Genomic DNA, 288358 nt, shown 5'->3' with positions numbered 1-288358 from the left:
TTTTTGGTTACTTTGGGTATCACTAACTATTTGATGCTGACTGCACGTTTATAACAGAATATTAATTCTTTTTTTTTTAATTTAACAGCCGTAGGTCATAAGGATCTCTGCTGGCTAATTAATATTGAAAGTTTAACTCTCGCAATCAATAATTTACTTAACAAAACATGATCATTTGTCAGACAAACTGACGAAATAGCCATTTAAATTGATAATCCAATTTAGTCACCACCGGGCCGCGTTCTGAATACCAACAACTTAAATGTAAGGACGGAAGGACTTGCCTATTATAAACGAAGTTCAATGTTCCCAATGACGTTATAAAAAGACCAATTTCCAAGAAACTTTTGAATAATTTAGTGTGCCGAAAGTCAATTGCGTATTCAAGTTGAATAAACATTTTATAGGCTTGATTAAATTAAGTTCACACAAAAAAAAACATAAGGTCCTCGAGATTTTCGACTAATTTTTAAGGCTTATGGTCAGGGACTATTTTTTGAAAAAAATCTGTTGCACCTATGTAATCAGGATAACAAAATAGTTATTAATGAGTCTAGTACTCATAATACAAGCTTTGCTTAGTTTGGAACTAGAGGCGCAGTATAAAATGTCAAAGGATATTTTAAAAGTATTAATGGTAATGTTATTAGTAGGCTAGAGCACCCAATCCAAAACTTCAAGAAATCTTGATATCGGTGATTCTCAATTTAAAATAATAATATTCTAATTGATTACAAATAGCTAAAACGTAGGCTTATTTTACAGTAAAGTTACACTGTTTCATTAAAGTCGTATTGTGATAATTTTAATTTGTGCACTTCAGATATGAATACCAATACGTTTTTAATCAATCGAGTCGATGGCTTGACATACAAATAGGCTTACTTAATAACGTGTGTGTCCGATATCTTATGGGCAGCTTTGATTGTCTCAATCTGTGGTTGCTGACTCACATTCCCGGATGCATGCTTAATAAATATTCATAATATTTTTTCCAAGGCTCTACGTGTCTGCCACTAATAAAATATCTTGTCTAAACAAAGTCACCCATCCATGACTTTTTTAACGAGACGGTAAAAGAGCTCGTTCGTCATAGCGCGAGCCACATGGAGATACATAATTTCTTTTCTTGAAGTTGCCGCCGATCCTGCTAGAGATAAAATTCCAACTGTATTTCATCCAGTATTAGTAAGAATGTAAATGTATCCGTTTAATTGGCGCTGCATCGCCGCATCTGCATGAAACAATAATCAAGCAAAGTCCTAATCATCGAGCGTTTAATGCTGGTTTCATTTTATAGAAATAAATATTATACTTGTCAATAAATAAGTATTGTGCACCGGCTACAGCAAGATGAAACGTGATAAATTGTATGATGTGACCATAAAAACCACTTTCCAATCACGAGAGTCAGACACGTCAGGTCATTCCGTCGAGATTTGAGCCGAGCTGATACGATAAAAACTCCGTAAAATGGCCGCTTAGCTATTGTGATGACGCGCAGCATCGGGTGAATGACACCTGACTCACGTCCTGCAAGCACTCTTTTCAACACACTCGTACAACGACAACAGAACCGAAAATACAAGTTCACAGCATTTTGCATAACCTCCAAATTCGTCCCTGAACGGAATATTTATTATAATAAATCATTTAAATAGCCCAATTGTAGAGTTGACAAAACCAGATCACACAAGCTAAACTAGTTCTATCATCCGTCGAATTATATTCATAGCGGCTACATTAATGCTTGTCGTTTATTTATTTTAATATAGATAATCTCAAACGACCTTCTCGGGGAAAGTTGTAGAACTGGTTAAACAGACGTCGAAACAATGATGACGTTATGACCGCTAAATAAAATAATAACGTAGCCAAGCTGTTTGGATTGCAGCTCTATCTTGTGCTTGAATGCTACGTCTAACTAGTATTTAGTACATAAATAAACTGTGATTCGCCTTTCCAGTACTACTGTTTACCTACAGCAAAAACAAACATGTTTTAAAAGGGGAAAAGGAAAACAATCTCGTAAAATGATACATCATTTTACCTTAACTTCACAAACACAATGAACATTCATTGTCTCTCTCTCTCTACTGACTCATTTTACAGCGCCTGATTGTTATGACTCTTACTTTGAATCACATTTTTGTAAATTCGATCACAAAGTTAAATGTTAAAAAATAATCTTCATTGTGATACCAACGTGATTATGCCACTTAATATATTATAGTTTGAAAGAGCTTTTCAAAACTTAATAATGATACCCGTTGGCAAACCTCGCCAAAAAGACTACGGCCATAAATACGATTTCCAAGATAACATTAATTAGGGTTCTAAACACCGCCTTCGAATATTATAAATCCACTGGTTGGGTTGACGGAGGCCGTATTAGGGCAGCGCTTGCGCATCCAACGCGTTTGATTAATGCATCCTGGTAAAAAACTGCATAAATAATGAAACCTAACAATGAGTTTTGTGGTCGGATCTCGGATTTACGTCTCGGAATGAAAGCCACTAATGATGATTGTAAGAATTAGCAGACCAAGTTCACTAACAATTAGCTACTCTCCCTGATATCGGCACCTTCAGAGTTTTAAAAACCGATACATTACTTAGGCAAGGTACTTAAAATGAAGTTTATTCGCTATCTAGGTAGGTACTTAGTTTGCATTTTTTTGCACTAATCAAACAATGTGAGTTTCGCTTTAATTGTAATACGGTATCAAGAGATTTGTACTACAATGTAAAAACGTGCTACGGTCATCACCAATGATTATAAAATTGTTGGTTTTCTGTATTCTATAAAGTACCAACTTATTTTCATTTAGCTTAGATGTAAATGCATTCAATTTTATTTTTAAAATGTTATTAATATTTAAACAAAGTGACTATTGCCTCCATAGATTCATAATCAAACAAAAATAAAATTACGGCGGTAAATTATGATTACGGTATCTAAGCATTTCATTAAACTTATCATTTATAACATAATACATATATTCAAAACTAATTGACATTTACAATAGTAATTCTTTACCAAGCTCAAAAAAAGCTTGTATCAAAGCTATTTTCTATTCGGTCATAGAGTAAACATCGAAATGCATACTGGGAGTAATGCTACGCCGTAGCAGACTACGATGCTTTAATGCGGTGTTTATGGGATCTACTACAGCTGCGTTACGGCGTAGCACCATAGCAACTTGCATTATACGTTCTTAACACCATGATTATAATATCTTTTTAATGTACAGACATATTAATTGCGTGTGCGTTTAGTATTGATTTATAGTAAATTTTAAATTCCTGCCTCGTTGCTAGAGGGGGATAACTACAAATAAGAACATACAACAAATTATAATTATGTTTTTAAATAACAGTAAATAAAGCATAGTAATAACAGTTTATGGTAGGTACTGCCGTTATTGTATCTCTTATGAATTGAAAGGAACTCACATTTTAATTTGCAAAATGTAATGTGCAAATCTAAAAGCATTTACGTTGGGTTCCAAATCTACATTTGATTTTGGCTGCACTGCATCGTTAAGCCATCCCACGCAAATATTCCTTGAATCTGGCGGTACTCATTCTTTGATAATTTTATTTTATGAAAATCCGGTTAAATAAGCTAAAGAAAGAAACACGAATTCGTTTTGTTACTTTAAAATAAAACCGTTTAAAAAGTGTTTTTACTTTCCGATATTTTTAATGTTATTAGTTTTCTTGATTGCACTAATATTCCTTGATACAACATCAATATTTTGCACGAAACTGGTTTATTGGTACTGTTAAATATTAATTCGTGAAAAAAGTTAAGTTGTGCAGGCTAATACTCATTATCTAATTCCAAGAACCGGCGGGTAGCGCCCGCGCCGCGACGACGCTCGCTGACGCGTTGCATCCGCCATTTTGTGCCCAATAAAGTTCTTTTAATTTCATTTTCATGTAAGTAGTTTGTATAATATAATAATAGTGATATAACTTTGCTGTCTTCGTTCATATAATGTATTTTTATGACTCTAATTAATAAATAAATAAATAATAAATATCCTTGGACATTTTACACTACGCCGCTAGCCCCAAACTAAGCAAAGCTTGTACTATGGGTACAAGACAACGGATATAAACATACTTAAATACTTTTTTTTTGTAAATACATACATATTATACATAGAAAACACCCAGTCCAATACAAACAAATATGTTCATGCACACAAATGTTTGTACTGTGCGGGAATCGAACCCGCAACCTCCGGAATAGTAGTCCGATTCGAACCACTACACCAAACGGCCGACAAATTGAAATTGGTTACAAGAAAAAAGGTATAATTTTAAGATTAAACATAATATGAATATTCAACACGCACTGTTAAAGTGATGACGTTATTCGTATACTCGATTTCAGCCGACTCTACATGTATGCGAAACCCTATTTGGAGTTAAATATAGCTTTAGGTAACAAAAACAACGAGTATCGCATATCAAAATTTGCACACTAAACAACTGACAGCGGCCCACATGCCCGTATTTTATTAAACAATCAAACAAGGCTAAAGGAAAGGTCGTCAGTCGTAATCGTCACGCTGAAATCGGTGTGGACGCGACACTCGCGCCGCACTCGGGCCGCGCGCACGACTCGTTCCCGCCAAAACGGGCGCAGGCTATGGCGCGAAGGCTCGCGATTGGCCGCCGCGTGCGGCAGCGGCGCTCGCGCAAGGCCGCCGGTTTTCCCGCGAACAATGCCAAATGGTGCATTTGTCAAGGTGAGTTCGTTCACCGCCGACGCTCGGCGCCGCACGCCGCTCGCCGCGCGCTCCTCAAGCAATTCGTTCACTAGCTCACTTAGCCGATCGAAGGTCGACAGAAGTCAGCCAACCGAGCACCTACTCCGCGCTGAATCTACATTCATTAGCATCAGCCGTGTATTACAGGTGAAAATTATCATCGATTTACTATTTTACTTGGTAACAGGGCAGTGCTCTAGCGATTTCATTTATTTATTATCTGCGTATCTAGCGATATATCGCGTATTTGCTAAAAAACTATATTAGACATTTTACCGATGAGTCATTGTAATATAATTTATTTGTGTAACATGTTTTTCTTTTTTGCTAGTTTACATTATAACTTAACATGTAAAAACTCTTATTTATTTTTGTGTAATAACAGTCTGTTGAGCTGTAACTTTTATAAATTTTTTACGTCATTTAAATTTTTTTTCTTAAGTCTTAGATATAATCTAGTAGTATAATTTAGTAGCTCAGCGACAATCACTAAATATCGCCGGCAACAGAAGAAGAACACAAGAGAAGAAAGAAGAACAGTATCAAGTGCTACGCCCGGACGAACTTCCCAGTTCGGCCGACATACACGGGTCGGTGGGATCTTCGTCCGTTTGTATCGCTTATACGTATGTTCCACATTCACCGGCTGCTGAAGACAGTCTAGAAGTCAACGCGACGCAACAGTCACGTCCCTGAAGAATTACGCGATAAAGCAAGAATCTCGTCACTGGGTGGACGTCTGAATCACCGGACTAAAAACTTGTCTGCTTTAATCATTTCATGTTTATTCCGATCGAAGTACATTTAGATATTATGTAAATCATTGTTAATTTATGGAATATCTGTGTTTTAAATTTAATGTCTCAGGAATTTGCGATTACGCAACAATCATATTAATATTGAGTTTGATATTGATGTTTTTACGAAAGATGTAAATTCTCATAATTAACATTGCATTGCCTTTATTTATAAAGGGATTTTTATATTCAATTATTTAAGCATAACCACAATATTGTTACCAAAATAAGCTAAAACACCTGTAAGATAGAGTTAACTTAGACAGGGTGCAAATTGCAATAAACTTGCTAATATGTATGTATGTATGTATTAATTTTATATTAAATACAGGTTTAAACCGTCCTACAAACAAGTTGTTTATCATCGCCTATCACACTCATGGACAATTGTCCTCACTTACCTATACCGATTGTAACTCATTGAGGTTAAGTTAAATGTATTTTAGTTGCTAAGTAAGGACCCTAAATTGCAATTTGTAACATGATTAAAATTTTATTACATTTTAATTGTTCAAATTGAATAAATGAAAGCCTTAGTATTCTGGGAAGCTTAACAAGAAGATAGAGCAAACCAATGGTTTTTTCTTAGTATCGAATACATATGACACGTATCAGTCCTGGATCTGTCAATAGGCCGTATAGGCCGCAGCCTAGGGGCGGCAGCGTCCTAAGGGCGGCAGATTTCAGATGACGCTTACTCGATTTCAGAAGATAAAAGTTAAATAAAGATCCAACCCCACCCTAGCCTACGGGCGGCAAAACTGTAAATCCGCCACTGACACGTATTGAAATAAACAAAATGTCTTAGGTAAAATCATACTCCGAACAACGATGGACAGTATATTACTTACTTAAACTACGTGTATGAAAGAAAGCCTAAATTAAAATCTGTAAATCAGTTTTCATGAAGAGATGTTTTTCCTTCCTCAAAAAGAAAATGTCTTAGAAGTTACATAGAATAAATTAATACAAGAGGTACTTACATAAGAATTTCATGAAGATTATAGGCGACTTCATAAAGGTAGCAGGAAGGCGCTGTGCAGGCCACTACCAACCGGCCAATCTGGATATCATTGGAAGGAGTGGATGTTCAGCAGTGGACGGCCTGTGGCTGATGATGATGATAATGCTCGAATTCTGCAAATTAAAACAAATTCATTAACAAAAAGATAAAATCAAATAAAATTAATACTTAGATAATTGAAGTAAAGACAATGAAATGACAAACATTGAACTTCATAGGAAATATCAATTTAGAGACCTTACCTCGGACGGGCAGTTCATCAGCCTTTGCTCAGGTTGACACTTCATTTTGGTCCTTCGAGCACAAATGCTTCGCCATTCGCAGCATACATATATGTAGGCATATAGATTCTTTTTTCTTCTGATTGTATCATTATAACATTAAAGATGTTCAAGATAAGCAGAAGCAGTGTTAAAACTTAAAAGTAACACGCGAATCGTCTTCTTCCTCTGTTTAATCTCTTGACTCATTTTTAGGTTCGCTTTCACTTTAAAGCCACGGATACACTAGGGGACAAAATCGAGCAAGTTGCAGAACAAATTCATGCCGCGCTGTGATATTCCCGGGGACAATGTTGCGGGACTTTGCAGTCGTGTTGCAGGGATGTTACCATCATGTCCCGGGTAACGTATAACGTTGCACGAAGCACTGACGGACAGTTTGAGAACGTTACTGCCACACGTAGAATCTGAGTTGCACATTTTGCCCCCTAGTGTATCCGTGCCTTAAAAGATTTAAATGTATTTTATTAGCATCTGATTATAAATATTTTTGGATATGTAAACACTAAAATATATTTTAATAAAATTATAACTTACATGGTTACAACCACATCCTGACAATATCACACTCTGGTCTCCGACTCATAACAGGAAAATCTGACCCCTTTAGATATTGGTAGAACCCCCGAATCCGCGATCAACTTCATAACTAACATGAACGGGATTATTTCAAATGCGTCTTTCTTTATTTTATTATGAAAATACCTACATAAAACTATTCTATTTTTAATAACGTTTGAGGGCAAAAGGGTATATGGTCATGGTGTTTTATCATGTTTCCCATCTTTACCACCCATAAACAATCTGAACCAAATGTGTTTTACTCAACCTACTCCAGACTATGCCAAAAAGCAGTAGAACTAAAGGATTAAGGAATTTGTAAGTGGAGGAAGAAGGAGGAAGAGTAACAACGTCATGTAGGATTTACATAATTCAAAGGAGCCGAGACCTTAATCCAGCAATGGGAAACAGTTGGCTTCATTAAAAGTATTATTTCAAATAAAATAATTATAAACAAATTGAATAATGTATGTTTTTGACATTTGCAAAAGGCATCATTTACCTACTAACACCGCGCAAAGTCTCACGCCGCGTATTTTTATCAAAATTATTCATTTTATAAAAACGAAATCCATGTTATGACTTATAAAACATTTGCATTCAATGTTTAAAAAACTTTACACCGGAGGATTCGTGCATAAAACTAACAAGTGATTTCGTAATATTTGTTTTAGTATTTTTTGATATAATACTTCTCCTTCGCAAATAAAACTACCAAACGTGTAAAGAACGAGTGAGAACATTAATAAATTGTCTTCCGTTTCTCGCTTTCGTGGGTCGTTATAAATAGAAGTTGCGCGTCGCAGCGCAGTTACGTATCTCGTTAGTCAGCCTATTATTTTGCGCCTGCGTCATACCAACGCAATGCTTGACTTCATTTGTTGTTCTCTCCGAAACACCACACTTTTGTGAACATCTATTAGAATAAACGTTCACTAGCATTATCTATTTTCAATACTTAAAGTTAATATAAATGGTATGGTAGGATTATAAAGAAAATAGCATTTTTAAACAAATCAATATTATTTCCAATAAATTTATCAGTACATCCACATTGAATGCATTATTAATTTTACTCCATAAAATACAACATAAAAGTCTTCGACAGACGGAAACTAAAATTAAAGAGTATAAGATACAATCTATTTACAGTAAGGTTTAAACACAAAATAAAACATTGAACATAACAAAATCAGTGCAACAATAAAATAATAAATATTTAAAGACTGTGGACTTCAACGTGGTAAAGTTATATAATTCTAGAGATATTATAATAAATTGTTAGTTATACAAGTTTGTTACAAAATTATCTATTGGCCTTCACATCACAGAGCTAAGCGAGCCAGCGCAGCCACGGCTTGACGGCCCCGTGAGTCCGCCACTACAAGTTACAACCCAAAGACAACGCGATCGACAAACGTATGAAATGTCAGAGATGCACGTTAAATGCGCAAGAAACCTGACCGTCGTTAACTGATCATTTTTATTTGTAAATAAGATCTAAAAGACAGTGTAAAAAACACAGGAGCACAAAAAGTCATGCAACCAAGTCTACCTCGATTCTAAAGACTAGAAAAATGCAAACGATTCGAAGAGCAACTGCCAAGTGGTCGACGAGTAAATGCCCACGGTCGATAACCTACGCAATGATATGTAGCGCCACTCGGCGGTAACACACTACAATATTGTAAAACAGTCAACAAGGGAACGGGACGCTCCGTAGTCCCGGCGCCGCTCGGCTGAAAATTTCGATAAACCTCGAACAACAATAATTTTATAACTTAGGACAGTCGTTAGGCCTTAATATAAAATTTACATTTATTTATTATGGCAGATATCAACAATCAATTTATATCTATCAAATACGATACCGACACTTTTTACAGAAACAACACTAGGGTATATACATGCGATAACAACGCGCACCGACACCCGCGGCGCGACGCTGGCGATGGCACTCCCGAGCCGCGCCCGCCCGCGCCGCCATTATAAACGCATTCACCGGGCCGAAGGCGTGAATTAAACCGACATCTATAACGTATTACTAAAATTACTCTAATCCATAAATACACCGAAGCCCTCGGCCGACGACGGCGCGTAATATTCGAACAGGTACTGGAGGCGGCGCGAGTCGGTCCGGAGAGTTCGTGTTCGCTCGTCACGAAGGAGGTTCGAGGGGGAGAGTGAGCAAAGAGTCGAGGGGAGTCCGCACGGCGCGGGCGCGGGCGCGGGCTACGCGTACCCGGGCGGGTCCCACGTGGCCGTCAATCAGGACAGCAGCGGCAGCAGCGCGTAGTACAGGCACGCGGCCAGCAGCGGCACCAGCAGCGCCAGCACGTGCGCGAGGCTGAGGCGCGCCACGGGCTTGTCCTGCAGCTGCGCCAGCTGCGCGGCGAGGCGCGCGCGCTCCTCGGCCACCTCGGCCCAGCGCTCCTTGGCGCGCACCAGCTCCTCCTCGAGCGCGTGCAGCGAGCCGTTGCGCAGCGTGACCTGCAGGCGGCGCTCGTCGTCGAGCCGCACGAACTCGCCGGCGGCGGTGTCGGCGTCGGCGTCGAGCGAGCGCTCGTCCTTAGTGATCTCGGTGACGGCCGAGTCGGTCTCCTCGTCCTCGTCGTCGTAGTCGAGGCGGAACATCTCGTCGATCTCGGCGGAGATCTGGCGCGCGTCGATGTTCTCGGCGGGCGGCTCGTCGGCGGTGTCGACGGCCTTGTCGGCGGTGGGCGCGGGGGCGGGCGCGGGGCGCGCGAGCAGCTCGGCGCGCAGCTCGGCGAGCTCGGCGGCGAGCTGGTCGGCGTCGGCGCGCGTGGGGCGGAAGGCGAGCTCGGCCTGCAGCTCGGCGGCGTTGGACGCGAGCCGCTGGATCTCCGCCAGGTTCGCCTCCTCCGCCACCGTCGACCGCGTGAGCTGGGCCTGCGAACGAAAAATATTTTAAAATAGGCGTATATGACGTTTTTGTGACTGACAACACTTTTGAACTTGACTTTCTATCACTTTTTCTCGCCTAATTCCTACACCAAATTTAATTCAACTATTGCAGTTTGTTTGCATGGAAAATAAAAAAAATACTAAAAATATTACATATAAGAGCACAACTCTTATTCTCTCTTAATTTCCGTGCCCTACAGGGCCCAAAATGTTCTAATTTTAAGTACATAAAATGGATGCAATTAAATGTTGAGTATTGAAATAAAAAATGTATTGCAGAATACAAACGATTTTTATGAAATTCCAGCTCTCACTTTCTACTTATTTATTGACAAAAATTACAGATCCATAATTCTTATTGCTTGTTTATGATTCATCAGTCACTTAATCACTTATAGTTGAAAAATACAACTGCATTCTCGATTTAATTGTGCTGTCCGTGCTTCCTTCTGATCAATAAATCTCAAAATTTTACTTTTGCTTTTCAGATCTGAGAAGTGATAAAAGAAATGCCCGCAGTGGATTACGCTCGCAGTGCGGGCCTGGCCGCAAGCAGTTCGTCGCGAACAGTCTACTGCCACTCGCCCTCCCTGGTGACGCTCAAGGCTAATTACCCTTTAGGCAAGCCGTGGACATAATATTGCCTCCCACATTTTGAACTGCGAGCTGCGGTAATGATAGAGATAAAAACGAATGAAAATATTTTTTTCTGAAGCTCTGTACACATGCAATAGCCGCGATGTTATGTTTTGGGGTTTTGGATGGTTCTCATTGGCGAGACAATCAAGGCATGGTTTCCACCAAGGCCGAGCGAAGTGGACTTTTTTTTTTAATAACCAATGAGATCAATGACAATGAGTCAATTTCATTCAATCAGATTGACATCGGTGGCCAAATTTTCACGTAACAAAACATAACAAAACCTTGGTGGAAACCGGGCTTGAGGCGGTAACCAGTAACGGTGCGATTATCGCTGTGTGAACCAGGCTTAAGGGCCAGGCTGTAGGCGGCGGCGTCCTCGGGGCTCGTCGTGCGGACGTTCCGCAGCTGTTCGTTCTCGGAGCTGGTGGTTGAGGCTAGGTACCTGCAGGTCGGCGATGCGCGCCCTGTAGGCGGCGGCGTCCTCGGGCTCCACGGCGGGCGGCTCGTCGCGCGCGTCGCCCTGGGCCGCCAGTAACTCGTCGCGGACGGTCCGCAGCTGTTCGTTCTCGGAGCTGGTGACGTTGAGACGCTCGCGAAGGACCTTGATCTCTTCGTTGAGACCGGCCATCACGCGGAGGATGTTCGCGTATTCGACACCAGCTTTACTCTGTGGAAATAAAAAATATTTTTAATAGATACTGTTTTTTATTTATCTTTGCCTATGTAAAAGATATTGCATAAACTTCCTGCCAGATATCCCAAAAGTAGAGGCCTATATCCATACGATTCATAATACATTAGAAAAGCAATATTTCACGTAGAATAAGAGACATAATAGTGGTGAAACTTAGACAACTAACAAAAAATAAAACCACTGCTTAGGGTAGGCAATAAATTCTAGTCTGACACAAATCAAAAAATATGACGCACCACTGCAATGATGTAAATAACAACGCCATCTACACTAGTTCAAAGAAAATCACTGGAGCTATGGAAGTAACAGATAAACATAATATAGTTGTTGCAATTCATGAAGGCGAGTGAGCTTTACACGTGGCTCGCTACTTTTCGTTTTTCATAAGTTTTGATAGACATTGCACTGTCGTTATGTGTATGTACATTGTACACGTACACACACAAGTAAAGTTCACTAGCCTTCGTTGGTTGCAAGAACTATAGCTCAATCGAATGGATTATTATATTAACTCACCGGCGATTCCTCCCTGTTGTCGGATTCGCTGTAGGTAGAGTTGGCGTTGTTGTCGGGGCGAAGCTCCCCGTCCAGCGGGCTGGGGCTGTCTTCGTGTCCTGGCTCTGTAACGGAATATCATCATCAGTCGGGCTAGGATGCGCTCCATGATATACTCTTATCGACGTCAAAATGTATGGGGAAAACCGATAAAATCGCGTGATAACCGCTTTTCGCGACGCGAATCCGAGGCCTACAGGTCATTTAGTCCGTAGGAAAAGACCCCTTTCTATTGTACAGAGGCAAATGGAGGATTTGGCCTTCACTTCCCACGCTGACGGGTTGGGGAATCAAGCACATGGGATAGGTAACTTAATCCAACTTTAAAGCAGCCTGACGGATACGTTTTATTTATTTGATCCGAGAAGGCAGCGTCAGAGAAACTTTCTGATATTACTTTTAACTTTAATATTCGATATTATAATTGCAGGAAATACTATACATACTATGCTATGGTTCAAAACAGAGATTGATCAGTCGGTATGACATCTACTTAATACAAATATTGATTAAGAACTACTAAGTAAGAGTGAAGCCGAACAAGAGTAATTTAATTTGAGTAGTTGATTGTGTAGTTTAAGTTGACTGAAGACAAAGTGTTCAGACTAAAAACAATAATAATGGTCGTTTTGCCGCACCCTTATTCTTACTTCTACTAAACTCAAATAACTGCAAAGTTTTCGCAAAATCATTTGAAAGAATTAACAAAATTACCATGATTCAAACGCGATTGTTTCTCATCGTCCGTGCAAGAGTCGGGCTCCCCAGACTTTTCCTCGCCGCTGCCTCCGACGCCGCCTTCTTCCGCCTGTTGCTTTTCTGCATACAAAACATCTACATCACTTTAAAATTCTATCTAAAGTCCAAACGTTAGAGTTCACAATCCAAAGCACAGGCAACTTTGCCTTTTACGAATATTAATAGCGCGTAAAAAACGAGGTCACTCACCCCTGGCTTCGGAGTTGTAAATGTTGTTCTTTTTCAGTATCAAATCGAACTCTTTTGCCGACTTGCCCTCAGCAGATAGCACTTTTATGCCAACCTAGAAAGGAGAGATGTAAATTAATATCACAAGGAAAAAATACACATAAACTTGTACGTTAAACTCTTCAGAATTAAATTATGAATAAAAATACTTTGCGACGGCAAGCTTTGAGAAATAAATTGAGTTTCCTTTTTATTTATTAATCCAATAACTGTTATTTATAACTTTTAAATTATAAAGGTTATGATACAAAATGTTGGCATAAGACAACAAATTAATAAAACTACAATGAGCGAGTCTTGTCATAATTAAGGCCAGATTTCTAGACATTTTGCTTATGAAATATAGGTAATTACAGTGCCCAATTCACGAGCATTTAGATTTAGACAAGCTATATTTTCATGACGAGTGCACAAAATATGGAGGCACATGTATCGTTGAATATACAGGAATTGTTACTACATGCCTTATTGTTTAACTTATTGCCACATTGTTTTTAAATAACTACCAGATTATTTTTATACAAAATTTTGCTTACTTATTAATGATTCTGCTATTCCCATGACAATTCAGTCTTGGTTGATTTAGAGCCCTATATTTTGTGTACAATTAATTATACATATTTTGGAGTAAAATGAGGTATATAGCATAGAGTTCTTAGGTTAATTTATGCTACACAAGAACATGTCTAGCCCATCAACTGCCAGTACATATTAATCAAGAGCAACATAATCGCATGCTGAATTTCACGCTCCATTAAGCGCGTAATACTGTGAGAAAATATGCAAGTGCAATGATCCAGTCGTTTCCGACAGCTTAAGCAATGGAATGTTCCCTTCAGATAATATCTATGCGACATAAATTTTCTGGATGTTGTAAGTAAATAATTATAATTCTGTTCAAACATTACATTAACGAACTCATCATCGTCATCTTTTCAGATTTTTCTACTGCTGAACATAGGTCTCTCCCAATGATTTCCTATAATGACCAGTTGGTAGTGGCCTGCGCTTTCCTGCTACCTTCATGAGGTCTTCGTTTTAATTAACGAACTATCGTGTAATATCATTAAATTAAGGCCCGATAAATTGTTACCGGCAATGGCAAGTGGCAGTTTAGGCCCGTTTTCCACCGAGGCGAAGCGGGACGTAGAAGAAAGGACATGTGTCGGGCGGACTATTTCTTCTATAGCAGGGGTGGCCAACCGGTCGATCGCGACTATTGGTCCAGTCGATCGTGGCAAGACAAAAAATACTACATGATTGTGTACTAAACTATGCTGTGTCATTTAAGATTTCAAGAAGTATGTAAGTTGTAGATCACCCAGTTAACCCAGTGTTTTGCCCTACACAATCAACAAAAACATGTCAACATTTTTTGTAGGCAATTTTGTTGAATGTTGATATGTTTTTGTTGATTGTTTAGGGCATAACACGCGCTGGAGACCCGGCTTAACAGAAGCATGTGAGGACTCACCTTGTTGAGAAGCTGTTGCGGCAGCAGCAGCTTGATGTAGTCAGGCAGCGCGCGCACGGCGTCTTCAAGAGAGCCGCCGCGCTTCGCCTCTTGCAGTTTGTTACTGTCGGTGCTGAGAACCAGCATTTTGGCTTCGCCATTTTGTACTGAATACTGTAACAAGAATATATCGATTAAGAACCTTGGTCGCCTAATGCGCTTAGACTAGTTGCTAGACGATTGTGCTTTGGTCAAGGCGTTCACTATGTTAGCACAGAGAACCCACTAAGCGGTCATTATGATGAACCGCATAGAAACTGTTCGCGGTGGTGGAGTGGCGCAAACAATCGCCTCCCCTTCAGGACCAATTAGGGTCTGCGTCCTAAGCCCATGAAATAACGTTGAATTCGAATAACTACATTGGCTTAGTCACGGTAAGTAATACTATCTATACATACAGTATTCCAACTCGGCCATATTTTTGAAATAAATGTCAATAGCCGCGCGGTACTCACAGAATGACAACATGCGATAGGGCTGCCCACCTACAGTAATTAAATCTGCCTACTTAGAATTTCTATCTATTTTTGTGAATGTTTTGTGACTGTATTTTTTTTATTTGACAAACAAAATACTTTGTGAATGGAATATGATAAAAATGCGTGTTGTTTTGTGATTAGTAGATTTCAGTCAGTTTCAGTTACTTTAATTTCAGGTTGGCGAAGTTGCGGGCAAAAGCTGGTTTTATACAATATAATTTTCATTTCAAATAAAACTGACTAAAAATGTCAATTTTTGACAGTTAATGACTAGTTTTTGACCAATTTGACCGTAAATTATTGTAGCATGTAATTAGCTTAAGACTGTCATTCCGTTTTTTGTAAATCTGTCTTGCTTAAATAAAGATTTTATTATTATTATTATTATGTTTGTACGCTTTGGAGCTCACGGGTCAAAAGTGGCCCGGTCCTTTATAAGGCTTGCGTGGGGATACAGATCCAACACGTAGAGGCCGTTTTTATTATTATTATTATTATTAAATGACGGTCAGTCAAATTGTCTTTAGTCATTTTCAACACTAGTTCACCGACGTCCGTTCGTTACTGCGGCACATTCGTGACACCCCCGACTTTTGCATCTCGAGTGCATCCCGAGATTTGAAATTCGAAGGAAAGCTCGCGTTTCGTGTGTTTATATGAAGTTACAATACTGTATGATATACGGTAGCTTAGTGGCGCAAACATTTGCCTCCAGCTCCTCTACTAGGCCACTCACCGCCTCAATGGACTTTGCGCCTTAAGCCTATGAAATAAAGTTCAATTTGTCAGTACTCACTGCCAACGGCAGGTGGCTGCGCACGGCCAGCTCGCGCTCCTCCGCAGCGCTGATGGCCAGCCGCGCCGCGCACATCTTGCGCTCGCACCGCGCTGCCAGCTTCTGCGGGACACAAAATGAAATATGTGTTAGATTATTATACATTACATCAGATTAGGGGCAATAAATAAAAAAAAATCAGTAAAATACGGGTGACATAAACACATTATTCATCTTATAGCTGATTTTTCAATCGTCAGATACATATATTTAAACTGAAGAATAAACTTGTCATTTTGACATATTTCCCACACTGAAACTGTCAATATGCCAAACTTATTCTTCAGGTAAAGGTAATCCGGCTATTGAAAAATCAGGCCTTAGTAAGAAAAGCTAAAATTCACATAAAAATCTTTTTTGTCAGGTTGTTTAGACACCTCTCGAGATCTGTGTATAGCTGTATGCGCCCCGGAAGGAACCACACGTTGACTAAACAAAGTCAGTATGTGCCACGCAGGGTCACTCTTCAGCTGCACCTCATGCTAGCACTTCACTTTGCACGTGAACCACGAAAACATTTGAAACTTCGCAAACGTTGATGAGAGTAGCCCTGCTGCTACTATGGTTCGGTACTAATGTACAGCAAAGTAAAGTTGGAAATTTTTGTTGCAAAATCGCATATATCACTTTGACATAAGGTGCAGTTACCTGTAGCTCGGCGAGCGCGTTGTTGGCGGCGAGGCGCAGCGCGCAGTTGTGCTGGTGCAGCGCGGCGGCCTCGCGGCTGCGGCGCTCCAGCGTCTCCTCCAGCGCCAGCCGCTGCTCGTGCGCCGCTCGCAGGCTCTCTGGCGCCGCTTGAGGTGCAGTTACCTGTAGCTCGGCGAGCGCGTTGTTGGCGGCGAGGCGCAGCGCGCAGTTGTGCTGGTGCAGCGCGGCGGCCTCGCGGCTGCGGCGCTCCAGCGTCTCCTCCAGCGCCAGCCGCTGCTCGTGCGCCGCTCGCAGGCTCTCTTGCGCCACTTCCTGGATGCAAATAAACACATTGTTTAATAAGATGACTCCAAACTTATCAAATCGTCTTTAGAGATACAAGTGGGCAACAGATGTGGGAAACATTCAAACTAAGGCAACACGAGCGTGTGCACGCAGACGCTGCTCGGCCACGAGTAACTCCCAGGCCGCCTGTGCTCGGCGCGCGTTCGCTCCACGCTCGCTAATGTCGGCAGGGCCAGATCTACCATAATTATGGCTTTTTGGGCTTCAGCCCAGGGCCCCCTTAAATCCCGTGGATTCAAGAGGGCCCTGGGCTAACGGCCCCCAGGTAAGTCAAATACAAGTAAAAAATAGACGTTTATGCGAAAGAGTATAGTAGGTGGGGCCCCTAAGTAGTATTAGCACAGGGGCCCCTAAGTAGTATTAGCACAAGGCCCCCTAAACTCACGGCCCGGTCCTGAGTGTCGGTCACCACGCTCGCTAGTGTCGGTCACCTGGTAGTTCCTCTTGTCGCTGAGCAGCTGCGCCACGTGGTGCGCGTCGGGCTGCTTGCCCACGGACAGCATGGTCTCGAGCGTGTGCACGCGCACGAGCAGACGCTGCTCGCCCATGAACAGTTCCCAGGCCGCCTGCGCTCGCTAGTGTCGGTCACCTGGTAGTTCCTCTTGTCGCTGAGCAGCTGCGCCACGTGGTGCGCGTCGGGCTGCTTGCCCACGGACAGCATGGTCTCGAGCGTGTGCACGCGCACGAGCAGACGCTGCTCGCCCACGAACAGTTCCCAGGCCGCCTGCGCTCGCTAGTGTCGGTCACCTGGTAGTTCCTCTTGTCGCTGAGCAGCTGCGCCACGTGGTGCGCGTCGGGCTGCTTGCCCACGGACAGCATGGTCTCGAGCGTGTGCACGCGCATGAGCAGACGCTGCTCGCCCACGAACAGTTCCCAGGACGCTTGCGCTTCGGCGCGCGTTCGCTCAACGCACTCGCGAAGCGTGCGCAGTCGGTTTTCTAAAGACGCCTCACGTTGTATCGCTTCCTGAAAACAATTATGGAAAACGTTCAATACAGTCTTCAGGTTCGAGTAAATGAGCATTTTCAATAATATTTCAACATGGGACTAAGGTAAAAAATTCCACTAAAACAATAACGATTGTGGAAACCACATAGCCATGAGTCACAATAATAATGCCTTTCATTATCACTTCACCACCCACACAGTTTACATAATAAAACACACAGATTCCCACGGTCTGGCTCACTGGATAATTATTTAATCATTAATTGTTGTGTTTTAAATTTAACTGAGAAAGAATTACATACCTGGACGAAGTTGTTAAGCTGGTATAGTTCTTTGAGGTGTAGGGGCGTCGTCATCGTAGGATTGAAAGAGAGCTTCGCTTCTTTGCCATCGGGGTGGTATAACTTCAAGAGGGCAACCACAGGCGGGAACGTATTCTGCAATATTTTAAATTATTTTTTTCAGTATCAAATTGTTTAGCTACACCACTCGTACAATCGGATATTAAATACTTTTGGAGAGAAGTCATGTTTTGATAAGATAATGCATCTATTAATTACCGTTTAAAAGTCGTACTACGTATCTTCGATTTTTATGACGATAAAAATAATCTAAAATAACAACAAACGAAGAATATTTTACAGTAGTTACTAATAACTAGATAATGTACAGTTTGCTAATTAAATGGAATACAAAATAAGGAAAATGTACCGAAAACGAGTCTACTATTCTTTTCCATACAAGGAATGTAACGTTAACGTGCCACATAATTTGGCACGAAATTATTCCGGCGCCAAATAGGGCTTCGGCGAAATACAGACGTTTCTACACGTTACGTTTCCCTTGTTAGCGTTGTAGTTAGGTTAAGGGTCTTCGCTAAAATTCGCGCGATTGAACATTTTTCCCGTTTTCTCAACATTGTTCATTGATGCTATGCTCCTATTGGTCATGCCTTCCTCGATAAATGGGCTATCCAACACAAAAATTAATATTTTTTCGAAAAGGAACCAGTAGTTTACGTGATTTGCACGTTCAATCAAACAATCAAATTCTGCAGCTTTGCTTTCAATTCCCATGAAATGATTAGCGTTTCTATAAACGTTGACGTTTGTAGACAATGTCCCGGCTCTAACATTTTCGCGGCACAATGCGACTCACGTCACGCTGCGATTCGGCGCTTTGATGCAATATTGCACGTGTGTGGCTAAATAACAATGCTTTTATCACTGTACCGCTACTCGGCCCAAAACAAATCATAACGCTATTCGATACGATAGCATTTTTACTAATGATAAATTTAATTTTATTTGCGAAACTAAAACAACAATAGATTACCATTTACAAACTTCAATTTATCACTACTACACATACAGGCTAAGAAAGTAGTCTACAAAAATACTTAGCTCCTTTTTTTCGGAAAATCGTTAGCTTAGTATCTATGAACATTATGTGAAATACAAAAAAAACATTCTGGTGAAGTCATTTGAATAGTTCCTGCATTTTAATGACCCGCATTGTCTTTGTTAAAGTTTTAACTACAAGCCATATTTTACCAGGCGTTTGTAAACAGTTACGACTAATTTACTTGACGAACCAGAACGAACGTTGAAAGAAAAGTTAATTGCTCAAAAATATTGACCTACAAAATGTCCTGCATGCCGTGTCCATTGCATCGCAATATCATAATAACGTCGAATATAAAACTTATATCATTTGCCTATTTACAAATGACCTCATACTTGTTAACAAACAAACATGATTTATAACGTATTATCAGACAGAGCGCTAAAGTCGACAGGAATATTTAGTATACACCGTTGTCCTAATTACTATTTTATATACGTGATAGGTATTTTGTTTAATTCTTCTTCTAATCTTCTATTTTAATATGAGACCGATTTTTGTAAGGACGACATCAAACGAAACAAAATGGCATATTATGTGGTAAAAGACGCTATTTTGCAACAAAAAATATAATCTACGATGTTGTCACCTGAGAAGTGACATACAGACTTATTTAGAATATAATTCTCAGTCAGCAACATGCTTATAACAAAGAGGAACTGTAATAGAAAAGGGGGAAAACGTAGATAATAGTCTTTCAATAGGGAAAAAGTTGTATTCGTTAAGTGCCGTCTACAACAAAGTATATTTATTGTTCGTTCTGCAGAAACACAAGCACCTAAAAAATATAGAACTCACCTTCTCCGAATTGCCCACGGCATTCTCCACGACCGGTATGCCGAATTGCACCACGTCGCCAGAGAACACCTCGTGAGGCTCCTGCTCCTTCGATATCGAGCACCGGTTGTTGTTGATGAACGTGCCATTGCTGCTCTGATTGTCCTGAAAACAAACAAACATCGCGTAACTAAGGGCTAGGACACACTGATGTGATAATATGATTAATGATTGTGACATCATCTACGTCAAATTATCTTGGTTACAGTGGCCACGATTTACTTTTTTTTTTTCAGTATACGAGAATCGGTACTAAACCAAAGTCTATGTTAATTCGAACGTCATCTTTCTATAAACATACTCCGGTAAAAAACTGAATGCATTTCCAGACAATATCTTATGACTTAGCTACTGCTCGGTTGAATTCATTTGACACCTTAGGTCGATGACTGTGGGCATTGTCGCTGCATACCGACCTTGTTACTTGGTGCCATATAAATCAATTCAAATTGGTTGCAAACAACAATATGTACCTATCAATAACCGACCACATTATGTCCACTCTTAGTAAGGAACTGGTGTTGATTCTGCAAGATCATCCACAGTTAAATGTATAATATACCTTTACGTGATTATTTAGTGCTATCACTGGCATAGTTCACTGTTACACTCAAGTGAAATAGTGTAACATGCGCTTAACGTAACAATAGCATACCGAACACCTAGTGACGTGTGACAAACGACTCTTGCCGACTTCGTCGCATGTATTAAAGCGGCATTATGTAACTTATGTTTGTACACGTATCATTTTGAATATGGAGAATTACATGCAATAAGTAGCGCCATAGTAAACCAGAAGCAGAAACTTATGTTAGAGGTACAGTCAGCGTCAAATAGATCGTGACACCCAAAGTAGCCAAAAAGTTCGCAACACATATTTGCAACTATTTGACACTGACTATTAGTGAACTGATATGTAAATTCATTCAAAGTCTTTATTTCATAGTGAATCAGCGGAACGGCAACCAATCTAATAAGTATTTCAATACCCACGTCTGGTATCTCGTATAATGGCAATTTTCTCACTGAAGGACATGAGAATCATTAATATTCATAGACAACTTTTTGATGACAGATATCCAGATTCCAATGGCCTCGTGAGTTCAACGTGCTTAAAGTTTTTATACGATCCAGTTTATAGTAGGTAAGTATGTTCGATTTTCGCCGATTGCATTCTAATACAGTCTTGTATTGTATCCTTGCAACACGGCAGAACGAGACCTGGGAGCCTGTTTGTTAAATTTACATAACGTGTCACAAGTATAGTATGGATGAACAAGAAATTATTGTAATTTACAACATCAATCGTCTGAGCATATATTAACAATTTTATGATATTTATGTTTTTCGTCTGCACAACAGTATTCAGTATTGCCAGTATTGCTGATATTGAAATCAATGTCATAATCAGAACTCATTATACTTGATAAAATAGTTATTTTAACCATTCCCTATACAATCGTAACTATCTGTAATGTTGATACAATACAAAATTGTTTTAAACAAAACGGTGTTATCGCTTCAACTATTTTAACCTGCGAAGGACGACAGTAACATCCGCAATTGAATTACAGAAAATCAGTATTTATATTGTTAGCCGCTAAAAATATAGAATAGAAACTTAGCATCAAAACACCGTATGAGTGCACCTGATAAATTCTTTTGTGTGTGGTGAATTGTGCACCGTGCATCCAGTGTTTACCTAAGGACAAGTTTACATTGCATTCGTTGCAATAAGCCCGATTGTTAAAAACATATTTCGTTATGATAAAACTCCACACGCTCGTGTTAAACATAAAAAATAATAGCTTGAATTAATCAGCGATGATTACGATGCGAAATAAGTAATAAATAAAAATAACAATATAGTAAAATCGTGTTAAACAAAATAGGATCTTTTTAGTAAAGAAGGACATCAACATTATTTTGCAGAATAGTAATGTGACATGGTACGTAATTGATGTCTGTTGTGGTGTTGCCAACCTGAAAGTCACAATTTGTTGTACTGAATGGCCTTCATCAAAATCCCACACTATAGCAGCTTTCAAGTACGAAGTGTAGATAACTTAAAACAATAGATTCAGTATTGACGAGCAGAGCAAGCTGAGATCCGGTAGCGATGCAGCTGACCTTAGGAACGACCGGACACTCCAAAACGAATGTCGACTAACAACCTTAAGACTAGAGAAGTAGTTTTGTAAACTGAATCAAATTAGCACGAGACACCAGCCGCACGCGCATAGAAATCGCCTGTGGGCGGAAGTAGTGAGAGTCGAATGCGCGTTATTGGGCCTTACCACACAACCAGTCCAAGGTTCTTTCATAATTCTGAATGTAGGATGATTCGATGACTTCAGTGTCGTAATAGTACCGTCTCGTCAGCAACAAACGACCGTTTTGCCAACTCATATTTGTTTGTATAGTGATATACACGATTGAGTAAATATGTTGTTCGCATAAAGACAATAATAGTGACCGTCAAGGATATTTTAAATAATTGACAATTAACCATGCCAACCTTGACGTGTGTGGAATCACGAGATGTGAGAACTGAGTAGGTACCCGAAAGTCGCTGCGCATATTATACATGAAAAGAACGCAATTATTCTAACACAGCTCACGATTGCTCAAAGCTGTGTTTATTATAATAAATTAAAATTTATTTGTTCCTTTGATATTTGTAACAAAGTACAAATGTACATTTCAAAAAAACTTTGATGTTTGCACAATCACTGATAAATCATCATCAGCATTGATTTTATGAACAGGCAGTACAGGCACGTCTGTCGCAATCTAATTTTAAATTGTCACGTCTTGATATTGGACTTAAGTTGAAACACATGGGTATCATCATAGATATTCTTTAGTTAGATATCATCCACTTTCTTCTGAGCTGATTCTTAGAAACTATCTGTGTAATATTGTGTGAATTAAGGCCCTGAAGAATGTGAATCATTCTATTTCACTTTGCTCTAATTGACATTCTCCTTGCGATATCTGTCTGAGGATCGTAAGCCGTGACTTCATCGACGGAAACTGTTCATTGGGACTCTATTTCTCTTTGCCGGTTGTTCAAGGAAAACAACAGTCAATAGCAAGTTCCTTATTAGTAACTTGACGGCATAGTCGGATAAATCGGTTGTCTGCACCATATGGACTTATATGCCTATATCTCAATAGCAAAATGAGAATCTAATAAAGACTCAATCAAAGGACATGAGATACATACTAAATAGCAACACGGTCCATCTCAAACACTTGTTGCGGCTGCGAGTCTCCCGATCAATGACAGCGTAGTTTTTAGTTCGCTGCCTTCGTGAATGGTGTGCCATTAAAAGCAAATACTGCCTAAACCTTATCAGACGGAATGAGCATATTATTATACTAATGCGTTATAAATAGTATGTATTAATTACTCACCACGAGGTAAAAGTGGCCTTTGTCATAATAGAGCGTAGCGTGGTGTCGCGAGAGCACTCTGCACTCGAATATTGTATTCGTTGGGCTGGGCGTCGCACGATACACGTTGCGTCCAATCTGAAACAATAACATGAACCGAACATCAATACAGTGCAGCAACAGTTTAACTTTCCCCCGGGACAAACATAACCTTCACTGGTTGGGTTTTTATTGGCGGTCAAGCTGCAGATCTTGGCTACTCAGGAGTTGCAGCGGTGGGAACGAGTGGTGGGAATGGTCCCATACAATGCAACAAATGTCTTACTATCAAGCTGTATCATAACTATGATTGGTGGATATGTTTCGTCTAATATAGCAATGATGGCATGATAAATCTCAATAGGTTCAACGTTACTACATTTGCAAGTTACACAGCAAACAGGGCTACATAAAAAAAAAGATTCGTCATAAAACAAAATTCAAGATGGACAATCCGAACGAAGAGAGGATTGATCCTGGAATGGTTGAAAGCTGAACATCCAATTGACACTAATTGGCAGAGCCAAAGCAGTTAACATTGCTACAGCTATTCACGGGACGATTATGTTTAAAATATTATATCGTAGGTATGGTATTTTGAACTTCACAAACCTAATCAATGTAAAAGACTGCGCTATCATTTCTCGTCGTCATAAACACAATATTTCCACGTTAGACCAAGTCAATGTCCATGTAGTCTGGATTGTTTATAAAAACATGAACCAGAAGCAAGCAGACTTTCTAGGTACCATGAAACCGGCTGTGCTGTGGCAGGCCTATTCTCTGTTTGTACTTGCGTTGTAAAAACCTTGCAACCTTTTAATGGATAGGCCTATCATACGCAGTAGTAGCATTCGCACGCCTTTTACAAACAACATGTCTATTTTTGTCGACAGATTTATGTATAGGTATCGCGTAATAGAGATACTTTTCTTGAATGGAGTTTATGTAGCTGTATAAAAACATGACCATTGTACATAAGGGGAAACAAACAGTTGTGATGATTGCATTGGATAACGGAAGACACCATCACAGTTCACAGAAGTAGGTGGATGTCTCGATTGCATAATACCTTTGTTATTGACTCAAATCACGTTTACGTTACATTCATAATTACCCTAACACACGCACCGCATCTATTGACTCACTGTCCGTACTGATGCCTAGCCTTATGGCAGGGAACATAAATACCAGAACGGTATTGAAATTAATCGTATTGTAAGTATACGCCGTGTGGAAATGGAAAAGTAACAGAGCTATTTTAGGGCAAGAAGTGCACTTATCAGTCTAATGTATTATCAGTTTACCAATAATAAATACAAATTATAGGTAGGTAGTACCAAAAATAACTAGATATGAATCATACGCGCGTCCAGCGTATCCGGAACATCAACAGTAGTTCTTTCTTAGTTTTTGCACTATAGAAAGAAATTCTCGCTAATCTCTAGGAAAGTGAGAGAAGTTTAATTTAAACCGATAACCTTATATCGCAATCAATAAAGCCGTTCGTCAATCGCAGACAGCGACAATACAGTATTGTTTAATCGCATATTTCCTGTTCAAATAACATGAAACTGATAATGTTTCCGTCTAGCCCACGGCAGATGCGCGGTCAGAAATAGCATAATTTAATCTCATTGAATTTAATTGCCAATGCACAATTGCCGTCTCGAGCACCTCGGGTCAGGCCAGGCTGAGTCATGCGTCCACACACCCTCGCCTCAGACTGGCGCGGCTGGATTGCATACAAAGTGACTTATAGATAAATGCATAGGATGCGACGCAATTGGAACTGTTAAGCAGGGCTGCGAGACGCCCGCCTCATTTAACACTTGTTGCTTGGAAATTCTTTTGTAGTTAATAATAAATAAATCATACTGTCATTGATTAAATTCTTTAAGATATTGATATACAGATAACAGAAGATCAAAGGGCCGCTCTGGCGGCTCCGATTGTTAAAGTTTATCATCTTCTAAAAGTGAAGTACATAGTTAAATAGGCTTTAATATTTTTACACCTGTGCACACTGCTGCTGTATATTATTAGCAATGTATAAATGTAATAAAGTTTGATTCATTAGTTATTTAGTTACATGGGGTGAATGAAATTAAGATGCAAAACAATATCCATTTGTCTGATAAGTATAAATAATAGTACCTAATAAAAGTTATTGTTCTGCAGTATGATTGTGATCATAACTTTGCCAAGTGATGAGACAAGTCTACAGAGGTCATTGACTTGACTGAAGTGTCTATACCTGCCTATATCTGGATAACCCATTGGAATTATCTATTTCTATAGTACTGATAGTGATAAGATAAAGATAATAATCTATCAAAATTGAAAGTAATAAAATTTATACATTTTGAAACAAATTGCAAATTAAAAATAGTAAATAGGCATAATACTTATTATTAGCCCAAAATCATTAAGTACTAATACTATTTAAATGTCTGTCAGTTTGTTGAAATTATTATTTTTCTTTTTGTTGATGGTGATTGAACTTGCGTTGTTTTTCGAATGAGGAAGAACAAATAAAGAACAAAACAAAATAAAAAACAAAATAGTGAACGAACAACAAATAAAGAACAAACAAGAACAAAATAGTGTCTGGGACCCATAAGAAACTTCAAAAGGGTAGAAGTCTGTTTGTTGTCACATAGGTACCTACATGGACCTATAAAAAAAGGCGGACGGAACTCGCGCTACAACAAAACTGTGACGCAAAATTTTGGCGTTTGTCTATTGTGTGAGTGAATTTAGGGATGCCATGTTAGCCAAAACATTTTACCCATTTATTTTAAGAAAAACATAGATCGGCAGATGTTACTTGGAAATGTAGACAGAATTATTCCGTGCCATTTTAAAAGGATGAAAGGTGAATGCGTTGAGGTAGGCGCGAAATTTTCAATGTTCAAATTTTCTTACATTGTTTGCAAGTCAGTGTGTCAGGGTATGTACATAATGTTGATCAAAAATGATTCACGCAGTTACAAATTACGAATCTTGTGTTATTGTGTACATTAAAATCATAATCTTATGCATCATCAATATATTATTATTATCTCTGATAGATTTTTTTTAACATACAACCTGACACTGACTTGCAATCAATGTAAGAAAATTTGAATTTTGCAGTTCCACATTTTTGGGAAGGATCAAATTTGCGTATGAAAATATATCCCATTAAAACACAATTATTATGATAAATTATTTTATTTCCATAGTATGCGTAATAAATAACTAAAAAGTCCTAAAATTATTATTAATTTCCCATATTTCGGGTAATTTTCCCACGTAAATAACTGAGAACACTGGTCTTTGACGTATTATTTTTTCGAGTGAATGACGTTTGATTTCAATTAATTTCAATATTTTAATGTCGGGAAATAAGTGATTGGATTATTATTTTGCCTGTGAAATGTGATTCCTTAATTTTTGTTTGTTCGAACAGAACGGTTTTTACACAATTTCATCACACAAGACATGTCGTATTCGTGTTGTTTTTTCGCTGCTTAAATGTGTCAACTGTGTGAAGTTTGCACTCGAAGTGATGTATCAGGGTGTGAATGTGTGCGTGCCGGCCTGTACGTACAGGCAAGCTGGTGTATCCTAATGTCACAGTATTTTGTTGATGAGAATCCGTCCGACTTTTTTTATAGGTCCATGGGTACCTATATGAAAATAATCTACTTATCAGATTTGAACTATCATTTAAATGTGTTTTAGTGTGGAAATCTTTGTGAGTAAAATGCTATTATTTAAAATAATATCAAATGATAAAATATCTTAAGTGCCAGGAGATAAAACCTTAAAAAATAGCATGATAAAGATCTGTTCCTCTTGTTAGAGATAGCCAGTAAAGGAAAAAAATAAGTAGGTGAGTTAGCTAATGCAACAAAAATTTACAATTTGATCACATGACTAAATCACAACAGATTACCAACATTTAACTTAGTATGGACTTCTTCTGATAGTAAAATTTTACTCATATTTCCCTTCTTAACTGCTTATATTTAGAAGATAAATAAATACATCAAATAGTAGATGATCTATGTTATCTAGTTTGACAAAAGAGCAGCGCACTTGCTCAGGCATTAGTAATGGCATACTCAAAAACACTATGAATACCTATAAACACTATAAAATGGTCTTCAAACTTCTGGTTCAATTATTATACTAAAAGCAGTATTTATAAGTTTAAATCTTAGCAAAGGAAACAAGAAGTCCATAACGACACAGAATACATTTTCTATTGGTAGTTGGTACTAGGTTTAGGTATCGTCTGTTTTGGTTTGTCACCTTAGTGTAGGCTCTACTACATTTTTGCTATCAGTGATAGCTGAAAAAAATATGTTGGTTTAAGTATATCTTAGTACTTTTACATTTTCAATAAATGTAGCAGACGTCCAAAATCTACCATATGCTTTCATGCTTTGTGATAACACTTGAATAAATAAACATGACCCCTAGTTTCTGAATTGAGATTTCTAGCTTGACTGTGCTCATTTTTACATAGGTACGAACAAAATACGAAAGTTCATACATTGAAAATGAGCTAAAATATCAATTCAGAAACCGGGGGTAACTTTTTAATTTTGAACATGGGTTTAAAAAACTCTAATTTCAAAAAGTATTCAATAGTTAAGTTAATTTTGTGAAATTTGTATGGTTTTGAAATAGTATAATGATAAGTTATAGCTACTATGAGCAAAGTTAAGGAAACTGAAACAAGATAATAACCTAAAATTTTTAAATGTTTAGTTGTGGAAATTTTTACCTTGACTGGCTGTTCCAAAGTAACCCGCCTTTCATCAAATGGCAACGAATTTGAATGAGGAATGAAGACTGCCCTGGGTACACCCACGTCTTGGTTGTTAGGTGGATCTGGTCCAGGTGTCCAATTGTAATCCATATTCTTTATCGTGTTGTTCATTATTGGTTTAACTTTCTTGCTCTTTGCTATCACCATCGCATAAACCGCTCCCTGGAGTCAGCATCCGTGCCCCGTACAGCAACAAACGAGCACCACATCGAATGGATTTATAAGCAATCACTTGCTATGGCGAAAGATGAACACTATTCACTGCCATCTTGAAGTCTAAATTAGCTCGAATACAACAGCAAAACCTTTAATAAAAACACCTCAAAAATATTGTTACACTGGCAAACTGAAACACCATTATTTATGAAACTTGATTCCTTTTCCTTTCGTCGACGTATCGACGAATATTTTAATTTCAAGGAAACTTCCAATTGTTACAAAAACGACTATTAATTAAAAAACAAGAACTATTTAAAATTATACCTTCGCCCGATTTTCTAAATTATTTCGTTACGAAAAGGCGTTTAGTCGAATTTCTCATTTGAGGAACTTACGAAATGGGCCATGGGCGCAAGAATCACTCTCTAATCTGTGCAAGAATCGGACATTTGTTTTGTTGAGTGAGGGAGTGAAATATTCAATCGCTATTCAGCTGTTCGCTTCTTTTTTGTTATGTCAATCGGATAAATACTTCGTGATTTCTGTGAAAATATCAAGTGAAATTAATATTATTTGACTTGAGTGTGTCTTCTCCATCGTCAAAAAGCTGAATGTTATGGCCCATACACCACAACCAGATGGGCAAATCATGAATTGTCGGCGCATCACGATATGCCCGGGCACATCACAATGTGGCTTATCTAACGATCGGTCCACGACAGCTATTCCAAAATAAATGTATTGAATATCACAGCTGCCCTAGGTTCCATAATATTTAGCATTTAACACCGAATTTATAAACGCTTACCCAAGACTCATAATACCCCTTGCCTTACGTCAGAGGCTGAAATGGGTTGGACACTGAATTGGGAATATCTCTAAATACGGGGCAGAAAGCAAGACTTAGGGCATCTCAAGCTTGACCACCCAGCAGTGGCGTAGGTACTAAGGTAACCAAGGGCCTTGGGGAAAATAAAAAAATGGGGCCCTACTACAATCTAAACTGGTTAGGTTTTATCAAGTTTATTGACATTATGCTTGCTTTCCTGTGCCCCGATTGCGCCAAATATTTTCTACTACAATGCGACTAGTAGACGACGAACGAAAATCACAAATTCGTATCGCGGTGTCCCTTTGATAGCTATTTCAAACGAAAACAAAACGCAACTGCTTCTTTGTGTAAAAGCTGAAAAAAAGCTACTTTTTCTCATACGCAAGTTAAACGCCTTCACGAACATTTGCTGTTTTAGTTTTAGTGAAATAATAAGGTGTTCGGACTTTTAATGGAAAATGCTTAAATCCGTTGTTTCGTCTTTGTTTGCGCGTGAACTTTACCGCGATATTACCGAATAGCACATCAAGTGGAATGAAAATGGAGTATGGACTAGAGATGAAACGCGAATGAATTTAGAGATTAATCAAAAATTAAAAAAAATACAAATTAGCGCAATCGGGGCACTGATACAGCATTATGTTTTTAAACCGTTCTCTTCCCTTCTCTTCACAATAAACCACCCGGCACCCGGGGCGGCACCCCCCCCCCCCCCAACCCCCCCGTCATTATATAAATTTAGCCTAAGGCACCCCCCCTGTCATGATGTCATGACATCACGACCGTCCTTGCCATGCAGATGCGTCAGTGAGTACTAATCTGCGCGACTTTGTCACCCCCTGATGCTTGGCACCCGGGGTTGGCCGCCCCCCCCCTTACGCCGCTACTGAGTACAATTGAGATTTTCTGGTAAGGATTCGGGGCCCCCTGAGTTTGAAGGCCCCGGAGCACTGCCCCGCCTAGCCCCTTAGTAGCTACGCACCTGCCACTAGAGATGGGTTTCCACCCGGGTAAAAACCCACATGAGGGTAAAAACCCAATAAAAACCCGTTTCATTCCACCCGTGGGTGTTTACACCGGGTGAAAACAAATAATTTTATAATTATTTCAATTGGTATCTTTTCTTTATTTTTATTGAATTTTTCTCATTTAAGTTTATTGATTAATAAGTAATAAGTGTAATTTAACACTAATATGCATTTATATCGTGGCCAAATCGTAAAATTGATCACGTTATGATGATGTGACCAATTATTTTATAAAATGGTGTTATTTCAAGAATCGTTGAACCGATTTAAAAGAAATTTAGTAGGAACACAATAATTTGTGATCATGGCAAGGACATGGAGGGGGGGATGCCAAAGATGCCAAACACTCTCTTTGATGACATTACGGTATAAAGTTACAAATAACAACACCAACTACAAAGTACTTCTGCTTAAAAATTTGAAATCGACCGCCCTTCCGCCACTGTAACGCATTGTAACGTTTTTCAAGACCTCCTCTCCCCCCAGATTGCATTACGTAACACTAGAACGCCCCCTTAGCAACAAATACCATTTCTCACTTTAAAAAAACGCTATTTTTGTTTTCACCCGCCAGAATGGGTGATAATGGGTAAAAACCGGGTTTTTACCCAAATCACCCGGTTTAAACCCAATCGGGTGAAATGGGTTTTTACCCACTACCCATCTCTACCTGCCACCCATACGTTAAAAACTTAACAAACAATAAAACACTCATTACTAATTTTTGCTGACGTAATTAAACTTAAATAAATATAATACTGATTCTTAAAAATTCAAATCAGTTCTTTATGCCTGACCAGGAACATAAAAACCCTCGCCATGTTGCGGAAAACTAATGGTACTAATTTCTTTTAATGGCAACAGTAACTGAAAACTTCATTGACATGTCACCTTGCATGTCAGTCTATTGCTGTCAAAGTATAAACAAACTTTATTTTAAATGTGCGCAATTGATTTCGTGAATTAAATTGCTAAAATCTTTTTATAGTCGTGAAAGGAAAGTGGTTCACAATGTGTTAAAGTATTTGTCGAAGAGAAATACTAAGGGTTCGGACAATATTTTCATTGATTAATGTTTCCGACAAAGGTTTTTTTTTTTAATTTTTTTTTAATGGTTTTTCCGACAAAGGTTGTCAAATTGACTGACATGTTTATCATATAGTACAGTCCACTATGAAAATTAGCTGTGGTTTGTTTCAACTACCTATTTTAAAGATTTTTGTCACTTTCTAAGTGTTGAATTTTATGGAATTGGGAAAGAAGTACCGAGTTTGAAGCGTTCACGAGCAGACATTGCAGTTGAATATTCAAGTTCTGAATTTGATTATTGATGAATAATAAAATAAATCCTACCAGCTCGATTGATGGTTTCATTTAATTTATTTAAACCAGGTTACCTATATAATCTTTATTCGTTAATTTATGAAAATATCAAATTAGGACGTAATCCTGAATCCTGATACATAAAGTTAGCCTATTAATTTAACACAGGTACGACTGTACTTAGTGTTGCACTATCAAATGCAATTGACGCGCCTCTATGCCAGGGTTTTTATGTTCCTGGTCAGGCTATATATTCATTCATTTTAAATGAGTGAGATTTTCCGTCCGGTGCCGATGCCGCGATGGCGTCTCCTTCGAAAATACTCCTCTTATAATAATATCACTTGATACGTAAATTTAAATACCTGTTCCAATACAGAAGTACTAGGAACATCACTATTTACACAAAAAGACCGGTAAAATACTTACACAACATTATCAATATGGCAACACTTACATATTGCTATCCTTTTCATATATTCGAATGTCACTATCTGCATCTCCCTTTGTTCTTGGTGTTACAAGTTTTTGACGAAATATTTATCGTTTTACACATTTCAGTAGAGATGGCGCTGTAAACTTAGAAAGGAAGCAAAAAAATCGAAACTGCTTGTCGAGTATGATTGAGCCATTGCAACGAAAACGGTTTTCTGCCTCGAGTCTTGTGTGGATTGTGTTTGTCTCGTGTGTGTTATTTTTATCGAACTAAAGTGCAATTTTTTGTGTAAATTTGTGATTTGTAAGTACACTACATGCATTTTTACATTTGTATTTGATGTAAAGAGTTATTTTAGAGAATTTTAGGGGCAAATTCCTCGGTTCTTTTCAGATGTTCAATATGGCCGTTCTTTTAGATTATTTGTTCATAACTTGAAGACCTAGCGGCTAGTAAATTCTTTGAATTAATTTTGATGAGGGTCTTAGAGGCAGCCCCCTGAATAAAGCAGATTTTTTTTAACGTTACGTTGATGTGGCAAACTGACAGTAACCCTATTGGATTTGACGTTTGATTTCTGACTCATTTTACTGCAGTGCTCGGTTTTATTATTTTTGCGCATGATTTTTTCAAAACGATGTTGTCTTCTGCACATGTAAAATCTTTTCTTTAGATTTTTAAAGATACTTGTAAATGAATTTAAAACTTCAAAAATAATCCCTTACACCAGTTTTACTACGAAGTAAAGGTTAGTGGTGTCAGTTTTTTATTTGTGAACTAGCCGTAGACCGCAGTTTCGTTTGGGTAGGTTTCAGTGCGTCTAAGAAAGAATATCACGCATCTATACGTATTCTATTTAATTTTTTGTATTCAGAGTTTATAGATGGTGGAGAAACATAGAAATGGGGTCAATATTTCCCTAGATTACCCTCCTTCATAGACATTACTAACAACAATATTTTACTCTTCTAGTAAATAGGTTACATAAAAACCAATAATATCCTCACGAGGCATAACACACAGATTTTAAAATGTGCAACCTACGAATACAAATATTCTGTCTGCCATAAAATTTGTAAACAAAATCAACTAAAATAAGTTTCTTGGTTATGTTATAAATTAGTTTAATCATTGCAAAGAACAAGAGAAAGCTCAACAAGCACTAGTAGGACTTCATTTGCAGCACCTGTCAAAATATAGCTGCCCTTGAACTGAAGCCATAGTAGTTTTGATGGGCTTAAATTACATGTTTAATAGCAAACTTTAAATTAAAAGAAACCTCTCAAATAAGATAATATCATGTTAACTTTAGATGATATTTATTAGTAGCATTTTTTTGTTAAATATAAAATAACATGACTAAAGATAATTCATTAAAGCATCAATTTGTAAAGGAAATAATAGATAAACAAGATAAGAAAATGGTCTAATAAAGTTGAATTTTCTTAGCTCACATCAATACATATAAAATAATAAGGCTGAGTGGTACATTACACCACCTACATTGACCGTAAATATTACGATAACCAGTGTATTTTGCATGGTTTGACACATTTTTGATGTTTGTTAAAGTCAAAGTAAGATGGTGCAACCCAGCCTAAGTCTACAAAAAGAGGTTGCCGATAGTGACCAAATTTCTTTCACTGCTGCTTTCTGCAGGCCCCTCTTTCCCACTGGGCACTTGGGGCACGTGCCCAGGGCCCCGTGACCGAGGGGGCCCCCATCTACTAATAAGACCTTTTTCCAGATGATAAGGGCCCCCCTTAATCCTTAAATGTCCAGGGCCCCTAATAGGTTAAAGACAGTCCTGGCTTTCTGTCGTGAATGACTGATAGGGTTAAAATTATACTGGAACATGTAAAATGCTTTTTAAAAACTTAAAATAGTCATTTATTATTGTCATATCACTTTTTTTGCATGCAACTAGGGCTTTCACAGGTTCAATTCAAACAAAACCAAATCCAAGTGCAAGCCAAATTAGTTGAACCTAGAGATTGATAGACAACAACTCTGTAGTGTAATAATTTTGCATATAAGCCATATACCTACAATATCAAAGCAAATAAGTCCAAACATCCTATATGTTATGGAAAAAAATATAAATGAACTGATCACATTATATCTACCATTACATAATAAGTCATGATTAGTAAACTGTAAGTCGTATCAGTATCAATCATTGATCAGATAATTTATTAATTGTGTCTGTCATGAGTTAAAAATATTTTCTTAATTTTAATTAACTGTTAATATTCAGACCTAATAATAGAGTAGACTTTATAATGTCACTCAATTTAACAATAAACTCCTTAAAACCATCAGTGCCGGTGTATCATTTTTGCACACGCTTGCTATATAGCATTGGTTTGCGCTGAGGGTGTTAAAAAGATGAATTGGCTTGATTTTACTTGGATTACCTTGTTTTCTCTCCATACTGTCTCTAATTAACGTCCACTTTACATTACATCAAATAATTGAGTCCCTTAAGTGACATTTACATAGTTTTTAACTGTATTGCCAAAAGTTTTAAAGTGTAAAGTTTGCTAGAATTATAAAACCAAGTTGCTATGATACATGGACTCACTCGTTATGTATAAATAAATTTAGGAATATATGGTATGTTGTTGAAGATATTTGTCACTATGTGATTGTTTTAAGCTTCAATCACACCAACGCGTGCTGATCGCCATCGCTGGGCGCGACCAAAGGCCAATGAAAGGCGAGAGCTAGACCCATGACAGTCCAGCTTTTCTCTTTTCTGACTGAGCATTATTTTTTACTAAAGTTTGTCACATTAACTTAAAAGTAATGTTTTGTCAAGTCTGCTAACCCGTAAATTTCTCTGTGGCAGAATCTAACAAAAATTGGGATTTGTGTATGTGTAATTATTATCAATAATAGACCTTGTTGTCTTGTGCTAGATATTTCTCACAACTGTACATTTTAATTTTTTTCTTTTTGTCCATAGGTGTGAGAATGGCAACGGCACAACCGCCGTCGCCCGCGTGAAGTTGTAAGACTCTAGTGCAGTGAACTTAAGGGACCGCCGCCTCAGCGCCATCCGACCACGATGAAAATGGTGTTGTCACAACGGCAACGAGAGGAGCTGTAAGTAAAGCTATATATCAAGTAAAGAACTGTCATTCTGTCGGTATGCTAACCCTTAATCGGACAAGAAACTTTATTTCCTTTTTTTGGACCTTAACATAAGGTACATTAAAGTTCAAAATAATGTGGATACTCAGTAGAGTATAGTAGTAACCATTGACCGCTTGAGGGTTAAAAATGTGAAGACCTTATTTTGGATCAACAGGGCTCTACTCTGAGCCCATGTTCTCCTGAAGACTGAAAACTGGGTCTATTAAATTATTTAACTTAATGTTCTCGTCTAAAATCTGAGGTAAAAATATTGAGATCTAGCTTAACTGCACTGGACTTCGTCCTATACATATAAAAAAGAAGGGTCCGTGGCCGAGTCCCCCAATGTTCGACGCACCCGTGGTCGACGCCCCCGATTTAAATTAATTTAATATCATATTTTTTTCGGCTTTTGCACTAAGTACAGTCAACGAAAACTAATGAAAAAACAATGATTTTGCATGTTTACTGTTGTTATAAGCTAACTGACGGAATAATTAAAACTCTTGCCTTTTTACCTAGGAAACATCCCTATTCAAGCTTAACCGTAATGTAGGTTGACTCTTCTCTGAAATTAGTGAAGTCGTACAAACGGCGCCACAGCACGTAAAATATCTGCTGTGGAAAATCAGGGTACTTATATCAACTTTTCTGATTGATTACGTTTGTTGATAGAGGTGCAACCAACAATAATGTTAGTGAGTTTGTACGGTGCAATAAATAATTGAAAGTCTAAAAACGCATCGTCGGCAACACATAAAAGAGTTCAAATTCGAAAACAACACATTATTTACGGACAATGCGCGTTTCGGCTATCATTATTAATGAATTCGTTTGAAACACTGAGAGTGAGCACAAGTTGCACTTGACCCAGTTTTACCGATTCCATTTTATAGTTACTTTTGTCTTTAATTCGTAAATAATAAAACTCACTGTAAATATTGGGCATTTTTAAAACAGAAAATGAAAACGGAATTGACTACTGGATGAGCAAACAACTAGTTCGCAAAAAACTATACCTTCAGTACTCATCAACTAGAAACAATCCAATTTTTTCAGCTTCTGAATTTGGCTAATTGAAAATATGTTTAGAGGCGACAAGGTTGAAGCGATGTTGCAATTGTTAGCACTGCTTTTATGAAAGTGATGGCTTAAAATACTTTTCACAGTATTGATCTATTGTGAAATTTTACTTCTGTAGTTTAGATTATTCGTAATAATTCTTAATTAAATTAAACTTGCGTATACTTTTTGAGCTAATGTAAAAATAGTCGGCAAATAACTAGATTTCGAACATCAATATCATCCATAAATGTAGCCGTGTTAGACGTCGGTCTTCACTGCAGTTATGTTTGTTTGTGTAACCGTGTTTAACGATTAACTTCCTTCCGCGTTGTCTAGTTTTTATTATCTCCATTTACCTACTTTATGAATATCAATTTCATTCATTCTAAACCAATCGCGAGGTCTCTTACACCTGAGTATGTTTTGTTCCGTAACAGGATTTTGAGAGGTCCAATATTTAGTTAAGTAACATAACTAACTATAATTAAACTTTGATTAATTACTCATTATAACAGTTTGAACAAGTAAAGTCAAATGCATGACATGTTCATCTAACTAAAGATATTTCTAGCTATATTAGGTACCTACTACAGAATGTACGTACAAAGGATGACCTTCTTATTATTACTCATGTTAATTTTGAAGCAATATTTAGTGTCCTAGCAGTTAGTAATGTTTATTATTTCTTGCGCTGCTTCTTCTGAGCACTGGCCCATTTATTGTCCTGAAGCAGTGGTAGGGTTAATACTGGGACATGTAAAAGTGCTTTTTTAAAGCCTACTTCCAGAAATAAATGAGTTTTACTGAGTTTTATTGTTCGCCAAAAAGATGGATAATGATCGCTTTTTATACATACATATTACTAATATTCAAAAGTCTCTTGTATATTAAAAAGGGGTTAAAAAGTGATTATAATATTAATAAATAACCCTCTTTCTGGCGTAGTCGGGTACAGATTACGCTTTTGTCGTCGGTCCCCATTGTGGTGGTATGTGTGGCAGTACATGGCAGTAGCTGTGTTTCGGCCCGACCTGCGCGCTGTCGACCTTTGAAAGTAACAGTGTTCTTACAGTTTTCAAGTCGTTGACCCGGCTTGTGGCGCCTCACACTTCTACTTGGTGATCAACTTTCAAACACCCAGAAATCCCACCATATTTTACCCAAGCTTATGACATCATAATTGCCTGTAATCTTTTACGAGTGATAATTGCTATCGACAAACGATTGTCACTAAAAATCGGAGATAATCATGACACTTATCTACGAATGCATAAAAACAAAATTGCTCAGTTCAATTTCGTTACAAACAAGACGCCGAGTAGGTACGACCTATTACGAATTCTATTCCGTATAATTTTCCCATTCGTTGTCTCTTGTTTCGATCGTGAACTATAGCCCAAATGCCCTATCATGCCTTGTACCTTGGTACCCTTTGCGTTCGCTCAGCCGAAGTGAAAGGAGAGCGATCCAGTCGACACTTATCTAAACAAAGATGTGGGCAAGCTGTTCACACGCTATTGTTGCTCGAAAATTAAACGCGTCCAAGGTGTAACCTGTCAAAATGAGCACGTTAGACTTACGTAATCTAATTAGATAAATGTGATCCCACCAAAAACATTCTGTAAAAAATTAGCCAAGTCTCGATGGAGCTGCCTGTTTATCTCTAAAAAGTAATGAAATCTAGACAAAGTCGTGCCAAGTCTATGGTTCCTCACTGCGATTTCTTTATTATTATATTTAATGTTGTGTGACTTGGCCGTTGAAGGGTACCAAACCAGATGCTCCATGACACCATTGCACCAATCTGTCGCCAAATCCGCTACCGCAATGGGTATGGTTTTCCAAGTGCAATTTATTTTCCATCGTCAATACGATGGAAAATAAATTGCACTTGGAAAACGTTGATGCAATAACCAGTCAATTGTAGGCTTAATAAAGCTGCGTATTTCAATAATACTTAAATGTATGATTATCTTAATAAAGATTGTTCAACGGCCAAGTCACACAACATTAAATATAATAATAAAGAAATCGCAGTAAGGAACCATAGACTTGGCACGACTTTGTCTAGATTTCATTACTTTTTAGAGATAAACAGGCAGCTCCATCGAGACTTGGCTAATTTTTTACAGAATGTTTTTGGTGGGATTTCACTTCTTTTTGTAGAAAGTGGCATAATTTTTTTCTACGATATTAAACACAAATACACTCAACGACCTTTAAAATGGACAACGAAACAGAAATTGTTTTAATAACAAGTGCCACGCCATCTAGCGATGAGCGGTACAGGCGAACACCACGGTTGCCGGTGTGGCGCTAGTAGTATTGATTGTGAATGTGGTGTTACTCCAGATCTTCGATTTTCCTAGTTTTTATAGTTTTCCCTTTATGTAGTCATTAAACCCTAACTCTGTACCAAATTTCAACTCTCTGAGTTAATGGGAAGTACTAGTTCTATTTTGATGATCATCAGTGAGTGAGTGAGTGTCGTAAATGCGAAACTTTGCTTTTGCTTAACTTCGGAACTAAATGACCTACAGACTTGAAATTTTGGATTTTAAGTATGTGATTATAGCTTACTAGATGACAAAAATTTCTGCGTTCTGGTCTTATCCAGAGGTTCTCAAATAGAGGCCTGAAAATGCGGCGAAATGGTTCCAGTAAAGATGGTACGGCAGTGTTTGCTTCGCGCTCGACTTGGCGGGGGCACTGCCGTGCCCCCAGATTAGGCACTCGACAATATTGAGGTTTACTTTCTACATAAGTCATGTGTGCCACATTTGAAAGCTAGAAACTTCTTCTTTCTACATTTTGTAATAGATTCATTAAAACTCTGTTGTTATAATCTATATTTCAAGCTTTTATTTAAGTAGCAATAGTTGCAATGATGGTTGCATTTACTACCTACCAGATAAACTTGTCACAATAAAAGCTAACTTCTGGTGGGTTTAACTGTTTGCTGAAGAAAGGCATAAGGAATAATTTTATGAAGGAATAAGAATTGGCAATTGCACAAAAAATACCTCGTCAAATCCTGTAGCTCCAAAAAGCACTGCACTCGCAAAAGTAGCACAGCTTTTTCCATAAATCATCTGTGAATTCACTTGTATCTTCCTGGTTTTGAACAGTCACAGAAACCACAGAATACATAATTGTAGCAGAAACACGGGGAGCATTTGTGATTCCGTTTGAATTTGCTCCGTTACAAATCGGGGTCATTGAACGCGTGTGTTGATTAAAAATAACGATCACAAATTAAGAGCAACAGACTCATTTTGCCAAATACCTTGACTAATATAAGATTAATGTAACAGATCTGTTGTGTAATACTCTGAACGCACGTCGGATAAGCTTTGATCCGCTGCATTTGCAGTATCTAAATTGATAATTTTGTTAAGNGTGTATTTTCGAAAGTTTCCATTTATCCTTAAAGTTATCCATTCCAATTCCATTCAGCGAATTCCCATAAAGTGGTTTAACATAACAGTTAGCTATTCACAAGTTATAATATCGTAGAGCTTTTAACTGCATTACCCATTGCAGGTGGCTTCAACTAGAGTCGAGTCTCTCTACAGGTTTTTAACAAGTAGAAAGCAGGTGCTCTTTATTGATCAAATGATCAGTAGGTATAACACCAGGCAACTCGCCTTGCGTTCGGAATTCTCATTACATTCATACATATTAAGATCTTAATGCCTTGCTAATTAGTAGCTTTTATTTATGAAACCCAGATTGCCATTTTTAACTAGATTTTGAGCAATGGCCACTAATATACAAAAGAATAACAGTGAAAGTGTACCAACAACCACGTGCATAATGCTTCTAGTGTAATGTTATTCAAATTAGTTTGGTGATAACAATCTCCGCGGCCGGCCTGAGACCTCCCATTGGTTTGAATGAAGCAGGTCGAATCGAGAGTTGTCTTACTTTTTGAACACCCAAACAGAAAAAATCTTGCGTCATAGTTTATTACCATAATCGATCAAGATCATAATCTGTCTTGCATAACGGCTGATATAGTCATTGCCGAACATGTGTCTGAAAATCGATCGGTTCAACGATTATAGCTTTTAAGATGTTTGTAGTACAATCAACACTGTATGTTACTAAAGCGGTGCGGTTTTAATTCACTTTCCTCTTGCCTTACTTGATAAAGTAGCCTTGACTGACGGATGAATTTCTACTTTCGTCATTTTACCTTGAACAAACTTACATTTCGGTAAAAATTAACAACAAACTATGTTAATACATAATTATTATTTGCTAAGTTTATTCAAATATTTCCATCTTATCTGAGGTTTAAGTAGTATTTTTAATGCGTATTGTAATATTTATCCCATCAAAAACACTTGTCAAAAAAACCAAGTCTCGCAACTCAGTTGTTCTACGGTAACGGTTTTTAATCCCTAATTGCTGTTGCTTTAGTCTCTAACGCATGATGTTTTCACCTATAATTAAGTTTGCATTTAACAAGTGTCATTTTTTATAGTTACTTTTGTGAAGCCTCAATGTAACCTTGTTGGTGTTCAAATAAATAAATAAATAAATAAATAAAAAGTTGTGAGATCCATGTAATACCAAGTCCAGGCCAGGAAATCTTTAACGTTTTACATAAATTATTGACTTGGCCATCGCACTAAATAATTTAATTTACACGTGTTTTCATGAATTGCTGAATTGCTTCGAGAAAAGGATGGTGTGGCCGTGCCGCTTTTTTGCTCGACTTGGTGGGGGCACTGCCGTGCCCCCAGATTTTCTGCAATGCTACATGTGTATTCTCAATACTCAATACGTTTATTCTGTTCTGTTGTTGCTGAAATGTCATTCCAGTTTGTATAAAAGTATTGAATTTTAGTCCAGTCAATGAATGCCTTAACGACGGTGTAGAGAGAAATCCGTGGAACATAATTTCTGACCTCGGGACTTTATTAAGCCTAGTTAGATGGTGAACATGACAAAAGTCCCCGCCCTTAGCCCTTGAGCCGGCGGGGAGAGGGGGGTTTAAAGGTACCACTTTTCGGTTTTTCGCTTAATCCTCGGAAACTATGCGTCCTAGTGACATAACTACTATGAACCAAAAAAAGCTTATTCAATTTGCTACAGGTGAGACCGTCAAGTTTTTCTATATCTTGTATAGTTTTTGCGGCATCTGCTCTAGAAGGTCTGTAAAATTGGAAATTTTATTGTTGTCAACTTATGTTCCTTTCAGGAGAAAATCGACTAAATCAACATTGAGCAAATACTATAGACATGCGGGAGCATGTTAAGCCTAGTTCCAGGGAGGGGACTGCACGGTGCGTATATTTAGACGAATCAATTAGAGCCATTTTTGACTCCTCATCATTCAAAAACTACTGTGCATTAACACTTCAAATTTGGCTCATGTATTGAGACTTGCAAGATATGTACATCAGCTTCAAATTTCATAAATATACCTCAAACGGTTATTTAGGTATTGACGTTCAAAAATCGATATTTAGAGCACTACTATCTATCTATCACATGTGAAATGTTAAAATTTACTGGTTTTTTATTTGTTCCTTTGTATTTACATAACTACCTTTCTGGATGCCAAATTTGAACCTTCGAGGTCATCTGGAAGTGGTTAGAATTTGGTCTATAGGTCAGACATGTAGATTTTTGGACGTCAATATCTAAAGAACCGTTTGAGGCATATTTATGAAATTTAAAACTGATGTATATCTTGCAAGTCTCAACACATGAGCCAAATTTGAAGTGTTAATGCACAGTAGTTTTTGAGTGATGAGGAGTCAAAAGTGGCTCAAAGTGGTTCGTCTAAATATACGCACGGTGCAGTCCCCTCCCTGGAACTAGGCTTAACATGCTCCCGCATGTCTAGAATGATTGCTCAATGTTGATTTAGTCGATTTTCTCCTGATGGGAACATGTAAGACAAAAATAAAATTTCCAATATTACAGACCTTCTAGAGCAGATGCCGCGAAAACTATATAATTTATAGAAAAACTTGTCTATCTCACCTGTAGCAAATTGAATAAGCTTTTTTTGGTTCATAGTACCTAGTCATGTCAATAGGACGCATAGTTTCCGAGGATTAAGCGAAAAACCGAAAAGTGGTACCTTTAAACCCCCCTCTCCCCGCCGGCTCAAGGGCTAAGGGCGGGGACTTTTGCTATGTTCACCACCTAACTAGTCTTAATAAAGTCCTGAAGTCAGAAATTGTGTTCCACAGTTTTCCATCTATAATGCTTTATTGACTGGACTATTTTGAGATTTAGAATAATGTACACCGTTCTATTACGTTTTTAGATGTTATGTTTCAGTAACTCATACATAAAATCATAAAATACTACATTGTAGAGAGAGCTACAAAATTATATTAATCCATCACATCATTATTATGTGCCATCATCGCTGTACCAGTTTTTGTTTCCCTATTTGCCTATAACATGTTTGTCAATGTCAACATACTCATTTGTAAGGTTGTTGCAAAACTTGATGACACATCGGCAAAAAGTTCATGTTAACTTTAGCAAGGTCCTTCTTCACTAGTATACGCGAAAATAGTGTGTATCAAGGTTGTTCCTGTTTTATTTTCAACTTATCTCTTCTCTGTGCCTTAATATTATTGACAAATATATCCAAATCGATCTTAGCTCTACTTTAAGACCACTTTATATTATTTTGACTGGTTGTATTTCTATATTTGGACCAATCACGGTCTTGTGTATTTCAGAATTTCGTAAGCGGTCATGTTTTTTTGGGAGAATGAGGCGTGCGTAACATAACTACGAAATCAGTAAAAGGTTTCCGAAAACAGCAAAAATATGGACTTGGCAACTCTCGAAATAGCGAGCAACAACTGTAGTTATGATTGGTACGAGTAAAGTAACCTAGAAAAAATATTGTAATTACTGTCTGTTCCTAGTAACTGTTCCTATTAAAAAAAACGTAAACTGTGGAAAAAGCTCATAAACTCTTCAAGGAAAGCAGTTATTACTAACACATTATAGTTAATATCTTTCTTCATATCGTTCTCATGGCCAAGAATGAAGGAATGTAAGTCATTGTAAGGTTCAAGACCCGTTGCCCATCCGCTAAGCGTCTCGGCGCGCTAGGAATGTGGTCCTCGCCCGTTCGTGGTCATTCTGCCGCATGCAGATACTGCACTGGCAGATGCAGTGGAAGGCCGTATCTCCTGATAAATTTAAGACATTATTGTTATATCTTTCTTCAATAAAGCTCTCGTGACCAAGATCCGAGGAATGCAAGTTATTGTAAGTTCAAGACCCGTTGCTCATACGCTAAGCGTCTCGGCGCGCTAGGAATGAGGTCCTAACAGGTTCTTGGTCATTTTGCCGCATGCAGATACGTACAGAGCAAGGGCGTATCTCCAATTATAGGGTAGATTTCGATAAGTATTCTGGTATAATTAAACTTCTCCATGGATTCTTATTCATACGGGAAATTAATTACACCATCTAGCAAGAAATTGACGATAATAATCATGGATTTTCACGAACTTTCTGTATGCAAGCACTTGTCTTGTTTTCGTTGTTTCAGGTTTTATTACATAACTCTTAACTTCCAATTCATTCTCTTACTTTTTAAAGTACAAAAGTACTTATTTGGTATACTATGCGATATTCAAGTTTTTGAAAGTAGGAGATAAAAAAAATCTGAACTTATGAAACTGTAAGACTGTTGCACAAGTAAGACATATATTGTGGGTGATCCCATACTAGAGGTGCCTACTTGTAAATGTTGGTATTCTAATTGCTAAAAGTAAAAGTATTTTTAGAGGTTAACTTTGGATGTGAATCCCCAGAATTTGATTGATGATACGCTTTGTTGTGAACGTATCTTTCATCAATTAACGATTTCTGCAATTGATTGCGCTCGAGTCATTTATTGTTAACAGTCCAAGATGTTATCTGATTGATACGTAATATTGTTCTTGAGGCTATAAGTAGAAGAGCGGTCGATTTGATCGATGTATTCAAATTCATATTTCATTCTTTAGTCAGATCTTTTGTTATAACATGAATTATCATTATTCGCCTATCAGCCGATCTATTGCATATTAATTTAAAAATGATCCGCTCTATCTGTTTTATTCGCTCAGGCCTCAGACAAGACTTTAGTCGGTTCAGGGTGGATTCGACCAAACAAGAGTAAATATTAATCTCAGAAATCACAATAAATCGTCAGTTATTCGACTTTTTGACATATTTCCTATACTGAAACTGTCAATGTGTCAGTTATACCAGGAGTTATTCTCGGATAAAAGTTTGGTCGAATCGGGCCTTATTCTTATTTGTTCACAGGGTAAGTGAGAAAGTCTATAATTTTCCTTTGGCTCTTATGGTTTAAGAAAGAGGATTGTTTCTGTTTAAACTTTAAAAAATTCAAAATATTAAACATTGTAGGGTAAACCGTATAGCTATTGCCAACTTAAGGATTTCAAACACTTTGAGATGAAAAATTAAAGAAAGTATTTTCATTATCGACCATTTATGACTTTTTTCTTATAACTCAATAAACTGTTAAACAGAATATTAACAGTTTTTAGTTAAAACTTACGTAACTTGGAAAATATTGAAATAAATTTAAAATCCTCCAAAAAGTACAGTCATTGCCCATTACTTACACTAATTGCCCACATTAAAGCACAGTAATTGCCCAGTATCTTAAAACAAAATAATCATTTTTAAAATGACAAAATAAGCTTTAAATAAACAAAAGAAAACATTAAACTTATATTCTAGTAGTACAGTCTTCAAAATTTCAAAATAAATTGCGTTTGGCCTTATTAACTATGTATATTATCAAATATTTCTTGAGCTGATGTTGATGAGTCAGAATCGGCAGAGACAGAATCATCTTCAAAACATAGATGACGCAAAAATTTGAATTTTATATGTAAATTTTATATGTATTTATTTTTTATCTTCTTTGATATCAGTTCAAGTGGTTGCTCAGAATGTTCAATTAGCTGTTGGTTATTCTTCCCTTAAGTTGTATCTATTTCCTTACAATTAACATTTTCACTAGTAGATTTAAAGTAGGATTTTCATTTTTTGTATTTGCGTTTGAATTTATAATCAATTTTTTCAAGCCAAACCATATTTTTCAGCAATTTATCTTGTAGATAAATTGTTGGATACATCTTGTACAGCTTCGATCGCTTTTTGCATATTTTCTATGCTATATTGAACCTTTGGAGTCTTTGGCATACTGAAAATGAAACATTAAAAGCCATTTCAATATTTATGCCTGTAAATTGCAAAACAAGTCTAGCAATTAGCAACTTAAACACTGCTACTGCATGGTGGCAACACTCTAATAATAATTGCCCTGGGCAATAACTATACATTAACATATGGCAATAACTGAAATTATGGTGGGCAATAACTAAAAATATACAGATTTACGTGCAGTGATTACCCACCGTTAAAATCACCGTTAGAAATCAAATTTTATCAGTTCTTTTCATTGATAATGGAGAAAACACTTATAATTTCATCATGACTATCACCATTAGTTGAATATTAAATAACTTGCAAAAAATAATTTACCTCTAAGCAAGTAATTCGTTAGTAAAATTGTTAAGGCCTTTATCTGTTTGAGTAACATTTTCACCCGTCTTGACAAAATCCGCCATAACTGTTTTTTTTAGTGTTTCCTATTGTAAATTTTAAATCTACTGTACATTGATCTCGGAGCCATCTACTTAGTAAATTCAAATCTAACTAGAGTGATTCAAGGTCAGCACCTGACAATATTATTCTTAAAGCGGGCAATCACTACCAGTGGGCAATCACTCTCTGGTTTACCCTATATCATTTCAAAAGAAAACAGTGTGTCCCGTTAAAAGTCATGTCATGTCATGAGTCAATCACTTGCTCTTGCATTTGTTGAGACACTATTTTGTAAACATCAAGAGAAATTCACATTCTCATTACGTGTATGCCAGTCTGAGTATTGAAAGGATTTAATCATTTCGTTGCTCGGTCACGAATCTAATCAAATTAGCATGTACGAGATACTAGCTGTTCATTGAAAGTTTTTGTGGAAGTAGGTAGGTACATGATATCTACGTGCAAGCGCGTTCGTGGATGTCAGTTTCGTGCATCAAGTTGTTTGGTTTCCTGCCCTTTATGACGTCACCCCCTTTGAAAATAACCCGCCCCTGGCATTTCATTCCCCTTTGCTAGTCACGAGTTTCCCGATACTTCATTTACCCTTGCGACCTGCGATTATTACGTGCCATGAAACCAACGTCAACATAATAATGTCAGGTCGTAAGGCGTTAGCCGCGGTTCATGAAATGCGCAGGATTTCACTGAGCAAGGCTGTTGAAGAATTAAGCTCAGCTTGGAACGTATCTTTAACAAAACAACTTTCTTCAGTAACAATGCTAAGCTAATGTCGGTCAGGTTCCATTTCGGTTCAAAATGGCATTTCGTTGTTTTACAATAGTGCACAGTATCGTCAATTTTCCGTATTCTTGTCCCAGAAGATGAGTCGTAGCGTAGTCATTGTTTCATCAATTCTCATCATTGGTGCGTTATTATATCACGGAGGACATTCGCAGGCGGTCTCAAGAGAGGCTGATTGAAATAGCTCACGGAAAAGAGATTCGCAATGACGCAGTCGAGGTCTGACGTAGCCCACCAGCCGGCGCCTAGGGTGGGAGGAGGCGATCGATACCAAGCATGTGGGCGACCCCATCCCTCCACCCCCACAATATTACGCTTAGATTATCAACCTTAATCCCATTGTATCATGGTCTATTTTAAGCCAGCTAGAGGAGCAAGCAACGAAGAATTAAAATAGTCAGTTTAATTAATGCCTTCTTTAAGCTCTACATAAATAATGAGGCGGTAGTTTATTATTTTAAATCAGCTATATTAAACAATTCAAGGAAAGTATGACTTTTACTATAATAACTTGAATAAATGAATAAATTTATCAAACATTTCATACCATTTTTTAATAATTCCAACTTTTGAATACGCCATAATAGTAATTAACAAACATTAACAATAAACCGTTTGGAAAAGTTGAAAACAGAATTTCGAAAACGTCGCATTCGTAAGCCTAGTCTAAAATAAAATTAACATTTCATCGATGTGCACGGCCATGCGGTTCATATGCAAATGGAATGCTAAGACGTGCGGTACATACAAATTACAAACAACTCGTGTTCCGCACATCTCGGTCTTGCTTCGTTACGCCCATCTTGCTGTCTCATACCGTTAGTTAGTACAGGTGTCAAAACTAACTCAGATCTAACTAAAAGCTCAGATCAATCTTTTTTCCGTGTAAATCAGTTCCAATTAAGATACTTAAGAGCCATTTCACAAAAATATTCCGCGCGAATTTAGGTAAAAGCTGTCAACGCAACGTCAAAAGAGTAAAAAGAACGCTGAAATGGACAAAAAAATCTTGAGCCGTGACCGTATTAAGACTTGATTTAAGTTATTAATTTTAAGGTACAATGAGGTATTCAAACTTGATAAATTAATTTAAAATTTTAATAGAGTTTAATAAGTTTTTTATATTTCGATTCATAATGAAACACGAATAGGTATAATATGTAAAATATATATTAAGTACAAAATAAAGACAGTCACATAGTGAAAAAAAATTCTGCCCCCTTACAGCTCCATCATCGGACCCTGGATACGAAATATTCGTCAAGGCGAATCACACAAGCCCAAACTCCATAGGGTTCTATTGTTTTGTTACTTAGAGGCTATCCAGGACGTTGCTTCAACCGATAACACAAGTGCTGGAAGCGTTCAAGAAGGAAGCCGACATGTCCGGCGAGATGGACCGCAAGTTCGGCGGCCTCCTCGAGAAGAAGTGGACTTCAGTTATTAGGCTTCAAAAGAAAGTGAGTCCTATCTGTATGATTACTTTAGGTTGCTTCTGGTTGGATTAGTTAGAGGCTATCCAGGACGTTGCTTCAACCGATAACACAAGTGCTGGAAGCGTTCAAGAAGGAAGCCGACATGTCCGGCGAGATGGACCGCAAGTTCGGCGGCCTCCTCGAGAAGAAGTGGACTTCAGTTATTAGGCTTCAAAAGAAAGTGAGTCGTACAAATCACCGCTTTACGACACGAACGCACGTAAACGTCACGGCGGGAAAAATGACACAGGTCCTGCCTTGACGGGCGCTCGCGCCATACTAATCGATGTCGGCTTGCGCATTGTAATTTATACTGATATTCACATCAATATTTTGACAAAGTGGTTACTAATATTTAAACAATAACTATAGAAATCAATTTGAAAATTATAAATAACTTGAAAAAATCGAACTGCCTAAGGCGGGAATTGAACCCACGACTTCGTTCGTTCGATTTTTTCAAGTTATTTATAATTTTCAAATTAGTTTGAGATGCGACTCTTAACGCTAAAAATTAAATAACTATGTAGAAATCAATTCTACAATGAATATTCTTTATTTTGGGATACTTTTATTGCAGTTATTGCTGTGTTTTTAAACCAAAAACCACGATCAAAATGTGACGTTATTCTTCAAATTTGCCAAATTATTTTTAGATTTTACTCAATAATGGTAATGAAATTCAAGAATCTATTTCATTAATGGACTACAAGAATATATGTCCGATGATTACTATATATTTTTAAGCTTATTATATGAGCATAAATAATAGATACAGGACTTTGAAAATGAGTCTGCGGCAATTTTTCCGTAAAATGGTTGTGGGAGATGGGGCACTGTGAATTAAGCAAAAGAGTTTTAGTAAATCCGTTTCATTAATGGTCAACACCAAGGATTGACCTATCTTTCGCAGTTATTAAATAATCTCTGGGTGTTGCTTAAGATAGTAATTCATGCTTCCAAAATCTTAGAAATTCGCACGTAAATGTAAAATGGCTCTTAATAAAAGAAACTGGATCGCGGCAATTTTTATTTCAAAAATAATTATTTTTACTGTTTTACTTCCATATCTGCAATGCCATGTCGGTTTCATTTTGAGACTGTGAGATAGGCTTATAACTTTACTATAAAAGTTGGTTTATGCGGGGAAGACCAACTGTATAGCTACACCTCATAGCATAAAATTTTCAGACTACAGAATCTAAAATACAAAACCGACTAAAATACCCAGAAGCTATTTTCGAACGGTCTTGATTAAACTGCAGTTATTGATGTAATTATTCGAAACGTTGTTAAAGAATCTTTGAGTTTCCATGAAATTACATCATGCGAGCTGCGGCATGCGTTCGTTAATTAGTTTTAACAATTAATGTGTAATGCGCCGAGATGCATCTCGCCGTATGAAACATTTCGCATCCCGTGGTCGTGGCGTACGCTATCAGCGGTCATTATACAGTTCACTATCGCCTCACATGACGCATACACGTAATGATGAAGTTTCCGTTCTCGATACAAAATACTTATTCGTTGCATTTCGCAAAGAACATTTCCACAAAACAACGTAACTTGCGGTTATTCAATCGGGCATGGCTTCGAGTATTTGCATTACTAATTGGTATCGATTGTCACGTAATATTAATGGTAATGGCCTGCCATGTTAATTTGATAATGGTTGTCAATAAAACTCAGCCATTCACCAGTTTGATTTGGACTTTAGACAGCAATGTTTAAACGAAATCTAAGCGGATGGATATTACAGAAATGCGAATCAAATTGCATTTGGGCAGACCAAGTCTCTAACGCACGCACTGTTTGCTTGAATGCCTTTCGGTGTTTATGAGTCTGAATATTTGGCAGCGCGTTATACTCTACTTTATTGAGACGTTTATGCCGTAAGACCAATATTGATACATTGTACAAAATCTTTTCTGTAAATATCAGAAGAAAAAGTTTAATTCTAAAATACCGTTAACTAATCGTCGATTCGATTCCAGCTTTACGGCAGCCTGTTGCATTAGCAGAACCAGCTTGCTATTTATGAATGTTGCAATCTTGTATTTTATCCATAGTGTCATGAAACTTAAAGCACTTGTCCTTGCAATCAGACCCAACGACGGAAATGTATCGTGAAAGTTATTTTCTCAGGCGGTCCCCAGCTCGCGCCTCCACGCACGAAACCACTTTCGCTGAGCCCCAACATTTCTGCCGAACTCTAATATTGCCCCAAGTCTCAAGATAAAGCGGTGGCTCTAATGCGATGTGATTAGCAGCAATTTATGCAACAAAAAGTAATAACCGCGTTGGTGAATTAATATTATTACACTTAACACTAGAGTGCTCGCGCGGGTGACATATGTCACCCAGGGTGTAAAATTTGTAAATATTTTTTCAAGGTATCGAGCTACAGTGCTGCCTTCTCATGTATTCTTCGAGCATGTATTGTCGCACATTTTAGTAGTAACGCCATCTTGCTAGACGCATCAACGTGAGTGCAGAAAACATTTAAAGTGTTTGGGTGACGCATGTCCCCCGCGCGAGCACTTGAGGAATTGTTTGATCCCCTATCGTCGCGGTTTAAAATCAAGTTTACTTTCATGTAAGCTCAAAGTTATAATATTTAACCATTTTTTAAACATTTACAATAATTATATTGTTTTATAAGCATAAACTGATGCAAGAAACTAGTTGTTTTAGATTGTAGGCAATGTAGTAATAACTTACCTAGGACTATAAAATTAAAACCCAGGATTCTTCTGGGCTCGGGAGAACACCACCTAGCACAAAACTTGCCAGTATTGTGGCAAAGGACGATGTGTTTATAGCACAAGAGCAAGAAATGGAAGCACTCGTAAGCAAATGTAACAAGTGGAATAGGCGTTTTTGTCCAGATCATCAAATCATATCGTGCCCGAGTTGTGATCAAAATATCACAGAATAAGATCAATCTGTTGATTAACTTTCTAATTAGGTGATATTTTTGCCAAAATAACGGGTCAAACGACTATTTAAACTACTTTGGTCTCTTGGACTCTAAAATATTTGAAAAATATTGAAGTATTTCTTTTGGTTTTTAATAAGAGTTCATGAAATAATTTCTCACTTTTTTTAAATTATTTAGTAAGAAATATAGTTGATGTTTAATATTATAAATTGTTTTACTTGTATTAAATAAGATTATCAAAAATAAACCCATATCATAATGGGGGACATATGTCACCCGCGCGAGCACTCTAGGAGTATTTAGGGGCGCGAGCACTCTAGTGTTAACAAACCACGTTCTCATGGGCCAACACATCCAGTTTCTCTAATGGCTCTACATTCGCCACCTGACTCGCCAAATCTTTTCACTCGAAGAGAAGTCTATATGATTGCTCCCACGCCAACAATAGGGACACCCGCGAAACTGATTGTCTTTGAATCGATTCAATTTCACCTTACAAACGCCATGGATGACGTATTAATCAAGCAAGAAATTAGCTCCATTCAATACAGGCGGTAACAAAACGTTTGGTTTGGCGTCTAGAGAGTGATGCAGGTTTTCACCGAATTCCTAAGTTAGCAGAACGAAAGTATTGCCAATCGATGCTTTAACGGTCAGGATTATCTCTTGCGTAAAACCGCTTAATCGAGTTACGTCCAGTTGTATGTCGTAGTCTATTAACGGTTTGTTTGTACTTTGTATTTTATAGAACGGAGTGAATGACGCAATGCGCGTTGCTCAGCCTTCGTGTATGAGGCAACCACACTTGAGTCGTCCCTTTGACACCCAGGTACTCGCCGACCGACATCTCACACATGTCCCACAATGCGTTGGTTCAAAATGCAGTGTAACGTTGGAGATAAATGTAATGGTTTCACAATGGTCACTGATTAAAAATATTGAAAAATGAAGTCATAATAAAATAAGACATGTAAGGTAATTGACATTGAAACGGAGATAAATACAGCAATTGAAGGACAATTGATTAAATTAATAAGTTAACACAAACAAGAGCTTATTCACAGCGAGGTACAAATTGAAACATTTTTGACCTCTGAAGTAATTTACCGTTGTGCGTGAAATTATTTTGTTACGTAATAATAGATTGTGCTCGCCTTCTAAAGGATTTTAGTATTTCTTTTAATCTGGATCTAAGCTAAGTAGATCTCCTGATTAACTTCAGCGTTCGCTTTTTTCGAAAACGTAACTTTAATTATATTTTATCCTAATAATAGGTTGGGTGTCTACTGGTTCTTGAATTACACACTTTAAACGTACATTAAGATAACCATTAAACTGTCTCCCAGTCCGACGACCAAATAATAACTTAGTAGGTCTTTCTTGAAAGACCGGTTGACAAACATAGTCGTCGTATTACGTCAATGCATGTACTATGCTCAAACCAGCTTCTCTGTTGTACGTTTCCGGATCCACCCGTTTACTGAAGTCTATAACCTAATTACTGGTTATTTCCTCAAGATTAATCTGTAATAATTTCCGTTTTATCGGCCCATAGATTAAAAAAACCGCCGTCAAAGTTCGTTTTTCGCGGGATATTACAAAAACTCGGAAATCCTCTGTTATTCTCTGAGAAAAAATGACTGTTTTTTTTTTCTGTAGACGTAACATAGTCTGGTGTCTAATCCCACGACCAGACATGACCGTATTATCAGTATCATGTAGCGTCTAGCGTGGGCTACTATATTTAGTTATCAACATTTCATAATTAGACAAATCGAAAGTTACATAGACGTCCTATAAAACCACGAGTGATATACCCATTTATATTATTTATTATTATTATATTATGACAATTGGTTCCTATTAGGTGAAAAGCTCAGTGATGAAAAATATTGACTTCAATTTGGTCATCTCCGTATCGGCCATTGCTTAGTCTTGTTTTCAAGCTAGTGAAACGTCATGCTGATGCTGATTCTGCAGGCCTAGGATGCGCGCCGCGATAATCACGCCATTTTATCGATTTTCCCATACATTTTAACGTCGATAAGAGTATATCACGGCGCGCATCCTAGCCCGACTGGACTTGATTATCTTTATCCTAAGATCAACTAAGATGCATCTCTTCTTCTGTTTAGTAAAAACTTACAAATCTCTACTCTAGCATTTGTTCAAATAATTTTACTTATCACCATCTAGAAAATTAATTAATAAAAGATTTATTGGTTTAAAAAATTGACCTTTTAACCATAATTATTACTTAACACGAGTAACACTTGTTTGAGCCTAATGCGATGATGATGTCACCAAATACTTGTATGACGCGGGATGTGTCATTCTATTTATATTCGACAGTTACAGGTTTGAACATAAAAAACTGTAAGCTCGCCATTTCTTGGGTGTGGACTTTACATCCTAGTTCTATTATGTAATACCTTTCAGTATTATAAATCACCTTCCATACTCTCATACTTATCATCTACCCTTTGTGGTAGAAGAAAGACCAAAAACTTGACACTCAATTTATATTTTTTAATTTATAGTTTCCTAAAATAAGTTGTCTTAAAAACTTTTACAGCTGTTATGCTGCAGCGGATGTCTACTAAACAGACACTTGCGTGGGTGTGTGTCACGTAAACAAATAATGTTTTTTTGTTTTGTTTCTAAATTTGATACTCACCGTCTGAGTAAAACTATTATCTTCTGATAACCATTGCCCTTCTCCTTCAATTAAGCTAGTTAAGTATGACAAAACAGCGCGGGCAATTTAGTCATCCACTTATAGATAACCATACATTCTACACCGACTAGACTAGGAAGTACTGTTTAAGTTCGCAGAAGGAATTTCCTCGTTGATTGCCATGTGAGTAGGGTTACCATTCGTCCGGATTATTCCGGTCTTGTCTCTACTTTTAACTTCCGTTTATGATGTAGCTTTTATAATCAATCAAAATTTGAATTGGTTGGGAACTACTTGCCCAAGTTTATCTAAATATTGTTTAAATAATTTCCTAATTTCTTCCATTATTATTCAGACTTTCTGCTTGATGGTCACTCTACGTGCCACGTGCTTACACGCCGCGCTAATTGCGGATGGCACATCAATGCGCAAGGGCGGCTTATCGAATTGGGACAAGTTCGATGGCTTCTGGTGGTGTACGCATATCATAGCATTAGGTAGAAGTCCTTCCATGCATGTAAATCAGAACTGACGGTTAAAAGAAATAAAATTATACTATAAAGTATGAATTTCGTGTCATGTCACAACAATATTAAATGCTCAGACTGAAAATTAGGTATTACTTAATATTATTTCTTGTAGAAATATGTTATGCAGTCAATTGCCAATTCAATAACAAACCTTGGATTGAATCGAGAGCGGTCGGTTCATATCTCTCGTCGCTTATCATGAAACCGTCGATCTGTTTATGTGTAACCTGTAGTTAAATACTTTTTGTTTTGTAACTGTTAGTGATCCGCTTTTCAATGACAACTGAGTATGTATTTATTTTTTATGATGCCTGCCAGTATTACTTTCACCGCTTATTGGCATATCTCACCGGCTGCCGGCATTAATTAAATACAACTCTGTCAATACCAGAATATACTAGTTTGAATTAGTAGTAGTATAGTATAGTAAGTATTCAACAATTAAGAAAATCTGCGGTCGAACTCTATATGTATAAAAAACAAACCATTCATTTAGTTTAACGATAATATAATCGCTTAACTCAGACATAACATTAGCCGTAGTATTTAACCTTCTACAAAAGCCTGCTGAATTTTAAAACACTGAATAGCTTCCTCTTCCCCTATAATAGCCGAGCTGATTCATGATGTTTTTAATTTAGTTTCGTTAATTTAGTTCATTGTGTCGTGTCAACGATTTTCAAAACAAAATTGTTTCTGAGAATCTGTTGATATGGGGCACTTTTTTGTTATCTCTAATCCGAACCACACATGTCTTGGCTTACGTTACCATTTTTTTGACACGTTCCAGGATCCTTTTGCCCTTGAACTCATGAGTCTGCAATGTGTGTTTTTGCGTTGTCTCAAAATAGCATCGAGTTTTACAATAATTTGGAACTTTAATATTTCTACCGATGTAGGTATTCCTTATAACACAAATCATTGTATTGAGTACATAATTCGTATTTGGACAGTGTAATCGGTGTTAGATCCATTATTTATAAAATTCAAAGCATGTTGCGAACAGACCAGACTGTTGTTGAAATGCGATTATGAATGTAGACGTGGTTGTTTCTCAATCGATGAAAGATAAATCTGTCTAGCAATCCTTTCTTCGACCGGAATATTTAAAATATTCAACATCTTGATTAATAAAACACCAGCGTCTTGTTTTATGAATACGAATACATAAGATTGTTTTGATATTCTTTGTGTGCAATCAAATATTATGGCTGCAGTTCCTATTAAACTAGATACAGCTTTTTGTATCGAGAATCGAGAGTTATTGTATTTTGAAAAAGATTAAATTATAGGTCTTACATAATTCAACTAATCTAGAATGAAAACTTATTTTGGGTGACCAAATAGTTACTGTGAAGTAACTGAACTCTGAAAGAGCGTGTTTGATAATTTGTTAATCGTAGAATATTTGTCCCCATTATCTTAATGTGTTTCGGGACGTTTTCTTTGAAAGACCTAAATCTAGTACAAGCCAGTATGTGATTGGCAAATAACGCTTCCTACACTTCAAAAGAGATATCTATACGAGTAGGATATACCTGCTTGTGTTATCTTTTTTCACCGCGTTCTCACAGTATCATCAATTACAAAATTGCTGGTAATTGATCGAGTCTCACGGTGTTACTTATTGTTGCAGGAACAAAGCGATCGCCGACTATCTAGGCAGCAATGGCTACACGGACGCGCTGGAAGCGTTCAAGAAGGAAGCCGACATGTCCGGCGAGATGGACCGCAAGTTCGGCGGCCTCCTCGAGAAGAAGTGGACTTCAGTTATAAGGCTTCAAAAGAAAGTGAGTTCTATCTGTATGATTACTTTAGGTTGCTTTTGGATTAGAGGCTATCCAGAACGTTGATTCAACCGATAACACAAGTGCTGGAAGCGTTCACGAAGGAAGCCGACATGTCCGGCGAGATGGACCGCAAGTTCGGCGGCCTCCTCGAGAAGAAGTGGACTTCAGTTATTAGGCTTCAAAAGAAAGTGAGTCCTATCTGTATGATTACTTTAGGTTGCTTCTGGTTGGATTAGTTAGAGGCTATCCAGGACGTTGCTTCAACCGATAACACAAGTGCTGGAAGCGTTCAAGAAGGAAGCCGACATGTCCGGCGAGATGGACCGCAAGTTCGGCGGCCTCCTCGAGAAGAAGTGGACTTCAGTTATTAGGCCTTAAAAGAAAGTGAGTCCTATCTGTATGATTACTTTAGGTTGCTTTTGGTTGGATTAGTTAGAGGCTATCCAGGACGTTGCTTCAACTGATAACACAAAATTGCTGGAAGCGTTCAAAAAGGAAGCCGCGAGATAGACCGCAAGTTCGGCGGCCTCCTCGAGAAGAAGTGGACTTCAGTTATTAGGCTTCAAAAGAAAGTAAGATCTATTGATATCATCGCTTTAGGCTATTTCTAGATCAGGGGCTATTTAGGTCGTTCTTCAATCGATAGCATGAACGCGTTGTAGGCGTATACTTATTAATTGTAGAATAGATCAAAAGCCTCGCATGTGAAGTACAAAAGATATTGAGGACTTCAGGGATTACACTCCAAAAGGACCACGTTGCTTTGTTTTCATCATTACAAAAACAATCTTAGATCAGATGCTATCATGACAGGTAGACTCCTTCTATTTTGTCATTGCCATTGTATGTTAATCGCCACCTAGACTTAATACAATATTACTCTGCATTTATAATTTTATTAAAATCGATTTCCAAATAACCACCAGACTCAAATCGAACTGTAACTAATTTCAATGCAAGCATACTTATCTATCAGATACAAGTTCATAATTTACAGTTTTATTAAGGCTCGCAGGCCAGTAAGTACACATAAGGTGTTTATGTGCAAATATTCGGTCATTTTATTACATTTACCTTCTACTTGATGTCAACATTCAGTTTGTTAATACTATTATGTAAAACTTACAATATTTAATTAAACTTTTTACAAAACGGTGCATTACTTAATATTTTTGTATGCTGTTGCAAAGTACAGTTATCTTCATTGGAGCATTTGCGGAAGTAAGTCGTTCCGATTTGTGTAACTCTTTCCATAATTGACGGCACCGATAATTATTTAATTGAATTTCAATGTAAAATATGATTAACGATGTCTACTCTATCGGTTCACATAACATTCCTCGCTTCATGTGAAACTGCGCTTACATAAATAATCATTAACACATGAACGTGACGATGCCCTGGCCGTGGTCGTAATCCGTGAGATCGGGTCGCGCTCGGGCTATCTTCAATTGCTGCAGCCCAATTATCGCCTAATCTTCGCGAATGGATTTATCTTTGTCGTATTGTATGCGGTGTAAAGGTTTAATGACATCTCGACACGGTTCTCTGTGGGAAAATAGATCTGATCGATCTGGCCGTGGACATTTCTAGGTCAGCAACGATTTTCCTACCCCGCCGCGCCAGCCGGTCGATGCAGTCGCGTGTTGCTCGTATATCACTTTGACACGATTTATTCAACGACTATCTCTCCGGGAATGCGAAACAAAACAAATAAAGTCCAAGGTGATGGTAATTGGTACGCTCCGCTCGCTGCGTCTTTGAACCTTGCTCTACTAATAGACGTCTATAAATTTATCTCGGGATTGTCTATTTACCTGATACGCCTTTCTAAAATATCTACATATTTTGTAATTGAATGTAAATATTGAACTATGCGTGCGAACAACGACTCACGATTCCGCCAGATTACCTTTAATACGGTTACAAATCGTGCTGCATGTTAGACAAGCAATTTTTACCTCTAAATTTAAGTAACTACAAAAAATAACGAGCTTGTTAAAATAAACAATCGTTACTGTATTTGCGATGATACAATTGGTTTATTCAAAGTTTCTTTGATTATAATTTTAAGTGGTTTATTGTATTGCAACTGTAATAATATTGTTGTGATTCCAGGTGATGGAACTAGAGTCCAAACTGTCAGAGGCACAGAAGGAGTTCATTGAAGGAGCGCCGACTCGCGGCAAGCGCACGCCGGCCGAGTGGATCCCGCGTCCGCCGGAGAAGTTCTGTCTCACTGGACATAGGGCCACCATTACCAAGGTAACTAGGCTCCGATTGTAGACCATAGTACTTAGCTTACTAAAAATACTACCTTCATCATCCATTGGGCCTGCGGTTGCTCCATTACCGCCTGCGTTGTCCATTAAAGGAGCATAGCAAGTTCAAAATTTTCCTCTTTTTTGGTCAGGACAAGCCTATTATTAGGACTGAATTAATTAAGATTCTTATTGCTTATTCAGGCAACAGACAAAATAGTTTAGGTTGCACAACTTTGTCTGTTGCCTGTATAAGCAAAAAACTTGCTTTGTAGTTGTTCTCTTTTCAAATTGATAGTTGATATCTTCAACTAATTCACCCTAAATTTTTTTCCTGAAGTAGAGAAATATCTCCGCATAGTTGAACGAATGGTTCAGAATCGCCAATGAAATACTAACTTGTACTTTTATTATCCAGGTAATATTCCACCCCGTGTTCAGTTTGATGGTCTCCTCAAGTGAGGACGCAACCATCAAAGTGTGGGAGTTTGAGAGCGGCGAGTACGAACGAACCCTGAAGGGTCACACCGACTCCGTTCAGGACATCGCCTTCGACCACCACGGAAAACTACTGGGTAAGAAAAGTACCAGTTTCTTTACTCTATAAGACTCCCCGCAGAGTACAGACTTTTAGTTGGCTGATAATCGGCCGATTTTTCATACAAATTAGAAGAATCGGCCGATATCAAATCGGTGTAAAGTGCGCAATTTTATACATCTCCATACTGACAGCCCGACGCAACTATCGGCCAAATAAAGTAGGTGGTCTGCGCCCAGATCAAGGGTCAAAAGGTTGACAAAACAACCTTATTCCAATTATAAAATAAAGATTGACCGCACACGGAGTATATTTTCCACCCGTGATGTTGTTTTGATTTGACGGATTGCCTACCTAAGTCGGTAATCTAAACACTTTCTACAGTCAGCGTCAAATACACACACCGGCAGATTTAGCGGAACGCAAAAAAAAGTATGAAAATAAGGAAAATTACTACTGATCTATGAAATATTTATTATACAAAATAAAGAGATAATTAAAATAAAATAAAATAACATATATTTTTTAAATATTTAGTCGTTTTTATTTAATAAAAAATCATCGAAACGAAATTTCAATTTTTCAGTTTTGAACNCCTCTAAATCTGCCGGTGTGTGTAGTTCGTGACACCCAAAGTAGCCAATAAGTTCGCAACGCGTCTTTGTTACAATAATTCGAACAAAGACGCGTTGCGAACTTATTGGCTAATTAAAACAACATCACGGATAGAAGATATACTCCGTGTGCGGTCAAATTTTATATGCTAGAAGACGTTAGCCTGTTGTGTTTTGTTCCGCGCTGTGTCGCCTGCATTTTAACATACCCCACCCATACTCAGAATACAACAGAAAGAAGCTCCATTGTAGATAATGTAAATAAACCTACTGTGTATGTTTCAATAAGGATATAAGCTCATCATTTTCCATATTAGAGGGGCTACTAACTACCCATTATTTTCATTAACAATGTAAGCCGTACTGGAATCTGTATCACAATGATAACATAAATTAAACTCACAATGCGTATTGTATTTGCTTGGCAATTATTTTTGCGAATCATCTTTGAATTTTCGCACTCGCACTGGAATGGAAATCGAGATTCGATAAACGGGTGTGATTTTTCGATGAAAGTTCCGCACCATTAGAATGGGCAAGTCAATCGATTTCGAAAATGACATCCATTGAGGAGAGCTAGGTATTGCTACTGAAACTCGCCTTTCTTTACTTACTCATCTTTTGAACGCCATACGGGACTTTTCGCACTGCAGCAACTCCTGTGTAACCAGGATCTACACCTTGACCGCCATATTTTTCCTGGGGAAAAGTTAAATTAATTCCATAGTTATCACTTGTATGAATTTAAAAAAAAACTTCAGATATATGCTCTGATGACTACACTAGCTTAAAGTGACAGAGTGACTACGACAGAACATCAAGCTAAATACTGTGCCATCTAAAACAGTTGTAATAAAAGCGAGTTTACAAAAAAAAAATTGTCTGATGTGCTATCGACTGTGCTCATAGAGATATAGAGAAATGCCAACTAATGCGCTGAGTTCGATACTCAATCAAAACATGTGCTCATTATCCATTGCGGTATCAGTACTCAACGTTCGAATAATCTTTAGTACTACGCAAGCAATGTAAACTGTTTACATTATGACGTCGCTGCTGTCATCATTGCTGTCACGAGCTATGTGTTCTGTTTTTGAACCTATTGCTGCGACACCTGCCCCTCCCCCTTGTAACATCTCCCTTCAGTTTCTGTGATCTGTGACTGTGATTATAGCTTAGTAGAGATGAGACGTATTTACTAGAACAGATCCACACACTAGGTATTTTACAGTACTAGGCGGCACCTATTCCAATTTTTTAAATATTTGATCCACCTAATATTTTATAAATTACACGATTTCCGACCCTACCGTCAAAGTAATAGAGGTTATTATTGCATAATCCGTAGTCGTGTATTATGCGCACCTAGTATTTCTCGCTAAGCTTATGTGCGAACGTAGAGATTCACTCCGTCTCTGTCTGACCTAACAAATTTGAGCGGGACGAAGCAAACGTAGTCAAACCATATTCATGTAAATAAGAAAAAATATGTAAATATTTTTATGAAATTGATATCTTTTAAATACGCCAAGCCAACTTTTAAGTTGACAGTCCTAAGCCTGTTGAAGTATGAAGGGAGGAACTATTATTCAATTTCAAATTGCATTATTCATACTACGGTTGTATCTTTTCAAAGAAAATTGTATTTTAAAGTCATATTACGTGGATTAGTCCGCACTAGTCGCGTCAAGTATGCTAAATTACTACGTACTAGGTGGAACAGGTATTTGGATCGAGTATTAATAAATACTAGGAATAGGTGCACCTAGTATCAAATTTACCTAGTATAACCCATCTCTATAGCTTAGACTGATAGATTAATCACTAACCGTGTCAACCTTATTTCCTCCGCAGTGTCATGCAGCGCTGACATGTCGATCAAGCTGTGGGACTTCAACCAGACGTTTGAGTGTGTGAAGACCATGCACGGGCACGACCACAACGTGTCGTCCGTCGCATTCTCGCCGAGCGGCGACATCGTCTACTCGGCCAGCCGTGATAAAACTATCAAGGCTTGGGAAGTGGCTACCGGGTGAGCATTACATTATTATACAGTTCGTGAGGCGTAAGTTGAACTTTTTGTGTCAGTGATCACAAAAACAAAAATGTTTGTGTAGAAAAACTAAACACAAATATTATTAAACAAATACTTATCTTTTGACAATTTCACACAGCGAAACGAAATACATACTAAGAATTAAACACGTCACGCTGCTACCAGTAGGTACAAGAGGTGAATTGTGACAGATGCGCGTCGGACTTGCGCCACGGACCGATTGCCAAAAAGCAATAATATAAACTATCCATCCAACACTATCCATGTCCACTCACACGAATGCAAAGCTCAGCTTAGTATCTTGTACTGTATCTTTTATAATTATGGCTTTTATAGGATAGCACGTTAAGACTACACCTCCAATCAATTTGCATTTTGAGATATTATGTTATAATTTAATTGTGCAATGCGTTGTGGACGCCTATAGGCAAGCATTACTTTGAGACTTGAATTGCGTTGATTGAACGTCACAGTAATTTAAACATTGGCAGTAAAGTCGCACGCATGCCACACTCAAGTCTTTTAAAGACTTTTATGTTCGTGCAGAAATGTGCTGCGTAAAATTTACGGCCAACATTGGTACCGAAATAATAGCTGCGTTTCTGTTTCTTAATTAAGATATCATCTGCCACACCAGTAATTAATATGTTCTATTAATCTACACCTCGATTACTCGTGGTAAAAATCCAAAACTTGTTGCTAGTTGTTACTATATCGTAATTCGTATATAACTTTTTGCTATCGGATATTGCCCAATGACATTTGAAAACGTTGCTTCACAAAAAGTAACTAGTATGTCCAGGATGTTGTTGACACCAACAGTCAATCGACAAGGTACTTTTTATTAAATCTAACGTCTAACGTTAGTCTCCCGTGAAAAAAAAAACAAGCTATGACGTCATTAATTAGCGAGTATGGTTGACAATTTTATTGAATATCAAAGTTATGTAGTAAAAAATTCATTCTCACCTTGAAAAATCCCGGATTGAAAGTATTCGGGAAAGACAATCTGGGTTTTTGGAGCATTGAAGTATTTTTTTGAAAAAGTGGTCGTGGAATTGTTGGTTAATGGTTAACCCGTTTATCCCTTAGGCCCAGAACAGACGGTGAAACGCAACTGCAACGAAACTGCAACTGCTAGTTACTTTTGAGTTGCATCTAAGTTTCTGCCATAGCGTCCGTTGAAAGAGCACACATGACGCGACCAGTTTGAAACTTTCAGTTTCATTCATCAGAAAGTTTCGTTGCAGTTGCGTTTCACCGTCTGTTATGGGCCTTATACTTACGATCTTTTTCCGTTTCAGATACTGCATCAAGACGTACAAGGGACACCGCGAGTGGGTGCGCATGGTGCGCGTGTCGCCGGACGGCGCGCTGCTCGCGTCCTGCTCCAACGACCAGACCGTGCGCATATGGAATGCCGACACCAACGAGTGCAAAGTGAGTCTTATCACCAGTGCATATAGCTGACTTTTGAACGAGCCTTCCGCGCATTAAGCATTTCAATATCAGAGTGCAAAGTTACTTTTTTGAACGAGACTTCTGCGTATATCCATTCTTAAATCAAAGAGTGCAAAGTATCTTATCGCCAGCTCATATAGCTGACTTTTGAACGAGACTTCGAATAGACGGCGCATAGGGTGTGGCCGCCACAATATACGGTCAGCACTCATTCCTGTAAACCGTATTTGTCGAGTGCATATTTTGTACAAGTCTCTTGCGATATTGTTATCCAGTGACAGTTCATAGTTTTTAATTTATAATCTGCAAGGTTCGAATTAATAATACCTACCTAATAACTCAATATGACAATAAACATAACATCATCTTACGAGTTGGACTTCTTTCATGGTCCTTCGAGCCGGACTTTTTCACGGTCCTTCGAGCCAGATTTTTTCCATCGTCCTTTATAAATGTGTTATTACAATTTCCTTTATCCCTTAGATGGAATTACGAGAACACGAGCACGTGGTGGAGTGCGTGGCGTGGGCCCCGGAGGCGGCGGCGGCGGCCATCAACGAGGCGGCCGGCGGGGACAACCGGCGCGCCAACCACGCCGGGCCTTTCCTCGCTAGCGGCTCGCGCGATAAGTCTGTCAAGGCGAGTACTCTACTTTTAACTAAATACGGTAACGTCTTATCTAGTTGTAAGGAGCTATTTTCTATGACAACCCTTTACCCTTTACGTTGTAGAGCAACGGGGCAACATGTACAATAACATTGGTACTACATAAATAGTAATTGAAATTCGCGTTTCGATTCCCAATGCTATCAGTTCTTGTGATATCCGTGTGATTCACCCACCTATGGAGCCACCTCAATTATTCCCGTGAATAAAGGCGACTAAATGAGAAATATGCAAACATCAGGCAGGAGGGAAGGTCCCTCCCCGTCTTACAAGTGTGCGGAGTTTCGACCGAATCCTCCTTTTTGGCCTTGCTTTTAGTCTTCCTCGTGCATGCATTGGATACTAATCATGGTCTGGTCTGCGAGCACGTAGAATTTTGTCCAATGACCCCAAGCTACCCATCTTTATCGCTCGCGCGTGATTATATTGCTGTCGCGACGTGGCGACGGGCGCCCGCAGTGAGTGTGCGAGCGCGACAGCAACATAATTCCGCGCGAGCGATAAGAACTGGTAGCTTAGAGTCATTGGACAAAATTCTACGTACTCACAGACCGGACTTTACATGGCCTGATGATGAACAATCATGTCCATTTGCAGATCTGGGACGTGAGCACAGGCCAGTGCCTGGCGACGCTGGTGGGGCACGACAACTGGGTGCGCGGCGCGGCGTGGCACCCGGGCGGCCGCTACCTGCTCACCGCCTCCGACGACAAGACGCTGCGCGTGTGGGACGTGGCGCACACGCGCTGCCTCAAGACGCTCTACGCGCACCAGCACTTCGCCACCAGCCTCGGTTAGTACGACAATAGCCCAACACTGTCGGTCTACCCACTAGAGGGATAGGTGGGGCGGCCGCTACCTGCTCACCGCCTCCGACGACAAGACGCTGCGCGTGTGGGACGTGGCGCACACGCGCTGCCTCAAGACGCTCTACGCGCACCACCACTTCGCCACCAGCCTCGGTTAGTAACTGCTTCGATGACAAGAGCCCAATGGTATGGGTCTACCAACTGGAGGATTAACGCCCGTATTCACAAACATTACTATGAGGTCTCCCAGTGCGCGTGAACGCACAGGGTGACACACGAACCAATCACAGAGCTCTATTCAACACTGTGCGTTCGATTTGCTGATTCACTTAAGCAAGCATCGTTTGTGAATACGGGCGTTAGGACGTGAGCTTGGGTCAATAGGTGACGACGATGAAAATAGTCGATCTACCAACTCGAAGGCTTATGCTCGATGACAATAGTCATTCGGTGTCTGTCTACCAACTCTAGGGTTGTGGACGTGAACATGGGCCAGTGTTGGCAATACCGGTGTTGCCTTTAGACGCTCTACGCATTCTCATCACTTTACCACCGGCCTCCGTCAGTACACGTCGCGGAATGATGCAGACATTCCCCACCACTGGCGAGTGATCGACTAATTTATTTCTGAAGAAACGCACGTTTATTTGTCAAGTCAAATGACAGTTTGTCGCTGGACTATGAGCGAGTGTGACTGACGATCCGCAGCTTAGATAGGTAGAATAAAAGTTGACAGAGTTGGAGCTGGAGAAGTAGGGTTATTTGATACTGATAATCATGAATGAACTGACGTTTTGATGTTTTGTTTCAGATTTCCACAGGAGCTTGCCATACGTGATATCAGGCAGCGTTGATCAAACCGTTAAAGTTTGGGAGTGTCGCTAAAAGCGTTGCCATTTTAGTAACTTAAAACTCACCGATGATATCCTTTATCATTATTTTTTCACATTGATAGCTACAATGAGCTGCAGACTTAATCATTTAAAGTTAGATTGGAGACAGGAATACAATTATTTATAATAATAATAATTCCTCCTTCTACTCATTGTGGTTTACTTTCGTACACTTGACGATGCTATGTCTTTATAAAATGTCCGAAAAATCTGATCCTTCTACAACACGCAACTACTTGAGATACTACGATTTAGATTGTCACATTCCATTATAATAAAATGGCTCTAAGAATATGATTTGTTTGTATATTGTTATAATTATAGTAAGAGTTTTGAAATCTAATTTCTGTAAAGAAATATTGTGATGTAGCATTCGTCATGTACCCGATCGGAACGAAGAAGTGAGGCGTCAATGCTGTGTTATAATTTAATTTTTCACTCTTGTTTTATTTTGTAGTTATTGTTTATTCATAAGCGCGTTTAGATGTAATTTTATTTAGTATAAATAGTAAATGTTTTCATACGTGTTCGATCGAGGAATATTTGTACCATGATTTGTTTAATTGATAATTTAGTTTTATTCAATTTGATACTGATGGTTATTCATGACAACATTTCCGCGGCCATCGCGCGGGTTGCTCGCCAACAGCGCGGATCGGCTCGCGCAGCGCTTACGGATATCATAACGTCACTTTCATTCATAGACTTATTTTAAGTTTTGGAGTTTCAAAACTTTAACTATAAGTTAGAGTGTTGTATTTTAAAAGTTTTTAATTATTATTTATTTCATCTTGTATTCATTATCAGATTAGATCGTTTACGGAGCGTAGAGCATTGAATTGCTAGATTAGTGATTATTATGCAAACTACATTTTACGTAATCACATGATGATTCTAATATGTTGTATTCGTCGAATGAGAATTCACCTAAATTAAAGTGTGTGATATACAATATTAATATTTTAATTTTCTATCTTGTTTGAGGTAGCTAGATTTGAAGTAATACTAATAAATGAAGCCTATTATGTCCAGTAGTTATTATTTATTATGGTATTTTGAAGATTTAGGTTGCCCTGGTATTGTACTAGAACTTAGTGGTAGGTGTAGGGTGGTCAAACTAGAAGCTTTGCCGTGTTAGAGTTACATTACCGTGTACATTGCGTATAACAGCTATCGAGCTAACGCTTCTCGCATGTCATGTCTAGTAAATATTAATAAATGGGTATTAGCACTGCTTATTTTTATTATAAAACGACTGCTGAATGGATGAGACTCGTTATATTTACGCGGCATGGCACTCAATTATAAGATAATATCATCCCGTTACATTCGCTTAATCAATGTAAATTCGTAAATACACGATTATCAAAGAGATTATAGTAGAAAGATGTCGGAATAGAGCGTAGTGGCTACCTCTTTCTGCCACCTTGGAACACCAACTCTGGAAGTAGTCACGGATATAGTGCAATATTGTTTGTAGCGTGATTTTCTGGTGTTCCTTGTGAGACACAGAAAAAGCTTTTTCTCTAACATCTCTATAGTTTAATCTCTTTGACGTTCGACAAACGCATAGAACATAAAGCTTGCAATTTATATTGTATGATTACGTAAGTAAGAACATTTGTATTACAATTAACGAGTAATGTAGGTAAAGCCACTCAATAATATGTTATGCTTACAATAATAAGGGTTTTTAAAATATCTATAACCATTAAAATACAAAATTCTCTTGATAAAATAAAAATATAGTTATTACGTCACTTATATGATAACAAGTCATTATAAGAAAATCAATAGATAATTTTGTTGGCTCATGTAATCCGTTTATTTTGTCAAAATTATATAGATTATTAACTACCATAATTTGGTTTAATGTTTCTGTAAATAAATCAATTAAATATTCTTATTTATTTTACAATTTGCCGCCTTCATTTTTCTTTCATTAGGAACCATCGTCTACAATCCAGAATCCCGTTATGATTAATTTGAAGAAACTGCAGACAATAAACTCTAGTTAGGTTTCGTTTGATTTCTTTCTATGACGTTGTTCGATGCGATAGAGACCCCGACTTGGTGTTGCCAGTAGTAAAGCTTCGACCTATAGGTCGCCTCAACATTCGTTGCGCGACCTCTAACTGATTGCACGCGTTAGTTATAGGTCTAGCGCTTAACTCAGTTTCAGCTTTGTATAGTTCCAAAATACTGGACTGTCTTGTCGATGACATTGACAGTGGGGCGCCACCGTCAATACCGGATCGCTGGTTCTGATTTTTGCTATGTTGGAAACCATACAGGGTGGAAACGATAAGTGATCTCACTCGATTATTTCTAAACTATACAAGAGATCGAAAAACTGGTTACTGATCCTGAAAGTGCTTCACGAGCTCTATCAAACGGTACCAATAACAGGTTAGAGAATAAACAGGATCTATCCGAAAATTCAATGTTTACAGCTTCCATACTAAATGTATGCCAACCACTTAATATTAGAAGTGTATTTTTTTAAACTTTAAATAAACTCGTAAATTGCATTCTTATTTTAAATTATTTATGAAAAACATTAGTTTTAGGCTTTACTTGCTATAAAATTTGCTATAATATTATCAAGAAATGGTTACCATTATCTGTGATCGTACTAAATGTATGAAAGATGGAAACATTGATTTTTTAGATAGATCTAGTTTATTCTGTAACTTAATATTGATACCATTGGATAGAGCTCGTAAAGTACTTTTAGGATCAGTAACCAGTTTTACGATATTTTTTGTAGTTTTTAATATTATGAAGCTGTACCAAATGTATGGAAGCCAGAAACATTGAATTTTCGGATAGATCCAGTTTATTCTTTAACCTATTATTGGTACCGTTTGATAGAGCTCATGAAGCACTTTCAGGACCAGTAACTAGTTTTCTGATATTTTGTATAGTTTAGAAATAATCGAGTGAGATCACTTATCGTTTCCACCCTGTATAGTTGAACGATGGTAGCGCCCCTCTGTCATTGAGTTTGGTGGGACAGTTCAGCGTGGGTCATCTATATGCCCTGTCACGTCATAATATGTCAATGTCACCCCTCCCGTGCCGCTCACACACCTCGGGCACTGACTGAAGTTAAGCGCTAGACCTATAACTAACGCGTTTGTCCGTGTACAATCAGTTATAGGTCGCGCAATAAATGTTGAGGCGAACACTAACTTATCTGATGAAATATTTGAACACATTCAAACTTCAACCACACAACTCGTGCAGATCGCCATCGCCGGCGAATGACAGGTTGCGCGACCCATGACAGTTCACGCGACCTGTCATTACCCTATCACCCTATGATCGCACTGATGGCGATCTGCACGCGTTGGTGTGGTTGAAGCATAAGCTGAGTTGCACCACCTTACTTTGACCGTAGTAACATAAATAATAACGATATCGGCGTTTTTTGTATAGTTTGACAGATTTTTGATGTTTGTCAAAGTTAACAACAACCCAGCCTAAAATGTGTTCTGTGCTAAATGTTAGTCAAACTATTCAAGACGCCAGCGTTGAGAAGACAGCTCAACTCTCGTTGAGCGGCCTATACCCGATATATCGTTGGGATTTGCGGGAGATATAAACAATCGATATAAAATCGAGAAAAGAATAAAACTATCGATAGTTCGACATCCCTATTCCTTGTGATATATCACCACTGAGAACGCGGGCTCAGACAGACTGACTGAACGCTTTTAATAAAGTCCTAGCCAATTACATACCTCCACTACTATCCTACGGCAGCAAGTGGATAGGCACATAAGTATATCTTCATATTGACCGTGTCGTTAATAACCGAAACCCAACAATATTTTCTGGACTACTAACATTGTTGTCTGCGCAGTTTCTTTAGTAGTATGTCACAAAGCGGCGGAGCAGCCTTCGACGGAAAAATATCTCATGGAAAGTGAAGTTGCGTCATTATTTTTTCCATTTGCATTACATTACAGTATCCATCATTTTCCACATTGAGTGCAATAAGTGCTCTGTGATTGAGTGAGTGTAGGAAAATCTGCAGAACGCAAGCAAGAATGGGACAAATCATGGGGACTACCAGAATAGGTACATGTTTTCACGAGGAGAGGTCTTTTATTCCTCTTTTAAATACAAATAACACTAGAACTACGTTTTTTTCTAACTAGCTTTATCCAGCGATGCGCTACTGCGGTGCTCTCTGCTGCGGTGCAGTAGTTGTCCCTCCTACTGCAAAAACGATAAAGTAGGTATAGCCTGACCAGGAACATAAAAACCCTGGCATAGTGGCGCGTCAATTGCATTTGATAGTGCAACACTGAGTACAGTCGTAGGTACCTGTGTTAAATTAATAGGCTAACTTTATGTATCAGGATTCAGGATTACGGGCTAATTTGATATTTTCATAAATTAACGAAAAAATATTATTATAGGTAACCTGATTTAAATAAATTAAATGAAACCATCAATCGAGCTAGTAGAATTTGAGTATTTCTCAAAAAAAATGTACATTTTGAAAAAAAAAAGTGTGCTTTGAAACAGTTCAAAAGTTTTATATTTATAAATCATCACACAAAAAAAACACACACACAATTTTGAAGGATGAATATTAATCTTTAAGATAACGAAGAATTATAGCTATAATCCTACTTATTACCAAATATTTAGATATTTTAAAAATAGTCCTTTTTTACCTTTCATACAAAAATCTGTTTGCCACCCTAGCTTTTTCATGTGTTTTTGTTTCATAAAATGCGATACGTAACTAAATTATTGTAAATTTCTTTGTATTATCGTTCTACAGTAATCGCAGTTTCTGTATCAAATTGATTTTCTATGGGGTGTCATAATGAATTGGCAATTTAAAGCAAAAAAACAAAATGAGTCGCTCTCATTTACTATTTCGTTATTTACTCTTTAGTTACGATTTATTTCTACTTTCCCATGGTTTCTGAACAATTCCGTATTTATTTTACACGGACAACAATAGCTGCACTCTGAATGGCTGTTGGCCTGACGTCTCCGCCATAACATCTATCGCGAAAATTAGTGAAAACGTGTGTGTTTTGTGGGATTACTTTTTCGTAACAGGCAGTAAAATCAGCGATTTTATATAATTTATTTTATTATTCATCAATAATCAAATTCAGAACTTGAATATTCAACTGCAATGTCTGCTCATGAACGCTTCAAACTCGGTACTTCTTTCCCAATCCCATAAAATTCAACACTTAGGCCCGGTTTTTTGATTCGTAGTTAAAATAACCAATAGTCAAATTTGACAGATGTCAAATGACAAGTGGTTAAATATCAGAAAAAAATGTTTTTCGAACAATGGTTAGCTTGACTTTTAGTACATTTTTAAACTATTCGTTAACATTTTGTTAATATTTAACCATTAGTAGCAAAATTTAACAATTAGTTATTTTAACTATGAATCAAAAAACTGGGCCTTAGAAAGTGAAAAAATTTTAAAATAGGTAGTTGAAACAAACCACAGCTAATTTTCATAGTGGACTGTACTATACGATAAACATGTCAGTCAATTTGACAACCTTTGTCGGAAACATTATTCAATGAAAATATTGTCCAAACCCTTAGTATTTCTCTTCGACAAATACTTTAACACATTGTGAANCCAAACCCTTAGTATTGTCTCTTCGACAAATACTTTAACACATTGTGAACCACTTTTCTTTCACGACTATAAAAATATTTTAGCAATTTAATTCATAAAACCAATTGCGCACATTTAAAATAAACTTTGTTTACACTTTGACAGCAATAGACTGACATGCAAGGTGACATGTCAATGAAGTTTTCAGTTACTGTTGCCATTAAAAGAAATTAGTATAGTTCCAAAATACTGGACTGTCCTGTCGATGACATTGACAGTGGGGCGCCACCGTCAATACCGGATCGCTGGTTCAGATTTTTGCCATGTTGGAAACCATATAGTTGAACGATGGTAGCGCCCCCCTGTCATTGAGTTTGGCGGGACAGTTCAGCGTGGGTCATCTATACCATTAGTTTTCCGCAACATGGCGAAGGTTTTTATGTTCCTGGTCAGGCTATATATGAGTAATTTAAGCGCCACTAAAGGGTTTATTCGATACGAATGATTTGCACAGACAGTTTCAGTTGGATTGGATTGCCCCTTTTCACCATCCCGATGGCAAGCCCGAAGGAGGTAGATCACAGATTTACTATGTGGAACAGATGGGAGTAAAGGATTGGGTATTGAAAAATATTTGGGTCGCTTTGCTGTTTGCTTTCTACTTTCCTGATTACGTAAAAAACTTATTAGATCGGTCTGAAAAACCAAAAACGAAACCCAAAGCTGTAAACGAATATAAAAAAATATACTATCAATATGACATTGACAGCTCTTTCCTGTCAGTCACCTGCTGCTAGTTGTCACTGTGACAGTAGAATGAGAGCTCATTTTTTGGGAATGTGGATAGAATTTTGACGGAATTTCTATAAGCTTCGCGTGGCTAAAGTAGTGACCGGTATTCTGGATTATCCAAAACATGGATGTGGAAGAGTGTCTCAAGGAATGGGAGGATTTGTCAGCGGACTATAAGCGCCTCGAGGTAACGACTGATTTCCAAATGGTGCCACCAATGCATTCAACATAATTGCTCATTTCCACTTGGTTCTGATTTATTGTTTACTCAGACATTGTTCTTTGTCTTGGAACTAAATAACAATAAAGGAAATAATGTTTAAGCATTGTCAGTAGTCATAGAATCGATTTATAGAATCCTGTAGTTAACACACATTATTTACAGTATTTTAAACTTTTCCAACGTTACCTCAAATAACAAAAGTCCGTTTTGTTTCAAGTATAAATTATTCCATTCTATCAATAGCAGGTAAAATATTTTCCCTTTATTGAAATTGATCTTTAAATAATATTGATTTTTGATACCTAAAACATATTGTTTCCTCATTCTGTGTCAGATTTATTATTGAATTTATAACTGAATGATAAAAATATTGGTGCTTCCAGACGGTAAATAAAGAGTATGTCACGAAGTTGGAGGAAGTGGGTGAGCTCCAGGCTACGTGCATGAAGGAGATCACTCACCAGAAGTATCGTATGTCTATTATCGCAAATGCTCTCAAAAGGTCAGATCAATTATGTTCGCTTTGATAAGGATAGTTTCCGTATTTGTGTTTACTTGTAAACATTTCGTAACTAATAACTTGAGAATATAAGGAACATTAATAGTTTTCAACTGAAATTCTTCTTTGAATTACATAATTAAGTAATAAATAAAGATATACGTTCGAGGCTTAACATCATTATCAGTATCTCGGGAGGTGGCAAGATAAAAATATTTAATTTTATGCCTTACCTATACTGATAAACTTTAATAAAATATAGAAACAACATTTTTGTTAATTAGTGACCGTAAAAAAATATTCTGAAACAAGATGCCACAGCGGAAAGATATAAAAGAATAAAGTTCTTTCCATAATTGGAAAAAATATCTTTATGATTATGATCTAAATAAATGTTTATTTATAGGCTGGCACAGTTATGATAAATGTAGGTTTTTATTGCTTAATATTGAAGCTGATATCTGTCTATCTACCTATTAATTTATCTACCTAGGGATTATGATCCAATGATAATACAAAATTACATCGTTCTTGGAAGATTAGTTTTGTTCCCAACTACTTATGTGTGTGTGGTTTTAAAATAGGCCTTATCTGCTGAACCAATTTGAATGAATTTTTGTATTGAAATAGGTGTGACCTTGGGGAAGGACAGTGACCTTTTATTAAAATTATTACTTTTGAATGAAAAATACAAGTAAATAAATAGTACACAACAGACTTTCTGTGACAGATTTTAATCCCTGCAGACAAAAGCTAGGCCAGAAGTTAAATTATTATACTTATTTTTTACATTAAAGTATTATCAGTCTTCCATAAATGTCTAATAATGTTTTTTTACAAACAGATTTGATAAGAAGGGTATTACAAAAGATGAACGACTTGCCAAACTGGAAAAAGAGATAATGAAAAGAAAAGCCATGCTGCATGAAATCAATACCACACTGCCCAAACAGAACAGCCTGTATCTCCGTATTATACTTGGAAATGTCAATGTTTCTATTTTGAATAAAAATGACAAGTAAGTAATGATATTGAAACCCAGAGCCTTGGTCATTTTGTGTGAAATGCACCCATATTCCCCGAGCATTTATATGAAACTGAATTTTACTTTTCAGGTTTAAGTACAAGGATGAATACGAGAAATTCAAACTGATATTGAGTGCAATAGCATTCGTTCTTGCTGTTGCAAATTTGTACATAGATTTCAGGTGAATATTTCTGCCATTTACAATCTATACACTGACTAGCTTATGTTGTTTAATTAGATGTCATTTTGCAATAAAAATGTACCTATAGTTTAATTTATAAAAATTGAGAACTATTTCTTCATTCATCATAGGCACATAAATATATTCTTTTTTTTCAGACCGCTGCAACTGATACTGATATTCTTGTTGGTATGGTACTACTGCACGTTGACGATACGCGAGAGCATTCTGAAAGTGAACGGATCGAGGATAAAGGGCTGGTGGCGGCTTCACCACTTTATTTCCACCATTGTGTCTGGGATACTCCTCATTTGGCCCCAGAACGAGGCGTGGGAAGAGTTCCGGCACACGTTTATGTGGTTCATCGCTTACATAAGTGAGTATGAGTAGTTTTTTTGTTTTAGGTAATTAATAATAATAAGATTGCATTAAATCTATACCTTACTTGAGATCTTACATCTCAAAAATAAAAGGTGGCCTGCTTGCCTAAGCGCACGTCAATATATCATTTTATCGAGACGATAAGATTATATCGTGGCGCGCATTCTAGGCCGGCAGGCGTAAAATTCACGTTACGTCACTCGATAGTTAGTTTTGCGACTAGTTTTCAAAGTAATATCAAATACTTGCCAATTATCCAGCTAACATCCTTTTATAACATCCCAATAGTTACCTAGCAGCATACTTATTATCTTTTTTGCGTAATTTAATGTTTACTACAGTGCTGTTTCGTTACATTTTCAGGTGTCGTTCAATTCATGCAGTTCAGATATCAAAGCGGTGTGCTATACAGGCTGAAAGCTCTGGGAGCACGGCATAACATGGACATTACCATTGAGGGCTTCCACTCATGGATGTGGCGTGGATTGTCGTACTTACTGCCATTTCTGTTCGGCGGATATGTATTCCAACTTTACATTGCATACACCCTGTATAATATCAGCTTCCATCGGAGTGCGACGTGGCAGGTATGTGCAACTTTATTTAAATATCTACGTGTCGCCAACTTAAATGTCCTAGTTCACATGCTATAGAATAGTAATGACTCTCGAAGCAAGGCTTTAATTTTATAACGTCATTTCTTGTGACACTGGCAAGCTATTTAAGTTGGTGGCACATTTATTAAAAGTATTCAACTTTCTTTAGCATAGTGTGATTGCATAATAACTCTGTGAGGTAAGGTATTGTGTGAAAGTTAATCATTTTAGTAAGGTACTGAAACATTATCTATCGTAAGCGAAATAAATAGATTTTGACAGAGTTAAAGTACTAACAATACAAAATATAACGATGATAACGAAGAAAAAAACAGTCCCCTTACTCAAATGACCACCTTTTATCACAGAAAAGTTGCTTAGTTGTCTATAAGAAACTTATTTTAAAGAGCATAGAGCTCATAGGAGCTTTAAAAATGGACTCTAATTCTCGAATATAAAACATGTTTCCCCCCAACAAACAAACAACAGGTGCCAGCTTTAAGCATGTCGTTCCTGTCGCTCGGAATCGGCAATACGCTGACTACCCTCATAGTGATACCGCAGAAACTCAACGAGCAGGTACTGTGAGAGTGCCCGACTGCAGAAACCTTCACTGCACGCATTTATGTATGTGTGTCATAGTAGTAGCGATTGTCTGGTAACAGTGAACGAACAAAGAATAATGGCAACCCCTAAAATAGAAACTTGTCACACACACTGCACTGACAATGGTTGCGTTTGGCGGAAAATAGCGCTGGCTAGCGCTAGTAAGTAAAGTGGCGGCGTTTTAGCGGTAAGTGCTGTCACTGTCAAAAAAATGTATGGGATAACGCACAGCCCCCCTAGACAAAACGCACTTTTTGATCGAATCGAAAATCGAATCCGTCACAACTCCATACAAAAAAGGGGCTTTTCGACCACTTTTCGACTGGTTTGCGATTATAATTTGCACTTTGTCTAGACCCACAGATATCGTGACTTTTGAAGTTTAGCAAACGTGTCCTAGCCGAAAACATGTTAAAGTTTCGGCGGTTCTCATGGCGATCGCCATGTTGCTAACAATTTCTAACAAGCGATATTTTCCGCTAAACGCAGCCAATATTAAACTCAGTTTTTAATTTGAGCCAGTAATTTGAAGTTAGACTGTCACTTTGTAATCTTAGTGAACGAAATTTTTCTTTTTCTTTTATTTATGATCAGAGACTAAATTGCAATATGATTACTGTTATTTTCTTTGGTTCGAATGTTATATTAGTAAAATTACTGACCAGATTTAAATTAGGTAACGGGGTCTATATGGCAAAGACAAATAGATTAGGTGGTTGACACAATTTACCAACAATCTAACCCAGAAAACCAAAAGGTTGTGAATCTGTGTCAAAATTGGGTGAAAATAGATCAGATCCATCCAATTTGCTATAATACTTTTTTCGTTCACCGTTATATCGATGTTCTAACAAGAAAACGATGAAATTTATGGTAATGGTATGGTAAGGTATGACGAACTTAGTCAATTTAATAAAAATAATATATGTAGGTATAGCCTGACCAGGAACATAAAAACCCTCGCCATGTTGCGGAAAACTAATGGTACTAATTTCTTTTAATGGCAACAGTAACTGAAAACTTCATTGACATGTCACCTTGCATGTCAGTCTATTGTTGTCAAAGTGTAAACAAACTTTATTTTAAATGTGTGCAATTGATTTTGTGAATTAAATTGCTAAAATATTTTTATAGTCGTGAAAGAAAAGTGGTTCACGATGTGTTAATGTATTTGTCGAAGAGAAATACTAAGGGTTCGGACAATATTTTCATTGAATAATGTTTCCGACAAAGGTTGTCAAATTGACTGACATGTTTATCGTATAGTACAGTCCACTATGAAAATTAGCTGTAGTCTGTTTCAACTACCTATTTTAAAGTTTTTTGTCACTTTCTAAGTTTTGAATTTTATGGAATTGGGAAAGAAGTACCGAGTTTGAAGCGTTCATGAGCAGACATTGCAGTTGAATATTCAAGTTCTGAATTTGATTATTGATGAATAATAAAATAAATCCTACTAGCTCGATTGATGGTTTCATTTAATTTATTTAAACCAGGTTACCTTTAATAATATTTTTCGTTAATTTATGAAAATATCAAATTAGCCCGTAATCCTGAATCCTGATAAATAAATTTAGCCTATTAATTCAACACATGTACGACTGTACTCAGTGTTGCACTATCAAATGCAATTGAAGCGCCTCTATGCCAGGGTTTTTATGTTCCTGGTCAGGCTATAGTTGTTTATAAAATTACTGTCGTTTTCTTCTTGGACAACTTCAGTATATTTAGAAAATGTTAGTACCGAATTTGAACGCATAAATGCCCATAACTCCGCGTAAGTGCTGCACCCATTAAATACTTTGTGATTTTATTATTGGTTATTTCCTACTAACATTTTAACTACATATTTGCATGTTTTTTTATTTCCTAATTACCATGTCTATTTTATATTTCTTTATTACTTTGGCTGTCTGGTGTGTAGTGGCGCTACCGATTTAATGTTAATAGCTTTGAATCAAGAGTCAATAATTTTTTAATGTTGATGAAAAACCTAAAGAGGAACAAAGCTAATTGCCATACACACACCCATAAAAAATAATGTAAATCTTTCTAACATAATGAAATGATTCACAGGATTAAACAAAGAAAAATGATGGTGGCAGCACTTTCGCAGACAGTTATATTTATGTATAATGTATAAGTATGTAGTAAATATTTCACGTGGACCAACCTAGACTATCTATCACCTAGCTTTTGGAGCTACAAGAAAAAAATATTAAAATAAAAATTCGGATCATTAGATAAGTTGGTGAGATTTTAAAATTAGGTTATTTCCCATCGCCCAATTCAAATGCTAGGTGGTAGACTAGTAAACTTTTAGTTTGTTTGTCTATTTATAATTTGCATTGTCTAAAATAATTGTTTTAAAACAGATATTTTAGCGCTATTATAAAGTACGTAATATGTTTATAATTTTAATTGTAGTATAGCTCCAATCGAACTAAAACGAACAAAAACGCACGAACTCAATAATGAGTCATATGTCATAGACTCGTTTTTCTAGATGCTATAAAATAGAAATTCTCATCATGTTTTGAAAATTATACTTAAATACAAGTACTTTGACAGGTCACTGAAACTATACTGTTTCACAATAAAATTAGAATGCAAGAACATTACTAATATTATGATGTAATTTTACTGTTTTTTTATTATACCTAGAACACATACTTATTACGCAGTGTTCAACGATGATGATGATGATGGATATTATGATTTTAGTTATATGATTTAGATTATATATGTGTATTTGCTAATTTTATTTTCTACTTTTGTGAATGTATGTATTTATATGTATAGTAGTATGAAGTATCACAATTAAAAGAGATCTAGAGTTGTGCCAAAATGAATCGAATACTTAGATTTATAATATTAGTCTAAACAAAGTTTGCATGAATGGTTTATTTATTGCATGATGTGAGAGTCTCGTAGTTAATTATATTATATGGTAATTTATTGTTGAGAATTCTAGCAATCTATGCTGTTATACAGGGTATGGTTTTGTAAAATAACGCACATCTCAGGGGACACTGATGCCAAAAAAAATATTTTAAAAAAATCATGGAAATGTCCATGAAATCAATGGTATTATTACGCGGGCTAACTATAGGACAAGTCCCCCCGCTTTCCCAAGGCGGCGTTCGCATGTGCTCGATGGTGTTGCGGGGTACGCGGGGGTGGTGGGGGCGGTAATAAGCGCCGTCTTGAAAGTTTTAGGAGACGTTTGAACAAGGTTTTTACTTTCATGTATACTACCACCCTTTAGATGGGCGTTGTTTTTCAAAACCACACCCTGTATAGCGGTCCATTTATTTATTGCACATTGTCAAGTTGGGTGAGCCTGTATAAATCGTCTCTAATGATAGGAAATCGCATAGTATGAGCAGTTATAGTGGAATGTAGTTATTATTGTGATTTCGTAACGAATGATTACAATGTAGCTAGGGATAAACGTTCAAATGGAGATGCATAAGTAATTCACGCTTTAATTACGCGAAAATATATGGCACCATATTAATCACCACTCGGTAGCCACTTAAAAAATTGTAGTTTCACAGTTGCGCACGAAGTTACGTGATTCTCAAATGAGGGTTTCCTTAATTGCGTTCAACAGTTGGCACCCCTGACTGACGAGTGGTCCATGAAAGACCTTTTACCTTACTCGACAGTGGCGCCAATTTGGTGGTTGCACCTATATTATATCGCGCCATCACCAGATGGCGCGGCTATAATATAGTCTATTTTATGACTAGAATTTTAAAACGATCATAAACGATGCTCAAACAAAACTATATTTTAACCAATCAATAACAGGCTAAAATCTAATTAAATGAAAATATATCCTACCATGTCGTGCTTTCTATTTTATCAGGGCTTAGATTTTCTACACCAGCTATTAAATTGCGTTTTAAAAGGCACAAATATTGATTGATTTGGTATTTGATTTTGTTTATTAGTTCGGTTTTTCTGTGATTATTTTTTGTATACCTACCTATTTGTTTTTCTTAGTTAATACAGTTTGTGGCTCAACCATTGTACGTTTTTAAACGAAGGCAGATCGACTAATGTTAAAAATATTGTAAGCGTTCAAATCAAATAACCAAGATAATATTGTTTTAAAATCATTGATTAATTAAGAACAGGACTAGTCATATTTCTGTCAAGGCATATTTTATAGCTTGAATGTATATTTGGAACTTAATGTAACCTATCTATGAATAACTAGTAATGTTAGACAAATGTCTAAAATTCGAATATCTTTGTCAAATTAATTTTAATTATATGAATTAGTTATAATCTCATTTATTCCTAACAAACACTTTACCTACTACAATGTAAAAATATACAACGTGTCCCAAAATTCAAGGATCGGATGAAGCTGGCGTCGCTGGATGGACATAGTCATGACTACTTTAGGAAAAATAAGGAAAAAAATCTATCTCAATTATTTTTTAAGTTACGTAATAAATTACGAAATTCTTTGAAAATTGACACCCCTTATGATATTTTACATTACCACGACCACCATTTTTCAAATATTTCTGTTTTTTTTTTGTATCGACAACTGAAGTAGTGCTGCTGTCCACCCCAACTCTTAAAACCCCCAGAATCCTTGCAGTTTTTACACAAAAGTTAATCAAAATATGTTATTGCCTTAAAATTTTCAACGATTTTTACTTTCACTCCACTTTGACTCATCGTTTTGTAAAAAAAAAGTATGAACACTACTGCGGCAAGTTTTTTACAAAGTTGACGCAACTATCCAAGATTCCAAAATGGTATAATACTCTAAGAAACCTAGTCGCAAAAAAGATATGCGTACCATTTTTACAAGCACTTCGCTTGTTAGTTAGTATAGGGATAAATCTTGCAACTGAATTTAAAACCAGTTCTCCTCACTTCAACTGGCATTGGATTCAACATCGGATTCTGACACTTTTACAGTTATGATACCATGAATATCAGTTTATGGTCCTAATTATTTTTATTTTATTTACGACCTTCGACCAGTTGGACACTTTAGATATCTTCTTGTAATAGTGTCAAACTGTCAATATCTTTTTAGCTTTTAACGCAAATCTAGTCTTCAAAGCAGTTTAATCGATTTATTTTATTTTCAAAATCGATATTTTATTGTCTATGATGGCCGCAGGAACATCACTATACATGGACTCCCAGCAATAAAGTACGGTAATGCCTCGTACAGATTTTATCGGCAAAAATTATGGAACTTGATAGGTTTTAGACCATGCCACGCACCAAAACGTCCGGAAGTTGTAATAGTATTATAGAATAAACGTTAAAAGACTTATTTATTTAATTTTTCAATGCTTAAGTGTCCATTAGAATGAAAGGGTGCTTAATGTATTAAAAAAAATAGAAAATAATTATGATGGGTTAATGTTTTTGGGCGGTTTTTTAGGCGGTTTCTGACAATGTCCTTTGGTATACTTATGTAAATACGATGAAAACGCAATATTATGGTACCATTGAGCTGAATGGAGACTGGAGGTGGCCATAGGAACGAAACGGCGGAATTGCATCTAGTTTGGGTTCGTTGGATTTGTCTTTTCGAGCACTTTAGTGCTAGATGATGTCCAGGGTCCTGATGATGAAGTCAATTATAATTTTCAAACGAAGTCGAGCTTGTTTTTAAAAAAGTTTTTTTTTATTACAACTTTATTTTAAACTTTTTAGTTGTTTCTCAATCTCATGGCACAAGTGCTCGGGAAGACAAATCCAACGAAACCATACTCGATAAGCTTCCGCCGTTTCGTTTAGGAGTTCCTATGGCCAGCTCCTGCCACCTCTTGACTTCATCATCAGGACCCTGGACATTCTAGCACTAAAGTGCTCGAAAAGACAAGTCCAACGAACCCAAACTAGGTGCAATTCCGCCGTTTCGTTAAGAGTTCCTATTGCCACCTCCAGACTCCATCCAGCTCAATGGTACCATAATATTGCATAATCATCGTACTTACACAAGTATACCAAATTTCAGCTCAATTGGTTAAGGAGAACTGGTTTTAAATTCAGTTGCAAGATTTATCCCATACTAACTAACAAGCGAAGTGCTTGTAAAAATGGTACGCATATCTTTTTTGCGACTAGGTTTCTTAGAGTATTATACCATTTTGGAATCTTAGATAGTTGCGTCAACTTTATAAAAAACTTGCCGCAGTAGTGTTCATACTTTTTTTTTTACAAAACGATGAGTCAAAGTGAAGTGAAAGTAAAAATCGTTGAGAATTTTAAGGAAATTACATATTTTGATTAACTTTTGTGTAAAAACTGCAAGGATTCTGGGGGTTTTAAGAGTTAGGGTGAACAGCAGCACTACTTAAGTTGCCGATATAAACAGAAAAACAGGAATATTTGAAAAATTGTGTTTGTGGTAATGTAAAATATCATAAGGGGTGTCAATTTTCGTCGAATTTCATAATTTATTGTGTAAGTTAAAAAATAATTTAGATAGATTTTTTCCTTATTTTTCCTAAGGTAGTCATGACTATGTCCATCCTGTGGCGTCGGCTTATCCTTGAATTTTGGGACACGTTGTATAAATGTAGGTTAAAACAAATATATTTAGGTAGTAAAAGTAAGTTCTGCTTAACATAATATCTCAGGATTAACATGAAACATTATTATTACACTTTGATTTATATCAAACCATTTTTAATTCTACGCGTAGGAAATACAATGGTTAATTGTGATGTTAGTACTTACACGTTTACTGTACTGATTTCTTTTGATATTAATTTGTAATTTGTTGATTTATTGCTTCGCTAAATTAATAAATTGTTTTTAGTTTAATGATGCTTTGTGATTTCTTTTTATTTACATTTGCGACATTCGACAGGTGCCTTACCTAGCGGTTTTGTTCCTTATGTTGCACTGTTTCAACATGTACACAATACTGCAGACTCTGAAAAAGAAAACGCAGAGTAGCATGAAGCTCCGTTATAGGTTGCGCGCCATCGCATACCGCCTCTCCAATGAGCTCGCCGTGCTGGTACGTGCACAGATTGTTTTTAGGGTTAAACAAGCCGCATATTCCAACGAACTTTGTCTAGTGCTTATTGGTTATACAGTGTGTCCGGGCATGTAGTGATCAAACTTTAAGGGCGTAATCTATGGACAATTTTATCGGTGAAAATATTTTAAATTTGGGGCTTGACCCATTTCTCGCATATTTACAAGGATTTAAGTTTTTAATTTTAAGTTTTCACCTCTTCCTTCAAAAACAAGTGATAGCGTGGGTCGTTTAACATTATTAAGCAAAAATTTTATATCATGCGATAGCCAATAAAATTTTCTATTAGTAGAAGTAGAAAACAGATACAAGTTTCATAAATTTTAAGGGTGTAAGAATGGATTTAATTAGAAATAAACATGATTTTTTTCACATCTTTTTCAGTTATTTCCCAACACAAGAAAAACCAGGTCGTTAAGGTATGTTTTATTTGCATTTTATTATTAGTATTTGAGCTATTCTACAAAACGAATGTAAATTTATTAGTCTACGTCTATTAGTTTCGACGTAATTGTTGAATAAAGATACCATTCTACAAAACGAATGTAAATTTATTAGTCTACGTCTATTAGTTTCGACGTAATTGTTGAATAAAGATACCTCTTCCCAGTGGTTTCCATAGCGCACGCGACATGCGAAAATGCACTGCCTGAAAGAATCACACAACCTATTCCGATTACTATGGGAACCGCTGGGAATGGGTATCTCTGTTCAACAATTACGTCGAAACTAATAGACGTAGACTAATAAATTTACATTCGTTTTGTAGAATGGCTCAAATACTAATAATACAATGCAAATAAAACATACCTTAACGACCTGGTTTTTCTTGTGTTGGGAAATAACTGAAAAAGATGTGAAAAAAATCATGTTTATTTCTAATTAAATCCATTCATACTCCCTTAAAATGTATGAAACTTGTATGTGTTTTCTACTTCTACTAGTAGATAATTTTATTGAGTATCGCATGATATCAAATATTCGCTTATTAATGTTAAGTTACCCACGTTTTCACTTGTTTTTGAAGGAAGAGGTGAAAACTAAAAATTAAAAACTTAAATCCTCGTAATTTTGCGACAAATAGGTCAAGCCACAAATTTGAAGTATTTTCATCGATAAAATTGTCCATAGATTACGCCATTAAAGTTTGATCACTACAAGCCCGGACACACTGTATAAATGTTACGGTTAAAGTGATAAATGTGAAAATTATGAATAATCGCCGGTTATTATGAATAATTACCACATGATTTGGTAAATGTGATTAATATAAGATCATTTATGTGTGTATAAAACTAAATAGGCGGCTTAGGGGTGGCCCAAGGGCCACCCCCGCGGCACCCTAACCTATTTTTCACTTTAAATCAAAACAATGTGTTATAGGCATTATGGTAAAGTAATGTAACGCAAGAAACAGTCCAAACTCATTTTGCCAAATTATATTAATATATGATATCAAAACGTTTAAAGTGTGAGGCTGTACATGAGCGCTGTACACGAGCCGGTGTTCTCTTTTATGATAGTCGTTAGTACTAANAAACCAGGTCGTTAAGGTATGTTTTATTTGCATTTTATTATTAGTATTTGAGCTATTCTACAAAACGAATGTAAATTTATTAGTCTACGTCTATTAGTTTCGACGTAATTGTTGAATAAAGATACCTCTTCCCAGTGGTTTCCATAGCGCACGCGACATGCGAAAATGCACTGCCTGAAAGAATCACACAACCTATTCCGATTACTATGGGAACCGCTGGGAATGGGTATCTCTGTTCAACAATTACGTCGAAACTAATAGACGTAGACTAATAAATTTACATTCGTTTTGTAGAATGGCTCAAATACTAATAATACAATGCAAATAAAACATACCTTAACGACCTGGTTTTTCTTGTGTTGGGAAATAACTGAAAAAGATGTGAAAAAAATCATGTTTATTTCTAATTAAATCCATTCATACTCCCTTAAAATGTATGAAACTTGTATGTGTTTTCTACTTCTACTAGTAGATAATTTTATTGAGTATCGCATGATATCAAATATTCGCTTATTAATGTTAAGTTACCCACGTTTTCACTTGTTTTTGAAGGAAGAGGTGAAAACTAAAAATTAAAAACTTAAATCCTCGTAATTTTGCGACAAATAGGTCAAGCCACAAATTTGAAGTATTTTCATCGATAAAATTGTCCATAGATTACGCCATTAAAGTTTGATCACTACAAGCCCGGACACACTGTATAAATGTTACGGTTAAAGTGATAAATGTGAAAATTATGAATAATCGCCGGTTATTATGAATAATTACCACATGATTTGGTAAATGTGATTAATATAAGATCATTTATGTGTGTATAAAACTAAATAGGCGGCTTAGGGGTGGCCCAAGGGCCACCCCCGCGGCACCCTAACCTATTTTTCACTTTAAATCAAAACAATGTGTTATAGGCATTATGGTAAAGTAATGTAACGCAAGAAACAGTCCAAACTCATTTTGCCAAATTATATTAATATATGATATCAAAACGTTTAAAGTGTGAGGCTGTACATGAGCGCTGTACACGAGCCGGTGTTCTCTTTTATGATAGTCGTTAGTACTAAGGATACATTATGAAATAATCACTAATAAATGTGATTAATTTATCACTTTTACCTCGCCTGTCGGTAATTATTCATAATAACCGGCGATTATTCATAATTTTCAATTTATCACATTAACCGTAACATAAATATCGCTAAATAATCATTGAATGAACTGGAATTCGCTATGTAACGTTTTTTTAAGAACATTAGCAATCATCATCGTTGCACTTTACATACCGAAGCTGTTCATACAAAATAATATTTTATTTGTATCATATTTAGGTCTATAACTGTGTCATAGCAGAGACAATGTTTAGTTGGAACTCGGTTTGGCTTGAATTACTTATTTTGCCTATGAAGCTCCACCCACTCCTTATGGGCGGAGCTTCGAATGCATGTTAGGTGCCGTCTGCTGCAGTATTGTCGTATATTTTATAAACATATGGATAATTGGATATGGATAATTTTATTATTATGGTCCTACTGGTGGTTTTATACATGTTTTGCTATTTAAAAATCCATGGTTGACTTATTTGACAAGACTACATTAAAATTATTTTGGTTTTATGAGGTTTACGTGGTTATCAATATGTATAATCGTGGTTATATATTATTGTATATGTGTATGTAAAGGGCTTATTTTTATCACAATTTACTGAATCAGGGTACGGAAATGTTAAACCTCATTTTAAATCTTAATAAAGTAACAACAATAAAACCACAATAAAATAGTCCTAGAGATAAACTTCATTTTAAATCTTAAAATACTAAAGTAACTAAATAATACATCATACTAGTAATTAAATAACAATACCTTCTAATTTGGCGTATCATCACTTAACTAAGTGGTGGAGGAATTCCATCCTAGCTAGTACTGTTAGCTCATCAGAAATAGACGACGCTCTGAAAGTAACATCTCTTTAGACGAGCTGAACATCTTGTAAGTTTCAATAAAAGTAACCTAGAAATCGCAGTTGTCCACCAGACTTCCAATATTATTAGTAGGTAGGTAGAGCGAGCGAAGAACCATTCACCATTTATTTGTAGTAACAGAGGTACCTAGTTGTTGAAAATTTTCATACATTTCGAAGAAGTTTCTCTACTCTAATATTGGGTGCGGATGTGTGCTGTGCCGTGATTGTGAAGTTTGAATTTTTTAAATGTTTATGTATTGATTTGTTAATGTTTTTTATAACTTTGGTTGAGTTATGTAGTGTCTGTCTGTGTACGTAGGACCCTCCACTAGCGCGACAGGTGTGAGGTACGGTGTTGGTAAGTAAATTAAATGTTAACGGGTTTTGGCTATCTTCCTATTAGGGATTAAGGTTTTCTATGGTTTTAAGGGTTGAACTAACTAATCCAATCCATTTTCCGTAATATGGTTCATTATTATCTGACTTATTTAGCAACATTTTGCACCTATTAGTTGAGTTTATTTCAAAAGTGCGAGCACCATACCAAAAATTAAAGGCACTTAGCATAAATGAATTCGTTAAGAAGACTTGAACACTAGCAATAGTATAGTAGCAAGTACATTAGCATGATTCAGTATTAGTAGGTTTAATTTTATGCATATATTATCATTCTTTCTTACATATGGTATAGGTTTTCCCAGTAAGTTTTAACGAAATTAATTTCCATTCTTTCATCCATCACCCAAAAAATATCCAAACGGAAATATCTGTTGGCCTAACTCATCTATGTATAAAATATTTTATACACAACTACTAAGGGTATTAATCTATGAATGCTTAAATAAGTATAATTTTTTAAACATTTGATAATTATTTACAGGAACAAAAATGGAGACAGAATAAATTGGAACCAAAATCAGAATAATGTTTTAATTGGTCTTTCTAAATGTGATTACTAAAACTGTTTTAAATGATGAATGGTTATTTCTCTAATGATTGTATAAATGAACTCAATACAGTTTATATTTTCGTATTTCATAATATTTGTAAGAATATGTATACTATGGTGTTATATCTCTTGTGTAAATATAGTTATTTAACAAAATATGTGTGGATGTTATTTTCCCTGAGAACCTACATTTTCAACTCATTTTTAGTCCTTGAACTTTAGTAAAGGTTTTTAAAAACAAACAGCATGGTATAATCACATATTTTAATATGTAAAGTAGTAAAGTTGATCCTACTGTCTAGGAACAAGCAGGATCACACGCATTTAATCTTAACCCAACAAAGGAAAAAAATAATTTTGTTATTGCTATTTAATTTATCATCTATATTTACATTACATCACCAAAACTAACTTCATTTTCTTAGGAAATAATAAATATACAAATTACGCTTGTATTATTCTAATAATAGATTAACATTGTATTTAATTGTCAACAGAAAAAAAATAATGCATTCTTAATTGTGAAAATTGTAATTGCAGATTTTTCAATCAGTCGGTAAACCATGCCAGGATAAGTATTTTCCTTATTATGTACATCACTATTAGTTGATTACATAAGCAAGATTTATACAAGTATTTAGTGCTAAATCAAGGTATTACATTAATGTAAAAATAGTTTAAATTGGGGAGGATTTTTTTATCAATCATCGTCAGGCTCTTCAGTTGTGTAGTTATTATCTTCATCTGAATGGTCACTGTCATTACTTACATCTAAACGTGGTTTCTTCACCAGAAGTCCCTGCTTCTGCAACTTCTCTATTGCTTCTAAAGTGTTCCGCTTTGAAGCACTCTGTTCACTAGACTCACATTTTTCTTCAACTTTTGAAGCTTTCATTTGACTAGTTTTCACTACTTTTAAACCAGACATGCTATTCAGCCTTTCCAGCTGTTGCGTGCTGGCGCTCATTTCCGATCTCATTTGTGTAGAAGTCACAACTTTGCTACCTTTGACAGTCTTCGTAGAGGAGCTAAAGTTAGATTTACTCATTTGCGAAGATGAATATTGAACAACTGCTTCACTGTTTTGGTCATTAGTAAAAGTCGGGATGTCAGATACAGGAATCAAAGATTCTTTCGGTTTTTTGAAACAGCTAAAATGTCCAGCAGGCTCATCAGTAGGCCTTTTTGTCGTATTCACTGCATGTGGGGACATTTTAAATTGTTTCTGTTGGTTTCCTGACGTCGAAGGTACAGCCTTCTTTGGGCCCGCCATTCTGGGGCGACTCATCCTTGCTGTATTCGTTGCCGGTCTTACAGGAACTAATTGGTTGCAGGGCCTCACAGGAACGATTTGATTTGATGGCCTTACTGGGACAATTTGATTGGAAGGCCGAATAGGAACAATTTGATTGGAAGGGCGAACAGGGACCATCTGATTGGAAGGTCTTACTGGAACTAGCTGATTAGACGGCCTGACGGGAGTGCCAATTGGCGGTCTATTAACTGCTGCACCCTTGACTTTAGTCCCCGCAGGAGGCGTTGCCTGCTTGACCGTAACACCCTGGAAATTTTTTACTTGATTGGACGACTTCATTCCTTGCACCCTTTGAAACGCCGTTTGATTACTTTGAACGTTTTGAACCTCTTGCTTAACAGTTTGGTTCACTGTTTTAATAGTTTTAGTAACAGTGGTCGTAATTTCTTGAATAACTGTTTTTGTTTGAAAGGTTTTAACAGTCACTTCTTTATTTACAGTATTTTGTTGGCTACATGAGGCGGTGTTCTGACTCACCGACCGAGCTATTTGTGATGCGTTCTTTATTTTTTTGTTCACGGCAGTTTCCACCGCATCTCGAGTTTCGGGTTTTGATTGCTTGAAAGGTTTTATCGAGAGATCAGTATTCAACATTGGTTTAGTTTGGTCAAGTTTAGGCGCTGATCCCTTTTTTTCAGACAGTGACTTGATGGTTATGTTTTTATTCATATTCTGTAAATTTAGCATTTGAGCTGTGATGTTCGTTGGCTTTTTGAGTGTACTGGATTTGATATGGTATTCGAGATCGGATAAGTTGCCATCAGGATCGTCGTCGAAGTCATGGTCATCATCGTCGCTGTGTGGTTCTGCAGGAGACGTTACAGGGGCAATTTCATTCATGTCTACTTGATCCGCCATATCATCATCGCTCATTCCGTTATCTTCAGTTATTTCTGATATTTTTACGCCGCCTTTGTAGGAGTCAGAGTCGCTGTCGCCGGCGTTGTCCGGATCTTCATCGAACGTGTCTTTGGGGTCTTGGTCTTTACCAGACTTAACTGATAGACTTGGGGAAGGTATCCCCGATTTAATTGTAATATGTTTACTCAATCCCTTCAAAGTCTTTTGAAGATTATCATTTTTTAGTGCTTGCGTCTGTTTGTTAGCAGGTATTAAATTATTCAATGTTTGGTTATCATCGTCTTCGTCTTCAGAAAATTGAGATAAGGAAAAAGGTACTTTACTAGGCATTTTCTCAACTTTTATTTGTTGAACATTATTTTTTCTCAATGGCGGTCCTTGCTGATTTATACTTTTTACATTGACACTTTGACTGATATTTTTTAATTTCTCTATGGATTTAATAGGTGTATTTTCACTTACTTTTGGTTTTGAAGGGGGAGTGTTAATCGAAGGTACTTCATCGTCAGAATCATCAATATTAAAAATTTCTACTTCTTGTTCCTTTTCTTCTTTCTTGACTAAGTTTGGAACAATAGTTCTCTTAATGGGTGCATTACTTTCTTGCACCTTGTTTTTTATTGTGCTAACCGGTTTTGCTGTGACATTAGATAGATGTTTTAGGAGATCAATATTAGATGATTTTAAAGTCTCTTTCTCATTAGTAACTTTCAGGTTTTGAAGGGTTTTTGTGGCTGGTGAAGATTGCGACTTAGAATCTAGATTTTTAGATAGAGAAGTTCCTTTATTTGCGTTTGAAACATTAAGTACTGATGTATTTTTTTCTAATGTATTATTGGTTTCTTCTTCATCATCCGAATCCATATCTTTATCATTTTTCGGCGAATGTGACAAAGATTTGATCGTAATGTTCTTACTCAACTTTTTCAAATGTTCTAATTTATTTAATGTACTTTCATTTTTTTCCTTAACCGGTTCAGGGTAGATTTCTTTTTGTTTTTCAGGCGTCTGTATTCCGTCTTTTTCATCTAAATCGGAATCATTTTGTGGTTCAAGAAAACTAGAATCTTTTTGTTCAGTAGGTGTTGGCGCTGGCGAAGCTGGAGCAGATCCTTTTTTGGAAGAAACTGGTTTAATTGTGATCAGATGACTTAAGTGTTTCAGAGCATTAAGAGTATTGTTCTGATCTACAGGACTTTTTGAGTTCCTTTCTAAATCACATTCAGTCTTATCTTCAGTATTATTTATACTTCCATTTTTTGCGGTAATTGCATCTTCCATGTTAGAAATCGTCGAACAAGGAGGCTTTTCAGAAATAAGCTTATTTTTAGAATGTAGCGGTATGACGGTTTTCTGGGTTATATTCTTTTCTTCATTAAAATTGTCTTTTTCGACATGGTCATGGTCATGCCTATCTTCATCGTCGTCACTTTTATTACTTGCACTAGCCTCTTCTTTCTTAGGACAGATAACATCATTGTGCACACTATCATCACGGTAATTATTTTGTGCTATTGTTTGCGCCGTTTTAACTTTCGATGTTGATTCTTCCTTGGCTTCATTTTCGGAAGATGTAGTTTCACTTGGCACATTAACATCGCACTCTACTTCTATGTTCTCTGGTGTCGGTCCTCTTTCACCGACATTTGTTTGGTCTTCACTGGTTTTAAAGGATTTATCGTTCTCTTCAGATTCCTCAGCATTTTCTTGAGATGAAATCTTTTTAACGATTTTTATTTGATTATTGCTCTGATTGATCAACTTTGATAAAACTTCATCAGATGTGGACTGTATTTGTGTTGAGGATTTACTCTCAATTGCAGGTATTTTAGTTAGCACTTTATCCCCTACAACTATTTTCTGCAGCAATGGTTTTTTCGTAGGTTTCATTTTAACTATAATACCTTGCTTTTTAAGTTTCTCTAAATTTGATGACTCAAATGATTTGATTGCAGCCATTGTTGGTTTCTTTTGCTTTAACCTTTTTGTAACTACTTGTCTTGGAACTTCTTCTACACCCTGAAAGTCCAAACCTTCTCCAAATACATCTTTATTCATATTCAAAAATTCATTTAGTGTGATAGCAGACTTCTTTGATTTTTTATGTTTTTTGTGCTTTTTGGTTTTAACCCTATGTTCATCTTCAGTTTTGTCGAGGGAGTTACCAATAGCTCTCTCTAGAAATGTTTCCTGAAACAATTATTTTCTTTGATTTATCTATACTACAGGAGCAAAACATTACCAGATCCAAGATGTACCAGTAAGTACTGATTGAGTCTAAAAAAATCTTTTAAGGTTTGAGTGCAGTATGCAGTCTAGGCTATTTTGATTTGATAATATTCCTAAGAGTAATTTTGAATGCTTTAAAAACAACATTTGTGGTGCAAAATCAATTACTTACCACACCAACAGCTTGCATTTCACTTTCTATATCTTGGGGCTCAGCATTTTCAACTTTCTCCATTTGTGGTGGGACAGTCTCTAAAGAAAACTCTGTCAATTGCTCAAACCTAAAATAATTTACATTTATAATAAAACTGGCATTCATGTGATTCAAAAGGTTAATATAAATATTTATGTAGAATATTTACATTTCATTTTTCTCACTGTACAAGTCTTCTTTGCTGTGAAATGTAATGTGCAATTCATATGCATCTAAATGAAAGAAGATTGCATCACAGACTGGACATCGTAACACATCTTCAGGGCTTTGATTCTCATCACTGTGATCATCATTTATGTGTTTCTGTAAGTAAACAAGTTGAGTAATTTTATTATTAACTACAAACTAGTAAATTAAGATCTTAATTTTACTAATAATTCTTTTTAATTTTGCTCTTGATAGAGAAGATAAAAACATGCAGTGCATGACTCCAAAAAGTTAATACTTACATGTAAGTTAACTTTGTTGTCATATTCATCTCCACAAAAAGAGCAATAATATATTTGTAACACAACATTCTGTAAAATAAAATGAGGTCAATAAGTAAATAAAATTCATCAAAATTAATAATACACACTATTTAGCAGAACAATAGATTTTATTGCATAAAATGTAGCATAATACCAAAAGGTAAGTAAAGAAGTCTTTCAAGAAATTCAACAATTTTATACACAATATAAAAATTAGCAGCTACTGTGGTGAAGTGTGTGAGGGGTGAACATAGGGCAGTAGCGTCTGAGCTCTTTTTAGGATTATTTCATTTTAGTTATGCCTAAATGCCTGTAATTTTCTCAATAATTACCTGTGGGCACATCTTCAATTTTTTTGACTGACCAATACTAGGTAGGTCTGTGTCTTGTCTATGGAAAAACTTATTGTGGTATAACATAGCAGATGGCATGAAGAAGTCAACGTTACAAGCGTCACAGTGGAAGTGGCTGTCGTCTGTCTGCTCTGCATCCACATGATTTGATTGCAAATGCTTGTTGTATAGGTGCTGAAATTATAAAAATAAGTCTTATTTATTATTAATAGTATAAACATTCTACATCCAGTAAAAAACATCCAATACATTATCTATTCTATCAATAAACATCAATAAAGAAATAAAATTGCCACTGACTAAAACACACTGTGCATAGTGATAATAGAGATAAGAGGCAAGGGGGGAGAAGTGGGGAGGGGGCACAGTTCTTTATTACTGGTCAAAATCCACATAGACATAACCTCACCTTCATTGTAAATAGTTTTCCACACCAAGGACAGAAGTATTTCGCGTCGTGGTCAGGGTGCATCTTGTGTTTGTGAGTGATGGCTTTAGATATTGTAGGGAACATTTCGGAGCACACATCACAGCTAACCATTTCCACCTCTTCATTTTTTTTCGCAGCTGATGCTTGAGCCTCATTTTGTGGCCGGTTCTTTTTCAAACTTTGGTTAAACTTCGGATCACCATGTTTCCTGAAAATTATCAATGCTTCATCGTAAAAACGATAGGGTTTACCAATCTAATAACTATGTAATTTTTGTTTGATGGTAAATTTAGCAACTATAGATTTATGTACCTGAAGTGTATTTGTAAATCTTCCTTATTCACGAAGGTTTCCTTACAAAGTATACAATTGAATTCTTGTGTTGATGTCATTGTGGAAATTATAAGAAAATAAACTAATACGCGTCCGATCACACTGCACTCATCTTTGCTTTAATTTATAAACAGAACGTGTTTTCTAACTCATGCTACTTTACTAACTAGTTTTCTAATATTTTTCTCTGAAATGTATTAATCCTAGATTAATTACTTTATTAGAAATCCACACAAATCCATCCAAACAATCGCAAGCCATTTTACAATGCTACAACAATAATTTCATTTCCATTTTTGTTTGATCGTGGTTACGGATTTTTTGAAACTACTTTTGAATGTCACTTAGACCGATTGTCATTGGCCAGAAATAGTTTTGACGATTTCTATTGGTCATTAGAGATAGTTCTAAAAACTGCTATAGGCACTAAAAGCATAGTACCANTGTAGCAATTTGAGTTGTTCAGTTTTCCAATTTGTTAAACTCTTTGACCACCCCCACACTTCCATATTTCCAAGGTCATTTGTTGTACGTTTGGGGGTGGTAGTCCCGTCGCTGTGTCTATTAGTTTCTGTTCCAGGTTGAAGATCGTGTATGGGGCTGCTAACGCTCGCGACTTGAGGTCTGCACGCCAGAATACCTTGTGCCATCGTGGCACTACTAGAAGATAGGTTCCCGTTGCTGAATTGAGGTGATTGAGCACTTTCGGTATTAGGTATGGTGGGGGAAATACCCACCCTAGGGAGTAAGTCCAAATTTGAGAGAAGGCGTCGTGGAACAGTGCCTTTGTGTCGTAAAGATCTAGGGTCACGTAATTGTCTACTACGTGCGCTTGTCTCGAGGCGAATAAATCTATCAATGGTGTCCCGAATTTCCGAAATATTGTTTCTGTGCCTTGCACTATCAGATGCCATTCTGGTGGAGCTTTGTGTCGAGATAAGTGGTCGGCGTGACCGTTGTATAAGCCTGGTATGTGATGTACTATCGGGTTGATATGATTCGACTCTAGATAATGATACACTTCGTACGTAGCGTTCAATAGGAATTGAGATCGAGTTCCTCCTTGATTTTTTAGGTATGACACCACTGTTTGGTTGTCGCACTGGAATAAGGTTGTTGATCGGCTCAGAAACTTTGCGTGTTGTTCCAGTGTCTTTAGTATCGCAAGCATCTCTTTTACGTTGCAGTGGAGATATTTTTCTTGTTCGGTCCACGTTCCCGAGATTGACGTCCCATCCACTTGCGCTCCCCAGGCCACGTCGGACGCATCCGTGGTTACAAAGTGTATGGGCGGTGATGGGTGGATCTTCGACGATTGGCGGCAGCCGCTGAGCCACCATTTCAGATCCTCTATCGCATTCAATGGTNTTCAAATATTAATTATTTATTTCTTTAACTTCTGATTTGGTTAGTGAATTGGCTATTTCGAAAAATTTACAAGGAGATTTAAATAAGAAGATAGCAATACTACAGTTCACACTAAAAAGAGAGGTAGGGCCACAGAGAGCGAGATAGATATAAGTAGGTATTTGACTCAAATTTTTGTTCCAACTTTGCCCTCCATTTTTATCTTTAGCTTCATGGTACCACTGTGGTGGCGCTGTTCTTGTGAATTCATTTAAAAACAGCATCCATAATTTTATGAAAGTACTATTTTATTTTAGACAGCGTGTTAGTTATATTAAAACAAAGAACATAATCTAAGGCTTGTTACATCTCTGCGAGATTTAATAACGTATTAACGTTAAAAACCGTTACAAATATTGTATATTAGCGTTTGAGTTATTAGGAGCGTTTTACCTGAAATAAAACGCTTATTAAATACTTACCTTATTTGAAGCTTACTTGTTTGAGATAGGCCCCTTCCTGTTTTCCGCTTTTATGTCCCTTTCTTTCTATCTTATATCTTGTATCTCTCTCGCACACCTACCACTTCCGGTAACCAGGCAGGCGAGCCGACAAGTTTGGTCGGCGGCGATCGCTCGTCATTGAGTCGAAAAACACCAGGCAGAAGATAAAATGTAAGCTTCAAATAAGGTAAGTATTTAATAAGCGTTTTATTTCAGGTAAAACGCTCCTATTAAATCCTTGACCGTTATTTGAAGCTTACTTGTTTGAGACGTGTTTGTTATCGCCTGGTGGAAGTGGACGCCAATGTGATCTATGATGTAACTATGAGTATGGTAGGTGTGTAATAGACCGTTAGGACCTCAAAGAAAATTAGGTATGAACTTTTATAAAATAAAAGGGTAACTAAATAAAATTCATAGAGAGATATAAAAGAAAAAATATGTTTTATTTCCATCCATTCATAACTATAACATAAAACTTGTCATTATTTTATGAAAATTAAGTGACATTTTAAGAGAATATAATAATCATAACGCAAGTAACAATTTCTATTAATCAACAGGATTAAACATTCTAGTTATGTTGCTGCTCATAGCAATAGGCATTACTTCTCGCCTGTAAAAACGTTCAAAAGTATTGCCAGAACGCCAATTTCCTCTGGACAAAATCTCGTCGACGGGTAAATTGTCTACCCAATTCTTTGACGCTACTGCTGACCGAAAACTACCAGGAGTAGCGGATATGCCTGCCTCTTTTAGCAAAGTCTTTATCCATCCTGCAATAATTGTGCGAGAGGCAGCCTTAGGTTGACCTTTGACGGTCATAAACAAATTTGTCGATTTTGCTATTTTACGCCTGTCTTCAAGTAATGTTACAGTCTTTCGAACCCAATATACTGGACTGAGGTTCTTATTCTCCGAATTATCCAACAGTTTCCAGCCCGACTGTCTGTGATTGGTACTGTCGGTCTTGGAGCCGAATATTGGCCATAATATCAAACTCTCAGCGTTGTCTATTAGATGACTGGAATCCACAGCCAGTAAGGTCAAATCATGGACACGTCGCCCCGAACATAGCAAAAGAAGGGCAGCAGTGTGTCTTGAAGAGGCAAATAAACTATTTTCATCAATATTTATGGATGATAAATAAGACACCAATTTGTCAATATTCCAGACGGACGGTTTTCGGGGGACTGGTTTATTTAGACTAATCGATTTCAGGATGTGTTTAACCAGGACATGTGAACTTAAATCCCCTGAGGTTTCTGCATTACATAATGTTGCAACGACAGACTTGTGTAATAAAATAGTGTTGTACGCTAATTTATTCACTATATGTAAGTCTGCTAAGAACCTAGCAAGTGTTGGTCCAGAAGGGTTTAGATAATCCTCATCATTATCTTTTGTCCATTCAAGCCACCGATTCCAGGCTGCTTGATATGTTCTTCGTGTAGATGGACGCCAAGAAGACTGTAGCAATTTGAGTTGTTCAGTTTTCCAATTTGTTAAACTCTTTGACCACCCCCACACTTCCATATTTCCAAGGTCATTTGTTGTACGTTTGGGGGTGGTAGTCCCGTCGCTGTGTCTATTAGTTTCTGTTCCAGGTTGAAGATCGTGTATGGGGCTGCTAACGCTCGCGACTTGAGGTCTGCACGCCAGAATACCTTGTGCCATCGTGGCACTACTAGAAGATAGGTTCCCGTTGCTGAATTGAGGTGATTGAGCACTTTCGGTATTAGGTATGGTGGGGGAAATACCCACCCTAGGGAGTAAGTCCAAATTTGAGAGAAGGCGTCGTGGAACAGTGCCTTTGTGTCGTAAAGATCTAGGGTCACGTAATTGTCTACTACGTGCGCTTGTCTCGAGGCGAATAAATCTATCAATGGTGTCCCGAATTTCCGAAATATTGTTTCTGTGCCTTGCACTATCAGATGCCATTCTGGTGGAGCTTTGTGTCGAGATAAGTGGTCGGCGTGACCGTTGTATAAGCCTGGTATGTGATGTACTATCGGGTTGATATGATTCGACTCTAGATAATGATACACTTCGTACGTAGCGTTCAATAGGAATTGAGATCGAGTTCCTCCTTGATTTTTTAGGTATGACACCACTGTTTGGTTGTCGCACTGGAATAAGGTTGTTGATCGGCTCAGAAACTTTGCGTGTTGTTCCAGTGTCTTTAGTATCGCAAGCATCTCTTTTACGTTGCAGTGGAGATATTTTTCTTGTTCGGTCCACGTTCCCGAGATTGACGTCCCATCCACTTGCGCTCCCCAGGCCACGTCGGACGCATCCGTGGTTACAAAGTGTATGGGCGGTGATGGGTGGATCTTCGACGATTGGCGGCAGCCGCTGAGCCACCATTTCAGATCCTCTATCGCATTCAATGGTAGGTTTAGAACTTCTGACTCTGAACTGTCCAATTGGGAATTTAGAAACGTGAGTAGAGCACGGTGGTGCAGTCTGCCGTTTGGAACTACGAAACTTGCGAAGTTCAATAGCCCTATTAAGCTCTGTAGGTCTTTTAGATTGGTTTGGTGGTTCCTCAACATCAGCATAATTTTTCTGTTGATGTGTGCAATTTTTTCTCCAGGGAGCGTTTTTTGGTTTAACCAAGGGTCCCAGATGATTCCCAGAAAGGTAAGGCTTTTCTGTGGTGTGAGAAGAGACTTTTCCATGTTTATCTGCCACCCTAGGCTGCGCAGATGGCTCAACAGCAGATTGACATGTAGTTGCAAAGTATTTTTGTCTTGATGAACCACCAAAAAGTCGTCTAGGTAGACTATTATGCGTAACCCTTGCGTCCTCAGCGTTTGGGCTACCCAATTGGTCAGGGAAGCGAAAACTTTTGGTGCTGTGCTCAGACCAAAAGGGAGGCAAGTCATCTGCAGTAGTTCCCCTTTGTATACTAGTCGTAGGAAGCATCTGTGGCCTTCTGATACTGGAAGATGAAAATACGCATGCGAGAGATCCACTTTGCACAGCCAATCGCTTTTCTGAAGGAAGTCCGGCACACGAAAAACATTTACCAGATTGAAATGTTCTGTTATTATGAACTTGTTTAGAGCTTTTAAGTTGAATATAGGGCGGTTCGACCCATCGCTTTTTGGCACTAGGAACATTGTGGATAGAAAGCTGGGAGAACTTTGGGCAGTTTCTAAAACCCCTTGCTTTTTCATTTGTGATATGGCCGTGGTCATATCCGCAGAAACCATTGTTTGATGAGGTCCTTTCAAGTGTGGCATTATCAGGGGGGGCTTTCGGAAAAAAGGTATGCGATACCCTTTTATTATGCGTAAAAGGAAAGGAGGGGCTCCCCATTTCCTCCACTGGTCGTGGTAATACGCCAAGCGACCCGCCCTGAACATCCCCGAGTCAATACTTACGATTTTTGTTAGCCGAGTTAGAGTCCGCTGGGGCTCCGGCTCGCTTTCGGTTACCTCTATTGGAAGCCTGGTTTCTATTAAAGTTTCCTCGCGATGGTCGAAAGGAACCTCTTTGGTTGGGCACCGTGCGTCGGTCTGCCTGAGTGTAACCCGCTCCTTGCGAAGGGCGGTCGTAATAGTTGCCCTGCGAGGGCCGGTCATAACAGTAACCCTGCGAGGGTTGGTTATAATGCTGGTGTTGCGATGCGCAACAAGCATGATTGGTACCCTGCGAGGGTCCACGATTTTGAGTCGACCCCTGCGGGGGGTGACTAGAGGGCTTACTAGTCCCTGTTTGCGAAACAGAGGCATTCTTGTTTGGTTTATGCAGATTCATAAAGGCTTTCTTAACCCCACCAGCTTTTTCAAGAGCTGCAGTAAAGATTTCTGAACTGAAGAGATGCTGATTAGAAGGCGGTACTTTACGCAGCGCAGATTTAGTTAATGGATCACGCACAAAATTGATAATGCCATCACGACGCATTTGAATCACCTCGGCCCTGTGGCCGCAAATAAGTTGAAGCAGATCTGAAGATACCTTAAAGTATTCGCCATTACAAAAAAGATCGCTAATTTTACTGCGCAAGCCTTCCACATTGAGATTACTTTCACTACTAGCCCAAGACAAAAGTTCGGTCAAACTGGACGTCAAAGCTTCTTTTTGTTTAAAAACGCAAAAAGTAAGAGCAGAATAAGCCTTGTCTGCATATGCCAAGTGTTTCAATTGATCAAAAGCACGGACTTCTTCATTAACCTCAAGGTCTATGAAACCTGGGGTATGATTATACAGTTTTTGCACATCTGAGTAACGTACCTCACACCACTCTTTTTTATCGAAATGTTGAACATTTTGGAGTGATTTAACTAAAGCCTCCGGTGCTTTAGGAGTTGTGGGCTCCTTTAATTTAGTCCCCATATTAAAATCAAAAGGCTGGGGGTCGTGAGATTCGGATACAAGTTCTTCGGTTTCGTATAACATTCCACTAACGCTATCGTCAAATACGTCTTCGTCTATGCTATTTTGGCTACGCGTCGGTTGAACAGGCTCATCATGATCCTTGTAAGCGAGTTGAACTACGAAACTTGCGAAGTTCAATAGCCCTATTAAGCTCTGTAGGTCTTTTAGATTGGTTTGGTGGTTCCTCAACATCAGCATAATTTTTCTGTTGATGTGTGCAATTTTTTCTCCAGGGAGCGTTTTTTGGTTTAACCAAGGGTCCCAGATGATTCCCAGAAAGGTAAGGCTTTTCTGTGGTGTGAGAAGAGACTTTTCCATGTTTATCTGCCACCCTAGGCTGCGCAGATGGCTCAACAGCAGATTGACATGTAGTTGCAAAGTATTTTTGTCTTGATGAACCACCAAAAAGTCGTCTAGGTAGACTATTATGCGTAACCCTTGCGTCCTCAGCGTTTGGGCTACCCAATTGGTCAGGGAAGCGAAAACTTTTGGTGCTGTGCTCAGACCAAAAGGGAGGCAAGTCATCTGCAGTAGTTCCCCTTTGTATACTAGTCGTAGGAAGCATCTGTGGCCTTCTGATACTGGAAGATGAAAATACGCATGCGAGAGATCCACTTTGCACAGCCAATCGCTTTTCTGAAGGAAGTCCGGCACACGAAAAACATTTACCAGATTGAAATGTTCTGTTATTATGAACTTGTTTAGAGCTTTTAAGTTGAATATAGGGCGGTTCGACCCATCGCTTTTTGGCACTAGGAACATTGTGGATAGAAAGCTGGGAGAACTTTGGGCAGTTTCTAAAACCCCTTGCTTTTTCATTTGTGATATGGCCGTGGTCATATCCGCAGAAACCATTGTTTGATGAGGTCCTTTCAAGTGTGGCATTATCAGGGGGGGCTTTCGGAAAAAAGGTATGCGATACCCTTTTATTATGCGTAAAAGGAAAGGAGGGGCTCCCCATTTCCTCCACTGGTCGTGGTAATACGCCAAGCGACCCGCCCTGAACATCCCCGAGTCAATACTTACGATTTTTGTTAGCCGAGTTAGAGTCCGCTGGGGCTCCGGCTCGCTTTCGGTTACCTCTATTGGAAGCCTGGTTTCTATTAAAGTTTCCTCGCGATGGTCGAAAGGAACCTCTTTGGTTGGGCACCGTGCGTCGGTCTGCCTGAGTGTAACCCGCTCCTTGCGAAGGGCGGTCGTAATAGTTGCCCTGCGAGGGCCGGTCATAACAGTAACCCTGCGAGGGTTGGTTATAATGCTGGTGTTGCGATGCGCAACAAGCATGATTGGTACCCTGCGAGGGTCCACGATTTTGAGTCGACCCCTGCGGGGGGTGACTAGAGGGCTTACTAGTCCCTGTTTGCGAAACAGAGGCATTCTTGTTTGGTTTATGCAGATTCATAAAGGCTTTCTTAACCCCACCAGCTTTTTCAAGAGCTGCAGTAAAGATTTCTGAACTGAAGAGATGCTGATTAGAAGGCGGTACTTTACGCAGCGCAGATTTAGTTAATGGATCACGCACAAAATTGATAATGCCATCACGACGCATTTGAATCACCTCGGCCCTGTGGCCGCAAATAAGTTGAAGCAGATCTGAAGATACCTTAAAGTATTCGCCATTACAAAAAAGATCGCTAATTTTACTGCGCAAGCCTTCCACATTGAGATTACTTTCACTACTAGCCCAAGACAAAAGTTCGGTCAAACTGGACGTCAAAGCTTCTTTTTGTTTAAAAACGCAAAAAGTAAGAGCAGAATAAGCCTTGTCTGCATATGCCAAGTGTTTCAATTGATCAAAAGCACGGACTTCTTCATTAACCTCAAGGTCTATGAAACCTGGGGTATGATTATACAGTTTTTGCACATCTGAGTAACGTACCTCACACCACTCTTTTTTATCGAAATGTTGAACATTTTGGAGTGATTTAACTAAAGCCTCCGGTGCTTTAGGAGTTGTGGGCTCCTTTAATTTAGTCCCCATATTAAAATCAAAAGGCTGGGGGTCGTGAGATTCGGATACAAGTTCTTCGGTTTCGTATAACATTCCACTAACGCTATCGTCAAATACGTCTTCGTCTATGCTATTTTGGCTACGCGTCGGTTGAACAGGCTCATCATGATCCTTGTAAGCGAGTTGCTGACACAGATCGTCAACTCGTTGCGCGAGATTCCCTAAAAGCATCTCAGTTCGAGAGTCCCCTTTTGCTTTTTTAGAACGATGTCGCCGTCGTCGGCGAGGCGAACGATGGCGCGAGGAGCTACTGGAGGTGCTCGAGCTGGATGACGAAGTCGACGAGCTGCTGCTAGACGACCTATTTCGTTTTCGGTTCCGATGACGCGACGTGGCACGCTTAGGTTTATGCGCAGATGATCGTGTTTCACTCGTCATATTGTTCGTTTGAACGTTTGAATCACTCATTCTATAACGAAAACGAAAGAAATTCCAAAGAAAAATTCGCTAACGAATTGTAAGTAATTTGGAGGTAGGAAGTAAAACACGAAAAATCTAAATTATTAACAAAATAATCTATACCGTTATTTTATGATTACGCAGGGACAAAATAAAATTAAAAATTTTAAGTAACCCACTGATGGTTTACAAAAAGAAAATTTCACTATATCGAACGGAAAAACCGTTATTATCACTATTTATAAAATGTTCAGTACTTACATGAGGAAGATGTGCACTGAAGCTTCTATTTTAATAATTTAATTGCAAAGTTGTAGCACTTGTGTCTAGACAACCTTTCGCGGCGGAAAACAAGACGCCAATGGCGAGCGATCGCCGCCGACCAAACTTGTCGGCTCGCCTGCCTGGTTACCGGAAGTGGTAGGTGTGCGAGAGAGATACAAGATATAAGATAGAAAGAAAGGGACATAAAAGCGGAAAACAGGAAGGGGCCTATCTCCAAACAAGTAAGCTTCAAATAACGGTCAAGGATTTAATGTATGTTTATGTCGCTCAACGAAAATTGAGGCGAAGTGCGAACATGCACTGACACCGATGTAATATTTGAATACAGAACACAAACAAAGTTAAAAAGCTAGCTAGCTTCTAGCTACCGCACTCTTCTTTGTTTGCAAGCAGGATAGAAAACATTTTTTTCAGTCCGAAATCCGAATACACAATAATATGTCGGCGTTGACAGCATTACAGATACAAAGGATGATGGGCACTTTTCTATGGAATCTGGGCGTAAAACCAACAGAAATGTAACTACTATTATTTGTTAGGACTTTTTTTTCTTCTGTGCTTCATCTGCAATCAGTCTCCCGACTATGAGCGGATGAGTTGTAGTGTCCTTTGCATGATAAGTGTCTTCTCCACTGAGAAGACTACTTCTTTATGTATTTCTACACTCTCCAGTGCAGACTCAGGATGTCATGCCTCTTGAGGCGTTTGCTATAGCTTTTTTGGAGCAGTTCCGAAGCCAGCTCATTGGGGTGCAGGGCCAGCCGTTCTTGGTAGCTTTCTGCAGTGGATCGTATTTCCTCCAACACTGTGTTCATCTGCAGGGCCTCGTGGATCTCGGTGTTTGTAACTAACCATGGGGCACATGATATGGTACGCAGAATTATATTCTGAAGCCTCTGTATCATGGAGAGGTTTGAGTTGCATGCACTACCCCACAGCTGTATTCCGTACATCCAGATGGGTTTCAGTATGGATTTGTAGATTAGCAACTTGTTGTCTGTGGAGAGTTTACTGTTGCGTCCGAGAAGCCAGAGCAGCGACTTGTATTTAATATTGAGTTCTTCTCTCTTTGCCTTAATATGGTATTTCCATGTCAATCTGCGATCGAGGTGCATACCGAGATATCTTACTCGGTCGGTGTGAGGCAGAGTATTATCCCCAAGATGAACCGGTGGACAATCCCCTCTTTTGAGGGTGAATGTTATGTGCATGGATTTAGCTGCACTTGCCTTTATTTGCCATTTGTTTAGCCAGGTGTTGATCTCATTCAGTCCCCTCTGTAAGTCCTGTGATGCAGCCGTTTGATCTTTATTGCAGGCGATTATCGCAGTATCATCTGCGTATGTAGCTATGGTAACCCCCTCCACATCCGGTAGATCCGCAGTGAATAGCGTATACAGTATCGGACGCGGTTCTGGTGAGGCGTTTCTTCTTGCGTGTGGTGGGGTTGTCGTTTTTTCTGTAGTACCAGGAGTAGGAGGTGCCGACGCTGAGGTTCGCGGAAGATTTATGGAGGTCATATTTTCCATATTTCATGGTGCAGAGCGTGACGGAGTGTAAAACACGTTTGAGAGACTGCAGCAGAGTGCAGTGATCGAGCGCATATCGTTCCGAGCGGGCGAGCGCGCCTGCGCCTGATGCACCTGCTTGCATTGACTCGGCGCGTTCGTGACTGCCGCCCGCTGGACCCGGTGCATGCGCACTACTTACATTTCAATGGCATATTTACTTTTCAGAGCGCGTAATGGCGCGTTAGATGGAGAGCCATGCATTTTTCTTGAGCTAATCGAGTGTGACGTAACAATTGATGTGTGGCCTACTTACATTGTTTGTCCTTGAGATGTACCGTAAGATTATGTGCGCAATGAATGGGTGCATGTTATATTGTTTCAGTTAACATTCATATTATTTTCATTAAAATATGTTTCACGAGTAAAAGTCGAGTTCATGTGAACTCAACATCCCTAATTGGGTAAACTAAAGAATTTCAGGAAGTTGACACTCGTGAGAAAGTTAGATGAGTGGGGGCTACGTTATAAATAAACGGTCGACATTACAGCTTGCGGTCGGTAGTCGATTGAATCGCAAATAGTGGCACATGATCATGACCGTTTTTTATCGATTTTGTGGTCGACGGATCATAAAAAAAAAGAAATCACGGAAAATAAGGTAAAACGCAGGACTATGTGTTTAAGTAAATTTGTTTTATGGCTCTATAAAATACACCTACCGCGCTTTCGCGTTCCTCACCACTTATTTTGTCTGAACCAGTGACGTCTACTCAGTCATTATCACGGGCTGTTGTGTCCTCCAAGTATGTACTATCTTTACTCATGTACTATGCTCATGCCATGTGATTCAAGTCGAGGATGGAACCCTGATCTTACACGTAGTCTCGTTACGTTTGAAGCAGATGCATTTGCGCATCCTTGCCACTTGACTTCTGAACAACCCGGTTCAGATGTCTTAAGCGCAAGGATAATGGGCTGAAATATCCTCCAAGCACTACTATGTCTATGGTAGGTGTACTCACGTTGAGGATGGAGCCCAGCTCCTGCACGTAGACCCGTTCTGTCTGCAGCAGTTCTGCCTGAACATGTCCACGCCGAGACCGCCGCGCCTCCGCGTCCTCGCCGCCTAAACTCTCTGAACCTCCTGACGTCATCACAGGCTGTACAATATGCGAAAGGCAGGTGTACTCACGTTGAGGATGGAGCCCAGCTCCTGCACGTAGACCCGTTCTGTCTGCAGCAGCTCGGGCAGAACATGTCCACGCCGGGACCGCCGCGCCTCCGCGTCCTCGCCGCCTGAACTCTCTGAACCTCCTGACGTCATCACAGGCTGTATTATATGCGAATGGCAGGTGTACTCACGTTGAGGATGGAGCCCAGCTCCTGCACGTAGACCCGTTCTGTCTGCAGCAGTTCTGCCTGAACATGTCCACGCCGAGACCGCCGCGCCTCCGCGTCCTCGCCGCCTAAACTCTCTGAACCTCCTGACGTCATCACAGGCTGTACAATATGCGAAAGGCAGGTGTACTCACGTTGAGGATGGAGCCCAGCTCCTGCACGTAGACTCTTTCTGTCTGCAGCAGCTCGGGCAGAACATGTCCACGCCGGGACCGCCGCGCCTCCGCGTCCTCGCCGCCTGAACTCTCTGAACCTCCTGACGTCATCACAGGCTGTACAATATGCGAAAGGCAGGTGTACTCACGTTGAGGATGGAGCCCAGCTCCTGCACGTAGACCCGTTCTGTCTGCAGCAGCTCGGCCAGAACATGTCCTCGCCGGGACCGCCGTGCTTCCGCATCTTCGCCGCCGGAGCTCTCTGAACCTCCTGACGTTTCCATCTGCGACAAGAGAAAGTTAAACGTAAACATCTAGCTTCGTTATTCCTGTCGTTAGTCGATCGATAAGATCTCTATCGGGAAGGATACATGAGTAGTTCGAGCGATAATTACACGCTAAAAAGCTAAAAGGAATAAATTAGCACCATAAGCTTTATTAAAATTGATAGTCCTTCCTCATACTGTTTTCTCTCTTGATAAAAATTAATATATTCTTAACGTCTCTACTTAATAAAATAATTAACTTTTAAAAAAAATAAAATCGACTTCAAATGCGTGAACACAAAAAAAAACTAAAAATTGAAAATATTGCGTATAAAAAAGTTCATCCCCAATTTTCCACCCTTGGGGGTGAAATATTTTCTTCAAATTCGCATGAAACCACCCTTTTGATAATACCTATTCAACAAAAAAATAATCGTTCAAATTGATTTATAATCGGCGGAGATATTGCGTATAAAAAAGTTCATCCCCAATTTTCCACCCTTGGGGGTTGTTTTTTCTATTATTAAATTTAAATGGGACCACCCTTGAGGTATTACCTATACGCAGAAAAAAGAATTGTTCAAATCGGTTCATAATTGGCGGAGTTATCGCGTAACAAACATAGAAAAAAAAAACATACGGGTCGAATTGAGAACCTCCTCCTTTTTTTGAAGTCGGTTGATTATACAAAGTTTACGATTATAGTCGATGAGTTCTAAGGATACGAGAACCCAATAACATATGGAAAAATATTGAAAATTCCACATAATAAAAGCTCAGTTAAAGCTCATAGTTTATTGGCAATAAAACTTTTATGCATTAAAAATTACAGCTTCAATAAGAAGATTTTTCTGAGCAGATTATGGGGCAGCCGTTACATGTAAAATGCATTATGGACAGGTGATACTGTGATGCATATTGATAAACCTATTTTCTTCCTGTGTTTAGAATAGCTACTAGTAGAACGTTACTTTATCCATGCCATATCTGACCTTTCCTTAAATGACTAGTAAAATCTTGTGGCTTTCGGAATACATTCACGTAAAATAATGCTAGCTTAAAAATATTATATCCGATATCATATTATAACACCAAGTATTAAAGCTAGTAGTAAAAGTTGCTGAGTACGAAACCTTTTATGAATGCGTGCGTAAATGCCAAAGCGTCGGTTTATTAAAGTTTATATCTTGCTTAGGTATTCCTCGGCCACACAACCATTAGGTGGATGTGGTAGTCTACAATTACCATTAGCCTTACTACCACAGCTGGTAATTTGAACGAAGTTTTCCGTTAAAATAGCTTCACATGTGAGGCAGGTGGCGGGACATCCAGTCAATTTTACATTAACGGAACTGTGTATGATTTATTACGCAATATCCTAACGATTTCTGGTTTATAATTTAATGTTTACGAAATTATTTTTGAAATTTTGTTGCAGTGTTGTGCTTGTGATGTTGTCAACTTTGACATGTTTTTTTTTATAGAATAGCACAGATTTATATTATTAGATTTAACATAGAGGTGAAGCCAAATAAGTTTTTCGCAGATAAATATTATATTGCTTTTGAAAACCCATTTCTACGTAAACCTGAAACAAGTATGTAAAGTAGCTGATGATCTATAAAAAGACCATGGAATTTTGCTAATATTAACGTACTTTTGCATACCTGCATGTTTTTATAAAAATATGGTCAACGTCTCTATGTTTAACTATGTATTTAACTAGTAATTTCGTAGCTACATCTACGCAGCTACGTTATCTACTCGTATTTAGTAAAAAAATGATTTATTTTTCATTATTATTTAAAAAAATATGAACGTAAAATGTGTAACTCATGTATGAAATGCCACGAATTCTCTACATTATGTTGTTTTTCCTCAGTAGTAAATAAGTCTATAATTATTATTTAAGACTCTACTTCAGTAATAACTTACAGGTCTATGCTGCTCCGAAAAATCCTTGATGATGTTGTATCCCGTTTTCAACATGATGTTTAGAGCATCCATTTCTAATGGAAATATTTGTCATTTGCACATTTCAACACCATTTAGTTATTTTGTAACACAACACATAAAACACAAGTCACAAATCGGAGCCATAAAATCACTTTATAAATGCCGTTTGTTTACCACAACACTGTTTAAAAAACGTCCTAGCGTTGGTTTAAAAATAGTCCAATTTTCTTGAGATTACCAAAGCTTTCCCGCGTAAAATTATTAAAATTAACTTCCAATTTCTTAGCTATCACCATCTGAATTTTAAAAAAAGAAGAGTTTTTTCTATGTCACATAAACTTTCTTAAGATTTTCGGTTCAAGAAAACCACGACACTCAAAAGAAGCTTGCAGCCCTGCGCACATGCTGCGTCTGTTCCGAACAAGGAACTGGCGGGATGCAGGGGGCGCGGGAATACGTTGGGCCGTAAAAAGTGGTTGCCTCCACTTTTGTGCGGTGGCACTGCCGCGGCAGATGCTCTACTATAAATTAAGTGCTATTTTATTGTTTTATATTTAAAGATACACAATTTCTCTTGAGTGTTTGTTTTAAATTCAGTTAGTGGCATTTAGAAAAAATATTCTGATATTCGCTAATGTAATTAATTATCAGTTGTTGAATCAATTAATACAATTTAGACAAGAATTGACTGAAGATTTAATCTAGCGATAATTTCTGATAGCGCCATTGATGAAAAAAACGTTTCAAAAATAATACGTGATAGGAATATTCCATGATCGTTGGACTCTACGTAAAAATAGCTGTCCTCTATCTAACTGAAGGCTGTCTGGAACTGGAAATATATCTTTAACCGATCACGACATTTTGGTGATGCTCGAAATAGTTTATCGAATAGTAAACGTTTACTTTTCCCATTGCATAGTATAGTCGCTTTAAAATTTTATTTGAACTGTGTGTGATGTTTGTATGTTTCATACGGAATGATTTATAATTTTTCACATCGTTTATTATTTTAAGTAATGTTTACATTTTTTATCGTTTTTCAATTCGATTGCATTGGCGTCTTTTTATGACTTTTATCTACGAGATAACTTTTATCTTTGTATGGGCATTAAGTACATATCTGTCCTGGATACTGGCGATCCTATACCAGTTCGATTTTCAATTCAGATCGCAGTATACCTTCAAGTAGGTCGCTGTGATCGTTCATATTGTCGTGCAACGTTGTCACCCGTCAATCCTTATAGGGATAAGTTATTTTATTGTCCGTCATTGCCTAGATTCGACGACCTAAATCGCATTGCAAAAAGTAGTTTTCAAGTAGAGCATCCTCCCCGACTGACCGTAATAAAGGGCGAGTTACAGGCATCAACTACGATGGTGTACACGTTCAAAACTACAAAATGCCTTAGTGTGCGTCTTTTTCGCACGATGTGGAGCATCACCTGCCAGCCCTACCTTTCGTCTTGCATCTCGCCTATTGATCATACCGTCCGAGGTTCATTGTTTTTTTACCTCAATTCTTAAGAACATCTGTGGCATTGTTTTGTTTCGAGCGGACATGAGTCCACGCACGTGCTACGAATGCATGGTGGGAATAAGAATTTTACTCGAAATGTGTTTATTTAAGAATACAATACGCTTTACATTATGTATGTTTTTCGGTTCTCACAATACAAAGGGACTGGAAAGAAAACTTTTGGGGTTTTAAATGGAAGAGTTTTGTGGTTTTTGTCACATAATCAGTATGTAAATACATACATACGTTTTAAGTCAAATGAAGTACCTAAGAACATGCCGCTATTTAAGCAGTATCAGAAGCTTTTGTAGGTAGTAGATATCCCTTAAAAATTGTCAATGGATACGAAGTTAATCTCGAACCAGTAAAGTATTATAAATTATAATTAAACCAATGAAATAATATAGAAAGTCGATGTCACCATTAAACTTAATTCTCCTGCGAATGTCCGCTGCAAACCCGCTTTACTGCGAGTCAATGATACAACAATCCGTCCGACATGTTTTATTATGAGAACTAATCCTTATTATTTCTTAGATCGAGCTTCGTGTTCTACATTTGTTAATAGATTTTATCAAAGTACATAAATAAGTCTCTTATCGTAATAGGTCATCATTAATAGGTACTATTAATAGGTTTGTGTAGGTAGAGCTTTTAAAGTCGCTCTACAATAGTATCATTAATGAAATTTTTTAGAACTACCCTTTGAGTTTATGTACTATTTATGTACCTAGTTGCATAGTGGGTTATAATTCTACACGAATATGTCAACAAGTTATAGAAATTATACCAGAAAAGTTTACTTTGACGACACTTTTATTTCGTTCGTTTGAACACATGTTTCGTGTGGTTCAAAGCCGGATATGGAATGTAAGGGACCGACATGACACTTGATATATTTAATAAGTCAATAAATCAGCGGGGCATATGGCGTTTATGATCGCGACCCCGTCTGCGCGTGCACTTGAACTGATTGACCATTTAGCAGGCGGTGCGCGAGCGCTGTGATTCATCCATACAGGCGACAGCACATTAGATTGTACATTTTTGTTGTAAAATCGCACCTATTACAACCCAATAAGATGCCACGATGTTTGGCTTGATAAGATGTCGTCTGTACTATACAATCCCTGATACGCGAATGTAGAGCTTATGGTATGAAGAATTAATGTGTGTCGAGATTTAAAACTACATTGAATCAGTCTCTTAGCGTCTAAATTAGACCCTTTTTAAAATCAAATTAAACTGCAATCACTGAGCTGAATGTATTTACGGCCAGTAAAATTATAGTAATTCAAGTAAGCAGCATTACTTATGGTAGAGTATGGTAATACCAGTAATTTTAAAATGTTTGCTTCTTTTATTTATTCTGTTCCATTATTACAAGCCTGTCACCAATGGGTTTCCACATAAAAGTACAAAATCCCTCCGGCAAAGCCAAATATAAACTTGATACATGCAAAAAGGGATACGAAAGTTAAACGAAAGGATATAGGAGTAGCTCAAGTCAATAAACTTCCAATTCCCTTGGGTGGAAATCTCATTTATCAGTCTTTACTTTCGTAGCTTGTTTTATTTTGTATTTGCCAAAAGGTATCTGTTATTGGCCGTTAATATTATCCTATAGGCTTTGATATAAAGAGGCATCCGTTATTACAGCTCTTTAGAGGTGCGCTTCAGACCTAATTTCAATATCCACAATAAACTCACGATTCGCGATTTCCATTCAATTTATCTGTCCTATTGCAAACGATCAATGGAACGATTCACGAAAACTGGTTTCATTGAAAAAGTACCCTTTGAAATCGCTCATGACACGAATCATCTTTGTGCTCGGAGGCCGCGAGAGCAAATTGCAGTAAGTACTTATTTGAATATGAAAAAGACTGACTCCTTTATGGTCAGTATGTACGGTTTGGACGCATGATCAAAGAGCAGAGTAACACAGACGGTTAAAAAGCTAACCCTTATTTTATAAGCACATGAATGCCTTGATTTAACTGAAACTCTACAATACTCTACATACAATATAAGATTAACAAAAATACCAATACTAATCCTTTCGCCTACATACTTAATTCGTTTATTTCATCAAAATCAAAATAATTATCAAAATATTACGACACAAACGTTACGATAAAAACTTTCTGCGAAAAGCCGAAAAAAGCTTCTCAATAATAAATGTTGGATGAATTATTTCACAAAACTTATGATGAGTGTATAACAGCAACAATTTCAATTTAGATTTGTGATCTAACTGTGCATTGTATTGTCGCCATCAGTTAAGCGAACAAAGCGTTGCCAAAACCTATTGTTTCAGAGTCAATTTCGCCACAAATTATGTTCTAAATATTTGTCCTTGCGACAGTTAATTTGTTTGTACAGGATCATAAATAAATACTTCAGTGNCCGTTGCTCCCAGAAGAAGACGTTACGGTTGAAGGACGAGCCTTTAACGCGCGGGGGCATGTTCGCGATCGCGAGTGATATAAAACCTATTTGGATATTGTGACAGTGAAAAATCATACGGCATTCTTTTGTTTTACTCTCTGTCGGTTGGATTCGATCAGTACACACGTCTGTTGAAATTATTTCGCATTTTTACTTTAAAATATACCTGATTCCCTTCATTCAGAGAAAAGGTTTCTTTGCAAAGTACCTATTTATAAACGTTATCAAGAATGGTATTTCATTCTGAATTGTCAATAAAAGTACGAAATTGGTTGTCCCTTTTAACTATTTGTTTACTTTTATGTTGTTCTTCTGCTGTAAAATATCTTTATTGCCATCTGACTCATTTAGTTTGAGAAGAAGCGAGACAATAGAAAATTTCTAGATATTTTCGGCGAAAGTAGAGTCGTTTGCGGGAAGGATGATGTCACTAAAACAAGTTACAAGTTGTAAATCACGATAATGTTAACATTTTGACTGTAAACTTTAAATATCAAGTCATCGTTAAATTAACTTTTAACTTCATGCGAATGTGTAATCCGATAAAGCTCTGCAATTGCAAATAAATAAAATAATATCTGTGTGGACAAGCAGGGAAAGTATTTCTTTAGAAATTACTTGTAATTAACTTTATATTCCATTGACGTATCGTAGATCATCGATCAATCATATCCGTACGTGCGCAGAAAATTCGTTTCTCTTGATTCGATCTGCCACTGACTTCATAGCTCACAATTCCTTGTAATGGCATTGCTAGGAATTCCCATACGAGCTACAAAAGATTGACACTTCGGCTGCTTCGGCTATTCGTCTGGGGATCAGGAGTACAGTTGCGTAACTGAGTTTCGAAGTGTGCCAGCCGTTAACCGTTCTGTTATGTGGGACTTATGAGATAGGCTTTGGGGCATGTATTAGCTATTATGTAATAGCGTAAACAAAGCTACTAGGCTTAACCTTCAGGTAAATCAGCTATTCTTGTATAACATGGTAGAGCGATAAATTTTAAGTCAAGTTAAAAGAAATATGTCGTAGTTTTTAAATTCCCGAATGCGAAGGATTGGAATTAACAGCCTTGATGAAGTGAGCTTGTGGATATTATATACTTTTTGATAGCTAAGACTTAATCTTTATGTATTTTAATTTATGCATAATTACCAAGCTTGACCTACTTTACAATGTTGCTCAGACGCTTCCGAAGTTAGAACACAGCAAGTATTAGATAATAAAGTAAACAAATCTATGTCATTAGACATTATTCAGACAGCTAAATGTTTATTGTTTTTTAATATCAGTTACTAAATTAAACAAAACATAGAGATGAATGAATGAGAGAATGTACGAAAGTGTATCAAGCAGTTAAGTTTGACCTGATATTTTTCTGGTTTTGTGACCAATTTTTTCGGCATACATTACAAAACTGTACCACGCTTTGGAAAGGAGTTTTTGATCTGATTACACATAATCATTGTTAATTAAAACACGTCGAACTCGAATGTAGAGTCAACAATATTGGCATTTACATTTTAATAGCTGTTTACATATAAAAATGATATGTTCAAATAAAGTAGTTGCTTCAGTAAGTGTGCCTCCCGCTACCCGTTACAGCTAACTGTTTCACGGTTAGTTTATGTGTTTGCAGTTCAGCTTGTCGGAGAATCTAACACCCTCTAACAAAGAAAGTATAAAGTTGTTATGTAGGTATGATTTGATAATTATTTGAAGTGACATTGGTAGAGAATTAATAAGACTACTTTCTGAAAGATTGAAAATGAAAATGTAATATTTTGGCAAGTTTCTATGAAGCTATACGTTTGATTCTTAAGACAAACAAATTGAAAAATATATGTATTTTGAGCCTATTTATATTCCTAATCTTTGTTTGATTGATGGAACAGAGAAATAGACCTATTTCCATACTCTCACGCCATTTAACTAAGATAGTTAGCGGGTGTCTAACGAAAGATGGAAATAACGATGCTTCGGAACCAACTAAATAATGACTTGTCAGTCGTTTAGTTGTGACAGTGCTGTTTACAGTCTGTCACAGACTACTTAATATAATTCTATTATGTATCGTAATAAAGTACGGTACTTATACGGTACTGATAGATTCTTAATTGTATAGAATCATAGAATCAGGTAACGATTTGGAGAGAGATTATACATCATTATAATTGCTTAGCTCTAGTCTGTTATGTTGTCATGCCTAATTGTAGGGATATCAGTAACAGAAGAGATAGGTAGGGATGAATAGGCATAGGAGAAGAGCATATTAAGCTACTTTTAATCTAAAAAATAGATCTTAAAGGTCAAGAAAATGCAAGCAAGCTACGAAAGTTTTCAAAGAAATTTTGATTGCGTAAAGCATGGTAAAGTTTTTCCAAGACAGACTAAACTTTAAACGAAGCCGCGGGTAGAAGCTAGTCACAACTACATAGTAATACCCACAGCTGGCAGCATTCTAGATTCCTAAGCGTATCTCGCTGTGTCCCCGATTCCGAAACACATACCGTAGGCGGTAGAGGTACTCGCTTTGGCAATGTCCTGTCTGTGATAAATTGTGTTTAGGTGTTCACGAAATCATAATAATACTGAATTAGAGATGAAACGGATATCCGGTAACTATCCGGTAGGCCGGATATCCGGCCTAAATTTACTATCCGGCCGGATACCGGATAGTAACTCACTATCCGGCCGGATACCGGATATTAAAAAACTACGACAATTTCCTATTAATAAAATGAAATACATTAATCTTTAAGGTAAACATCAATAAAATGGCTTATTATAATGACGGCTTTTATTTAAAGTTCAAAAAGTTACAAAAAGCCATATTAAGGCCTTTAAAAAAACTAATTTCTTTTTCTGGGCTATTCACTCTAATGACGAATACATAAATAGTAAATATCTGTTAAGTCGAAATATTGCCAAATAAAACNCCTTCTGGCCAATCACAGCACTTTTAAGCCGGTTGCACATGTTGTCGTAGACTCTCAGTCGCTTTGTTTTTACACAGTTGAATGTGTGTGTGGGAGCTGTGGTGGGGGAAATGTGTGGACATGGTTCTCGTTGTAGTTACGCGCGACTTCATATCTATTCTCTTTCTATGATCTGAGATTCCTACCTACCTAACCTGTGTTTCATTGATGGAATAGGGAAATTACATAAACTGTTTTAAATAGAAATAGACCTACATATTTCCATACTCTCACGCCATCTAACTAATATCGTTAGTGAAAGATGGAAATAACGATGCTTCGGGACTAAATAATGACTTGTCAGTGTTGTTTACAGTCTGTCACAGACTACTTAATATACCTATTATAGTAATAAAGTACGGTACTTATGTGGTACTGATAGATTCTTAATTGTATAGAATCTTAGATTATCGAGTAACGATTTGCGAAGAGACTATCCATGATTAAGTAACTATTGTCTATAAGTTGTCATACCTTGAAATCGCTATAGGGGCCGATAAAGGGGCTCTTGAAGAAAAACATACGCTACTTTTTATTGGTAAAATAGATCAAAAAGGTCACATAAAAGGGGATGAAAGTTAACAAAAGAAAAAGAATTGATTGCGAAAAGCGTGATAATTTTTTTCTAAGACAGACTAAATTTTAAGCGAAGCCGCGGGTAGAAGCTAGTCACAGCTACATAGTAGTAATACCCACAGCTAGCAGCATTCTAGATTCCTAAGCGTATCACAGTTTGTCCCCGATTCCGAAACACATACCGTAGGCGGTAGAGGTACTTGCTTTGGCAATGTCCTGTCTGTGATAAATTGTGTTTAGGTGTTCACGAAATCATAATAATACTGACTTCTAAGTTGGGTAAATGCTACGAACTTCATGGACCCAGTGGGAAAAGAAGAACAATAGAGTCGTGGACTTTTGGGAATAAAATGGGCTAAATTCTACGATTTCCTAATGCAACAAAAATATAGGTTAAATATTTTGTTTCTTACCAAGAATATCGGTGAGATAAATCGGCGTCTGCAGCCTAATTAAGTTGTGATTGCACAAAATTTAATATTAAAATTCTACGATACGAGTAAAACTTGTTTATAAATGTCTCTAATTGTACCTGTTCTCGTAATGATAGTTGTGTGTTGACATTGTTCCGATAGTTATTAAAATAACAACTTGTACCTATTTGTATAAACATTGATATGACATAACATAATCTGTGTGAAAGAAGGTCAACCGCATACATCACAGAGGATAAAATTAATGATAGGGCCATTTAAAACCCCTAGTAATTAAACACTTATCTTCTCAATGATCATACGGAAACAAAACTAATCTTTGCGTTTTATGTAATCTTAATCGACCTACAATATAAATCAAACATATTTCAAAACATAATATAATATATGTATTTATTTCGCATGCTTAGTTATGTAATGGGCTTCCTATTAACCCAAGCATTTTATCTATGTGCAGGCAACAGCATACAAATCTAAAAACTTATGTAGTTTGTCATAAGAGCGATTTTGCAACAAAAATGTAGTTTTATGTACTGTCGACTGTACATAAATGTGTACACCTAAATACGATAATTATGTTTGATGTGCGACTTAAACGATCGCGATATTAAAGCTAGAAAAGTCCGACGGTTTTCAAATGACGCCTTACGTGACATGAGAGAACATTTTCTCTAGACAATGGCTGAGCGGCGCTTGCGCACATCTCCATACAATACCGCAATGAAATTACATTCGATCATCACGCATGATTATAATGTAACACTCGTATTAGCATCGAGTATGTCTACAAAATTATAAGAATCATTTTTCTGATGCTCTACCTAGCTATCTTTTCCCATAAGTAAGGAAATCCCAATGAATCATTGATAAAACCATTTACGAGGAAATTATTTTGGTTCGTTAGTTTATTTCATTGACCGATGAGTATTTTATTCCAAAGTAATCGAAAGGATCCCCAATAATTCGGTCAGTTGGCTTCCAAAACCGCTGATTCATCACATCTCTCTTTTTATACAAATGCCTTTGAGATAACTTCTACACAAATTGATTGGAGATGTCAACAGCCATATTGGGCAAGGTCATTTTCGCATATAAAAATACATCAAGGTTAAACTACTGTTATTATTTCAAAGATACATGTTAGTCACACGTTATCACAACACAAACAAGCTACGAACTCACACTTTTTAATTTCCATGACAGTTCTTCCACCACTTGGGCCCATCCTACGAGGTAGCTCTTCACCCTGGGCCTCAACCTCGGCGTGGTCGGAGCCGACCTCGTCACCACTTCAGTGTCTATTTTGCGATACATTATGCTTTTCACTTCACTGCCACTTGACAAATGTTCAGGAGTGTCCACTGACGTCATGGTGGCCTCACAGGTCCCCGTCCGAGGGACACAGGCGACGCACATCAACCAGTCCCCGGCCATTTTTAAGTATTGATTTGTGGCGTCCCATTTTACGACTGATTTACAGTCTGTCGTTAAGATTTCATAATACTAGACAAATTGGGTTAACATCGGGTGATAGTGGTAATCGTTGTCACACATACAAATGCAGTCTAACGAGGTCGAAGTGCACTCTTCCGGCAACATTTGGCGATAACAGCTCTAATTAAACGCCAGTTCATTAGATGTATATTTGCTAATGGGATTACGTCAACGCGTTAACACAGCGTTGCGAATGTGAAGTGTGCTTGATAATTTTGCCACTGCCTATAAATGTCAGGTAAACATTAAGCTATGATTTATTTGATTTCACCTCTATTAACGAGAGCCTGAAAAAAAGCAGGTACCTATAGATACAAACAAGTATTTTCCCAGACAGCCAATTTTGATGAAATTGCTACACCTAAAAACTACAGAGTTACTTCCATGAAGGAAGTGTTGCGTGAAAACAAAAATATGATGTTGTGGGTACAAAAATAACTAATTGCTTTGACCCGAATGATGCTGTGTCGGTCGTACCGTTCTGCGACGAAATCCACGTCTGTTGCGATCACGGAGCAATCAAAATAACCGGTCCCACGGACTCGAGGAAGTGGGCCGCCGTAGAAACTCAAGACAGAATCCGTAACACGATTGGAAGCATCGGAACGACCTTCGAATTTGAATAAACAGCCAATCAGGATGCATCGATTCTCCTCACACCCCTTCATCATGAATGAAATGAGAGAGGCGAGAAAACAGACACTTTCAACTGCATTTTACAGTTTCGACGAAAGAAATCGCAACCTTCATTGCAAATGTACGATTTGATACCCTCTATATACCTCATGATGTGATAGGTCAAAGCATAGTTTGAGTCGAAGACAATGCATCATAGAATTGACGCTAAGAGTACCGTTACGAGAGGAGTTATTAATTTCAAACCCGGTCATACATGTAATCAATCATCGGATTTGCGTCCACCAAAATTACTAATTTCATCTTATGGTTTTCCAATAAATAGACATTTAATAGATACCTAATGATGGGCCCGAAATAACCTAAATAAAACGAAAACTGTAAGTTTTGTTATCAATATTGTGATAATTGTATGTAACTAAATTACAGATAAATGACCGCTGACGAATAAGTTTATCAATTAACAGTAAAATAATGCGTGCGAATATAAATTTAAATAAAATCGCGAGTGTAGGCTTGCACAAACGCATGTGTGGGATGATAGACACGCATTTCAACCTTGAACTTATATGAGTACCTACCTATTTAGCTCGCAGCATTTTGAATACGAGTTCTTATATGTTTCCCTATGATCTCGGAGCCACCAGTTTTGGAAGATCAATTTTCTATATAGACTTTGTAAACAACAGGCCCTACAAAATTTTACTTGCTATCAGAAAGTCTTTCTCCCGGTGATTTTTTTCTATATAATTTGGAAAAGCGTGCAGAAACTGGAAAGTCTATACGAGTATAAGCAGTGATATAAGATTTTGTTAGTGAAGCAAATGTTTACATGAAAATATCAAACTTAATAGCATTTGCTGTCAATAGCAGATGAAGATGAAGAATTGACATACACCTCTTGTGACCTGCGTCAAACATATTGTGTGAATGTGAATGTGAGCGAATAAATAAACTTAAAAATATTGAGGATAAGTACACACCTAATTTCCCTAACACTCCGAGTCAGTAGATAGGACCATGTTTACTTTTGTTTAATGCGTTTCCATCCCATGTCAGGCGCAAACATTAGGGAATTTTGGGATACAGCCGAAAGTGCTTATCTTGAAAAGGGTTGTTTAATACACACGCATGAGCAAACAAAAATATACCGCCCCGTAGGGCCTTGGCATAACTTAACGGTTTTAGGATACAACGTGAGAGTTGAACCAATGAATGAATATTGAATCAATCGAATTTAAATGACTAATACTTGTCATTGCCAGTACAATACGTATTGTTCCAGATGAGTAAGCAATAATCATAAATAACTTCCGATGAACATTGTGCCTTCCTCGCTTTGTTTATAATACCTAGCTGACATGTTACAAATAGATGCCGCGGCAAGAGTTATGTCACCTTTGATCATGCAAAGATACTCGTAAGTAGGCCTGACCTACGAACTGTGTCGTTGGAGGCATCTTCAGAACACTTTCTCTTAATTTACGTTTACGGAAGGTGTTCTAAGACAGCAATTAGCAATTAGAATACAGATAATTGCCGTTACGTACATGCTCTGCGGGAATCGGTACCTGATAATTACATCCTATTAATTAGTACCATTTAATTATAAAAAGACTATTAGCACTATTAAGTAACTATAAAAGTAATTACCTACCAACAGGTCTATAAAGAAACGATGATAAGTACCAAAGTTATAAATAAAATTATGAGCAAGATGTAAATTGCATTAAAGATGTGCATAAAGGTGAAATGAGAGGTCATCTTAAGTCGTATTCAAAAGCTTTGTGAACTCAAAACTCGTTTCACCTGTCTGCCAGGTCTGAGTTGCTACTAGAGAGTGCCCGGTCGATTTCCTATTCCTACCATCTGTCACATCCTGATTGAAGAAAGTACTAAATGTCCGGGACGGTAACTTTTTAAAAACCAGTAGTGCAAGCTGTTATTAATTATAACTTAAAAGATTAAATTAAAAAAATTAAGTCTAGTATATTAAGAAGAAAACTATTGCCGGAAGGATAATGATAACAACATAGCTTTGCTCCGTTTGAATTTTCTAAGTTTTCACCAAATGAATTTTAATCAGGTAAACAAACAATTTATCCAGTACACGTACATGAAACCGGAGCAAAAATATATGCTGGCGTAGCTAATAAGATCGATCAGTATGTACGACCACGTTTGGAGTGCAGGAATATTGTCACTGACGCGAGAGGAATTCCTTTTAAAAGTTCACTTATCCGACAAAGCCGGTTCTTAAAACGGAGTGATTAAAACGAATGTTTGTTGGTTTAATTCCGCGTCGCTAAGTACAGAACTGTTGCAGAATTTCCGGAGAACGTTACACCTAAATATTCCATGGTGACTTTCACTGCTTGTGACATAAAGGCATGTGACATAGACATGCACAAAGGCAAGGTTTCTACTTTAGCACGAACAGGAGACGAGCATTACCACGATTGTTTGCAGCCACACAATGTCCATTAAGGATGACATTGTTTAACACAGTGGCTCATTAAGTAGCCACAACGTACTCAGTACAAAGGATACATGCATGTACCCATCAAAGAACATGAAACATTGCAATAAGCTGTTGCATATTTCGCTACCTGGTGTCGAGGTCTCTACTAAAAATATGAGTTAGAAGCCAAATGACAAAGAAACCTCAAAGTTGAAAACAATATCAAAGTAAAATCTTTGGTCGCAACTTAACAAACTATTTAATTAAGCAATGTTAATGAAACCAAACTAATAATCAGCAGAATGTTCCATTTCAAGTCAGATTGTACCGCAAAAGGCTTGAAATATGCTGATAGGAAATTTATTGTAAGACCCAAAGGAGATAAAGCTCAGTATTACGGCCTCGATAATCTCGATTGCAGCTCGGAATGCTATAAGCAATATTGCTTTGGCTTGTGGAACCAATCCGCCCTCTTCCTAGTCCTATTTGGAGTTCGATTTATCTGGCTTCTTTCAATTACGCGGCTGATTCCAACTTGTCAAATCTATCAGAACGCGGTATAGGGAGTTAGTAGAAATTTTCTTCAATTTTGACATATCATACGGTTGTCCCATTTTTAAAAAGACCACAATAGTGGGCATAAGTTTTGCGAGTATATTGATAGATTGGTAGATTCTAGGTAAATATTTACAATTCTCAATCTCATATAAACCCAAAGTACTATGTTAAGAGCCTTTTCATCTAGATTCTAGACCACTGCTGTGTAAGTCAATCTCTGTCGCCTGTTATGGGGTCGTCTATTTTCAATACTTCACACCATCTTTTCATTGGTCTGCCTACTTCTTAATCAGCATGGCGATTTCATATACCTCCACAATATGAATAGCCTCGAAACCTATTGTGCTGATTGGAATTTCACTAGAACAAATTAAGAATTGTTCCAAAGCGCAAATTAAGTCTGCAAAACTAATTACTTCTCTAACTATAATTTGCACGTATCAATGGTAGCACGTGTGATGCTCCGATCGATCTCTTAATTTCGAAGTTACTTTCACTCAACTTCGATTCCGTTAGTAAGAAATCCAAGTTGGTGATTAAACTATACGAAGCAGCGTGTGTACCAGCGATTGAGTTAATCACAGGAAATCACAGTACGTGGTTCACGAGAATTAAAGTAAGCACTAAAATTGGAGCGGAATGCGCAGCACCAATTTGTTCTCGATTAAACACGAACCGCAGTTTTTGCACATAATCAATTGTTTTGTGTTAATTTGTTGCAATCATTAATCAATGTTCGATTAACGTTTTCATAAGTCATAACAGAGATAGTTGTTTGAAATTAACTGAAGATATTGAGAAAAATAAATAATTGCCCGCACTTTTCCTGATGCATATTTTCTAAAAAGTCTACATTTAACCGTCGCTCTATAGGTACTCGTAATAGGTACTTTGTGAGTCATTTATTTATTTACGTATGCAAATGCTAAATTCAGATTTAGTGTTAGAAACTTTTGCCACTTGACCAAAAAGGCACCATTCACGGCGAATGTCGTCTGACTGAATAGCGATGCATCATAGAAAGAATGCCAAACCACAACCACATCCCCTAAGTAAGAAGCGGCGCAGACCACATGTACGAACTCTCGCAGGAGCGAGGGCAACGACCTGAGTTATTGACGTTACGGTGCACACTGAAGAAGACCAACATACTACCAATGTGTTTTAGGGCTAATATGATTGCTCGCAGGTTTGCGCGATGTACTAAACAGGTTAAGATCACACTTTTTAAAGCCTACTGTAACTCTCTGTACACGTGCAGCCTGTGGACAAACTACACCCAAGGAGCATACAGGGCCCTGCGCACTCAGTATAATGACGCATTCAGGATGTTGATGGGGCTGCGACGATACTGCAGTGCATCAGGGATGCTGGCAGAAGCTCGAGTAGATAGCTTTGCTGCCATTTTAAGAAAGCGCACGGCGTCCCTGATCCACCGTGTGCGTGGCAGCTCCAACAGCCTCCTGCAGAGTGTCGCGGCGAGGTTGGACGTGGACAGTGCCATCATGCAGCACTGGACACGCGTCCATCTTACTAAAGACACCAAATTGTCGTTCGTTAATTGTGTTTAGGTTACTGTGTGATTTACTAACCATAGTTTATAAGACCTTTGTTACTAACACTTTTATGGGCTATGCCTGAAATAAATACCTTTTATTTTATTTTTATTTTTATTTACTACCACAAAGTAAGATAGCAAGTGTAAACTAAGGCTAAGATAAGATTCACAGCCTAACATTGGTTATAAACGAGCGAAACATGTCAAAGCAACTATTTGAAAAACATTACGGAATAGAATTAGGCTTGTATTATGAAATGGCGCTCTAAACTAGTTTCAGACTCAAGCATAGATTCACAACGGATTGAATTTACATAATTTAGACCAATCTTGTATAAAGCTTGAGTTTGGATCTAGTTTATTGCGACGTTTTCATAATACTAGTCTTAATTAAGTGTCTTACCAAATCTAAAAGCGATCTACGAAACCCCATCCAATTGATTTGTTATAATGGTATTGTTGGAACCAATTGAGATAATTATCACTTTAAACTTATGCTAGGCTTATGCCCATAATAGATAATCAGAATCTAATGAATTCAACAGAAGCATTTTAAGGTGGATAGGACCCTCGACTTTCGTTGGATAACCTAAATAAAATTCAAAGGAACTTTCCCTACGCAAGAGTCACCATAATACTGTTGTCCTTATAGGCTAACTCGTATTAGGTAAAATGGGAGTTTCAACACGGTAGCCTCATGTAGCAGTAAATAGTGCTAATGATCCATCAGTTGGTTCGGCAAACAATGCATTGTTTGAAGAAGTCGTGACTGCTAACCAGCGAAGGCCAAAATTTGCATTCTTTAGAGCAATTTGGATTGGAATTTATATATTTTTAAGTTGTTCAAACTCGAATTCATAACAAAACTGCTTGTGTTGATGTTGATATATCACTAGTTTTCAGGCACATTTTAAAATTCACAATTTATGGTGAAATTCACTTTTTACACTAATAAAGCACGTCCTGGATTGGTGTGGTATCGAGGAAAACTAATGATATTAACGGTTATTATCCTTAAACTATATTTATTATGATGAGGAATCATAACATATTAAGGTATTGCGTCCTACAGAATATAATTTTAATTAATATAAACAGTTCATACAACATACTGATAAGAAGAATATGGTATACCATTTTATCTAAAACCGAAATTCAGGAAATAAATAATATTCTAGTTAAGATTCTAGAATGCTCTTCAGTGGTTATTTAATAACATAATCTCACATCAATAAATAACTTAAGCAATACTTGAGCCTAAACGATAAGGTTTAATGCTTTGAAAATTAAATTGAAAACTAGCTACGGAAAGATTGATTAGATACTTTAAAATCCCACAGTATTTTACAACTAAACAAGGGTTCATCAATTTCAACTTGCCTAGAAACAGACTGTGAAAAAGCGATATTGTTCTATAATATTAAATTGCACTAGAGGAGGATGACTTATTAATCCTTCTTTAATTTGTAATCCTCCAATGAAAATGGTTATCAAAAGTAAATAATAAATTGGTGATTAACTAGGATAAACTCAAATAATCTAGTAACACGTTATGCTGTTAAAAGTCATAAAACCTTTTCTGTGCGTAGGCTCTCAAAGAGAACTTTAACAGGTCCTAACCCTACCACTGCTTCGGGTCATTTATATGGAGTACTGAGAAAAAACTTATTTACTTCTGTCAGAATATTTTCCAAGATTTTTTATTTTTTTTAAGTTAACCATGAGTATATAAACTAAAAAGCTAAACGATACCAAATTCGCGTGTTACCCAATAACCACGCGAGAGCGTGAAAGGCCCGCCATATGGTAATGTGGCCATTAGAAATCGGAAAACGACGTACCGTTTTGACGACCCCCGGCACGAAACACCGGAACAAGTGGTTTATGGTCGACGATACGTCTGATACACATTCGGGCGGATTTGTTACACCGCAATGCAACCTTTTGTGTGAAAAGAAAACCTTTGATATTACGCATTTAGGTAGGTAACTACTACAAAAACAATTGGTGGCGACTTGTCATAGCTTTGATAATTTGTTGAGTTTAAATAAATAAAAGCCATAGTTTGAGACTGATCTACGTTTGACGTGAAGATTGCAACTGAAGCTTTTGTGGCAGACTTTCTAGCTTCTGAAGAATTTAATGCAATTGAAGGTACTTACTTGGTTTTTGAATTACTATGACATTCTAAACAGCGACCCAATTTAAGAAACATTTTTTTATGAATAAAGTTAAAAGCTTAATCGCTTAGCTAAGTTTTAATATTTTATTTCATTATTGTTTTGGTCATCTAGCATAAGGTCGAAATTATGCGCAATATTAAAACAGACCCATAACGCACGTGGTTTATGTTGTAGTTACCCGTTTGATATCCACGCGGAAAGTTTAGTGAGACCACATACTTGAGCTTTCTATTGTGGCTGTTTTGATCTCTCTCTGAGGAATTAGAACAAGAATTACCTCAACGCTGGAAATTCTTTGGAATTTTGAGAACACCAGAGTATCAAAGCAAAGCAAATGTGAACCTTATTCCAAACTAACAAAAAGAAAACTGTCAAAATTCCTAACATTCCAAGTGAACTAGTAATCTTATGAAAGACAGAATAGAGCAATACTAGTAGTATTGCTCCCGATTAAAGAATGACCTAACTCAGATTGTAAACGAGCGTGGGTAGTTAATCACGATGTTGTCTGTAAGGATATTACCTACTTAAGATAAAACAGGATTGGAATTTTTCATAAACAATAACTACTACAAAAATCTTAAAAGTTAAGAAATCGAATGGAAAAGTAAAAGTTACAAGTAAGTTAATTTACAGCTAGCTTGAGATGCTAATAAGAGACAGCAAAGAAAAGTGCCGCAAAGGTAATAATTAGCATAACAGATCATTAGTCCTAGTACAGCTGCAATTACAGATTGCAGGTGTCCTAGCTGCAGTCGCCACTGAACCTGGCAAACAAGTACTGGACGATGATTATGGAGTTTCATTACGAGCAAACGTAGTAATTTTAGACGTTACTCTAGTTTATCTGAGTTTAGAATGGCAAATGTCACAAGTCACAACATAAGGACGCGGTGAGACTGATGAAATATATGCAACCTCAGATGTCGCCTGCAGTTTCTAAAGTTTTGATGTGCAGTTTTGAGTTAAACTAAAATTTTCGGTTCCAGGTTTACTATTTTGACATTTGAACTGTCCACTTTCGACGACTATTGTTTTACATTGTTACATTGCAAAGACGCTCTTAATTCACGTGTGATAAGAGCGATTCCAAGGTCAACGTGTTATGTCTGACGTGCTAGGCTGTTATGTCTAAATTATATCAATAGATTCAAATTATAAATTCAAGTTTATTTCTAGTTGAATTCGAAAGTGAAACTTGAAAATCGATAAAAGAATTTCATAAACAAAACTCGTTTCCTTCTGTGACTTATTGGGACATGTTCCCAATAAACGAGATAAGTGTGGTGGACAAGAGCACTGAGACAAATCAAAATTAAAATCATTTCATAAAAATATTATCATAACGTTTTTAAGAATTTAGTACAACGTACAACTGATACAACAATGGTACTTTTGTTGTTATAACTAATAAAATGAAACAATATAGCTTTGATTTCATTAAACCTTTAGACATGCACATATGGATGAACGTGAGAAGTCCGTTCTTTATGGGAAGCACTAAAAGCTCAATGTGGTCATTGGCCTCCATAACTGAACTTCTATTGGATGTATCGAAAGCTTTATTTAGAATTCTATTGTTGTGGTAGGTAAGGTACTAGCTAAGCTTCTGGAACTTTTACTGTTATCAGTTTCTTTTGTTTTTGACCGAACCGAGTCTGCATTTGACCACTAATGTTTTTAATCTAATAATTTTTATTTTTATCTTATCTAAAATATATATTTTTTGGCTACTTAAGAAGTGATTAGCGCTTTAGTTACGCTTTCATCAGTTCGTTCTTAGACAGATCGTTTGCTTTGAGGTAGATCTATAAATATTTCACAGAGGCGAAGGGACATTACTCGTATTTCATACAGACCTAAAATTATATTCCTTGTGTTGAAATATTTACGCTTTGACAGCCTCAAGCCGCCTAATTGACCAAGAATTTAAATGGAGATGAATTATGTTATAATGATGCTAAAAATAAATTACACATTACAAAAATATGGCCGACAGCATCACCGCCTACAGAACGCCATTAAATCCAAATATGTGCTTTAAATTGCTATTTTGATATGCATAAATTCTGATAATGTTGCTGTTTGAAATTCAGAAATAATTGTGTTTATAGCGTAAGCGGTGGACCTGTCTAGTTGTTATTTACATCTAAGTAAGTAATATATTTATAGATAGGTATTATAAGTATCTGCTAGAGTCTAGAGGACAGTGGTATTATGTACCAGTTATGAAAAATTTAATTTTAGTAATTGTAGATCTGGTTTTGACCATTGCCAACCTAGCCTTAGCAGAACGTATACAATCATTCTGTTTAGTTTCTTTATTTTACTTCAGGGTTTTGCAAGATGCATCTGATAGAGATGGTTCTTTGCATCACGTAGAATTTTAAAACCGCAAGCATTAGTGTTATCTTATTTTGAGTTCATGTATTTAAGTTAATGAATGCAAGATGTGACTTTCTATGTCAGGTCGCAGGGGTTGCGACATACCTCTAGTAGACCAGAGTATCATTATGGATTCGGTTAGGTGATGCAATAAACAAATCTCTGAAATGCAAGCCGTACAAGAATTTTAATATATTACACAATTTTCATTGAATTGTGATATTCTCAAATACAGGGCAGCGTAATGGCACTGATAGAATCGAATATTGTGGCTTAGTATTCACTGATGGCTTGATTATTTTCGTTGAACAGGTATTATAATAACTTATCTAAAACATTAACTTAGATATTAATTATCTTGATCCCGATTTGTACAGTCAATTAAATAATCGGAGATTAGCTTTGACCGTTTAGGCTATCTTTATGCGATTTAATTGTTAGGTGTCTTAACTCGCAATCTACAGATTGTATCCCATTTGATTTTAAGATTGTACCTATGTAGTAGCTATTTTTCACGACGGTTGTTTCTCTACTCGCTTTTACCTACTTTAGATACTCGTATCTTTAAACTTTGTAAAAGCGACTGTTAAAGAATATACAGAACATTTTATTGCACGAGGGAGTGCTTCAAGTACCTACTATAGTGCTAGCCATGTTGTTGCTTCAAGTACTTTAGTGCTGTCGGAGTGTTCCCAACAAAACAAAGAGCTGATCAATACACATTATGGTGGAGCTTTTCTCAGGCGTACGGTTAGAAATGCTCTTTTCTAAAGGTTGGAGGAGAAAAAAGCCGGCCAAGTGCGAGTTGGACTCGCACGTCGAAGGTTCCGTACAAATGTGTGTGTAAATATGTAGTTTGTTCCTGAAATTAAGGTTTTCGAGCAAAAAACGCCAAGAAATCAAGTTTGTTGTACGGCACTTAATAATTTATTTAATTCTGTTTTTATTTTAGTATTTGTTGTTATAGCGACTACAGAAATACTGCATCTCTGAAAATTTTTACTGTCTTGCTAGCTATCATGAGACACAGCCTAGTGACTGATAGATGAAAAGTGAAGTCTTAGTATTGGGGTCCCGTTTTTACCCATTGGGTACGGAACCCCAAAAAAAGTTTCACTTTCCTCACTCATTGTAAGGTGACATTGTGGTGTCCCGTCTACACGTAAGATGAGATGCCTTTTTGTTCCNACTAATGTTTTTAATCTTATTTTTATTTTTATCTTATCTAAAATATATATTTTTGGGGCTACTTAAGAAGTGATTAGCGCTTTAGTTACGCTTTAGTTTTCATCAGTTCGTTCTTAGACAGATCGTTTGCTTTGAGGTAGATCTATAAATATTTCACAGAGGCGAAGGGATATTACTCGTATTTCATACATACCTAAAATTATATTCCTTGTGTTGAAATATTTACGCTTTGACAGCCTCAAGCCGCCTAATTGACCAAGAATTTAAATGGAGATGAATTATGTTATAATGATGCTAAAAATAAATTACACATTACAAAAATATGGCCGACAGCATCACCGCCTACTGAACGCCATTAAATCCAAATACGTGCTTTAAATTGCTATTTTGATATGCATAAATTCTGATAATGTTGCTGTTTGATATTCAGAAATAATTGTGTTTATGGCGTAAGCGGTGGACCTGTCTAGTTTTTCTTTACATCTAAGTAATATATTTCTAGATAGGTATTATAAGTATCTGCTATGGTCTAGTAGAGGATAGTGGTATTATGTACCAAAGACCGTAACCAAAGTGATTAAAAATTTGATTTTGGTAATTGTAGCACGGTTTTTGACCATTGCCAACCTATCCTGAGAAGAACGTATACAATCATTATTTTTAGTTTCTTTATTTTACTTCAGGGTTTTGCAAGATGCAGCTGATGGAAATGGTTCTTTGCATCACGTAGAATTTTAAAACCGCAAGCATTTGTGTTATTTTATTTTGAGTTCATGTATTTAAGTTAATGAATGCAAGATGTGACTTTCCGTGTCAGGTCGCAGGGGTTGCGACATACCTCTAGTAGACCAGAGTATCATTATGGATTCGGTTAGTTAGGTAATGCAATAAACAAATCTCCGAAATGCAAGCCGTACAAGAATTTTAATATATTACACAATTTTAATAATATAATATTCTCAAATACAGGGCAGCGTTATGGCACTGATAGAATCGAATATTGTGGCTTAGTAATCTCTGATGGCACGATTATTTTCGCTGAACAGATATTATGATAACTTATCTAAAACATTAACATAGATATTTATTATCTTGATCCAGATTTGTACAGTCAATTAAATAATCGGAGATTAGCTTTGACCGTTTAGGCTATCTTTATGCGATTTAATTGTTAGGTGTTAAATCTACAGATTGTATCCCATTTGATTTTAAGATTGTAGTAGCTATTTTTCACGACGGTTGTTTCTCTACTTGCTTTTACCTACTTTAGATACTCGTATCTTTAAACTTTGTAAAAGCGACTGTTAAAGAATATACAGAACATTTTATTGCACGAAGGAGTGCTTCAAGTACCTACTATAGTCTAGCACTATGGTCTACCATGTCGTTGCTTCAAGTACTTTAGTGCTATGTCGGAGTGTTCCCAACAAAACAAAGAGCTGATCAATACACATTATGGTGGAGCTTTTCTCAGGCGTACGGTTAGAAATGCTCTTTTCTAAAGGTTGGAGGAGAAAAAAGCCGGCCAAGTGCGAGTCGGACTCGCACGTCGAGGGTTCCGTACAAATGTGTGTGTAAATATGCAGTTTCTTCCTGAATTTACGAAAAACGGCAAAAGATCACGTTTGTTGTATGAGAGTTCTACTTAAATATTTGTTTTATTTTGTTTTTTTTAGTATTTGTTGTTATGTGCGGCATTGCAACCAAAGTAGGTATGTAATATCATCTGTGAACATTTTAACTGTCCAGTAGCTTATAGCCAGACAGTTGAAATTTTCATGGGATACGGACTGGTCAGCCGGACAATGTAGTTTTAGGGTCCCGTTTTTACTGGGTACGGAACCCCAAAAAAGTTTCACTTTCCTCACTCATTGTGAGGTGACATTGTGGCGTCCCGTCTACACGTAAGATGAGATGCCTTTTTGTTCCACGCGCCTTTATCTTTACTTCAAAAGCGTCGTTGATGGAAAATCTTGGAGATACCTCTTCAATACATCATGTGGGCTGTAAAATGAAGATCTCGCTCGGTGCCATCATAAAACGCTTAAGGCAAGACTTGTTTGGTGTTTGGTCATCGCCAGAGTATTGACGAAACACAAAATTGAATTTCAAGGTGATGCGTTGAACCTTCTGAATGGTAATGAAACGCAGTGGGAATTGCAAATTAAGGCGATTTATTTGATTTATACGAGCTATTGAAAAAATCGTTTCATATTGAGCGAATATATTCAGATTTTGAAATGTGCAAAAAATTTTTGGAACATGAACCATGACAATGTCACGAATGTTATTTAATCTAGAATGTAGATGATCTAGTAGGTATCTACTCCATGGTAAACTCTACCGCCATAGCGGATGCTGCAGACACACATTACATAGTGGGGCTCTATGTCTCCCATGATATTGTGCGCGGCAATCAATGTCTCATCGCTTAATGCGGCGATGATGTGCTTTAGATGGTTTTTTTCGAATTATTTATCGATTTGCATGAAGAAAGTAGGACGCAATATCCATTGCAAAACAATTTCTATACTATTATCGACTCAATGTGACCTAGCGAGCTTAAAGTCAAGAGAAATGACCATCCGCATCACTAAAGGTGACCCGCTAAATCAAATGTTTGTTTTCATGAAACATTTTTCTCTAACGTCATACAAAGTATAACGAACTCCAACAAATATTTATTCACTAACAAAGATAGCATCATTTGAAACGCCTTATCACTAACTACACGCTGAAATACGAATTCTTTCTGCATGCTTTATATTCAGACATTTCTTTAAGTGGTTTGAATATTTACCATGCAATTATTTGTTTTCCAAATGAGTGTGAATACCGTTGCTTTGTTTATTTAACAGGCATGCAAAACGGCGTATGAATATGTTTATTGTACCTTGTCACTACAGACGCAAACGTAGTTTGGGTTGCAGTAAGAGCAATCGCACTCGGCACATTCGCTCCAAAAGATCTCCCCGTTGCAGCCGAGGCGGCCGCCCGTTTCCACGTCCACCCACGTAGACCGCTTCATCAGGACGAGCTCCTGGTCCTCGAGCCGCTTAATTAAAACGTCTCAATTTTGTGCACAAACAATTAACATCACCAGAGGCTACGAACAACAAGAGTCACTGACACCAATAAGTTTCGATCACGAATTTTTTTAATAAAACGTGGTCACGTAAAAAGTTGATTGACAAAAAGTGCGGCACTGGATTAGCACTGGAAGGTACCAGGCGATCATAAATTGCGCGGAGATCGGTCTCGCGTGGCGTGGCGGCAGGACCGCCGCGCTACGGCTCATCGGGTGGACTACAGGCCGCGCGCACGCTGCGGCGACGCTGCGTTCACCTCGCACTAGGAAATCCTCTATTACGAGTAACACGACCCTCAGACGAGACTACCAACATTTCGAATTGCGGGAGGAAACAACAAAAAGATATAAGATGTGCAGGATGTGTTAATCAAGTAAATAGATCTGACTCGTTTAAATCTTTTGTATGAAACATACATATAAAACAGACGTAGCAGTTTGTATTTGGGCAAAAAATTGATGAAACGAAAACTCATTGTTGAAAAGTTTCAGTTTAAGTTACAAATTCACTGAACAACTTGATTTTCACGAATCACTTCAATCACATCACAGACACTGAATGATGCGCCGGCGACTGACGGACGAACATAGTAAATAATTCCTCTTCAATTAGACATGACGAGTACTGACGAGTGTGTTGACAAACATGTAATATAAACAAACAAGCATTCTTTGCCGTTTCGCATACGCTATGTATACGATAGATGCAACGATATGTTTATCTGTTATTTAATGTGCTTCCCGTTATTCTACCGAAGACTTTCTAAATGAGTGTTTATAAATAATGAGAATGATTTAATGTAGGCAAGTGTTGTAGAAAATCTGAAATGTATTTAACAATAGGCAATTTGTTAACTTTGTCATGAGAAAATCTGGGAAAACCATTAAACGGTAGACGTTTAGGATAGAAAAAGTGCAATGTAGAAGACACCGAATTTAGAATGTAGAGACGATGTTGATGTTGCTCTGTGAAATGATAAAATTTGCAAAACATGAAGAAATTATTTCAAATGTGACGAAAGAGCATATGATTTGAATAACAACTAAACTATTTCACTTCATTCTCACGGTGCAAATGCGAATTATAATACCAATGCAATAAACCGTAACCGAGATGTTATTAACAAAAGAGTTGAGTAAGTTCTAACAAAGTTGGCATAGATATTAACAATGTTATCAAAATATGTCTGAGAATTTGTAAAGTTCAAAACTATTATCTGTTTTCAGATTCAAATCGCAGAATCGCATTTATGGCAAAATAAGATGATTATGAATTAAGATAGGTATTTCTATTATTTGCACACTTTGTGTCACCTTCCATGACCGCTTAGCGAATAGTATTTCTAAGTATGCCTATTTGTTGTGACAAAACATACAGCGAAGTTTTAGTTTTTCTAAGGCTTCCAGTCAAGGGTAACACGTGATTTTTAAAACACACAATCATCACAATTCCGCCTATTTCTTTGGCGAATGGTTCTTGAGATAGCAGCTTTTCCGTTTTACGATCTAATAGCATTAGCAAGAAAACCGCGCATTTGCTATGCGCCATTGCTATGCGCTTGAATTTAGGTTAGAATGTCGTCACTCATGTGTGGACGTGGTTTTTGTCGTTCTACCGTTTACTGCAAGGCGATGTACGTTTAAAGAATTTTTGACTTGTTTAGGAATACCTATGAGAGATTAACTATCTGAACAGCCTTGGATAACATGGATAAAGTTAAGTGATCTACCTAAATATTGAGCTTTAGAAGTTTATTTCACTAAGTAACTACATATAGGTAATAACTTCACTCTGGAAAACAACATTTGGATAAAAATATATTTTTCTTGATTCGTCTCATTCAAACACCCCGGGGGACTGGCACAAGTGATAAAGATTGATAGACTTTCATTGAATCCGCTTTATTGAGTAGACCCTAAGGACCTTAATACTCAGCACGAGAGTTTCGAGGAAAATTTTATTTAGAACCGCGTAAGAGGCGGCCTCTTTTAAGATTTCGGTGACAGCATTTATGGTCTATTTGATGATGATTTATTTTCAATTACAAAAAGTAATGTAGAGAAACCTACCGGAGTAGGGCAATTCCGTGATTCGGCGTTAAATTATTCAATAAAATTTGCCACAAAGCGAGGCGCGTGCGCGTGCGCCGACCAGACGCCCGTTTCGGGGTCACTGCGGGTACGTGATTTGTTTTTTCTCTTGACTGAACCGAAATTGCAACGCCGTTTATTATGGATTCAGAAGAAAGAAACAACTTTCGCTGAAATTTCACCAACTGTCACAGGATTTTAATTTGAATCCTAAAGAAGAAGGTCTTTGAAATGTGAGAGTCAGGACCTGTTCATTACTCAATGATCTGCTTGAGTTATCCAACGTTTTGTTTGGTCCGAATAAATCATCGGGTGCCAGCGTATGCAATCGGGAAGTGATTTTTTAACGTAATAAGTATATTATGACGAAATGCATTCAATAAGTTGCATATTATTCTTGTAAAACAACCTGTGCAACGTAGCCCTAAAGTCGTGTCAATTTGGCTTGTTCGGTTGCGCCAGCGCCGGCAGCCGTATTGCCCATATTTATGCGGCGTAGGCTCCCGACCACCTTCCAAATTTGGAGTCCGCAAACGAGGCGGCACGGTTCGGAGATTTCGAAGATTCAAGATGGAATAAATTCTTAAGTGGCCGTTGAGGTATATGACCTTTGTGGTTAAGAAAATACATTAGTTTTACACTTTCATGGTCACTAATAGAATAATTATTGACGGGATTATGTACCTTATTTACGAGCCTCCGATATTTTGGCAACTTGCGGCGCTTGCAACAGTGTAATAATTATTATTAATTTATTTTCTCAATGTTTTCTCATGTATCTATCGCACTTCTAAAAATATAGGCAGGTAGGTACATAATAAGGCAATAATTATAAGTGCTCTACAAAATAAGAAAAAGAAACCGTATACAATTTTACGGTGCACAACAAAGTTCACTGCCGATTAATACGCTCTTGACCAAGCTTTGAATTCGACTGGTAAACTCTACCGTCATCCTTTGTCCAATGCGATGCGATGATCAGCGAAATCACTTAACACAGCAAAGGTGCAAATCATCGTTTAAGGCAATACTCAGCATTGAACTTGCTCGCCGATTGATTGATACGACCCAAACGATTATTAACGATTTCAGAAGTAATACTCATGCACAGATTCGATAGTTCGACTAGTGTTCCCATTTCGTCGAGTGGGATTGAATGAATAAACATTTTTGGATTGGTTGTTATAACTTAAGGCTTCGACTTACTTTAAAATAAATGTTTAGAATCATTTGACCAAAATTTCAATACTCATTTTTTAGTCTTCAGTTTTTCTTCCTTCAGCCTTCAGGTACTCGTATAAAGCGATCAGACAAAATAGTTTTTGTTAGGAAATTGAATAAGATATAGATAAAGTAACTAACCAAATTCAAAACATTTTGACAAACAACACCTTCATTTGAAATACGATATGTATCTGAATGTGTAATTTTTTAGAAAGTAGGAAATATCCTTTGGCGATTGTGCATGAATAAGGATCGATTATTAATTAGGAAGTATTTAACAGGCACCGCCTACGATTATACGTAGGAGGATTGATTTGCTTTGTCAGAGCAACCTTTAAGGTAAATGAAAGCTACGCTACGAGAAAGACCTTTACTTTTAATGTCTGCTGCACCCGACGCCAACTTTTAAGTTATCTGTTTTTTGCAGCAGAAAATAATATAAAGCTTGTTTCTAATTTTGATTTGTATGTTTTGTAATAGTAATAAAGATGTCAAAAGTGTTATAATATCAAAGTACCCTACAATTTCTAAGACAAACATTTACGTGTTTCGAACACTGATCAACTTACAAGGTGATGTGTAGGCGAACAACATTTTAGGTGCCGTGTACTTGGATATTTCGCTGATGACTTTGGTGATTTTAAAACGCTTATATGGATATACCAGAACGCAAATGAAGAAATAGACTTTATATTTTACCTGTTTTTCTCTAGTTGATACATTCTATTGTTCTTGAAATAAATCAGTTAATATCAAAAGATAAGTCTGTAATAAGGAAAATCGTAATAAAAATGATTAATGTTTATTACACTTCCTTCGATTAATGTACGAGCATACATTACAGTTATTTAGTTCTGTTTTGGTAAATAAAAACATATGCTTCAAGTAAAATAACTTCCCAGAGTGTATTGTAACAAAATGTGCGATCTTGGGGGAAAATTTTACAGTTGTTAGTGTTGTTATATGAGAACCGATACTTTCCCACATTATAAAAGGGAATAATGTCGATACGGGACTCGTGAACAAAGCGCAGGCAACGGGGCCAAGCAAAAACAACGACAATGTCGTTACGCCCTGGTGCTTTGGAGGATGCCGGTGCAGCCGACATCCTAATTATACTTGCTCTTACTAATCTACTAAGATAAGTAGATAAGCGGTCTACCAAATATATTCATAAGCCGTTTCCTTTGTAGGTTGCGTAATCGCTTGAAGCCGAATGTAAAATATTTAACTGTTTTTTTAAACCGCACGGAAAATATTAACTGTAACAAGAATCAAGATTTACTGCTTGTATGTTAGATTGGGAACATTTTGTTTTCTACATTGTATTCTAATAATACATTATAAACACGAAAATAACTGTTAATTTGTAACGTTTTCACGCCTAAACCGCAGAACTAATTGTGATGAACTTTTTGAAGTGAACGACGTGATTTATTATTAACTCTAATCTAAGTTTCAGTAACGAAGAATAGATTAAAAGATATTCTTACATAATTATTGTAGGTATGATAACAAATACAAACAGGAACAATACCACAATTTTGAGTATATACCTATGATAAGTCCCTGAGGTATACCATTGAGTAAGGCTACGTCGAGTGGAACGAAAACCATTGGCAGGATGCGCATGGGCATATTGTCAACTATTCTATGGAACACAATGCTGTATTATGTTGCAAGAGTGAGTACGGTAGATAAAATTATGATTAAAGCTTGATTAAAATGTGGGTAGTCGTGCTTTACAATGTCAGAAGGTGGTAAATGGGGTCTGTAAAAATATAGAGTCGAATTGAGATCCTGCTCCTTTCATGAAGTTGGTTAAAAATTAATTCAATCGACATAAACTGTAATAAAGAGTTTAATGAGTTTTGTACAAAGCCAGCTTATTGTTGGATATGACATAAGTAGTTTTTGCTATCTGCAAAGATTGTAGATAACTCCACACTGTTCACCTTGGAATTGGAATGTTACCATTTGCTATTCAGGCCGGTATAGGCTGATACTTCGAACAAAGCCTGTATGGTATTAACTATACATCCATCGGATCTTTGAAGGAATTCAGATCCAATTACGAGTCCTGTAAAACCAGGACGTAGTGTTTTTATAGCGAAAGGAAGCCTTATATGTGCACATCCTTCAGCAATTTGAGACCTTAACACACTGGACACAAGGACCAACAAATACCATCGCAAGTTCCGCGTTAGCAGGCTCTTATTAAACCAGTACAAGTGTTCATAAAAAGTTCCATTAAATTTAATAAAAACTCCATTAAAGAATGGAGAATCTCCTCGTTCTCGACAGTAAAACGAAAACGGTGAAAAAGGAGGCGCATTATGGATAGTGAAGGTGCGTGATTACAAATAACGAGTCATTAAACTTACCTTTAGGTATAGTCAGCGTCAAATAGTTCCAAAGTAGCCAAAAAGATCGCCACACATCTTTGTGCAAATTGAAATAAGGTGTGTTGTCAACTTTTTGGCTCTTTTGGGTGTCACGAACGATTTGATGCTGACTGTATCTTTCATGATCTAAAGTAAGGTGAGTCAATCAGAATATAGTATCGATGCTTGCGCGAAGCGCTGTCTCTACATTTTAGAAAATTTGTTAGAATATTTGAAGTTATTAACACCCGTATCCTAATGATAACCTTAATTTAAAACAAGGATAAAGCTAAACATAGTTGTCTAAAACATGTTCTATAATAGTTATTACCGCAACATTCTACTAAATTCTGTTTTTACATAAATTATTAACATAATTTAGTTAGCAAACTTCAATTTTACATGAACCAACTGTGTATTTTGAGCACTGTTATCTAAAATGTTTTACCTCCCACGCATTATTGAAATAGTGTTTTGAGTGCATGACCATTCTAGCGAATACGGCAGGGACTACTGAAGCATTAACCATTCAATTGTGAACTTTCTTTCATTGATATAAGATCTCTGTAGATCTCTGTAAACATTATTTTGAGTAGGTGATAAGTTTGTCGGTAAAAGCCTATATTGCTATTCATAAAGACTCCTGTCACCCGATTGCCTTGGTGCATTCCAAGGAGCAGGAAGTCGAAGCTCCTACAAGTAAATGTTACGTGTGCTTGCGCATAATTTGTTGCTGTTGCCGCAGACTAATTTACAATGACTGATGAAACCCCATCGCTGCATACATTTGTCTGATTTGCGTTTGAGCGAATGCATAAAATTAACAGGTTTAAGACAGAAAGCGCGTGTTTAATTTTGTGTTTAATTGCGCTACCACCCGACAGTAATAACAAGAAACTCATTATTTGATACTATCTACCTTACTAATAATTCTAATCAGCATTGGGTCCACATGAACCTAGGTTCAAACGGTTTGAGTCAGACCACATCAAAGCTGAGTGAGCATCTCATTACTCTAGCTCCGTTATTTTATTAAATATAAAAAAAAATTGGCAAGAAGCCGAAAACATTTATTTCATAAACAAATTATTAGGCTTACGTAAGTGTTTTAATTAAACTGTTGATACTGCTTCCAGGCTCAGCTGGCGAAACGTAAACAGAGTTTCACGATTAGACTCTGAGCATCAAAACATAAACACTCTTCAAATGGGTATATGCTACCATTTGGAGCTTTTAATTGCTTTTATTTATTTTTATGTAATTCAGCACTAAACAAGCACAAAGTAGCTTTACAGCTTGTGATAGTGACCAAATTGTTTCAGTATGTAGAGAACGATAGGTCACGAGCCATAAAACTACAGTTTCACTCACTGCAAGTTTCTCAAAGACGACGAATATGTCAAGGTAAAGTACCGATAGATAGTTCCACTTTAAAGCCAATTTGTAATATCATTATTAAACTATGAGACTCGTTTTCTGAAATAACTTTAAAAACTTGATGGAGTCATGTTTGTGACTGGTTGAAATGTCATATTTAGACCAATTTCAGGCATTGTTTAATACGAGTACGAGTTCATAGTAAAGCATTATTCTGATGTATACAGGCTCGATGTGAGGAATAGAACAAGTTGTTTCGAAATCCTTTGCGGAGTAGGACCTCTTGGCTGTCAACAAAATGTCACAAACAGCTGGCCACAGACAAGCAAACAAACGAAGCGACGCCGGCGCAGCTAAAGAGCTAAATAAGGTCGCGAACTTTCCAAATGGCTGGATGCTCGCGCTCATCCAATTTAATAGGACCCGATTGCTTCTGCGCCGGTGAATGGAGGAAGCACAGAAGTGTGATTAACGTTCAAATATTTTAATGCATGGTAAAATTATTTTAAATCGTCATTTAACAATAATCTTGTGAATCTATGAGAAGAATTTAACTAGTACATTATTATGATTGCATATTCTGTGTAGCTTTTATTAGCTATCACCAAAAAGCTCACCAAGTCGCATTTAGTTTCGAGCTTTACAATTCCAGTAAATCTGAACAACTACTATCTAGATATATTTCATTTTAGTTTTAGTAATCTTGAGCTTTAAGCTCTTTTCAGCATTGAAGCCTTCAGCCTAAAGCTTTTGACAGTGTACCTGCACCGAAACATTGATATTACGCAACCAAGAAATAAGCATCAAGTTTTGTCTTAACTACAGTTATTTTTTCCACGTATTAGAAGAAGAATACACTTCTATGCTTGGTTGTTTGTCACTCTACGCGCATTGATGGATGTTGCAAGCGAAAGCCGTTTATGGATATCGCATACGAGAAATTTAAGACGACTTTGTGTGATTTTGAAATAATTGCATTATGATAATCGTCCAATAAATTGTTTTACGATGGGTCAAATATTACGAGATATGTTTTGAATGTGCTAATGACCGATCAATATATCAAAATAAATCAATCGTTACATACACGAAATAAAATCCATCTCTACATAACTGCGATTTAAAAACTACAAATTAATAATGCATACTTACTTACTCGTAGTTTCATAATATATTTGACCATCGATTTATTATGTACTTCTTTGTTTTTAAGCATGTATATATATCTCGATTTAAAGATATAGTGATATTTTATGAATTTATGCTATCAATAAAATATAGAACCGAGATTTCAGACAATATTACTTAACATATAAAACAGTACTACATTCCGTAGAAATGCTAATTGATTGACATTATGCTTAGCTTGACGAATGTAATTAATTTATACAGACAGTCAAACAACGTCTACTTCTCATCGTCAGTGGATATCCGCATCCAACAAATTACAATTTCCACCTCGGTTTGCGAAACCAATGATACGCATGCCCAGGAAACCTAAAAGAACAGGTATTTTGCTATACGTAATAATGTATTATTTCAAGTTTACTATGGTTCATGGTTTACAAATGAAAGATATATTAACATGTTGGTACAGTAGGTTCTCTAACAAGCGCATAATAGGTAGGTACTTTCATATTATTATGTCTTTCGCCATTCAAGAGGGGCTAGATTATTTAACCAAAATAATAACACTTTATCTAACTATTATCAGACTAATCCAGATTTAACAGAATACTTAAATTCCTTTTAATCTCTGTACCTATTACTTTAAAATTAAAACTGAAAGTAATTCTCCTCTACTAGCTTTTTATGTCCAATAAGTTGCAACTTTAAAAGGAATAGATTTCATCCTGAGTCCTGACGAAGGCTGCCTTTTTGCGGAAGTCGCGAGAAACGATTCTCTTCGTTTTCCTAACTTAGCAGAACTCCATTATATGCCTTCCTTTCATGACCGTCTGTCTGGAAACATTGTTCATTATTTCAGACAAATAGTTTTCTTATGTTAATAGCTAATCTATCTATCTACATAAAAGCGAAAGGTCACTGACTGATTCACTCATCACGAAATCTCAGAAACTACAATTGCTAGGAGTCTCAAATTTTGCATGGGGGTTCCTTTTAGAACGTAGATGCTCACTGAGACGGGATTTTGCAAAATTCAACCCCTAAGGGGTTGAATTTCGTGGGCGCACGTAGTCGCGAGCGGCCGCTTTGCTTATAATTCTAACCGTATTGAAACCTAAATGACAACTATATCTTACTGAGACTACTGTAACCGTAACATATTANCAAAATAATTATAAGAATATATTTTTTTGACTATTGTGTGGAAAGCATATTTAATTACGATTATTTTAGTATATGCTGCACACAAATTGAATGAAAATTGTGAATGCAGTAACCAAATGTTTCATTGCAACCGAAGGTGTGACACGATGAGAACGCGAAAAATGACCCCGTTTTTTATCGTTTCATGTGATTTTTTCGTATTATTTTTGCTTCTATTACGATAAATTTTATTTTTTATGTAGTATTTAGTATTTTATCATCTGATTTCAAAGTTATTGTTCTAACTTATACCGTTTATGAACTATTATTGTGTGACCATCAAATTTGAGTGTAAATGAGAAGTACCCATAAACAACAAACAGTGTTACTTAATTTATTGACATTATGCTTAGTTTGACGAATGTAATTAATTTATACAGACCAACAAACACTTTTCATCGTCAGTGGATATCCGCATCCAACAAATTACAATATCCACCTCGGTTTGCGAAACCAATGATACGCATGCCCAGGAAACCTAAAAGAACAGGTATTTTGCTATACTTAATAATGTATTATTTCAAGTTTTCTATGGTTCATGGTTTACAAATGAAAGATATTATTATACAATATGGGTACAGTAGGTTCTCTAACAAGCGCATAATACCTACATATTATTGTTTCTAGCGCCATTCAAGAGGGAGCTAGATTATTTAACTAAAATATTAACACTTTATCTAACTATTATCAGACTAATCCAGAGTTAACATAATACTTAATTAAATACCTTCGAATCTTTGTACCTATTACTTTAAGATTAAAACTGAAAGTAATTCTCTATTTGCTAGCTTTTTATGTCCAAAAAGTTGCAACTTTAAAAGGAATAGATTACATCCTGACGAAGGCTGCCTTTTAGCGGAAGTCATGAGAAACGGTTCACTCCGTTTTCATAACTTAGCAGAACTCCATTATGTGCCTTCTTTTCATGGCCGTCTGTCTGGAAACATTGTTCATTCTTTCAGACAAATAGTTTTCTTATGTTAGTAAAAAATCTTATCTACTCACTCATCACGAAATCTCAGAAACTACAAGTGCTAGGAGTCTCAAATTTTGCATGGCGTCCTTTTAGAACGTAGGTGCTCACTAAGACGGGATTTTGCAAAATTTAACGGCAAAGGGGGTAAAACGGGGTCCACGCGTACGAAGTCCGCTAGTTTTATAATATGGCTAACCGCATTGAAACCTAAATGTTACTGAGACTACTGTAACCGTTACAGTATTTCATGGTGTCATATCACAACAGTCTGCTCATGTATTTGTCACGGATATTGCACCAGCACCCCATGGTTACGCCAAGCACTTTCACCCGCGATGGACACCATAAATATGACATCGATTATGATCGATGATAGACATACTAATCGTATGTTAATCAAAGTGTTTGTTGTTCTTGTTGTTACCGGAACTTAATGATATCATTGTTATCAAAACAATCATGTGAAATTGTGAAAATGTTATTGCGAGTTACCTATTCTAAATCATATTCTTTTAAGTCAGAAGACTTCAGAAATTTTTTGCAAATGTATTTATTTCTAAAATGTTTTAATTCCCTTACTTTTATTGATGAAGTCATATTTTGCAAGTTATGTTTATGCAGTTAAACTGTTTTTCTTTCAGTGATAATAATACTTACCTAATTAATTGAGAGAAAATGAGGATTCAATAATTATGGCGCAGATGGGTCTTAGCTGATTTGATCAATTAATAGTTTTGCTGCTTCATAAAAAATATCAGATGTTGTAATTAACAATCATAACCAGACGTATTCTCCCATAATCTATATATATAAAAGAAAGTCGTGTTAGTTACACCACTTATAACTCAAGAACGGCTGAACCGATTTAGCTGAAAATTGTCAGGAAGGTAGTTTAGAGCCAGGAGAAGGACATATGATACTTTTTATCCCGTTCGAAATTAAAAAAAAGTCTGCTTATTTATTGCCATTAAGGCGGAACAAAGTTCGCCGGGTCAGCTAGTTATTAATAATTATATCTTCACATCTGATGATTAGATAGTAATTATAAAAGATGTTCATGAATAAAGAACAAATTGACGATTAACATTAAGATGTTAATGAGATCTATTTAGTTGACTAATATCCATTGCGTAATCTTGATGAACACTTTATTTCATAAGCCACCCCAGATTCCAAGATGAAGTAGTCTGTATTCTATAGCTAGATATACTTACATACTAAGTACAATACACTCTACACATAATAATATGTTTTCATATTTAGCGGATTGGTTTGCCAAAATTTCCAAAGAAATGATTTGTCGTGCAAAAACCTTAAATCGGATTTTGATGAAGCTTAATAACGGTAATAGTATCTAAGTAAGTATTTAAGTACTTTTATAAGTATTTTTATGACAGTTCTTCACTCAAGAACCTTTCATCTATCAGGCAGGCTAATTTAGGCTAAGATTGTGGGCGTCCGCCAGTGTTTCATAAACCCACAAAGTGTAGAGTTTCACAGTGTACCAAATTCTTGTTTGCTCTCGCCTCTAATTAGATATTTCAAAGAGGAAGTTCGCAAGCTTATAAGTATGAAATATCATACGACGATAGAAATTTTATACAGAGCATACAAGGAATAAGGTCATCGTCTCGTTCCAAATAAAGACTTCTTGTCTTGTTTTGAGTTTATATTGGACGTTTTCGGCCACTGTTCGGGACTCGGGCATTCCGGCGAACGAAATAAATATTTTTGTTAGCATCTGTTCCAGGAAGAAACTTATTTCGGGACACCATTATGGGCCGATTGTTAAAAGATTCTTCCTAATAAAATGTTTACACATTATGTTTGGAAGTCGGCGGTGATAAAATAAATAAAGTCGTTTGGTCCTTTAAATTAGTTGTTGGAATGTGGTGGGCAGACATGATAAGTTGGATGGATTAAGATAGAAAATAGGTTAGTAATTAAACTTAAGATTGTAGAGATTAGGGTCGAATTTAGATTTCGTGCTTCAGAGTAGGTACGCTGGTCGGTCTAATTAATTCAGCCATATCAATGGCAACAACGTATGTTACAATCCACGATCGAAGAAAACGGATAATTGTTAAGGCAAAGTTGGAGACACAAACTTCGAATACGGAGCCTGACCCTGACCTCATCCACCTCATGTAAAAAGCTAAGGAAGAGGAAATGAAACATAAAACTTTTGATTTGCATGCTTACCTAACATACACGCCAAACCAAGTTTACTACATAATGTTACGATTGCGAGACAGTCATAATAAAATTTTGTTTTTCGCTCTCTATTTTCTCCAACTATTGATAACCATAACATGCATACTAATGAGTTTTATCCTTGCCAGCCTGCCCTTTATCGTGATAGAAAGCATGCTGTACATTCACGTAGTATAGTAATGTCTCGCGTGCGCCATGAAAGCTATAGGCACGCTTTGTGGTGCGCGCGCGCCGCGACCTCTCGCGCTTTCTAGTGCAGCTGTTTTTGCGACATTTTGTACATCGTCTCATTAGATACAATTACAATGGGACGGGGGTGTTTGTTTTTAATACACAACTTTTTAATAAAAGTCATTAAAATGAGATTTGACTTGCCAATTTCCATAGCTGGGCATTAACTCGTTAATCCGTTAATCGTTAATTAACGAAGTTAACATTTCTATTAACGGATTAACTTTTAAGTTAACTTTAAAAAATGTTAACGGACTCGTTAACTTCCGTTAAATTATCCTAAGTCCGTTAATCGTTAACCCAGTACCTAATATTTACCAAAAAACAGAAAGACGCGTTCTGACAAGTACGTTCGGGCTTCCAGAACTTCCAGAACCCAAAACAACAGTTTTTCTAACCAGATTACCAACGCAACGATATAAAAAATGCATTTTTTTATTTATTTACAACTGAATTTAAGACCAGTTTTAATCAACCGAATGAGCAGGGTATACTTATGTAAGTACGATGACAATGCAATGTTATGGTAGGCTGATGATGGAGTCAGGAGGTGGCCATAGTTCTAAACTCCTAAATGAAACGGCGGAATCGCATCGAATTTGGGTTCGTTGGATTTGTCATTTTGAGCACTTTAGTACTAGATGATGTCCAGGGTCCTGATGATGGACTCAAGAGGTGGCCATAGGAATTCCTGAATGAAACGGTGGAAAATTGATCGAGCTTGGGTTTGTTGGATTTGTCTTTTCGAGCACTTTGTTGCTAAATTGTATTGTAATTGTAGATTGAGATACAACTAAAGTGTATAATAAAATTATAATAAAAGCTTTTATTCTGAAATGCAGTTGTAATAAAACGAAAAAAATTATTGTACTTATGCAAGGTTCAAATAATTTCGAAAGCTTGTAGCGCAAACATAAAAGAGGAATAAATTCCATGCGCGATACAAGCTTTCGAAATTATTTGAACTTTGCATACAATATCTTTTTTCGTTTTATTAACACGTGTTAACGGATTAACGATTAACGTTAACTTGCGTTAAATCATCCGAAATGTAACGTTTTAACGTTTAACGAAGTTAAGTTTTTCATTAACGGTTTAACGATTAACGAAGTTAACTATTTGATTAACGGTGCCCAGCTATGCCAATTTCTATGCTTCTATTCGCCCAATGGAGAAAACTAGGTACCTACACTAATTAATCCCACAGCTATGTATAGTAAAAATATTGTTGTCTTTTCATAACAAATAATTTAAATTATGACTTTTCCAGATCAGTGTTTGCGATTAAAATTTATCTTATTCAACTATATTACTCCATGTAGGTAGAGCATAGTAGGTACAGTAAGTGCTTATGCGCACGCGTTATGTCACACTCGATAAAGTTAAATTGTTCAAAATTATTAACTTTATCGATTCATTATTCATTTATAGGTGTTATTATTAATCAAGGTCGCGGGAAGAACCTGGATGCGGGCAGCGCAGGACCGTTCATTGTGGAAAACCTTGGGGGAGGCCTTTGTCCAGCAGTGGACGTCATTTGGCTGAAACGATACGATACAATACGATTATTAATCATGTACCGGAAAATGTTTATTTCTTCCTGTTCGCTTCCCAGACAAGTACCTATTTATTTTGTAATTATGCGTCGTTTTAAAATTATTTTCTATACTATTATACAGAGGGGACGCTGTGTTTGTTTATCGATTTTAGTTTCTTATCGACTCTTACATGATACAGCACTAGCGTCCATGAAAGTAGCCGTGCAGGTGACATTACACGCACTCGCAAATGCGTAGATTTATCCAAGTAAGGCATGATTATATCGCTGTTATCATAGTGAAAGGTTACAGCTACTGGTTTACGTGAATGCTCGGCATTTTTATTATAGTTTTATTATGTAGGTACAATATGTTAAACGTATTTATTGCTATGAGCTGTATTGATGAAATTGGTATTGACTGTTGCTTGTGTGGTTTTCCTTTGATATGACAAATGATTTCATAGTTAATTCCTGTTTTGACATAAAATTACGTAATAAAATTGTCGAAATACTGCGGTAACATACATACATAAAACATACAGTCGAATTGAGAAACTCCTCCTTTTTTTGAGGTCGGTTAAAATTTAAATTAAGTTACATGGTAATAAAGTCTCCTTACCATAAGGCTAATCGGCCTTCTCATTTACCAATCGAGCCTACGAAACCAATTCATATAAAATATTATGATTGATTTATTATCTTGTTGCATTTTGCATAATCCCAAACATATTGATATCAAAACATTTTGGGCGCGAAATCTAAAACTCACTGACCTGGTTGTTGACAGGTGTGGCCATGAGGGCGGAACTCTAGGGCGGGAAATCTAAAAGTGACTACTGACTTTGGTCGCCGTTACTATTTCGTCACTCATACCAAGTCCATGGAGATGTCTCGAGGTGCGCGCTCGTAGCCACGTGACAGTGACAGAAACTTTTTTTTTACTTCCATGCATGGAGTCACGGCGACAAAAGTCATCCGAGCGTGCGAGCCCTTACCGTAGCCTTATTCACGTAACAAAACTTCAACGACAATAAATCGCTGAGTTGCGATCCTATCGAGTAATCGTTCTATCGAAATGACCCTTGTGAATATGGATTATGGATGGAAATATGGATTTAGAACTGTTTTTCAATGGGACGACTTCTAAACGTCAACGAGATTTTGACTGTGTCAAAATACGTGAATTAGGCCAGGTCGTCGCAGAATGTCTGGGGCGGCTCACTAGGGCAGGAAATCTAACTCACTGACCTGGTGGTTGGCTGGTGTGGCCAGGGCGGCGCTCTGGGGCGGCACCGACTGCACCGGCCGGGCTGGCTTGGCAGCTGCTCGCTGGAGAGTGGCTCTCTTCACGGAGACCATCAGCCAGACGTCTTCTACGCGTTGGGCCACCTGGTAGAAGAGATCAATTTGTATTTCTAGTGGTTTAGGTACTTTACATGGGAAAGCTGGCCTCATTAGGTGAGTTGCAGGCTGGGCCTGCATAGGCCGAGGGTATAAGGTAAAAAAAAAAACATAGTAACGATTGAGTACGCTCGCCAGCACATTCACTCAACACGAAACTACTTTTAATCTACTATTATAGATTTAGTAGGTCCATTTAAGGAAATATTATCCTTAAATCATTTTTTAGGTAGGTAGGTACAAGATTGATTGTCCGGCGGTGATTGCACACTGTTGCTAATTTTACAAATAATAAGTACCCCAATCTTGTAATTTCCAGATTTACTTACAGGATAGGACCAAACAATAGTTTTTCGATTGTGTCTGGTTTTGTTTGCGGCACGTGATAGGTCCATAAAGCTTATTAGGCCGAGTGCCTAAAATCCTAACTTATGTACGGAATATCTAGTTCTAGCTCATACTCGACTTCTTTTGATAGATCCGTAGTTCGACAATGAGGGTTTTGGCGAATGAAAGATCCGCTAGATGGCGGGACGTGGATGTGGGGTCTAACTGCTGCGTGATTGGTGGATTTTGACATGTTTGTCAATGTCATGTCAAAAATAAGCAATCATGCAGCATTTGGACCTCGCGTCTACGTATTGCCATCTGGCGGATTTTTCATTGGCGAAAACCCTCATTAGTTACCTGAGTGACCAACGCCCTCGTCTCCTGCGTGGCGGTCTGCATCAGCATCTCCCGGAACTGCTCGGGAGCCGTCAGCCCGAAGCTCTTGGCGTCTTCCAGCAGTTTGTCCACGGCTATCAGACCACCCTCCCCTGCTAGCAGCTCAACACCCGTCGCGCACCATTCGTTCGCCTAGAAATACGTGTTTGGTTACTCATTCATTCAATAAAAAAAAAGAATGAATGAATTTTTTGGCGGGAAAATGGATAAGGCTGGATTGCACTAATCTTTCGGTTAAAGTAAGATTACTCATTCATTCAATAACAATAAAAAAGAATGAATGAATTTTTTGGCGGGAAAATGGATAAGGCTGGATTGCACTATCTTACGGTAAGTAAGATGGTGCAGCTATCAAATTATCCATGTTATTTATTTTTATTTGAAATAATTGGCTAGACAAAACCATATAATGAAAAAAACGTCAAACAACAAAAAAGTTGAAAACAAAAGGCTATGAAATAACTTACCTTATCGATCCTGTCCATAAGTTCTCTCGCCTTTGTTAATAACATATTTCTCTTCTGAATCTTGTCTATGAGCAAAGCACTCGTTCTCCTCAACTCTTCACACTTCGACTCTATATGGTCCACAGAACTTAGGGGATCTTGCATTAGTTTCTCACCTGGATAACAAAAACACAAGGTAATCGATAAATCCCATTTTCATGATTTATTTCCTTAGCAAGCACCCTAAGAATAAAAAAACATTCTTAGTTAAAGAAAGCGCCATCGGGCTAGGGCGCGCCATGATAAAATTCTTTATGAAAAGGACAATGACCAAAAATGTATGGAGTGTGGTCCAAATGTCCACCACTAACGAGACCTGTGTAGTAAAATAGTCTACTAAATACTGATTCATAATAACCAAACCGCAGTCAAAAATATGCTGTCAGTAAAAAGTTATTACTGAATGAAAAGTCTGTTTTTTACTTTTTCATCCGAAAAATGTTCTTGATATCATTCTATCCATTGCATATTTTGGACTAATCTACGCATGTTATGTCATGTCGCATGTGGCGCGCGGTTATAGATGAATTTTATTAAATATTATACTAGCTGTGCCTACGACTTTGTACGCGTGAGAATTGTTAGAATAATGTTTCCCATTTTTACAACATTTGTCTTTACTGCTCCGCCCCTATTGGTTGTTGGGTGATGTTATTTATCCTAAAACCATCCTTGATAAATGGGCTATCTATAACAAACATATTTTTTCATATCGGACCAGTAGTTCCTGAGATTAGCGCGTAAACTACTACATTTTTTCAAACAGTCATAACTTTTTACTGACAGCTTATTTTTTTTTCGTCCCATACTGAAAGTTAATCTCTATTTAATGGACTATAAGCCAATATAGATCTCATTGGTGGTGGACATTTGGACCACTTTTGGTCATTGTCCTTTAGAATTCATATTCTCGTGGCGCGCATCTTAGGCCTTGTGGTGAGTTAGACGATTACCTCTAAACTGTTTGCCAACAATCACATTACACAGTATAGAAATGCAGTCTAGTTTTAAGTTATGTTGTTATATTTACCATCATCAATCACAGAAGAAGCGGTGTCCAGGTCACAGTTGCAAAGCTTCTCGAAGTCGTTGGCCTCTTGTATAAGGTTGTCCACTCTGATCGCAGTCTCGCCCACTTCGGTCATGTCGCACGCTGTCTTTAGATGGCCGTCTAAAGTCGCCTGAAATAAAGATGCTTATTTAATAAAATCATAAATATAAATCTAGACACAAGATTTTTCACTTGCAGTATCTTGTAGTAAGTACAGAAATCTCTGAAAAGCTCTCAGGAAATGTCTTATCTATAATTTACTCGTATCTTGGTTTGCAATAACTATTAATATTACCAATAACAAATTAAAAGGTTGAGTTAAAAAAATAACAGAATTTACTGGCTAAAATCTAAAATCGATAAACTTCCTACAAAATTTTAAATAGAAACTTTTTCAATTCCGAACATTAAAAACTTTTTTCAAATGACATAAATGCTTAATAATTAAAAATAAAAATGTTGACAGACAAAAAACGTCACAATATTGTGCTCGTCAATCTCGTCATTTTGAAAAGCAATTTTATTCACAGATTTTATTGTAAGACTGAAATAATTGTAATTTAAATCAAGCATGTCTATGGATATGATTTGCAATTTTCGTAAATGCAGACGATCTTTATCAAATCAAGCTTGGGTGACGACGTGTTCACACGCATTTTGCATCGAACATGGCAAGAAAGAATTTAAAAGGAATTCAGATAATGCCCTGACTTGTCCAGCATGTGGGACCGAATTGCGTGATAAATTTGATGTGATACAAGCAGATCTCAAGCCGACAGAAACATTCAAATCAATAGTGTTAGCTGGAATGAAGCCAGATACAATAATGGATGTCGCGATGCGAGCGATGTCGTTTTGGTCATATCAAGTCGAACAAGAGACGCTTTACCAAGAGAGCATGGCAAAACACGCGAAAGAAAAAGTGGAATGTCTAGAAGAAATTAACTCATTAAACTTGCAGAAGTTAAAGGCTGAGTTAGAAACATGTAAGAGGAAAATTGTTTCATTACAGACTGAATACAATAAGAAACGAAAACAAGCTGAAGAGCTCACGGCGCGTTTGGAGGAGAAAACACGTAGGATACAAAAACTGACGTACCAGTTAGAAACAAAAAGTAGGAAAGACATTCATGGCAATTCAGACAGCAGGAGAGTAGAGAGCAGGAGTTCAGACAAACTCATGGATATTTCGGACTTGGTAGGAAAAAGAGCACCGTCAGAAGCATTTGTCTTCAGGCCGGCGAAAGACACTGACGAGTCTCATCATCATGCTATGGTTTGCTCTCCAAAAACGCCAATGTTTGACTTCCGAAGTAAAAATAAAAGTAAGCAACATCCACCTTTTCAATTTAGGCCCATTTCCTCATAGTCAAGTACAGTCTTACATAATTATTAGAAATAAGCGATAATTTAGTTAAGACTAAGCCACTAACCTGCATTTGTTTAAAGTTTAATAAAAACGTTCTAAATTTTAACCAGTGATTTAATTTCGTGGAATGTTTCTGCCAGAAATTATCAAATTGTTTTTCAGTCTCTTCAAGTTGCACCAATAATCTGAAACGAAAACAAAAAATTAGGCTTATAGGTTCATAATAATAGTTAATTTAATAAGCATATTTTTATAAAATTATAAATACCTTTCAACAGCAGCAACATGACTAATAATATTATAAGTAAGATTTGGTTTTCGCACTTGCGTCAACAATTCTTCGCCCTGCGTTGTTGCTGACGCTAGTTCCGTTTTTAAAGCTTTATACCTGCAAAAACACATAAAATAATATTTTATAAAATCAATTTCACAATTTCAAAATATTTCCACTTTTCACTCAATGATATTATGGCTGTGTGGCGAAACATAGTTTGTAGAATCAAATGACTTAAGTAATTCATACAATTTTGAAAGTTATTGATTCCCAATGTAATCAATAAGTTTTAATTATTGTATAAATTACTTATTTATTGCTATGTAGGTATCACAATGTTTTTCTAAAAAGACATTTTGTCCGTTCTAATCCACGGAATTAAGTTTCCCGCTTCGTATTATAGTTATTCTCATCGCCGATTTGCTAATCAAGGCGCCAAGACTTGCANGCTAATCATATTGTCTAGCCACACAGTTAACTAAGACAATTATGTAGAGCAAATAACACTGACCTAGTTTCTTGAGAGTCTAACAATTCTTTGGTTTGTGTGGGATCGTTTCCCATATCGCAGTCCACTATCTCGTGCATAAAGTTATCTAGTTTACTCGATATTTCCTTCATAAGAGTCGAAAACTTTTCTAAGGCCTGTAAAAGAAGATAAAATGCATTTTAGTTCAGGTTTAACAAACAGGCAAAAAGGTATCGTGAGGTATAAACTCAGGTTCCCACAACGGCGATCAGCTCATTGTGAAAATTCCGTTGTATCCACACATAATTCAGTGCGCAAGGATAATCATCATTGGTATAAATGGGGATGATGTAGTTCACAATCCACAATAGTGATCGACAATGCCATTGTCTTCTTTCTATGAGATTGACGTAAGTTTATGTCCTTGACATGTTTACTTATGCTACCTAATTGATTATGTACAAGAAATTAGGTAGACAGACGCTACACACTAACAGCTGCCAAAATCAATGAATTATGACTTTCTGGTGTTAATATTTATGATATTTTGCTAACTTTCCGTTGTGTCAAAGGCAATCAATCATGAATACATTCGCGTGTTAAATTCATCAACAATACAATTCGTAGAATTTAATAGCACCACTAGTAGTGGTACTTTAGGTGTCTTTATGAATGAGAAGTTTTGTCATGGTCGATCATATTTATTTTGGTAACCTGTAGGTCTAGGATGCTCGCCATGATAAACATTTATCGCGGCATTTTATCGATTTTGAACGATAAGCCCATACGATTGTCGACTAAATCAACGCTAAGATTTTATCACGGCGCGCATCCTAGCCCGGCTGGTCGTTATAATACTTACTATTCGCTGTTGTATCCACTCTGAATGTGAATACTGTAGTTCCCCGCCCAGGTCGGGCGTGAGCTGAGATCTGTCGAAGTACTCGTACAACTCGTCGATGGATGAACACACGTGCACCCGAAACCTGAACTCCTCCTTGAAGAGTTTGCTGCTGACCTCAGACAAGGCCTTCTGGAGAAAGCTGGCTGGCCTCAGCACGTATACTGCGTGGATGATTCCAGGGAAAAACTCCTGGAAAGTCACAAAAACATGATTAAAAGAGGCTACTGCGAGAATCTTAGCATAATTAATTAGCTTAATCAAATCGGGTGGTGGAATGTCGGTGTACTTACGGAGATTCGAAGTAACACTGTCTTCACAGAATTCCACCTGTCTTTCCTTCTGTCTATGATAATATGGAAGCCCATATCAGCTTCAAGTAACCTAGAATAGAAGAAAATCACATTTTATCGCATACATTACAAATAAAGTAAATAATTACATTTAATGTGGGTCGAAATTTTAAGAATACTATTAGTATTCACTCTCTCTCTAGAGGGTTCGTGATGTAAAATTTGTATGTTAAGGCGAAGGACCTTTGTAGACCTTGTGGTTCGTATGTAAAATTAAAGGATACAGTATGGACCTCATACAGATTAGTTAGATCATTAGAGGATAACAACCACCCCAGGACAGCAGGGAGACAGATTGCAGACTATGGTCCATAGCTTATACATAGCTCGAGCTAATGGAATCAAAAAATACTAACGACGGCAAAGACAGACGTGAGTGATGTTTCGTTCTTAAGTGTCTAAGAACGGGTGACTGCCTGAATTGCCCGAGGCCAGGATCAGACTATCCCCTCCCTTTGGGGCAGAAGCCAGGCAGGTTCCCCCAGAGGTCAATGATGCTGCAGACTTCACATGGTCTTTGACCAATAGCCTGAGCAGAAGTTANTGTTGAATAGGTATTATCAAAAGGGGGGTTTCATGCGAATTTGAAGAAAATATTTCACCCCCAAGGGTGGAAAATTGGGGATGAACTTTTTTATACGCAATATTTTTAATTTTTAGTTTTTTTTTGTGTTCACGCATTTGAAGTCGGTTTTATTTTTTTTAAAAGTTAATTATGCTAACTTTCCGTTGTGTCAAAGGCAATCAATCATGAATACATTCGCGTGTTAAATTCATCAACAATACAATTCGTAGAATTTAATAGCACCACTTGTTAGTGGTACCACAGTGGTACCCTTTAGTAGCGTCTTTAAGAATGGAAGTTTGGTCATGGTCGATCATATTATTTTTGTAACCATTTTATCGATTTTGAGCGATAAGCCCATACGATTGTCGACTAAATCGACGATAAGATTTTATCACGGCGCGCATCCTAGCCCGGCTGGTCGTTATAATACTTACTATTCGCTGTTGTATCCACTCTGAATGTGAATACTGTAGTTCCCCGCCCAGGTCGGGCGTGAGCTGAGATCTGTCGAAGTACTCGTACAACTCGTCGATGGATGAACACACGTGCACCCGAAACCTGAACTCCTCCTTGAAGAGTTTGCTGCTGACCTCAGACAAGGCCTTCTGGAGGAAGCTGGCTGGCCTCAGCACGTATACCGCGTGGATGATTCCAGGGAAAAACTCCTGGAAAGTCAGAAAAAACATCATCAAAAGAGGTTACTGCGAGAATCTTAGCTTAATTAATTAGCTTAATCAAATCGGGTGGTGGAATGTCGGTGTAGGTACTTACGGAGATTCGAAGTAACACTGTCTTCACAGAATTCCACCTGTCTTTCCTTCTGTCTATGATAATATGGAAGCCCATATCAGCTTCAAGTAATCTGGAATAGAAGAAAAGACATATTTTATAGCATAGTTAGCATAAATTACAAATAAAGTAGGTAAATATTTCTAATAGGGCTCGAAATATTAATACTTGAGAAGCTACATAGATAGAGGGCATGAAATAAAATTTTAAGTTAAGGCGAGGATAGCAACCAGTCCAGGACAGCACGGGCATAGAATTGCAGACTACTGGTCCATAGCTTATAACTATAACTCGAGATAATGGAATCAAATACTAACGAGGGCACAGACGTGAGGTAGAGGTAGATGTTTCGTTCTTAAGTGTCTAAGAGCAGGTGCATTGATTTGCCCGGGGCCAGGATCAAACTGCTCCCCCTCCTCTAGGCCAGAAGCTGGGAATACCAATGAGCTCGCCGATGCTGCAGCCTTCGCATGGTCTTTGACCAAATAGCCTCAGCTGATGAAGTCAAGCATACTAACGAGGGCACAGACGTGAGGTAGAGCAGCAGCCGGCGGTACTCCTGCGCGGAGACGAGGTGGAAGTTGTTGTTGTCGGGGAAGGTGATGAGCGGCCGGTGGTCCTTGGCCAGCCCGCCCGTGGCCAGGGTGTACTGAGGCAGGAGCAGCTCGCCGATATTGTAAACTCCTACATACTTTCCTGATGTTTCGTTCTTAAGTGTCTGAGAGTAGGTGCCTTGATTTGCCCGGGGCCAGGATCAGATTGCTTCCCCTCTTCNCTGAGGCAGCAGCAGCTCGCCGATGCTGCGGCCCTCGTCGCCCTCGCTGCTGCAACCGTCGCATTCTGCTTCTGGAATGAAGATGTTGGAGTGTTAGTACCTAGATACTTAGTCAAAGATATATTGTAAGGGCATAGCGTTGAACTCACAGAACAAGTTTTGTTGAATTGAGTCGGTTCCTGCGATAATGGAGCATTTAATTATTTAGAGTTCGTGAAATTATTAAATTATTTTTAAACTATGACCACGGTTTGGCTACGAGGAATTAAGATTCCTCATGGCCAAATTAGTTTGGCATTTTTTTGGCCACGAGGAAAAGGGATCGATACATGTATGTATGTAATGGGTGGTCCAACTAATTGGCTTTCAGGAAAGAATTCGGTAATTTAACTCTCTTTGAAGCTTTGACACCTAAAGCCGCACAAGTGACTGAATTTTCGTGCTTTACAATTTGATGCCTAATTACGTGCTCACTCAAGATAGAATAAAATGATTAGAAGCCATTTACATCCACTAAATTGGATCGTTATTCTTAAGCACGCGAGCGACTCTTCCGACGTATGATCACCGCTTACCTACTCGTACATAATAAAATAATAATCTCATCAATTTTAATAGAGCCTCAAAAACTGCATTGTTTCATGAATGCGTTTGGCACACGCAAAAAAAAATAAGAATGCTAATCGCTATGCTTTAAACCTAATTGATTTGATTGATCGTTCGGTCGTTTGTTGCGTTCTTGTTAATTTTAGAAGAAAAACCAAAATCGTTTACGCGGGAAAGCATGCTGCAGTCATTTGCATAATACTTTAACTTTTAAAAACAAATAGCGGCTAATTAGATCACTTTCTACCTACCCGTAATAAAAATAAAAGAGATGGGCATTATTATGCTGGAGAGAGAAGAGTGCTAATGAAAGGTAGGTAAAGAGCGACCGATGATACAGGAAAAACATAACGTTGAATCGACGGTCAAAAGTTAGTTTTTTGTTGTGAACTTTCGATTAGTGTTCCCAATTTATACGGGACGTTTCGATTTTTAGGATCAACTAAAGAACTAGTCCCGATTGACATTTGAACGGGATTAATATACCAATATTTCTCTATCGATCAGTGTGCCTACCATGAGTTTACGTTAGTTGTGCTCGCTAGCGACTGCGTAAAAAAATGACATTTAAATGTATGACATATTGTGCAGCGCCCCTAGTGGCTACTTTCAAGAAATAAAATCTTCATAGAATTTTTTGACGTATTCGCTAGCGAGCTCACCTAACGTAAACTCATGGTAGGCACACAGTGCACCTACCATGAGTTTACGTTAGGTGTGCTCGCTAGCGAGTACGTCAAAAATCTCTATGAAGATTTCGTTTCTTGAAAGTAGCCGCTAGTGGCGCTGCACAATATGTCATACAATTAATGTCATTTTTTTACGTAGTCGCTAGCGAGCAAATCTAACGTAAACTCATGGTAGGTACACAGATGCTTAGTCTGATTCATTCTGTACGAGTACGATCATTTTGACAAGCAACCGTTTCATGAAAGCTGTTACGTGCCTAAACATATTTTCGCCTGCATATTTTCAGAGCGTAGTTGATTAATTACAAGTCCCGGCTTGAAAACCAAATTGCTGACAATATATCTTCCATCCTTCTTCCGTCTCATAATATTTATACAAAATAGACCTGGCAACACTCCTTTTGATAGTTAAATACAGTTTTGTTTGCAGACGGCGGTAATGAGCAGAGTTACGAACTCTTCGAGTTGTTTCGCTGCTCTACTGAGGTAATGACTTCATTTGCAGTAATGTAGAGGTCAAACGATGCATTGTTATAAAACATTTTCCACTTTGACGGATATTTCGAAATTTTTAACAGAAACGATTTTTGAAAAACTATACAAATAAGGCTGTATTGAATCTAACGTAGATTCGGCGACTACGTGTGGCTGAAACATCGTCATTGTGTTAGTAAAATTATTCATGCATAAAGTTTACTTACAGTATGTAAAGTAGAAAATAACGACTTACAGTAAATTCCGCTCCTATTAACTGTGTGTACATACTACATATAGGTTAGTTTACAATAGACGTCACAAGTACAAGTACGGTGGATTGTTATCACAAGTCAAGGCCTACGTAATAACTACTTCATTAATTATACTACGAGCAGGTATTTGTGTAGGTACGACTACTCGCTAAGCCTAAGCCGAGCTATGCGTAAAAATAACGTCAGAATTCGAGTTCGTTGACCAAACGGTCTTAATGGACACGCACGCAAAGGTCAAGACGGTTGGTCTGCCATAATGCGACACACCCGCGTTTTCTGCCATTTAGCCCGGGATCGTTATGGAAAATACATTAACGCGTTATTAGGGACGTGCCTAAACAGTTTTTGGGAGCGCGTCATTTGCCGGTATTCCGTTTCCGCGACTTCCTGACATAAAACAGTAATGTTGTGACATTTTTACGTTCGTCCATTGGAATGTTTACTTATATGAAATAAATCTAAATTTTACATACGCCAACAATAGTTTTGTTACAATTAGAATAGGCGCGGGACTCTACATATTTCGGTTAACGTATAATTTTATCGACAAGTTCAGAAAGGCGTCCAGTATCATAAACGATACATTTAATCCGTAGCGGTCGATTATTACATAAATAAATATGTACCTACCTACTTCAGAGGATCTACAAGGTCACTGTCAGGCGCGTGCGTGACTGATCCTCGGTCGGGCATGGGTATCAATTTGTAACACTTCGATAATATTATACAGGGCGTGCTCTATCTAGCGTTTGAAATGCTTTAGGACTGAAAGGGAATTCATAATACCTGTAAAAGCTTTGCTTTCAAGCTCAGCTTAGCTGTTGAAATAGAGAGGGTAAAGGGAAATTCATAGTATAAAGACTGGAAAATCATGGAAATTTTCAAGTTCATAATCCGTAAAATTTTCAGTTTCTTTATAGTTCAGTGATCCAGTTAATAATTATAGAGGGAAATGCGTAGAACACAATTTCTGACTTACGAATTTCCCTCTACACCGTTGTTAAACCATTCATTGATTGGAATATTAGCGTAAACTGCAAAAATGCACCTCTTTGATGAACTTAGGTCCGTTTTATTGTCCTACCAATGTGTTATTATTTAAATTTAAAGATAAAAGTACAGAGCGTTTTTATTTCTGTGACTCTAGACTTCAATATAGTTCGGTATTATGGCGGAAGATTTAAAAAACTAGTTTTCTTTGACAAAATCTACAACTTTTCCAAACCTAAACTAATAAAACGGATATCGTCTCAGGCATTTACATCACTTCAAGTCTATAAACAAGTCATCATGTGCTAATGTTTTTTTTATAATGGTCTATGATACACGACTTCATCGGTTTTAGTTTTTTCACCACCATACACTGATGGAGTGAAAATGATTTCCTTATAACGTTTTCCTTGTCTCCGAGAAAATCACGTAAGTAAAAAGTTATGAAACTTCTAATCCTAAAGGTAACGGAACAACTTTTTGAACAGTTTATTTGAATAAACATACCCATAATAATATGAAAGAAAAATTACTTTGAAATCTGAAATAAGTAAAATAGTTCATTTGTTTAGTAGAGGTTTGTGACTTTTTTACAATAACTTTGAAAAAGTATGTGCGTGCAAATAGCGAAGACTCGTTAATCGCTGTAACTTTGTTTTAATTAATAAAACAGCCAGCATCTTTTAAATTCGTCTCTATCAGTAGATCTATGGACACAACTGTTATGGAAAAACGATAATAAATAGGTATCATGAGAAAAACGCATAATAACACGTCGTGTTTGAACAACAATTTCTTGTTACTGTGGCAAAAGCAATCTAAGGCTTCCAAGTAAACGACGTTTTTATGACAATGTAGGTACTATGTTTTTATTCTGTATTCAAAGAATAATAATAAATGTATGACAAAGATTTCTCGAAGTTGATGCGATATAGCGTAATCAATCACTGTTATGTTCTGTCGACGTATTACGATTTTTTTAAGTGATCATAAATAGCGTACTACCAGGAATTTATTATTACATACATATATTAAAATTTTGTTCCTGCTTAATTTTTCATTTTCTATCAGAATTGGAATATTGGAAAACACGAGTATTAATAAGTACCTAAGTAAAAGAGGTATAATGTTGCATTATTCTTGCAAAAATTATATTCTTGTAAGAATAAAAGTAACGAGTTTTTCATAAGTTGAACAATACATTAAACTTTTAGAAGAGATTTGAAACGAAAACAACAACTATTTTGCGATCTCTCTCGTTCTCTACGTGTTATGAATTTATACGCCATGGTTGGTACTAAAGTTGACTTTTAAAATGTAATATAAACTTTTTAATTAAAAATGTTGGTTGCATGTTGCGAAACAGCGACGTTAATAGTTTTTACGACAAAACTACAAATCAGTTTTTAATTAAGAACTTAACTTAGTTCAGCTGGGTGGGAAATAGTTATTTTCTACTGCTTTTTCTTTTAATTAGGCATACGTTTTTACTCAATAATGATTTCCACAGAAACCAGCCTCATGGCAAGAGTTTTCTTTACCGTGGTTCAAGCGAGTGGCACCATTTTTTGGTTTGATTTATGATTTTTACAATTTATTTGTTATACCAATTTGGCCTCAAGAAAAAACACTCATTCATTGTAAATATTGATATCTGACACCAAATAACCAAGACCTACATAACATACAGCTAACCAAACGTAATTCGGTCACAAAAGACCACTTAATTAGCTGAAAACATCTCTAGCCGAACAAAAGCCGAAGGTAAGCACTATGCAGCGTCAGCGTCGTCGTAGTAGCCTCATCCAGGCAAGGGTCAGCTCATTGATATGCGGGGTGCAACCTAATCTCATCGAAGAGCACTTTGCTTAGGGTTGCCAGATGGTATCAAGTGGACATGGCAACCTTTTTTCATACACTACCCTTCCATATTGGAACAAAAAGGAACAGACTAGTGTAAAGTCAGCTATTTTGTAACTCTTACTGAAAATTCCTGAAACAAGTCCTTTAAAAATCCCAATTATTTACGTCACAATTATATTCAGTTATTTGTTGACTACTAATAACTTCTCATTTGGCAGATTAACTAATAATTATAACATAATTTATAAATACAGATAATTATTATTAAACCCTACCTAGTTTTATAAAATAATGTGGTCATAAAAAACAAAAAATGCTTTTTGGCCTCATTAGTGGAAAGTCTATTTTCAAAGGTAGAAAGAAAAGGAGATCCTTTTAAGCCTTTTTAGACAATTTTGATATGACAACCCTAACTCTGCTTCGCTCGCAATATAAACTAGCTCAGCAGCAGCCCATGCCACAGTGCTGTTTACACTTCCCGACCATCGAATTCTAAAATAATTTTATGATCACAGATTTGATATATTATTATTGGTTATCTAATTACGATAAAATTTAATATGCGTAGGCGATACGAAGCTATTAATTTTCTTTTATTTTACAGCTATGTGCATCGAAGAATGCAATTTAGCGTTTAAATGGGGACCATTTACGGCAAACTCGCTTTAATACGAAAGTGGAATAAATTCAAAATGATGATAACGAAAAGTCCAATCGATAAAGATCTCGTTACTAAAGTTATTTGTCACAGAATAAGTAAAGTAAGTAAAACTTACTTAATTAAACATCCGGCATTAAGTCCGCCACTTGTACCTTACGTATAAAAAGTTTTAATAAATAAATAACCTATGTCTAAGGATGAGAGAACCCTATGGATCTGAATTTGTGAAAGCACTCCCGTTCCAAGACCTTTACGACCGCCTCTTTTCACTGTGTTTACTTTATACATGCCAACCTTCGTAGACCCTAAATATCATTTGCAAATTTTGTTTTAGGCGAACTAAAACAAAATTTGCATGAATGAATTCCAAGGCGTATGGAGATTTCTCTTTTTTTCTATAGAAGTCAAAATAATGAAATTGTAGAGTTCCAGTCGTGTCTTAAATTTCAATGGCCACGCTTTTACGATTTTTAATTTATTCACATATTATTATGTAAACGGCAAGACAGTGAATTGCATAAAGTGATAATAACTTAAAATGGGATTTTATATGAATTTGTGAAAAGCCTTATTCGTGAAATAACAACTTTTGTTGATTTTCAAGTCTTTCCTTACGAGTAGGTATTTTAAAATATGCAAGGTTGCGCAAAGTGTTATCATTGCTGTCAGCTCAATGATAAATAAAGCTTTTAGCTCCCAACCAACAAACCAGAAGAGGGAGACTAAATACTTATGTCGCCACAAATTTTCTTTCAGGTTTCCTCCGCAAAGTTGTTAAACTGAAATTACTCCCGCCCTTGAGTTTTCTCTTCCGATAACGGCAATGAAAAATTGTCACGGTTACGCCCTAAAGCAATTTTGTTCGACGCATTTTGCAAACACAAAAATCCGCAACGCGTTGTTTTCCAAATTTCCACGACACTGGTTAAAAGAAATTCACCACTAATAGTCATGCACTGAAACATTGGACCACTAAAATGGATGGGGCGAAATCACAGCAATAAAAACCACTTGCCTATCCTCTTAGTGTTGACAAAAAACAGACTCAGGCGCATCTGTGCAACGGCCAAGGTATACTTGATGCGGCACATGACGCGTGCCCACGCGCCGCTCGCGATCTGACTGCTCCGACTGAAGATGTCGCTGACGAACGCACACCAGCCACCAGACAATGAGCATTTATTAACACTAACACGCCGCTTAATCAATGAATATTGGAAATATTAACTTTTAATTGCACGTTCACTCACACCTATCGAGCTCATTCAGCTTGATTTAATAAATAACACGCCTGCACGCGGCAATGGTAGGTATTATCTACTTGCAATAACAATACCTATTTACAGTATAAACGTGTCGTGTTTACTGTATATTGGTTATTCAATAAATGGTATTTATTACCTCGTAATCCGAAACACTGCATTCTCCTGCGCACGCGGCAGCAAACGCCGGTGGGGACAGATACACCGACACTGCTGTTGTCACGCTCTGACATCACATAACCCTTTGACATACGACCTTTGTCCACTAAAGACTTTTCACGCAAACCACTAGAGCCTTTATTACCACACGATAGAGCACAAAACCACTGATGTAGAGTCGGAAAACAGTATGATTGACCACTAAGCGTGCACTGGACCGCAACCAGCTGAAATATGAAGTAATTGGAAAGCGTTATCTGTAGCTCACACAATCGATGAGATAAACTTGGATCAAATAAGATGACTCCGATATCTGATGTTTTATTATATGAGTGGCAGCAGAGTTCTGAGAGGTTGATAAATAATCCGGTATCATAAGAAACGGATTAGAAATTCCATTTGTTTTTGCTAGCACTTTGTGATTTCACCTAACAAATTACCAGTTTATGACCTGAACTAATGTTAGACAAGAAAGTTCTAGAACAGAATAACAATGCAAAATCTTTAATTAAGTTGAAGTTTGGTTGGTTGACTAAAAGCAGACCGTTTGATTTAATTAATTACTTTGTGTTCTTATTCAGGATAGTGTTTAAAAGGTAAATCCCTTCTTTGTCAGTCCTGTCTTTTTCTTTGGAGGACATGATAACAAATCTACTTAGAAATTTATTTTTATCTTTATTATCGCGAAGTCAAACAATACATTATGAAAATATCTTGGCTCCAAGTTTTCATTTGCTTTCAGTTACTGACATCAAATACCAAGAATTCCAACAGATATCGAACACTAACCCCTTTGTTAGCACAACTGAAAATAATCCAAAATCGAGTTTGCGATTCTGATGGATCTGCGTCAAAATTACCTANATACCTAACTTGCTGTTACTGTAAAAAGTGAAAAAAAATGTACTCTTTATCTAGATGAGTGATATGATGAAATGGATCAGTCTATCATGATGAGGAGTGACCAGGAAGCGCGCCAGACGTTCGAATCATTCGGTTCCAATACCTACCAGCCAAGGAGGTCGGCGATGGAATGCGCTCAATCAGACTGGAACTAGATCTAGCTAAACGTCTGGCTACGAGCACAGCACGGGTTTGTAATGGATGATCTGATTTGCTCGGACACGATGAGATTTCTTTTTTTTTACCAATCCTTTGATACCTTTGATTAGCTAATACATACTTATGTTGGTGGGAAACCTTGAGATCTTTTTGCCAGGTTTAGTAAACGACAAAAATAAGCGAAAATTCAACTCGTTCAAACATTCATGCCCTTGCCCATATAATGTAGAGACATAATTTACTTAGGTTATAGCGCTCATTTGGCTATGAAATGGTTATTGTTGTGACCGCGGACGACGAATACCTACTCGTAGTCAAAAAGGTTTTAGTTAATTAACTTATTCAAGGGTGTAATGATGCATAATGTCACTATACTTATATAAGAAGTAGTATAAATTCATGACATATGCAAGAAGAATTTTCCAAACACATTGATAACTGTAATGAATATAAATCAAGTGTAATGTATTAACATGAACAATTGTAATTGGTATCTCAAAAGAAACAATAATCAAAATACACAGCCCCGGGTGTTTGTGCAAGAAGCGAGTAATCGAACGGAATTTCTCGAATTAAGCAATTACCATTTGTTGTCATCAACAAGCATTGTTATGCATGTATTAAATCGCGAAAGGTGGAAAACAATCGCGTATTGTGAGAAATAAAATATTATTATTTAGCGTTTGTCGCGGCAAGACAATGAGAAAGAAATAAAACAATCAGAACACTCGCGTTAAGCCGGGGTGAATGGTCGGCAGTAACTGCTCTAATTTTAGCGTCACTTAGTTTTAGTTCTTTGTGGGGGTGAGTGTTTGTAACTGGTCCAGTGCCAAAGGGTGCCCTTTGATATAACTCTTAAGATCATAATATCTCAGATCTGAAAATATGTCGCGGTTTTGCTGTTTACAATCCTCAAACGTGAAGGTGATCTTGAACTCTTGATGCGTCAACTTATTTACCTACGTAGTGCGACAGCAGGTAATTAGGTTTCTGTTTTGATGTTATTAAACAATCTAACAATCTAAATACGAGTACAAACTCATGTCGTGTCACGTGTGGATACTAATATTCCATGCGTGTGGTGGTATAATTCATATTTGTAATAATCAGAATGCAAGTTGTCTTTTATAAATCTTTGAATCACGGATTACTTTCGATCAGATTTCCTGTAACCGATTGAGTCCCAGACGGCATTAATTAATGTCATAACAATTGATATCTATTGTGTCTAGATTCGCGGAGCTTGAAGGATTAAAGAAACATTTCACACAAGTTATCGCCTACCTTTAAAACGTTAAATTGTATTCCAGTTCATATGAGCAGACTAACTACAACTAGATTGTTCTCTCTAAGTAATTTATGTGCTAAACTAAAAACTCGGAGGGCGAACCGCAACAATTTGTACTCGGCAAGCCGCGAAGATTCATCTCGTGCAGTTATTAAATAACGTCCCGGCAAATTGCGCTTGCGACTAATTTAAAGGCTCTCCGTTTAGTTTGCTCTTATGGCAGAAAATTGGGGACGCGCTGAGTTTTTGCAACGTAGATTTTTAACACCTAGCTAGGTGTAGGTATATTAGTTAACTAGGAGATTTCTGACTGGGCAGGAAAAATCACGCATAGAGGGCTTTAGCTCCCTTTGTCCTAGCAGAAAAGTATATAAAGCCAGCGAAAGTTTTGCCCTTTTTCTCCGTTATTAATCTCAATTGATGATATTTTTATTGGGTCAGCGGAATTGAAAAAGAGGGCGTTTAAATAACGAAATAATGATAACGTTGACTAAGCTCGCATTAGTCATGTAGATGTGTATTATCCGGCAGACTGTGGTGCCAATGCACTACTTAATCGAAGTACTCGTACTTTTATGCAGATCCGACTTGAATATAGCTGCTCAATTATGCACTTAACTCTTACAACTTTAAAGCTGCTTCTTCTGCTCGTCATAGTGAAACGTAAACTATTCCAACTAAACAGCCATCGGTCTCATAAGCATATCTCCACGACTATGGTGCCTACATCCTGACAGCGATCGACATGGGATGGCAGTCGCAACAGAATCACCTTTCTTGAAAAACTAAAATCCTACAATTTTCTATCAAGTGTGAATCTACACGGTACATTTCTTCTCAATCTACTAGTCTAGAAAGCAGCGTTAAAATAAGTGGAAGAAATATCACTTAAGTCATTATTAAAATAATTATACCTAGTGCAAGTTAATTTATTATACCGGAGATTAGAAAACAAAACATTCTCAATTAACAACGCAAACGGTAGTATTTGTAGGCGTCAAGACTGGTAGATAACTGTATAAAGTATTGTAATTTTCTAATTTTATTTTATTTTAATTAATTATCCAGTGTGTTATTACAATGAGGTTAATACGTGAATTATGATAATTAGTTCTATTCATTCAAAGAGATTTTATGCTGTAGAGCGGTTACATTATGAATGCACTCACGTTGATCATTACTTCATTTTAGTACGGAAATGTCATTTTAAACCAGTGCTCATTGCGCGTATAACTTTTCTTAATAAGGCACTTATGAGCCGCCACATGCTTTTGATAGAAGCATGAAGTAGGTAAGCGTATGGTTGCCTAAGTAATTTTACTGGAAACGATCCGAGAGCGCTATAGGATTACATATATTCATTACCCACAACCGCAAGGACTATTATTTACGATACTTGCATGCATATTATCTAAATGGCTAGATTTATAAAACACGATGTCTATCAAACCAGTTGACCGAGGAGTCTTGTAGGAAAATGTTTTTCATTTGCATTTTAAGACTACCGGTATAAAACGATTCCCTTCGGAGAAAATTCAGACCTGTGGTTATTTAAAATATTGATATTCTATCAAAGGCTTTTAAGCTTCTACTTCAAAGCTTAGAGTTCGTTTTTTAGTACGAACAAGCCTTACGACGATTTATTAATCTGAACAAAACAGTCTGAAAACTAGGTGGTTTGCGTAGGTCAGAAAATTCAGCCTCTAGTAAAAATTAAAGAAAAGTAGTTAATATTGAGCACTTGTAAACAAAGCATTGGAATTTGGAAATGTATGGCGGCCTTGTGTTTTCTGTTTCAGCGCAGTTTGACGCAGACGGCGCCCGCGCATCCATTGTCTGTCGTCCTTGCCACTTACGCAAACTGAACGCGACAAAGACCGCCGAAGAAAGCAAAAAGTATGAGTAATGTTCTTTTAACCACATGTCATTATGATTAACTAAGAAGCATGGGATTTGTACGTTTTACATGATGGACACGATAAGTGATCTCACTTGATTATTTCTGAATCATACAAGATATCAAAAAACTGGTTACTGATCCTGAAAGTACTTCACGAGCTCTATCAAGCGGTAGCAATAATAGGTTACAGAATAAACTGGATCTATCCGAAAATTCGATGTTTCCAACTTCAATACATTTAATACTGGCTGTATTAAATGGCATGGCATTGCACTCATCCCTTGATAGTACGAATAGTATAAATAACAAGTAAACTTATCGTTCCCACCTAGGGTTTCTGATTTCTCGACCTATTTTTTTTCTCGAGTTTCGGGAATTCTCGAGGCGAAAGTCTCGAGTTTTCTCGGGTCTCGAGTCTTTTAATTAAAACTGTTGAAATCGGTTGAAATTTAATAAAATCACAGGTTTTTTAATTAAATATACCTACTTTAATGAATAACAATCAATATTAGAATTTAGTACCACTTATTTTGGTAAGGAAACAAACAAAAAATGAAATCTTCTTTCATAATTAATATTAACTAATAATCATAACTTAGTTATTAACTAAAGGAACAAAAGTCATAAAGTCGCGTGTACTTTAAGGATAAATAACAATAAAAAATCTGGAGCTACAATTGAATCACTTGTTTTCCAAAGGACACAAGTCCAAATAGCAAACTTACGATAAATAGTTTTTTTTTATAAATAAAAAAACACTTTTTAATATTTTTTTAAATTTCTTTAAGATAACGACTTGAATAAACTTTACGAGGAGGCACGAGTACCTAACCTAACAGACAGTTAACAAATTTTTCGGTCTTTAAATCAGTCAGAGTTAAACATACTTAATAAATAGGTATAGCATACTCGTAGGTAAACATTTCTACTTAGTTTCGATTGAGATCATTAATTGCAAATCAAATCAGTTAAAAAAGGAAGACTAGGCCAGTCTTAAAGCAACGTTACTTATATTAAATAATTAAAAACTTACTTTTCTCTAAGAAAACAGGCTTTCAAGATTATTCAAGCTTCAAAATAGAAACTCGAGAATTCTCGAGCTCCGGTCATTTTTTTCTCGTTTCGAATGAAGCCAAATTTCTCGAGTTTTCTCGAGTTCGAGAAGGCTCGAGCAGAAACCCTATTCCCACCCTGTATGTAGAGTTTAAAATACTTAAACTACTTAGAACACGACTGCATATTATTGGTGTTTAGTTTGATCGAATTATTGTAAAAAATGTTCAGTTTAGTAGAGTCTGTTTTATTTCAGTTTTCGTGATGTCGACAGCAAGATGAATGACATGAAAATCGTGGAAATCGGGTCAGCTATAAGTTGGACATTGCGCAAACCTAACGTTAGATTTGATCCCGAAACTTTATATTCAAAAATACTTTTTTTCTAATACATAAGTTTAAAAGGACGAATTTGTGTGTAGGTGTAGTTTTGTGTAGGTAACAGGCGTGATTTTGCTACAATATTTCGTTGTGCTGGTGGCTCTACATGCTTATAGGACTTATTGACTCTACAAATAGATTTATCTTATTTGAACCCCAGAAAGCTATTTTTTTATCATCAAGGTAAAAATGTTATAAGTACCTACACAATTATTTTTTCAGAAGAGCATCATTTTGTGTTCATATTATTACTTTCATGTGCTGATGACTGTTGGAATGAATCAAAATTAATTGATCATCAGATTAACTGTTAAGGCTTTTGTAAATGAAAGAATATAAATGAAGGTATTAAAACTACCGAGTTTATTTTTGGGTGTCACTTGCGATAGCAAAATACTCTGAATACCTATGTGTCCTACGTTATCATATAAAATATGTAAGTGATAAATATGTACAAATAAACTAAACAAACATTTGTATACCAACGACTCTGAGAAGTGTAGGCCCTGTTTAACCCTGATGCTAGCCGGTATTCTTCATGAGAATTTTAATTTGAATTCATTCCACATTTGTTTAAAATTTGAGGTAGTACTTAACAGTTGCAGTCACACGTAACAGTTTCACACGTAGACAAAGAACTGCTGGTCAGTATCTGCTGATTATTCGACAAGGCGATCTTTATACGGAAGCAAGTATCTCAAAATAACACACGTCACAAAGAATCGTAAAAATAATCCCAAGTTACACAATTACAGGCACAACACTACTGTGCGATCACAATGGCGGAAATGATAAATGTGCGAGTATGTTCGGAAAAACGACGTATCCCCTCGTACCAATTTTTGTTGTCAGGTATAACAAATGGCTAAGATTATTGGTCAGGAAGCAGTTTCATCAAATGGACATCTGCTAGTTAGAAGGAAACACTCAGAAAATATGAAACAAATAGTATTCATAGACGTTAAAATTAAAATGCATTCAGGTCTTGACAGATTGAATTATATTCAGCGAAAATGCAAGGTCTGGAAAGCTGAGGTCCCATGGTCTCGATTCTTCTTATAGCAAGCTGTTTCAGTCCAATGAAGGTAATTTAGTAAGTCATAACAGAAGTGAAATGAAAAGAAACGCTTCCGTGGTCTAGTCACTAGAGACTGACCGGACTGTTTTCAGCTTTGTTTCCAGTTTCTTTTCAGGTTTAAATACAATTTTCAGATGAAATATTTGAAATAACGAAAAGTAGAGTCTTTTCATAAGGTAATTACAGCTTACAGCCCACACGATAAGTTCATTGCGGGTTTATTTAGTGGTCATGCTCATGCTATATCCCAACTCTTCAAGAGTTGAAGTGGTGGGACCGAGGAGTGGTATTATATAGTCTCTAGTTAAGGTAGTAGTAGTATCTTTTCTTTCCTTGCCACCAAGCCTGCTTCAAAACTCTCTAGCAAGGGAGTAAAGACGTGTTGATGAAGGATATTGTCTGTCACCGTGACCTCGTTCGGTGTGCTATCTATTCAAATGCAGCGTGCAGCGTAGTATTGTGGTAGTATCAAGCACAATAGCCCGATAACGTGTAGCCAGCCGTTGAGCTGAGGCCCATCCGGCGTCATGTCACAGATCGTAACAATACTGGACAATAGGACGGTGGTATTCAATAGGTAGAGTACTAAAGCTCAGTTTAGTGTGCAAAGGCAAGGTGTCTTATTATTACACTTAATTAAACACAATTCAACTTGACGGTATCTTGCCTTTACTGTTTTCTAAAACCGGCTTTTAAAGAAATTAAACTAAATTAATTTAGGTAACGTTGTTCGGCATATTATTTACATATCTAGGATGATCTTTCAATAATTTATGTTAAGGTTATTTAACTAAATTATAAAGTTCAATGTTCCTACTCGCGAGTCGTTTAAATACCGGTTTTTCGAAACTGCAGCGTCCGAGATCTGGTTCAATTTCAAGGCCGAATCCGGTATGTTAGGTATTTCCAATCTGTGAGTTAGTTTTTGTTTAACCATCCGTAGCAAGGCCGAAGTAATCGAAAATTTAATAAAATTACCTTATCCACAATCGCATCGCTTCGATAAAGTTAATTTATTATTTAAAGAGAAAACCAACTTGCGTCAAGCTCAGGGCTCATGCAAAAGATTAGTTTTCACAGGATTTCTCTAGCATGCAAGTGATATTGGCGAAACGATGTTAAAATTCTTTGACACTTCGCACTTTGTTACCTTATGGATTTGACCAATTAAACAGAAATTAAGAATAACAACAAACCACTGTTTTCTACACTTTAACGGTAATTGTTAGCAGCAATATTTATTAACAACCACTCACTTTTATTTTGTTTGTAAAAAAGATTTGCCAGCATTTTGGAATAAGTCGCACTTTCAATCACTGAATCCCATTGATTTGACTTTATTAAACTGGACGTCCGAAATGGATAAATTGTGTACTAGCAATAAGTGCCTTCACTGTATCGACACAATTAACAATAAATGCTTACCTTATCGAATGCTAGTCAAAGGGAGACAATTTTTAGTCGGCTAAAATGCTAATGTAATTATTGGGAATCCTAGTGTACTTATTGCATTACACCTTTCTAAGCTTAACATGAATACTTACCTATGTAGTTTTATGAAATCTCATTAGGCACTACGATGGCCATTGGCCGCTTTAATAATATGCTAAGGCTAAGGTACATACACAAGTAAATATTTTTTCTTTCTTTCTTTCTTACAAGTAGATCTGTTATTTTGAGAAAACGCTCCGTAGCTCTACTCTATCCGAGTAAGAAACTTTTTTTGGTAAACAACGTTTATTTATCTATCTAAGTACACGTATGAATAGGAAAATATTTTTCCTGTGATCTCTGCGAAGATAATTAATTTAACCTAAACACACAGTAAACAAACAACACACCTCGACCGAAACTTATCTCCAATTTGTTGGGCACCTCGAACCGTATCCTCATATCACTGTTTTTGTTCTCACATGTGTAACGAATGTTTTTTAATTTGTTCGCCGCGGACCGAATTTCGAATGATTTGAAAATTTGAAAAACGAACGGCCGCGTGTGCTACGGCGCGTGTCGGGTTCCGCGATGACACCGGAGCGCAGACTGGCGTCCTTCCGCATGGGACTCCCGCCGCGCGCCCTACATCGCTGCAGCGAGATGTGATCAGATGTGATGTAATCTGCATGTGACGGATCGCACGCGGATTACTTTTGATAACAATTAGCACGTCACGAACCGGTTGATAAGTACCTAGCAGTTTGACAACAACAAGGTGAACTCTACCGTTTGCTTTATTAGAAACTTTTTGAGCTGTAATACAACTTCAGCGTCTAAAAAGTTTGTCGAGTTTACAAGACTCAAAAAATTTGTGTCACCTACTGACAGAGCCTCCGAAATTTTGTGGCCATAGAAAACCGAAGTTACCTAATAAATTAGGAAATTAATTAACAGATATCATAAGAATAAGAGCATTAAAAGGATATTGCAAGACTCGCTAACTTGTAAAGGAGCATGTTTGTAAGATCAATTAAATTAAATTAATTTCCGCAATATTCTCTCAATTAGTGCTTAATAATAATTTATTTACTTTGTATAGATATAATAAGCACAAAAGCCATTTTTATTTAAAACTGGTTAAAGAATATGTTAGATTCGTAAGGAAGGCGAAGGAAGGGCGCGCGTACGAACAACACGGTAGCTAGTTTCACACTCGTTTATTTCAAACGTCAACGGGCACCGTCGCAGCGGTGCGAAGTATACCTACATACATAACAGAATAGAAAGATTTTTTTAATCTGAAAGTGAGCGTGTGCCGTGTACCTATCTTAATTATTTAAAAAAAAATACAAGATAGCATAAAACCTGCTGAAGTTAGAGCGCTTTATATTCTACTACTAAAAATATTACAGCATATTGATCATATTCAATTACACAAGAATTTGATAAAGACATTTTTTATTTAGGTAGTTACCAAGAGTTTGTAGGTAATTATCAATAAAATTATTTAAAAAAATGTATAACATTTAAATAATAATCACCTATTTATGATGCAGACGTCTGCAAGAAATTCAAGCGTTAATGTTTAAATAAATATTACAAATTAATTGACGATGTTATGCACTTGTGCTAACTAATAAATTACGTATTTGACTGTGCATTTTCCGAGTAGCAAGAGCGACTCTATTCATAAAAATTGCATATAATTTTACGTTGCTTTCCTTTCCTAACCTGCCGTTACGTGTAATAGTGCAATATGAATATGCATTTATAATGCTTCGTCGGATTTTCATATTCTTTGTAATATTATCTCTTCTGCATGATATAACCTCCTTGTGTAGAGTCATCTGCATTTACAAGCTACGTTGAGTGAATTGGCTCCGTAAACTACAACGTATTAACATTTTAAACTTTATTTCTCTAAAATTTTATATTAAAAAGGAGACAGGGAAATCTTATATTTTCCTCCATGAAAAACAAGAGCAGAGCTCTATGAAATGCAGCGCTGTAATTTGGATGCATCGTTTTCTGCATTTATTTGCCGCATCGCCACCGAAACTAGCTTTTTCGGTGGCGATGCAATTCGCCTCGAACAGCCTGTTATGCGTGAAAGAAATAGGTCGGAATGCCACAAAATCAACGTATAAGAACTTATGATTTGCAAGTTTTTCAAATTAGTAACAAAAAATTCAACGCAACTAGCACACTTTTTCATAGATAGGACGAATTTCAGTGGCTAATCGGGTTCCGCACCTAATCCATATTAAAATGTTAATCTGGTTTGTCACTGGAGCGCAGGAAAGCCTGCTTCGCAACCGGCATGAAACTCAGTTTCATTCTACAAAGCAAACCAAATAAAAATCGTTCTGCTCTACCTTTGATGCTAAATGCACGGTAAGTACAAAAAGCGAAATATATCTCGGAACTATTTACAATTAAAATAAAGCATTCCGTCTTAAAGTTCAAGTTACATTTTATTTGTAATTTAGTTAGAATGTTAATGGAAGCAGCGAAAGAAGCTTTCCAGGTGCTTGGTTAAAGATTTTGTAATGTTATGTCTAGGCGCGCGCGGGCGGTCAAATTCCCGCCTCTATTTCTACCGCAGTCAGTTACGGCCAGTATACAAACACCTCACCAAACCAAGCATACATTTATGTTGAAGTTTCATCCAAATATTTGACTACGCCTGCACTGCAATACTCAACCGTTAAGGGTCACAAAACTCGCAAATATAAATTAATTCTTATCATCGACCCACTTGACGACTACGCTAATATACTATGTATTGTAATAGGTAACGCCATTAGCTCAGTTTGGAGTTTCAGTTTCTACTCCCCTGGGATTACTAATGTTTGGCCAAAAAACGTTTCCCAAATTATCACATCGCAAACAACGTTTCGCAAATTTTCATTTGGCAAATTCTCATTTGGCAAAGCAACTTATTGCAAACTTTTAATTCGCAAATGTTTTTTTTGGCATATTATTGTTTAGCAAATTATTGTTTGGCAAAGTATGGTTTGCCAAATGTTTCATTAGGCAAAAATATTTCACGATAAACTATTTACAAAATAATTTGATTGGTGCATAGAATGGTATACAAATTAGCTTACAGTTATTATTTTGTTTAGTGGGGAGTTAATATAAAATTTGTTCTACATTAATTTCCTTATTTCATTCTTTGTATCGAAATTGCCAAATGATTTATTAACAATAGAGGTGATTCTAGCGCTCGGCGGCCGCTGCCGCGGCACGCTTCGCTCGCCTTCGCGCATTAAGGGTCACTGTTCTAACCTAACCTAACCTACTATTTTCTGCAATACCTACTTTTTGCAACCATACTATTTTCTGCAATGTTTTACATAAAATTATTGTGAAAACCATGATCATGTGCCTTATGCTTTGATTTGTGGGTAACGGTGGGTAAGTATGTGAAGTGTCAATTTGACCAAACAAATTATTTGGGATATAATATTTGGCAAGATAAAACATTTGCTATATAAACATTTGCCAAGTAAAATTTGGCCAAATGATAATTTGACCAAATGAATCAGTTGCGAAAAGTACAGTTGCTAAAAGTTCATTTGGGAAATGAAACTTTGGCGATAAGTTGTTTGCGAAGTGAAATTTGGCGAAAAGTATTTTGGCCAAACGGAAGGATACCACTCCCCTGCAACTTGCTCTCCTAGAGCTGTAGAGTGTGGAGTAGAATCGCTAAAGAATGACTCTATTAATGAAGCCCCGAACTCTAAGTTCTAGGCTACCAAACCTAGAAGTATTTTTTTTTAGGCTGTGTTGGGGCGAATTCCAACAGGTTTCAGGGCACAGCTTCAGAATTTGGGGGATAGAGCAATTAAGGACCGAGATAACCGACCCAGACCATTGAATACCATTGCCCAACGCCACACAGAAACTGCCACGCAAATACAACGACATGTGGCATCTTTAAAACGTTGTCATAAGCAATTCACACATGAAGAACACGCGATCCTCATGCGCCGCCGTAAATTTTACGACCATCCACGCTTTCTGACGAGGCCTTTAACTATTATTAACTAACTACTACAATAATTGTAACATTACGGAGTCTGCTATAGATACGTAAATTAGCTCACGGAGCACCGTTTCACAATTTATTGGATTTTTTACTTTTTGTAATCCGAAGGGGAGGCCCGAAAGAAAGACAATCAAGCTGGTTACAAGGTAGACACACGATGCAAACGGCAATGAATCGGCATGGATGTGACTCAGCTTAAAGTAAATACAGTCTGTAGGTAGATACTACTCGTATATTACAAAAAATCTACTCATTTCAAGTAAGTAACGTGTACCTATATTGCTTTACCTTTATTCGTACAAAAGTAATTAGAATAACAGTCCCGACCTACACATCTATTTCGTGGCGATTTTTCTATCTGACCTTGCGCCAATTTGTCGATCGTACCATAATATTTACTTAGAACGCGAGACTAGACAGGTAAAGTTCCCAATTCCGTTCGAAAGTCGGTCACGAAGTTTGCGAGAGCGGGAGATTCTCGAGGATACTTTGACAGTTTGATAACAAAAGCGAAACACTGTTGATGGTGGTCAATAGTGGCTATAGCAGTAGGCAAGTCTTAACTTCCTGTTCTGAGTTGTATTGAGTTGCAAAGGGGCAGTATTTAGGTAGGTGCTGAAAACTGACATTTCTGGCTACTTACACAGGAGTTGGGAACGAGAAGCGGTAATAGGTAGTACTGTACTGAAAACTGAATCCAGCAACAGCTAAAGAAAGAGAAGGTAGCGCATTTTCTTACATAACTTTTCAATTCCTATCATTGGAGGTCCGAAAATATTTCTCATACAATTTGATACCATAATGATCATTCTTCATAAAAAATTTAAAACCTACATATTTAAAAACATAATCATTGATATTCATAATATCACTAATCATACACTTAGTTTTTACTAATATTTGTTTTCATATATTTTTCTATACTAATGATCGAAACTCATAATCATTCGAATAAATAACTATAAGGTAAACGGCTACTAGTTCGTGATAGTACGTAAGTTCGTAAGTTTTTTTTCTAGCTCAAATAATAAGCAAACGGAATATTATTTATTAAAATTCTTCATTACTACAAAAACTCTATTATTTAAGCTATCTAAAAAACCTAGTACCAACATTGTGGCTCCAAAAATGAGAGCAATACGAAGCTTCAAACTCTCAGAGAGCCAAAAACAGCCGTGCGGCGTGCAAAGGTTGCTCTCACCCTAAGGTTAGCGCTCCAACTTCTTAAGCTTATAGAAAGGCGAAGGAACGCCCATTTGAATAAAACTTGTAATAGTGGTTTCATGTGTTCCTTGACAATTGATTTGGCTTAGAAAAAAGTTATAAGAAAACGTAGAATTCCTTTAAAATTGCGATTAATTGACTCACGAAATAGCGTACATATTATTTTTCGGGTGTCCCCTATTTCGTGACACTACCGAATCAAGGATATGATGGATAACATTTTGATGCTTGGTTTTGAAATAATTATTTATGATAATTTAAATGTAAGTTATGAAACAAATAATGCATTTATTTAAGTTTCTCATGACCTAAATTCGGTATATGTTTCGTTCACTAGAATTTATATGACACGAGTTTGAAGTTCACATAAATGACCAATTTTAAGATAAATTAGCATAAGTACTACCAGTGCAATTTTGGTTTCAATTCGATTTGTTTTATTTATCTTTGTTTATTTGTGATATTTACGGGGTAGATAATAGTTAATTGACACAATTTGACAAAAATCCATGAATTTTACTTGGGGAATTTGAAATAATCAATATCACGAAACAAGAAACCGTATTAATGTTACTTTTTTCCAAGTTCGTGATATACAGGGTGTCCCAAAAACAATGGATAACCCTGTAACCATCGATAGGCCTCGCCATGGTCTCCCTAACGTCCAATTTTGACCCCAGTAAAAATATCACCGTTTTCAAGATTTTTAAGTTTTTGTGCATTTTTAGAAAATTGCCACCTGCGATTACTTTTTCTCATGCCATTTCTACAAATGAGATTACTTTTCAATCTAGTTTTTTTCTTTATCACAAGGTATAGTTGGGCTATCAAAAGAAAATATTAAAGTTCAACAAACTAGTTTACAAGTATGAAAAATTTAAGAAATTGCAGAGAAGAAGGAAAAATTAATTCATTGTCTTACACTTTTGATCAGCCATCGTGTAAAAAAAATGTAGGAAGACCATCGTGCCCATTACCTCAAAAACTTCCTTAGTTAATTGAGATTCTAAAAAGGTATCACAAACCTATGTATTCTGTATTATTTTTATCTTATGGCTACTTGAATAGCAACTAGTATGAAAACTGCAAAAATGAGTTTTTCTCGTAATAGTTAAACTAGGACTGTATAGTGGCATTAAATACAAATGGATAATTTTTAGCGTAGGAATTTTAATAAAGCAACATTTTATCATCATCATGATCATCATTTCAGCCATAGGACGTCCACTGGTAAACATAGGCCTGTACCCCAATGATTTTCATAATGACCGCTTGGAAGCGGCCTGCATCCAGCACCTTCCTGCTTACCTTTATAAGATCGTCGGTCCACTTTGTAGGTGGACGCCCTACGATGCGCTTTCCGGTACGTAGCCTCCACTTGAACTCTGTTGCCCCATTGGGCGTCCGTTCTGCGTTTTTGTGATTATTTAATTTTTGTTTTAAACCTTATAAATGTGCCTATAGACAGATACGCGTGATAATACACGGCTCGGAAACGTGGATTTTTTTGACAGCGTGTTATGGAAGGGGCTATGCTCGGGTTTCTTTACGAAACCGTATGAGAAATTAGGAAATCCGTAAACGAACTAAAGTCGCTGACATAGCCCGACGGATCAGCAAGCTGAAGTGGCAATGGGCAGGGCACAGTAGTTTGCAAAACTGAGGCAGCAGGGTTAAAGTGGAAGCTACGTGCCGGAAAGCGCATCGTAGGACGTCCACCTACAAAGTGGACCGACGACCTCATAAAGGTAAGCAGGAAGGTGCTGGATGCAGGCCGCTACCAAGCGGTCATTATGAAAATCATTGGGGTACAGGCCTATGTTCAGCAGTGGACGTCCTATGGCTGAAATGATGATGATGATGATGATAAAATGTTGCTTTATTAAAATTCCTACGCTAAAAATTATCCACTTGTATTTAATGCCACTATGCAGTTCTAGTTTAACTATTACGAGAAAAACTCATTTTTGCAGTTTTCACACTAGTTGCTATTCAAGTAGCCATAAGATAAAAATAATACAGAATACATAGGCTTGTGATACCTTTTTAGAATCTCAATTAACTAAGGAAGTTTTTAAGGTAATGGGCACGATGGTCTTCCTACATTTTTTTTACACGATGGCTGATCAAAAGTGCAAGACAATGAATTAATTTTTCCTTCTTCTCTGCAATTTCTTAAAATTTTCATACTTGTAAACTAGTTTGTTGAACTTTAATATTTTCTTTTNTTCTACATACTCAGTATCAGTATCAGTGATAACGGAAAGGTAAGTGTGAGGAAAGAGAGGATTGATATTGTCATAGTACCTACGGGAGATTATTTTTAGCACAAAGGCTACGGCTGTGACCATTATAGTTGTTTTTTCAGACAGCACCAGCTTCTGCACTACTTTTTTCCAGGCAAGCTTCGGCAGCTACGGGCAAATCGGTCCATGTAGGCTCCATGTTGCTATCGACTCTGGTCCACACCCAACCAGTCGGATAAAGGGAAGACTGAGTCGGTTGCTTGCAACTAATCCTATACGCGAACCCCTTGCTATACTATCAGTAGCCAATGCTGATACAAAGCTGTCTGGGTTATTTTATGTAGGGTCACACCTAAGCGTAGGCCACAGCGACCCATTAGGATCTTTATTCTCCCTTTTTTATTCCCTATCATCCAAAAAAATCCTATCCATTAGATAGGTGTATTAAGCGTCTGAGTGAAAGCCAAGTCTTCTGATGCCGGATATGCTGACCCAAGCAGACCCATCCATCCATACAGTATTAAGTGTTTCATGGACTCCACATTGTATTCCACATGCTCGAGAGCTTCTGTTGTTAGGCCCATTTTGTGGGACATGTGATTCGTTCCATAATGCCCAGTTTGCGTACCTGTAATTGCTTGGACATACCTTTGAAAAGTTTTCTTCATGACCCTGTATTTCCCTTTAGGAATGATTTGGAGAGGCTTATATCGTTGGAGCTTTCCCATTCAGCCCTATTATTCTTTCATATGGCCATATTATTATGGCCATGAGGTACCTAAGCTTTTAGATAAAGGTACTATCATTTCTGACCCAATAGGTATCGTCTCTGACCCTTGTCTCGCTAGACTGTCCGCTCTCTCATTGCATTCGATCCGTGTATGTCCAGGTATCCCACATTAGGGACACTTTGTCATGCCTTCAGAGTTTGTTCATCTTTAAGATTGTATCTAGAATATCTAATTCTAGACTCAACCTTCACTGAGGCGATGGCTTTGTTTGAGTGCTGCCTGGCTGTGGCTAAGGATGTAAATATTGCGTTGCTTACACCCCTGTTTTTAGTGCACACATAGTTATAGCGTAGAATTCAGCTTGAAATACTGTAGCAAACGTCCTTAAACTATAAACGTTCACTGTGTTTATTACTACATGCTTGACTAGGAACGAGTGCTGTAAGTGCCCACCAACCTAGGCAGTTTTGTATCAGTATATCAAGGGCAGTAATTATGTCCTTATGATTTTTTCAAATGATTTAAAATTTAGTCGGTTCAAGGGGTTCGCGTATAGGGTCAGTTGCAAGCAACCGACTCAGTTTTCCCTTTATCTNTAAATGGCACTTGGGACTTAATTACTAGTTAGGGAATGATGTTTTTTATATAGTGATAATAACAAAACAACTACATTATGTGTATTAACTTATCTATAAATGTTATGGTTAAAAGTTTTATACTTTATTAGAAGTCATATAGGAGTAATGTAGTATGAAAAAATTGAAAATTATAATTTCTCCTAAAATTAAGCATAAAATGACTGGCCCTTTTAGACATAACATAATTAATTAATAAACAATAATTTACGCTAATAAAGTATTCAAAAGCATCTTAAAAAAGTTACGGACAAAATGACGTCGAAAATATACAGATTTTTATGGAATGACCCATTCATAAAAATTGCATATAATTTTACGTTGCTTTCCTTTCCTAACCTGCCGTTACGTGTAATAGCACAGGTAATAGTGCAATATGAATGTGCATTTATAATTCCGTCGGATTTTCATATTCTTTGTAATATTATCTCTTCTGCATGATATAACCTTCTTGTGTAGAGTCATCTACATTTACAATAAGCTACGCTGAGTGAATTGGCTTCATGTTAACATTTTAAACTTTATTTCTCTAAAATTTTATATTAAAAAGGAGATAGGGAAATCTTATATTTTCCTCCATGAAAAACAAGAGCAGAATTCTATAAAATACAACGCTGTAATTTGGATGCATCGTTTTCTGCATTTATTTTCCGCATTGCCACCGAAACTAGCTTTTTCGGTGGCAATGCAATTCGCCTCGAACAGCCTGTTCTGCGTGAAAGAAATAGATCGGAATACCACAAAATCAACGAATAAGAACTTATGACTTGCAAGTTTTTCAAATCAGTAACAAAAAATTCAACGCAACTAGCACACTTTTTCATGGATAGGACGAATTTCAATGGCTAATCGGGTTCTACACCTAATCCATATTAAAATGCTAATCTGGTTTGTCACTGGAGCGCAGGAAAGCCTGCTTCGCAACCGGCATGAAACTCAGTTTCATTCTACAAAGCAAACCAAATAAAAATCGTTCTGCTCTACCTTTGATGCTAAATGCACGGTAAGTACAAAAAGCGAAATATATCTCGGAACTATTTACAATTAAAATAAAGCATTCCGTCTTAAAGTTCAGGTTATATTTTATTTGTAATTTAGTTAGAATGTTAATGGAAGCAGCGAAAGAAGCTTTCCAGGTGATTGGTTAAAGATTTTGTAATGTTATGTCTAGGCGCGCGCGGGCGGTCAAATTCCCGCCTCTATTTTTACCGCAGTCGGTTACGGCTAGTATACAAACACCTCACCAAACCAAACATACATTTTATGTTGAAGTTTTATCCAAATATTTGACTACGCCTGCAATACTCAACCGTTAAGGGTCACAAAACTCGCAAATATAGTTTAGCTGGATTCTTATCATCGACCCACTTGACGACTACGCTAATAATACGCCATTAGCTCAGTTTGGAGTTTCAGTTTCTACTCCCCTGCAACTTGCTCTCCTAGAGCTGTAGAGTCTGGAGTGGAATTACGAAGCGTAAGCATGACTCCGAACTCTTCTAGGCTACCAAGCCTAGAACTTAAATGTTTTTTTTCTTTTGGGCTATGTTGGGGCGAACCCCTACAGGTTTCAGAGCAAAGCTTCATAATTTGGGGGATAGTGCAGCTAAAGACCCAGATAATCCACCGCCCATCCCGGACCATTGAATACAATTGGCCAACGCCATACAGAAACTGCCACGCAAATACAACGGCATGTGGCATCTTAAAACGTTGTCATAAGCAATTCGCACTTGAAGAACACGCGATCCTCATGCGCCGTAAATTTTACGACCATCCACGCTTTCTGACGAGGCCTTTAAGTATTATTAACTAGCTTTTGCCCGCGGCTTCACCCGTGTGAAATTTCGTTTGTCACAGAACGTCATAAATTATAGCCTATAATATGTTATTCTGGGTTATAAACAATAATACTGTAAAGTTTCATCAAAATCCGTTCAGCAGTTTTTGCGTGAAAGAGTAACAAACATCCAGACATCCAAACTTTCGCATTTATAATATTAGTAGATCTAACTACAACAATTGTAACATTCCGGAGTCTGCTATAGATACGTAAATTAGCTCACGGAGTACAGTTTCACAATTTATTAGATTTTTTACTTTTTGTAATCCGCAGGGGAGGCCCGATAGAAAGACAATCAAGCTGGTTACAAGGTAGACACGATGCAAACGGCAATGAATCGGCATGGATGTGACTCAGCTTAAAGTAAACACAGTCCAGAAGTTAAACATTGTTTATAAGTCAAGTTGATACTACTCGTATACTACAAAAAATCTATTCATTTCAAGTAAGTAACGTGTATAATGCTCAATTGTACTTGTAATTAGAATAACAGTCCCGACCTACACATCTATTTCGTGGTGATTTTTCTGTCTGACCTTGCGCCAATTATTGTACATCGTACCATAATATTTACTTAGAACGCGAGACTAGACAGGTAAAGTTCCCAATTCCGTTCGAAAGTCGGTCACGAAGTTTGCGAGAGCGGGAGATTCTCGAGGATACTTTGAGTCAGTTTGATAACAAAAGCGAAACACTGTTGATGGTGGCCAAGTGGCTATAGCAGTAATGGAGGCAAGTCTTAACTTCCTGTTCTCAGTTGTCTTGAGTTGCAAAGGGGCAGTATTTAGGTAGGTGCTGAAAACTGATATTTCAAAGACGGTAACGCTATAGATCCTGGCTACTTACACAGGAGTTGGGAACGAGAAGCGGGGATAGTTCTGTACTGAAAACTGAATCCAGCAACTGTAACAGCTAAAGAAAGAGAAGGCCTACTTACTCGTACTTATAAATATTAAGTTATGAATGTTATGATAGTGAAAAAAATACGGCGCTGACTTGCTTCCAGGATAATACGTGAGGGTTAGTTTTATGACATTATTATTCAGTAGAGCCATGGCCATATGTTATGAAGATATCAAGGCAACAGACATTCATCGCTCCAAACCAAATACGGGCACCCATTGTATAATAATAGGAATTGTTATATTTCAGTGCCAAGCAAACATACGCGCCGTTATTATGAAACTAAAGTGCATGCACCCTCGTCTACGCGTAATAGTATTTTTGCAATCAGTTCAGTAGCATCAAGTAGCATACGTAACACCTGCTTAGGTAGTTCCCGATTTTTTTCTAATTAGGTCCAGCTAGTAAAATTATTAAATTACAATCGGGCTGCAATCAATTGTCTCTATCTGTATTACCTACTTATTCTTTCTTAATTTATAAGGACTGGCCTGTTAGGTCTCATCTTACTGGAACCGTAATGATCTACTTCAATTAACAAAGCCCTAACTAGTAGAAAAGTAGCGATCATGAACGCTCAGCCTAATTAAATAGGTGCCTAGCTACTAGGCTAGTAAAAAAGTCGTTGGAAAGGATGGATAGGACAATGGGAATGCAAACAAAAGCCGGTGGCGGATGGTCCGCGTCGCGCATAGTAATCAGGGCGGCTCGCTTCATTGCCAATCTTCATAGTACGCCAGTTATAGGCAGGTTTTCCTTTCACGTAGGATCGTTGGCTTGCCACCCACCAGTGAGCCATTAGTATTAGTAGCCAGTTCTCAACTTTTATTGATGACGCAGAGTTCGATTGCCGTCGCCGATAAAAATCTTTGATGGCAAGTTGGCAATATAGCAATATTGTTATCTATAGCAAATTCTTATTTGCTTTTCGTATATCGAAAAGGTGTAGTACCTATTTTGCGTGATCACTCAAATATTTTCCCAAGACGAAACGTACGCGTTATTTTTCTTTTCAAGTGCATCAAGTCTTGACCGAATAACAACCAATTTGCGAATAGAGGCAACGTTTAATTAAACCCCATCTGTCTCGGTCTTCTCCCCTCGTGTTGTCGTCGCCATAACCAACGAGCTTAACTGAAAGCGTGCAAATAAGTAACTGTGTCCTGCTGCCAGCGGTTAATGTGGATTGGCAGCACGTCCCTTCCAAGCCGCAAACTCGTTAAAAACAAGTTTCCTTTGTTGGCCAGCGTTAGCAACACAAAATATTTCCTACCCATCTATAGGATTGTTGTATCAGTCTTCAATCTGAAAATAATATCAATAAGGTAACGCTACATGTGGCCGGGTCAAATGCTCAAACCACGTTCACTCTTTTTTTTCCATTCTTTTCTGTTGTACCTGCTGGTGTTTGAGACACAAAAGCATGGTATAAGAATGAAATACGACACACGTTTATTAACTAACCTAATACCTGCCTACTCACGTTCTTATAGTAATATAGTAGGTAAGTAAGTAGCAGTTACCAGTTAGTTATTCCAACAAGAACGAACGTTCCGATTTTTGATAAAATCGTTCAAAGATAATCCTGTTNTGATAAAAATCGTTCAAAGATAATCCTGTTCATTGTATGACCAAAACCAAGTTTAGAACTGGATTAAGTTGTGTTTATTACGAGACTGATGCTTGGCTATGTAATCGCAGTCAATGATATCATGAAGACGTTTTTTTCTCAAAGTCAAGGTCGTATTTATTTTTGGTGCCCAATTTGTTATACTCGTCTTTGTCATGGATTGATGTTCCCCAAAGTTTTAGATCGGTTAAAACTGTGCGTAGCACTTACAATTTTTCAAGAGTTTTGATCATAATGCAACACAAGCAAATNTGGCGAAATACCCAAATAAGGTCGACAAGACCATATAAATAGCTTGGAGACATTTAATAAACACAAGAATTGTCCCATCCGCGGCTTCAATCAAGACAAATTGCAGAAATCGTTTAGGCAACGGTTTTGAAAGTGGGTTAACTCAACATTATTACTAGTAGGTACGCATTAACGAGCAAAGGATCCGTAACAGGCAATACAAAATAATAACAGCTTGTAAAAAATCGATTTGGATAGATAACTCACCAATTGCAGCGCGGCGCCGTTCGCGTTTGGTGCTACACCTCCAAAATTTCATTTCGAAATGTCGTTAAGGTCGTGTCGCGGGATGCGTCGGCGCGCGCGGTCAAGTCGCCATCAGACTGGTGAAGGCGAAACAATGACTTTTGTTTACGATGTTCGGCGCGAGGATTTATTAAATTGCCGAGTGTAGTGGCCGGCCGCAGGGAGCTAATGAGGCGCAACAGGCCAGTCGCGCTGCGCCGCTCCTACACCCCCGGCCGCCAATCTCCGGTTGCACCGCGGCCGGACGGCGTGGGAGCCTCGACCCCGATCCCACCTTCGATCGAGGGCTCACCCCATCCAATCTAATCCCAAATCAAAGGTCAACGTCCGATTCAAACACACATCTATAGCGTAAAAAAGTTTAATGTCTATCACATCATGTCTTCCTACGGTAATTTTGGAACATAGATGCCGAATATTATACTAACGGGAAATCACTACGATTCGAAGCAAATTAGTCCCCGATACTAATGTTTTGATAAAATATTTTTCTGGTTTCAGTCTAATGGCTCAATTAAAATAATCGATTCTCATTTGAATGTACTATAACAACAGAGACTGCGCTTCAAGACACGTCTTGAAAATCTGCTCCGAATCTCACATCAGATATTATTGCACTATATAAAAATACATGGATAAGCATATTTCTAGGCACATTTCTGTACTGTCTATCTATAGTAATGATTATGATTACACACTTCTATCAGTTACATAAATTACACTATGCCTAACTTAACTCCAGATAAAATGAGATTTCTACTTCGCCTTTTCGATTAACAGTCGTATAACGCGAAACCACACAGGTAATTTCAAGATCGTCCAAACCACTGAAATTATGCAAATTCAATTAAACATGATATTTTTTAAATTAACTCCCTGCGTTCCTTCTGTCGATTGGTCTTTATGATGGAACGCACAGAGAATGCTGCTACTGTCTCACTCTAATACAAGTTGTTCGACTTAAAAAGTTGAGACGCACATATTTAGTAGTATGTAGTAGTAATTGTATTGATGAGTAATTTAATTTTAATTGAGTAATTTAATTTTAATTCAAAACATTAATCCTGAATATAAAATATTCACAGGTTTCGTAGTCAGAAACGATCATGAAATTCCTCACAATAATTTTCTTAATCATACGTCCTTGGATAAAAACGACATTTCTTGAAAAATATATAACTATAAAAATTACGTTATGACGTGTACATGAACATATAAAAATTGCTGAACGCACATATTCAGCACCAAATATTTGGTGTCGGTACATAGTATTATTTGCTTCGATTTTGAGTTCTAGACATTAATATTCTTTGATTTGACTATGAATAAATACTAACAATATTTTATAAACATGGTCATGTTTAAAAAAGGGCTAAAATGAAAAAAGAGCCGTTCAGCAAAGACATAAACATAATTTTGAATGTGTAAAAGTTGGCACGAATCCCGAGTCTCTAAACTAACAAGACAATGTTTTCGTAGGTAGTCATTTGTTGATTAAAATAGACAAGACATGAAGTTTAGAGAAAATATATTCAGGATTGCCTGCCACTTACTTAAAAAAACTAATATGGGCCCGTATTCCTTAATTAATTAGAAAGTTGATTTCCAATTTTATTTTTAGGAAATGACATTAAAATATATACTAAAAACTTAATTTAATCTCGACTGTCATTATGTAGGTAGGTCTAGGAAAAAAATATTACATCTAATAATAATTGAATAACTTCAAACTTCGTTAGATGACGGAGGCATCGAGCAACCGTTATGTTAAACATAATACTAAATTAAAGTCGTATTCAAGATTACAGAAAAATACCGACATGACCATACATAGATAACATGTCATCCAACGGCAGTGATAAAATATTTTCTCCTCTATGGCTATTGTGTTTTCACGTTTGCCAATGTCACGTGAGCATAGCCATTATACGATATTAAATGAAATTATAAACCGTGGGGTTGAGTGCTAGTTAGGTGATAAAATATTTTGGAGGGGTGAAATTAATGACACGAGTCTGGCCTAGAGATCATGTAAAAAAAGAGGATTTCATTATTAGTTTTAGTAATAAACTTTAGCAAATAGCCTACCTAGCCATCATAAAAATACCGGTGCCAATCATACCAATGACAATGTCGGTACTTTTAATTGCCCTGTAATAATACTACAAAAGTTACAATTACATGAATTAAGCTTATTGCCCAAGTCTTTAAATAGGTGGTTTTAAATTAACTTCTCTTATGAAATTTTGATATGTATTTAATGATACAAAAATCAAAATTTAAGTGTTTACTGTTTGTGATGTGTTATTTCACCTTTTTGGATCAGTTCACCAAAGCAATTTACTATCACAGTATAGGTACATCCATTATCATTACATTATAGGACCTATGCCGTAAATTATCGAAAAGAAATTCCAATATAGTGTCAATCCATTTACAAAATAATTGCACACCAAAGCTATACCGAATTTAACATCATACATACTTTGAAGGCACTGCATTTTAGTTTAGTAAATGAAGAAATTATGAGTCGAAATAAATAATTTACTTATACTCAAACAATTTGTTTTGACAAATCTTTTCGACCATGACGAGTCCACAGCGGCGTCTACGGGGTGTTAGGCAAATGGGTATATGAGCCGACACTAGCCCATGTTAACTTATTATGCATATAAATAAATGGTATGGTGAAGTCAAAAATTTGATATCATTTTAATTTTTTAAATGTTCAGACAAAATACAATTTATAAAATTAGATTTGTATGAAAAATCTAATAATTTAAATGATGAAATCAATTTTCTGACTTTACCATACCATTTATATGCACATGTTAACATCCAGGGCTAGTGTCGGCTCATATACCTATTTACCTAACACCCTGTATATCCTGGATGTAAATACTTTTTGGCTATAATGTTTGATGACCAAACAGGCCATGCCTTTTCATTTAGATTTAAAAATGTTAAAAAAAGTATTTCATCCAAAATATAGATGCTGAGTAAGTGAGTACACGACTTTCAAGTAGGTAGTATGTTTTCTGTGAGGTTTTTGGAAAGATTTAAGTAATTTTAAAATTCAATTTAATTTACATAATTGCTTAGCTATTATTCGCCTCAAACCAGCTGATGCAAATAAATAGACAGAAATTAATTAAAATTAAATAATGTCCTTCAATACGTAGTTTGTCATTGTCATAGGAATCTTGCCTTATATTTAACTGTGTGATTCTTTTTAGGCTGTAATTAAGAACTAGCATGTACAAAAATGACTGACATAACATAATGAGTTCTTGAGGATAATGAGAATCATATTTATTGAATGCAAGCTGATTTGAATCAAATAATACCTTCATTGCAGTTTAAATTCAAGTCCAAGTCTTCGTTTGAACCATAGACAAGTAATAAGAATAGCATGGTGAGCGAAATTAGTTAAAAAATGAAAATGAAAATGAAAATGAAAAATTTTTNCATTCACAGTTAATGTTTCAAGCCTCAAAGATTCTAGTGACAAATGAAGTTAACATCAAACTACGAACTCGAATGAAAAGCTGCATTTACGTAAACGAGTCCAACATTAAACATACTACCCCCGAGTCCCTCAACTGTTCTTCCGATTCTGCAGTCCAACAAGCATTTCGTATACAAAAATCAGAGGTAATACAAAATTTAGTAATTTCCGTTAAACAAAATTATAGATTACAAAAAAAAACTACATAGCTAGTGCTAATATAAGTCGTGTAAATATGATTAACTTTATACTTAGAAATATCCATAACTCAGTTTAACCAATACTGAAAGGTGTCACCTACCTATTCGCTCACTTATTGCCAAAGTTCAGGCTGCGGCTCGCGCGTGCGGCGGCGGCGGCGCGCCGGGTCAATGGCGGTACCAGGCGCCCTGCACGCGCGTCTGGAAGTGCGACACCGGCGTCACCAGGTAGGCCTGCTGCGGCTGCTGGACCACCGCCAGCGGGATGACCTGCTGCGCCATCTCCACCTGCTGGCCGGCCTCCTCCTGCACGCCCAGCGGCTGCAGGTGCTGCGACACCTGCTGCACGCCGCCCACCTGCCCCGGCAGCACCTGCTGGTGCTGCGACACCTGCGGCACCAGCATCTGCTGCTGCATCGACTGCTGCTGCTGCGCCTGCTGCTGGTGGATCACCACGTGCGGCTGGCCCTGCATCTGTTGATGCTGCTGCACCTGCACCTGCTGCACTTGCTGCTGCTGCTGTTGCTGCTGCTGCTGCTGCTGCTGCTGCTGTTGCTGCTGTTGCTGCTGCTGCACCTGGTGCTCGCGCTCGTGCTCCTCCTTCTTCTTAGCCTCCATAGCTGCCTTCTTGGCGTCCGCCTTCTCCTTCTCCTGTTGCAGTCTCACAGGGTCTTTATTCTTGTCGTACGACATGCACTTGCCGCTGCGGAACGGCACCATATCCTTCGGCAGGTCCTGCTTTTTGGTCGCGAACTTCACTTGAGGAAACTGATCTTTCATGAACGCCCGGAACGTGGAATAGCCCATTAGCTTCACGCCGGGCTCGAGAATCTCCCCGTACTCCTTGTAGGCTTCGAACAAGTGCTTTCTCGAGTCGCCTTGGATGATGACGGTTTTACTGGCCTTCTTGCCATCCGCGTTGGGCTGAGCGTCTTTGGGTGATTGAGCGTGCTGCTTGAGATACTCCTTCAAGAAATTCGTGGCGTGTTTGTAAATGTCCAATGTGAACGTGTTGTACGGCTTCTTACCTACGTTGCCGTGTATCCGCGGCGCGACGCCGTGGGTCATTACGTGTTGCCTGATGCGCTTCAGTTGGTAGTGAGTAACATTTTCTAAATATAAGAATGCCTCTAAGCAAACCTTTCGTCCCTGATATACATAGCAGGCTCGTAGTCTCCTTCTGACCTTATGACGTGACGTTTCTGCCGGATTCGCCAAGCTAGCCATTGTAATTCCCATCAAGTACATGTCGTGTTCGCTTTTAGTGAGTTCAGCAATGTTGAGACGGTGACGATATACTGCCTCAGGGTTGAGTCCACGATAACAGTTGTCCTTACACTCACAGCCCCTCATAAGCCTTTCTTTGACCTGAAAATAACAATGTAACAAATTAATAATGTGAAATATTATGTTAAAGACAGTTTTCTGCTTGTTTTGGACTTACAACATTATATTTAGTTTTAAGTGAAAGGACTTTACATACTATTTAATTTTAAAGCTTGCATTTTATAAAAAGCATAATTTGTAAAGTTATCAAATTACTTGATAAAGGATTCCTTATCAATGTTAATGTCAGAGAATTTTAAAAAATATAGATTATGAAATCATGGTATTTTTTTTTATTATCACTTTAATTATAATAATTTACTATACCGCCTTATAAAATCACCNAAATCACCATATTTTTTTAAATATTTAACTGTACTATACTGCTGTACACAACTAGAACTTGCTATGTGGTGTTTTTATCTTTTTTGATAAGACATGCAAGAATGGTGTGGTATTTTTTTCTACCTACAATCATCTGAATTGTGTAAATTGGCATCCACTGTATTGCATTACAGTTGCATCCCAGCAATACAAGTTACTGCAATAAGTCTTTGTCATAATGAAAGCTATCGTGTTGGATATTGAATTTATTAGACCCTGGGCTATAATTAAAGAGATTCAATCATGGAAGTATTACCTGTGTAGGATTATCCTCCAGTTTGTTATCAATAATATCATCCTCACTATCAGAGTCCGTCTTTTTCTTCCTTTTCATTCCAACCTTTTTCTCGACTTTAGGCTTTGTGTCAACTTCCAATTCTGCAGTCTCGGCATCAACATTAGGTCCAAATTCCAGTGTATAAGTTGTTTGCATGGTCTGCATGTTACCATCACCATTTTCCACCTGAATTGTATGTCCTTGCCAGAGAACCTGTAATTTATAAGAGTAATAATTTAGTGCGACGGAACCAATAAATGTAATTTTATAAGTAATACCGTTCTCGGTTTCCTGTAAAACCTTTGTTTACTGTTAAGTTGTCGAGTCAAAAGTCATACATTCATATTATTTTTGAGTTTTCAAGGATCACAGACATCATCGTGGNCATCGGGGTGATTATTGGTGCATGAACATACCTGCTCTTGATGTCCGTTGTAGTTATGTTGCTGCATGTTCTGTGGGGGTCCCATTTCGAAGACAGAGTGCTGCCCCATGACGGGCGTGTGCCACTGGGCGCTCTCGCCGTACTCGCCGGCGCCGTTTTGGTCCGTGGGAATGGACACGATGATGGCCTCCTTGCTGTCCACGCTACGGCGCTCCACGGACAGCAAGGAGTGCAGCACCTCACTCGCCTCCTTCTCCGCCGGATTCACCACTTCCATCTTCTCGTACGACATGCTCTACAACCGATCGCTCACGTCAAATCACATGTACCTACATACGTATACACGTACAAAGGCGACACCTCAAACCCGCCCTGGCCATTACAAAATCGCACAATTCAATCCACATTACGAGAAAACCGCGGAGAACTTTTCAAATTCATGTAAATAAACATAACAAAAACCGCGCAATTATTAACCTTAATCGCATTTTTTAAGTTTCATTATCGCATAGCGGATCGAACTCCCGTGGAATATTGGGCCATATAGTCATAGCCAAGGAAGAATAAAACTCACCTATTTCACGTAATAACGGAGGTTGGGATGCTCAAAAACGTATCCACACAGTCGATGATGCCCTGTTGTTTGTTCCCTTTCACTTCATTTTGATATTGCAGTCATAATTGAAGAGAAATTAACAAATATTTCACTGAATTCACGGAAGCAATATGGCGATACACTTTCCGTGAATAAAATCGGAGGACGCCGTAGAACACGTAATTAGTACAGTGCGCCACCACTGGGCGTCGCTGCGATCGCGTTTCCCGTATCGACGCTCACAGGTCACAAAAGGCGCCATTATTTAAAATACGCACCGAAAAATAGCGCTCTAATTCGATTGTGTGGCTAAAAATTTTATAGATATTTATTACATTTAATTGAAGTAATTACAAGAAAGATTTTGGCACTTAACAATTAAAAGTACTTGACGTGACTTTTTACATTTGTCAAATTACATTAGGGTAAATAACCCAATAATCAACACCGTCAAAGACAAAGCATAGGAATAAATATGGAATATTATGATTTTGAATATAAAGATAATCCATACTTTTATAACGTTTATATATTTCAAAACATTTGTGATTTTTACTATTAAGAACTTTTAAAAAATAATGTTTCTCCATAATATTAAATTTCATGTAAGTAAAATCGATCGGCGCGGCGCGAGCATGCTAACTATAATTTAATGTTATAGTCGTATTATTATTATTTCAATAGTCAACCTTCCATCGTATGCACTCATAAGTCTTCAGTAATACGTTGAATGACTAAAAGTGTACCCATCTACGCAGTATACCTACAGCATAATGTTATTATTTATCCATAGTAAGCACAATATAATTTTGATTTTAATTTTTATATCCTCTACATTTTCAAGTGGTCTAATGTTTTGACGAATGAGTCAGTCATTCAGTGATCAAAACATTACCATTCTGATTTTTTGAGTTTCCTTCATGATATTCGGATATGGGTCCAATGTTGTGTTTTATTTTCTAAAAATGTGTCAAATGTAGGAAAATTTGCGTCTAAACATCTAAATTAAAGTAATTATACCAGGTGCGCTGCTATTTCGAATTTTGTATTTAGCTTAAAATTTTGGTCATATTGTGACTGTAGAATTTTAGGTAATCCATCAAGTGGCTACGGAAAATGTTACCCACCGACCGAGACACGCACGTCCAATACGACACTTTGTAATTTATATTATGAACGGGCTTAGTACTCACATATAAAACTTCGTTTTACAGGGTACAAAGAGGGTCTGCAGCCATGTGGAAAGTTCATTTACTACAGGCTAACGCAGCACTAGTACGTCATCCGGTCACGCATGCATGTTGATATAAAATTCCAACTCATACGACAATTTTGTGATTTAATTATTATTTTCTATTAGATCGCCAAATCAAAAGTAAGGTCTCTAATTATACCATAAATCAATAAGCATAGTGCTAGACAAGTTTGTTTGATGAACGCATTCGAGGACAATGTCCTGATTTAAAAGCGGGCCATGGATGGGACAACTATTCTCCCCTCTTTTGAAACATAACATTTGACTGCATGAATTAAATTACTATACATCCTGTTTTTTTAAATAATACATTATTTTTTAATAATACATTGCCTTTATTATTTTGATAAATTTTCAATCAATTATAATTAAGTATTTTTAGTTACCTAATTCAAGCCGTTACAGGTTTTGTAGATTTTATAAATTGTTTAGGTACGTGACTGTTTTTTGTTTATTAAATTCTGGAGCATTTACCTTATAACACTAACTGTCAAAAATAAAAGCGGGAATTCCGCGTAAATATGACGTCACTCACATGCGTTGAGAAACTTGAGAAAAGTACAGCAGGAAGAAGAAAGAAAGACGCAGATTTGTGGTGAAAAATAGTGTAACTGTTTTTATAGTGTCCAAAATGATAGCAAAAACAGATAAACGTATTGCCAAAACACCTAACAGTAAAAGAGAAGAACACAGGTAGGCAATAATGCCAATTTTATTGTATTTTAGGTAACCTATAAACAATAACAATATCTAAGTATACTTTACCTACCTGTTCAGTAATAAAGGCCTAGGTCATGGAATTTTGGAGCCTGTTTAGTGTTTAACTTTGTCATAGACATCGACAAGGTCTTTTGTATCACTTACTTTACTAAGTTTCTCCGAATAATATAAGTCTCTCCGGTTTAATTGAATTGAATAGGTAGCTACAATGATATTTGTTATTTATTACTCACTTATTCCCTAATTTATTGGTTTCACTTACCTGCCGCTGCGTCTAAAGCAAAGCAGCTACTCCTCGACTTCACCACAGCCCCAGGTGAAGGTCCATCAGGCCAGTCAACACGTTCTTCCATAGCCTTCGAAGCGCTTCTCTTGAATTGCTCCAAAAAACTGTCTATTTGTGTTTCTATACTTGTAGGAGAGGTAGCCATCGTTTCCACCGAAACACCAAAAACAAACACAACACGCTATCCCGCCGTAAAATCCATTCTACGCCTCATATTTAACCCGTGCTTCATTCTTTTTCGAATAAGTTCACTAGAGATAACCATTATTATTCCATATTGCATAATTATTCCTCATTCTTCGGCCGAATTCGTTCATCGACCCGGGTTTACGCACAAAATATCAAAGAAGACCGCAGACGGCCGCAGCCTACGAAGGAAACGATTCGATAACGCAAAGATTTTTACTACGGATACCGTTATTCTATAGACGGCATCGAAAATAAAGCGATGCCCACCGACATCTATCGATCGCGGTGAACAGCTGTTCGCTTGGTGTTGCCATTGCTAAGCCTAATCTTGAAGTGTTCAAAATTATGTTACATCATCATTTTACGAAGATATTGATTAATATTATTGCTTGGTGCTTGTTTTCATAGCTTTTAATGTTATTTTGCTAAATTATAACACTTGTGTAGAAGGGATTAATTTAATCTTTCTACGCAAGCGATGCTTGCTTTGTATGTGTGCGTTTACACTAGCAGTATAGGTATACAGAAGTGACGTCTCCGCGGTTGTATGTGTGAGGGGGGCGGCGCGAGGGGGTCGAGTCGCCGCACGCTGCGTGCATTTGCTAGTACCGCGCGAAGAGCGCGCGTGGTTCGTGATATAATCAGAGCGGTGACAGACTGTCACGCACGAGACTACACCCGGCCTCATAATGTCAAGTGAGTATTCTACCTATTCTCTTTCTTCTACTAAACCAATTTTACAGGAGCGACATTAAAGCCAAATAAATTGCAGATAACAAAGGAAAAGGTTGTCCAAACCTTTTTGGTTTGGACAAGAAACAGAAGATTGTTTTCGAAATTTAAAATTTTAAATGAATTTTTTGGTTGTAAGGTAGTTCAAAATTTATTTAATGCTGGTCCTGATCATCTTTATTTTGAATTAACCTTAATTTTCTCTTAACATAGGATCACACGATCGATTACCCCGTTTGCAGTTTTATGTAATGTTTCCACTGATAGTACGACATTAAATATAGAATTAAATGTTTCTTTACATCGTTACACGTCAGAATAATTATCAAGAGTCGCACCAGAGAACAAGAATGCGATGAAACAGAAACAAACAGTTTTAAATATTCACAAACGCAAAACTAATATGAGTAGGTACTAGTGCTGATTAAATTGTCATAAATTAAAAATTCTTGTTGGAGTGACCGAGAAGACTTGTTCCAGTAAAAAAAAAAAATACCAATTAAATTGTAAACGGTGATCTTTTTTAAATATTGGTAGGTAACGAAAGCTCAGTCCTTCATAATGTTTTTGACGGAGCTGGACTGGACAGCCTTGAATTTTATTCTTGTCCAGACTCTGCTCGATATTATCATTGTTGACACTACTATCTACGTCATCTCACAATCGACTTACGAGATCCGCGAATAGTGAACATTGGAAAATATGAATTAATAATAGATATTAACCCCACAATTCATGTATGTATGTAGTATCTCGGAGATTGTAAACAAGCGATTGCTATCTACAGTATACCCATAAACACCGTGCCTATCAGCATTGTTATCGTAAAAGTCACTGTAATGAGAGTCTGAAATTATTTTGCATTACATTTGACCACCAAACTCGTTTAAGGAATTTTATTTTGGTATGATAAACTAACAGGCGACATTTAATCAAGTATGTCATACGATACTGCTGAGATAATGTTATTATTTAAGATATAGATTGGCTATTTACGTGAGATGTTTGCGGTTATGCCTGATATTCAATACTAACCGCAAAGGTTCGCTCAGCCTAGTTGTGGCTGGCGCCAATGAAGGGATGATTTACCTATCCTCTTACGTTATTCGGTGTTGTCATGAGAACACGATCATACTCTAATAAAATCAATTCGAAAAATTAGAAATTTACTTGGATATAACTAACTTCCCTCTTCTACCTTAATGAGGTTGCATAGCATTGCATGTTACATGTAACGCAATCCGGTCACAATGTTAAGCTTCATCATTTTGAAAACTTAGAAGCAAGTTCAATTCTTTTAAAAGCTGGGTTTCAACATAACGTTGATATCAATACAACTAAACCCGCTTTCGAATTGCTTTTGTGGTGTAGTAGTTTATACTTGACAATTTATTACCCTTACAATGACCCAGATTAGGTACCAGTTAACATGAACCAGCAGTCCTACTTTCTCCAATCAATACAGGTGTTCATTTTCGCCTTTCTAATTCAAAAACTAAATACCTACAAAAATGCATAATTACTTACTATGTATAAGCACGTAGCGTGCTTGTGTGTTGTAGAAATGTCAGCTTAGAAAGTGCAATCACGAAAATGAGATTATGTGCTTGACTGAAACTGATTTTTTCGTGTTTTACTTTAGCAAATTGTTCGATTTTACAAAAAGATAAGCACGTCATCATTGCATTCCTGTATTCCGTTAAACGGTCGACTGCCCGCGTGGTTCCATCCCGCCGGACCGGCCGCACCTAAATAGAAACCGCAGGGACATTGCTCCCTAGCAGCGTCTGATCCTGCATCTCTCGACTCTCAAGTGCCTTGTTGTGGTGCCTTTGCCTGGAGAATAATTCGCTCTCATGATTTCCAGATACCAAGCAATCGATGTTTATTGCTGTTTACCGTGTTAGTCCTCTGTTATTTTTCTTCTAGTCATAAAGTTTGTTCGATCCTATGATGTTTATACTGAAATTTACAAGATAGGAAGTTCCTGAATTCCAGACCAGTTTTATGATGTTCTGAACCTTGGTTGGAATATCGATTAAAAATATTAGCTTGCCATTACCATTATTAAAACAAACATCGTGTGCCAGTTCCGGGCCATTAAAATTTAACCTCGTGTATTGGCGGTATTATGTGAAGCCAAAATGTGCCACATTAAACAGTGACATCAAGCAAACCCTCATAAATTGATGAACCAATCGTTAATTGAGATGATTATCATTGAAACAAATGATAATGTCTTTAGAATCTGTCTAATTCAATTAGTTACGGTTTTATTAACCCAATGATTGGTGTTGTCATCTTATATGCATAGGATTAATGATCATGCCAATCCAAAAATATTGACATAAGGTACGTAAAGGTCATTTAAATTATTCCTGCCATCATCTAATGCTTGAAACATAAGACTGATATAATTTTTCAATATCTAGTTAAAACTTTTCTTATGTTTCTATCAGAGCGTAAGAACTATTTGGCACATTTTTCCGGAGGCTTGGTCAGTCTCGTCGTCATTATTAGTGGCGCAGATGCGTTCAGCATTATTCAACATGTAATCGTGGATACAGCAGTGACGACGACAGACTCCGAATATCTAACGCTATCCACTAGTTTTATTTTCAATTTTATTTGTGTCGTGCTATTTCGGAGCAGAACGTGCGGCACTTGTCTATTATATGGCGCTATATATGAAGGCCCACGCGAACTGGATGCCCGGAGTTACTCACTTGAATATTTCTGTAGCATAGTCAGCATAATAATATCATTAAATCTCAGATGGATCCCGGAAAATCACTATGATGCATCTAAAGTTGAAGCTCATAAATCGCCACTAATGTGTCTTCAAATAGAAATAAGTAAGTTAAAACGCAATAGCGTGAAGTATAATTTAAACAGCTAAATGACCGGCACATCAAATCAATTTTAATTAATTTGATTAAATTTAAAGCATTTTGGCACGTGCCAGTATTGACAGTAGAAGGACTAAGTAACGCGCATACGGGTCTGAGGCGTCAACACAACACGTGCCAACACCTTTGCACTACGTAGGTGAGATTCGTCACTCTTTGCAGGAAGAAACTGCGCATTTCCCTAGATGTTTTTGCGACCATACATATAAACCAGCTAAAATACGATTCTGCGTAATCCAGCATCCAAAGAAGCTGTTTCCAGTTATTTTAGATATTACGCTTAGATTAATATTTATTAATCTAAGATATTACGTCGTTGGCACCCAAGTATAAGCGTGATCAGATTCACACGCAGTAAATTAGAGATAGATTAAATCCATTAAATATCTTGTCACCGGACCTTGTTGACATAAAGATGCCCAAGAAAATTATAAATGTGGAAAACTGCTATTAATAATTCCCCAGATTTCATATTGTGACGTTTATATTCCCAGCGTAAGCAGTTGTTGAGTTAAAAATGAAGCCATTGTTTCGTAATAAATGATTTCGTTGACATTCATGATAATGTTAATGCTTTTTAGAATTGTTTTATGTGATAAATAAAGTCTGAGTAGATTTTCCGTGCGTTTTTAGATTCCCTATTGTGTTGCACTTGACCGCTACTGGCATGAAAGTGGCTTTATGAATTGTGGGTGTACGTAATTGGTGCAATTGCCGGCAGATCGAGCATGGGTGACTCTGGCCACGAACGATTCGTACGGCCTTGGGGCGTTGGTGTTGGCGCATTCGCTGCGTCGCGCCACCTCTGCCTACCCGGCCGTGGTGCTCATCACGCCGTCAGTGACTGATGCCATGAGGTAATTATTGTTAAATTTTAGGAATGACCTGTTTGTTCCATTATCTCTATAGGATACAGAATAATACACTCCGATACATTTTATGATATTTCTCAATGATTTCCACAATGGCCGGTTGGTGGCGGCCTGCATCCAGCGCCTTCCCGCTACCTTTATGAGGTCGTCGGTCCACCTTGTGGGTGGACGTCCTACGCTGCGCTTTCCGGTACGTGGCCTCCACTCCAGAACCTTGCTGCCCCCATCGACCGATAGTTCGGCGCATTATTATACCCTGCCCATTGCCACTTCAGCTTGCTAATGCGTTAAGCTATGTCACCGACTTTAGTTCGTTTACGGATCTCCTCATTTCCGATTCGACCTCGTAAAAAATCACACACCAAGAAGTAGATAAATTAGATATATTAATTTTGATAATTTACACCAAAAATACCCTTGTTACAATCTTTGCAGAGAACGTCTCCGCGCTGTGTTCGCGGATGTTGTGATAGTGGACGTTCTGGACTCCAAAGACGCGGCGCACCTTGCCCTACTGCAGAGGCCTGAGCTCGGCATCACCTTCACAAAGATCCACTGCTGGAGCTTGACTCAGTACGAGAAGTGCGTCTTCCTTGACGCTGACACATTGGTGAGTGGGTTTTGGGTAAACAACAGGGATAATAATATCTTTACTAACTCACTTGGGGAACCTGGGAATATAAGGGTTACGGAATTCCTCCCATAATTTTCTCCCATAGTAAACACTTCCTAATTTGTGCCTTCGTTTGACTAATAGTTAATAGGTAAATATCCATACTGTCTGAGCCCGAGACTTGAGATTAATGGTGCGTCCAGACTGGGCGCACGGGCTCGCGCGGCAAACTCAACATCCTGCTCACTCAAAAGCAGGGTGAGCAGGATGACCAGCGTGCTGGGCGAGCCCGTGCGCCTAGTCTGGACGCCCCATTAGACTATTTTCATCATGAAAAAAATAAGGCATCTAATCCATCAAGGCGTAGCGTACCGAAAGAACGGCAAAAAGTTTACTCTTTGTATTGAACTAATTCACAGTTTATGAAGGATGTTCAAAGTAAATAATATGGTATACGGGAAATAGCCAGTGCTAATGCTTATAAATAAAACCACTGTAAACGGGATGTAATAGGAAAATAGGTACTATCCAACACAATGCTCTGTAGTGCTAGAGGATAAAATTTAATTTAATATAGGGGAGAGTTCGGTATATTGTACCGCCGGGTAAATTGTACCACCCTCATATTTCGTAAAGTATTTATTGAATGTCTGTAATTGCAACACTCAGCTATACACAACTAAAATCAATTAATATCGGCCATGTGATTTTTGCCGTGACAACAAACACGTGTGTTTTATTTTGAAAAGTATTTTTTCATTGTTTTCAAGTAACTTTTGACAATACATGTTTAGTTTGTAATTTTGTTAAATTTAATCACAGGGTGTTTCTAATATATTATTTAGAAGCGTAAATTAGTGAGCATTACAATTATTGGAAACATTTTTCGGTATTTATAAGCTATATTTTTTACCGATTTTTTAAAAGCACCATCACCTAGTCGGCTAAATTGTACCACATCAAGTTGTATGGAACTTTACCAAAGGATTTTGAATTTTTTTTTAGTAAATCATATTTTGAAGTTATAATAGCGTAGTTATGTTTGACTAACAATAAATGAAAGTNTGAGGTAATTATTGTTAAATTTTAGGAATGACCTGTCTATTTTATTATCTTTATAAGGTGCAGGGTAATACACCCCGATACATTTTCCAACTGACCTAAGTATGATATTTCTCTTTGCGAAAGCAGAGGCTTCTCTAAAATACTTCTAGATAACAGTAGCTGCGAGAAGTGCAGGGCGACTCCCTAACTCCTGTGTGTCACTGGGGTCGTATCTTACTTCACATAATAAAGGATGAATATATTCAAGTGGGCAGGTGTAGTCCCCCTGTAGGTGGACTGGCGATCTGGTGAAGGTCACGGGAGATCCATGGATGCGGGCGGCGCAGGCCGATCGTTGTGGAAATCCTTGGGGAGGCCTTTGTCCAGTAGTGGACGTCATGTGGCTGAAACGAAAGAACGACCGATATTCAACACTTGATAACTTTGTAACGATTAGCCCTCCTGCAGTAAGAAGTATAGAAGCAAATTAATTTGATAGTTTTACACCAAAAATGCCCTTGTTACAATCTTTGCAGAGAACGTCTCCGCGCAGTATTCGCGGATGTTGTGATAGTGGACGTTCTGGACTCCAAAGACGCGGCGCACCTTGCCCTACTGCAGAGGCCTGAGCTCGGCATCACCTTCACAAAGATCCACTGCTGGAGCTTGACTCAGTACGAGAAGTGCGTCTTCCTTGACGCTGACACATTGGTGAGTGGGCTTTGGGTAAACAGGGATATCTTTACTAACCAACTCACTTGGGGCCCTGGGCATATACTCGTAAGGATCACGGAGTTCCTTTTCTCCAACAATAAACACTTCCTGTTACACATCGAAATTACTGATATACAAGTTCGCTAATTTGTGCCTTTGTCTGACTGTTATAATTGTTAATAAATATCCATAGATATGATATGAGCCCGTAACTTTCGGCTATTTTCATTTAGATTTTCAACATGAAAAAATAAGGCATCTAACAATTTTATCAATGTGTTTTCACCAAAGAATGGTGAAAAGTATACTTTTTGTATTGAACTAATTCACAGTTTATGAAGGATGTTCAAAGATTGGTTCAAAGTGGTAATTATTACGGTATACGGGAAAAAGTCAGTGCTAATGCTTAACCATTGTGAACGGAATGTAATGGGAAAATATTTGTCACAATGCTATGTAGAGCTAAGTAGAGGATAAAATTTAATTTAATAAAACATCAAATTCCCAGTCAAAAAGAGGGATACATGGCGCTTATTTACATGTTATACGGAAGATCCAAGGTATGTGAATTGTGTCCAAATAAATATACGCCACAAAAAGAAACAACAAAGAAACCGGCATGTTTGGATAGATATCCAAATAATAGGTACCTATTATCGAACTGCAAAATAAAATGTTTATTGTTTATTCTCAGCATGTAATACATACACGTGTGCGTTTGTGTATGCAGCTCGTAAACTGTGTCGTAAACAGACTGCAGTCTGCACCATTGAGACGTTCCGCAACGCATTGTAGTCGCGGTCGCCGTCGGTAACGAGCTGGCGACAATCGGGCCATAAGGCCATAACCATAAGCTCGTTTTATCTCGAGTTATGTCATTTCATCGAACAGTCTGTTAATCACTATAATTGATACCAGACGGGTTTTGATCACACACATTAGTATTGTCAAACAAACGATTATGTTTTATGCCAACATACAGCGGAGACATGAACTGTCGTTAAAACATAAAAAATAAAGAGCATTTCCTGTTTTTTATACGTTTTATTTTTAAATGTCGGACATATTATTTCGGTCTTCGAAAAGAGGGCTTTCAAGGCCGGGCTAAGGTTCTTGTTATTAGAATTAACACATTTTTACTCTGCTGGTGTCCTAGTGATATAGGAATATCACTAGGCCTCTACAGTCAAATATAAATATCTTTACTTTTCAGTAATCAGCTGAAAATTTTGTTAAAGAATGCCAATAATGGCCTCAAGTCTTACCTTTGTACTGTTCAATGCTATACCTAGGTTCACTAAGAGTCAATCAATTTATTAGATGAGACTCATTTAGATTTATTGGATTCAGATCAGTCATTGTCATGGTTGACAGACACTAGGCACGCCTCTGGCTGATATAATGTATGGTAATGGTACACGTGGCCGACTTGAAAACTGCGTCCTAAACACAGACTACGTAATATGGTACATTGATCTTGAATAATTTGGTCGCAAACGCAACATTGTAGTTGCCTCTATCGACAGACAACATTCAAACATTTACATAGATATCACACGTCTTAGCAGTGTCGCAAAAATATTCTTGTTTTAGGTTCCATGTTTAACAATTAGTACGTATTAGTTTATTGATTTGATCCCCGATAAAAGAGTTTACGAGTAGGTCATTAATTCTATTTCGATCGTCAATTGTTTATGCCATGCGAAAGTCAATGTTACCGGATGTGGACGTTAGCGCAGTAACACGAGATGACGAGACGCATAACCGTGGCCCAAATACCTACTTGTTCCCAGAAAATTTGGAACTGTTCCAAAATACTACACTTTCATTCTACAATTTTCTTTCAGCCGTGACAGGCGTGTGGCGAAAGTATAACACCCAAATCGCAGCGTCTGTGTATCTCGATTTACGTTATTACACAATTGAGACGCTGATGTTATTCAATTTATTTCATCTCCCGGGCCTAACAACAAACAGTGCGATACCGTTTTGATAGAATCCATTGAGCTACAGTTCTTTTTATCGCAGGTTATTGTGTCAATTGAAGCTTCATCCATATTCTGATAACGACTTATTCATAATTTAGTTTTTTCTTACATTCACACGCGAAGTTACACGCAACAGAATCGATTGAACATGATGTAAAGAATGCTGCTTTTATCAAAGATTAGTAGGTATTTTTAATTCTAACGACCACGTGCTATGAAAGTTATCTAATCTTCAGTAAAATAATGAAAACACCAGTCTGGAGGACACGCTGTTGAAACGTGCAAATTGACCCGTCAATTGAATTTATTAAATAACTGCACTATAAATACTTTTTATCGGGATCTTACGTTACCTAACATGTTTTTATACTTCTAAAAAAGAAGTAGGTACCTAGTAAGCTAACAAAAGTACCTACCTACAGTTGAGATTGGTGCAATTGAAACCAAATGTCGAAGAATATTGCAGCAATTATATTATTTTAATTACCTTTGTAATATCACGTATCGTCTAGAGAGGGAGATATTATTATTGTAAAAAAATATCGTCTTATTAAATACATTAATATTATTATCTTCGTCTCGCTCATAACAACGTCCGTCCCGAGGAGATTGAGGCAGGAGGAGGCACAATTATTCAATTTCACATTCTGAGAATAATCGAGAAAAGGCACAACAACGTCAACAACCCATTTCATAATAGGTATTATCTATCATCTTAACATCCTATTAAAATTATCTTCGTCCATATTCACAGGTAATCCAAAACTGCGATGAGCTGTTCGAACGCGAAGAGCTATCAGCGGCGCCGGACGTCGGCTGGCCAGACTGCTTCAACTCCGGAGTCTTCGTGTACAAACCCTCCAACGAGACCTTCGAGAAACTCATCAAATTCGCACAGGAACGAGGCAGTTTTGACGGTAAGATTATTATTATTATTTCAGCCACAGGACGTCCACTGCTGAACATAGGCCTCCCCCAATGATTTCCACGTCGCCCGGTTGGTAACGGCCAGCGCCTTCCTGCTACCTTATTGAGGTCGTCGGTCCACCTTGTGGGTGGACTTCCCACGCATTTTCCGGTACGTGGCCTCCTCTCCAGAACCTTGTTACCCCATCGGCCGTCAGTTGTGCATACTATGTGGCCTGCCCATTGTAGCATAAGACGATAACCTGTGATAATCTAGTGGACTATTCCACTTAAAGCTCGGAGTGGCAGACAAATATTCCAACGATATATTCGAGCAACTCATAATAGAATTTGCACAAAAACGGGGCTGTTTTGACGGTAAGACCTTGACTTTGTATCGAGTAGGCTGTTTCACCCAAATGTCAGACTTTATGATCCCTAGATAAAGTCCGATTAGATTACATGAAACAAATGAATGCAGCAACATGAAATGTTATCTAATGATTCTTTTTATTTAACTCTAAAGTCTCTATGATGAACGTCTGAAGTTCCCTGATGACCTTGACCTTGGCTGGAAGGAAAACAAATGTGTTTTAGTAGTAGATTTAATTTTAAAATTCTTTTTTATATTTTTGGGATTCATCCCAGAATAGAACGAGCATGACGAAATAAAGAAATCATCATGTTTTATGTGTAATTTTTTTTTGTCCTTAGGTGGAGATCAAGGTCTCCTCAACTCCTTCTTCTCAGAATGGGCACATGGAGACATCAACAAACACTTGCCATTCCTTTACAATGTCACATCTGCGGCCTTCTATTCCTATCTGCCCGCGTTGAAACAGTGAGTTATTATTATTATTTCAGGTCCCTTTTAGACAAGAAATTGCAGCATTCGTAACAGATTCAATTTTTTTATTGAAATTACCAAAAATTAACAAAAAGCCCGAATGAAGCGATTTCAGAATTAAAACGTTATTGTTAGTATCATTGTCTATATAATCGGCTATCTATCGTGCAATTATTTTGGTCATAAAACAAGCACAATGTTTTTGGTCCTTCGAGCCGGATAAAAATAATTATATTCCAATTTCCAGCTATGGGCAAGACTTGAAAATCATTCACTTCATCGGCATTGCCAAGCCGTGGTTGCAACAGTTCAACTGGGAGTCCCGCACTGTGGACGCATCCGACCACTTGAAAGGGCTTCTCCAACTCTGGTGGGACTTATTCGTGGGCCAGGTCCATTCCCAGCTTGACGTCACTATGGTAAGTGGGCCTCTTGAGAGTGAATGTTTTATTTTTGTTTGTCACATTGTGAAAAAGTGCAGTGATAGTCATTATTAGGGGGTGATCATGATTCGTTGTACTGGTCACGACAATATCGTCGAGAAATGTGTATAAACTTAATTTTGTGTTCATATTATATGCTAGGCCACACTTTGGTTATATTCAGGTTAGGTATCGATTCCCGTATCGAATGTCATTGAAATCGAACCGGTCGCATTGCGGTTTCCACCTCTCGACCGCAAGCCCTTGGGGGCTTAATAAAGTCCAGTAAACCGATCCATTTTACTTTCAACCGTTGATCTGATCACATCTTAACATGTTTTCCAAGCGTACACAACAGGATTCTAGTGTTTCAGAGGTGAGAATTTTAAATAAACTGTGCTATTTGATGTTGTAACAATCCGTACTTGATTATGAATCGTATAATCCAGCAGTAGGAGCTACTTTCGAGTTTTCGTTTGGCTTGTAAATATCGTTTAGCGAGTGACCCCTGACTCCCCGAGTGACTAAACTTCATGGCTTGCACTCTGATGCTTTGTGCACTCCTGCTAATTGTCGCACTTATTGTTTGAAGCATTTTGACACTGTAAATAAAATCTTTTCTCCAAAATACTAACATTTTCTAACGTTCCGAAAATTGGCTGTTGGTGGCTTTCTGCACGGTTTGTTAAATGTTTAGTTTTGGGATTGCGTAGATGGTGTTGGTATTTTGGTGAAAACCACCGTGTTATAAAATAAACATACTTTCATTCAAATTAAACTTTATTTAATATTATATTAACAATTTCCTAATTACTCATCGTTCACCGCGGCTTCCACATATCGTATGTTTATTTCGTAACGCAGCTGTGAAGTAACCTTATTAAACCGTTTGAACAAAGCTTTGCGCACTGTACATTTAGTTTTGTGCTTGAAGCTCGGTTCAAGTGTTTGTCTGCATGCATTACCACTGAGACTTTTTGTCACTTCAACCGATAGGTTGAGGTGCAAGACCCCACCCCGGCGTTACCTCCGCACGACGTCAGCCAACATTACGCGCCCGTCGTCGACCCCGAATCAGAGTTCCCCTGGCATCACCCAGATGCGCAACCCAAGGAAGTTTACCATAGAGAAGAATTTGACTTAGGCCAGTTCCATGACCCATGGGAAATTTACGGAGGACAAATCCCACCGAATAAAGAAGAACCAACCACTCACAACACTATCTTGGGGCGAGTGGAAGATCACGAAGAGATGAAGAAGTATGCGTGGGAATATCAGCCCTCGCATCAAGAATACAATCCCGTACATTATTCGCAAGAATCCTCTTCTCAACATAACTATCAACCATATCAACATCATGAGCATGAGCGTCAGGAAATTCAAACTTATCATCACCACTCAGAGCATCACTGGGAATCTCATTCCCACGACCAAAGTGGACACTATCATCATCACCATCAAACAGACGTGCAACATTGGCAACAAGAGCCAAATCATCATCATCATCATCATCAACATGAACATCAAGATCACTTTCATCACGAAAATCAAAATGTTCATCATCATGACGAAAATAAACAGGAATATACTGATTACGGTCAAACATATCATTCTCACGAACATCACCACGATCACTCTGTATATAACACTGATCATCAAGCACATCACCATCTTCCTCACCAGCCACAACACGAGCAGTCGCACACCCATCACGTGCACACCCAAATTCAGAACATTTCTTCAGATTCTAAATCTCATTCTCACCACCGAGTCGAACAAGTTCTTCGAGTGCATATAGACCACGACACAATTGCGAAACTTCACGCCCCAAAAGGGGATCAGACAGAAAAAGTTAAGGAAATGATGAACGGAGATGTCTCTGAGAGTGAGAGTGATTATTACGAGGAAATCAGGCCGAGGCACCCGTACGATGGGTTTTATTTAAGACACAGGGTTATAATAGACGCACGGGGCCGTAAGATTTGCACCCATGAGATCCCACCGACTCCGTCACCGTCGCCTTCCCCACCACCAGACTGTGATCCGATTGAGTGTCCCCCTGATTTACCAAATGGGGAATCGCCACAGGCTAATGACGATGAAGAGCAAGTAAGTCTTCTTATATCTCATAAAAGGAAATGGTATGTATTTATCATAAGTATTTATACGAAATAAATAGTTCTCAACAGGTAACTACATAAGTTGCTCGTTTGAAGACGCTACTGTCTTGATTTGAGACTACCTACCTTTGTAGATTAGTTTGCATGCACTAAACTAAACTTGAGAGATTTGCAGCACGCTATTAACTTCTCGTATAGTAATTTAAAGTACCAACGCCATCAGTCTATTTATTTCTTAGTTTTAGATATCTTTAATTAACTTTATTATAGCATTAATTACTTCCTCAAATCTTCGTGTACCTACTCGTACCTACACCACGTCAAAATTTACAATTAGTATATTTTTTCAAAGATCTAACATTTCACAGTACATACTACTCGTATTTACCTATTTATTTTGACTGCACACAAAAGATATTCATGAATGTTTCATTAGACGGGGGGGTTTTATTATATTTGTTTATTGCCTTAGATTTACCTGAAACTTTATATTAATTTCAGAGTGGAGTTGCTGGCAACTTAGCACGAGTAATCCCGGGCGCGTCTGGGTCTCAGCGCGAGGCGCTCGACGAGCTGACTCGCCGTCAAGGATGGGAAGCAGGAAACATCGACTACATGGGGGCTGACTCCTTCGACAACATTTGGGCAAAGATCTCCCAGACTCTCAGCCAACCCAGAGTGTCGCCTCCCAAACAGCTGCCTAAAGAGCCATCGCCGCCCAAACAAGAAGCGCCCGCTCCGGCGCCAGTAGAAGTGGCCCAGGAGGCAGCTACAGTGGACGCCCCTGCCCCCGAGGCAGCGCCGGCTCCAGTGGCGGCCCCGGAAACTGCTGTTGAGGCCCCCGCGAAAGAGCCCGCTCCTGAAGCAGTCGAAGCACCAGTGACCTCTCAGGCTGCGGCCCCTGTAGAAGCTCCGGCCCCAGCAGACGTACCAGTGACAGTAGAAGCCGCCCCGAAAGAAGCGGCCGAACCGGTAGCGGCTGCTGAAATTCCGGCCACAGTCGAAGCCGTAGCGGCTGACGCTCCCGCGCCAGTTGACTCCTCAGATATCCCGGCCACAGTCGAAGCAGCTAGCGCGCCAGGTGAGGCCCCCAAATCGACCGAGGCCCCCCCTGAAGTCCCCGTATCTGTGGAGACGCCGGTCGCCTCCGAAGTAGCGAAAGATGAGCCCCAAAAGACTGAGACACCCGCCCTTCCGCCCACCCCACCAGTAACGCCAAAGTCCGCCCCAGAAGCACAAAAAGAGGAGGTGTCTGTGCCCGCTGCAGAACCTGCGTCTGAAAGTGCCCCCCAAGTAGAATCTGTAGAGACCCCGAAAGAAGAGGTTCCAGTACCCGTGTCTGAACCTGTCTCAGAAAGCGCTCCCAAAGTAGAGTCAGTAGAATCTAAAAAGGAGGCGGCTCCCGCATGCGACCCCGCATCGGAGAGCGCCCCTAAAGTAGAGACTCCGAAAGTGGAAGCTGCTGTATCTGTAGAAAGCGTCCCCAAAGTAGAATCGCAGAAAGACGAGATTTCACCCGCCTCAGAGGGTGCTCCCAAAGTAGAGTCAGTAGAGAGTCCAAAGGAGGAGGCTCCCGCTCCCGTAGAAGCGCCCCAAGCTCCCGTGGCCCCGGCGACCCCGGTTTCGTCCGCGCCGGCCAGCCCGGCGAAGCCGCCCGCTACGCCCGAGAAACCTTTGGCGCCACCGTCCCCGACGGCCTCCACAGATAGCCCGCCGTTAGCCAATACCCCGTCCAAGGAAGAGGCCCCCGCGCTGCCCGCGGCCAAATGTAAGTACCCGACCGGCAGCGACGGCTAACGGCTTGCACTCTCAGCCCTCACCGAGTTCATTTGCAGTTTTCTCTTAGACTTCTACTAATTCATAGACTAGGTGCATCTGTTTTACGCGGATACCGTTTGTGTCTTACTAATGCGGTGTTCCCGTAGGGCGCGATGCGCTCACATGTTTTTCTTTTGTGCCGTTTTGCGATGTTTTGGTTTTATTTTAATTTACTGAGCATACGTTTCAAAATTCGTTGTTATTTCACCCAGCTACCGAGGAGGCAGCGCAAGAGACGAGGCTTTGATAGATCAGGTAATAATAACCAAATTGTTTTTGGACCTAGCTCAACCTCCATTTTACATTTTCAGCATTATGACCTCTTTCGTCGCACATTTTCTTAAATCTCAGCTAATTATAGGTATCTTCTAACAGAGGTTGGGTTGCGCCCAAATATCCAGTGAGTAGGGACCTTTTGAGCGTTTGATCGATAACTCATTACGCTCTAATTGACAATAAATAAATGAGCAATAAGACTTCCTCAAAAGACCAGCGTAATGTGTTTTATCGAAGCTGCCGAATTTGCTCTGAATTTATTTAAATTTTTTAAACAACTAAACACTCTTTTATTTTATTGGCACTTCTTCAGCAACCAAATAATATATTTTCATACATAAATAATATACTTTATTATTGTCCAGAATTTAATTAAACTAAAGGAATTTAGAGCAAAATCGTATGCGCATGAACACGTGATGCACTCATGAGGATATTGCAATTTGGTTAATTACAGAACCGAATCGCAATATTCCGTTTTGTTTTATTTGCTTCACATTACTATCACACATTGCAAGGAACATTATTCCAGCCTATCCATCGTGATACACTTTCACGCATAGATGCCGATTACCTATATCGATAGTCACTAGAAATATTTAAACAAACATTATAATGATACCACAATAATACTCCTTGTAATGCCATTCGGCTTCGACCACTCAACTTACAGTCTAACTTTCCGCTTGCATCGTTCTCTTTAACACGTAGCTATGTTTTCCCTCGACTTGTTCCAGGCCCTAACCGAGCTTGCTCTCTAATGTGACCGCCATACTAACGCCACATCTAATCGATCGAGAGAATAAGGCGGGATTGATTGTGTAGCGGAGGAGCGTCGCAAGGTGGGGAAGTTGCAGCTGCGGCCGCCTGCGGTCGCCGACCCCCTGCCGACTCCCGACAGCGAGCTGGAGGACGCGGCGACGCTGGCACACGCCATCATCGCCAGCGAGCTGCGCACGCCCACCGTTTCGCCGCCCGAGGCCGCCGCCGCCGCCTCGCCCCCGCCGCCGCTGCAGGAGAAACGTCTCTCTGTAGAAGGGCCCGAAGTCCCCACGCCGCCTATCTCGCTCGCACAGATCGGCGTCAAGCCCGCGCCCAAGGCTAAGCCGACCACCGCCGCCCAAATAGAGTCCTCGCTAGCAGACAAATCTGAGCCCGCCGCGACCGCCGACCAACCGGCGCCTAAGAAGAAGGTAGTCAAAAAAGTTAAGAAGGAGACCACCGCCGCCGGCGGCGAGGCGCCCGTTCCGCCGCCGCGCAAGAAGGAAAAGAAACCCAAAGAGAAGTGAGCGCCGTGCTCTTCATAGTTCCTCTGTGCCATAAGTGTAGCCTTACCTGTCTAATTTTAATCTTTATTTAATTTTCGAATATGCTTTTATGTACTGCGTAATCTTTATGTTAGAATTAATTATATGTCGTCGTCATCACACGTCCATGTATCTTTTTGTTTGAAATTTTTACTCTTTATGTTAACTAAATATTTTTACATTTTAACTTTATTTATTTTTAACAGTTATTTCGGTTTTTTAAATTGATTACCAAAGGATCAACGTATTTATTGAAACGAAGTTTTTATGTAATTTTTGTATTAAAATTATATTTTGGAGTTGTTGAAGTTTTAATTGTGTCTATCGTAACAAATAGGCAAAGTAGGCGCCTCCTAGTTAGATTGCCTACTCTACAAGGATTTCCACTTTTCCACAACGATTTGTCTGCATCCAGTTGATCCAGTATATTAAAACAAAATATTCTTACTGAATTAGTTACTTGAATGTATGGGAATAAATTTTATTTTTTGGTAGTGAGACGGCACTAAAAGATGATTTATATCAAAAGTTAGTTTTTTTTATTAAATGATAATATACAGCTCGTCACTATTTACGCCAAAAACAAGTTTTACGGTATTAAAAATCGATGGAACCGAATTATTAAAAAAACATTACATCACACAACATTAAAAATGCTAATCAGCGCCATCTGTTATGGTTTCTAGAATATAAATTAAATAAATTGAAAGCGTGCTTATCGGTGACCTGCCGTCAGTTTCGAGCCTGTGGCAGGCCTTTTTGGAGTTAAATTCTATTGCTTATGTCTTAGACAAACTGTCTACTCGCTATCAGCTATCCTACGAACATTTCTGAGCTCTTACTGGACGTCGATTCCAGTCAAATGACGATTTCATAGAGAGGTTGACATGAAAAAACGGTCTTCCCTCTGCGATGTGCGCCGGCGCTGTTCAGAACTTGGTCTCGGGATAAAGCCACCAGTCTCCCGAAAGCGTCTTAAAACTTTCGAAACCCAGGACTGGCTTATTAGGCGCTGACGTGCGACAGCCCGCTGGCTGAGCCCTTCTTGCAATAGTGCAACGATTTGTGCTGCTTCTGAAGGTGTAGAATCCCAGGTAAAGTGTCAAAAGAAGCGGAGATGTGTATGAATCAACGTGCGAAAGCAAAAATCCGAAAACGCGTGCTTTTATAGGGGGTAAATAGGCCACAACTCGCGACGTATCAAACAGTTCATACATGTCTTTTTCGTTACTTCTTCACATCAGCCGGGATATCTTTTTAAATACTGGTGTGATTTAAATGAATTTGGTATCAATTTAAAGATAAAAGTTTAATTTTTAAAATGGTGCCACTTTTTTTGTTCCTAACAAATTCGTTAGTACACAAGATCGCGTGGAAACAACTTCATGTAAGTGATTCCATACTTTTGCTCGCGAGTGTAGATGGCGTTACAAGGTTTACATTAGCCGATCATGAAAGGTACCTACTCGTATATTATAACGTAGCGCGAGAATAATATAGTTCCAAAATACTGAACTGTCCTATCGATGACATTGACAGCGGGGCGCCACCGTCATTACCGAATCGCTGGTTCCGATTTTTGCCATGTTGGAAACCATAAAGTTGAACGATGGTAGCGCCCCCCTGTCATTGAGTTTGGCGGGACAGTTCAGCGTGGGTCATCTATAATAAAAAAATCAGTGATAACTATGTAAAGTTATTAAAAAAAAATATTTACGTAATCTTCTGACACTGACTGGTACCTCTACCTACAAAATCTTACAGATAGAAACTATAGAATGACTTCTTTTAAAAAAATTGCGATTTTACATTGCCGTATTTGGTAAACCACGCACTCTTGATAAATTCACCGCATGTTCCCTTCTTTAATGAGAAATACTGTATCTGCCCAATTAGGATAAAAACAAGTTTGGTCGAAGATCGTACAACAAGCTTGTTTGTTTCTGGGCGCAATTTCCAACAAATTACAGGCTAGGAACATTGGCGAGACCGCCTCCTGCCCCGGGTTAGTGTAGCTTTCTAGTTTTATTGCTTGGGATAATCTGATTTATTCAATAGAAATAAAGTAGGTAGGTAGGTACATGTTTAATTGTTCCAGAACTATTTTAATTTGATTGGCCTTCAACTAAGTAAGTAGCTGCAAGGAGTCAAAATGCCAAACTATCAAAAATTTTATATCTTTATGAGTTGCATCTCAAACTAATATTTTTCATAACTTGAAAAAATCGAATCGAACCCACGACATTTCGCTTGCCGGGCGACTGCTCTCACCATTATGGGCTACTGAGACATTGGTGCAGGACCCGTCGTGTTACAGACAGACAGACACATTTCATAAAAAGGTAAAATTACTCTTTTTTGCGTTGTGAACTCTTCAGTCTACGCATTAGAAAAATGATTGCCTTGTCGTTAAAAAAGTAAGTATTGGTAGATATTTCTACCTATGAGTGGATTGACTGATAGATAACGGTAACATGATCACAGGTTATAGTTACACGGCCATTAGCGATAGAGGAGCGTAACGATAACGAAACACGCTAGGTACTTAGGTAGGCTACTTATCGATGGCATTTTCATGGGTGGTCTTTAGCTTTACGTTTAGTGAAAGTCGCGTGTTAGAAGTTAGAACAGGGTCCCATAAGCCATAGTATTATAGTCATCAATTGATAATATCATTTATCTTATCGTTAGTTATCAAATGTAATGTACCTGACGAAACCATTAAAAATCTTGCAAATCCAATAAAAACGTCGGAACGGAAAGATCCGACCGGAATAACTTATTTGAAATTACTAGTAACTTGCACACGGTTTCAAAGTTCCCCAATTTAATACATTTTACATATTTTATTTAATCTAGGCAGGAATAACTTACGGTACAAGATTTTATTAAACCGACTTTTATTCAATGTCTATGTAAAAACCAAATAACAATAGCGACTTCAATTACCTTAGTAAATTACGGCAGTAAGGTAATTCGTGTATCTATTTTTTGTTGGCCCTACCTCATATTAGAGCGGTATCTTTGCTGGACCATTGACCGCTGAGTGCCGTGAAATAGTCGGCCGTGTGTACCTTGTTAAAAATGATTTCAACATGTAGATGATAGATTTGTAGTTAGTTACCACCAACATTTAGGTACCTATCTTAAAATACTTACTTTTAAATTAAAACTAACTATTCCAAGGTAGCTTAACGTAATTTTATTAATTTAAAGATTTTAGCCCAGTCAATCCTAGACTTCTCTACTAAGTTTTATTATTCTAATCTAAGCTCCTAGGTACCTATCTGAGATCTTTGTAATGAAAATTTACTGTTAGAGATCTATACCCGGAGCATGAATAATTAAATATCGTTCTCGTTATGTTACGGCAATATTTTTGCATGAAAAACAAAATAGCTCTGCTACACTCGTTATTATTATGCTACGCGCTGTTGCTGTTAGTCGCGCTGGTTTAAAGATAATCGTGCTCAGGGTACAACTAAACTACTAAAAGGTTTTGTAATGTCTTTTTTAGGTATTCAAATATTATATTACTTTCACCAACAATGCATGTTTTCTTTTTCATAACAATCGAAAAAAGGAAAATAATATCATTTGATAGATTAAACATACAAAAAAAATGCTCAGATAGCGCCATCTTTTGAGCTGTGGCGCGCTACGATGCAAACTACACGCACGCCAAGCAAGGAGCTTGCGTTCGCCGACGATGAACGACGATTCGTCGTCGACGAACGAATTTTCGAAAACCAGTTTGACGGAAACCGCGCTACGGAGAGGTGCTGTCGTGCTTTTTCGTGCAGAATCGTTCAGATTATCAATGTTTATAAACAGATTTCGTGAAGATATTCAAACTAATACGTTTATCCATGAATAAAATTGAAGACTTTTCGCTATAAGGTCTATAAATCGTGTGTTTATTTAGAATTTCTCGTGGATTTGTACGTTTTATTCGAGTGTGTAATCTTGTATCGGGGAGAAGTCAGCATCGTCGATTTTGTTGGACGGTGGATGAAAATGTAAACTAGTGATGAACTAAGACTGGGGATTGTTTAAAGTTTGGGGAAAAAGAAGATTTTGGAACAGTGACAATGAAGTGGTTTGTGTTGATACTTTTTGTGCCAATGTGCTTCGCACATCTCAATGTTTACCTGAGCAGCGCCGAAGTGTGGAGATTATTGGGTAAGTTATTTTGAAAAATAATCCGTTGGTTCATAATAAGTGTAATCTTTTCGTTGCACTTGCTTATCATTTTGTTTGTAGCACGATGATAACGTGAGATATAAACCGCCCGAATGATCGATTACCGGACAGCTGGTTGATTACCTAGTTCAGTAGGTAGGTAGTCTACTTATAATTAAGTTCCAGCCTCGATTTAATTGCCAATTTCTTTTCTGATGTTTAAAAACAAAAATGCATAGATTTTTTTGCATCTCATATCTACGCCGTTGTCGCATATTCAATTAAACCAATTTCTCAGTAAGATCTCTGTATCTGTCTGTGTCTATTGAAAACTTTATAATTTCCTGGAATAAAAGCCTTTAGCATTCTGGAATAGAATGGGTTTTTTTATATTTTTATTTGTTAATTTATGTTATTCTAGAAAACCCATAACTTGACAGGATTTTTACCTTTTTAAATATTATTACAACACTATAATTTAATTAATTTACCAACTAGGTAGGTGGGCAATTGGGCATACCTACCTACCTAACTATTAAATTAAAAACAATACTAGGAAACATCACAACAATAAAAGGTTCTTCTTTCTTATAAGTGCAGCTGAAGGATGCCTTTCAATATTGTACCTAATCACCTACCTATTAGATTCATTGTCATTTCAAATTGAGACAAGTAGGCCTATCCTGCCTAGATTTCCAAAATTAGGAACTAGGTAGGTAGATAAGTAGGCTAACCTACCTGTTCCTAATTTTGAAAAGCTGCCCAGTATCTATATCCTAGTTAGGTAGGTATATATATATGTTTAATAGGTACCAGGTTACCTGTTGGAATGCATACTCTTTGGAAGTTTAATCCTCTAGTAAGCAATAATTACTGAACTGACTGACTTTAAAAAGTTTAAAAAGTCGTCAAAATAAATTGTACCTACATGGCACTATCGACTTAGACGCACCGTTTAATGAGAACCTTCAACCTACCTAGATACCGGTATACAACCGCATTCATGGGCATGTCTTTGTTCAACAAGAAAGGAGCTTTAATCCTCACGACTTTAATTAGACGAACGTCACAACTAAAACTCATCGGCGCTCACAGCTTGTCACATGTCTTTGGAATAAGCCAAAGTGACAGATTTGAAAGGGCCCGTGCGCGCGCGCAGGTAATGGGCTTAGCGATGCGACGCTCCTTACATTATGCGTTTTTGTGCGTACCCCATTGTGGTACCTGCGGCCATAGAGCGCCATCCATCTTTGTCAACCAGCGAGCCATCTGCCTATTGTTCTTGCCTAAAAATTAGAATTATAATGAACGAAAATAAGGAACGGCAGGACATCGACTCGTCCTTGCGAGACATTGAATTTTAAATTACCTCAGTAAAGTTTGTTACAATTTCTAAACGTTCTTTACAGCGGCAATAAAAATTGTTCTCCGCTCAACAAGTTCTATTATCGTCAGTCATCGTTGAATTTTGTATTTTTAAAACAAACATGTGTTTTGAGAAGGTGCGGCTTATTATGAAACATAATTTATAGTGGGGGTTAATAACATAAAAATTAACATATCTCGCATCTTATGCGTTATCGGGTAAAATTTCCATCTTGTGAGTGTGCGAGCATATCTGGCTGGCCGATCGTCCCAGCAGGTATATTGTAATTTATTTGAGATGACATTTATGGAGACGGTATGGAGCTGAGCCAATAAACTCGACGCCTAAAACGTGTATTCCAACACCGAGGTAAATTTTATCTCGCTGCAATTGGATATTGGATACAGAAATAATCGCGAATAACTTTGTCATGAATGATAATTGACACGGAGTGGCGTGGTATTCGCGTAAACTATGAATATTATTAGGTAGGCCTGCCCGTAACAAGATCAGTTTATTATACACGACCATATTGAGGTTTGTTTGATAAAAGCTATTGATGGTAAAATATCGTTTAAATGATCTCTATACTTGATCTGTGTGCTAAAGACGAAATAAATCATTTAGAATAATGGCTACTGCTGATGAAATCACCTAGTCTAATAGTAGTACGAACTTCATCATAACTCTGGACTCCGCAGAATTAACTAGCACGTTAATTTCCTCGTAAAGTGTTACCTGATACCGTCAGTGCTGCCCGGATTCCGTAGCCCGGCGGGGCGGTATCAGACGACAGCATAGTTTATGGTCAGCCACTATCGTTCATCTGAATTCTTACCATTAGAGGACGGGCTAAGTGGCAGAGGACGAGCGTTTGCAGAAAAAACAATGAACTAATTGGACCGCTTGCAAATGAATTTTACCTGGGAAGTTGCCCAATTTTTACTAAAGAGAGAACAATGGTTGATGATAACAATGACGAAGCAGTCTGTAAATCGTCAGTATCTGTATGGGAGTACTCGGAAATAGTCCGAAATGGAAAACAAAAGGTCACTTGAAGTAGAGGTCATAAACATTGGCATTAATGTTACAAACACTTGAGCAATAAATCAATCGCTTACTGCTTATGTTTGCACCGATCCTGAAACAGGCTAAAGAAAGGTGCCCAGGCGCATTGTTCCCCAGACAGTCCCCGCGACAACGAACGTGGGCGCAAGGCGAAAAGGCGATACAGCTGCTGCGATAATTTCAACGAATGTGCTGTATCTGAAATATGATCCGAGGAATGGGGCTTAAACAAAACAAAGAAAATAAAATTAGCCACGAACACACTGATAAAAAGATGTAATACTTACCTATACATATTGAGGCACAAGACGAGTTACCTAACCGCAACGTCCGCAACACAATTTACAAGCAAATTACTTCTGTTGTAATTGTAAACGGATTGGAATGTTGAAAATTAGATTCAGTTTCTTATTACATTTGATTAGAAAAATAATAGAATTGAAGTAACAGTACAGCATCCGTGTAAGGGGATCTTCAAACCGAGTTTAATGTTTCATGGCTAGAACTGCGGTGGGCGACTAAAAAATCGAACGCAAGTAACTTGATACTTGAATAACGTGTAGGGTTTCGTCTAGACACCGTAACCTCTTCACACGGTTACCGGTACAACCCCGGGGCAATATAAAATTGTAAATTGTCACCGTTAAAGCACGTTCACTCCCCATCTGAACAAAAGTCATATTTAGCAAAAAATTTTAATCTCTGCAGGCCAGTTTTGTTATTTGGAACTTTTGGAAGAGAAAATATTAGCTTTTGCTTTTAGCTAGTTTCCGTCATTTCCGAGCCTTATCTCTGCGCCTTATCTAAAGGACGATCTTATTTTTTCTCCAAGACCTATGCCAACATTATCACCACGTACGTCTACGTGTAAATAGCCCCGTCTCGAGGCTTATCCTTTGCATCCGGACCTTCACATCTCCAGATATACTTTTTTTNTTTTTTTTCTTCAAAGCCATACCAACGAAGGAATGAAATAATGGAACGCTCGGAATAGATATTGTTATTTTAATAAAATACTATTAATGCCCTATTCAGAGAGTGGCACTCGCCTTTCACCCTCGCAGTCGTCGTTTAGAGAATTAACAATGAAATATTTCAATAAACAGCGAGCGATGGCGCTATATAAATATGGGCTCGCGTCCTTCTCAAAAATATTTTTTATGTAAATACGCGTTGACACGTTGATGATGTGGAGTGGGGCCTAAATAAATTTAATTTCACGGCCGGTCGGTCCACTAGCTGAGTTCTAATCTGTGGGGGTGATGAAACTGCCTGCACCACGACAAAATTAATGTTTCTTCATGCGAATGCAGAAAATCCTTTGGTGCCATTTGTGATTTTGAATAATGAAGCTTTGAAATGCGTCGGAGTTATTTGAGGTTTAATTTAGTGCGCCACTCATATGTCCCATCTCAGTTCATTTAACAGCGGGAGATTGGATCCAAAAACGCTGGAGATGCGATAATCCTAGGGTAAAATCTCGGCGTAATCTGTGAGCTTAGGCAAGTGTGTGCGCAGACGAGCCAAATTGAATTAGTGCATACAGGCAGGCGCTGCAGGCGATAGAGGGATTATTATGCGCGTTACATGAATATGCAGCTCGTTATTTTCAATTACGAACAGCGCTGCAATCCTTTAAAACCCTTTAATCCAGTGAAGTGCCTCATGCAATTATAAATGGTCATTGTCATTGCAATTTAGAGGTTTGTCATAGTGCTGTTGACTTAATTTTAGCACGACATTATGCTGATTTCATTCTTGAAATTCCTTTGAGGGTATGCTGCACGCTTCGTTTATGGAATTATTTGAAAATTACAATTTAGTTTTGTTTTTAATCTACTGCAGACTATACTATATCTACCTAGTACAAAAAGGAGCAAGTAGGTACACGTGCAGAATACATTCATACTTTTTGCAGTACGAAAAAAAGAATACCGCGAAGGGACACGTACAGAATTGGCAACCCTTTTTCTCTCACCTCAATAATGGTTCGGTCGCTGAGATGCGGGCATCATAATGCCTGTTATTGTTGCCCCGCAGCAATCAAGGCAGACTGATCGGCGATAACGACTAGGATTCACACTACCTGCTGTAATCCGTGCTTGCAGATTATCGGGAATGTAGCAGACTGTTTCAATATTCGGGGGTCATTTTGCTGACGTCTATTTACTTCTTTCCGCAATTAGTCAATGCTAACTAACAGTCTTTCTGTGTAAACTACGAATTTTATCTGTTTGCAGTAAGTAGCAATATTTGTTTTCCACAAAATGTCGAAGCCGTTAAGCTTCTGTTTACTATGGTTTGCAAACAAAACAAACACAAAGCTCGGCAGTGTATAGACTTACACGCTGGCAGTGTATCCAGGTCACCTCGGCCACAGCTGAATAAATAGATCTTTTATAAATAACGCGAAAGCGTCAGCCACCGAATGGACACGGCCAATTTGATCGTTCGACTGAATGTAACATTCTTTGATTAATTTTCACCTGCCTGAAATTCTAATAAATAATTTATTCCATGAAAAAACTCGATTGGTTCTTTACGCTTCTTTCATCTTTAGAACAAAGGAAAATGAAAGCTTTCACTATGAAAAAAATATTCAAACCTAGTCAACCCCTCGATAACTCAGTGTGAAACGAACCTACGACAAACATTTTAAGATATCAGTTTCATTGTTTGCCTCATCGATCTTAGAAATTGATGCGTTAGTTTAGGAAACTAGAAAGCGTCAGCAATACATCAACTACGGTTCCGAAAGAAAGATCAACGTTTCAAAATTACTGCTCGGCCGTGATCGATAGTTGGGAATATTCAAAATAATGGTCGCGCAGAGCCGGCTCTCAATCACACCTCGACAAGGGTTTTGTTAGTGGAATTTGTTCCGTGGCAATTTGCCTCGATGGATGGAGACGTCCGCGCGACAAAAAGCTGCTATCGATCAGTGCGCCCGCGCTTGTCGCCTGTTTTGTTCGGCGTAGGGTTGCGGGCTAGGCGTTAAACCGTTGCTTTTCGTGTAGGCTTAGGAGTAATTGCCTCTTATTATTCTAATTTGTACTCATTGTCTTTGAATTAGCATTTATGAATGAATTATGCTAAGGAGTGTTGATGACTTCCTTCACACACGTGTGATTAATTATGGTTGTTATGTTGCACTGCGTTGTGTAGTTAAGTTACACTATAACTGTCGAATTAAAAGATACCTAAGCGCTAAGGAATAACTAAAGCTTGTGGTGTCGCACTCTCACACAGAAAAGAGCATCCTCCAGCCTCCGCCATGTTTTTTCAATAACTGAAGTGTCACAGAAATAATCACTTCTGAGAGTATATCGGGGTAGGGAATCCTCCTGGGACCGGTGGGGAATGGCGTTCCGATCCCGAACAATGGCCGCTGAGAAACGACGCTCTTAAAATGAGGAGCGACCAAACGCTTCCTCGTTCCGCAACATTGTTTCAAAAATACCAGGAATGTTAATTTCTCAATCCGAAACGACAAATGGAAACATAAGTTTACATCTGACATTTTAACCTCTGCGGTAAATCACGGGTTAAGGCTGGGTTCAGCGCACACGGTGCCTCCCCGACCCAACCTGTCACGAGAGCCGTCATCTGCCACCGCTGACGCTGACGAGCTCCGAGTTTAAGCCCACTTTGAAACTTGACAGCCCCGACCATGATCGATGATATACTACTGTTCAGGAATGCGCCCAAACCGAAATAGCACCAAGCGCACTCGTTAGCGTTTTAGCGCTAATACTAATGACGCGACATTGTTTTTGTGGATGTGGACTATGAAGACTAAAATGTTTGTTTTGATGCGGTCCACGTTTAATAATTCATGAAGAATCGCCGCGTGACACTACCGCAAGCTTAACAATATTAGAACGCCCGCGGCGCTGGCGCACGACTGCTATTTTATATCTGTCCTGTGTTTATTCAGAGCCCAGAGATCTGCCATTAGGGATGATGCTGTGACAATTTAGTTTAGTGTGTGGCATAATTGAATAGGCGGATGGGCCCGCCACGCGACCGCATTATGCGTCGCGAGAAAATGTACAAATAAATGTGCGTAATAAACTGCGCGTGAGATCCGAGAGCATTATTACACGAATCAAAACCATTATTCTCGTGCGAGAGACACTGTTACTAAAAGCTCTGTAATGCTCTTACGTACGGTAAAGCTTTCGCACTTTGAAGCATTATCTAAATTGTTAAATGCACTTAGAGCCACTGTCAAGTAAATATAGGCGAAGTAGTGTTCACACGTTTCTTGTAAGGGTTGACAGTTAGGTTGTAAATGTATTTTCTAATGCTTTACAAAGTGACTAAAGCTCGATTTTACTTTAAAAATACATCGTGCAACACCTTAAAATTGAAAATAACTCAAAATATATAGGCAGAGACCACACACGCTCGCCAGCAGCTCTCCTTATTCAAACACGGTTGGCGTTGAGGTTCACTTTGCCTACATACTTTTCATTCTGTCTGTGTACGTCCCTGCTTAACCACAAAGTGGTGCTAATCGGTTCTAACCACCACACCACTATCATTATGAAACCTCATTCTTTGGCTTATTAACAGCATGATAACGTTAAATACTTTTACGCACGATTAAGGCTGAGGCTACACTCCCTTGGCATGCATGATGCACTACAGCTCACTGTAATTGTTATAATGCCACACAGAAATTGATCAGCGCCATCAGATGCAAATACTATGGTACCTAGGTAGATACTACTAACTAACTATATACAATAAAATGCAATGATGTAAATATCCAGTCATTTCCTTCTAACATAACTGCAACGGTTGTTGTTGCAATATTCTGTGGGCTTTTTTCCTAATAATTATGATAAACATTACCTAACAGAGAAAAAATTAATAAAAAAATAACTTTTTTAAAAACAAGCTTTATTTCGAAAGCTTGTATCGCGCATGGAAATTATTCCTCTATTTTTCTGTTTGCGCTACAAGCTTTCGAAATAAAGCTTGTTTTTAAAAAAGTTATTTTTTTATTAATTTTATTTTACACTTTTTAGTTGTATATCTCAATCTCTGGGCCCTGGTCATCATTTGGCACCAAAGTGCTCGAGAAGTCGAATCCAACGAACCCAAACTCAATAAGTTTCCACCGTTTCGTTTAGGAGTTCCTATGGCCACCTCCTGACTCCATCATCAGACCAGCTCAATGGTACCATAACATTGCATTGTCATCGTAATTACATAAGTATACCAAATTTCAGCTCAATCGGTTGAGGAGAACTGGTCTTAAATTCAGTTGCAAGATTTGTCCCACACATACTAACAAGTGAAGTCAATATAAAGCTTGTNTAACAGAGAAAAAAATAAAGGATTATTATAATAAATGTAAAATAGTGCATATTTCAGCTACACTAGAATGTCCAAGATTTTTATTAGTTTGACGCGAACACAATCCATCATGTGCCTACTGCCTAACTCATTACTGTTTGTTTTTCTAATTCTACCGACCAGTTCTATATTGGGAATAGTATTAAATCCGGGATACGGTATTTGAAGACCTCACAATCACAAAACACGTTGTGGGACTCGTGTTGGCAAAACATTTCCATTCCAACACTTCTGTAATTAGGGACCGTGAAATATGGCTCGAGTCAAATTGTGTTGTAGTTTTGTGACAATACTGTATTTACGGGGAAGGACCAAAAATAAACAAACATCGCGCACAATCGGACGAATAAATATGCTGGCACAATGCGCGGGCCAGCACGTCATAATAAGGCAGTGGCTTTTGTGCAGCTGGCTGTAAATCATACAGTCCTTTGAAGAGAATGGCACACCATAAATAATGGCCCGAAATCGTCCCGATGCTCTCCACCGGGACATTTTTGCTGCCCGTGAAGAGAATTCTAATGGCGAAACAAATTAATCAATGGGGTCGCGACAATACCCATTTTTTTGCCACGAGGACTATTTATTGTAAACGTTTATGAGCGCTGATACCCCGAAAATGCATTAAAGTTAAAAAGGGGAACCAATTTAAAGCATCTCGCCTCCGATATTTATATTCATGGTTATAATTTAATATTACTTGATAGATATAGCGCACTCACTCCACGTGATTAGCGATTGTTACCGTTTTAAGCCGCTGTTAAATTTAACCCTTGCTCGTAAATATTAAGCCAACCACTTTTAATTTTTATGGGTTCGTAAGAAAGCAATTAAAAGTGAGCATTATGATAGTATTGTAGAGTATAACGCGGTCGACGTTGTTACGACTCGACTGCATTTAATGGTTCAGTGCACCCCTGAATAAACAAGGCTGTTCGGAGTTAAATTTGCTTGCACCGGATATGGGTGCACTCGAACACATCCATCAAGCGTTAAATCAGGACCTGGTCAGCGATCAAATACTCCCACTTGAGTCTATGATTACCTACGAGACAAGGGAACGGTCGATCTCAGGCAATGGGGATGCGGTCACCTCGCCCGATTTTATGACCAGTAAATCCTCCTGGTTATGAGCTTCTAAATAATAACATTTTATAGGCCACCGTCGCCGTGGGATTGACGAATGCCTACTTTACGTTTTATTGTCGATGGCAAACCGAACTGTCCCAGGATTTATGTGCTGCCGTGAAGTTTACTGCTAATGCAATGTGCTTGGATTAAGTTCGATTCAAAGAAATTTGAAATGGACTATGAATTATTTATTGGACATCTACTGCTTTCGAATTTATTTTTGGAATGATTATGTCGTTGCCCTTTTTATTATTCTTTTTGTTCGCTCGTAGTAACAATTTATCCGTCCCTTGGAATTTTGGGCCGATAGTTATTTGTTTTGCGATAGATAATATTGACAAGTTACTTATCTTTCAAGTCTCCATGCTGAATTGCCGACCACCATCGTTGACAAACGCAGCAGAGGATTCGTATGTTGGTTCCTGTTTTATCTGAAAAGTCCTGGATGATTTGTGTGTGTTGTGTGGGCTGTGTTTACGAACGAAACGGTCAGTTTTTTAAGTCGCTGTCAGAATCTTTACGGGCGACATAGATTGATAAGGGGTCTAGTCTTAATACATTTGGAAGTGTGTTCGTATGTTTCGCAGCATGGAGTAGGGACGGGTCGAGCCTCAAGTCACTGCTGCGTCGACTGACCGCCCGCTGCGCGCAGCGGCTGCTAAGACCCGCATGCATTCAAATTTACATTCTGTATCCATACAAGTTTTATTGTGAATAGTTTTAACCCTCCATCGCACACCGAAATACTGTACTGTCTACTTCTCATTCTGAGCTTTTTTGTCCTTTTTCACAGCACAACGAGACAATTTAATTAAATACTAAATCAATCACACTCCCCAATGGAGACGGAATACAGTACTGGTATTGAAATGCAAATAGAACTTTGATTGTCATTTAAAGTATGAGCTTTTAAAAAGCTCTTGAAAGTTAAAATATGGTTATACGCTACTTATGCAGTCATTTCTAACCATTGTTTATTCCATTATGCGTAGTGTGAAGTCTCATTCATTAACAAGTTAAAATCACATAAATTTGTTTTAACGACTGTCGTTCATTCTCATCTTGCCTGAATTGGTCGTCGCGTTAATAGTCAGTTAAATTAATTTTGTCGTAATTTCTGGTTTCAAAATGTGTACTCGACAAGATGTACATAGCCACGGAGCATTGTTTGAGCAAACAGCATGACACCCTCGCAAGCGTCGAACGGTAGATGTTGTTGAATAAGAAAATACACTTTTGGGAAGCAGTCAAATAGTACAAATATTGGTTGAATCCGTTCGTAGGTGCGCGTGAACCAATATTTGGTTACTTCACAGAGGTCGTTATGACTCGCTAAAGGTGGCCTTCGCATTGATATTTAGTTTCTAATGTTACCATACAGTTAAACTTTAGGTGCTCTCAAATAGGGTTTCCGTGAATCAATTGCTTCCACGACGGACCCATTTACTCGGTCGCTACATTTACGCGATCGGGTTCGACTTTATTTCTGGCCGAGTTAACGAACGTTCCGGGCACCCAATCGGCTTAATAGGAGTCTGCGTTTATTTAACCGCTCGTAATTCCAACGATTTGGTGTGGATTTTAAAGCACCAACAGTATGCAGTGATAGTTGTGTCTGGTGTCGCGTTCGTATCTGTTACTGTATTATGACCTTAGATTAATAAAGCCTAGATAGATAGTCAATGCACGAAAGGTGAGGCAGTTTTTAGGGAGCCGGCACGGCTTACCCGTAAACGTCACATGAACTGTCAAAGTGAAAAATTGGTAAACACGTCCGACGAATTTTAATTAATTATAATGGTTTGTGCTGTGAAAGGGTGTCTAAAATACATCAGAAAAACGAAAGAAAGTGACCAGTGTTACATTTCATAAGTAAGTACTACAATTCGACGCGTAATTTGCTTGAATTTGGCTTTCAAAAATTAAATACGGGAATGATACCAGTAACAAGAAAATTTATTTCCCAATTGTTCGCCGTACAAATACACTTCCTTTTTTATGAAATCGAGACTTTTAAGTCGATTTATCTTATTGTTATTAGGTAGATACTTTGAATTCAATAAATAAGTAAGTAAATGATGCGTTTTGTTTTTGTTAATTATAAAATAATTAAAAACGTATTAAAAATTTCCCTACTTTCGGGAAAATCGCCTTCACTGTCTACACTCCCCAACAAAATTGACACTAATGACATAAGATTTTTGCCTCACTCTTGACGAAGCGTTTGTATGAAGACTATCCATCTAGGTTTTATTAATCTAAGATTATGACATTCCACGACTTGTTATTCTCTCAACCATAATAACCATCTATCTTATTATGAGTTGTCATATTTCTTACGATTTAATTTATGTTAGTGACACAGATATCTCTAGTGGTACATCATACAGTTCTAAGAATACAAACCAAAGAACTTTAGAAACCATCTTTTTTGCGAAACTAAAATTTTTCAAATTCTCCGTAAAATCTCGGTCGTTAACTTTAACGAAGCGTAGGGTTGTTAGGTTAATTGTTGCGAGCATATCGTCGATCTCGACTGCGCCCACATTACCATGTACGACTGTCCCACTAGGGCCACGATTACATCTCGCGTCTGTCGTGATGCGAAGAAATTCTCGATTGTGCTCCACAGTCACGTTCTTACCTGGACGGTGGCGTGCGACGGAAAATCTCATGCAAATAATGTGCAATAAAAGTCAATAGGGATTTACTGTCGCGACTGCAGCTTCGTACCAACATTTATTCATAACGTTTCAATAAATTCCAGAATTCTGCGAACAAAATAAAAACCTTTGGCAGTCACCCGGCGGCGCCGCGTAGGAGACGTAGGTCATAAAGAGGAATGCAAGCATGCGAGCGAGGTGTGGGCGCTGCAAGCCTTGCTCACTTCTTTTTTGCAAATGCAAATTCAATTCCGACTCGGAAATCTTTACGAGAATATACCGAATGGAAATGTTTACTTTACTCTTTTACAGCTCCATGTTTTTATTTGCCAGTTTCTCGCAAGTACCTACGGCGAAGCTGTGCGAACATTAATATTGACCGTATGGCAATTCCGTGTTGCTTACCCTTCCTCGTGGGTGTTGTGGAGTTTAACCCAAATTACTGGAATGTGCGGTTTTGTTAACGTGAGTAAAGGGTCGGTCGGTGGTTTCACATCAGACTTACTTGACTTCAGGACACGCGGTAATTTATTAGGAACCGTTTTCTACTCTACATGCTACCTCATTACCGAGTTTATACACGTGCCTTTGTTTGTTTCAATTACTGGGAACTGTTTCCGTGCTTTTTTAAATCACTGTGTAATATTTTATTCGGACGCTGCTCATTTGTCTTTTTTATTTCGCCTGCAACTTGTTTGCATCGTTTATTTTTTTAACGTTACCGTTTAACTGATCGTAGGTTTGAATCGCGTGGCGTGATTGCTATTTTTATTTTGTGCTGGGTTCGTGTGGTTGTGACTTAGGGCAACTTTAACGTCGTTAAGAGAACAAAAAGTTTTTGTGTCGTGCAGTCCGGCCTTTATCTTAGAGAACCGGTAGCCACTGAGTATAAAGTGGCCTGTCTAATTGTAATGGGCAGCAGCCAGGTGGAATAATGCCAGGGACTCGCCGCGGGGTTAAAAAGAAACGGGCGTGGCTGAGATCCTGTTTGTTTTCGACTCAACTTTAATCGAAGCCGAAACCCGTAGCTCTCTGGTTAGCGTCCTTAATTCTGATTTATAGTCACCGCATGCTGTTATTATAAAGTTGTGGTTGTATCTCCCGCGACGGGTGTACTCCCCTGGTATATTTAACATTCCCAGCTCATAATACCAATTAACTGATTCATAATTCTCAGTTAAAGTCGTTAATTAAGTTACAGCTGCAGCTCGTTCTCATAGTCCTAGATTTTTATGAGAATTTGCTCAACTTTGGCTCGAGCTTAAAAGGCACTGTTGGGAAAATCATGCAATCGTGCAGTAACAATTACCTGAGGTAAATCACCTCCTGCATTTTGAGATCCATGAGATACTCCGTTGTTTGGATAACTGCTTCATTTACTGGATAAATTGAGGTTCTTTAGAGTTAGAAAATTGAAATGCCGTTCGGGGAAAAGGTGACTTGGACGGATTGTCGGCAATTGAAACTGGGCCGGTTATACGAGGTGCTTGTTGGGATAATACAAGCAATCCATCTCCGCCAGTCGGCCTCGATGATGGATCAGTGATGGGGATCACGACTCGTTGCTTTGTTGTTTTGCTCTGTTGATAAACGCTCTGCGCCGCTTTCCATCGTATTAGAGCCTTGTTACATTTGAATAGCTTTTTTACAAGGTTAATAGGATCGTATCTTGAAGATAGTTTCGAAAAGTGCTTCGTATTATTTGTGGTTGAAACGTTGAAACGCGCATTTCTCTCATGGTAAGTACGTGACTTTCGAATATTAAAGCCCAGATATCTGTTAACATACGATTTGTATTCATAAGTTTGTATATTTAATTCAGAGTCAAGATGTATTTTTATTCAGATAGCTCATTACGCTTGTAGATCTTCTAAGATATTCTTATCAAATATTCGATTAGATAGTAATTTACTTTATAAATGAAATAAATCTACATATTCTTAAAAGTGAACGGTTATCGGTGCGCGTCAACGACACTGTATGTGATTGGAATAGCTCCGATCTCCAGGTTGCGTAGGCTTCGAATGCTTTTATGAGATAACATCATCTCATATGTCGTGTTATGGGGTGTCTTCTCGAGCTTTCACCAATGCGTCAGCGCCGCGCGGCCAATGGGCGCGTGTTGTGACAGCCTCCCACGATAAACTCATGTTTATATGCGCGCGCGCAGCCCGCCATGTTTGTTTTATCTCGATTCCGTTCGTCCGTGTTAATAAATGTCTTGTATTGGAAAAATATCTTTCTTTTTTATTTATTCAATTTTTATACCCGTCGTAAGTTTTATTTAGACATCGGTTATTAATAATAATGGATCCTTTGGGGTCGTTAGATCAAAACTCGAGATCTCCGTGGTACGTGTAGGCAGTTTTTGTTCGTTTCGTTTTTTGTTAACGTCAGATGTGTGGGTCTCATTTTTATTGGGGCCCTAACAAGGGAACGTGTTGGTGTATTTTATATTCAAAACAGATGTTATCCTGCGACGATGGCTGGGAAATTAATTGAATAAACTTTTGTTTGTTATTCGTTTCGGATCACACGCTTGTTTCAGTCTTCCCACATTTGAATAACGTAACGTTTTACGGCAGGTGTAAATATGGCGGGCACGTACAGTGTGGTTCGTAAATCGTACCTCTGCCTCATGTTGTTTAGCATATTTATTTGGAAATTAGGGATTCTACATCTTTCCCAAGGATTTAATCCTTTTAAGTAGTCGTCTGTGTACTATCAACTATGTGAAAGGTTGTAAACGAATTAATAACCATTCCTCCTGACATCGTTAATCAAAGCCATCAATTCTGCATCAAAATCACGTTTTTCATCACATCACCGAAGCAAAAACTCCGTCAACCTGTCGTTTAGCCCTTGTTAATTCGTTACGTCACCAGCGTTCTGGTCTACCGACGATTACATTACGGCTAGTTACCGCGTGTCCAATCGCCCGGTCCGGCCCGGGGCCCGGACGGCCGGCAGTCGCATTGTCCGCGTCCGGAAACCATCCCGTGACGGAAAAGCGTTTAATTGCATTTGCGCACCAAAGTGTGTGTGTTCACACAGAAACACAAAGCAATATCCAAATCGATCGTCAATTGTTAATTTTTATATACTGTTGTTATCTCGATTAAAAATACCTAAATCAGATGTTGTCTGCACGAATGCCTTTCGTAAATATCAATAAAGCATCGTCCGTTTAATAAGAAACATCACATTTTCCCTGTAAGAGATGTATCACGCAGATTTATCACGCAAATTAATACGAATTCGACAATATTTACGACTGTAATATTAAATCGGATTCTTAGAAATACCTACGTTTGATTTAACATTTTCTGATAAATACACAGAATAAAAAAAGAATCCGAAATCTAATAAAAATTTGTGTATTCGTGTGAAAAAAAAAACTCGCGGAGTCATAACGTGTAGAATTTTAATTACATAGTCTACATTTCTGCTACACGAAGACCTAATAAAATACAACATAATCAGATAGATCGATATCACTGGGTCATAATCGTTTGCACTAATTAAGTTTGTAATCAGTGCCGTAACTAGCCTTTTATGCGCCCGGTGCGAGCTTTCAAAACTGCGCCCTTGAAAAATGCTTGGTCTGGTCATTTCTGCGCCCCTCCAGGGTCGGCGCCCTGTGCCTGGGCACCGCTGGCACCGCCCTAGTTACGGCACTGTTTGTAATAAAAACTTGTCACAAGCAAATTGTGTTTCGTTGATTCAGCTTGAGATAAGGTTCAGCATATTAAAATTTGTGCAAACTCTTTGCATCGAAAATAACGCGAGAGCGCGAGCATCGGAGGGCACGCCCCACAACCGTTTACGATTTGCTTTTTTTGCCCATTGTTTACTTTACGGGCGATGTTAAATTTTTATGATTTTCCATCGCCTGACGGTCGGCTTCGTAAATTATGTTCCGAACAGTTTCCAATTCGATAATTCCCGGTTACGCCGCAGCTTTAGATTGCCTCCGCTCGAGCGTCCGATTACGTCCTCAATTCAGTACCTTCCGCCCCCCCTCCGCAATATAAAACCTTTCCTCTGGCTGGCAGTAGTTTATAAAAGTAAAATATGATATCTAGGTGTTGGCGAGGTGTAAACAGCGCAGGTTAAGCGCGCTGCCGTCGACGCTCTTTTGGAGAGCCCTCGTCGAGAGCTCTTTACAAACTGCTCTCTTCAGGCCTCGCCCAACGGACGATTTTTTAAACATTCACATTGCATTGTTCCCCTTTCATTTCGTAGGAAACTTATTCAAACACGCGTGTCAAAACGTCGAAAAAGTATAAAATGATTCCTGATATTTTCCTCCTCGGGCCTTATAACCTTTCTAAAGTTTCTAAGTTCCAGAGCAAACAACTTCTGTGCCCTGCGGACGTCATGTTGGTACAAATCCACATAATACGGGCGGTGGGATAATATTTGGTGAACGCTATTTGACAAGCGTGTTCGTGTGTTTTGTTATTGGACACCTCCACTCGGCATACAGTTTCTATTTGAATTGCACTGACACAAACTACGAGTTTTCAGGAAAGGTGGCTCTGATGAGAACTGCTGCTTACACATTTTCCTTGGAGACATAAGAATGTCCAGTAGCCGTGATAACTTGGAATAATCTTTATCGGGTCGCGATAAGGTACACGAAAATAAATCTCATATCGCAATAACATGGTCGATAAGCAATCGATTTTTGGGGAGCTACCGTGCGATAACCTCTGTAGAAGGATTGTCGTTATCTGTCAGATAAGCTCGAGAAATGTTCGCTGTCAGGTCTAGTAGTCGTGCACGTGGCCTGACTCGGTAATTGGATTTAAACGATACAAGAAACAAATTCATGCGAAGGGTTGTTGGGCATAATCCTGCAACATTTACAAACACGTCACGACCGCCTTCGTGCTTAGTTTTTTTTCTATTTTATGTGCGTTCTGTCGTTTGTCACATCGCAGGGTTCTTGAGATGCCGTGAGTTTTTATTTAAGTTTCCAGTCATGATGTTTGTCGAGACCCTTGGGAGATACAATTTGGTTTAACATAAACATAAGATTTAAATTGCTCCTTCAGGTATAGATAGCGGTTTGCGCAGTTCTAGTGGCAGTTTGAGGCCTCGAGCGACCATGATCCATTTCGATCACGACTTAAAGCGGTACTTTCTCAATAATCCCATCCCAACTAATATTATAAATGCGAAAGTAACTCTGTCTGTCTGTCTGTCTGTTACGCTTTCCCGCTTAAACCTCGCAACCGATTTTGATGAAATTTGGCATAGAGATAGTTTGAGTCCCGGGAAAGAACATAGGATAGTTTTTATCCCGGTTTTTGAAACAGGGACGCGCGCGATAAAGTTTTTCTGTGACAGACAAAATTCCACGCGGGCGAAGCCGCGGGCGGAAAGCTAGTGTATGATAAATAGATTTCGCAGAAGTATTGGAAAGGGACCATTATCTGTTACACTACCTCTGTAGGTACTCATTAGTATATTACGGACATATTTTGCTCCACTTTACCAAGGAAACGGATGAATCAACACCATTGTCTTTAAATGTTTTGTTTCATTATGACTTTATAAGCCTAACGATACATTTATTCAATAGTTAGTTGATGTTGTAAGTTACGTGTGTCGGTACCAGGCGCGCATAACTCCGCTGAAGTTAATTTCCTCTCGCGTTCCGCACGTGACGTCATAAATTTCAAGACACCGAGTTCAATTTCGCCAGTATCCAACTTGTCTGCAGCATAAACACAACGTTGAACGACTTTGTTTTGATAGCTCAGTATAAAACGTTCGCTATTATTGTAACGATAATATTTACCCTTTCGCGATGTAATTTAGCGACAGGTGGCAACTGTTTACATCAACTCGCTCGTGTCAGAGAATAAATCCGTCGACAGAGTACTGCAGGGCGCGCATCGTTAACGGGTCATGTTTATTTTATTACAACACTATTAACACGAGCACTGATAGCATTATTATAATAACATTTACATGCCGTATTTATTTTCCCGGTGTCAATCGTGAAACGATTCATAACTGTCGGCTAATTAAGTCGCAGCGATCGGTTTCTATCTCGCCGCACGTAATTAAGAGGAGAGCGTACAATACACATCTGGTTTGTAGCAAAAAATTAGGAAAAGATCCCGACTGTCAAACTAATTCATCGGGATTAGGTCGGGCTGTTCGGGCACGCGGGCAAAAACCGGCATCCATCAACGCGCCGATAAGCTCTGAGGCATTTTAAAACCGCTCTCATTTGCGACACAATGCGGACGAGCGCACTCCTAATGAAGTTTCTAATATAAACACCTATTAATGTCATGCGAAACCTTTGATCTCTTATTTTCAATAAAAGCTAAACAACCTCGACTAATTAAGTCGATACGCGGAGATTATGCATAACGACCGTTCTCATTTAGCCCCTCGGACGTCTCGTGAGCTCACACTCTTGGGTTTGCGTAATCGAAAGATTTTATGATAAGATGGTGTCTTGTTAATTTCAAGATCGTAAAAACACCTGAGTTTTGCAAGTTTCACAGCGGGTGAATAGGTCAAGGCGTTTAATTAATACAGTAAATTTGTTTAATGCGAACGCACGTGTAATTGTATTACTGTGTAATTAAATACGATGTAGGGGGTGCCGGGGTAAATGGTATGTGTAACAACGCAGCGGTGAAGTATGGCGGTGATTATTACGCACATTATCCTCCCCGAGATGGTGCCCTTCCTTCCTTCGCACCCTCGAAATGCCTGCTGCTCCATACACCTTGATTTTGTTTTGGGAAATGGCAAACGCAGAGAGATCAGCGCTGAATGAATTTTCTGTTTTATATTGATGTGGTTGGTCGAATGTATTTACATTTGTAAGAAAAGAAGGTTCTTTACCTCTGTCTCACTTAGAGTCTATTACTTAGAGTGCCCTTCACTTATCTTTTCCCTTTGTCGCACATTCAGACAATTGAGACAAAAGGACGACAGCGTCTGCTGTTCTAACATTAATGCTACCCAAGAAAGGTCTGGCTTAGCGATGTAGAATCGGCGTAGCCTGAGGCCAGACTCATTAGTACGACTAAAACTAGCTTTCCAGACGGTGTTTTCTCTGCAGATGGGCTCAGATGGTCCACAAGTCTGCCAGACAGACGGCTCGTAAATATCTAGCGAGCGTTTTCAAAGGAATCAGTTTAATGATTGATGTGTAATATAAATCAAAGAAGTGGCCCACAAATACAAAACAATGTCCCTAAGGTCTTCACACCTTAGCAAGGGCTTAATTCTGAGGCCTTTGTGAGGATAGGCTTTGAACCGTCCGTTCGAAGGGCAAATCTTGTTAACGACAAAGCCCCAGCGGACAGACAGACAGCCCAACAATAAGGGATCACGTTACCCGCTTCGCTTCCGGAACGCTGATCCCGAAAACCTCAAAGTTTTACACCTGACTACACCTGAGTTGGATTTTTATACAAATGCTATTACGCAATTTGCAACGGTTCGATTGATTTGTAGAAATATAATTTGAGGTTTAGTTTCGATGTATCTTTGCGGTATTTAAATTGTCAGCACGAGTAAGCGTGTGCAAGTAACGACGATATCCCTAGTGCGTTGGGGAATTTCAATAAAATATTTATAGCTGTTTACGGCAAGCACGACAAATTTGGTTCGTGAGCTGGACTCGCAGATTTACTACCATCTAATTCCGTCGGGCGAAGCGGGAGCGTCTGCGCTATGTAAACTATACTGTTGCTATCGAGGGGCATTCAAAACAACGAAGTCACTGCTTTTCAACGGCAAACGAGGCGATTAATAGTACGGAGCGTCGATTAGTCGTCGCCCGCGGCATGTGCCGGGCTGTCCCTTAGTCATCAAGCCAATGTTTTCCGGTAAAAGAGCCTATAAAACTGTCGCCATTGCAACAGGCTCTACCTAAATACAGTTTTTTACGACGCCTCCAATACTATTCTTAACACATCGTATACCCATTTTATGATAACCATTATCACGCGTAGTTATGGGATGTGGTAAAGTTGTAAAATTCAGTTATTTATTTAGCGGTTTTCCGGCTGCTTCGTCGCCTTTACTTATTGTATATTCATTTCTATCTGAATAAATGTGGGAGATTTCCCCGTGGCGAAGTGGCGACGCGAACCCTCCGGCCTGAAGTGCATAACTCTGCGCTTTATTTTCTCCGACACCTGCATTTTGTTTTATTTCCTTGCACACCTCGTCCGCATAATTCCACAATAATGCCCCTGTTGTGCCCTAAAATCCTTATATCCAACGCCTTGAAGGGGAACTTTCTATACGAAATATCAGCGGGCATTGTTCGTCGCTCTATTTTATTCCTTACAAATGGGTTTTTGTACGAACGTAATGAAAGCTTTATTCGGAGGTGCGAATGTAGAATGCGTCAATAGTGAACACGCGATTTCGCGCGATATTCCTCCGCCCTCCACCGCACAATGGGTTGGAGTCTATTAATATAATTCTTCGGCAGTTATATAAATACAAGTGGTGTTTAAAAGAAATCTGCGATAAGCCTCAAAAGCGCCGTTTGGTTTTAAGAAATTAGTTAATGTAAGCAAAAAAAGTGGGCGCCGTCGGAGGCGGGTGCTGGTTATCTCTTGTTATTTGTCGCATCGAGTGGTCTCGTTCCTTTTGCTGGCCGCTTCAAAGGCGCCGCGCACGGTAGCACCGCAACCACTTATTACCTATGTGGGAATGTTACGGAGCAACTTGTGTCACATCTTTATTGCCCAATCAAAATTCGTAGATTCGTGCCGCGGGTTTCCGTGCTCAACGGCTATTAAAACTAGAGAGGACGTTTCTAGGAAACAATTTATTATACAGTGGTGCTGATCTTCCTCTGATACCATTGATAATACCAGCCGGTATTTACTTAGCTTGTTAGTAACAATTTGGTTGTGTAGATACGTGGAATTAAAAATACAAAGGTGAGTAATTATTACAAACAAGCTTTCATAAGTCGCTTGGCCAGTCGTGCATCTGGAATTATAATGCGAGCGCGGGCGAGGCGGCGGCTGCGACCTATATGCAAATTGAATGACACTGTGGTATATTGTGCTCGTTAGCAGTTAATCGTGGTTATCGCTTCTCGAATAAACAAATAGCCGTTAACGGCGTTAAAATTATTAATTTAATCGCACGCATGACCGTTTCGGCGTCTCATTTGCATGTGGGTGTAATATCGTGGAAAATGTACAAACATGTTTAGATAGGACATTAATATTTAACGATTATAGTGTTATTAACACCGATCTGACTGCGGGATGGGCAGCAACGTGGATCCTGTTTCCTTATTTATGTGGAACCGGTCATTATGAAACTTGTTCACGACACTGTTTAGGGGCAAAGTAAAAATATTTAAGATTGAAGCGCCACATGGGCACCAGAAATCCGTTTAATGTGGTGTACGTTACAATTTAACGTCTGGGGAATCCTGTTGAACCCCTTATCTTGTTATAAAGAAAAATTTAACGACTCTCTCTTTACTTTCATCAAGTACCGTAAATATGTATTTCTGAGCCCGCTCTGCAACATTTTGGTTTACCATTGGTGGTGGTGGATATTTTGTTACAATATATTTTAAATCAATCTACATTTTAGCAGGTATTCCTATTCTGTCCTAGATATTTGTGCGAAAATACACAGTAATTGGTTCTACAGTTCACTTATATTAGACAATGATACTTTACTCGGTCCGAACTAATATTATAATAAACATCCATGATAAATATGAATGTTGTCGTAAAACCCGGTTATCTACTGCCGTTTCTTGGTCCTGATATGTAGCCACTCGATACCAGAGCTAGTTATAGTCAACTCATGGCCATAATGTTTCATATTTTAGTCCTTACCGAGAAGGGAAAAACTTAAGTACTTCAGCGGAACCACTTAAGTGGCCATATGAGGGACATATTAGGAGCCTTGTCGCCATATCGTAATAATTCATAGCAACTAATAACACTATTAATAGTGAACGTGAATAAATAAGCAATGCACTTGGCGTCATGTTGGGCTTGTAATTATCATAAATTATAATTAAGTAATTACTGGCAACACATTAGGGAAAGACTGTGGTCTTGAGACACTGAATCCAAGACGTAGCTGTAGTTTGGACGAGAAAAATGAAGATGCCTCAAAGCTTCCCGAAGCAGAGTTAGATTCGAAGATTGATCTATTTTTAGAAATTGGACTTATCTAACAGGACTGGACTGTTTGTCCCGACTATAGAGTCTAACCTTCAGAGGAGTGGGTGCAACATTATAATTTGATATAATTTTCGTCTTTTCATGTTTATTTTGAGGCTGACATATTGAGGAGAGCTTCTACTGAGGCCATCGAACATTGCGCCCAGGTCTTCCGAGATTTCAGCCATAACTACACGATATAGTCAGCGAATCGACCATCTCGCATTTTTTTTTCCTTCAATGAGCTTTAGCTTCTATGGCTGGCTAGCTCTACATAAGACACTATACCCAATTGAACGTATTAGAGATGTTTTTACCAAAGTTTTTCGTTAGTTCCCATGGTTATCGTACGGGGCAGGTGGCGCGGGCGTCGGGTTGCGGCACCTTTGTGCGCGCGCTTTGATCTCGCCGCATTGTGCGCGTGCGCTTTCAACTTTTTGCCGCGATTCCGCGTGTTATTGATGCGAAATGATTTTTGGACTCGATCTCTCAATGGGTGTATTGTGGACTGGATTTCATGTTCTTTGCCATCTCAAATGCTAAACAAACGAGTTCTTATTACACAGTTGTTGTTATAGGATCCGGTAGGTTTAGTAATTTTACAAAAACTTGAAGAATAAACTTCTTGGAAAAATACTATTTTAAACGTACAAGAAATAAATAATAAATGTGACAGTTATTGCCATTAGTAGTTTACATAAATAAGCAAGTGTTACAAAATTAACGTAATTATGTATCATATTCCTAAACACGAGTCTTATCAATTCGTAATGACATCTTATTAGAACTAAACACGTTTGACCCAATAGTCCATGAATTCATTAATTAATCACCACGCTTATCGTATTGCATTGCATGTTATGACATTAAACATACCCCTAATGAGCAACAAAACAGTATTGTTATTTTTTGTATTAAAGATAACTGAGTAACGTGGACTGCACTTCAGACTATGTATACTTAGTCCATTTAAGTTTGAAAATTAGTGTCTAGTATGACTTTACCATCAAATAGAGTTGCTTACTTGGTGTGTCATGGACATTGGACATAGTTCGTCGTACTAAACTGTCGTATAATAATATGAAACAAATGCCATGGTAATCAATAACCAGTTTTTACCCGACTAAGGAAGAAGGGTTATGATATGTTTTACTAGAATTCCGCCCGCGGCTTCGCCCGCGTCGAATTTTGTCTGTCAGAGAAAACCTTTATAGCGCGCGTCCCTGTTTCAAAAACCGGGATAAAAACGATCCAAACTATCTCTATGCCTCGGTTCAGTGATTTAGGCGTGAAAGAGAGACAGACAGACAGACAGAGTTACTTTCGCATTTATAATATAAGTATAGATTGCTTGTTAAGTACTGTTCTGCTTCTGAAAAGTTTACTAATTGTGAACCTTCTCCCCCAGGACTTACGGCGGAGTTGTTCTACGTGCGGGACGGGCAGATCAACTTCTACGCCCTCAACTTTGTGGTGCCGGTGCCGGCCACCATCGGCGAGCTGCACTTCACGTGGCAGAGCCTCACCAGGAGACCGGTAAGCAGAATCATTTGTTTAGGCTGAGTCATCATCATCATTTCAGCCATAGGACGTCCACTGCTGAACATAGGCCTCCCCCAATGTTTTCCGGTGATGGATGGAGTTTGACAGATTTTTGACGTTTGTTAAAGAAAGATGGTGCAACCCAGCCTACAGTTTAAAAGTAACGGTAGATGACTGTCGTGGTAAAGTTGGGTACTGGCACTACTGGCTAATGCCAAAGAGCAATGATAGAGACCTAATGGCGGGATATAATGCCCGATAAATTCAGGACATGACGAAAATAATAGATTTCAAGTTCTAATCAATTCCCTCTCAATTTATGAAAATCTCAATAAGAAGACCTGTAGAGATTTAACTCCAATGACAATCACAGTGTTCAATTCTTAATTGAACTTTAATTCTAGTACATAGTTAGTACTTAGACTTACTACCTACTACAGCTTAACTTTTAAAATCGTTTTCTAATTCAACGCTGTAGTTTTGCCCACAGTTTTGCCAGTGCGTTTTCAGAATTTAGAGTTAGGTACCTTTTTTCGCGACACACTATACCTAATTACCCATAATGTACACGACGTCATATTATACCTTCAAAATATTCTTCACGCCATTCTTTTAATACAAATTACACNTCGCCATACAAGACGTAGCTGTAGTTTGGACGAGAAAAATGAAGATGCCTCAAAGCTTCCCGAAGCAGAGTTAGATTCGAAGATTGATCCAATTTTAGAAATTAGACCGATTTTACTTGACTCTTTGTCCCAAGTAATAATCGAGTGTAGAGTCTAACCTTCAGAGGAGTGGGTGCAAAATTACATTTGACATAATTTTCGTCTCGTTCATGTTTATTTTGAGGCTCACATATTGAGGAGAGCCTCTACTGAGGCCATCGAACATTGCGCCCAGGTCTTCCGAGATCTCAGCCATAACTACACGCTATAGTCAGCGAATCGACCATCTCGCATTTTTTTTTCCTTCAATGAGCTTTAGCTTCTACGGCTGGCTAGCTCTACATAAGACTTTATACCCCAATTGATCGTATTAGAGATGTTTTTACCAAAGTTTTTCGTTAGTTCCCATGGTTATCGTACAGGGCAGGTGGCGCGGGCGTCGGGTTGCGGCACCTTTGTGCGCGCGCGCTTTGATCTCGCCGCATTGTGCGCGTGCGCTTTCAACTTTTTGCCGCGATTCCGCGTGTTATTGATGCGAACTGATTTTTGGACTCGATCTCTCAATGGGTGTATTGTGGACTGGATTTCATGTTCTTTGCCCTCTCAAATGCTAAACAAACGAGTTCTTATTACACCATTGTTGTTATAGGATCCGGTAGGTTTAGCAATTTTACAAAAAGTTGTAGAATAAACTTCTGTAAAATTACTTGTTGGCAGGCTATGCTATTATAAACATACAAGAAATAAATAATTAATATGACAGTTATTTCCATTAGTAGTTTACATAAATAAGCAAGTGTTACAAAATTAATGTAATTAATTATGTATCATATTCCTAAACACAGGTCTTATCAATTCGTAATGACATGTTATTATAACTAAACACGTTTGACCCAATAGTCCATGAATTCATTAATTAATCACCACACTTTATCGTATTGCATTGCATGTTATGACATTAAACATACCCCTAATGAGCAACAAAACAGTATTGTTATTTTTTGTATTTTTTGTATTTTTGTGTTAATTGAGTAACGTGGACTGCACATCAGACTATGTACTTAGTCCATTTAAGTTGGAAAATTGATGTCTAGTATGACTTAACCATTGATAGAGTGGCTTACTTGGTGTGTCATGGACATAGTTCGTACTAAACTGTCGTATAATAATATGAAACAAATGCCATGGTAATCAATAACCAGTCTTTACCCGATTAAAGAAGGAGGGCTATGTGTTATTGCTTGTACTGTTCTGCTTCTGAAAAGTTTACTAATTGTGAACCTTCTCCCCCAGGACTTACGGCGGAGTTGTTCTACGTGCGGGACGGGCAGATCAACTTCTACGCCCTCAACTTCGTGGTGCCGGTGCCGGCAACCATCGGCGAGCTGCACTTTACGTGGCAGAGCCTCACCAGGAGACCGGTAAGCAGAACTATTTGTTTAGAGCAGTGGTTCTTAACCTTTTAAGTCATGAGGGACCATTTTACCAAATTTCTGTCTTGTCAGGGACCACCTCATAATCGGTCAAAACCCGTTTAACTGCAAAAATCAGTGAAAAGTGGTTTTAACTAGAGATGTAACGGATATCCGGTAACTATCCGGTAGGCCGGATATCCGGAATAAATTTACTATCCGGCCGGATACCGGATATTAAAAAACTACGACATTTTCCTATTCATAAAATGAAATACTTTAATCTTTGAGGTAAATATCAATGAAATGGCTTATAATAATGACGGCTTTTATTTAAGGTCCAAAAAGTTACAAAAAAGCCATAATAAGGCCTTTCAAAATTCTATTTTTTCTGGGCTAATCACTCTAATGACGAATACAAAGATAGTAAACATAATTATGTTAATGTCGAAATATTGCCAAATAAAAAAGGCGATCTTTTTTTCACTGATGGTCTGGTTTCATAATCTGGTCTCTGGTGATATGATGCATGCAGTTCAGTCAGATTACGCAGCAAGTAAACTAATTTAATTTTCGCTATTCAATCACACACTCGCTATAACAACTGAAATCACCCGAATTGATCTGCCCCCTAGACAAGTGGCAAAATCTGACATTCTATTCGGACGGATTCGATTTTCGCGTTCGAAGCACCTGTGCGTCGCTAAACTCGTCACGACATGCAACGAGACAATGGGCCAACTATCCGGCCGCCGGATATCCGGCTATCCGGCCTAGCAGCTGGCCGGATATCCGGTATCCGGTATCCGGCCAAACAACTCTCCGTTTCATCTCTAGTTTTAACCTAGGTGTGCAAGTGCACTTTGTGGACCACTTGGAATGTTTCCAGGGACCACCAGTGGTCCGCGGACCACCGGTTAAGAACCACTGGTTTAGAGTTAAAAAATTCTGGTTGAAAAATCTCATAAATCTCATTTATTTTTTGCAAATAGGCTTTTAAAAAGCAGTTTTACACGTCCCAGTATTGAAACTACTACTGCTTCGGGACAATAAATGGGCCAGTGCTGAGAAGAAGCAGCGCAAGAAATTCAGTCACTATTTTAGATAGAGACCTCCCAGTAAATATGTTTCTTGTTAGAGACTGTTCTGGTAAAGGTGGGTATTGGCTAATGCCAATGAGCAATGATGGAGACCTATGGCGGGTTATAATGCCCGATAAATTCAGGACTTGAGAAAATTAAGGTTGAGTTTCTATAGTTCAACGCTACCGTTTAGCCAGTGCGTTTTCAGAATTCAGAGTTACCTTTTTACGCAACACACCTTCAAAACATTCTTCTCGCCATTCTTTTAATACAAATTATCAATGGACTATAAAATGCTTCTGGATTTATGGATCATCTGACCAAATATGACGATGCCATATCATCAACTTTGTACATGCCACGTATTGATATAAAAAAACTCGGTATGAGACAATCCGAGACATTGACAGACTATTATTCATTTATTTATTACTCAGTACATGACCACTTGAAATACCTGCAGATATAAACGTAGATGCATGCAGCTTTTTGTTCGTTACTCGTCAGGTATTCTTTCGCTATGTGCATTCGTCCGGTAAGACATTTAAAAGTCTAAAGCAATATATTACGAGGCTCCTCCACTGCTTAAACTGAACAATCAGTTCTATGAAACAATCGCACCATTATGGTAAACTCCGGCATGAGCTGAATGCTAAGTGATCAATGAGTACGGATTACACCGAGCACGCCAGCACTAAACAAATGCAAGTTTTCACTTCGAAACAAGTTTTTCTCCCGACTTTCTGAGATTTTTTACCGCATCTTCAATTATGTACTTTATAGACAAGATTCCTCCGCATCCTCTCTCTAACTTCCGCAGCCGTAATTAACTTGTGAAGGCAGGAAGAAAGAAGGCAAGTTTATTTTTTCTGCGTCCAAGTTAGCTTGTTTGCCCTCGCCTTCGCAAACAACTCATTCATATGGTAATTCTACGGTAGCACCGACATCCGATATCACAATGTCCTGATAACAGCACCGAGCAACCAAATAATCTTGCTTGGCAGTTTGCCCATGGATTTTACCCTGTCCAACGTTTGATTGATTAGCCGGATATTTATTTTCGTCTTTACATTTGTATATTTCTAATTCAAATTAGACCGCCTCCTATGCAAATAATCCGGCGGCGAATCACGATGCATCGCCTCTTTTATTTGCTTTGCATCCTGTGCCCTGCATCACTAACCAAATATTATGTGCATTATTTATTTTATGCGGCGGCTGTACTCCGGCGATGCTGCGAGACGAGCTCGTTACATTCGATTTGGGCAGAAGCGACGCACAAACGGTTTCAACGTTCACATTTCAAAAGCGAGAACCCGAAAACGAGTTCAGTGCTCTTGTCAATAAAACATCTGCTTATTTAGGACGGTATTTGCAAGTCATAAGAAAACGCTTTTTGAAGCCCGAGTCGTTTCGATTCGAATGTATTCAGGGACATGTGTGTTCTCGTCTGGATATATTCTATAATGGTGTAATACTTTTTGGATTTATTAAGATTCGCTTAGCGTTTTAAAAAGTAAAAGGTCAGGAATATGCTGCGGTTGCGATCCCGCGGCCTGGCCCTTATCGGCATCTCGGCGGCTTCGGGCGGCGCTATCAGATCGGCCCCCGGCTCTCGACTCCCTTATTTGCCCGGCGGCGCCTTTGACTAGAGCAAATATTTGGTAACCTGTTAACTAGCGCCGATGAGCGATCGCGCCATTGTCTGTACTCACCGACTGTCGAGTGATAATATTTAATTAGCGGCTTCGCTGTCGCACCTACGCTCACAAGTCGCGATGCTTCTCTAATGCGCCGAGGTGCCGGCCAAAGGGCCCGCGGCGAATAATGTTTGTTTAAACGCCGCGGCACACGGCCTGTGATTAACTTGATAATGACCGTCCCATGACATGACCACAATATTTAACTAGACTCGGCGAGCTTCAGGCAGATAAACTATTCAAACCATCTGCTAAGCTCGCCGCTGCGTGTGATAATACGCACGTCATTCACATAAGGGAAACATAAAGCGCATTGAACGATCACATGTCCGCGGCTACGTTTGCATATTATGTGGCTATGTGCAAATATAGCAACAGGAAAGTGTTGTTACTAAATACCTAGGCGTAAAGTTCCCGTAAAAGTGTTCGTTATAAGTAGTAAAAGGAGCGCCAGTCGTGATCTCCCGGTGGGCAACAGTCGACATTTGATCTCTGCTGACGCTGCCATATACACCGCCGCACACCATTTAGGGTCACTTGGCGTGCTGTCGTACGTCAATTGCACGAACTGATACTGTTATATCGTGATGAGACATCCGTTAGGAATGCAGCATGTTTTCACGAACGCAAACACCCATTTCGGGCTCGCATTAACAATATGTTTTTTGTTGCAGTTACCATACACCCTCCACGTGGAAGTAGTAAATCACTCCGAAGCAATGCACACGCCGGAATTTAACATTTCGACGGAGGGTTTCGTGCCCACGGAACCGCAGACTTGGCAAGTCACCTTGCCGTGTACACACACAGTCGCTGCGGAGGTTGACATCACAATTTCTCTGAACGTCTCGACGGGTTCCTCGTCTACTACCTTACATTTTCGTCGAAGGAAAATATGTTTGAAGGACGCGCCTCGTCCGGCCGTCAGAGTGGACAGCGTTCCTCACGCACAGACCTCTGCAGATATATTTTACGCGGGAGCTGGTTGTGCTGGCGGCGCACTACTGATAGCAGCAGTGGCAGCCGCGGCGTGTAGAGCTCGAGCTAGGAAACTCAGAAGAGCTCGCAGCGATGAACAAGACGCCCACGCATTTCTACCTGATTCGTCTTGTAAGTCCGCCGCCAGTTATACCAGCTACCGTCGCCCAACATCTCTCCCCGCCGCAGCGGCTGAAGAGAGAGCGAGAGATCTGCAGCAGAGGATAGCAGAGCTCACCATACAAAGATGTCGAGTGCGGCTACGCTCAGTGGCGATGGAAGGAACGTTTGGACGGGTTTATAGAGGAACGTACGCAGATGAAGATGCTAGGGAGCAAGAAGTGCTCGTTAAGACTGTTGCTGAACACGCTTCTCAAGTGCAGGTAAATAACAAAAGTCATTTTCGTAATAATACATTGATGATCTGTATTCTGTACTTACGAATCTTTGTAACACAACATTTTCTTTTTAGGTGTCACTACTTCTACAAGAAGGTTGTATGCTGTATGGCTTACATCACGAGCGAGTGCTGTCGGTTCTTGGGGTCAGCATAGAGGATCAGACAGCTCCGTTTTTGTTATACCCCTGGGGCGCTAGCTGGCGGAACCTGAAGCAGTTTCTGTTGGCTTGCCGAGGAGTGACGGTGGGAGGGGCGGCGGGAGGAGCGCCGCCTCCGCCGCTGACGACCCAACATGTGGTGCGGATGGCGCTCCATGCGTTGGATGGACTACTGTATCTACATTCACAGCATGTCTTACATAAAGACATTGCTGCTAGGAATTGCATGTGAGTATGGAATCCTTGCTAACAAATTACCTTTTAACATTTAGATATTCGTTTTGCTGATATTTTTTGGTTCAAAATTTAAGCTCTTAAGCCTATAAGATCACTCATGTATGTTGTTAGACAAGTTTAGGTGGCATCTTAGTAACGAGCTCCTTTCTTCAACAGAGTGGACGAAAATCTCCGCGTGATGATCGCCGACAACGCGTTATCGCGGGACCTATTCCCGGCAGACTACCACTGCTTAGGCGACAACGAGAACCGGCCCATCAAGTGGCTGGCGCTAGAATCTCTGACCAAGAGGCAGTTCAGCCCCGCAGCTGACGTATGGGCGCTAGGGGTGCTTCTATGGGAACTGACCACGTTGGCCCACCAGCCCTATGCGGAGGTGGACCCTTTCGAAGTGGCAGCGTACTTGAGGGACGGCTACCGGTTACAGCAGCCGGCGAACTGCCCTGATGAACTGTAAGTAGTCTTTTGTTTCATTGTGTTTTGTTAACATCTGATGTGTACGAGAAGTAGTGAAGAGTTTCCTTGTGGGTTCGATTCCTAGAAAGAAACCATTTAAATATTGTCTTCAGTTTTGTTGTTGTTGCCCCCACAGTAGAAGATTTCTGCTAATCTTTTGAATATTTTTTGAATTTTCTCGAAAAATCACTTGGTTTAAATTCCTGGTTTATCGAGGGGTCACTAATTGGTCCCCTGACACCTTGACATTCCGTTTCTGTATATTCGTATTGAAAAGAAGACTAATATATGTGGCAATACTTATTGAATGATAATGATAATTGTCTATTGATTAACGACATGCGTGTTAACAGACACGGCGGTCAATAAGCTCACGCGATGCCAAGGTGTTAATGTGAAAAATATAATAAAAACCCAACTTGTTAATGACGTACAAGCTTTTTAAGTCTTAATGAAGGCGACTGAGTGTTATTAATTGGTCAGAGTTAACAACGGTTTTCAGTTTTACCAGTTTTACTTACATATGAATGTTTTCCTATAGGTTCGCAGTGATGGCATACTGCTGGGCCATGTCTCCCGACGACCGGCCCACGCTGCCTCAGCTCCAGATCTTCCTTCGGGACTTCCACACGCAGCTCACTAGATTCGTCTAAACCATTCCGTTATCACTAAAAAGACATCCCAAAGACGACAATAACTAAAAGTGAAAGTCAAATAAGTGAGATAATCTTCTAGAGACATAACAAAAGAGGCCTTATCGTATAGCACAAGATCTTCAGTGACTTTTAGTGATTGTGATTTTTGTTTTCACGTTGTGCGGGAGTAAAGTGAAAATTTTCAAAGAGACTGATTTTTATAAAAACGTTTTTATTAAAATGTGAATTCCTAGAGTTTATTTATGATCCACTCCGCGTCGCCGTCACACGTTTCTGGTGTTCGTACTTGTACATTTTAAGCACAATTGAAGTATTGTTTTAAGTGTTCTCAAATGTTTGCCAATGATAAATGTTACGTTTTTGTGAGTTTGTGACTTAAAATAATATTTCTTTTGACACTCCAACCCAGATGATAACCAGAAGCGTGTAACGTTGGCTTCGAGTATTGTAATTATTGTTTGAAACCTCAATACTGCCATATTAGAATAAGAGAGTATTTGTAAATATTATTAATACACGATTGTACTGTATAATACGTATATTGAATGTGCCTCAGATTTTATGAAAGATTTAGATGTTTATAAGTGTTCAACTGGTTTATAAAATTACTCATTAAGACTGGAATAGCATCAATTTATTAACATTATGACGACTTCTAGTATACTCAATACTTATTGTAGTTATGTATAAAATGCCTTTTTCAATACAGTTATAGCGTTACTATCATCACATCCCACCACTTTACTAGTAAGTAATGTATGTGATAAATAAATATTTAAAACATGGTATGTTTTAAAGACTTTCTTTTGCAAAGTTAGGGGAACAATTTTAACACCGTGGGCGATTCTCGTGAGACAAACTTTATTTCTCGTATTTATATTTTTCTACTAAAACGTACTTAATTTCACTGAATAAATATACCTGTACGTTTTTTTTACAATTTCTAAATGTTTAAATGAGAATGCTACTGAGATATGATGACGTAATTAAGCCCCGAGTGTACCAATTTGAAACCCTATGTATTGCACATAGAAAGCACTCTTTCTATTTTAAGCTTCTTTAACTTGCCGTAGAGTGATGACAATATAATTGAATTGATTTTTCCGTTCAATTAATTAATATTGATTTGAGACAGCCTTTTATGTATATAAAATAATTTTACAAGTTGTAATAAAATAGATAATAAAATCTAATCTGATTATCTGACCTTTCTAATTTATTACTATTATTACTTATGTTTATCAATAAACTATGAATAATTCAGTCAAAGTATTTGTTGTTTGGGGCGGTTACTTGTAATGTTTGTACATGTGTAAATAATTAAATATTATAATTTAACAGAAATGTGAATATACGAGTAAATTTCAGAAATTGATTTTTATCTTTACCTTATCCTTTCCTCCTTAAGCTTAAATAAAAATAAATTATTTATTTTGATCCTAGCAAAATCATAAAAGCATTTTAACAACTAAGATAATCTTTAAAACAAATATTGAGAAAGAAACGTAAATACATTATTCTTCTATTAATATACGTACAAAGATTAATAAAAAAAAACTCATGAAACAAAAACAAAAATATAATCTCAACTGTAGGCCCCGACGAGATTCGAACTCGTGATCTCCTGTTTACTAGACAGGCGCTTTAACCAACTAAGCCACGGCGCCACGTGTGGACGGGACGAAATTAAGGCAGAGTAAGATTGCTCACTCTTGTAAGCGTAACGTGTGCGCGAGTGATACGTTCGTCCATACTTTCCAGTTTACCTGTTATTATAAGAGGTGGCGGTAGTGGACACAAGTTCATTGATTAATGTAATTAAATGATAACGTAGTACCTACTATGTAAGTACTTAGTTAATATAAATTGACTAGCATATTAAATAAATAGTTTTGGGACTGACCTACATAGTTTTGTATGATGAGCTTACCTTATGCTTACGGTTTGTTTATAAGCTCTGTAAAATACTATTAGGCATTGCGAAAACTGAATAATATTTAAGTAGGAATTCTATTGTTTTCGTTTTTAAAGTCAACATAATAAATAACATTAACTTGTTAGGTAGTCAATTAGCTTGGCACTGGGAGTAACTAGGACTGAGAAGTGGCTAGCCAAAGATGATGCTCTAGTTATAAATAATTAATTGCTAGGTTTTTCTTCATTCGTTAATCGTTTGACTACTGAAAGAGAGATGATTTTGATGACATAATAATAAATGTCTCAGATATACGACCAAGCTTAAAAGCTTTAATTTCGATTTTTTTGTATCAGCAGTCGTGGCCGAGCGGTTAAGGCGTCTGACTAGAAATCAGATTCCCTCTGGGAGCGTAGGTTCGAATCCTACCGACTGCGAACTCTTTTTGTCACGTATATTTTTTTAATTAAATACAAAATTGAACTACACACCACAGCCTCCAACACTTGTAGTCACTACGCACGCTGCGTGACTGCGTCAGAGTGCTGCGTCCAATAAAAAAGATATTAAGGTAAACAAACTCACATCAGACTTCATGTTTGTTACAAAATCATTTAGATATCATTTACGAGGTAAGCCTACAAACGCCTACCATACCTCTTTATTTAGTTTATCAACACTTGTGTAAGACAGCCAGCACTCTACCAACTCTTCAAAGGGCTGTGTATTTGCCAAATGATGCTCTACATTTTTTCCGCTTCAGGATTTTTCCTAAACAATTAGCTGCGAATTCAAATATTAGGTTTAACAGAAATTTATTGAAAGGGCGAGGCGTTAAGCAGAAAGTGTCGAAACGCACGCATCGTTTTAATTATATTAATTAAGTGTGAAAAACAACATGGCCGTCGTGCTAAACAAATAATTGCTATGGATTGTGCGTTGGTGTTTCTGGTATTTAATGAAAGTATAAAGGGTAAAGGGTAATTAATGCGTTTTTTGCCCACGATTTTAATGGCAATGTGATGTTTATTCAGCTGAATTTATAATTTATATCCAATAATAATATTTATTACTAATAAATAACGTGAGTAAATAACGTTCATAATGCCTAAGACACGACACTAATTAACAGCATAAATCGGGAATAACTTTTATTTGTACAATTTATTTATCAATAAAAGAGCTTTTAAAAGCCTAAGTAATTGCAAAAATAAAAAAATTTAGAGATACTATTCTAGAAGATACATTTTTTCATCGAAAAGTAAAAAAATAAATAAATCGCACCTAATGCCTTTTGGATGACATCTCAGTATTATTTGAACTTAATTACTGAAAGGCAATAAATAAATTAATTGTCCACTGCTGAACATTGCCCGGTTGGTAGCGGCCTGCGTCCAACGCCTTGCAACCTTTATGATGTCGTCGGTCCACCTTGTGAATCGTAATTAAAGTAGGTATACAATATCAATGAAATAAATAAGTCTGCGTATCTAATATGAAATCTTATTAACCTACTATACATTATTACTCAACCTGATACCTAATTCGAGAATTATTCCAAAGCAAAGTTTCACGCTGTCGAGGCTCCGAGCTATAATTGAGATTGATAAGTGAGCTCGGCTTATCGATCTCGACTTCCGAGTAAAAGTTCTCGATTGTTATTTGAGCAAACTGCAAGCGATTCCGAGTATTTGTTTATTCAAGGTACAGTCAACGGCACAACAAGCTACCACAAAATAATGTTAAAGCAGTTTGTATTTCGCCCGCGTGCATTTCGTTCTGTCTCGTTTTTTTTGTCCAATTTCACTGGTTTTTTCATGCAGATTGAAGACCTTTTTTTTTATTTATAATTTTAATTATGTTTACGTTAGTAGTAATAATTCCCTATAACAGTATGTACTTATTTCAGGTGCAACTCAGCCTTAAAAATTATTAATTTGTTCAGCATAGTAGAAAGGGCTATGCCATAATACGAGCTCAATATCGGCAAATATTCCTTATAAAAAGTATGCAGTATATTCTTCAGCTGCTGAGCTGTAAGTAAGCATTTTTTTCAAAGTCGCATTCAGCATTTCCATAGTAAACAGATTAAAGTGCAATATCTACCCGCAGCCGCGCTAAAACTACGCCGCACGTGCTCGGAACATCATAGGATGTGGTACGGCCGTGGTTTGACTACCAGAGGGCAGTTGTTCAGTTTGTTCCAATTACTACTTATTTGGTTTCTTAGTAACTTACTTATTTCGAGAAAGGACTAGTTATTTTGCGGTATGGAATGTGATGTGACAAGGTATTGTGTTTTTTTAGAGTGGAGTAGAGGGAGCATGCATGAAGGATAGAGTCGGTAAGTGAGTTTTTTTTTAAAGTTTTGTGACTTAGATATTGCTCGAAATCCAAGTTGTTGAAACCAGTTACTCACATTTGCGGGCAGCGCAGGACCGTGCATTGTGGAAAACCTTGGAGGAGGCCTTTGTCCAGCAGTGGACGTCATTTGGCTGAAACGAACGAACTCACATTAAAGTTAGTCTAGACGAAATTACCAATTAATACCTACTGTGTGTGGGTGTAAAAACATGATAATATAACACTGGTGATTGTGAACTCAACTCTCCTGAAAAACTTAATTCTTGTTCCAGCTGTGTGTATGTTTTTCTTTAAAAGGTAGGTACTAGTAGTAGGACCATCACAGTCTTGTAGTTCATCGCTCACAAACCACCCTCAGCCTCTAGCACCTTACCTGTCCAGTGATCCAGTTTGAAGCCAACTCCAAATAGGCGGCGTAACTTTTTGTGCCATCACCACAACCTGCAATAGGCTCTGCACTTTCTTAGCTCGCGAATGTCGTTAGAAAAAGCAGAAATACTAGAAAATATATGCAAGTGAGGAAGTGGAGAGATCGCGTGTTGAATGCACTATGATTGATGCAGGCTGGTTAGGTTTGTAAGATATCATGTCATACTAGCTTTTTACTGTGATTTGGTTCGTGTACATTTTAATTAATATTATAGCCTATGTGTTTATTTGAAGTATAAGTTACTTAATTGAAAAGTTTCATCAAAGTCCGTTCAGTAGGTTGTTATTGCGTGAAGGAGTAATATACATACACGCGTCCTCACAATAAACTCGTAGTAGCTTTTCTTTACTCGTGTGAAAATAGTAGAAAATTATTACGATATATTTAAATGGTTAACTATATTCTTGTATTTTTAGTTGGTACTTAATCGATTTTTTATTGGCCAAGCAAAGGTTTTATTGACGCGTACGTGAACATGACTCCACCAACCACCAAAAGGGAACTGCTTCTTAATTCCCCCTCGATTCCCCACTATCTTGTTAAATTCCAATCGTCCAAACCATTCTTGAAGCACAGGGCAGGATTACTCACCCCTGAGCATGCTCTATCTGCGAACAATGGCTCCGATCAGTAATTACTGCAGGAACGGGACTTCATTATCGCCAGAGTCGATTTTCGCCCTATTTTTGAGTGTTCTGCTGCATGAGGGAACACAAAATGGGTTTTATAGTCAATAGGTAAGAGGTAATATTATTACCAACAAGAACGTACTCGTATAATAATTAATTTATTCTTCTTCTTGTTTGTACATAGGATTAGGATTTTCATTGTGTGTAGAGTTCTAGCTTAATTCTACTTAATTAGATTCTTTAAAGTTTTGCCGAATTTTATGACTTAAAAACTCTTTCACAGTAAAAAAAACATCGTATTATTTCTTGTCGCTGAAAGAACACTGCATTTGAAAGCTTAAATCAAACAAAAAACACAATTTTAATGCACGGAATCAACCACTTGCGAAGTCCACTCGCCCTTTCTTCGTAACAATAAACGAGTTTCGAGGGCCACAACTAAAGTTATCGCGATTGCGAAACGTCCTCTAACAAGTAATGGGCCAATAATAATAAAAATATGGCCCCAAACGAACGTTTTGGCGACATTTATTGACGCTCCGCGACTGTTAGCGGCGCGCTCCGTTTGATTAAGATGGTAGTTGCAATAAAGATTGGCGAAATTACTTTTTCTGTCTGCATAAAGTAAGAGTAAGCGAGAACGTCACAGCGAGCGTTTTCGATAGCATCATTTTGTAGAGTCATTAGATGAGATGTCGCTGACGCAACACAACAAAGTCGTCCGTTTGGTGTAGTGGTTTCGATACGGACTACTATGCCGAGAAGTCCCGGATTCGATTCCAGGCCGGGCAGAAATTGAAATGATGAATTTTAGTTTCTGTGATGGGACAAGCTTTGCTTAGTTTGGGACTAGAAGCGCAGTGTAAAATGTCCAAGGATATTTATTTATTATTAATTTATTATTTATATTTTAGACCCACTGGTCAATTTAGGCGGAAAACTAGGTAACCTTTGCGGAAGAAAATAGGTCATTTACATACACAATTACCTACCTACTACCTACATCAGCTCTATCTACTGTTTATGTTCTTCCATCAATCTCACTAGAGGTCGGATGTGCTTGAAGATCCCAAGTCCCCGGAGGCTAGAGCTGCCCTCATGCGGATAACCGCGGAATTATGCGGATCAGCCCAAGATAAACTATCGGGCCGGATTAGTTTTATCTATCCGGAGGTTTAATTTCTTAGGGAATAAGGCTACGGCCATACGATGCGTGGGCGTTTGAACATGTTCTATACCTACCTATCCGCCGTAACGTAGCAAACTTCTGAAACTATTAGGTTTAAGCAGACGTAGCAGTTTTAGTAAATTTAGTAGCCGTAATAATTTATCCGTAGTTAACTAGCTAGGTAATCGTTTAATGAGGGGTACAAATAAATTGCACGTGTAAATTAGTCGCTAAAGCAAATAACTCTAGTTTGTTACATTTCTTATTAGTATCCAATTACTCATTAATATAATTAAATGCATTATCAAAACGATTACATTTTACCTGCAGTTCCCACCACCTCAAACTTCATACTATTTTAGATCAAAAATTACTAAATAGTTAACTTTCATAAAGTTATAAAACAAAGGAATGTGTATCTATCGGTTTTATCACAGGGCACAGTGTTTGACGAGCTTATCATGCACGCCAATCACTATCCAACCAGTAATAACAACGATTTGCATGGAAAGTAGATAGTTAGGTGCCTTCTGTGTTTGTTTATATGAAAATTACGTTGGCGGTTATCGGGTAAGTAGGTATAAATGTTTGAACAAGTCCCCTGGAATTTGCGATAAAGTAGAATTCATTTAATGAGTTAGATATTCCACAAATTACTTGAAGCTAATGACAAAAAATACTTCTTTATTTTGTAATTAAGTTTTAATTCAGCATGTTTACTACAGATACAAACTAATTACACGCTGAAGAAAATCAACAAAGTTTTCAGAAGGCGGATAATTCGTTTGAAAAAAAAAAACAGCGTCGTGTTGATTACTTATTTGTCATGATATTATTTTTTAAAACATCTTTGGTTTTCGTAATGTTTTCACAAAAGTTCTGCAACATGTCAGAAAGTTGGACAAAGATGGCGTCGCTCCCGCCAACGCACGCAGGAATTTTTCATTAGACGTCTTCTTGAGGAAAAAATGTTTTTCCTTCTTTAATTTCTGTGCCACACTTAAATTTTAATTACTCGAAACTCGTGCCACAATTGCATTCTACTGAAAATTTTCCACTGCAAAGAAAGAAACTGGATTTTTTCCGTGTTGCGGATTTAATTTCGCTGGCTATATTTCAAAAATAGTGCTTTTGGGAAACGTGTCAACATGTAGATTATAATTTTATTATTTTAATTAAAACAAAAGAAAGTTTTTATTTAGATTGAGAAGTTTCTCTGCAATAATACTAAGCAGTACTTTACACACTTTAGTTGAAAATAAAAGATAAATAACGTACTAGTTATTGTCTCTGCTATTGTTCCATGCTTTTCATTATATTGACTACGAAATAATAAAAATGTGTTATTCAATTTGTCCAAACTTTTGTTCTAACTGAGTAAAGTAAATTAAGTATTACAATCCAAAGTAAATATTTTCGAGTTTTCATTGTGCCCTGAAAATATTTTTCAGCAGTGAATTTGCGAAGCGAGAAAGTAAAGTGAAAACAATAAAAAGAGCAATAAAGAAGTTGCTTGAAACTCGCCTTTTTGTAGGAGCCACGGGAATGAAGAAAAGTGGATATTATCTTTTATTAAATCTGTCCATAGAAATGATTGATGTGGACGCATCACGCTCGCTTACTTGACACGGAAAAGATTTTACAGATCGTCCGCCTAATTTCTAGGGCGTGTTAGTATTGTGCGATTTTGGCTGTTGGGTTAGGCCTCCATTTGCAAATGAAATAACATACAAAGTACAAGATTACCCGTAAACATTCGGCTTTCACTCAAATAGGTATGAGGTTTTCCAGAAAGTAATGTTTTCACAAAGTTACAAGATCAGATCAGTCATAGAATTTTCAGGAATTATACCTACTTGATTGACACATTGTAATTTGCAACAAAGATGTGGTTTGTTTCATATTTACGATGTTTCTCAATTCATCTCCAACGTCTTTGTTTTTTAAAAAGATCGGGAAACGTTGAGGATTCATGCTACTATTTAATTACTTAACACTGGCTAATGTGCAAACTACGCAGAGCGCTATAAAGTTTTTTCACGGGTTTTCACGCATCGTGCCCTACATCGATACAGAATATTATGATGAGGTTGAGTGAATATATTGCGCGCGAACAAACTGAATGTTCGTTTATTTATAAATAAATGTATTTATGAGAAGAAATGTGATAAAAAATCTGCAGGATTTAATAACAAATGATATACAATTAATGANTGTAGTTATGTATAAAATGCCTTTTTCAATACATTTATAGCGTTACTATCATCACATCCCACCACTTTACTAGTAAGTAATGTATGTGATAAATAAATATTTAAAAACATGGCTTATGTTTTTTTAGACTTTCTTTTGCAAAGTTAGGGGAACAATTTTAACTCCGTGGGCGATTCTCGTGCGACAAACTTTATTTCTTGTATTCATAATTTTCTACTAAAACGTGATTTCACTGAATAAATATACCTGTACATTTTTTTTTTCAATTTCTAGATGATTAAATGAGAATGCCACTGAGATATGACGTAATAAAGCCCTGAGTTTACCAATTTGCAACCCTATGTAGTGTACATAGACTGATGACAATATAATTGAATTGATTTTTCCGTTCAATTAATTTATATTGATTTGAGACAGCCTTTTATATGTATATAAAATAATTTTACAAGTTGTAATAAAAGATAATAAATTCAAATCTAATGATTAACTGACTTTTCTAATTTATTACTATTATTACTTATGTTTATCAATAAACTATGAATAATTCAGTCAAAGTATTTGTTGTTTGGGGCAGTTATTTGTAATGTTTGTACATGTGTAAATATTATAATTTAACAGAAATGTGAATATACGAGTAAATTTCAGAAATTGATTTTTATCTTTACCTTATCCTTTCCTCTAAATCTACCTAAATAGTGTAAAAATACTAAAGCTTAAATAAAAATAAATTATTCATTATCCTAGCAAAATCATAAAACCATTTTAACAACTAAGATTACCTTTAAAATGAATATTGAGAAAGAAACGTAAATACATTATTTTTCTATTATACAAAGAATAATAAAAAAAAACTCGTGAAACAGAAAAACAAAAAAAAAAACTTCCAACTGTAGGCCCCGACGAGATTCGAACTCGTGATCTCCTGTTTACTAGACAGGCGCTTTAACCAACTAAGCCACGGCGCCACGTGTGGAGGGGACGAAATTAAAGCACAGTAAGATTGCTCACTCTTGTAAGCGTAACGTGTGTGCGAGTGATACGTTCCATACTTTCCAGTTTACCTGTTATTATAAGAGGTGGCGGTAGTGGATACAACAAGATAATTGATTAATTTAATTAAATGATAATGTATCTACTATTAATTACTTATTTAATGTATATTGATTAGCGTATTAAATAAATAGTTTTGGGACTGACCTACATAGTTTTGTAGGATGAACAGCTTACCTTATGCTTACGGTTTGATAATAAGCTCTGTAAAATACTTAGGCATTACGAAAACTGAAAAATATTTAAATAGGAACCTATCATTTCCGTTTTTAAAGTCAACATAAAATATTAACTTGCTACCCAGGTAGTCAATTTAGCTTGACACTGGGAGTAACTAGGACTGAGAAAGTGCTAGCCAAAAATTTATTTATTTTGGAATTACAAACAAATATGTTACAGAAATTAACTTATCTACTATACTTATGTATTATTTATGTGGTAACACATCCCACTACGTAATCCACATATTGATATATGAAACCACTAGCTTTCCGCCCGCGGCTTCGCCCGCGTGGAATTTTGTCTGTCACAGAAAAACTTTATCGCGCGCGTCCCTGTTTCAAAAACCGGGATAAAAACTATCCTATGTTCTTTCCCGGGACTCAAACTATCTCTATGCCAAATTTCATCAAAATCGGTTGCGAGGTTTAAGCGGGAAAGCGTAACAGACAGACAGACAGACAGACAGACAGACAGACAGAGTTACTTTCGCATTTATAATATTAGTTGGGATGTAATATAGAGCGAGGCAATTACAATTAAGGTAGGTAAAAATGATGCTCTAGTTATAAATAACTAGCTTTCCGCCCGCGGCTTCGCCCGCGTGGAATTTTGTCTGTCACAGAAAAACTTTATCGCGCGCGTCCCTGTTTCAAAAACCGGGATAAAAACTATCCTATGTTCTTTCCCGGGACTCAAACTATCTCTATGCCAAATTTCATCAAAATCGGTTGCGAGGTTTAAGCGGGAAAGCGTAACAGACAGACAGACAGACAGACAGACAGACAGACAGATAGACAGACAGACAGACAGACAGACAGACAGAGTTACTTTCGCATTTATAATATTAGTTGGGACTAGTTGGGATTAATTGCTAGGTTTTTTTTCATTCGTTTGACTATATGAATGACTATAATGATGACTATTTATAATGAAAGACTGATTTTGATGACATAATAATAAATGTCCCAGTTAAGTGTCCCAGATACGACCAAGCTTAAAAGCTTTAATTTCGATTTTTTAGTATCAGCAGTCGTGGCCGAGCGGTTAAGGCGTCTGACTAGAAATCAGATTCCCTCTGGGAGCGTAGGTTCGAATCCTACCGACTGCGAATTCTTTTTGTCACGTATATTTTTTTTTAATTTCATCATCATCATCAACATCATTTCAGCCACAGGACATCCACTGCTGAACATAGGCCTCCCCCAACGACTTCCACATCGCAGCTACAGCACGTAGTCACTACGCTGCGTGACTGCGTCAGAGAGCTGCGTCCAATAAAGGTAAGAAACTTGAAACAGCACTTCAGACTTTGTGTTTGTTACAAAATCATTTAGCTATGAGGTAAGCTTAGAAACGCCTACCATATCTGATACCTCTTTAGTTTATCGACACTTGTGTGAGATAGCCAGGACTCTACTACATACATGATGCAATAACTTACGCCTCATGCCTACATCAAGTCCAAAGTTGTACCTATACTTAAAAAAAAAGGTTACCAAAAAGCTCAATTTGTTACGTTTCAAGCCTACTTAATCCACAAAACATAATAAATATTTTGAATATTTTTCCAATAAGATTGGTTGGCCGGTGGCCCCTGGGACTACGAGTGTCTATGGGCGACAGTAATCACTTACCAATACTTACCATCAGGTGATCCGTCTGCTCGTTTTCCTCCTGTCACATAAAAAATGTTATGTAAATACAGCTGCTCTACATTTTTTCCGCTTCAGGATTTTTCCTAAACAATTAGCTGCGAATTCAAATGTTAGGTCTAACAGAAATTTATTGAAAGGGCGAGGCGTTAAGCAGAAAGTGTTGAAACGCACGCATCGTTTTAATTATATTAATTAAGTGTGAAAAACAACATGGCCGTCGTGCTAAACAAATAATTGCTATGGGATGTGCGTTGGTGTTTCTGGTATTTAATGAAATTATAAAGGGTAATTAATGCTTTTTTTGCCCAGGATTTTAATGGCAATGTGATGTTTATTCAGCTGAATTTATAATTTATATCCAATAATAATATTTATTAGTAATGAATATGTGAGTAAATAACGTTCATAATGCCTAAGACATGACACTAATTAACAACATAAATCGGGAATATCCTTTAAATGCACAATTTATTTATCGATAAAAAAGCTTTTTAAAAGCCTAGTAATTGCAAAAATTAAATAATTTTAGAAATATTCTAGAAGATACATTTTTTCATAGAAAAGTAAAAAAAGAAATCGTAATGCCTTTTGATAGGCTTAATTATGAAATCTCAGTATTATTTGAACTTAATTACTTTTTTTTCTTTTTTTTTTTCATTTANGACTATGATCGTCGACCTAGCGTGTATATGTAGATAGATACGCGTGTGCAAACAGGAGCGTGGCGGCCCGGACTGATTTGCAACTTGAAGTTGTCGCGCGCTGTAGGTAATTATCTCGGCCGGCATAGGCGAGTGACGGAGGCCTGGTACTGCGTCGTTCGCTCACCATACACATTCCGAGCTTGTGTTGTCTGTAGGCGCTCACGGGCAATAGCACGAGTAAATACCGGGTGTTCTACTTTCTTACGAAATGTTGTATTAAAATATTGTTCTTTTAAAATGTTATACTTGAATCGGAGTTGAACAGGCAAAACTTTATAGTGATTAAATATTCCAGTTTCATTATCCTTAAATTGTTCTCTAATTACGTTAGAAACTATTCGTTTTAATATTCTTAGTTGAAGCTTGTGAATGTTGTTTAAGTAACTGTTGTAAGAGCGACCATAACTACTTAAGCCGTACTGGATATAGGATTCAGCGAGCGAGTTATATAGGGTTAATTTAACTTTGTATGGGATACGATCTTTTAGGATACTGAAAGGCATTAAACAAATTAATTGTCCACTGCTGAACTTGCCCGGTTGGTAGCGGCCTGCGTTCAACGCCTTTCTGCAACCTTTACGATGTCGTCGGTCCACATTGTAGGTGGTAATTAAAGTATACAATATCAATTAAAAATTAAGAACCTACGTATCTAATACGAAATCTTATTAACCTACTATACATTACTCAACCTGATACATATTTCGAGAATTATTCCAAAGGAAAGTTTCACGCTGTCGAGGCTCGGAGCTATAATTGAGATTGATAAGTGAGCTCGGCTTATCGATCCCGACTTCCGAGTAAAACTTCTCGATTGTTATTTGAGCAAACTGCAAGCGATTCCGAGTATTTATTTGTTTATTCAAGGTACAGTCAACGGCACAACAAGCTACCACAAAATAATGTTAAAGCAGTTTGTATTTCACCCGCGTGCATTTCGTTCTCTGTCTCGTTTTTTTCTTGTCCAATTTCACTGGTTTTATCACACCTTTTATTTTTTTAATTTATAGTTTCAATTAAGTTATGTTTACTTTAGTAGAAATAATTCCATATAACAGTACCTATGTGTACTTATTTCAGGTGCAACTCAGCCTTAAACTTTATTAATTTGTTCAGCATAGTAGCAAGCAACCATATACGAGCTCAATATCGGCAAATATTCCTTATAAAAAGTATGCAGTATATTCTTCAGCTGCTGAGCTGTAAGTAAACATTTTTTTCAAAGTCGCATTATATCAGCATTTCCATAGTAAACAGATTAAAGTGCAATATCTATCCGCAGCCGCGCTAAAACTACGCCGCACGTGCTCGGAACATCATAGGATGTGGTACGGCCGCGGCTTGACTACCAGCGGGCAGTTACATTCCAATTAGGTACTACAGTTGGAAAACCTTGGGGGAGGCCTATGTCCAGTAGTGGACGTCTTTCGGCTGAAAGGAACGAACTACAATAAAATTACTTATTGGTATCAATAATTTTGGAGAGTAAATCAACAACAACGGCAAGAAAAAGGCCAGTTAAGTAGTTTGCTGTGTTGAATGTGACAAGTGGACTGTGTTTTTTTAGTGTGGAGTGGAGGGAGCATGCATGAGGAAGTGAATAGAGTCGGTAAGTGACTTAGTTTTAAATATTTTTGACTATACATATTGCTCGGAATCCAGTTTATTAAAACTTAGAAGTAGTCTAGATGAAATTACCAATTAATTATTACCTAAGTACTGTGTGTGGGTGTAAAAAACATGATAACAATGAAGAATGTGAACTCAACTCTCCTAAAAACTTAATTTTTGTGCCAACTGTGTGTATGTTTTTCTTTAAAAGGTATGGTACTAGGTACCTAGTAGTAGGACCATCACAGTAGTTCATCGCTCACAAACAACCCTTAGCCTCTAGCACCTTACCTGTCCAATGATCCAGTTTGAAGCCAACTCCAAATAGGCGGCGTAACTTTTTGTGCCATCACCACAACCTGCAATAGGCTCTGCACTTTCTTAGCTCGCGAATGTCGCTAGAAAAAGCAGAAATACTAGAAAATATATGCAAGTGAGGAAGTGGAGAGATCGCGTGTTGAATGCACTATGATTGATGCAGGCTGGTTAGGTTTGTGAGATATCATATCATTACTAGCTTTTTACTGTGACTTGGTTCGTGTACATTTTAATTATAGCCTGTGTGTTTATTTGATGTATAAGTAATCTATTTGTAAAGTTTCATCAAAGCCCGTTCAGAGTAGGTAGTTATTGCGCGAGGGAGTAACTTACATCCACCCGTCCTCACATATTTTCACGAATACACTCAAATAATACTCGTAGTAGTTTTTCTTTAGTCGTGTGAAAATAGTAGAAAATAATGACAATATACTTAAATGTTTAAGTATTCTTGTATTTTTAGTTGGTACTTGATCAATTTCTATTAGCAAATCAAAGGTTTTATTGACGCGTACGTGAACATAACTCTACCAACCACCAAAAGGGAACTGCTTCTTAATTCCCCCTCGTTTCCCCACTATCTTGTTAAATTCCAATCGTCCAAACCATTCTTGAAGCACAGGGCAGGATTACTCACCCCTGAGCATGCTCTATCTATTCCCACCTCTCGTTCCCACCACTGCAACTCCTGTGTAGCCAGGATCTACAGCTTGACCGCCACAAAAACCCAACCAATGAAGGTCAAGTTTGTCCCGGGGGAAAGTTAAACTGTCATTGGACCCGCAACGAAATTAATCAGAAGAACATAGGAGGAGTTCGAAATTAAGGTTCGACTTCCCTCCATTGCAAAGCGGATGACAGGTGACAAACAAAGGTTTAAAACCTTTAAGAAAAAGATTATGCACCACGGACAATAAATTAAATTAAGGGGGCCTATCTTATGAGCAATTAGCAACTACCTGCCAATAATATTTTTCACAAAATCGCTTAAAAGCACGGAAATTTTTCCTTGTCGCGACAAGATCGGTGTAATAAATTGCGGAAACAGATGTATGTTGTATTGAATTAAGCATTATATCACGTTCATGTTTCCAAAGATCACACTCCCACAAGATATGATGGGCAGACTGCTCATGACTGACATCATCAGTGGAACACTCGCAAAAAGGAGACGGAACTAGTTTGAATTCGTGAAGTTTATGTTTAAAGTTGCCATGTCCCGTGAGGAACTGCGACGAGCAATGGTCGATTTCTAACCATCGCCTAGTTAGACGTTCGCGTACATTCGGGAAGAATTTATATAAGTGACGTCCTTTGACTGACGTATCCCATCTTTTTTGCCATTCATTAAGTAAATCTTCTTCAACGACTTCTCGGGAATCAAATAATCGACTTATTTTAGAACGATCGCGGCTATTTAAGAAATCGGAGGTTATATTTTCCCTTGATGCGAAGTACATAGCCGCACGCTTTTGTACCTCTAAGTCGACCGGCAGTACACCAGCCAGGACTGGCAGAGCCTCCGTGCTCACAGTTCTGTAAGCTTTGCAAAGAAAAATCAATGCAAGGCGTTGACTTTGGAGTAGTTTCCGTCGAGCGGCTCCTATAGTAGCTCTGTCAGCCCAAACTGGTGCACCATAGCAAATGGAGCTTAAATAAGTGGCCGAATATATTACTCGGAGGATTTTAAACGTTAGACCCCACGTCGAGGTTGAAATGTGACTTAAGGCATAAAAGTTCTTTTTAGCTTTTTCACCGATCTGTTTAATGTGCTCGACAAAACTAAAGTTTTTCTCTAAAATTAGTCCGAGATAGCAAACAGATTCCCGTTTTTTAACAGTTATTTCATTGAATTTAATGCGAGGCAAAACTTTAAGATTACCTTTTAATAGAAGCTGATAAGTTTTGTGAGGGGCAAACTGCAAACGATTCCTGTCTCCCCATTGAGATATTAAATTCAAGCATGTATCCGCTAGATTTTCAAGCTTTGATCTAGTGTCAGCCTCTATTAAAAGGAGACCGTCATCAGCGTACCCGGTTAACGAACAGCCTTCGGGTAATGGTAATGCTAGAAAATCATCGAAACCCAAATTCCAAAGGTAGGGCCCTAGGACCGATCCTTGGGGACAGCCGCGCGTGAGCACCTTTGATTCAGCATGATGGCCGAGTTTTAATTTAGTTGTACCGTTACAAAAGTACGAGTGCAGTAGTGAATATATATTACTATAGCATCCACGAACTTTCAGTTTTAAGAGCAGGATCGGCCACCAAGCATTGTCGAAGGCACCTGAAATATCGAGGAATATTCCTACAACGTACTTTGCCACCGAGGACGTCACTTTTTGTCTAACAGATATTACTGCATCTGCAGTAGACTTCCCGGCGGTGAAGCCAAACTGCTGCTCGTGAAAAATTGGACCACCCGGTAGCAAACGCGGCACTACTAATCGCTCTAACAGTTTACCTAATGAGGGAAGTAATGTAATAGGTCGGTACGATTTAGGATCTTCGGGCGGTTTGTCACCTCCCTTTGGTATAATTTTAATAAATCCGCGACGCCATATACTCGGAAACACGCCCTCCGAGATACAACGAGTGAAAACATTAAGAATATCCGTTCCGGCTGTTTTACACGCTGCTTTAATCATTTTATTTGATATTTTATCTTCGCCCGATGCTTTGTTTAAGGGTAAACTATTTACTATATCGTAAAACTCATCAAGGCTAGGAATAGAAGACACAGGCGACTCAGGCAGCACCGCAATAGCATTTCTGACGTCCCGATGATAATCGTTATCGTCAGACACACTATCGTCGGGTATAAGCGCGTTAAGAAGAGCACCTGTTGTTTCCTCTACACCCACCGTATGAGTGTTGTTAATTTTTATGTTAGAAATATAAGCAATATCTAATTTACGGTTAGCTTTGAATTCATGATATATCGGAGACCACGGACCCTCCTTTTCTAATCTCTCGACTGTTTTCCGCAGTAACACGCCCTTGGCTTTAGTTACAGCAGCTCGATAATGGGACCTGGCAACCCTCAAAGAACATAAAGCATTTTCATATGCATCCCCAGTAACATTTGCCTTTCGAAGTGTGTTAAGCTTACGGCGAGCCCGGCGAAACTTCCTTCTAATTTCTACCAGCGATTCATTCCACCAATCACATCTACGTACACCTCTAGTTGGAGCGCGACCAATCGCAACATCTGCACAATACGTAAAAGTATCGGACATAATTTCTGCACTATCAGTCGCGCTCAGGTCGGCACGAGTAAAATCTTTGGCATGAGACGCAAAAAGAGTACTGAAAAAAGCCCAGTCGGCCCCACGACATTTATATCTGGCTATTTCTCATCGTCACGGTTCTCATCGTCACCTTCGTGGCGAATTTTATTTCTAACTTATTTCAACTTTTTGTAAATAAAAATTGTAGCGCTTGATGTGAAGATTGTATTCTCAGTAAATCAGTAAAATAGTGAGTCTCGTTTGGAAGATTTAACGTTTTGAATTTTTTGATGCCACGAAAGTGATTCTGTACTTCACAGCAATAATTTTTTCAAACTTTACTACTGTAAATGACTCTTATAAAACATATATTTTGTCTTATTTTTAGAGATGAAACGGATAGTTGTTTGGCCGGATACCGGATACCGGATATCCGGCGAGATGCTAGGCCGGATAGCCGGATATCCGGCGGCCGGATAGTTGGCCCATTGTCTCGTTGCATGTCGTGACGAGTTTAGCGCCGCACAGTAGCCTTATTCACGAAACAAAACTTCAACGACAACAAATCGCTGAGATGCGATTCTAACGAGTAATCGTTCTATCGAAATGACCCTTGTGAATACGGATTTAGAACTGTTTTTCAATGCGTCCCACCCAACTTCTGAACGTCAGTGACATCTTCTTGACTGTCAAAATACGTCAATTAGGCCACAGGTGTGCACAGGTGCTTTGAACGCGATCATTGGGTCTAGTAGACTGACAAGTCACACTTTTCGAAAATCGAATCCGTCCGAATAGGATGTCAGATTTTGCCACTTGTCTAGGGGGCAGATCAGTGAGTGTGTGATTAAATAGCGAAAATTAAATTAGTTTACTTGCTGCGTAATCTGACTGAACTACATCATGTCATCAGACCATCAGTGAAAAAAAGATCGCCTATTTTATTTGGCAATATTTCGACATTAACAGAAATTTACTATTTATGTATTCGTACAGCAAAGAAAAATAAATTAGTTTTTTGAAAGGCCTTATAGTTTTATTTGTAACTTTTTGGACTTTAAATAAAAGCCGTCATTATTGTAAGCCATTTTATTGATATTTACCTCAAAGATTAATGTATTTCATTTTATTATAGAAAATTGTCGTAGTTTTTTAATATCCGGTATCCGGCCGGATAGTGAGTTATTATCCGGTATCCGGCCGGATAGTAAATTTACGCCGGATATCCGGCCTACCGGATAGTTACCGGATATCCGTTTCATCTCTACTTATTTTCATAGATAAATAGCAATAACATAATATAAATAGGTACCTACTTAAATACAAGATAAAATTTTACCGATTAGGTCACCTACTAAGTTACAAGATTCTACGCAATTGGTTTTAAGGGTGACACTGGTGGCATTCTGAAATGCTAAAGAAGCAAAAAACGGATTATCAGTACCTAAATAAAAAGAACTCTAACTGATTTATCAGTCCCTCATTAAAAATATATTTTTTATTTAGGCCAGATGGCCTCGTATTTTTGTTGTAGGTACAACTTTTAACTCAAACTTCAGATTAAATTTATCTTACAAACAGATACACAGTCACATATACAGACATACATACAGTCATACAGACAGACAACAAAAATACGAGGCCCTTATTTATTTATTGATGTACTGATCTCTACTTTACCACGTATAATTTATTAGTTATTAAAATATTGTAAAAACATAATTTTTTTTTTCAATCTTGCATCTTCATGACTGAATTTGACATGTACTGGCGAAGTCTCGGACCGTCTTACTGTTGACACAAGTCCTAATACCTCGTCCAATATCTGTCTATCCTTTTTAATATTTTTCTGTTGCCCATGTACATAAGTCCTGCCGAGCTCGATTAGCTTTTCTAGGCCGACGTCCTTTCGGTTTTTCTAAATGTAAGTCCGCGGATTTATTACCGGCGACGGATTGTAATTTTTTAATTTGGTTTTCGTTCGTTACGCGAAGTACTACACCTGCACTTGCCGTTTTCTTTAAACCTACAATTTGAAACCCGTCGTCCGTAGGATTGATCGGTTTCATCAACGCTTGTTTTGTCGCCGATGACGAGCCGAACTCGGCCGAGCGCTCACTTGTGGGATACGCAACGACACAGAGAAGGGGCGTGCGTGTTTCCATTGCCGCAGCGGCCGGAGCGACTTTAGGCATTTTTAGCTTAAGTCTTTCTGCGTAGGTGGGCTTTGAGACATTGCCAACAACATTATTTTGACTGTCTCGGTTTGCCGTGACTCGCTGTGTCATATCCATAACTGTCGACCAATTTTTAACGTCAATTCGCGAACCGAGTGAATTAATGACGACATTANATTATTTTCTATGCTCTATCTGCGAACAATGGCTCCGATCAGTAATTACTGCAGGAACGGGACTTCATTATCGCCAGAGTCGATATTTTGCCCTATTTTTGAGGGTTCTGCTGCATGAGCGAACACAAAATGGGTTTTATAGTCAATAGGTAATATTACTACCAACCAGAACCTACTCATATAATAATTATTATTCTTCTTGTTGGTGCATAGGATTTCCATTGTATGTAGAGTTCTAGCTTAATTCTATTTAATTTTCGCTTTTTACTTAATTATAGATTCTTTACAGCTTTGTACAAATTTTATGACCAGGACGGACTCAAATACCCTTTCACAGTAATCAAAACATCGTATTATTTGTTGTTGATGAAAGAACACTGCATTTGAAAGCTTAAATCAAACAAAAACACAATTTTAATGCACGGAATCCACCACTTGCGAGGTCCACTCGCCCTTTCTTCGTAACAATAAACGAGTTTCGAGGACCACAACTAAAGTTATCGCGATTGCGAAACGTCCTCTAACAAGTAATGGGCCAATATTAATAAAAATATGGCCCCAAACGAACGTTTTGGCGACATTTATTGACGCTCCGCGACTGTTAGCGGCGCGCTCCGTTTGATTAAGATGGTAGTTGCAATAAAGATTGGCGAAATTACTTTTTCTGTCTGCATAAAGTAAGCGAGAACGTCACAGCGAGCGTTTTCGATAGCATCATTTTGTAGAGTCATTAGATGAGATGTCGTTGACGCAACACACAACAAAGTAAGTTGATATCTACTTATAAACGAAATTCAAACTTATGGTTACCTAGTATTGGGCTCTTTTCAGTGCAATTTTACTGATTTTAAAACACATAGAGTACGTTAACACTACGCGTAGCATTTCGCGATGGTGATTTAAAACAAAACTTCACTGGCGAATGGCATTGACATGACAGTGAACCAGAAGATACATACAATGTCGCCATTTTAGATCCACTGGTCACTCGGAAAACAAGCGAAAATAAAGGTTATTTACATACACAATTACCTACCTACTAAGTACATAGGCTCTATCTCCTGTTTATGTTCTTCCATCAATCTCACTAGAGGTCGGCTGTGCTTGAAGAGCCCAAGTCCCCGGAGGCTAGAGCTGCCCTCATGCGGATAACCGCGGAATTATGCGGATCAGCCCAAGATAAACTATCGGCCCGGATTAGTTTTATCTATCCGGAGGTTTAATTTCTTAGGGAATAAGGCTACGGCCATACGATGCGTGGGCGTTTGAACATGTTCTATACCTATCCGCCGTACCTATAGCCGTAACGTAGCAAAGTTCTGAAACAATTAGGTTTAAGCAGAAGTAGCAGTTAAATTTAGTAGCCGTAATATTTTATCTGTAGTTAACTAGCTAGGTAATCGTTTAAAGAGGGGTACAAATAAATTGCATGTGTAAATTAGTAGCGACCACAAGCAATTTTATTTATTAGTACCTAATAAATAAAATGGCTTCTGGTCGCTAAAGCAAATAACTCTAGTTTGTTACATTTCTTATTAGTTACCAATTACTCATTAATGTAATTAAATTCATTATCAAAACGAGTGCATTTTACCTGCAGTACATACCACCTCAAACGATAAGACCTCAAACCACCTCAATTTTGGATCAAAAATTACTAAATAACTTTCATAAAGTTATAAAACAAAGGAATGTGTATAATGTGTATCTATCGGTTTTATCACAGGGCACAGTGTTTGACGAGCTTATCATGCACGCCAATCACTAATAACCAGTAATAACAACGATTTGCATGGAAAGTAGATAGTTAGGTGCCTTCTGTGTTTGTTTATATGAAAATTACGTTGGCGGTTATTGGGTAAGTAGGTATAAATGTTTGAACAATTCCCCTGGATTTTGCGATAAAGTAGAATTCATTTAATGAGTTAGATATTCCACAAATTACTTGAAGCAAATGACAAAAAATACTTTTTTATTTGTAATTAAGTTTTAATTCAGCATGTTTACTACATACAAACTAATTACACGCTGAAGAAAATCAACAAAGTTTTCAGAAGGCGGATAATTCGTTTGAAAAAAAAAACAGCGTCGTGTTGATTACTTATTTGTCATGATACTTTTTTTTTAAACATCTTTGGTTTTCGTAATATTTTCATAAAAGTTCTGCAACATGTTAGAAAGTTGGACAAAGATGGCGTCGCTCCCGCCAACGCACGCAGGAATTTTTCATTAGACGTCTTCTTGAGGAAAAAATGTTTTTCCTTCTTTAATTTCTGTGCCACACTTAAATTTTAATTACTCGAAACTCGTGCCACAATTGCATTCTACTGAAAATTTTCCCCTGCAAAGAAAAGAACTGGATTTTTTCCGTGTTGCGGATTTAATTTCGCTGGCTATATTTCAAAAATAGTGCTTTGGGGAACGTGTCAAAGTGTAGATTATAATTTTGTTATTTTAATTAAAACAAACGAAAAGGATTTTTTTTAAATTTTGATTGAGAAGTTTGTCTGTAATATCACTTGCTAAACGGTACACTGAAAATAAAACATGAACAAATTTGTGTCTATGCATTTCATTATATTGACAAAGAAACATCTGAGAAATAATTAAAATGTGTTTTACATTCAATTCGTCTAAACTTTTGTTCTGTGTAAAGTAAATTAAGTATTACAATCAAAAGTAGTCAGTTTCGAGTTTTCATTGTGCCCTGAAAATATTTTTCAGCAGTGAATTTGCGAAGCGAGAAAGTAAAGTGAAAACAATAAAAAGAGCAATAAAGAAGTTGCTTGAAACTCGCCTTTTTGTAGGAGCCACGGGAATGAAGAAAAGTGGATATTATCTTTTATTAAATCTGTCCATAGAAATGATTGATGTGGACGCATCACGCTCGCTTACTTGACACGGAAAAGATTTTACAGATCGTCCGCCTAATTTCTAGGGCGTGTTACTATTGTGCGATTTTGGTTGTTGGGTTAGGCCTCCATTTGCAAATGAAATAACATACAAAGTACAAGATTACCCGTAAACATTCGGTTTTCACTCAAATAGGTATGAGGTTTTCCAGTACCTCTAGTAGGAAAAACTTTCGAGTTCGTTTCGTTGCGTATTCAAAGTGTCATCGAAAAATTTTGTATGAAAAATTAAACAGCGCCCCCTATATTATAGCCGCCCTAGGAGGCGCTGTTTAATTTTTCATACAAAATTTTTCGATGACACTTTGAATACGCAACGAAACTAACTCGAAAGTTTTTCCTACTAGAGGTACTGATCACTTGATAGACACATTGTAATTTGCAACAAAGATGTGGTTTGTTTCATATTTACGGTGTTTCTCAATACATCTCAAACGTCTTTGTTTTTTAAAAAGATCGGTAAATGTTGAGGATTCATGCTATAATTAAATTACTTGACACTGGCTAATGTGCAAACTACGCAGAGCGGTATAATGTTAAAAAAAGTTTTTTCACGGGTTTTCACTCATCGTGCCCGACATCGATACAGAATAAGATGAGGAATATATTGCGCGCGAACAAACTGAATGTTCGTTTATTTATAAATAAATGTATTTATGAGAAGAAATGTGATAAAAAATCTGCAGGATTTAATAAAATTAAAATAAAATAAAATTAAAATTCATAAAATTCATTTATTTTTGCAAATAGGCTTTAAAAAAGCGCTTTTACACGTCCCAATATTAACCCTACCACTGCTTCGGGACAATAAATGGGCCAGTGCTGAGAAGAAGCAGCGCAAGAAACTCAACAAATGATATACAATTAAACTCATTCCAAGCCTCAGAACATTGAATTAACTAATTTTGTTTGTGTAGGGAACTTGTTTTTCTTTCGTAATTATATCAAAACTAATTACAATATCGTGGCATAGCAGCAGTTAGTGGCTCCTGTTTGCTATGGAATGGAACTGTCCGTATGATTTATTACTGCCCGATCAATATCAGCCGAGGAAAAACCAACACGCCTAACGATTTGAGCTCGCGGCTTTTTCTGATGGAATTCTTGTTAATATTTATCATTATCATCATGAAAATTCAATTATTCAATGACTTTCTTATAAAATAAGAGGCCATTATTATGGTTAATTATTTTTAAAGTTCTGTTTCTGTCTTTTGTAAAATCCGTTTTCAGATGACGTTGCGTAACGTATGCCTAATACCTACCTATCTTTTAATTTTAATTGTAGTTAAAAGTAAGTGAGAAGGTAAAATTTATATCAGTCACTAAAATTAATAAATAGTCGCAATATCTATATCCTATGCTTTTAACTCGTAGGTAATAGGTTAAATTCGCTGACATAGGCTTGGTAGATAATTTTCTCCCTTGGCATTGCATAATTCTAAGATTTCTAATTAGTGAAGTAATGTTATAGGATTACCTAAAACATTCCAGTTAGTATTTCGATATTTGCTAGAGTCTAGTACAGTCTCTAGAGTTGATTGGTAGAGCTCAATTCACTGTAGTGTTACCCAGATTGAAGTTAGTGAATGAACATGTACGACTCAAGTTTGAGTTGGTTGTTCAAAAGCTCATTAAACCATCATCGTAATGGCAAGCGTGATCGATGGCGACCGTCAGGTGCTCAGAACCAGTCTCCATCAGGTGCGCGCCAGAATCCATCAATCACCCGCTTTTAATCAATTTATTTGCCCATCTATGAAATTGACAAGAGATTTATGGTCGTCTCAGACCGATGCTGGTGTTAATTACTTGTTTACAGTTTTAATTACACTGTCATCGTCATTATGGTGGTAGAACAATGTCGAGGGATTACTTGAGGATAATAATATATCGGTGTGCAATTTGTCGTCTATTTTGATTTTGTTTGGGCCTATGTGTAGGTACCTACTTCCTAGCCTACATAAAAATCTGCATCAAAAAGCAAATATGTCTTCATTTGAGCAGTTGTCTACTTCTACATTTGTTGTTCAGATCTAGGTATTTACTTACAGATTTGACTGTCTTAAAAATAATAGATGATAAAAAACAGGTCACGTTACAATTTATTCATATTGTTTTAAATTATTATTTATTTATTGGTATAAGAAACTATTGCCTATGTCTGCAAAGTGCACTCTGTCACAGAGTCTCTGTGGTACATTTGCATGGAAATGCTTAGCATTAAAGCGTATTTTATTTCTATTATTTTCAATAGAAAGGGCATAACAGGCATACCACAATGCGGAACACATTTCATAGTCCAAAACTTGGCAGCGGGTCCCGTCTTGAGACTGAGTCTTTTTGCTCCCGCCAACAGATGTCGTCACCTTCGTTTTGCGGCGACCGGTAGCTCTCTCATCGGCTCATTAAGCTAAATGCTCTGCTGATGTAGGATGATGTCTGTGGTAAACATAGCAGGCGTCTAGAAATGGAAAACAATGTTTTGTTAATAAATTGTGTAATTAATTTTACGATTTTGGGAGTAACCTGAAAGTCCTGAAACAGAACTTTTTTGTGAAGTTTTCTTACATAAGTATCTAAGTACAGTTTCTTATTAGCTTTTATTTATTTTGCAAGCTACCAAATCTTCCAATTCAATTGATTGCGAATTTGTGAGTAAAAATATTATGATGTAGAGAGCAGAAAAGTGATATTTACTTTTAAGTCCATTGATGCTTATGTATAGATGTCGGAATAAATGAATTGTTTAATTACCTATATGTAAAGACTAGATATAATACGATAATATTTAAGACATTTCCACACTACAATCGCGTCTGTAGAGATTCCGCCCAGCGATCGAATCGGTAATTTTCCGCGAAGCTCTAAGCTTTCAGAGCTTCTGTAAGCCAACACTTCATTTTCGTCCGTTCGATAGCACTCGTAATAACAATAAATGTTGAAACGTTTGAGTTTCAGTCTGAAAACCAGTGCTATTGGTATCTTATACGAGTATTTACGTAAAAAAAAATATCAGGCGTTTTTCTTATCTATAACACAACGTTGACTTGATATAAAATTACAAATAAGTTACCAACTTACATTCATAAATACTTAACTACTGTAATCCCCAAGTGTGTAGAAATTAAAACAGTTTTACCACACCAGCATAACTTGACAATGATTTGTATTTTTTTAACCGACTTCAAAAAAGGAGGAGGTGCTCATCTTAGTGAGATTGTGAAATTAACTCATAGACAAAGACATAATTTATTACATAAAACGTTATTATGAATAGGAGGTTTTACCCTTAAGTGTATCCCTCAGGATATAGCCGTAAACAACAAACTCGGAAGCCTCCCAAAACAAATATAGGGTCATTAAAAATCAATTTCGCGAGGCATCTCAAAATAAACCGTAATTAATCACCGTTCGCTGTATAATTTTACATTGTTTTCTTTGCTCGTACCCTCAATTAGTTGCCCTCTAGCAAACACACATTTTGGAGCCTCCGAAAATTCCGTCGCAAACTTTGGAGGGTGGAAATTAGAGAATTAACCGTTGTTTATTAGAAGCCAGGATATTAAAACGAAATGCTCAATAAGGTCGGAACTTGGCTTGTTTGCTCAGCTCTATATTAATTTTGGTTTGGTTTCGTTATGCTTTTACTAATTTACTTCACCAATAATGAGCAATTAATTAATATAGGAAATAATTTATCTTATATGCCTCTAATGGTATTGATTATTCATTGTTTTCACTTTATTAACTTTAGCTATTAAATTTTATCATAAAATTATTTTAATAACAAATAAATAAGAAACATTAAATAAATTAACACGATTTATGGCGCAAATAGTTAGTCGGCATTAAAACATTTATTCTTTAAAATAAATATTTATTTTTTAGTTTATTTATTGTTCAATACTTTTAAATTATAGCTTTACTATGATAAAGTACCCGAGTCTTATGTATATTTCTCGATAGCATTTGCCCGTGGCTTCGGCCGCATGGTTTTCATAGGTATATGTGACTCAGGAATAATATAATTTTTCAAAGCTGTAGGTCCAGTAGCTCAAAATTTCAGTAGCTCCAGAGGTTCGTTCCTGCAAACAAACTCACAATTTATTTATTTAAACTTTTATGCCAAAATAAATTTGTACATAAGGTGAACTTAATGCACTAAAGCATTCTCGACCAGTTTACCTTTGGGTTGAGCAGAAAAGAAATTTTTTGTTTGTTTGACAATAAGGCCCAGTTTTTTGATTCATAGTTAAAATAACAAATTGTTAAATTTTGTTACTAATGGTTAAATATTAACAAAATGTTAACTAATAGTTAAAAAATGTACTAAAAGTCAAGCTAACCATTGTTCGAAAAACATTATTTTCTGATATTTAACCACTTGTCATTTGACATCTGTCAAATTTGACCATTGGTTAATTTAACTACGAATCAAAAAACCGGGCCTAAGTCTTGTCTTAATATTAAACTGAGTTATTATGGGTGGTTTCTAGCTATCTTTCCACAAACTTGTGTGTTCCGATTTCCACTCGAATCGCTAATAAGTGGGGTGTGCTGATAAGGCGTGGGTGTATCTCGCTCGCTTCTGGGCCGCTCGATACTACGGACGTGACGTGAATTCTCGAGCGCACGACATTCACACCAGGGGTACTCCCTGTCACCCCGTTTCCGTATTTTCGTATTTTCGCTGTTCGTACGAAGATGTTAGGTGACCCAAATTTTGGATCAATCTATCGAGTGGCCCTTGTGAAAGTTGCATGACAGACGCGCGGTCTTAGACAGACACGGGTAATCTTGTAAGTGTTCCGTTTTTTTTTAAGTTTACATGGTCATCGTTATTTCAACCAGTTATAGTCCCATACTGGACGTAAGTACCTAAAAGCATCTCCCAAAAAGCTAAAGTCAGCACTGATTGAAGAACGCATGCTCTCGCTTTTTAAGTTGCAAAACTTATACAGAAAGGCCCTAAGATTTCTAAAGGAAATATATTTCAGTTACAGGTAGGAATTACTAATGAAGATGACTAAGAATATTTTAAAGTGCGAAAATGTTGACAATTTGCGTATTTGCAAAACAACTAAACAACGTCCAGCAAAATTTAATCTTCATTGGAAATTCGTAAACTTACGAAGAACATAAAGCAAGTAAATTACGCGTCTTTAATTTTGTCTTGTTAATGAGTCGTTCTTGTCTTTTTGTTAATTTAACTTTTCGGGAACAAGCTCTTGAAGTATTGGAAAAGTAGAAAGAAACATTTGTTTTCTAACAAACTATTTGGAATTTTCTTTAGTTTATTGACTTTAGTATTTTGAGATATTTATTATTAACATTGTTATGGTTCCTTGCTTCGTTGGGGCAATATACCCAACTCCTATTTTGAAAAGTAAAGTTAATTACTTACTTTAGAGGTAAATATGTACAACAGCTGTGTTTTTTTTAAAACGTATAAGTACTTTGTCAGTCAAATTCGTGAAATACCTATCACTAGAGTTATCTTAGTCAATACAATTAGCACTAGACCAGCAATATTTAGTTTACTAGGTAACTTACAGTAATTTGTTGCCTCCAAATGGGGGTGATATAATAATACTCCAACTCAACGAAATAATGTAGTAGCTTCACCATGATGCCAAAATTAAACGATTGTGATATCCCTACATAATAGGTTACTCCTCAGTTAAATATGGTCAAAAGTACTTCACCCACGTGTCGGGTTCGACGACCCCTCTAGAGTGCCTACTGCTCGGAGAAGAAATGGCCAGGCAATTAGTTTAATCACCTCGCGCGTCTGTTGCTGCCTAGATAACTGCGAATGGCCTATTATGTAAAACGAAACGAGATCGAAACGATATTGAAACGTCGAAAAGGTCATAGTCTCCTTGTGCAACTTTTATCTAAAATTAGTCTAAATAACTGAAAATTCAAAATCATTTTTCAGGAAAAGGTAAGTACCGAACAGTTACTTTAGTATAGTTTCTGATGACATAGAATAACTGAGCAATACTGGTAATACGAGTATCTACTTCCGTGGCCACAGAATAACGTGGTTCCGTATTAGATACGCACGTGTGTTTGGGATGTCACAAGAATACTATAGTATCCACTGCCATCTATAATTTAACATAGGTAAATTAACCAATTGATACACTCGCTACATAAAGCAGACGGGAGGTATAACTAAAGTTAATTACAGTTTTGAAGATGACCTTTTTTAACTAGCCAAAAAGACCGACATTCATGTTCAGACTTTGGTATTACTATTTCTCATAACGGTTCAATATCGTCCCCGTAATACCGCCCGCCCACCGGCATTGTCGCTCGTTGAAAGAGATGCGCCATTCGTCCGGGCCCCGTACAAATGCATACGCACTGGCCCACGCGCTGGCCTGCCTTTGTTTGAGAAATCTTTTTACCAAAGGTACAGTAAAAAGCATTGCCTAGTTTAAAATAAACATTCTCATATTATAAATAAAACCTTTCATAGATAGTTAAAAGATAACTTCCATATTCGGATTCGGAAAATCGACATTAAAGGACAATGACCAAAAATGTATGGAGTGTGGTCCAAATGTCCACCACTAACGAGACCTATTTTGTAAAATAGTCTACTAAATACTGATTCATTATAACCAAACCGCAATCAAAAATATGCTGTCAGTAAAAAGTTATGACTAATTGAAAAGTCATGTTTTTTACCTTTTCATCTGAAAAATGTTCTTGATATCATTATATCCATCGCACATTTTGGATTAATCTATGCATGTTATGTCATGTCGCTTAGTGTGCCGTGTTAGATTCTCGCTAAAAGAAAAAAAAATCCCATCAAAAACAATACTTGTCAAAAAAACCAAGTCTCGCAACTCAGTTGTTCTACGGTAAAAAGTTGTGAGATCCATGTAATACCAAGTCCAGGCCAGGAAATCTTTAACGTTTTACATAAATTATCGACTTGGCCATCGCACTAAATAATTTAATTTACACGTGTTTTCATGCGATGGCCAAGTCAATATATTTATGTAAAACGTTAAAGATTTCCTGGCCTGGACTTGGTATTACATGGATCTCACAACTTTTTACCGTAGAACAACTGAGTTGCGAGACTTGGTTTTTTTGACAAGTATTGTTTTTGATGGGATCTCATTTCTTTTTGTATTTTGTAGACAGCAGTTATGTATCTAGAAAACTGGACCGAAATTGAAAAATTTTACTCGACTTGGCGGTTGCACTACCGTGCCCCCAAATATTTTAGTTTTTCCTTGATTCATACACCAAACACTACTTATATTCCAAATTTGAAGCTTCTAGGTCTGCTAGAAGTGCCTTAGAATTTTGATGATCGGTGAGTCAGTCAGTGAGTCAGTGAGTCAGTGAGTGACAAAATTAAGTAACTTTGACCCGTTATAATTCTTAAACTACTGGTTCAAATTGAATGAAATTTTAAATATACCGTGTCTTTACAATGCCTGCATAGCTAATGAAAATTCAGCCTTCTAGTTTTATCCACAACGAAGTTACAGGCGGTCGAAAATGGCCTGAATTGCTTCGAGAAAAGGATGGTACGGCCGTGCCGCTTTTCTGCTCGACTTGGTGGGGGCACTGCCGTGCCCCCAGATAAACTCAGAAGTAAGACAACAATATTGTAATTATGGTCGGGTGATCGCTGCTCCGCCCCTATTGGTTGTAGGGTGATGTTATATAACCTAAAACCATCCATGATAAATGGGCTATCCATAACAAAAATAATTTTTCAAATCGGACCAGTAGTTCCTGAGATTAGCGCGTTAACTACTACAATTTTTCATACAGTCATAACTTTTTACTGACAGCTTATTTTTTTTTCGTCCCATACTGAAAGTTAATCTCTATTTAATAGACTATAAACCAATATAGGTCTCATTAGTGGTGGACATTTGGACCACATTTGGACCACATTTGGTCAATTTGGTGATTGAAATGCTCTAGATTGTTTGGGAAGCCATTTTGGCAGTAAAGTGGTTTAAAAATAAATTAATTTAACTAAACTTTTCAAGCTGATGATTTTATTTTAAGAAAATGCTAGATTCCGCTCTAATCGAAAAGTTGTTTACCCTATGCAAGGCCAAGTTGCAATCATATTATGAACCTTAATTACTCATGATGTAAGGTCCAAAAACAACGATAATTATGAATTTCCCATGCCCAATAAAGGCTTAAAACAAATCTAAGGCTTCAAAATGGCTCTGAAAATTGGGAAATCGCTAATGAGAGTCGATCAAAGTTGTCAAAGGTCGGGACTATCGGCGTAATGGGGATGTTGCCTGGGTCAAAAAGCAAGAGTTTTAATTAGTCCGTCAGTTAACTTATCAAAAAATACTCTACACGTATTTTTCACTTTTTCAAACTAATGAAAATTTAAAGAGATAAAGCGCCCCAAAGTTCATAAGAAGAGGCCCGTGACGTCAACGCTTGCTTAAAAATGCCGCACGTTGTGACGTCGTGCGCAACTTCAACGCACCATAACTATGTAATTATTTGTTAGATTGACAAATAAAAATATATGTGTCCAATATTTTTTGATATTAAACATTACGGACTAAAAAATTTTTTTAGGCAACTAGCCTTAGGATTCGGAAATCGGATATCCGATCGGGCCGTGTAGTGATTTTAATTAATGCCCGCTACACCACGTGACGTGACGAAGATGTTATTTTAATTGATGGGGCTTTAATGGGTTTATTGAAACGTCAGCTTTTTTTTTGTTATACAAAGGAGCAATACGTGTTAAACCATTTACCTACCACTACATTTGTCAGGTTTAAATATTCGTGTAATTTGAATACAGTGTGCTTAGAGGGGAATTATTGTAGTCTTGTTTTTAACAAATCAAATCAAAGAGATAAGTATAAAGTTAACTGTGAGTTATGACTATACAAAAAAAATACTATCCCTGAACTTATAGTTATCTCTAATTATGCGTAGGTATGGATTTTAGCGAGCGAGCAAAAAAACTTTCAAAAGCTTCAGCAAACATACATATAATGCCTTTGTTTATAAAGCATGTAAGTCCCGCATCTCTAAGAATAAAAGCAACAGGTCATATCCACTCATTTATATCGTTGTTATAAGCTCATTTATATTCAAATTGAAGGCGAGCGTTTCGAGCGAAATTTCATTAAACTCCCACCGATATGTGCGGCTGAATTAGTAATTTGGGATGTCGCGGGAGATTGGAGGTCGCGTGAAAGTAGGATTACGCGGGTGATGCCTCAATTTGGACAAAAATGAATACGTTTTAAGCTTTCAGTTACATTAAATGTAGCTGTTACTGAAGCACAGAAAATTTTATGATATTTCCGAACATATTATGAGTCTTGACTGTAAACGTGATGTCTTTGACGTGATGACTGTGACGAAAGAGACGTTACCCTTTGGTATAGCGACTTTATAACGAGAGAGAGAGAGAGATAGAGATTTTTGAAGAGAGATCACACATTCGGATAAAAATTGTACAGTCTCAAAAATAACTTTACTGTTGAAGTTGTTTTTCTGACAACATTCAGGATAATGAATAGGTTAGAACACTTCTCATGACAATAGGCAATACCCAATTCTTTGAAGAAACCTAATATGCGCATGTCAGTGCCAATTTTACGACCGATCTTTAACTTATAACGAATGTTGAGCTTCGTCCAGCTCACAAATAACTCAGCTAAACGATTAGCTATTTATTATTAACGTCACCCACGGCCCATAAAGCTGGGGCTCGCCTACGCGCGGGCTCGTGAACAAGCGGTGACCAATTGTAAAGCTTGACACTTTGGAAAGGCGGAGATGTGTGGTCTAGAGCCAGAAACGCAGACTCGCCCACCCAGAAATGACTACTGCTTTGTAATTATACGCTTGCAGATGCAGTTTGAAGGTGAACAAGGTCTGCCATTGAAACAAATTTGTTTTTAATTTGTTTGCTGTTTGAATTAAATTATTAGGTGAAATTTTGGTTAAGTTGTTTTTGTCTATTTTCATTAGACTGACTTTCGTATCGTTTGTAAACCAAACTATCAAAGAAGACCTTATTTCAGTACACTTAACGAGAAATTTACTTTTTGTAAGCCCAACTGCTTTAATAAGCTTCATTCTCAAAACCTAACTTTCGAAATAGTTCCTTTGAAATGTGACGTCACCAACTTGGGAATCACTTGACAATGAAACGGATTAAAAAGGTGTTCTCTATCATAATTTTTCTCTTTTCGCTTCCAAACGATAACGATAACATTGTCGCTGCGTTGCGATGCTCTCGATCGTAAATCTGCAGTAAGCTGTAACGAGCTCTATTGTTGCATGCTACGAAGAGTACCACGAGGATTCCATTGTTGGGCGGTACGAGATTTTTCTCGTGGTGTAGGAGGGTGTAGCCGCTGTTCAAAATCAAATCTTGGTGAGAGCAAATATTAGTGTGATTAAAAAAATAAGCAAATATGTAGTAGTGATGATGATCTATTTTCTGTATTTTGTAGTATTTTTGTTGTATTTCTGTAGACAAATTATTTTGCACATATTTTTAATGAGTCAATTAAGAAATCTCGACATCGAATGGCACAGTATTACCTTTGTCGTGTCGTTAAAGCTTATCACTGCTGAATATAGGCCTCCTCCAATGATTACAGATTGGCCGGTCGTCTGTATCCAGCGCCTTCCTGCTAGCTTTATGAGGTCGACTTCTACCTTGTGGGCGGGCGTCCTATGCTGCACTAGTCAGTTTGTGGAACTCGTAGTATTGCATGGAACTCGTAATATTTGTTATTGTATTATAGCAGTGCAGTAAAGTTTTGCCTTTTCTTGTAGTGTCAATGGAAACGGTGCTTCGATCTCGAATCAGCAGTGCGTGAGCGTCGCGAGCGTGTCTTGCATCTTACGTCTCACATCTTCGTTAAAGTAACGACTAATGATGTTTTTATACTTTTCTTATACATTTATTATTAAACTAGCTATTTATAGAAAATGTTTATTGTATGCAATTACTTTGCTAATGCATGTACAAATGCCAGCAATGGCGTGAAAAAGCTCTCTTTACCATCATTTCATTTTCTTGGTGAGGACAGTTGAAAGAACAATAACCCTTTGGCCTGCCCATGAATTGATAAAAACATAATGTATTTAATAATTAAATTAATAATTAAAGTAATTAAGTAGGTGCCCATGTATTGCTAATTTGTGTAATTATTTAGCGCTGTTTTCTACAGCAAGCAAAGTAAATTCAGTTAATCAACCGTAATTAAAATACGTAAGTACTTACTTCTTACTTATTTAATTACAGATTTTCAGTTAGGAAAATAATCGGCACCATCGCAATCATTTGTCAAATCACAAATGTTTATAATTCATATGAGAAATTACTTACCTACGAAAAGTTCAAAAGGAAATAAAATGACAAGAATTCATTCAAATCTGAGGGTAAGTACCTCGCAAATGATTTGTCTATCTTTGTCTCTGATTCTGGAATTTTCACATGAGTGATAAAGACAGAAGAAGTCGATAAATCAACCTCGTTTAGTGACGTGGACCCGCAGTTCACGCGTCGCGCGTGCCCAACTCTCGCGCACGGCATTCGACACGCCTACTCACTCTGAAATGCTCTCAATCCTGACTTATAAGTTTTGTTTTAGCAATATGGCGGTTTTATTTCGGCCGCAATTACTGCCATTGTTCTTAATGCGTTTCACGCTGGTTTGAGCTGAAATGCGAATTCCTAGCACGCATTGTGTGAGTATGAACTCATAATTCGTATTGTTTTATTTTGGCAATTTTAGGTAATATTTTGAAAATAAATATTGAAATCTAGACATAGATATGACAGCAGTGAAGTATCATCCGCATGAAATAATAACCCCCATAAAGCCCTAAAAGGGAAAATTAGAAAAGACCGATAAATAATAAGACAGGTAGAGTCAAACGTTTCCATTCCAGTATTGTTCCAGTTCTAACATCAACTTCTTAAATTGTACACAAGGACACTTTCAGTGAAGCCTAACTAAATTAAACACTGAAATATACGAAAGCGACAGTCATTTCGCTAGGGTTGTAAACAACCGATAACTTATTTTAGAATTTAATTACAACTCTGAATGGCAACAATCAAATTTGTGCTTACTCGGATCCAAGTAGGGAGCATGAGCTTTGTTTAAATACACAAGAGACTCATAATTTGTTTCTAACTTAATAAAGACGACTGGGTAAGGATGTATAGATAGATTTATCGATAAATGTCTCTCCTTAACAGTGTTTATTAAAAAATCTTTACTCACTGACTAATCAACTATTGCCGCAAGTTTAGCGAAATAATAGTAGACTCTATTCGGTTTATAATGGTGTATTCACAGAGCATAGTATTGTATTCCTTTATAGTATAAAGTTTATAATATGGACGCAGCTTTTTTTCATTATATTTCAGATTTACTGAAATTTATTTTACACAATGACACAATAATCCTTCAGAAAAATGTTATCCTGTCCATCCACTTAATCCTGTTTTGGTAGCACTAGCCTATAAATTGAGCCCTGCTATTGTAAGAAAAGAGTTTTTCGAAAGAATGCCCGAATTTGATAATGCCACAGAATGTATTGCTGATCTCTGAAATATATTTATCGATACCCACCTATCCCCATCTCTACCCATAACGAGATTTGTTGAAATAATCGCGCAGTCTTTGTTTGCCATAACGCGATCGCGCCCATCCAATCCCAATTTGTAATAATTTTAATGTGCAAGTAATGTTCCAGGACATGCACTCATTGTTGTCGCCCCCCATTGTTGGAGTTAATGTAATTGTCGTACACTTTGTACTTACGCGATGGAGAATCGCAAGTTTCAATTCGAGTTTGCGGTGGTTATTTTGAAAAGAGAAATGATGTGAAAGTGTAAAAGAAAACCCATTACAAAAATGCAGGGTTATTGTTATCTACGTTTATTGTGTTGACCAAATCGCTGTTTGGTCCCATGGCATCTAAATTAATAGAATTAGGTTCTTTCGAATAGTCGTGACTGCAAGGATGCAAAACAGTTGATAAAATTGACTATGTCGTTTTGGATTCAGAGTTTCTAAATATTTTTCTTTTAGACATTGACTGAAGATTTTGAGAGCCGAAGTATCTGAAAATGAAAACATTAGAATCCGGTTTGCATTAGTTATGGAAATATTGGTTTTGCTGATTCAAGAGCTTGCCATTCTACTCTCGGTTTGGCTCCAGCGAGTTATGTTTTCCCAATAAATACATATTAAATGGCGCGACGCCGGGATTAACTGTGGTTTAGTTTGACTAAACTTCAGCAAGATTTCTCCACGGCATCCGCTGGCTGGCTGCCAAACGGCAAATGATTTAGGCAACTCTCGCAGCCAAATTTCAATTAGTTACATACAAAATGGATTCAATATTGGGTAAGTGCAGTTGTGCATTTGCTTCATTTGTCCCATTGTGTCCATTGTTGTAGAGCGTCAATGAAAGCAATTTTGTGGAACTAGGAGCTTTGTTGTTAATGGAATTGTAAGTAGGTTAACCCATCTGTTATCTAGATGTATTCGACTTTTTAATGCATTGTGAGCCGTTAATATCGCTAGGTAGGTCGTCTTTCAGAAAATCGGAAGATAGGATCGGATATTTCTTGCTTGTTATATGGTTAAACCCATTTGATTAGTTGGTTGGTTCTATGCTATGGCAGTCATTATGTTTTCCATGTAATTTAGCAATAAATATAGCATGTTTGTTAAAGCTCTACAATTTGTATGATAAATATTTTTTAGTAGCAGACCATTTTTCCTCGGTGACTCTACCGAATGACGCGGTTTATGAGAAGCGGCACCTTTGCAACTAAAACTCTGTTTTCTCTACAAAATCGTAGATTAAATCGATCCAGCCCTGGTGACCCTCGTTTGTCAAATTCAATCGTTGCCAAGCTAAATTTGTTAATCCTCAACGAGATTCGTTGTCGGCTTTCGCCATATGGCGTCTTAGAGACCCGACAATGGTTTAACAATGGTATACAATAGAAGACTTAGCTCCATTCGATGGCTGCGATTTCACGGGAGTGACTTAAAGCTTCTGGTGTGAAATTACGGCAAAAAATAATAAGCGTTCACTATTATTTTGTTGTAATGTTACACTTGGTTGGTGTGAATGGAACTAAATAATGTGGAACGAAATTGTGGCGCATTGAGAGTAAGGGACTTTTATTTGAATTAGCAAATGTTGACAATAGAGAAATTCGTATTAAGTATTTTATATTAGACATCTTTTAAGGGGTGATTTTATTATTTACTTAAAATATTAAGTAGTAAACTTTAGTATGCTGATCTAACTGAAAAGTGATAAAAAAAGTTTAAAAAAACAAAAGCCTGTCGCTACTCATCCAATTTCAAACCATTGTCTAAACAAAACTTAATTAAACTGTTCTCATGTATATGAATGGATGATATTGAAAAGGCGTGATTAACCTTTTTCAAAGTGAAAACGAGTTTGTTATCAATCACGAGCAGTTATTCAAACACATCTTTTCATCGCACTCATTCGGTGTGAAATTGCATAAATTTTTCTTTAAACAACTTTTCCTTTCCTAATGACATTAACATTTTTCCTTCATTTTCCTCGGTTTACTTTATTTTGGATCTTACGTTTATTGTAATAAGAATGGAATTTTGAATGGATTCAAGAAAATTATGTTACACCATCTTGTTGATATAAGACAAGCTTTCGTCTGAATTAAAGCTTCATCAGCCAAACCAGCGCGTGTAGATCGCGTCGGCGATGGCGATCACTGCGCGTGCATAGGCCAATGACAGCGGACAAGATGCGATCTGCACGCGTTGGTTTGGCTGAAGCATAAGGGATACTAAATTCGAATTCATCTTTTGTTGTGTAAATCGTCGCCAGGGGAACGGCATTGTAAGGAAGACTCTTTAAAATTGAATCACTGTTGGAACGAAAAGGATATTTTGAATTACATTTTATTTGTCACTGTGTATTTAGAAAGATAAATAAATATACGGAATGACTCAGATAGGGATGTATTTCTAAAGTAAGTAGATTGGAATGTTTCAAATTCATTTAAATAAACTTTACTTACTCGCTCCTTCGCTATACGAATGTTGATACGCCTACATGTTTTTTTGGACTTATTCCGGCTTAAAACCTTTGTTTTCTTAAAATTTGTGCTTCCAGCTCATTATCGTGTGCGTGTTTATTTTTCACCAAAACTTTGGCTATACTTTAAAAGTTTTCAACGTTCCGAAATCTTCAAATACACATTAGTCAGCGAACAAACAGTGAATCGCCTTGTAAAAATCCTCCTTTTTCCCCTGTAACGGTTATTTATGGTTAATGTTGTTCCTTTATTTCGCGCCAGCTGACGTGGCTGAAAATTGACTGTGTTCTAAAGCTGACTGTGTTTGTTTATACTTTGATGTTTTGTGTATTGTTTGTATTTGTTTAGGTTTTAATATAGTGATGATTTGACGTCAAGTCTCAACTTTCTCAACTATCAAGTTTTTAAAGAATTTTGTTTGTGGTGTGTTATACCTAGGTAAAAAGTAGATAAGTACTACGTTACTTTTACACACTTTGTCTATCAGAACCTATAAATATAAAATGAAACAAAACCCGAGTAAGTAAGTAGCAAATAGACTTAAAGAGCCAGCTTTATATGCATTTTATGAGTTTACTTCATAATTTTTTTACTCATAGGCGAAGCAACTGTAACCACTTTTCAAGATTTGACCCGACAAAGGCAAATGGAAGTCCTATATCGTATCCTCACGCATTATTAAAGCGAATTCAGGCATAAATTACGCTTAAACCTATCTTTCAGTGGCAGGCTTCCTAATTTGGGAATTTATCTGGCCCTCACTGGGACACGGGAAGGGACCCCGGGACCTCATAAATCACCTTTATAACGCCAACCATCCGTAGAACTCATCCAATTTTGTGGATTCCGCACAAATTCACAAGTTCAGCTGAAAAAGTTTGAATTAAGTGAGAAAAATGGGAAAGTAGGTCAGAATTTCGGTTCTTTTCAGAAATTTTAACGCTGGGTTGCACCATCTCAGTTTAACTTTAACAAACGTCAAAAATCTGTCAAACTCCATACAAAAAGCACCGGTTATCGTTATAGATACCGTTAAAGTTAGGTGGTGCAACTCAGCCTAAGTATACAAAGTAATAAAGCAACACGACTAAAAGTTACAGACGTACGGAGGTTGCATATCAGCGAAAACATAAATCTTATCTATGTAACTGTAATAGGGACTATTTTCCNTCCAGCTCATTGTCGTTTCGTTTGCCCAGCTTCGCGTTGAAGCCCCCTCATCACAATATTTGATCTACACACTATGATTCTTAAGATTTAGGTTAAAGATACATAGGTTATAATGATTTTTTAATTATTTTTTAAATAATTCTGAATAAAATTTTCTTTGTAAATCATCTACATATACCTTATTCCTTTACATTTCGGCAAACAACACCGCCTAACTCTACAAAAATATCAGTCAACACCGCTCAAGTCATAAAATATAGGTTAAAATAAAGTAAATCGTCAAATTAAGTATAAATAATTATTTCTTAACCGCTAAATAAAGTACTTAATAAGTAACAATAGGAAAAATCCACCGATTTTTTAAAATAAACAGTTTTTTTCGTCTCCTGAAAAGTTGCTAAAAATGACTTACGCGGTGTTGTTAGCTAAGGGACGAATTGCTAAAACAAAACTTAATAAGTAAGGATTGAGAGCATTTCAGAGTGAGTAGGCGTGTCGAATGCCGTGCGCGAGATTTGGGCACGCGCGACGCGTGAACTGCGGGTCCACGTCACTAAACGAGGTTGATTTATCGACTTCTTCTGTCTTTATCACTCATGTGAAAATGCCAGATCAATCAGAGACAAAGATAGACAAATCATTTGCGAGGTTCCCTCAGATTTGAATGAATTCTTGTCATTTTATTTCCTTTTGAGCTTTTCACTAGTAATTTCTCATATGAATTTTAAACATTTATGATTTGACAAATGATTGCGATAGTGCCGATTATTTTCCTTACTGAAAATCTGTAATTAAATAAGTAATAAGTAAGTACTTACGTATTTTAATTACGGTTGATTAACTGAATTTACTTTGCTTGCTGTAGAAAACAGCACTAAATAATTACACAAATTAGCAATTCATGGGCACCTACTTAATTACTTTAATTATTAATTTAATTAAACATTATGTTTTTATCAATTCATGGGCAGGCCAAAGGGTTATTGTTCTTTCAACTAAGAAAATGAAATGATAGTAAAGAGAGCTTTTTCACGCCATTGCTGGCATTTGTACATTAGCAAAGTAATTACATACAATATACATTTTCTATAAATAGCTAGTTTAATAATAAATGTATAAGAAAAGTATAAAAACATCATTAGTCGTTACTTTAACGAAGATGTGCAGACGTAAGATGCAAGACACGCTCGCGACGCTCACGCACTACTGATTCGAGATCGGAACACCGTTTCCATTGACATGACAAGAAAAGGCAAAACTTTACTGCACTGCTATAATGCAATACCAAATATTACGAGTTCCACAAACTGACTAGTGCAGCGTAGGACGTCCGCCCACAAGGTAGAAGTCGGCCTCATAAAGGTAGCAGCAAGGCGCTGGATACAGACGAGTGGCCAATCTGTAATTCATTGGGGGAAGTCTACTGCTGAATATAGGCCATATTCAGCAGTAGACTTCATGTGGCTGAAATGATGTTGATAAAAGTTTAGTGGAACAATCACTGCACGTCTGTCAATCGTACTTATTCCAATACAAAGATATTATGTAAAATAATTTGTCTACTAAAATCTAAATAATACAGAAAACAGATCATCACCATTGACCCCAAATCAAGTAGGTTTTATGTCTTTGCTTAATTTTTTATCACACTTGCCCCCACCAAGATTTGAGCGACAAGTCAAGCGGCCGTTTAGTGTACCTTTGCATTGCAACCTTTGCCACGAGAAAAATCTCGTACCGCCCGACAATGGAAACCTCGTGGTACTCGTCGTAGCATGCAACAATAGAGCTCGTTACAGCTTACTGCAGATTTACGATCGAGAGCATCGCGACGTAGCGACAATATTATCGTTATCGCTTGGAAGCGAAAAGAATTATGATAGAGAACACCTTTTTAATCCGTTTCATTGTCAAGTGATTCCCAAGTTGGTGACGTCACATTTCAAAGGAACTATTGCGAAAGTTAGGTTTTGAGAATGAAAGCTTATTAAAGCATTTGGGCTTACAAAAAGTGAGGTTCTCGTTAGGTGTACTGAAATAAGGTCTTATTTGATAGTTTGGTTTACAAACGATACGAAAGTCAGTCTAAAGAAAATAGACAAAAACAACTTGACCAAAATTTCACCTAATAATTTAATCCAAACAGCAAACAAATTAAAAAACAAACTTGTTTCAATGGCAGACCTTGTTCACCTTCAAACTGCATCTCCAAGCGTATAATTACAAAGCAGTAGTCATTTCTGGGTGGGCGAGTCTGCGTTTCTGGCTCTAGACCACACATCTCCGCCTTTCCAAAGTGTCAAGCTTTACAATTGGTCACCGCTTGTTCACGAGCACGCGCGTAGGCGAGCCCCAGCTTTATGGGCCGTGGGTGACGTTAATAATAAATAGCTAATCGTTTAGCTGAGCTATTTGTGAGCTGGACGAAGCACATCATTCGTTATAAGTTGAAGATCGGTCATAAAATTGGCACTGACATGCATATTAGGTTTCTTCAAAGAACTGTTGGCATGAGAAGTGTTCTGACCTATTCATTGTCCTGAATGTTGTCAAAACAGATAACTTCAACGGTAAAATTTTGAGACTGTACCTACACTTTTTATCCGAATGTATCCCTTGTCTCTCTCTTCAAAATTTATCTCTCCCTCTCTCGTTATAAAGTCGCTATACCAAAGAGTAACGTCTCTTTCGTCAAATCAGTGACATCACGTTTACAATCTAGACTCATAATATGTTCGGAAATATCATAAAATTTTCCGTATTTCAGTAACAGCCACATTTTACGTAACTGAAAGCTTAAAACGTATTCATTTTTGTCCAAATTGAGGCATCACCCGCGTAATCCTACTTCCACGCGACCTCCAATCTCCCGCGACATCCCAAATTACTAATTCAGCCGCACATATCGGTGGGAGTTTAATGAAATTTCGCTCGAAACGCTCGCCTTCAATTTGAATATAAATGAGCTTATAACAACGATATAAATGAGTGGATATGACCTGTTGCTTTTATTGTTAGAGACGCGGGACTTACGGTACATAATGCATACAGCTTTAATCAAAGCTTTCACACCAACCAGAAAGAGAAGGCTTATCTGCCTAAAGCCCAAGAGCTTTCTAGACACAGAATTTCTTAAAGTATGAGTTGCATGTAACAAGTGCCGGGACAATTTTACTGTTTACTCGGTGAACATAAGCATTCTGAGGCATAATAACATTTTATCTTCGGAAGTAAACACAGGACTGCATTATCCTCCTGAGCAAACTACATAAATCACACAAAGTGATTAATTTAATGCCTTAAGGATATCTAACTGCAGGACGTATTGTTCTCTCTTACAACCTGACTAATGTAGCGCTTTTAACTGGTTTGGGACCATGCCACGGTTATTCCTTTGTTATTCAGAAAAAAAACTGACATATCAATAAACTCATTAATAAAGCCCCATCAATTAAAATAACATCTTCGTCACGTCACGTGGTGTAGCGGGCATTAATTAAAATCACTACACGGCCCGATCGGATATCCGATTTCCGAATACCCTTCTGTAATTACGCCGATAGTCCCGACCTTTGACAACTTTGATCGACTCTCATTAGCGATTCCCCAATTTTCAGAGCCATTTTGAAGCCTTAGATTTGTTTTAAGCCTTTATCGGGCATGGGAAATTCATATTGATCGTTGTTTTTGGACCTTAGATCATGAGTAATTAAGGTTCATAATACGATTGCAACTTGGCCTTGGCCTAAACAACTTTTAGAGCTGACTTCTAGCTTTTTCTTAAAATAAAAGTTGAGATTTCAAATTTATTTATTTATTTTTAAAACACTTTACTGCCAAAATGGCTTCTCGAGAGCATTTCAATCACAAAATGACGATTTTCCAAATCCAAGGAAGTTATAATTTTCTATGAAATGTTTTATTTAGGTACATAAGTATATGAGGATGGTTACTTTAAGCTAGGCAATGCTTTTTACTGTACCTTTGGTAAAAAGATTTCTCAAAAAAATTATAATAAAAATAAACTTTTTTAAAAACAAGCTTTTATTCTGAATTTCGAAAGCTTGTATCGCGCATGGAATTTATTCCTCTTTTTCTCTGTTTGCGCTACAAGCTTTCGAAATTCAGAATAAAAGCTTGTTTTTATAAAAGTTTATTTTTATTATAATTTTATTTTACACTTTTTAGTTATATCTTAATCTCAGGACCCTGAACATTATCTAACACTAAAGTGCTCGAAAAGACAAATCCAACGAACCCAAACTCGATGAGTTTCCGTCGTTTTGTTTAGGAGTTCCTATGGCCACCTCCCGACTCCATCATCAGACCAGCTCAATGGTACCATAATATTGCATTGTCATCGTACTTACATAAGTATACCAAATTTCAGCTCAATCGGTTGAGGAGAACTGGTCTTAAATTCAGTTGCAAGATTTGTCCCACACATACTAACAAGTGAAGTCAATATAAAGCTTGTAACAAAGGCAGGCCAGCGCGTGGGCCAGTGCGTATGCATTTGTACGGGGCCCGAGCGAATGGCGCGGCTCTTTCAACGGGCGACAATGATGCCGGTGGGCGGGCGGTATTATGGGGACGATACTGAAACGATATGGTTAGGAAGAAATAATGTCTCTTTGACTAGTTAGAAGGGTTAATCTTCAAAACTAGAATCACTGATACAATCGAATGTCATAATAACAAAGCTATGGTCGGAATTATACCATCCCTTTTTTTTTCATCAAATTATTCTAGGCTACTACTCCCAGAAGTTACTGCCCTATTATTCTTGTGATATATCAAAGTTTACATGTGCGTAATACAGAGCCACAGGAGAAACACTCATTCTA

The 288358-nt window shown here is 37.7% G+C and overlaps 8 protein-coding genes, 1 long non-coding RNA gene and 4 other non-coding genes across 28 annotated transcripts in view; 7 read left to right on the top strand and 6 right to left on the bottom strand.

Moving 5' to 3' along the window:
- Positions 1–11448, top strand: part of LOC114356991 (uncharacterized) — a 24965-nt gene extending 13517 nt beyond the window's left edge. The window contains exon 3 of the long non-coding RNA XR_003656268.1: positions 10861–11448. This is a non-coding gene — a long non-coding RNA (uncharacterized LOC114356991). The remainder of the gene's footprint in view (positions 1–10860) is intronic.
- On the bottom strand, positions 8736–29070 carry Slmap (Sarcolemma associated protein). The gene is made up of 13 exons (XM_028310398.1): positions 28478–29070; positions 23680–23796; positions 20221–20364; positions 18321–18455; positions 17818–18036; positions 16888–17037; positions 16039–16140; positions 14725–14877; positions 13212–13305; positions 12978–13082; positions 12225–12328; positions 11457–11681; positions 8736–10357 (listed from the first exon to the last, which is right to left on the bottom strand). The coding sequence occupies exons 1-13, from the start codon at positions 28667–28669 to the stop codon at positions 9716–9718; spliced, it is 2382 nt and encodes a 793-aa protein (XP_028166199.1). The 5' UTR covers positions 28670–29070; the 3' UTR covers positions 8736–9715.
- A 3392-nt stretch (positions 29071–32462) lies between these two features.
- LOC114356989 (LisH and WD40 domain-containing Lis-1) lies at positions 32463–67343 on the top strand. Of its 7 annotated transcripts, none has more exons than XM_028310392.1 (11): positions 32463–32603; positions 35269–35408; positions 56185–56260; positions 56449–56526; positions 58457–58603; positions 59018–59174; positions 61606–61783; positions 63112–63247; positions 63752–63907; positions 64532–64727; positions 65555–67343. In XM_028310392.1, the coding sequence occupies exons 2-11, from the start codon at positions 35371–35373 to the stop codon at positions 65626–65628; spliced, it is 1236 nt and encodes a 411-aa protein (XP_028166193.1). In that variant the 5' UTR covers positions 32463–32603; positions 35269–35370; the 3' UTR covers positions 65629–67343. The 7 variants fall into 7 exon arrangements, with proteins under 7 accessions (XP_028166193.1, XP_028166192.1, XP_028166191.1 ...); XM_028310391.1 differs by having other exon boundaries at positions 56185–56272; positions 56461–56526; XM_028310390.1 differs by lacking the exon at positions 56449–56526 and having other exon boundaries at positions 56185–56338.
- A 4697-nt stretch (positions 67344–72040) lies between these two features.
- On the top strand, positions 72041–87104 carry LOC114357001 (transmembrane protein 120 homolog). 4 transcript variants are annotated; one of them, XM_028310416.1, is made up of 9 exons: positions 72041–72229; positions 72649–72767; positions 73609–73782; positions 73880–73972; positions 74131–74348; positions 74717–74940; positions 75439–75528; positions 82418–82570; positions 86966–87104. In XM_028310416.1, exons 1-9 carry the CDS (start codon positions 72167–72169, stop codon positions 87008–87010), a joined length of 1179 nt encoding a protein of 392 aa, XP_028166217.1. In that variant the 5' UTR covers positions 72041–72166; the 3' UTR covers positions 87011–87104. The 4 variants fall into 4 exon arrangements, with proteins under 4 accessions (XP_028166217.1, XP_028166219.1, XP_028166220.1 ...); XM_028310418.1 differs by lacking the exon at positions 72649–72767; XM_028310419.1 differs by lacking the exon at positions 82418–82570.
- Positions 87105–87284: 180 nt separating this feature from the next.
- LOC114357000 (uncharacterized protein DDB_G0283697) lies at positions 87285–93558 on the bottom strand. Its single transcript, XM_028310414.1, has 7 exons — positions 93219–93558; positions 92886–93114; positions 92456–92650; positions 92103–92171; positions 91802–91956; positions 91612–91720; positions 87285–91400 (listed from the first exon to the last, which is right to left on the bottom strand). The coding sequence occupies exons 1-7, from the start codon at positions 93296–93298 to the stop codon at positions 87735–87737; spliced, it is 4503 nt and encodes a 1500-aa protein (XP_028166215.1). The 5' UTR covers positions 93299–93558; the 3' UTR covers positions 87285–87734.
- A 9271-nt stretch (positions 93559–102829) lies between these two features.
- LOC114356998 (guanine nucleotide exchange factor DBS) lies at positions 102830–192870 on the bottom strand. The gene is made up of 17 exons (XM_028310412.1): positions 192406–192870; positions 154525–154586; positions 154259–154398; positions 153723–153813; positions 153386–153616; positions 151172–151305; positions 150655–150774; positions 150451–150571; positions 148997–149147; positions 147928–148082; positions 147422–147592; positions 146582–146722; positions 105384–105518; positions 105214–105351; positions 104874–105011; positions 104704–104841; positions 102830–103456 (listed from the first exon to the last, which is right to left on the bottom strand). The coding sequence occupies exons 1-17, from the start codon at positions 192572–192574 to the stop codon at positions 102830–102832; spliced, it is 2862 nt and encodes a 953-aa protein (XP_028166213.1). The 5' UTR covers positions 192575–192870.
- On the bottom strand, positions 186729–190360 carry LOC114356993 (uncharacterized). The gene is made up of 5 exons (XM_028310407.1): positions 190148–190360; positions 189605–189868; positions 189168–189401; positions 186971–188569; positions 186729–186922 (listed from the first exon to the last, which is right to left on the bottom strand). The coding sequence occupies exons 2-4, from the start codon at positions 189863–189865 to the stop codon at positions 187370–187372; spliced, it is 1695 nt and encodes a 564-aa protein (XP_028166208.1). The 5' UTR covers positions 189866–189868; positions 190148–190360; the 3' UTR covers positions 186729–186922; positions 186971–187369.
- A 294-nt stretch (positions 192871–193164) lies between the features above and the next one.
- LOC114356992 (glycogenin-2) lies at positions 193165–209485 on the top strand. Of its 7 annotated transcripts, none has more exons than XM_028310402.1 (10): positions 193165–193314; positions 196981–197116; positions 197567–197741; positions 202245–202407; positions 203111–203237; positions 203491–203662; positions 204662–205774; positions 206287–207553; positions 207816–207858; positions 208705–209485. In XM_028310402.1, the coding sequence occupies exons 1-9, from the start codon at positions 193308–193310 to the stop codon at positions 207848–207850; spliced, it is 3195 nt and encodes a 1064-aa protein (XP_028166203.1). In that variant the 5' UTR covers positions 193165–193307; the 3' UTR covers positions 207851–207858; positions 208705–209485. The 7 variants fall into 7 exon arrangements, with proteins under 7 accessions (XP_028166203.1, XP_028166202.1, XP_028166201.1 ...); XM_028310401.1 differs by having other exon boundaries at positions 208617–209021; XM_028310400.1 differs by lacking the exons at positions 197567–197741; positions 207816–207858 and adding an exon at positions 199325–199499 and having other exon boundaries at positions 208705–209378.
- A 3465-nt stretch (positions 209486–212950) lies between these two features.
- On the top strand, positions 212951–245357 carry dnt (tyrosine-protein kinase Dnt). The gene is made up of 6 exons (XM_028310409.1): positions 212951–213368; positions 236568–236695; positions 242238–242924; positions 243014–243327; positions 243493–243789; positions 244334–245357. Exons 1-6 carry the CDS (start codon positions 213278–213280, stop codon positions 244443–244445), a joined length of 1629 nt encoding a protein of 542 aa, XP_028166210.1. The 5' UTR covers positions 212951–213277; the 3' UTR covers positions 244446–245357.
- Positions 245358–246041: 684 nt separating this feature from the next.
- On the bottom strand, positions 246042–246115 carry TRNAT-AGU (transfer RNA threonine (anticodon AGU)). The gene has a single exon. It is a non-coding gene; the product is annotated as a tRNA-Thr (tRNA).
- Positions 246116–246718: 603 nt separating this feature from the next.
- On the top strand, positions 246719–246800 carry TRNAS-AGA (transfer RNA serine (anticodon AGA)). The gene has a single exon. It is a non-coding gene; the product is annotated as a tRNA-Ser (tRNA).
- Positions 246801–254059: 7259 nt separating this feature from the next.
- TRNAT-AGU (transfer RNA threonine (anticodon AGU)) lies at positions 254060–254133 on the bottom strand. Its single transcript has one exon. It is a non-coding gene; the product is annotated as a tRNA-Thr (tRNA).
- Positions 254134–255466: 1333 nt separating this feature from the next.
- Positions 255467–255548, top strand: TRNAS-AGA (transfer RNA serine (anticodon AGA)). Its single transcript has one exon. It is a non-coding gene; the product is annotated as a tRNA-Ser (tRNA).
- The last annotated feature ends 32810 nt before the right edge of the window (positions 255549–288358 follow it).

This window comes from Ostrinia furnacalis, unplaced genomic scaffold, assembly GCF_004193835.3.
Source record: "Ostrinia furnacalis isolate ACB-3 unplaced genomic scaffold, ASM419383v2 OfSCF3015, whole genome shotgun sequence".
NCBI lineage: Eukaryota > Metazoa > Arthropoda > Insecta > Lepidoptera > Crambidae > Ostrinia > Ostrinia furnacalis.
Note: the sequence above shows the minus strand (reverse complement) of the source record. Positions and strands in the feature narration are given on the sequence as shown.

Coding starts and splice junctions, on each gene's coding strand:
- LOC114356989 (XM_028310392.1), top strand. CDS start 35,371: ATGAAAATGGTGTTGTCACAACGGCAACGAGAGGAGCT. Junction 35,409..56,184: donor CAACGGCAACGAGAGGAGCT/GTAAGTAAAGCT, acceptor TTATTGTTGCAG/GAACAAAGCGATCGCCGACT. Junction 58,604..59,017: donor ATAGGGCCACCATTACCAAG/GTAACTAGGCTC, acceptor TTTATTATCCAG/GTAATATTCCACCCCGTGTT.
- LOC114356993 (XM_028310407.1), bottom strand. CDS start 189,865: ATGTCGTACGAGAAGATGGAAGTGGTGAATCCGGCGGAGAAGGAGGCG. Junction 189,402..189,604: donor ACAACGGACATCAAGAGCAG/GTATGTTCATGC, acceptor TATAAATTACAG/GTTCTCTGGCAAGGACATAC. Junction 188,570..189,167: donor TGGAGGATAATCCTACACAG/GTAATACTTCCA, acceptor TGTTATTTTCAG/GTCAAAGAAAGGCTTATGAG.
- LOC114356992 (XM_028310400.1), top strand. Junction 197,117..199,324: donor TCAGTGACTGATGCCATGAG/GTAATTATTGTT, acceptor CAATCTTTGCAG/AGAACGTCTCCGCGCAGTAT. Junction 205,775..206,286: donor CTAATGACGATGAAGAGCAA/GTAAGTCTTCTT, acceptor TATTAATTTCAG/AGTGGAGTTGCTGGCAACTT.
- dnt (XM_028310409.1), top strand. CDS start 213,278: ATGAAGTGGTTTGTGTTGATACTTTTTGTGCCAATGTGCTTCGCACAT. Junction 243,328..243,492: donor ATTGCTGCTAGGAATTGCAT/GTGAGTATGGAA, acceptor TTTCTTCAACAG/AGTGGACGAAAATCTCCGCG. Junction 243,790..244,333: donor GCGAACTGCCCTGATGAACT/GTAAGTAGTCTT, acceptor GTTTTCCTATAG/GTTCGCAGTGATGGCATACT.
- Slmap (XM_028310398.1), bottom strand. CDS start 28,669: ATGGTGATAGCAAAGAGCAAGAAAGTTAAACCAATAATGAACAACACG. Junction 18,037..18,320: donor AGCTTAACAACTTCGTCCAG/GTATGTAATTCT, acceptor AATTGTTTTCAG/GAAGCGATACAACGTGAGGC. Junction 12,329..12,977: donor ACAATCGCGTTTGAATCATG/GTAATTTTGTTA, acceptor ATTCCGTTACAG/AGCCAGGACACGAAGACAGC.
- LOC114357001 (XM_028310416.1), top strand. CDS start 72,167: ATGGATGTGGAAGAGTGTCTCAAGGAATGGGAGGATTTGTCAGCGGAC. Junction 74,349..74,716: donor GTGGTTCATCGCTTACATAA/GTGAGTATGAGT, acceptor TTACATTTTCAG/GTGTCGTTCAATTCATGCAG. Junction 82,571..86,965: donor CCAATGAGCTCGCCGTGCTG/GTACGTGCACAG, acceptor AATTATTTACAG/GAACAAAAATGGAGACAGAA.
- LOC114357000 (XM_028310414.1), bottom strand. CDS start 93,298: ATGACATCAACACAAGAATTCAATTGTATACTTTGTAAGGAAACCTTC. Junction 93,115..93,218: donor GATTTACAAATACACTTCAG/GTACATAAATCT, acceptor GATAATTTTCAG/GAAACATGGTGATCCGAAGT. Junction 92,172..92,455: donor AATTGAAGATGTGCCCACAG/GTAATTATTGAG, acceptor TTTATTTTACAG/AATGTTGTGTTACAAATATA.
- LOC114356998 (XM_028310412.1), bottom strand. CDS start 192,574: ATGGCTACCTCTCCTACAAGTATAGAAACACAAATAGACAGTTTTTTG. Junction 150,572..150,654: donor CATGTTGCTGCTGTTGAAAG/GTATTTATAATT, acceptor TTTTCGTTTCAG/ATTATTGGTGCAACTTGAAG. Junction 105,519..146,581: donor CCACACCAGCCAACCACCAG/GTCAGTGAGTTA, acceptor CTCTTGTCGCAG/ATGGAAACGTCAGGAGGTTC.